The sequence below is a fragment of the Polypterus senegalus genome, chromosome 17 (assembly GCF_016835505.1).
Source record: "Polypterus senegalus isolate Bchr_013 chromosome 17, ASM1683550v1, whole genome shotgun sequence".
In the NCBI taxonomy this organism is placed as follows: Eukaryota; Metazoa; Chordata; class Cladistia; order Polypteriformes; family Polypteridae; genus Polypterus; species Polypterus senegalus.
The window spans coordinates 48,245,066-48,501,689 of NC_053170.1; the positions used below are offsets into that span (position 1 = coordinate 48,245,066).

The 256,624-nt window shown below is 39.3% G+C and overlaps 3 protein-coding genes across 3 annotated transcripts; 2 read left to right on the forward strand and 1 right to left on the reverse strand.

The window, feature by feature from the left end:
- The first annotated feature begins 24,271 nt into the window (after positions 1-24,271).
- On the forward strand, positions 24,272-164,679 carry fndc5a (fibronectin type III domain containing 5a). The gene is made up of 6 exons (XM_039740715.1): positions 24,272-25,001; positions 105,862-105,977; positions 110,930-111,128; positions 147,846-147,935; positions 148,932-149,091; positions 164,316-164,679. The coding sequence occupies exons 1-5, from the start codon at positions 24,932-24,934 to the stop codon at positions 149,069-149,071; spliced, it is 615 nt and encodes a 204-aa protein (XP_039596649.1). The 5' UTR covers positions 24,272-24,931; the 3' UTR covers positions 149,072-149,091; positions 164,316-164,679.
- Positions 164,680-169,706: 5,027 nt separating this feature from the next.
- On the reverse strand, positions 169,707-203,484 carry LOC120517195. Its single transcript, XM_039739366.1, has 7 exons — positions 202,613-203,484; positions 201,073-201,142; positions 198,057-199,309; positions 196,739-196,836; positions 185,238-185,335; positions 171,428-171,527; positions 169,707-170,952 (listed from the first exon to the last, which is right to left on the reverse strand). The coding sequence occupies exons 3-7, from the start codon at positions 199,290-199,292 to the stop codon at positions 170,811-170,813; spliced, it is 1,674 nt and encodes a 557-aa protein (XP_039595300.1). The 5' UTR covers positions 199,293-199,309; positions 201,073-201,142; positions 202,613-203,484; the 3' UTR covers positions 169,707-170,810.
- Positions 203,485-235,183: 31,699 nt separating this feature from the next.
- Positions 235,184-245,444, forward strand: stpg1 (sperm-tail PG-rich repeat containing 1). The gene is made up of 9 exons (XM_039740590.1): positions 235,184-235,260; positions 235,670-235,760; positions 235,852-235,973; positions 236,149-236,250; positions 237,663-237,836; positions 239,904-240,015; positions 242,780-242,948; positions 244,545-244,735; positions 245,244-245,444. The coding sequence occupies exons 2-9, from the start codon at positions 235,676-235,678 to the stop codon at positions 245,315-245,317; spliced, it is 1,029 nt and encodes a 342-aa protein (XP_039596524.1). The 5' UTR covers positions 235,184-235,260; positions 235,670-235,675; the 3' UTR covers positions 245,318-245,444.
- The last annotated feature ends 11,180 nt before the right edge of the window (positions 245,445-256,624 follow it).

Consider the following 256,624-nt stretch of genomic DNA (forward strand, 5'->3'; position numbering starts at 1 on the left):
GTGCTTTTCATTGCAAACCGCCTCTCCCTCTTGGCTTTCCTCACTTCCCGATGCACTTTGGTCCCAGGGGAAAATGATTATGGAAGGATAGCACACTGTGAGCCACTGGTGATTTACCCAAAATCCTCCTTCGCCCATCGCTCCCAGTATCCTCTGTCTCCAGCAGCAGAGGCTGGCATCTCCGCCGTACATTCCGATCTCGTGAAACGTGGAGCAATCATTCAAATTAAACACTCTCCAGTCAACTCCCCCGTTTTACCTGTTTAAAAGGCTGACGGTTCATGGCGTTTTGTTTAAGATCTTCACACGTAAATTCTGCAGTTTTTCCTAGGGCACCTATTGTTACTAATCCTTCCACTATTCTTTCTACGATACCCTCGTCCGCCTGTTATTTCTCTGTTATTGACTTTGCTAATGCTTATTTTGTATTCCTTTGCACCCGACTCTCAATTCTGGTTTGCCTTTACTTTCCAAAACCCGCCGTTGGACATGGACCGTTATGCCTCAGGGATATATTGTAGCCCTTGTGTATTGGATAAGCTCTTGCTCAAAATTTAAAGGCTAGATAAAGACAGTGTATTGATACAGTATGTGGAATGTTGTGTAGTACTACGAAGCAGATTGTGCACGGATACTCAGCAATTGTTATTATTTAGCAGAAAATGGCCACAAAGTTTCTAAAACAAAACTGCAGTTAATTCAAACAACTGTGAAATATTCAGGTCATGACATTTCTTGTGAAACGAGAGCTCTCTCTCTCTCTAGCGATCGTATAAACACCATTCAAAATCTTCCTAGACCAAGACATGTTACAAAGCAACAGGTTGTGTCTGTATTAGGCATTATAGGATACTGCCGGCAATGGATTTTAAACTTCAATGAAAGAGCACAGCTTTTGCAAACTTTAGCGGTCACCCCTGATCTCCCCCTTTCTGGTCAGGTGGCATGGAAAGATCAAGCTGGGAAGGCTCTATGTAACTTAAAAAAAAAAATGCCCTACTGTTTGCGCATGCGTTGGGACTGTTGACTATCTCGTCCATTCACTCTGTTTGTGGACGAAAAGGGGGGATATATGAATGCATTTTTTACACAACTCCATGGAGAAAAAACAAAGGCTTAGCCTATTTTTGAAAAATTGGATCCAGTGGCTGTGGGACATCCAACCTGTCTCAGAGCTGTAGCAGCCACAACAGAGGCCGTGCTAGCCAGTACAGATATAGTGCTCATGAGCCCCTAGTGGTAAAAGTGCCTCACGCTACACTCCATTTTAGTACAGGCTAAAACCTCACATCTCACTACTGCTAGGGAAATACACTACCAAAATATACTCTGTACATTGTCAAACGTTACCATAGAAAGGTGCTCCACCTTAAATCCAGCTACATTGCTTCCAACTGAAAATCAAGGGGACAACAACTGTCATGATAAAATAACTAAGGTTATAAAACCTAGACCAGACCTACAGGAAACACCCTTAGGAACAGGAGAGATAATTTTTGTGGATGGATGTTCTTTATGATTGGAAAATGGAACACCTTCAACCAGCTATGCAGTGGTCAAAGGTGACCACCTGCTGGAAGCAAACCGAATTTCTTCAAGTTTAAGCCGCAGGCAGCTGAGTTGATAGCTCTCACCGAGCTTGTCAGTTGTCAGAGGGAAAAATTGTAACTATCTATACTGATTCTAGATATGCTTTTGGAGTCTGCCATGATCATGGGGCATTATGGAAACTCAGGGGATTCAAGACCAGTACTGGCAAGCCCATTCAACATAAAAAACTAAAAGAATCCCTCTTAGAGGCCATAACGAAACCATCAAAGCTAGCGATCGTTAAATGTCAAGCTCACATAGGAAAACAGGATCCTGTCTGTAAAGGAAACGAATTATCTGATCATTTTGCTAAACAGGCTGCGTATAATAACACACCAATCTTTTTATTCCAACAGAGAAATGACCAGGACACTGATAATCAAATTATTTCTTTACAGAATGCAGCCACGGACACAGAGAAGAGAAAATGGTCCAAAGAAGGGTCCCTCTCTGATGGAGTCTGGACCCATAAGCAAACTAACAAACCTTTCCTCCCAAAATCTTCTTTCCCAGGTATGGAAAAATCGCCCATGGCCTAGACCATGCTGGAAAAGACGCCATGGTTCAAGATGTTGAAAAATATTGGGAAGCTGTAGGTTTCTCTACATATGCAGAGCAGTTCTGCAGGTGCTGTGCATTATGTCAAAAGTTTAATGTAGGAAAGGGCACCCAGGTAAGTCCCGCCATTACACCTAACCTAATGGGTCCATTGAACACCTTCAAATGGACTTCATTGAATTAACACCATCAAAGGGTACCGATACTGTTAAGTAATTGTTGATGTGTTCTCCGATGGGTGGAAGCTTTCCCTTCCAAACATGCAGATGCCAAACCTGTGGCAAAAGCTTTGATAAAGGAAATCATTCCTAGATGGGGAATACCACAGAAATTACAAACTGATAATGGCACCCACTAAATTCCATTATAAATGAATTAACCACCTGGCTCCAGATAAATGTGCATCATTATTGCAAATACCACCCCCAGAGTGGAGGTATTGTGGAACGATGCAATGGTACCTTGCAATCTAAATTGGCTAAAATCTGTGAGCAAACAAATTTAACTTGGCCTGATGCTCTGCCTCTGGCCTTGATGGGATTAAGGGGAAGAACACATTGGCAGTTAGGGCTGTCGCCATTCGAAATTCTGACCGGATGGACCATGCCAGTCGGCATGGTCATAGGTAATGTTACACTGCATACTGTGGACAATGATCTTCTTTCCAGTCTTACAGGTCTCCGAGCTTCTCTGAAGGAAGTCCACGAGCAGGTGAATCAGGCCTGGAGAACTAGTCCTCCATCAAAGGACTCCCGATTCCATTAGGAACCTGGATTCTGGCTAGAGATACTCGAAGGAAACATTGGCATCACCCTCGGTGGAGAGGACCGTTCCAAGTTCTGCTGTAGACACCACATGCTGTTAAAGTTGAGGGACTGCCTGCTTGGATTCACATCTCACATTGCAAAAGATGGCACCCTTGATTGTGGTCCTACTATGTCTTTCCATCCCCTTGTCGACTGCTCTGGTCACCTTGACTTTTCCTTTCGGAATCACCACATCAGTTCAGGTGGATTTCTGTTCTATTATTGACTGTGGGACTGATCGACAAATCCAGTGGAACTGGTCTGACAAATATGTGTGTGTAACTGTTACAAACTCTGGATTCGAAGTAACTGTGACATGTGGGACTGGGTTTTGGCTAATACTGGAACTGATGACTGGGGTTTATCAACCCTATAAGGCCCAGAAGTATGGTCTGAAATATCGTTTTTCTAAAAGGACATGCCCCTCATGAATGTGCCGAATACCATTGTAACCCTTTGATCATTACTCTGAAGAACCCTTCTTTACATGATTCAGGAACCTGTATTTTAGGGGCATGTGTATCTGGAATAGATCCTCTAGGGAGATTTCAAATTAAGGTTGAGAACCCTGTTACTAACACCTCCCATTTCCCCACACACACCCCTCTCTCCTACCCCTGGTCCAAACCCGCCCCCTGTCAAGGTCATGAATATTTCCACCTCTTCTTCCACTTTTTCTATTGAAATTGGGTATGGGGATCAGAACCGTTGGCTGCAATGGGTATTATATTCGGCTAGACAAGTGAATCAATCTGATTGCTATGCATGTGCTATAGCTAGGCCACATTTGGCCACTGTCCCTTTTCCTCTTTCTAACATATCTGATCCTACTGGCCTTCCTTGCCTACTTGCCCTTTTTATCTCTTCCTCTATTCCAATCGACTCTAATTACATTACACTTTCCCTTCTTTTCCCCTACTCTTCCCATGACTCCCCGATGTTCCAGCCTGATGAAGGTATTTATACCTGTTTTTAGAAACCTACTTCCTCTCGTGGCACAAATGTTGGTAATATCCCATCCTCTTTTGTTTCCAAACTTTTCCGATTAATTCTTCCTCTTTAGCTTCCAAATTATCAATTTTTCTGATTACTCAGAATACTGATATTTGGTGGATGTGCCATAGGTCTAAATTGCTTGACATCCTTCCACCTGACTGGACTGGCACTTCTGCTTTAATACAATTTGTTATGCCTTTCCGACTTTTCCCTTTAACTGCCTTCCATGTGTCGACCATGTTTGGCCGACATCGTCAACCCCATTCTGTGGACCCTTCCCAGTTTTCCCTACATGGCCCTGGGGTGTATTTTGATTCCATTCGAGTCCCTCGTGGAGTCCCTGATAAGTTCAAGGCAAGGGACCAAGTTGTTGCGAATTTGAGTCTATTTTTCCTCAGGTTACTATAAACAAAAATGTAGATTGGATTAATTACCTCTATTATAATCAACAAAGATTCTTAAATTTTACTAAAGAAGCTGTTGAAGGTATCCATGAGCAACTTGATAAAACATCCCTCATGACCTGGCAAAATCGATTGGCTTTAGATATGCTCTTGGCTGAGAAAGGAGGCGTTTGTGCTATGTTTGGTGATGCATGCTGTACCTATATCCCTAATAATACAGCTCCTGATGGATCAATCACCCGTGCTTTAGCTGATTTGACATGAACTAGCTACTAATTCTGGCATTTCTAATCCTTGGGACAAATGGTTTATGTCCACTTTTGGGTCCTGGGGCCAATGGCTTAAATCAGTTTTCATCTCTCTTACGGTTGCTTTAATTGTTCTCCTGCTTGTAGCTTGCTGTATTGTTCCCTTGATAAGATACATTGTATCCAAGTATTTTACTGCCTCGATGGCAAAGGCTTACTTTTACACAAAGAAAAATGCTTCAGATCAGCACATCCACCCCACACTCCTCCCCACTCCACTCCATCCTCCTCTCCTACCCTTTCCTACTCAACTCTCCCCTGATCAAATATTTTTGTTTGCTAAAAAAGGGGGGAATGTGGAAGACGAATGTTCTCTTCGTTCCCTTGTACTAATTCATGTCTGAGAAGTAAGCTTTACAAAACCATGTAATAGCATGCTTTGTTTTAGCAAACAGAAAAATGTTTGTGCAAAGGACTCAAGGTCTGAGCATTCCACACATGAGTCTGCCTTATCACGTTTTCCCTTAGCTTACATCTGAACGCCATAACAAAAGGAGCCAAGAAATCAAGTTGCATAGGGCGTTGAAGGGGCTAAAGGTTTGTGTATAATAAATGTTGTTGACTGTTACATTTTATAATGATATTAAATTACGCATTCTAGGGGTATAAAACTGGACCCCACCCAACAGACGGGGTTCAGAAGAGCCCTGACGCTGTCATGTATATTTGATTGTCTGCTTTTCTGAAACTCTTCTCACCGTGACTCTGAAAATAAAGCTGCTTTATAACCGCACCTGCTGTCGGGTCTGAGATTTCGCCCACAGTTTTGGCCCAACGGGGCAGGAGACGGCAGACGGCTCCTCGCAGGATCGTCCAGAGGACCGTGGTGGAGCCGATTCCGCCGGATCGGGTCCAGCTTCGTAAATGTAGATTGGCCTGCCTTGGCGCTTCCTGCGGGGAGTCCCTGTCCTCCTTTTAGCCGATACGAGGCACGACTTGACGGGCATTTCCATGCAGGTGGATGGAGTCACGGTGAGTAGATCGGGGGATTCCTGTTAGTTTGACTGGTGTGCTGGAAGTAATATGGATATAGAAGGAAAAGAAATAAAAAGCATATGCAAAATAAAGAATAAGAAAGCATACTGTATGGAAAATACATAGGAGTGTTCTAAGGGCTCACGGAAAGTGACTTGGGAACCTACGGAAAACGGCACAGTGTGAATGTTAGCTAGTCACCCCTGTGGAAAGGATTAGAAAAGGGGCGAGTGGCACGCTCCTATAATAATTTGAGGAACGGGGGTGAAAGGGCGTATTTAGAGAATGTGTGTCTAAATAAACGGGAGGTCGAGTTTTTCATCTGCTGTCTGGTCATACTCTTGTTTCAACGGGTTGCTAAGGTGACGGAGACAATACCCTGGCAGATTGACGCATACAAACCGTCTGATGAAGGGATCGGGGTAAAAATCTCCATATCCTGGACTCCACGGGGCGTATTGATGTAGGATTCTGCTGATGCAAATAACGGACACGAAGTCACCTGAAGCTGTAATCCGGGAATAGGAGCGGACGGCGGGTGAAACGGGGTTTATCGAGGGCTGAGTTACTTTCTGCTGAGATCCTGCCACTCACTATGGGAAAAACAATCAGTAGCCAGTCAAACAGTCCCCAAGAGTCCTAAAAACCTAACGTTAGAAGGATTATTTTCGGGGGATCGCCAGGCTCCTAGTGCGCTGTCGGGATCGAAAGGCGGGTTCACTAGAAAGCTCATTGAAAAGAAGACAGGAATTAAAAAAAAAACATGTAGGAGGTGGAATAAGGACAGTGGAGGTGGATGGCCAGTGGAAGGAACTGGAGATATGAATTAGAAAAATACTGTGCAGAAATACACAGGGTTGTTGTAATGGAGGTCCTTATCGGATGGATATTTATGACAGATGGGAATTGATTATTAAAGACCGTACGTTGGAAGCGGCACAAAAACAGAATGAGCTTTTAGTTGCTGAACTTAAGAACAGAAAGGAAAAAGAACAGCTGCTTATAGCTTTACAGAAAGTGTAGGCTGATACGGGACCCCAGTCTGAAGGAAGGAGGAGAAGGAGTGATAAAAAAAAAAAAAAACTTTTATATCCAGTGCTTTCTTCCGCAACACTTTACCCACAACCCCTTCCACTGCCACATTCAATCATTGCCCCAACGGCTCCTGTGGTTACCGATGCCCCAGTTACTGATGATTTCTTTGATGAACAATATCAGTGCGACCCCTCCTCACTTACACATCCTGATGATGAGACTGACGGCCACTTGTTAGGGGCTATGGGAGGCTCTTCTAACTTACACAAAAGCCCTCCATTTCACAACGTGCTAAAAGCAAAACCCTCAGAGATAAGTCCCCTGAAAACCTTACCCCATTTAAGTCCCCAAAACCTTTAGCACCCACATTTTCATGCCCTTTAATTGAGGTTCCTAACCCCCGACACGATCCCACACTGCCCCCAGGAAACGATAACCCCACTACTGTAATGATACACCGTAACTGGGATATTCAAGAGCTGACATACATAGTGTCCGAATTGCCTGATCGTAAGGTAATCGGTGGGCTGAAGTTTGTGGAACAGGTGCAGCAACTAGACAACATATATAAACCCAGTGCGGCTGAGTGGACCCAAGTGCTACGCAGAAAGTTGGGGACTACTTGGGCTACTGTCAATTATGGGCAGCATAATGGAGTACAGTGGCATTGGAATGAGGCATTGCCTCGTGGACAAAATAATGAGGGTCCTTTCCTTGCCAAATGGGAACCCGTGAAAACTGCAATAGCTGCAAAATATAAAAAGGGCACCGACTGATACCTTTTCAGCTGCCAAACAAAAGAAAGATGAGACAGTAGATGAATGGGCACACCGCATTCAGGATTTGATGACAAACCATTCTGGTTTAGAAAGCCCAGATGACCGTGTCAAGGCAGCAGTTCCTCCTTTTCTGTCAGGACTCAGAAGTGATATTCAAAATAAAGTACGCACGTCCTGTATTTGGATGAGAAAGTGCCACTTTTGATGAAGTTAAAAGACACGCGGAGCATGCTGAACGACAGACTGAAACTCTTCTCACCGTGACTCTGAAAATAAAGCTGCTTTATAACCGCACCTGCTGTCGGGTCTGAGATTTCGTCCACAAGAGAGATTAGAGGAGACCCGCATTGCACTCTGTTTTTGTGGTATAAAAGTGCTCTGTGCACTTTGCACCATTCGTGGCTTGTTTGTGTCCTCATTGCCCCGGCTCATCTCGGTTGTGACTATCAATGGTCACAGGTTCAAGAGTGACAAAGATGCTGCTGCCTACCTAGGCTGTCATATGGATGGATATTTTAATCAAAATCACATTGTTAAGGTAATTACTTATTGGTAACAGCACCACTCAAAGCTCCTGGCATAGCCTAGGCTTTGGCACTTTCCAAATCAAAATCCTTTGTTTCTTTTTTAGACAGAACTGCAATGTTACATTTTTGATGAAAACCTCACATGTAAGAATAGCTGTTGTTTAAGCTGCTTATAAAAAAAGGCACATTGTTATTTAGTATAATGACTTGGCTCCTTTTGAAACCTCAGCATGAGCGCAGCAAGAATTACTGAATTACTAAAAGCAATACAGACAACTGCTTCTGTACCTCAGGAGAGCGATAATGAAAACTATACAGGTTATACTTAAGACAAATAAGAAATTAGGCATGCTGCTCATTTGCAGGCAAACTAAAACATGGATTTCTTCTACTACTGCAGGGTCCAGTATTCTACATATTTAGCAGAAAGCTTTAAGTATCCATCACAAAAAGAAGACCCCCCACTCCCCCCAAGAAAATAAAATGAAGAAAACCAATAGAAAGTGAATCATTCTACCGGTATTTTCTCTGCTGACCTTGATTATGTACTGCTCAGTTCTGAACTTACCTTTTTCATTACAGTACAGTGAGAAACCATGACCTGTCCCAGCAACATCAGGCACCAGACCAAACCAGCAGTGCTCAGGGTGCCAGTTCATTTCAAGGCACACTTATGTTCTTTAGAAACACCAATGAGGCTAACATTCATGTTTTTTTGGATACTGGAAGATGACCCACAGTCGTCCCATGCACAGACATGCAAAGTGTTATGCCACACTCTCTCTCAAATTGCTTGCCTCCTTTTGAATTAATCACTCGTTAAAAAAAAATATCTTGCTATTCAACGTTCTACACATTTATGCAGAGTGCCAGAGGCACAAAAGACATTTCTCTCCTAAGCTGTCAGTCCTTGTGCTTGAGCCCTCATGTAAGGAGTGTATCAGCGTCACTGCCCACAACCCCACTGGGGCACATAGCAGTGTTGCTGCTCAAGCTTTTGTCAGAGGGTGCCCTAGAATGAGTGCCAGGGGGCATTCAGATTCTGTCACCAGCATCTTTGCCAGTGGGTACTCCAGGGTGGTTGCCTGAATTTTACTTGAGCAAGGTGCCTAAAAAAACTGTTTTGGAGTCCAGTACAGCACCTAAGTTGCCATCAGCTGGTACTCCAGTGTGGATGTCTGAGCCCTTGCCTGTAGAAGATGCTCTGATTATGCTGTCTGAGGCCCTTCCAGGAGAAAGTTACCTTCAGTTTTTATGACCGTGTGTTTTGAGGTATCACAAGGAAGGTGGCAAAAGAGTACAAGTTTCTGGGTTAATTATTGTATACCATTTCTTCCTTATACAGGGAGATTAACTCGAAAGAGATCTGAATCTGAATGAAACAACGTGCAATTAGCTTCTCAGTATATGGACCTTCAAACAAGCCAGGATGCCCCTGCGTTGTGGCGATGAGATAGACGCCGGACAGCCGACATGGCATTTAACCTCCATTTGTAACTTCTGGGTGCATTCCGCCCATACCACTACACTTGGTACACTTGACTTCTCATCTGGATGGTGGTGTACAGTATTGAGCAGCGCATCTTCATGGTGCAAACCTATTGGGTCACTAATTCATTTAAGCTATTTCAGAATCAAATGGATGATCGTGAGTGAACGGAAGGTTTCTTCCGGCAAGATAGAGCAATGTGTCACACATCGGAAAGGAGCATGGCAGAAATTGAGTTCATCTTCGGCAACAGGGTTATTTCAAAGAGGCTTTGGCCACCACGGTCGCCTGATCTGACACCACCAGACTTCCTTTGGGGTATGCTCTGTGATAAATAATCAGTCGCAAAAAACTGATTTGGGGACAAGAGTTGGGGAATGAGCCTGTATATTGTCTGACGGACAAAGATGAAAAAAATTGAGTCAAATTACTCAAAATAGATCAAAGAAAACATTGTACAATCAGTTTGAGGCATTTTTATATGCAAAATGGAGGAAGGAAATGACATGGAGGAAATGCCATTGTGGAACTGATGTCATCTGGAATGTCTGGAAGTGACGTCATTATGGCAGCACCAGAAGTGCCATCATCAGAGCTGGCCGGAAGTGACATCATTACAGTGTCATCGGAAGTGATGTCATAGACGATAGCCAGAAAGTGAGGTCACGGACGGTGTATGTGGTGTTGTTGCAACCATTTTGTGGACCCGGAAGTAAGGTAAGTGCGTTCTTATTTTTCTTCTTTATTACTGTCGACAAAGAGTAAGGGAAATCAGCGCACATAACCAACCCGTCTACCTTGCGAAGTAACACTCACCTTTTGACTTGATGGCTACTTCCTAATTGCGCACGAGTGACAGCTCAAAGGAAAAGTCTATCGAAACAAGCCTCACACTGTGGAAGATTTGAAGGAAAACATCCAACTATGAAATTGCTGCTATTCCCCCTGAGACGCTTGTCGATACGTTCAGGAATATGGACTGCCATGTAGAAATGTGTCTGGCAGAAAACAGAAACCATTTCCAGCATAGCATGTAATGCAATCGATTACACGTACGTCGAGGTATATTGTGTATTGTTTTGGTTCAGATTGCTTCATCCTAATGGGTGTTACAACAGAATATTTGGGGCCTCTTTCGAATGAATCTCCCTGTATATTTATATTGGGCACCAGTGGAAGCCCTGTTTACATTTCCTTATTTGGCTGATGCCTTTATCCAAGGTGGACTTACAACATTTAAAATACAATTTCCTACATTTATTTTTAGCACAGGCAGGCAAAGTGACTTGCTCATAGTCACACAATGTCAGCAGCCGGGTTTGAACCCACAACCTCAGGGCCTAAACCAGAACTCCACACTGCCTGTTTAGTGCTATTTGGTTGGCTTCTGAAAGCCCATCAAAATTTAAAAACATTCACTCCAGTAAAAATAACGCTGGTTGAATGACGTGGGTGGCAAGAGGTTGTCACTTTTTATGTCAGCAAGTCTGGAATGGGCAGGCTAGGTAGGCCAGTCCACCGTAGTATCACAATACCTCTGGCTGGTCAGAATTTTCTAGACTGGAGAAACTACAGGTTTGTGAATCTGCTGGTTTGTGAATCTACCTTTCCCAGTGTATACCACCGCATTTCAAGTTGTCTGTCTTTATTTTGTAAAGGTGTCTTTATAACTGTCTTGTTAATGAGTGAAGATATGAGAGTGAGATTAATAAATGGACCAAATTTACTAATAAAGTAATGGACTGTGGCAGCGGAGAGCATTGAACTGGCAAAGAAAAAGCAGGACCGACCCTTAGACAAAAGCTCTCATTTTATGTGTGATCAAAAGCAATGCACTGTGACCAAAACAATGAGCTGCTGAGTAAGCAGAAAAAGCTCGTTGCTATAGCATGTGACAGGTTGGTCTTCACACATCACTAGAACACAACAGTTAGGTCAACTAGTGGCTCTAAATTCATTCAATATGACAAGTGTGTCTGTCTGGGTGTCCTGGGATGGACTGGTGTCACACTGACAGTAACTTCCTGCCTTATGCTGCTTGAATACTGTGGAACTTCCTGCAACCCTAAACTGGAGAAGGTTCACTGAATAAATTGGTGGAAGAATGAATATTACTTATTTGAGTTTTCCATAACCCAAAAACGAAAAGTTTCAAAGCAGGAGAAGAACCCACATACACTTTAACATAAATCAATCCATCAAAGATGATGTGAAATTATAAATGTATTTATTATGCTGTGTAGCGAGAGCAAAAAAAGAGAGGCTGCAAAAACATGGAGTACCCATGTGCTTGTCCTGTTTCTTGCAATCAGACTAGAAGAAAATAAGTAATTGTTTAAAATAAATGTGTCAGGCAACAGACATGCCATCTTCACCAAGTCTTAAGTGTAGGTCGCTTCATTGTTTTTAAACCCCTTAACATGCACACGTACCAGTCCCGGTGCATAACGACGATTGGACGACGTCACAGCCATGTCACAGCCATGTGTGCATGCCCCTCTGTCATGCACCTCGACATACTACACATCAAATGAAAATTCAGAGTCTTGTCTTTCCGATGATATAAACCATTTTGACACACAACAACCACAGCACTGACACTAAATCCTTTTTTACAGAGAAGTAAATACTTTTAAGAGCTGACTTTTTCTACCTTTGAAGGCTCTCTGCAAGTCAAACATCAATATTTCCGAGCAATATTGATCTCATTCTGTCCGTAAGGCTCCAGGGAATATAATCCAGTAAAACGATTAGGTCCAAAACACACGATAGATCCTCAAAGGGACAAAAACTCCAGAAAACGTTTTTTAACTCGAGACTAGCTCCGACATTTTTTTTCATTTCTATTGATCATATCAGACGTAATTTGTTTCTGTCGGCAATAACCATGCTAAAGCATGTTACACGGAAGTGTTAGCTTCTGATTGACACCTAAGTTGGCCAATTACGATGGGTCTGGGGGGTGACTGGCACCTCGTATAGCCAACGAGTGTCACAGACAGCTGAACGATGGCGACAACTCCAAACCCTGGTAGAATCTACCAGTTTGATTGGACGCTGTGAGTGTCACTCCAAACTTACAACCAATGAGCAGCTCAGCACGTAGATATGTAACTTGCCATACCAACTTGTAAACAAAACCGATCGGAGCTGCGCAAGCTGGCATTTGTGCCAGTCTGCAGACTTGGTGCGTGGTTGTTTATTGTGATTTCACCAAGTTTTTTCGCATTTTAAATATGGAAATAGTACAGATAAACGTAAATACACTCTTGATTAAATAATAGATGCATGTACGCGGCGTGGAAGTGATCAATCGGACCAGGTGACGTCTAATGGCAGAGAGCGACATGTGACACGCCCTTGTGCTTTCTGCCTGCTAACGATTGCTACAATCAGTGGCACGTGGAAAAATGCTGAGCTGTATTGTAACAGTTTGTAAAAAATGTATATAGTTTGTGTGCATTTTATTAAAAAAAAGTAAAAAATAATATATATATATATTTTTAGCCCATAAGACTTGTTTTGACTATTTTTATATTGAAATGTGTATTTTTTATTGTTTTTATTATGGAATATGAATTTCCATAACTAATAGAGTGACACTGTGTGTAGATATAGATTCCTTTAGGTGTAAGCTTTCAGTAGAGCCCTCATTGATATCTGTGGGTTGAAGCATTCAAAAGTTATTACACTTTTTCCATACGTTCCAAAATGTGGATAATGGATAAACCATAGGTCCCTCTAAAAAGCACCTGGACATGCCTACATAAAAACTGGTGTAAAATGTCATTTTACAGGTATTCTTTTCAAATTTGAAATGTGAGTAGTCAACAAGTTATTCTGTTGGTACATAGTGTGTTTCTGTCCCCACCTACCTACTGCAGCTATAGAGGCCTTTATTTTCACAAAAAAACTTAGGCGAGAACAAAAAAATTCATTTTTTCTGTGAGTTCTAATGTGCATACCTTTTGATCAGTCACACCTACAGTGATTCTGACTACTAAGGGTGACACTAGAGAATGTTACCTTTACAAAGAGACCAAACATGTGTTTATACTCCAGATAGTTCAATAACAGCAATGATTCTAATTTGGAGAGGTCAAATTACAAGCAATTTAGCAAAAATGACCCCGCTTGATAAGGGGGCTGTTGACCTGAAAGGAGGCTTAGGCAGGATGGAGACATCATCAGAAGTGATATTAGTCTGGATCTTGTTTGCTGGAGGAAGAGGAGACAAACAGGTAAGCTGTGGTGTAACACCAACATGCTTTTCCTGAGCCCCCCATGCCAAAGTCAGGACTGTGTTATACTCACATATCTGGGAGCCAATACTAACACACCATGTTACCAAAAAGACGTACCATTTTTATAGGGGAGGATGGCCAGCAATCTGACTCAAATCTGGGTTATGAAAATGTTAACACATCTATTTGAAATCCATCTTTATCTGGTACAGGTAGTGGAGTGAATGGATATCTGATATCATTTTCTAGTTCACTTAATCCAAACCAGAGTCCCCATGGGGCTGGAGCCTATCCCACTTAGCATAGAGCTTGAGGCACCAACAAACCCTGGTCAGGACACCAGTCCCTCACAGGGCAAACACACACACCAAATACATACCAAACACACACTAGGGCTAATTTAGCATCACCAGCTCATCTAACCTGCATGTGGAGGACACGGTGAGAACATGCAAACTCCACACCGGGAGGACCCAGAACACAAGCCCTGGTCTCCTTATGGCGAGAGAGCAGTCATAGCAATGTGGTACTGTGCTACCCTGAATGATCATGTGTACCTCCAAAACTGAAAGGGAAAACTTTCTGTGTGTGTCTGAGAGTGTTTTTGAGAGCGCCTTTGTCTGTTCCCTTTATTTCCAGTACATTTACTATGAAGATGATAAAATAATATGACATTTAAACATTTTACATGGGGTGTTATACATTACAATTTCCTATTGAATGATAAGATGTTTCCCAAAGATTTTTAATCTATCAAACTATTTTGTGACCTTTACATCTGCAAAGATATACAGTGTGTTACGGATTATACTATTTATCTGTATGTTGATTGGTGCACCCTAATGTGTTATACAAATTTTCTGTTTTTTTTTAAACAAATGCTCTCCCAACCTTAGTCAGTCTTGTCATGTAGAACTGAGCTGTTCTCATGTAGGACTCCCTCAGGCTTGTTGTAATAATAGACAGCCATCTTAAAAACATTAGAATGGGGATTTCAACTGTTCCTTAAACAGAATTTCTCCAATAGTTTACAAAATACAAATAATGCAGTGTTTTCATGCTGTAACAATCTTTAAGAGATTTAATTTATACAAACACAGCACTGAATAAAGCCATGGAAAGACTAACAATGAAATTCAATTAGCTCTCCTCAGAAGTGGGATTAGAAAACAATTTTAACTGCAGGCATATACTACAAGGTTAAGAAAAGAAAATATATGAATGGAAGTATAGAAACACATTCATGAAGTGAATTGTGTTTCTGTCTCCGCTTGGGCCCTGCTTCCATATCCAGTTTGGAGCTTGCATGTTCTCCCCATGTTCTTGTGGGTTTCGTTTCACATTTCAATGAACGCATTTGAGAACTAGAGTATCATTACAGGCAATTTCTATTTTCCGTTTAGATTTCTATTTAGTGACTTTAAAAATTAGTTTGTCTAAGATATAAAGGTGAAAGCGTGTTTCTCCAATATATAAATAAGCGTTGTTGAACCTCCAACACAACTTTGAACCAATTCCCCATTTATACAGGGTAAGACCATCTATATATATAATTCACTAAGGCAAGACAACCATGAAAAGCACGCCGGAAGGGGCGTGGATTCACTAAGCCGCCGACAAGTGAGACACCTATGGTGCACGAAGGAAGGAGCCACGCCCACCAACTCCATTGGATACGGCGACAACTCGCAGGGCCACGCCCACCAAGTCGGACGCGAGGACACAGAAAAAGTGGCGTCATTTATATTCGTCTGTCGAGGAGGCCACATGCGGTGCAGGGCAGGTTAATGTCATGCACCTCCGAAGCTACGTTGACTGTTCATAGAGGCGAGTTTCTCGCGAGGTGAATCGCCATATGCAGCAGGTGAGGGGTATCTCATGGGATCTTTAAAACAATCCTTTACAACTGAGGTTAAAACACAATGAAGTAAGCAGTCTTTAAAAACCGATTTTTCGGTTACAACGCATGACCGCTTGCACCATAGCAAACTGTTTTACACACTACATACAGATTCGCATCCGCGACAAACATGCGTCTTCTTAGATGCTCCTGCAGGAACACGGAAGACGTTTTCCTACCCACCAACACTCCTTTTCACCGCCCGCGTCCCTCGCTCTCTAGGCATTCACACTGCCTGCCCATGTGCCGGACGCAAAACTCACCGACCACCCAGTTAGCCTCTTTCGTCTTTGCTAGGAGTCCACATGCACGTCTAAGCCACGTTGACTTTTCATTATTCTTTTTGGTTTCGACACCATGAAAAACCATGCGAAAGGAACGAAGCCCCGCCCAGAAACTCTACCCCTCCTCCCACGTGCTCAGGAACGCACCTCAGACCACTGCCCGCCAAATCAAACACATACTCACTCGCATTGGTCTGTGCTCCGGTCCAAACTCAGCTGTGAGCCACGTTAACTATTCTTTTGCCCTCCATGGCTGCCGCTTCAAATGTATTTCATGGAAACAACAATTCTTTCAATGTTATGGAAATTCCTGCTTCAGGTAATTGTTTGTTTCTGTCAGTCGGGTTTTTTTTGAAGAAATGTCATTGACGAAACTGTTGCTCTCAAACTTCGTGACATGGCTCTTAGCTTTGTTTGCCAACATTGGGATAACTTCGGTGACGTGGTGTCCGTTGTTCTTAGTCACAGAGGCATTATTATACAGTCTGCTCAACAATACGCTGATTACATGAATACGTCCAGACTCTATGGTGCAGCGTGTCAAACGGTTTGCGAGGGGTATCCCATGGGATCGTTAAAACAATCCTTTACAACTGAGGTTAAAACACAATGAAGTGAGCAGTCTTTAAAAACTAAGTTTTCGGTTACGACGCTCCACCACGTGCTCCATGGCAAACTGTTTTACACGCTACATACAGCAATTCGCATCCGCGACAAACATGCGTCTTCTTAGATGCTCCTGCACTTTGTTCACACCCCCCTCCCACCTCGCTACTACCGTGGTCAGGTGTCTTGGTGGATTATATATAGAAAGGCAGCCGAAACCGCACAGAGCAATGAAAAGTCTACAGTTCCATCTTTTCATTCACTTTCGGTTGTATCCTCAAACCCTCCCTTTTTAGACAACGGTGTCTTTCCAGAAGTGTTTAGCATTCAATAAATAATTATGCATGACATTGACCGTGTGTCTACCCGGCGTGGGTAAGCCGTTGAGCCCCATTCGGGCTGCAAACCGTGGAATTCCCACTAAGTGCAACTCATACGCTCCCCAGGGCCGATCCTGGCGACGGGCAAAAACGTGCCCCGCACGTGGGCGGCCAAACTCAAAGGCGGCCGTTGAGGAGACGTGCAGCAGCCGGCGACGCTGCGACCGGCGGCTGTCCGCCTTTGAATTTTAAAGTCTGAGCGCGGCCGACGACTATAGCAGCGGCGGCGTTTGCAGTGAGCAAAGTTTGACAAAGTGGCGTGTATTGTAGTCGATGCGTTGATGCCTATTAGGGACTCCACATACATAGCGATTTGCTCGCGCGAGCGGGCGCAAAAGCCTTTGATGGTCGCCGGCTCATCGCACGCTCTGTCTGAACGGTTCCATTGCTTACCATGTGTTTACGGCACGCTCTCTAAATGTGTGTAGTCCCTTAGTCAACGTTCAACTTGCATATTTCATAGTTGCGTCGCGAAGGCGATAGATTTCATGTGAGACGCGTACGTTCCTCAACGGGATTGCGAGTCAAGAGAAGCGGCAAAAGACAGCGGAGCTGCGGCGATCTCTGAATTGACTGTCACTGTGTGCAGAGCTGCCTGTCGCTTAGAACGATTAAATAAACCGGCTTTCTAATCTAGGCTGGTTTGATTTGAAATTAATCGTTTGAAATTAAATTTTATTTATACATCCCGACTCTAACCCTAACACCGTCATAATCCTATTTGAAGTAGTACATGTAATAGTAATATCCGTCATATCATAATAGAAAATAGGTACGTAGGGCGGCGAAACCACATTCGCACAAAGGCGGCCGTCTACCCGGATCGGTCCTGACGCTCCCACTGGTTGCGTCGCGACAAACGTGCGTCTTCTTAGATGCTCCTGCACTTTCTACGCACCCCCCTCCCACCTCGCTACTACCGTGGTCAGGTGTCTTGGTGGATTATATATAGAAAAGCGGCCAAAACCGCACAGAGCAATGAAAAGTCCACGTCAGTCACATGTGCATCTGGACTGTGTAAAGACGACGACACAAGTGACAAGTTGGAGGTGGGCACGTGACCGGGCAGTACATACTGAACGAGAAATCAGCAGACTAGCATGACGGACGGAGCTGAATGGACGTCCTTCTCTCCTCCCGTTCCACTCTCCGTGCCGTGAACCCCATCCCTCCGTCTGGCAGCAGAAGGCGCGAGGACGTTCCGCCGGTTTTCAGTCACGGACGATTGTGTGTTGGTTCGTTCCGTGCATGGTTACAATGTTGCTTTTCTTGCTGATTTATTACATTACCGGTGTTTCAAATGTTAATTTTCTCCCTGTGCTTAAAATTCAATAAAAAACCGGCCTGATTATGCGGCGTATGGTACGCCGCGGGTTCGGAACATTTTCTCCCTGAGGCAGCTTTATTTAGTGATCACAGTGAGAAATTTCTTGGTCTTGGCGTGATGGGTTTAGCCAGTCAAATTTTTAGATTGGAGCCACAATCTTTACTTAGTGACCACACCTGCACTTCATCACATCCTATACATCACCAGGTACTATGGAGGAGTATTTTGGACAAAATTAAATAAATATATGCATACATACATACATACTTAAATGTACATTCATACGTATTGTCACACATGTGCACATGGGAGACAGCTTCGGAGATTGAATAATTGAACTTACCCATCAGACCAGGGGTTGGCACTGTCCACTATGCCTTTCTCTCTTTTTCCTTCTGCGACCAGCAGACTAAGCTCAACTCCGGTAACGACACATCTGGTTTCTGTTCCTCTGGATCCACCCTTTCCTGCCAACTCACCATATAACCGCCATTTTGTCTGTTGTATTCAGTTATGTTTTGGTCCCAGTCCATAAAGACCTTTTTTGCATTATACTTTTCAAGTATACTGGATGGCTACCCCAAACCTTTATCTGTGTTTTGTGTTATTTTTACAATGTATACAAGTGTACATACACAAACAAGTAAACGTACTGTGAAATATGATGATAAAAAAAGAAAAAGCATTTCCAGCAGCTCCGTGTATATCAGTATACTGCTGTTGGATTATGTGAATTTCCCCTTGGGATTAATAAAGTATCTATCTATCTAAAATGTAAATGTGTCACAGAGTAAGCTTATTGCTGCTTATTTGTCTAATTATTTATTTAATTTTGTCCATAATATGCCTGAAAATGCAACATGAAAGTTGGCTTGAATTTAAAACTGTCACCTCCGCTCGTCAAAGCTGAGAGGGCGGGATCTACTGAGTGCTGTGTTTTAATTGGACACACATACTTTGCTTGACCTAGGAATCCTGTGGCCCATGCACGTGCTCAGAGCTGTGACTGTGCACATCGACTATAAGTACAAAGAAAGTCACCCAGAATGACTTTAATTCTACAAACTCCGAATTCATTACTAGGAGCCTGCCTTTAAGTCTGGTTCACCGATTCACCAATTAAAACACAGCACTTGCTAGAGCCCACCCACTCAGCTTTGATGGGTGAAAGTGACAGTTTTATATTCAAGCCAACTTTCATGTTGCATTTGCAGGCATATTATGGACAAAAGTAAATGAATATATAAGCCACAAAAAAACATATTTTGCAAAATATTTATTTATTTAAACTCGTATTTCATGCTTTTCATTATTTATTGTCACATTTCCAAAGTGCTTTCATTCATTTGCATATTTATTTATTTTATTTAATTAAAATTTAATTTAATTATTAATCCACAACATTCCTCCATAGGGTGCCCCTGCTAGTGGAAGAATATAAATACTGACATATCATAAGATCTTATTTATGAGATGACTAAAATATCACATCTTTATTATCTGATAATGTATATAATATAAATGCTGCAAAGCTTAAATAGGAAAAATAGGAATAGGAAAACAGGAATAACTCCCAAAATATAAACATCTGCAGTAATCAATAACCTTTAAAATCTGTATAGTATTACTTATTTATTAATGCCAGTGCAGTGTACACTTCACAAAGTTTCATAAGCTGTTGGGTGCCTTAACACTTCTGGTCATTGAAGTCTATTTGTTTACAAAAAAATGGGTAGGCTTGACAGAAATAACCAGTGCAAATGTAGTGATGAAGGTGAACTCAGAGCTTATTATATCTTGGTTCTGCTTAGCCATATTTCACAATGCCATCTTGGCCCTCATTTCCTATGTGAGCTCTGCTTAGCTGTCACCCAGCAGGCTTTAGGTAGAATCCATGGATACAGCCTTTTAGACCTTTCTCCCTTGCCTCTGAAGTGAGGAGCTTGCCACCTACAGAGCACAGTGCCTGGTGTTAATCTTTGCCTCCACTGCTTTATAAACAGCGGAAAGCAGCGGCTAAAATCCTTGACACGGTGCTGCTACAGCTTCTTGCTCCATATTTTAAACACAAGGCTAATTACTCTTAAACCTTTTACGTTTTTAATCTTGATATGCGAGATTCCATCAATAACTGTAATCTTGATAAACATCTTTAGACATGACTGATGCAAGAAAGTGTACAAAACAATATGACTTAATGAAATGCAGAATATGAAAGGAGCAGAGTGTAATTCCTAGAAGTAGAAACACTGCCCACGAGTCTGTCCTGCAAAATGAATATAATTAATTAACTGTCTCTGTTTCATTTATGAAAAGAAATGACAGCAGTAATAAAATTAAAGTGAAACAAACGACTGCTAGAATTTCAAAGGTCAATATTGACCAATATTGACCTATTAACTTCAACACATTCATACATACGGGATATACTGTAAGTGCTGATCAGTGCGACCTGCTTCATCTTTCAAAACCAATTAGGGTGAACTTTCTGGTAAAATACAAGATCGGGATACATTAGGATTAGGGTTAGGGTTAGGGACTTCTTTTTGCTCTCAAAACAGCCTTAATTGTTCGTGACACAAATTGCACAACGTCTTGAAAACATTGCTTTGAGATTCTGGTATGTGTTGACATGATTGCATCGCACAATTTCGGCAGATTTTATGCTTTGAATCTCCCTTTCTACCACATCCCCAAGGTGTTCTGTTGGATTCAGATCTAGTGACTGGGAAGATCCCTGAAGAACACTGAACTCATCTTCATGTTCATAAAACTAGTCTGAGATGGCTTTTACTTTGTGACATGGTGCGCTATCATGCTGGAAGTAACCATTACAGATAAGAACAACAACAACATTTATTTCTATAGCACATTTTCATACAAACAATGTAGCTCAAAGTGCTTTACATGATGAAGAAACAGAATAAAGACAAAATAAATAATTAAAATTAGGGAACACTAATTAACATAGAATAAAGTAAGGTCTGATGGCCAGGGAGGACAGACAAAACAAAAAAAACTCCAGATGGCTGGAGAAAAAAATAAAATCTGCAGGGGTTCCGGGCCACAAGACCGCCCAGCCCCCTCTAGGCATTCTACCTAACATTAATGACCTCAATCAGTCCTCATGGTATTCAGGGTTAACATGGAAGAACTTGATAATGACGGTCATGTGGATGTCTGGCCTTTAATCCATCAATATAGTGACATCATGGTGATTTGATTAGGTGGTGGTGGTGCAGATTGCCACCACAGAAAAATGGAAAAAGAACAGAAGAGATGGGTACATTTTGGGCATGAAGGGATGCATATGGTCAGTAACAACACACAAAAGGCTGTGGCATTCAAGTGATAATTGATTTTTATTAATGAGTCCAAAGTGTGCCAAGAAAACATTCCTCCACAACGTTACACCACCAACAACAGTTTGGACTGTTGTCACAAGGAGGGATGGGCGCATGGATTCTTGCTGTTGGCACACCAAATTCTCTGTGTGCCTCAGCAGAAATTAAGACTCATCAAACTTCTCTTCAACTGTCCAGTTTTGGTGAGTTTGTGCCCACTGCAGCCTCAACCTTCTGTTCTTCACTGACAGGCGTGGATTCTGATGTGGTCTTCTGTTGTTGTAACCCATTCACCTTAAGGTTCAACATGTTGGGTATGCTGAGATGCTTTTCTGCTCACCACAATTGTACAGAGTGGTAATCAGAGTTACTGTAGCCTTTGTGTCAGCTCAACCCAGTCTAACCATTCTCTCTTGGCCTCTCTCATCCACAGGGCATTTCTATCTGAAGAACCTCGGCCCACTGCATATGATGGGTATGTGGATATACAGACTGTTTTGTATGAAAATCCCAGGAGATCAGAAGTTGCAGAAATACTCAAACCAGCTCATCTAACACTAACAATCTTGCCACGGTGGAAATCACTGAGATCACATATTTTCCCCATTCTGGTGTTTGATGTGAACTACATATTAAGTGAAGCTCCTGACCTGTATCTGCGTGACTTTATGCATTGCACTGCTGCCACCTGATTGGCTAATTAGATAATTGCATGCATAAGCAGGTGTTCCTAATAATTTGCCAAGTGAGTGTGGACGTGATGGGCAATGCAGTGGACAAAAAGAACATTCATTTACTGCTGATACAAAGTAATTAGTGGCACAGAGGTAGCACTTCTGCCCTGCAGTAAGGAGACCAGGGTTCACATCCTAGGTTCTCCCTGTATGCAGTTTGCATGTTCTCGCTGTGTCTGTGTGGGTTTCTTCTGAATTGGCTTGTGTGTGTGTGTGTGTGTGTGTGTTTGTTTACCCTGTGATGGACTGTCTGGGGTTTCTTCCTGCCTTGCCCTATGCTAGCTGGAATTGGCTACAGCACCCACATAACCCTGGTCTGGATTGAGCTGGTTAGAAAATCGCTGAATGACAAAGTAATTACAAGTATGCCCCCTGGCCCACCATTATTTTCCAGAAGTAGCCCTCAACTTTGAGTATCGGTGCAGTAAAATATGAAGTTATTAGAAGAATTAAAACAAACTGTCCTTACAGAAGAAGGCTGATGCCGACTTAAATTATATGGGTGTTATTATCTGGAAGACAAATGAGTATTTTATTTTGCTGTCCCCTCTAATAATGCCCCATAATTAAAAGAATAAATTGAAAAAGCCCAACTGTAACATGATCATTTTTTTTATTATTATTATTTTTTTTTAAATAAGTTCCTTTGCTTCTAAAATCTTGTCAGTGGATAATAGGATTTGTTTGTTGGCTGGGTCATGACTTCATACATGCTGTGCTAGAGGATTATAAACTGTAAGCACTGAGAACTGTGTGAATTTCATTAAGGTAACTTTGTAAGTGTGAAATGGCATTTCCGTTAATACAAATCCATGTGGCAACCATGGAAAAACTGCCGTCCCCGCTATTTACAAAACTTTCAGCTTTTATAAATGAATTCAGGCCAGAAAACATTTTTTTTTGGCAAACATTTAATTTATCTTTTTAAACAGATTATTGTTTGCAGCTTTATTTTTGGGAAAATCAGAAGCACAATTCTGTGTTGTATTTAAATCTTTATTTGCAAATAGTGTGTTATGTTTGTTGTTTAGAGTGAAACATTTATACATTTTCAGTGGTCTCTCTTTTTCAGCAATACAGTAAATGGACTAATAGTCCTAAAACAGTGGAAAGCTTTGTTTTGTCGCAGTCATTGCAAGTAAGTGTCATGGTTCAAAGTGGATTTTCTTCATGGCACACGGGCGCCCGCGGAGTCCAAGGGCACCAGTCTCACGGTGAAAATCTGCGAGTTTGTGCGAGTTTTTGTCGACTCAGTCGCTCGGACTCACAAAGTTCTTTTAGCTCGACTGGCTGTGCTTATTGCCGACAGACGGGCATTGGCAGACTGCTGGGCTTTATCGTAACGACGGCTCTGCCGGACTTCTCAAGCGCAGCACTAATGAAAGGCGGTGGCTTGCGCTGCCGCCTCGCGGATCCAGCATCCTGAATTCAAATTCCGTCTCAGGTCGTTGTCTATGTGGAATTTACAAGACCTGCCGGTGTCTGAATGAGATGTTTTTGGTTTTCACTGTACGTTTACAAACAGGTACTCAAGTTGACTGTCGATTCCGCTATGTGAAGGTGAGGGCCCCTTGTTTCCTGCCTTGTGCCCAACACTGCTGAGATAGGCTTCGGCCGTCCGCGACGCTAAAATGGATTAAGTAGGTCTGAGAATGGTTTTGCTGTAAATCTGAACCTTATTTGGGCACTAGTCTAACATAAGCTCCATCTGCCCAAGTGGTACTTATTGAATCGCGTTACATCACTACATTCATAGCTATGCACTGCACGGACTTAAATATTAACATTAACATTTAATTCATTTTGATATCAATCAAAGGAACTATATTATTATTCAAAGTTAGGAAAACCTGGATTTCTCGATGATCAGTTCTATTATTGGAATAGCATTTAATTAATTATTCCGATTGCTGTTTCATCTGAAGATAATAACGTGTGCTTCATTGAAAAGGTTCAAATGTAACTTGCACTAAGCCATAGACGAGCCGATAAGGCTGTTAAGATGCTGACTAATTTATGAATGACAGCCGTTATATTAGCATACATTATTTGCAACGTAACTTACAGTAGAATGCGTGGCGAGCGCGTTCGCCTATTGAATCGAGCGCAGGACTGACTGACAGGCTGGGGGAGCCCTCAAGCTGGTCCGCTGCGGCGGCGGTGAACCCGATGGGCTGGATGTTCACTTCTGTCAAAGAGAAAACGTTTCATTCTGCACCAACTCGGCTCTCCTGAGCTGCTCTTTAAATAGACTTCTGCACAGCTGGACCGATCGAGCAGCAACTGGCAGGAGCGACTTGACTCGCAGCACAACATGGAACTGTTTTCAGCTAGACTGTTCTGTCGGCTGCTCTTGTTCTAGCCTGACGTCGAAAAAAAAAGATGACAACATACAAAGAGTAAAATAATAATAATAAACGATCACAATCTGACTGACTAGAGCCAGAGGCGGAGAACTGTCCCGCGTGCTGAAATGCAATGCTGGGTGATGTCGGCTTCGGCTCGGTCTCGCAGTCCTTTAACACGCTTGTAACACGCGAAGACAGCGGAGCAGACTGTCAAAGGGGAGCTAAGCATCTACGAACACACCTCCGAATAAATGGGATTGTACATTTTCGAAGAAGAATGTAAAGATTGTTCAAAGGATGGAGGCTTTTTTCATCTCTACTGTAGCGCTAATTCTGAGCTGTTTAGGTGTCTGGCAGATTGAAGCGGGTAAGTTTAAAATGGCTCTGGGTGAATTTGAAGCTGTCGAACTGCAAAGCTACAATGTGTGTGACTGCATGAATTCTGTTATGTGAGTGAGTGTATGTGCGTTTGTGTAAGTGAGCGCGATCTGTGCATTACATGCATGTGTCACTAAATGCACAGTACCATGAGAGGTGTGCATGACACCTGGCACATTAAAACAGGCATTACACAACCAGTACTCGTACGTGTGTCGCTTTCATTTTTTGATTATGCTAATCTACCCCAATCTGCATTACATTTATGAGGTAAATCCTTCTGTGAAATTTCTATAAATTGCATCATGTTGTGAGAATCGAAGTACGATACATTTACAAATCTTAAAATTGGTGGGGGGAGACTCGCAGTGACATCTTAAAAGCATTACCTGGTCGATAAGGTTTTGTGTTGATGATTCCAGCGCTCAGTGTTTTCCAATTATTTGAAATATTGTATGTATGCGCCTATGTGTATTAGATTGTCAAAGATGACGGAGGTTAAAGAGAAGAGGAAGTGAATTGAATGATCTTTAGCTGACCCATCTATGAGACCGGACCGGCACCGTCTGCTTACTGTAGCTTTAAAGCTACGGGTTGAAGTGGTCAGTTGCAGCAGGACGGTCTGTGATCCACTGTCACGTGAGATCGAAGCACCCCCGGTTAAAGTGCACAACTGGAAGCTTTCTGAGATCGAAGTGTCCGCGCAGTTCGGGGGAGATAGATTACTGGATATTTTCTCTGATGTGTTTGCATCCAAACTGCTTACAAGAAGGACATAAAAAATTAAAAGACCCAACTGTAACAGCCGTGCGTTAAGTTTTTTTGTTCTGTTACGGTTGTGGATGTACGTATTTTTCAAGGCATGCCGATTCCATGTTTTATCCGCTTATACGGTTCAAGTAAAGGTGCATCTTTAGGGTGTGCGCCTCTTTCCTCGTAAACCATGGGTTAGAGATCGCTACAACACTGTAGGGTGAAGTGGATGCTCTGCTTATGAAGGTATTTGCAATGATTGTTAAAATTAGAAGGCAAGAAAGCAAAACATAAAAATGACAAAAAAGGAAAAAAATGTAAGCTAATATATATATATATATATATATATATATATATATATATATATATATATATATATATATATATATATAGCCTTAACGTATATATATTCGGGACTCAACCTCGATTAAAATAGTACAAACTGCTGTAATGAGATCCAGTGACTGACATCAATCAGGTTGCGTTTAGTAATTAATAGATTAATATGATAATAACTGTTCTCTTTTGAAATTATTTATGATCTTCTTTAAATTAAAAATAGAAATCTTAAATAAGCAGCAGTGGGTCTCAAATGCAATAATCTTAGTTCTTTGGCATCAAGCGTCTAGCCTTTTATGAGCGCTACCAACTGCGGTCGTATCCATTCTCATGGTGAGAGTAGGAAGACAGAAGCGCTGAACACTGGAGAAGCTCCTTTGAAAGCGAGAATGTTGCAGCGGGTACTTCATACTGCAGATGCATTCCTCTTAGATGACAGGTTCTGTCAATATTGTCATTTTAATATTTACATTTTCAGTGAGAAATATCGGGCAGATTTCTTTCATTGCAAATATTCTGTCAGTAAACCTGCATCCACAGTGAAGCTCACTGCCCAGGAAGAAACAAATCTGCCTCGCAGAAGACAATATAATGAATAAATTGTTCTTTCTTGGGCAAACTGCCATTTTCTCCATATTTAGGACTTTTGAAAACTCAAAGTTAATAATCAGAGTTCAATAACAACCAGTAAAGTATCAGCAAATGTACCCAAACCCATAAATCTGTCGCTGGCTGAATAAACATGTCAAGCAATGACATTTATATTTATAGCAGCCTTAGTCGTAAAGCAGCAGAGCAAGTATGCTAAAATGAACTCTCCTCTTTTCTTAAGGGAAGAAATGAATTGGAATAATTATGTTTTGCATTGTTGTTTATATTACCGACTTGATTTGCAAGAGCTATAAATTAAAAATTCAAACAAAAAAGGAAATGCCAAGGTTTTTCACATCTGAAACATTTTGAAAATCTGAGTTTAGGCCAGCATGAATCTTTGTGTTCAGCTTTATTTAGGGCTAATAAAGGTACCACTCGACTAGTGAATAATTACAATTGTTAGATTGCAGATACTGTCCTTTTAAAAGGCTGCAAATTATCTTAAAGAGTCCATCTCAAAAAGCCTGCACGAGCGTTTTTATTACAGAATGCCAGCTCCGTGTGAAATACATTTATGGATTTCAATTATTTAATTCAACGGCCAAATCTTTATGTGATGTTTGATCTCTTTTTTAATCTATTAAGAAATTTTGTCATGTATAAACTGGAAAAAACACATAATTATTTAAGAAAGAGTGATGGTTTTAGTTTTGTATTTCTGTATATGCACCTATTCATATAAGCCAAATATAAATGCAACAAATTACATATAACATATTATTATATTTATATTTTGCTGTATATATGTATATACTGCATGCAGACACACGTTACACGTATACCTACCGTATGCCACTATATCTCATATACATATACTTATAAGATAATTGACATATCAAATAAAATACATATATTTTACTGTATATATGTATGTATTATATATATATATATATATATATATATATATATATATATATATATATATATATATAAATGAATTGTTCTAGTTCAGACTAAGATTCTTTAATCCCCATAGCATCTGCATGAACTATATTGAACTAACTTTTACAACATTTCCCAAAATCAATGACACAATCAATGCATTTTTCACCAATAGCCTACCCTGAGGCAGATATCGTTTAGCTCATAAATATCCAGAGCAAAGGTTTTCTGCAAGAGTTGTTTACAAATCATTTAAATTAGTCTTGCAATAGCACTTAATTGAAATCTACTTACTAGAGAAGACATCATTCTTTATTAGACATGCTTATATCTGCCGTATATTACTGAAAGGCAGATAAAATTCTCATGACGTCTCTGATTGAGTATTGTCTCGTTTGTTTTAGTTTTTATAGAACATGTCAGCATTTCTCAACCTTTAAGTATTTCCGACCCGGGTTTTCATTACAGCTTTAATCACACCCCCTTAACATTTTTTTGAAATGTAGATGCATATTTTATTATACCTACTTAACTTTTAACGACATTTATCCATCTCTATATTTATTGTTCTAGTATCAGAATATAGTTTAAGTTAATTTGTTTTGGTTTCAACAGATGTTTTTTTCATATTTTTGATTCTTGTTTTCTTTTTTTCACATCTTCGCGCCCACCTTTTTGTTACTTCGTGCCCCCCTAGGGGGGCCCACCCCACAGGTTGAGAACCATCTGGAATATGTAGTCAAGCACATAGGTTTGCTTTTATATACTAAACTGTAATCCTATAAGACAAATTCAAGATCTTGACTTTAATGTATTAATTATTCTTCTTAAGAGACCAAAAAATGTTTCTCCCCACATCTGCTTTTAGTGAAAATAAACATGATATATATTTATATTACCATATGAAGTATAATTTAATCTTCAAACTATATAGAATTTATTATTGTGAGCACCATGACATGGTACCTCAAACTGAAAGAACAGTATAGTAAACATAAAAAATATAAAATTTATCAAGAAAGATTACAAAAGTAAATACAGAGAGTGCCTTAAAATATGGTGGATTAGCACGTGAAGGGCGTAGGTGAAATCAATTTGAAATTCCTGCTGCACTATTCAAATAATTCTGGGCTTATTTAGGAGATCTGAAATACTCTGCCAGTAAAGGAGTATATACTCTTATATGTGAAATTTAAAGCTGTGTTCTGATCACATAGGCTTTTACTTTTGCAAAATGTATTTTATGAATTCCAGCCAAACTTTAGCTTAACCAGCACTGTTGGAGCTTTTGTTTCAATTCACTGTCCAATTATGTTGCATTTCATTCACAAAGTACCTTTATTTGTGCAAAACCATTGAATAAGTAGACCATCAGCTTGAACATACATTATGTATTAAAGAAGGCTTTTAATTACAGAACACTCCAAATCACAAATCAGTTCAACTCGATATGCTTTTAAAAGTCTTGATGTGAGCCTTCAATTTGTAGTCATGCCATGCAACTTATCTAGTCTGAAGAAAATATAAAAATTAAGACTTCCAAGGAAATTGTGGAGCATGTTAGTTTATTTCATGAAAGTAACTGCCAGCCTTATGTGAATATTAATAATCCATTCTTCTAAGGACACATTAGAGCATAAAGAAAAGGTGTGAAGACAAAGGGCCCTCAGCCATCCCATTCACCAAATTTTTTCAAAATAACACAGAGTTGAGATTTGAAGGTCCTTAAAGTTCTATTATCCACTATGTTTGTATTAAATATGCAAAACTGTAGTTCAGAGGCATCTAAATACAGCACAAGAGTTGTAGTCCTTACTGTTTAAAAATGTGTTCTCTCAACTTAATAAAGGACTGCTTGGATTTAGTCAAAAGCAGTGTACAATTATACCATATAGACATATATATATATATATATATATATATATATATATATATATATATATATATATATATATATATACACATATATATATGTGTATATATATATATATATATATATATATATATATATATATGTATATATATATATATATATATATATATATATATATATATATATATGTATATATATATTGTGGAGGCTGACCCGGACACAGACAGGCAGACACGTTCATGTCACCCACAACACGTTTATTTGCACTACTATTTACACAAAGTGCACACTAAACCCCTAAAGTCCCCAAAGTCCTGGCCACAACACAATGCCTTTTTCCTTCAGGCCGCCTCCTTGTCTCTCCTCCAGACCTTGTCCTCTTCCACCCAACTCTACCCATCGTCTGAAGGGAAGCGGCCCCTTTTATATGCACCCAGATTTGCTCCAGGTGTCCTCCCGCAACCTTCCACCGACACACCCCTGTGTGGTGGAAGCACCAGCTGTGTACCCGGAAGCACTCCGGGTGTCCCTGACCCTCTTCCCCTCAGTACTTCCAGGTGTGGTGGAAGTGCTGAGGTCCAGGGCTCTCTAGGCACAGGGGCGCACCCTGGCGGTGATCACGGGCTCCTACTGGGTAGAGCTTCAAAGCTCTGTACCCGTGGTCCCCAAATATATATATGTAGATCTGTATGTATTTATTTATTTTTCTAAGTACTTAACATGGCTGCCTCTTTTTACATCATAGTGTTCCTAGCGTTCTTCAGGTTTTGTCCTGGGTGATCCAAACAGCTGCACATATTTGCTCAAATATACTTAACTGGAGTTCTATCTTATTTAAACAAGCTGTGTAAATCAAAAAAAAAACTTTGGCTTGATCTGCTCATAAATTTGTAGGAATCTAATAATTGTGTGTTACACATGGCTGGATTCATTACCTTGCTATTTCAGATGTTGCTGTCATAAAGTGTGTTTAATGTTCTGGTTGTGGTGGTGGATGTGACACTGCGGTGGTCCCTTTGGCAGTCAATGTGGTTTGTGCCTTGGTCTGCTTGGCTTTATGATGATTGTCAGCATTTGGATACATTTATACAAGGAAAACTCCACTGAAAACAAATAAGTAAATTAGTCTAAAGAGACTTTTGTAAATATATGTTACATCTACCAGGCCCCTTTTAATAAAGAACAAGAGCAGAAAAGAGGATAAACAATGGAAAAATGGGATAAATTGAAAATTAGAATAATTGACTGATTGTGAAACTGGTTGGAGTGAAGATCTACAGTCACTGGGCCATTCCCAATAATAGGAACATCTTCTTAAAACTCCATTCAGGTTGCTATTGCCAGTCCTGCAGTCCCCCTCATTCCCAGGACTTGTCTGTCCTCCATCCTAAGCAGTAAAGCCCCACACATTCTCTAAGGGAACAGCTTGTTGCCATCTTTTGCTCAAAGACACATTTAAATACTGAACATTGTCCTGTGCCTACATAGTAATAACATTTGGGGCATGACACCTGTCCCTGCCTGCAGTACCATTTCCCTCTGAATCTCCCTTCACAATAATAAGTAGCAAATTACACAAACTAAACACCTAGGAGATTCGCTAACCACAGTTCCAACATTTGTACAAGATAATTATAACACTACATCTTTCCGCTTGCCTTCCTTATTTAATTATTCATTGTTGAATTTGTTTAATTCTTTTAGGCTCTCATTCACGTTGCCGTTCACTCAGGCATCTCTTCGTCTATCAATCCACCCACTGATCCTGTCAATCAGTGTCCTTTCTTCTCAGAATATTAATCACATTCATGTAAATGCAATATTGCAGGGGCCAAGCAGCCCTCTGGCATGCCTGGAAACAAGAGACTATTAGGGTGACACATTTTTTTCCTTTGTGTTAGACCAGCCATTGGATTCCTACCAGTTTTACCAGAAGAATGTATATCCGCGACCAGCCCACTTTCACAAACATGCTGGGGGTGTTTAAAAAAAGCCGCTGACGTTTCCAGGACAGCTGTCTCACTGCCAAGTCAGACGAAGGATCGCTGCCGAAAATCCATATGAGAAGTGGCTTTGTGCAGCTAACCGTGCATTGACACCAGAATGATGAAACAATTACTGGTTGCCATCACAAATTCCAGTTTAAATATCCTATTGTCACAATCAGTAGATTTGAACAGTATAATTTGCGCCCGAAGCCTTACATATTCTCACACAGAAAAACTCAGACAAACAAGATGTGGCTGCTGCTTCCTCGTATGTCCTTAGGTGTTCCAAGGCAGATTTAATTTCTCCTCTGTTGTTTGGACATTAAGAACTGATGATGGTAACAAAAAGCATGCTAGACACATGAAAGAGGTTCTCCTAAGAGATGGCTGTCAGGATGACCGATGTTCTTGACCTTTTGATTTAATATAACAATATATGATGCAATACTGTAATACATGGTAAATAGTATTTTAATGATTTGCCATTTTTTAAAACCATCTAATCAACTAATTAATCGGTTATATGATTAATGTAACTTTTAGGTACACAATTTCATTGCGTTGCCGCATTGCAACACTTAATAGGCTTACTTTGAGACACAATATTCGTTTAAAAAGACAGATGAAAGGCACACTTGATCTGTTGTTACTGTCACCAGCTTTACAGAACATCATTTTCTCAAGAAGATTCAAGAGCTTAAAGCTGGTAACAGTAGACCAGAATGTACTTTTAACTGCTTTATAAAATGTGCTCTCAACTAAAAAAATTATACTTTGACTTGTTTCCATCCATCTCTTAGGTTTTCCACCACAACTGAGGCATTTTTAGATGTTATTCCTTCTACCAGTTTTATAGGACTTCTGACTATTTCAAGCCAACTGACTCACACAGTTACATTCTCTACAACTACTTCAGTCCCTGGCATGCTAAAACTCTCTTTCCTCTGCCACAGTTCGTTAGACTCTACCACCTCTCCAGTGATGAAGATGACTTTGGTAATGAAGCTCTCAGAATGAGGAGTTTCTTCATTGATAGAGGAACCCCTTTTTATACTGTGGGCAGAGCCCTCAATGAAGCCAGAATTAGAACTCGTTCCTTCCAATTTAAGAGGAACCCCAATAATGAAACCCACATGCCACTGGTCCTCTCGTTCCATTCTAACACTGTATCTCTCAAAGGTCATCCAACAAAATTTCCTGATTTTGCAGACAGATCCTTCAACAGGAGCCTTTTTCCTAAACCCTTCCTTGATCTCCTTCTATTGACCACCTAACCAACACAAACTTCTCGTCCACAGCTGCTTCTCAGAGATAGTTCTTTTTCCTTTTCAGTTGCACACTTGATAATGGCTATGCAGCCGAAACATTTGTGTCTTCAACCTTCTTTCCTTTTGAGCAAGGAAGCAACATTTTTAGATAAACTACTGTATATCATAATAACATGCCACTAAAATAAAGACTAACAGATGCAACTGGTGGTACTACAGAAACCTTTTCCAGTCAAACACATGACCTTGTAGAGAAGCTTTTATTATAGTCCATCCTGGACTCCCAGGCAATATGATTCCACACATTCATGATAAAATATTAAAGATTCCGGCCACAAACTCACCCACCTACATAAATTAGGCCTTGGTACTGCAGCAAGTTTCGCTTGCACCCTACAACTCGTGGTCAATGACGGATTTCACATACATGTTTCTTAACTGTGACTACTTGAGCATATCCAGAACTTCGGTCCTAGGAGAGAAGTGGTCCTCTAACCTTTAACAGTCTGTGCATGTTACTGAATTTAAAGTACATCAGTATGCGCCTGGTCATTAATAAAACTGCAAACAATATTTTTCAGTAATGTATATTGATATTTTGTGATATGTTTAGATAGATAGATAGATAGATAGATAGATAGATAGATAGATAGATACTTTATTAATCCCAAGGGGAAATTCACATAATCCAGCAGCAGTATACTGATACAAAGAAACAATATTAAATTAAATAGTAATAAAAATGAAAAGAATTAAAATAAAATTAATGTTCGCATTTACTCCCCCGGGTGGAATTGAAGAGTCGCATAGTGTGGGGGAGGAACGATCTCCTCAGTCTGTCAGTGGAGCAGGACAATGACAAAAGTCTGTCACTGAAGCTACTCCTCTGTCTGGAGATGACACTGTTAAGTGGATGCAGTGGATTCTTCATGATTGACAGGAGTTTGCTTAGTGCCCGTCGCTCTGCCACAGATGTTAAACTGCCCAACTTTAATCTTACAATGGAGCCTGCCTTCTTAACAAGTTTGTCCAGGCGTGAGGCATCTTTCATCTTTATGCTGCCTCCCCAGCACACCACCGCGTAGAAGAGGGCACTCGCCACAACCATCTGGTAGAACATCTGCAGCATCTTACTGCAGATGTTGAAGGATGCCAACCTTCTCAGAAAGTATAGTCTGCTCTGAGCTTTCTTACATAGAGCATCAGTATTGGCAGTCCAGTCCAATTTGTCATCCAGCTGCACTCCCAGATATTTATAGGTCTGCACCCTCTGCACACAGTCACCTCTGATGATCACAGGGTCCATGAGGGGCCAGGGCCTCCTAAAATCCACCACCAGCTCCTTGGTCTTGCTGGTGTTAAGGTGTAAGTGGTTTGAGTCGCACCATTTAACAAAGTCTTTGATTAACTTTCTGTACTCCTCCTCCTGCCCACTCCTGATGCAGCCCACAATAGCAGTGTACACCTAAAAGCATTTGTTACATGAGTAATGAATAAATAAAATCTCTTCCTTGGAATCATTCTTGCATTATAGTCAGTTTTATTAAGCAGGATGTCTCTCTTTACAATTAAAATAATTAATGGTTATTAATGATAACGAAATGTAATCAAAATTTGCATTTCTACTTGTAAATAATAAAAAATAAATAAACATGTGTAATCAACAAAAGCATTAAAATGTTATAATGGATCTACAATCTATTAGCGATAAGCTCAATAATTTGTGTGGAATTTTGTTTTAAAAAAAAAAGAATAAAATAAATGATGTTTCATGACTAGATAAATTTGTGCCATAGGATTAAAATTTACTTCAGTGGAGATCGTGGTAAGGGGGCACAGCGGCTCTTCCCTGCTGCTAAAATCTATTTGCCTGGATGTGTGGCTGCCGGAGTGTCTCCATGCTATGGGTCCTTACTTAGATCAGTTATGGAGCTGAGGGAACTGGCAGCAGGTGGTGGTGTTACCTCTGACCCCAAATGAGTAGGGTGAGGTGGAATAAGTGAAGCATCAGGGTACACTTGCACATTTCAGTGGCTCTGACCCTGTTTTATGTTCTTCTCTTTCATTTCACTCCTTGTGTTTTGTTTAGTTTTGCAGTTTCTGACTATTTCAGTTAGGAATTTGGGATTTTAGAATTTGGTCTTTTGTATTAGGATGCAAAACTTTGGATTTTGGCTTTGTTTTGGTTAATTTCAGGAATCTTGGCTTTATTTATAGAATTTTAACATTTTCGGTTTTTTCTTTTGTTTTTAATTATTTTTGTTACTTTCTCATATACAAAGTTAATCTTAAATTCCATTTTAAGATTTTGATAAATCTCTGCGTTTTAGACCTCCCTGAGTCCGAAAATATCATTTTTGGAATCATGTCTGTGCATCTGTCTGTCTGTGTGTGTTTATGTATGTAAACACAATACCTTGAGTAGGCTTTCACTTAGGTCAACCAAATTTTACATTCAAGTATGAGGTACAAAACGTAGATTTTAATCAACTCTTGGGCTGTTTCTGCTAACACGCACTCATTTTTTTGTTTTATTCATGCAGCTGCAGAGTCTGATTTATTCAACTTTACTTTTTTAATAATTGTTCAATAAATTATTAATTTGATTTGATTTGTTGTTGATGGTTGTTTAATTTACACAATATAAAAATATAACTTGCAGTTTACTCCTAAAATATCCATCCCCATATTGAGCATACAAGAAAGTCTAGAGGAGATCACTCCCAATTTTATACTTAGGATTTTGTATTTTAACTTTTTTGTTCTTAACTAATTCTATTCTAATTCTAATTCAACATTAATTAATTTTGGTCTTATTTAGACCTTTGTGTACTACATTTGTTTTGAATATTATTTAATTACTAAAATTAAGCTATTAAATTATGAATTACTAGTTAATGTATGAATTAATTAATAATAGTTGAATGAAATAATGACAAGTTTTCATTGTGGCCAGGGGCCACATGGATCTGGGAGAGAGACACCCTGAGAAGCTGTGTTGTGGGTGTGTGTGTGTGCAAGCCACTGAGAGACCAAGGTCAAGCACTTAAAGAGCAGAACCTATGAGGCCAGCTCTTCTTCTTAAATCCATTGGTCTGGGAATGTGGCCACCAGTGATCTCAGAAAGAATTCTAGCTTGGATCAGCTCATGGAGGTAGGAAAAGTGAGTGCAGAGTGTGTTTCCCTCTGACACCAACTGAGTGGGAAAGTGCAGGCAGGGTACAGAGCACAGAAAAGATCATTGGAGCTACATGAAGGGAGCCATGGAGGATTGCCCCATCTGATGTCCCAATCTCCTGCTTGCAGGGCACACAGACTGCATACAGACTGGATGGCCCCAGAAGCCCCTTTGTTTCCACCCTGGCATTTAGAGGATTCCTCCTGCTGCCAGTTTGCCTCTATTCTTATTCAGGACTCAGAGCCAGTCAATCCAGTGCTTAGGTCACCGTCATCTGAGGGATGCCATTTATGAAAGTTAAGGGGTACATGCTCTGGACACTGAAAGAGGCCCCCATGGACATCAAACTCTGATGCTGCTGAGTGGGTGCTGTTATCAGCTGGATGCTGTTTCTGAAAGTCTGTGGTATATATACAAAGGCGTGGCATATGTGCAACTGAAGGGGCATACACTCCAGGCATCGCGGGGATCCCCCCTAACCACAGGTAGTTGAAATCTAATATCACCAGTTACCCACTATGATGAATGGTAATGTCCAGAGCTCCAAATGTGCTTCTACTGAAATGGCCAGAACTCTTTCTACAGAACTCATCCCTGCCCTGTGCCATCTTCATTGTGTCCTTGGCCTCTCACCATCTTGCAGCTGAACACAGAAAGAAAAACTCTGTTTGCTTTTCTGGTGGCAATATAATTTAGACTTTTGTGGATTGGACCTTGTTGTTTATTTGATTCTGAATCGGACTCTTGGTTGTAATTAGATTTTTTGGCCATGACTTCTTTTTTGAAATTTTGGTTTTGTATAATATTAATCTTATTTTGGGCGGCGTGGTGGCGCAGTCGTAGCGCTGCTACCTCACAGTAAGGAGACCTGGGTTTGCTTCCCAGGTCCTCCCTGCGTGGAGTTTGCATGTTCTCCCCATGTCTGCGTGAGTTTCCTCTGGGTACTCTGGTTTCCTCCCACAGCCCAAAGACATGCAGGTTAGGTGCATTGGCGATCCTAAATTGGCCCTAGTGTGTGCTTGGTGTGTATGTGTGTGTGTGTGTGTGTCCTGCGGTGTGTTGGCGCCCTGCCTGGGATTGGTTCCTGCCTTGTGCCCAGTGTTGGCTGGGATTGGCTCCAGCAGACCTCCGTGACCCTGTGTTTGGATTCAGCGGGTTAGAAAATGGATGGATGGATATTCTTATTTTTAAAAATAATAATAATAATTCTGTTAGTTTCCTTCTGTTAGTATCAGGGACCTCATTTCAATGTGCACATCATTATGGGACCAGACAGTAGCCTTCTTATATAAGCTTGGTTTCAAACGGAATTTGAAATTACCTCAAAGAGAAATACATTGCAGACAAATAAAAATAAAGAGAACTTTTTATTAAACAAAATGTAGTAATTCTGAATCTAGGTTTTCTCTTTAGATTTAATATCCTGGGTAGAAATGATTCCAGATATTGATTCTGTATAAGAATTACAACAAATCAACTTGCCTGCCATAGAATAATTTAATCCTTAAAACTTAATTTTGAGAACAAACTGCGGTCACAACACATTTTCGGAAGAAAAATAACTGTTACGTCTGTCCAAAGAAATAACCTTGAGTGTAAAAGGCCATAAGACACATTGTGCCAAAACTATATTAATCACTAGCAGCCAAATGCTAACAAAACAGTAAGATAAATTCATAATTAAGGAAAGGTGAATAGTTAGGTCATTTCCAGTTTAAAAAACATTGAAGCTTCCAGTTGTCAAAAAAAGATTAACTAGGCAGTGCTTCCATTTTAAGCTAAGGAAGATGTCTTCAGAGACTAGACATTAACTACAAAGAGATGGGAAGAAGCACAAAGGTGCCTGATAGACAGCTTGGATTCTTACAGTCTAAACCGGCTGTCACCTTATTATTTATTTATATATTTATCTACCTCTAAATATAAGACAGGAAAACGACCATGCAAAGCTATGGACCCTCCATCCACTCACCCCGCCATACTCCAGCCCACCACTAAGAGGTTAACATTCTTGACCTTCCAGTCATTGAATTGTCAATTTAAATAGCTGTTCTGTGTCTGGCTAATTTAATCATATTTCTTTGGTGAGCATTTAAACATAATGAGAATGGTCTTTGACAGCTACATGTCCTGTTCATATCCCTTAGTCGCCTGCTGGTAAAACATAGTGATTTCTGCTTGTCATAATTAAAAGCGTATAACGGTGAGGAAGAGATATTTTCAATCAGGGCTTACATCTCTTGTTCCCTGCTGTATTATGTCATACTGTTTAGACTGCAGTCATTTATTTATCCCAGACAGCAATATGGTGATTTCATACCTCACTTCAGCCCAAAAATGAATATTCTTTTGATCAAACACTGTATAAGGCAAATTTATTAAAAGCCGAATGAAGTGCAGTATAAAGGTGACCTGAACTGTGGAATTTATTGATGAAAAATGTTTTGAAATGATTTTTTAATATTTCTCTTAATATATAAGAGAGAAGACCAGAGCACTAAGCATCGGTGATCGGAAGACCTTGCACACTGCCATGCTTTATTTAGAAGGGCATACACCAATGTATGAGCGCTACTCATAGTCCATCAGCTCTGCAGAACAGCTTCATTATAGCTGTTGGACATGCTTTTGAAAAGGGTCCCTGCTGGAAGGTATTGAATTAGGATTGATTGATTGAATGATTTGAAGCAAAAAAAGCTTAAAACTCTTTATTTTTCCAAAATTTTCCAGCCTACTATACTTATCCCAATTGATGGGGATGCAGAGAAGTGTATTACTGTAACTTTCTACAGCAAAAAAGTAAGATTATGGACTGGATTGTACATTGTGTTACAGAAAAGGCCACTGTTGTTTGGTTGCAAACAACCTTGTGGCAAATGGGCGAGTATGTTCATTTCCATGAACAATTATTATGAAATGCCATGGCCCGCTTCTTTATATGTCTGTCACCACCTGCCATGTAGAGTTTCTTCCCACTTATGGCTTTTCCTTTTACTTGTAGTTGCTTGCCATAAATGCTTGAACTGTTTTTAGTACTCTCATCTTTGCTGGCTTTCTAATGCCTACTTTGAACTGATCGACTAATTACTTTATTCTGTGTTGATCATATCTCATAGTATCTGGCTATCTACCTCTTTTATATTAATCTGTTGATTAACAATGTCACCAGATCTCTCTCATGGCCTATGAACCCCTGCAGAATTCATTTTTTTTTTCTCCAGCTGTCTGGAGTTTTTTGTTTTTGTTGTTGTTGTTTTTTCTGTCCTCCCTGGCCATCGGACCTTACTTTTATTCTATGTTAATTAGTGTTCCCTAATTCTATTTTCTTATTTGTTTGGTCTTTTATTTCTTTCTTCATCATGTAAAGCACTTTGAGCTACATCATTTGTATGAAAAAGTGCTCTAGAAATAAATGTTGTTGTTGTTCATTGGCTTCCCATTGAATTTAGGGTTAACTGTAGTACTAGGGTGTTGTACCCTGTTAGCCATTATGAATGTAGTGAGAAGTTAAGCAAAATGACACCTTTTATTGGCTAACTAAAAAGATTACAATATGCAAGCTTTCGAAACAACTCAGACCCCTTCTTCAGGCAGATATAATTAAATGTAACTGTGACTGTAAATACAGAAGAGGGCAGCAACAAGGCAACGAACATGACCAGCGGTTACGTCAAACCCCATGAAAATCTGCACATCTGGCATTTAGAAACTCAGGACAAAGACAACCTTGCAGATACTACAATAAGAAAGTAAGAAAATGTAAGCATGGCGTAATGTTCTGGTACATTCAGAGACTTGGTTTGCGGGTTTGAAAGTCACTTCATCAAAGGGTTATCACAATTGGGCTTATTTTAGGTTTTTGTTACATTGAGTTGAGTTTAAAATAGGTAATAGAATGCAAGTACATGTTTTTTAGTGTACATAAATGTTTTTATATACTATTTTGTAATATTGTGCAGTTAAAATTGGTTTTGTAGACAGCAGATTCCAAATCAGGAGATGAAAAGATTCATGTGCTGCTGTTAGTTGTTTGCCAGATGTGGAGGCTCTGTGGCCGACTGTATTTCAAATTTCTAAAAATATTTTTTTAAAGAGGTACCTGAATGAAATTTAAACTCTTTCCTAAAGTCTCAAGCTAAAACTGTTTGCCACATCCAAACCTGATAGATAACAGATCATTGTGGCACTTTGCCGATAAGAGAAATATTGAATCATAATCTTTAAATAAAGCAGCCATGATGTAATTAGAAACACTGAGTACACATTTAGTCACTGCAGCATAAAGTGTCACTGAGCCATCTTCTTCATAAGTTCAGTTGCTTTTATTTTGTTACTTTGAATGACATGACCATTTTGTCTCATACGTGCTTCAGTTTCAAGCAGCCATTGTGACTGAGGTTCACGTCCCGCAGCGAGGGCTACTTGCAGAGACCAGTGTTGTATCGGTGGATGCACAAGCAGATTGTTAGCATGTAACAACACCCCTCCCTACATTCTGGTAGAGTAAGAAACGGCACTTTCCTTGTACGTTGATGATTAAATAAACAATATTGTTACTGTTGTATTGAATACATTGAGAACATCATTAGTAGCGAATCGAATAAATAGCTACACATCTAACATCCTGCTCTTTTTATATGCTAATGATGAGTCAGCCAACACTGCCCACCTCTGACCCCGCCCCTTCCTGTGTCCTGCCGCGAGGTGCACTTGCTTCTGCATGAATGACTGCCAGTGTTTCACTGTAGAGGATCAGCTGTTGAAAAAGTTAAAAAAAAAATTAAAAAAATGTATTCCAACTGAAGTAAACCTCTATCAAGGTCAAATTGACACCCTAAACACATTTATTCCTGAAGTTGTACAGAATGTTTCTCTACTTTAAAACAGACGAATTCACACATTTTCCAATGATTTTCATTAATATTTTTGAAATTTAAAAATACTTGGGGGCTTTGCTCACCAATCCCCCCACCTGCGCTAGGCGCCAGCAACTTCATGTCTCTGTCACTCACGTATGTGGATTTCACTTTTACCAAACAACAAAACTTTTAATTCTTGCAGATAGGCCTCTTCATTATGAAAAAACACTACTTTTCCCTGATGGCAACACGAATTAGACGCTCTGCAAGTCTCCGACTTAAAGTCTAAAGCCAAACAATATCTACATACTTCTGTCATATCACCCATATCCATATATTTGCTCTCTTTTCGCTTTTACCTTTTCATCAATATCGCATTGAATTTTGATTGTGTTTGGAAGTGCATCGTGATAACGCAATGTATAACTGCACATGAGTGAATATCGTTTCTTTCTCTCTACAAGAAATGTGTCTATCAATAGCACACAACTGATGAATTATTGAACTGTGTGTGTGGTTATGTGGGCAGGACTTTTCCAAATCTCTTTGCATAAAGTCTTGTCTCGCATGGCTTTAAAATTTTCTCTTACGGGATTTCACTTTCACCAAAAAACAAATCTTTTAATTCTCGTGGATACTTCATTGGGAAGAAACACTACTTTTTTATTTCCTGATGGCAACACGAATTAAATGAGATGATCTACAAGTCTCCAACTTAAAGTTTAAATCCTAACAATATATTCAATCTCTTTTCGTTGTTTCATTATTTCACCAAGTAATAATTTCCATTTGTTTGCGCTAATGCAATCTTTACTATTCTTATTTTGAGACTTTCAAATTTTCGTACTTCCATTATCCCTAATCTGCCCTACATGTGTACTACGCCAATGTTTTTGAATTCTTTATGATGTTCTACTTTGTCATCTACTTATTGTCTTTTATTTCCGGCCTCGGGCATGGTTAAATCTCTTGGCACAAAGTCTCGTCTCACGAGATGTGGAAGTGTCTCGCCTCCTTCCAAGATTTTTTTTTATAATAGAGAGATGTACAACATGATGAACTGAACATATCTCAACGAAAATTGAATAGTCTCAACAAATGTCCTTGAAATACTGTATAAGTGTGTCGGATTTCAACAAAACTGGTAGACTGGGAGCTGAGTTGCTTCATTTGGACAGACAGACATGGCTATTGCAGTAGGTGCTTTTCACATTATATGTAAACATATTTTAAAATGAACGATATGTGCAAAAATATTGATTTATTTTTAATAATATCACATATTCTACATTATTATGTACATTTGATAAAAGTGAATGTTATGAAATATGTGAGGAAAGGGACAATGTCATGAACTCCATGACAGATGCAAAAGTATTAAACAAGCGTGTTCCTGCCGCCCCGGACATGAGACGCCGGACCATCACAGTGCCCATTTACAAACAAAAGCCAACTAATTCATCTAAACAGAATATCTTTGAGGACATTGGAGGAAAACCCACGCCAACACGGAGGAAACATGCACCTTTTACAAGATGGGTAAGCCAGAATGATGGATTCTCGAGACAGCGGTGCTAAATGTCATGCTGCCATGTCACCCCAGTAGTGCTCCAGTGCCTTGAAAAATAATTTTTAATCTCTTTTCAAAGTGTTAGGCTTTTGTCAGAGATTTTCAAGAACATTTTTATTGTGGTGTGATGTAGCTTTAGAGCCTTTGTGCTTGTAAATCCACTCTAATGGTTAAAGCTAAGTCAGTCAGATTTGTACTGGGCAGGGCTGGCCTAAATTAATGCATTTAAATAGCACAGCCTAATTATCCCTTTGAACCGAATTCACTGGAGGGTGAAGGAATAACTCATTTACAATATGTTCGATTAGCTTACACACCGTTTGGTTATGTGAATAATTAGTATCCTTTTCACACATTATTATTTATTGTCAATATTTATCCAGATGTACATTTTCTTTTGTTTACTGTATGTTTGGATGGTTAGGTGTCACCAGCTGGACAGACGTGTATGCCTACCCCAGAGTTTGATGTCAACACGGTCAGAGCTCAAATTGGTGAGCACCACTTTTGGGGCTTGCTTTAGATTTGCTCAAAAGGGTGGGTTAAAAAAAATCTGGCAAATGGCTCGAAGTGTTAAATTAGTAAGACATTTCTAGAAATTTACTTTTGATCTGTTTTATTACTACAGGCTTTGCTTTGCTCATTCAAGTTATCAGTTGTTTGGCTTATATGTTATTGATCCAAGTCTGCTTTCTGATCATTTGCACTGATCCTTTCTCTTTTTGATGTACAGAATTATACAAGAGTAACACTCACCAAACAGTAATAACAAATGAATGAAGTATCAAATAGCCCTCCCCTATATGCCACAAAAAAACAAAGATTAATCCATTAATTCACTTATTTGCTACATTTGCTACAAATTCATTAATACTAGCTTATGATTGTGTGGTCAGATCTTATCCCAGCAACACTAAGTGCAAGACAGGAACCAACACAGGACAGGGAGTCAGTCCATCCACACTTATGTTAGGGAATTTGGAGAAAAAGAGGAGGACCTTAGAAAACCCAGGCTGAGATGAGACAGTGAGCAGAACTTTGGAGTGGACAGCCCTACCCTCATAATAAGGTTTAGTCCAGCTTGTACGGATTTCTCACACATTTGCAAATATAATGATGTTAAAAACAATGCATATAACATGTCACAAAACATATACAGTACTCTGGTGAACTTTATAATAGTAAACTTCATACCTAAGTAAAATAAATGTGTTCTTAAGTACAAGTAAATGTAGAGTTTCTCACTGTTTTCTGTCCATCCATCTATCCATCTTTGAATCCCACATATCCTGCCAAGGCAGGAAGAAGTCTTTAGAACACAATTACAGTAATATTACAGGTGCTACAGATGGCACAAGTTTTCATATTAAAAGTGCACTAATTAATATTACAGGTTTCCAGGCAGTATATTAATTATTCTATAGGAACAAATCTTAGAAAGGGTGCTAAGTTACAGGCACATTTAGTATCACCAGTCCACCAAACCCATATGACTTTGTATGGAAACTGGAGGGCCTTGAGGAAATCCATGTGGACATGGGGAGAACATGCAATCTCCATGCAGGAAGCACCACGGAAGCCTTTTTAGAAGGGAGTATCATCACTGTGCTGCCCCTGTTTATATTGTCAAAAATTTTTACAAATTTAAAATAATTCAGGCTACCTTCTTTTTGCAAAATTCATTCCAAGGTCTCGTTTAAACATGAGCTGAAAGTGATAGAGGTGCAAATGAACACGAAGATGAGGAAAAGATTGATATATATTAATAACTAATAACTATGAGCATAGCCAATATTAAAAAAAGAGCAACGTGACCTGGCAGAAGTTATTAAATTGAGTGAATGAATGAATATGAAGTGTTTCAGCAGCAGCAGCAGCAGCTCCTGCCAGAGTACTCCATGCTACCCTAATGAATCTCCAGCCTCGACTTAAAAGCAGGGAGCGATGGAGCCTGTCTAATGTTGACAGGTACTGCAGATCATTGGAGAATTGGAGGCCTTGTAGCTGAGCGCTTTGCCACTTGCAGTCGTTTCATTTATCCGGAGACTTTCAAAAACGACCTGTATCTTAATATTGTAACGTATGCTCGAGAGTATGCGTGTTTAGCAAGGTAAAGGAAGGCTAAAAAGATCTTACAAGATTCAAGGTGAAAACAACTTAATGGTGTAGAAAATTGAGCAGTGGGCTAGTACTGTTTCACTGTACTTTATACTGTCCAAGTCTCATTCAAACCAATCTGTGATGAGATGGCGTAGTGATAAGACACAAAGCACCAGTGCGATCAGATGGATTATAGATGCCTGCTTAGTAGCAACTGCTTCCTGCCGACTACATCGACTTTCTATAAACCCAATCTTTAGGAAGGTGGAAGGTGGAGTGTCGTAAGTAAGCTGCCATTGTAAGGTAGTGTCTATGATTTGTGACTTATAGGCCTACTAAATATGCAAATACAATTAGAATGTATTACCCTAATACTAACATCAAATAGGACAATCAAATTCAATAGTGCGCAGTACACTCATTTATTAAATCAGGCATCAGATCTGCATACAGACTCATTTTACTTTCAGATTTATGCTTACCTCTACAGTCACATAAAACTGAGGACCGTTAAAACTAAAAAACAAACAAATGCAGCTGGCATATTCAATTGAAAACCAGGCACTGCTTAGCACAGATTTCTTCAACTAAGAGTAAAATTAATGAACTGATAAATAATCACCTAAACACCGCTGCTTTCTTGTATTGCCCAGCTAGCACCTTTCACACCTCGGTGAAATTGTTGGCAATGCTATTGATTTCTATGCTCCTCTTTTTGACATTTAATTAAAAGTAAATCTAATTCCAAGGATACCATTGCACTCTTCATAGATTTAGGAAATTGATTTTTAAAAGCAAACCGCTTTATTCAGCAGCAGGCCTGCAGAAGGTACGGAGTCATCAATACAAAGAGACGTAAATACTTTCTGAATGATAGCTTTGTCTTTGGTTATTTGTTTTAAGATAAAAGCATCTTCAAAATTTCCAATCTCTAGAGCTAATGTAGCTATCGCCCAGCAGCTACTGTCTATCACAAATAAAGCTTCAGCAAACCACAAGTTTCAAGGCGTGCGTGTAGCAGAAGGATTCTGAAGACATAACACTTTGATTACATTATTACAGAATAACATGAACCTTCAGACTGCCGATTCCACTTCTGAATCCATCTTTGTCACAGTCCTGCATGAATCACACAGTCTGCTTGTATGCAAGACGCTGAATGAGCTGTGGTGGAAAAGAGCTTTCAACCATTCTCTACAAAGAGCATGCTGGTAGAGGTCAGCTTCCTGGCCCACTTCAGAATGGGAACAAGAAATCACCAGCGTGGCTTAAATTCACTTCAGACATGCAAACATTGAAAACAATTGGATTACATAGCTTCTCTGAGGGATAAGTGCAGCTACTGCTGAGATTGATGGCTTCCTTGTAAATCACAGAATTACCTTGTAGGGAAGAGAACACGATTAGGGCTTTTCAGAGAAGTTGTTCCACACCAGGCAAATACATTTATGTGATTTAATATCAAGACATCAGGAAGTAATGTCCTGTGAAGATCTCCCTAAGAATATCTGAATTCATATGTCAGTGTATCCTAAATCGAGATCTAACCTAAAACCTAACATCAACATTAACAGTGTTGTGTAGGAGCTGCAGGCTATGGTGGTAGCACTGGTCTCACGGAAGGAGCAGGCCTCAGTGGATATCATCCATGACAGGTCACATTCAGGCTCACAGAGTCTCAGATTAACCATCTCTTCAGCATGTGCGTGGAAAACTGGAGTAAAACAAGCTGGGAGAACATGCAAGCTTCACACAGACAGTCACCATAGCCAGGCCTCCTGGAGCTGTGAGGCAGCAGTGGCAAGCCTAAAAGATTACAATACTTGCTCTTCTTTTTAGACTGGAAAGAACCATGGCCTGTCACTTTAAACCGAATACAGAGGCAGCCAATCAATCTTTCAAAAAGTTATACATTATACAATTTGTCTTTTTTTAGGTGAAGAGCTTTGTGAAAAATGGAATTAAAGTGATCCAGAAAGTTAACTTTCAAACATTACTCAATTTGGGTAGACTTTTCATTTATTAAAGGCAGCACCACATGTCTCTCTGCACACCATTAATCAATTCTTGGGTGGCAAATGAGAGAGATTAATCGTGGATGCTGCATTCAATGTTTTATTCATAGCGGTAGACCCTACAGTAGAGCAGCGCTGACAAGATTTCTCAGTGGCACTGCTCATGCTTTAAGTGAAATCATCTCCGGAGACCCATCAGTACATCTGGATGGAATTTCACCAACTTTCATTTGCTTTAATTAAATTTAATTTACATTATACACTGAGCTGAAAACTCAATAAACTCTTCTTACAATTAGATGAACCTTTCAAATTGTTATGAGCTGGTGACACCTTTTCTGTACATATCTATGGACAGGAGACGTATCATTTTGTACATAGAAAGGGGGGTGAATGGTAATGGTGATGTCTGAGAGCAGTGGACAGATGTGCACAACAGCCTTGACCGATTCGAGAGACGGGCGGGCTGCAGTTGTGTTTTATTAGACTCCCGTCAGTTCAATCTTAAAATATTTTATTCAACTCTCACTTTTTGAAAACACTATTTAATTCTGCCTCAAAATTAGCAAAGACAAAACTAAGAAAAGTGTTTTAATATATCTGGCATGTACAAAGAACACAAGCAAAACTAGAAAAATAGTCCAGCAGGCCTTGTAATTCCTAAAAGACAGTAAATAGTTAAAATCTCAACGTGTTTATTTTGGCCACTGCTACTCGTTTTCTAGCATTTGTGTGAAATGTCCCAGTTCCTTGTTGTACTTATTATTTTAAATTAACAGCCGGCATAATTTTAATTCTCCCAGTCATTTATCACAGCTATCATGTCTCCTTTCAAACGCTTGGTAATGAGTCCAACATCAAAGGAAAGACAGAATGCCAACAAACTGCATTTACAGGTTGACCAGCTCTCAAGTGCCCCTTTCCTTCCTTCATTTTAGATTTTTTTAATTTCCCATTATGATGTGGGTATCAGAAGCACATCCACATTTTTCATCCATTTTTGTGTTCATTGCTATAAACACTTTAAAGTCACGTCAGTTTTTTATTTTTTTGGCCAGTGCCTCCTGACTCATCAGTACAACACATGTTGCTGCCGTCTAGTTATGAAAGACATTGAGCTTTTCAAGATTACTTCTTGCTGTTTTTAAAGCTTTAGACCCCAAAACCCTTTGTTTTAAGGTCATTTTTGTGCAGGAAATTATACATTCATTATAAAAAGTTATCCAATAGGTGTCTTCAGAAAAAATGATCAGAAGGACTGTGAACTTGTGGCTGCCACATAAACCAACCCCAGAACTTCTCTTCCAGTGGGGCATTGAAGTGTCAAAGTGACTCCATGTCACAAAACCATCTGTAATATAGGCGTGTGGAGTTTAAGGTTGCTGATCACAAATATGATAATGATTTTGATATTTGAGTATTTTAGCTGGTTGTCTTAACCCTCTAAGATGTGGGGTATTGTTTTAGACTTTCAAGGTCAGCGATTATGAATATAATGTTATTTTGAGTTTTGATCCTTTACAGGGGATTTAGCCCTCTATTAAACCCTCTTATAGGCTGAAAAATAACAAATGTTGATTATTCAGACTAAACATTTTAACTGAAGCACACACATTACATTTTTTATGAATACCCTAACTCAGCCTTTTTATATTTATTTACTAGTTCTAGTATGTCACCATTTGAATTATCAGTTTTAGTTTTGGATTACACTATTTTGTTTTGTTTTCTCATAGGCACCGCCATTTTGTTTATGGTTGTTGTGACTGATGCTAGTCACTGATGTGATGTCATCATTCTCCCCTGGTAATTGCATGTCTACACAAAGCTAGGCAGATAGTGAATAATAACTCTGGTAAATCCGTTTCTTGCTCAGTGTCTACATTTTTAGTGGCAAGTGCTTCATTCCTGGTGTAAAACTATAAAACACAGTCCAAATGGTAGTCTCAGTATAACACTTCGGCAAAGAATCATTCAGTACAAAAATACATTTATGTATAAATCAGTTATCTGTAGCAGTTCAATATCCTGGCAAGCATTTATGAAGCAATTATTTAAATGAGATCTTCTCTAAAGCTTAACATGAAAGAGAGATAGTATGCTTCTCTGGAACTTCACTAAACTGCCATATAAAAATGGTGGATTGAACAAATTTAACTAAGAAAGTAATATTTTAAATAATATTAGCCAACCCGCGGCGTACCATACGCCGCATAATCAGGCCGTTTTTAATGATTTTTAAGCAGAGGGAGAAAATTAATATTTGAAAAATCGGTAATGTAATAAATCAGCAAGAAAAGCAACATTGTAACAATGCACGGAACGAACCAACACACAATCGTCTGAAGTGACTGAAAACTGGCGCACCGTCCTCGCGCCTTCTCCTGCCAGACGGAGGGATGGGGGTGCACGGCGCGGAGTGTGGAACGGGAGGAAAGGAGAATGACGTCGATTCAGCTCCGTCCGTCATGCTAGTCTGCTGATTTCTCGTTCAGTATGCACTGCCCGCTCATGTGCCCACCTCCAACTCGTCACTTGAGTCGCCGTCTTTACACAGTACAGATGTACCTGTGACTGACGTAGACTTTTCAATGCTCTGTGCGGTTTTGGCTGCTATTCTATATATAATCCACCAAGACACCCAACCACGGTAGTACTGAGGTGGGAGGGGGGTGTGTACAAAGGGTTGGGACGCAACCAGTGTCGCACTTACTGGGACTTAGTTTGCAGCCCAAATGGGGTTCAACGGCTTACCCACGCCGGGTAGACACACGCTCAATGTCATGCATAATTATTTATTGAATGCTAAACACTTCTGGAAAGACGCGGATGTCTTAAACGGGTTGGTGTGAGAATACAACAGTAAGTGAATGAAAAGATGGAACTCTGGAGAGAGCAAAATACAACACAATAGTGAACCCGCGGCATAACAAACGCTGCATAATTATTTAATGATGGTTGAACACTTCTGGAAAGACACAGTTGTATAAAAAGGGAGGGGTTGAGGATACAACAGAAAGTGAATGAAAAGATGGAACTCTAGACTTTTCATTGCTCTGTGCAGTTTTGGCTGCCTTTCTATATATAATCCACCAAGACACCCGATCATGGTAGTAGCGAGGTGGGAGGGGGGTGTGAACAAAGTACAGGAGCATCTAAGAAGACGCATGTTTGTCGCTGAAGCAAATTGATGCATGTAGTGTGTAAAACAGTTTGCTATGCTGCACGCAGACGTGCGTCGTAACCGAAAACTCTTTTTTTTAAAGACTGCCTACTTCATTGTGTTTTAACCTCAGTTGTAAAGGAATGTTTTAAGGACCCCATGGGATACCCCTCAGTTTTGGCAGCTTTTCTATATATAATCCACCAAGATACCCGACCACGGGAGGAGGGGTGTGTGCACAAAGTGTAGGGACGTAATGAGTGGGAGCGTATAAGTCACATTTTGTGGGAATTCCACGGCTTGCAGCCCGAATGGGGTTCAACGGCTTACCCACACTTCTCTGCGCTGGGTAGACACACGCTCAATGTCATGCATATTTATTTATTGAATGCTAAACACTTCTGGAAAGACACGGATGTCTAAAACGGGTTGGTGTGAGAATACAACAGTAAGTGAATGAAAAGATGGAACTCTGGAGAGAGCAAAATACAACACAATAGTGATCCCGCGGCATAACAAATGCTGCGTGGCTCAGACGTGCATGTGGACTCTTACCACAGACGAAAGGGACTAACTGGGTGGTCGGTGAGTTTTTGCGTCCGGGCAAATGGGCAGGCAGTGTGAATGCCTAGAGAGCGAGGATAGACGCCGTCCGGTGAAAAAGGAGCGTTGGTGGGCAGGAAAACGTCTTTCGTGTTCCTGCAGGAGCATCTAAGAAGACGCATGTTTGTTGTGGAAGCGAATAGCTTATGTAGCATTTAAAACATTTTGCTATGGTGCACACGGTCGTGCGTCGAAACCGAAAAGTTGGTTTTTAAAGACTGCTTACTTCATTGTGCTTCAACCTCAGTTGTAAAGGATTTTTTTAAGGATCCCATTGGATACCCCTCGCAAACCATTTCACACACTGCATATGGCGATTCACCAACGCTAGAAACATGCCTCTATGAACAGTCAACGTAGCTCGGAGGTGCATGACATGCACATGACATTAACCTGCACTGCATGTGGCCTCTATGACAGACGAATATAAATTATGCCATTTTTTCTGTGTTGTCGCGTCCGAGTTGGTGGGCGTGGCCCTGCGAGTTGTCATCGTATTCAATGGTCTTGGAGTTGGTGGGCGTGGCTCTTTCCTGCATGTGCCATAGGTGTCTCACTTGTCGGCAGCTTAGTGAATACACGCCCCTTCCGGTGTGCTTTCCATGGTTGTCTTGCCTTAGTGAATCTATACTAATAAAAGGCAAAGCCCTCACTCACTCACTCACTCACTCACTCACTCACTCACTCACTCACTCACTCACTGACTCATCTGTGACGATGTGGGTTCTGGCTCCACACTCCCTTTGATGTTTGGGAACCCTTGAACCCAACACCGTCGATAATGAAACCGAGTGAGCCAGTCAATGGAGGCAAATTGAGCATCTGAGCAAGGGGATGGTTGAAAGTACAAAAGTGCTTTTATTAAAAATCAACAAAACAAAAGTTCATAAATAGTGCAGTTCTTCCATGTTCATTAAATAAATAATCCATAAAAAGAACGTGGAGTAAAACCAATAAATAAACACAACAATCCTTTAAAAACGAAGGTTAAAATCTTCTCCTGGAAGCAGTCTTAAAACCATCAACAAATACGGTGCTCTTCTGTTAGCGTCTCACCTGCTTATCCCGTATGGGCCAAGCAGCAGGCAAGACGCTCTCTACAGCTGCCCTCCTCAAACACACGCAAGACTGGAGACCTCCTGATCCCTGGCTTCGGTTTGGCTCTCATCCCAGCCTCGAGACTTGGACTCCTTGGTCTCCAGGACGCTCACACCAAGGACTGCCACTCCAAGCCTCCCGACTTCCGCTGCCTTTCTGCGGCCTTCTGCGGCTCGTCGCTTTCACCTTGGTCACTCCCGCTACCTGCTCGCTCAACGGGAGCGACATCAACACAAACACGCGGGTGACGGCCTAACACCCAGCTTCCTCGCAGCTGCCCACGAGCGCTCGATCGCGCGCTCACCACACGCTCCGCGTGTCCGTTTCTCTCCTGCACCGCTTGCTTCCACGCTCCCTGTAACCTCCGTCCTCTCCTTTCCTTTCTCTCCGATCGATTCTCTCGCCGAACGTTTCTTTCTTCTTCTTCCCGAACGTTTCTTACACTTTCCTCCCTAAAACCGACTTGCGCTTCTTTTTAAAACGTGAGGGGCCATCACAGCTGCAGCATTAGCCACGGGAGCAATCACGAATGTGGGCAGTTCCTCACCTGTGCACACGGTGAGAAACGCCCACATCGACGACTGCCCCGCTGCTAATAACGCCCCCTCACGAAGCCGCCTCGGGTGCGATGATTATTTATTTAAAATCAATGGCCTTTTCTCCACGAGCTGTGGACCCATAACACCACATCATCACTAATTCTCCAACTTCCCGTGTAGGTAGAAGGCTGAAATTTGGCAGGCTCATTCCTTACAGCTTACTTACAAAAGTTGGGCAGGTTTCATTTCGAAATTCTACGCCTAATGGTCATAACTGGAAGGTATTTTTCTCCATTAACTGTAATAGAGTTGAGCTGGAAAGACGTGGGGGGCGGAGTTTCGTGTGACATCATCACGCCTCCACGTAATCACGTGAACTGACTGTCAACGCAGTGCGTAGAAAACCAGGAAGACCTCCAAAAAGCGCTTAAGAAAACATGCATTATATAATTGAGAAGGCAGCAAAACAATAAGAAGCGAGCGAGTGACATATACCACCATATTCATGAGTGCTGCTACCTCGGAAAGAAAGCAAGGTGTAAACCTAAACTTTAAATTAAGTTCATAGACAGGCTACCGCTGGCGTTTCACATGCCCACAGGTAATGCGGGATACAAGTTTAATGAGAGGACGCAGGATATAAACGAGAGTTTTGATCACTTTGTAACTAAGTTAAAATTGTAGGTGAAGGGGTGTGCTTATGCAAATTCCGAGACTGTGTTTGTGGGGGATTGACAGTTAAGGCGGGTGGGGGAGTCACGTCATCATTTCCCCTCCCATTCATCTCATTTTGCTCTGAGCTGAGCTCATGCTAACGCCGTCTTCGAAGCAACCGTCAGACTGCCACCAAATACTCACAGAAAAATCCACAAGTTAATACACACGCTGTCTCTAGAGTTTCTCCACACTGAATCCTCCAGGCACTACTTACAAAAGGTCACATTGACAATCGTGTTACGTTATTTTTAAAATCTTTCCTTTTCTTAGCACAAGCACAGCTGAGAAGCTTGATGCATGTGCTCCATAACGCTTAAAAATAATGCATTTAATCACACTTTGCATTACAAGCAAAGGGAGCTTTTGTCAATGCATGATTTCCTGGTACACCGATTACATTGATCAGCGCATCCCGATTCATTTTACCCTCGCACCACCTTAGTTTGAGAAGAAGTATGAAAAATATGAGGTTAACACAGAAAAACAGATCACCAATTCAAGCTTTATGAATAATCGATTCGCCATCAATAATTGTTTTCCTTCCATTTTATAATTTTTCCACCACTAGCCATGATTAAATGAACGGTAAAAAAGTAAGAGGAAAGCGAGGGTGACTTATTTAGGCAGGCATATATATGACAGCAACACTCATGACAATGTCAATCATGTTACGTTATTATTAAAATGTTTCCTTTTCTTTTCATTACTTCTTTAACACACTACTTCTCCTGCAGTAGCGGGTATTTTGCTATATACAGTATATATATATGAATGACCTCCAAAGAGCGCTGAGACTTTTGATATCATGAATGTGTCTGCAAAAACTGGGGTCTCCTGCCCAGCAAAAGTCGAGCAGCCAGCGCGCATGCATAGCTGTGCCGGCCTTTGAGACGCTGACTTCGCTTCTGCCTTAAGTCAAAGTGAGCACTTTTAATTTTTTTCATCCTCCCCCTGCGCTATAGCCCAGACAAGTGCAAACACGGGACCCCTTTTCTACACCACGGCAAAATAATATTAAGGCGATTCACACTTTCTTTTGCACGATATACGATTATGAGGTCCTCAGCTTAGATTATGAAGACACGCACACGAGTGGAGGACTGACAGTGCCATCACAGCCGATTAATGGCAGGGACGTCTCACCAGTCTACACAAGACCCACCGCGACTGTCCCCAAAAGGCGATCATAACGTCCAGCGAACACATCTCTCTATACTATATAAAAAAAAGGCAACTTTCCTTTCTTTACACCTTTTTCCTTTTATCCCAAACCAAAGCCTTTCTCTCTTAACACTGCAGAGGACACAAAACTAATTTTCTTTAAATGCCGGTAAGGCACATTACCAGAGGCACAAATTTGAACGTTCACATAGAAAATGTAATTTCAATGTACCTGTACTTCTTAAAACGTTAATGTTTTACTGTTTAATAACTTATAGACTATAATTTATTATTTTTCTCTTGCACTCAGTGACCAAACCTATACACACACATATAGACACATACAAACATACACACAAGTATATGTATGTGTATATATATATACACACACACACACACACATATACATACACACATACATACATACATACATACATACATATATATAATTTGTGTGTGTGTATGTATGTATGTGTATATATGATGTAGATAGGTATGTATGTGTGTATATATATATATATATATATGTATATGTGTATATGTAGATATGTATATAGATATGTAGATATGAAGATATGTATGTGTATATATATGTGTATATATATCTATATATCTATATATATATATATATGTATGTATGTGTGTGTGTGTGTGTGTATATATGACAGCAGCAATCCAAGCTGTGAGAAAACAGTAAAAAGGAGGCGTGTCAGACGTCGTGGTACATTTTCTGATGCAGCTACGAAAACAACTTTGTGACGCTGCCAAATACACAAAACAATTACTTTGACAATCATGTTACATTATTTTTAAAATGTTTCCTTTTCTTTTTCATAACTTCTTTAACACATGACATCGCTGCGAAGCGCGAGTATTTTGCTATATATATATATCACAGTGACACTCATAACAGTGACAAAACAATTACATTGACAATCATGTTACGTTATTTTCAAAATGTTTCCTTTTCTTTCTCTTTCCTTCTTTAAGATGTCGGATTACATATCACGATGTATGGAGTACAAGTCAAGTGCTTGGATCTTGGCTATGCTTAAGTTAGACAGTATAAGACAACAGTGAGGCTTCGTCTACAGTATTGTGTGCAGTTTTGGTCTCTATACAGGTATTACAAAACATGTTTAGTAGTATTAGGAAAAGAGAGCAACCAGACTGACTCTGGGATTAAGACATATGAGTTGTGAGGAGAGACTGAAGGAATTGAACCTTCTGAGTTTAAGCAAATGGAGATTAAGAGGTGACATAATTGAAGTGTATACAGTTATGAAGGCAATTAATACAGCAGTGTTCTGCTATTACTTTAAATTAATTTTTCAACAAGAGCATAGGATGGAAAAATGTAGAAATACTGTTCTTTTTGCAAAACCATAGACACACAGAATAAATTAGAAGATCATTTGGTGGAGAGGAGAACTTTACAGGCCTTAAAATCTTGACTTTAGGTTATTTTGAATAATCTAGGTGAGTGGGATGGACAAGCTTGTTGGGCTTAATTGTCTGTTCATGTCAAAATTGTACTAACATTCAAACCTGACCTCAGCTTGGCTACTGGTTTCTCTTTTCTTTAGCCCTTAAAGAAAGCCTCTGTTCCCAGCGCATAACAATTAAAATACCTTGTTGCTTTCCTTTACTTTTCCATAATGGCTGGAGAGTTCCATAAAACCAGGTAATATTACACAACTATTCAGATCGCATTAATACTCTGTAGAAAATATGTTATGCACTACAGATAAACAATGGCAACCTCCCCGATGCCATAAATCTGCATTAAAGGTTCCCTGCAAACGTTGCTCTGTATTGTTGAAATTTGTATTATTAGATTTATTTTTGTTACCCACTTTTGCCCATGAATGAGACACACATTGATCAGATGACATACCCAGCTAGTTTAGCATCATTATCTTTCTGAAGAACATGTCTTTGAACATTGAGCTAACCCACACTTCATCAATATAAGAAACTCAGTGCAAACAAACAAAAGCAGGTGTCAGGCCATAGCACTAGTCCTTGGACTGCCATCATTTTGATGGTGAACAGCAGAGCAATGAAAGAAGTGGGACATCTGATACATGCTATTCAGACCTAGAAACAGTTACAAGACCTAAGGTTATATTCTTTTCGGTCTTAAATACATTAAAATCAAACTCTGAAGAAGCTGCTTGGTTTAGCAGGGCAAGAGAGAAACACAAAGTGTGCTGCAGTCAATTCACTGCCATAATTTAATAAAGGGGGTCGCAATCTATGTGAAACTATTGATCTGCAGGCAGTAAATTTTACAATAAACGGTAAGTGGAAGGAAGCGAGCCTCTGAGACATTGAAAGCCTATCTAAAAGACTCCAGTTGTGTAGAAAATCCAGCTCTCCATTACTGACTAAGCAGGAGTGAGCAAAGGAGAGGAGCCTCAATGGCAAGCAGTTATGATTTTACTGTTGGAAATCTACACAGTTAAGCCTCCACCTCATATTCGCTGTATAATAACAATCGATTGACAACACACAGACGTTGATAATGATTCTTAATATAGTTTTTAATAACTGTAAAATTGTGTCAATTTCTCATTAGGTTCTCTCAATAAAAAAGGACCAGAATACCTTCTTTTAAGAACTTTCTTTTTCCTTCTAAAATCCCACCCACTAACATTCTACAGGAAGTTACCAACAACAGGAATATCAATTAACATCAATATAAATTTAACTTGTTACTAAATATACAATACACAACACTCTGAATATTATTTAAATATGAAATTATTTCATTATAAATTATCAGAGGTGAACCCATCCGTCTATTTCTTGAACTCTCTTTTACCCATTTAGGGGTGCAGGGAGCACTGGATGCAAGGTAAGAACTGATCTAGAATAGGGAGCCAGTCCATCACAAATCAATTTTCATAGGTAAAAAAAATAATTTTGCACCACTTCCAATCTCCCCCCTTCGACTGCTTTTCTGCATGTAATGTGATGTGCCATAATGGCAAAGCTATTCACTTTTAGAAATTTACAGCTTACTTACTTAGACTTAAAGTAGTTCCTGTAAGTGCCCTAAGGGATGGACTGGCACCTCAATTGGGGTGAAGGGCAATTCCTATCCCGGACGGGAAGCTATAATAGATGGACACTATATATGAAGGCATGGAGCTTGAGCATTATCCCAGTCGGGATGGAAGATTAATGAATGGATGGGAGAGGTTGTCTGTCAAGAGCAGTTCATTCCCCGGTACAATAGATAGCAGTGCTCCTCTAGCATGACCCAGGTATGGACACCCGCAGGTATTCATGGGATTCATGGTCCTGGAGAACAACCTTGTTGGAACCCTTGGGTGCTGTAAAGAGGCACTGCAGGGAAAAGAACTCTATTTTGTGGGGCTTCCGTGTGACCCGGAAGTGCTTCCACCATTCAGCGCTATGGTACGGGAAGTGCTTCTGGATCCAACATAAAAGAAGCTGCTTGACCTCATCCAGATGAGTTGGAGTCAGGAGGTAAAAGACAAGGCTTGCCTGGAGGAAGAGAAGAGGAGATTTGTTATTGTAAACACTGGTTTTAGACAAAAAGCCTTTGAAAGGTACTTAGTATAATAAAAATACACTTCATTTTTACCCCAGACTGTGTTTACGTAGTTGTGTCTGGAGCCTGGAGTTCAGGGTTACCGTCTTTTGGTCACAGTCCTCTTGTGCTGTTGGGTGTATTGGGCAGGGTCATGTACCATATGCCTGAGTTTCCCCCGATTTTACAAAACTGTCATTTTACTTCTGGTTTTTCAACCAAGTTTACCTGTTTTCAATTCACATCCTTTTTAATGGGTTTCCTACCTTATGTTTCTTAACAAACATCATCAGATGGACTCACAATGTCACTATCGTAGGTCAGTGTTTCTCAAAGGGTGCACTGCGCACATTATGGCAGTAGTTACCCCAATACCCACCAAACCCGCTTTTATACTGAGATAAAATATAACAATCCTTGTATATTCTTTTTTGGCTCAACAAATTTGGCAACCCTCACATTACTCAACTAATGCATGCCATTGAATTCGATCGGACGCAAAGTCTTTTTTATCTTTCATTCAATATTGACAGATTGGAGATCATCTCTGGATGTTGCACGGCATGACTTTGTTGGGCTGCCCGCTTTCTGCTTGCCTTCCAGTGCAGTGAAGTTTTTGGCAGATGCTCAGCTTGGAGATGCACAACATTGTCCAGCCAGTTGTATTTGGTTGTTCTGTAACGAGATGTTGGAAATTCCTTGAGCCATTCCATTGCAGGATTTCTTCACTGGTGACTGGGTCGAAGTAAGAAATCAGCAGAAATTTTGAGCTGCTTGATTAATATTATATCTTTCAAAGACAAGGCCTGAGTTGTAATCTGTTTAGTTAGCATAAAAGGTGTCATTTTGCTTGACTTCTCACTACAGTCTTGCTTACAAAACACAATAACTTTCTTTCTCCTTAATTTGTATTTTATTGAATGATTGAAAACATGAGTAGGACCGATTGCATTGCAGTGATAAAAGAAGAATTGCTATGCCCAAGAAAGGTCATTGTCAAACCAGCCTAACCAAATTTATGGCAACAAGTACAGATCCTATCCCAGGAGTGTTTAGATCAAGGCAGGAAATCGCCTTCATGTCACTAATAGCCTCGCATGCACGTCTTTGAGATGTGTGTAAATAAACAGAGATATACCAACGTGGACAGCAGAAAGGCCAAGCTGGGGCCAGGATTTGAGCCCTCACTCCTTGAGCTGTGAGGCAGCAATCTTAATGCACGTCGCTACACTGGGTCTCAGCATAAGTGATCAAAAACCCATTTTATCCAGGGTCTTTGATGGCTATTTAAGTTTTCTTTTGGTTAATTTTAGTACTTCTTCTAGCAAGCAAAAAATAAAGAGTTCTATTTATTCATTTGTATAATTTTTAACTGAAATAAATCTTGAGTAAGACTATTTTACAATCGTTTCCAAGGGTGGTGTGAAAAGAAATAGGCAGTAGACATACAAAGGTTTGAGGATGCGGAGCAAAAGAAAACACATCTTTACAGAACAGAGTTCAAAACAGAACTGCCCTAACAGGGTGAGTCTGGTCTATATATATGAAAGGAGCGGGAAGAGGTGGGATCAGGGAGGTCGGAATAAGTAGTGATGTCTTCAGTAGGTGGGTTCTGGATACCGGAGGTGGCATCATCAGAGGGTGCTGGAAGTGACGTTATCAGTTGGTGGGCCCGAGGCACAGCCTTCAATGGTCTGAAGACGGACAAAAGGAGAGAGGATCAGATGACAGTGGCAACCTCTGATCCGACTGAGAAACAACACTATGTGAGCCATCTCCCATGAGCACGTGTGCGACAGGGGGTACAAGCTCAAGGCTGCCTTTGAATCAAACACACCAATCCTCACAACATGTCACTAGGTAAGGTCTTTGAAATCATGCAAACAAACAGAGAACATGTGAACTGCATACAGGGGAGACCACAGACAGGAACTGAACTCTTCATGTTGTGCTCCATTCTGTTTAGTTTAAAATATATTTGTAAAGAATTGTTAAAATCATAACATTAACCCTGTACATCATTTTTTAAAAACCCAATTTATCTCTGGGCACTCTCATGCTCACTCATGCTGGGCCAGCTGAGAGTGACCAGGATGTCTTTGAGATGAAGACTGGAGACTGATGTCTGATCCCTAATGTGGTGAGGCATCTCTGTATCACAGCAATCTCCTAAAATTAATTTGTGTTTATAAACGCTCAGGAGATTCTTACTTATTATCTTACTTTTTCCTGTGGCTTTTGGCACCAAATGATGCTTGCTGGGCTTGCTGTGACTCTGCCCTGGGTATGTAGGTTAAGAAAATGGATGGATGCATGGATGAGGAGCATTGGATTATTGCAGTGCAAATGACCTGTTCTTCCACAAAATGGCCTGATGCTTTTTCAAATGGCTCAGTCTACATAATAACCTGTAAAAAAAAATTAAAAACAAATCTGAGCTGTGAGCCTTCTTGGTAAATGATTTACTGCACTGTGTGCACAGGAGTCTGACTGAGAAGAAAAATGAAATGAGTGCAGTTATTATAAGTTTTCAAGGGCATTTAAACGCCAAGGTAACTAAAACTGCAAGTCACGCTCTAAAGTGAACAAAGAAAAGATAAAGACAGTTAAAAATTGAGTTCAAGGCAAGCAAAGCAGGGCTAGTGGAAACATTAAGAGCATTCTTATCCTTTCAGGGAGCAATTAATATGGACAATGTTTATCTTTGATTCATTTTGCATGAGCCAGATAGAGAAACACGTTACTTATATTTAGCCTACTATTGAAAAAAGGACAAATTCATCTTCCAAGTCAGATCCCCCAATTCCTGGAGGACATTTCATCTGGAACTATTTTACCCATCCACTCCACACTGAGACGTGGGAGGAAACCCACACAGACATATACAGGGTATATGGAGAAGGTCAGACTGCACACACAGTCCGGCATCTGAAAAATAATATTTTACAAAAGTAAATGTTTTAGGTTTTTTTTTTATATTGAAAGATCCAGCTATTCATTTTCAACCCCACTTAATCCATTTTAGAGTTTTAGGTGTCTGTCACATCATATGTATCAAACTAGTGGGCAGCTCTGGGGTGACAATGAATTCTGTATTTTTTCATTTCATTGTGTTCTTCATTCTGCACCATTTGATTTCATGGAGACCTATATATATATATATATATATATATATATATATATATATATATATATATATATATATATATATAGTGGGGTATGGCCGGCCATTCATCCTGGCCAATATCCCCAAGCCACAATGTGGAGCACTCCCTGCAGTATGGAGGTCCCCCGAAGACCAGCAGGGCATCATGGACATTGGAGTTTTTATACACAGCCCTGCTGGATACCATGGGGACCACTTGGAGATGCTGCAGGAAGGAATGATGGCTATTTGCCTTACACCCCGGAAGTACGTCTGAGTCACTTGGACAAGGGGAATGACGTGCTTCCGGGGTGAAGAAAGGGACTTTTTACCTGACTCGGAAATGATAGGAGATCACATAGACTGGGGATTGAAACACTTCCGGGTCAGGGAATATAAAAGGATTGTGGGAGCTCCCACACGGTGAGCTGACCTGGGTGTTAGGAGGGCAACACGTCTGGGAGTTGTGGAGAGTATTATTGTAGTGATTATTGGTTTGTGTATGAGTATTGTGGAGGAGAGGGTGCATTGTGCACTGTGCAGAATTAATAAAGTCAACATTTGGACTTTTATCTGGTGTCTGAGTCTTGGACAGGGTTCTGTCACAATATATATATATATATATATATATATATATATATATATATATATATATATTGTCACACACACGTGTTTAGGAGACAACTAAAGGGCTTGAATACATGTAATTCCACACCAGACCAGGGGGTGACGAAGTGCACTAATTCTTTCTCTCAATCTCTTGCAGACCATTCTAGGGAAATCCCACCTGGCTCTGGGGCAGCCAACAACGTCACTTCCGGTTCCGGTCCTGATGACATCACTTCCCTTACTGGCCTTTAAAGCCGCCATTTTGTCGATAATAGAGCAGTTCTGTTTTAGACTCTGTTGTATGAACATGTCTGTGCTTTGGCATCAGTTTTGCAGCTGTGAAAAATTATACAGGTGGCTGCCCCAAACCTTCGCAATGTCTAATGGTCATTCTTCTTATAATATACTGTATATAAGACTGAAAGCTATCAAATACAGTAGCTTATACAAATAATTATAGGCCATTAAACTTAACATGCATTACAAGTAAATTAATGGAAAGAATTATTAGGTAGGAGATCAAGCAGCACATGACTAGAACAGGAATTTTAGCAAATACTCAACATGGGTTTAGACAGGGAAGGTCACGTTTCACAAATATGCTGGAATTCTATGAGGAAGCAACAAAAGGATACGCTCAGAGAGCTGAATATGATGTTATGTATTTGGATTTTCAAGAGGCTTTTAATAATTTACCACATGAAATGTTAGTGATCAAACTAAAACAAGTGAGAAATCCACAATGAGGTCTGTAGGAGCAGAAATCAGAGGGTTATGGTGATGGGAACATTTTCAGAATTAGGCGATGTTAAAAATGATGTCTATCAGGGTACAGTGCTGGTGCTACTTACTCTTGCTGATATACAAAAATGATCCGAACAAGAATATAATTAATTAGCTGGACAAGTTTGCAAATGATACCAAACTAGGTGGAAGAGTAGATAATGTAAAATCAGTTGAGGGACTTAGACTACATGTAGACTTGGACAGATTTGTGGCAGATGAAGTTTAATGTAAGTAAATGTAAGGCATTACGCGTAGGAAGAAAATATTTTAGATTTCAGAGGTCTGAAACTTGAAAATAAACCTTATGAGAAGGATATAGGAGTCATAGTGGACTCATCAGTATCTTCATCCAGACAGTGTACAGAAGCCATGAAGAGTATTAATAAGGTGTTAGGTTATATATCAGAATGTGTGGAGTACAAGTCAAGGGAGGTTATCCTTAATGCACTATTGAGGTCTCACCTAGAGACAGTGACTAGGCTGATTTCTGACTTAGAAGTATGAACCATGAGGAGAGATTAAAGGAGCTGAACCATTTCGGTTTATACAAATAGAGATTTAGAGGCAACCAAATTGAAGTGTTTAAAATTATGAAAGGAATTTGTACACTGCGTCCCAGTTGTTACTTGATAGTAAATTCTTCAACAAGAACAGGGACATGGTTGGAAATTTGTTAAGGACACTGATAGATAGATAGATAGATAGATAGATAGATAGATAGATAGATAGATAGATAGATAGATAGATAGATAGATAGATAGATAGATAGATAGATAGATAGATAGATAGATAGATAGATAGATAGATAGATAGGAAGGGTGCAGATGATTGATGGCTATAACATCTCTAATGTCATCTTTGGTGTCCATCCACCTGGACCCGTTTCTTCCTGTTAGAAGGACTGAAAACCGGAAGTTCCTCCATCTTTGTTAGTTCAGTTTCAACTCGTGTCTGAAAAACCGTTTCCACAATTCATTGCTTGTTTTTTTAGTTTATGAATCAATTAACAATTATATAGAGTCTCTCATCATTGTCTTGTCCTTCTCTTAGATAGATAGATAGATAGATAGATAGATAGATAGATAGATAGATAGATAGATAGATAGATAGATAGATAGAACTTTATTTGTTCCCAGGGGGAAATTTTGGCTTTATATAGACACACACTATAGTCTGAACACACACCAGATTGGCTGAAAAGGACGAACATTAAAAGGACATAAACCTCTGACTTGGCTGTCCCAGTCCCAGTGAGCCATACTGCTGTTGGTATAAAGGAGCCCCAGTAGCATTTCCTGACACACTTCTGCTGAATATTTTGTTGGTTGAAAGTCCTCAGTGTCAGTGTGTCAGATAGAGGATGTGTAGCATTGCTCATAACGGCACTCAGATTTGTTTTCTTTCTCTCCTTTTCTCCAACCTCTAGGGGGCCCAAAGTATATCCCATAACTGAGGCTGCCCTTTGAAGTAGCTTGTTGATTCATTGGGACTTTCTTTTAGTTAGACTACCAGCCCAGCACACCATAATGGAGAAAATTGCACTGACCACCACAGAATTGTAGAAGATGTGAGGGATGTCTCACAAAGAAGCATAGACACACGGAATAAATTACCAAGTGTTAGGATGAGGAGTAAGACTTTAGGGACCTTCAGGTCTTGACTTGATGTTATTTTAGACAATCAGGCTGAATAGGATCGATGAGCTCATTGGGCTGAAAGGCTTGTCTTGTCACGTTTCTAATGTTCTTATAAAAATACACCAGGGTTAGGATTTGCTATCAAATAATGTTGTTTATTATTATCTGCCATTTGGACAGAGCAGCACATAAACAACCTGTGGATGCTTACGGTATAGTGAGTGTGTGAGTGTGCCCTTTACCAGACTGGCACTTTTTCAATGACTGTTTCTTAATTTGATCCCAATGCTGTCATGACAGAATCTAGTTTCCAATGACTCTTTATTGTATAAAGGGATAGTAAATAGAAAAATTGCCTTTCTGAAAAGAAAGAAATTACAACCCTTATTGTGAAAGGTCACAGATATTACTTTATTATAAAATGTCAATCAATCCATTTGCTGATCTCAGGGACTCCAGTTTTAGGGGTGCAGGCAGGCAGAAAACATCACAGGGCACACAAAGGCACATGCAGCTCACAGTCACCCTTACTAGAATATGCGGTGATTCAATTATTTAATATTAGTATTAGTATTATTTCAAAATACCTTATGAAATGACACTCAATATATATGTTACAATGGTAATCTGAAATGCAATTTTTTGCAGTATATGTCATACCATAAAAGAAAATAAAAATGTCTCATGTTTCTTTCATAATCTATATTGATTTTAGGAATTGTATTATAACAATGAATTACAGATTCATCAGGCTTGCAACACGTTTAGCTCATGCCTACCCTCCCTCACTCACCCAGCAATGCTTTTAAATGTTATTTATATTAATATTCTGCTCTATTGTACACTTTCCTGGGCACAAAGCCCTGGCTGAATTTTGACAAGAATTTTATGGTGTTTTTATTTTAAGTGTTTTTTTATTTATTTAGTTATTTTCAAATGAGTGTCGCGTATCTTTAAAGGAATCTCACCAGGCCGTAATTCTAAAGGTCTCCTGAAATACAAAGCTGTAACCGTCTCATGTCCGTTTGTGTTGTCTTGGATCAGACTGCATCTCAGACGGCTTTGTTAAGCTGCTGAAGAGTTAAGGCTGTTTTTACGTGCTTGCCTTTGGTGACGGTCCTCTGATTGAGTGTTCTGCTACGAAAGGCTCATGACATGATGAATTCCTGAATGTGAGCAAGGGAGTATTAAAAATAGATGGCTATTTCGTGACTCATTAACTAAATAAAAGGCTTGTCGATGACCCTGTCCACCCGGCATTGACAATCAACATTTTGCATAAATCAGTAGAGGTGTCAAATTCGGCAGCATTCTGCCCAGATTCTGCCTTGCTTATGCAAGAGATGAAAAGATTTTAACATTTTATTGCTTTGGGTACAATGTGATTAACATCTAACTTTTGGGCCCATTTTTATATTTCATGTCATATATATTCATATATTTCTTAAGTTGATTCTAAAGTTCATGATTTTCTTTTGTAAGAAATCTGTGCGAAATGTAAAATGTAATTCACTGAGCTTCAGTGTGTTTCCTTGAGTTGCTTATTAAGTTTTCTTCTCTTGTTTAGTACTTGAATAATGTAAATCAATGGAGGCAGGTGCACTTCATCATGTGTCCTGCAAGGGCACCACGCTTACTTTAATAATCACCTCTGTGATTCATCCATTTTATAAGACATAAAAAAATCAGTAACGGATAATAATAAGAAAACAGTATGCTGGTCAAGTGGGTACAACTGCTACACATCTAGCATCCTGGTTTCCATGTGTGCTGAGTTTGATCATGTCTGTGTAGCCTTTTCTCCAGGTACTTGGCATTTCATGCCTAAGACATGTCTGTTAGGTCTGTTAGGTGTATCTAAATGGGCCCTGAGTGAGTATGGGTGGGGGAGTAGGCCCTGTATGGACTCAGCCTCTTCAAGGTTTTACACCTGAAGTTGCTGGAATAAGATCTGGCTTGCTCTATTTCTCTGAAGGGCTTCATACTAAGAGAGTGAGAATGTTCTTGAACATAAAAGTTGCAATATTTACCACATTTCACATAACAGAGTCGTCCCTAGTCAGCATAGAATATCTTCAACTAGAAAGTCAAAGTACCTACTAGTAAAAAGGCCTGAGTTTAGTTAAAGATGGGACCTTACTTCTCATTAAGAGACTTAATAACTGAAAAGGCTTTAGCCACTAGTGACCTCCCGAACCAATCACATGGACAGAATACATTAGGAGGCCCAGAATACCAGCTGACCGGTTAATTAAGAGCCACTTGAGTCTCCACACTAACTGAGCAAATCTGATCGATGGGCACATAAGCGCTGGCTTGAAACATCAAATGTGGAGAGCTGCTCAGAATAAAAGAAAAATCGGTGTAACCCCATTGCTCTGATATCCTCATATATGAGAGGTAAAGGGGCTTTTCAAATATTTTATTTTAATCATTGCTTTTCACATCAGTTCTAAGATAGATAGATAGATAGATAGATAGATAGATAGATAGATAGAGAAGGCACAGTAAAAGAAACATAGTAATTTATTGATTTTCCAGGGGACATTAACTTCCTTCAGCATCAAATATAATATAAAGTGCAGATACAGAATGCGCAGAGCAAAACAAAATGCAAAACAACACACAAGTACATATTTTTCAAGGCTACATTGACTGAAATTAATTTTCCTGTAAGGTATAAAATGAACAGAACATATGACTCAGGGTGTTCTTTATTTGCAGCCTCAAGATCATTCTTGAGACCTCAGGGTCGGACACCAAAGCTTCTGTACCACATCAAAGAAGACAGAGGCTGGCTGGCTGGCTTGATAAACACCCGACCTTGTGCAGAGAGTGATATCATACAGCAGCCCTTCTTCTCCATATTGCTAACTTTGAACACACATTTCAAATGCATTATTCTAAAATGAGTTTTGTGTGTATTAAAAAGACATTCATTTCTCCATGATGTTACATTTTTTAAATTACTCTATCAGGAACTGAGATGTGGATGTAAGACATACGTAGAGTGTGGGATTACATATACAAAAAAGTGGTGGCGCTCACCCTGGCAGCATTGGTTATAAAGCAGACACCCTCCCTGGGCAAGTTTATTGAATGCCCTTATCACCTAAAACCTCTCACACGGGGCCAATTTGTAATCTATATAAAAATAAACGTCAAATACCACTGACTCACTCATTATGAAATCTCCCGAACCATGAGGACTTGTGACTTGAAATTTGGAATGTAGGTTACCCTTGGCCCATAGGTGCTCGCTAAGAAACGGTTTTAAAAATTTCATGGTCCAGGCGTGAAATTTCTTATAGTTTTTTAGACCCGTTTGTATGTCTGTCCGCTTTTCACGAGAGAACTATTTAACAGATTTAGATTGTGCTTTTTTCGTTGATTTTGCGACTTTCTCATCGCATCATAGTTTGCTTGCGGTACCCATTTATTAGCGTACATCCAAGAGAGACTCATTAGCCTGCGGGGAGGGGGGCGAGGTCCTCCTCACTCACGGGTCTGCCTCAGGGAATAACTTAATTCCACTTAGTTAGCGAACAAGAGAACTACTTAACGGATTTAGATATTTTTTTTTTCTATAATTTGCTCGAACATTCCAGTTGATTTTGCAACTTCTCTCATTGTGCTAAGAATCATAGTTTGTTTGCAGGAGCGTTATATTTGCACTAATCCCAGACAGAGGCAGTGGGTTGAGGAGATGGGGAAGAGTGACGTCAGGAGTAGAGAGCTGGGCCGGGGTCCTCCTCACTGTCCTGTTTAACTTATTCGCGGGCAAAGCCGTGGGGAATGGATAGTCACTAATAAACTTAACACTGCCATCTTTGGGATGTATAAAAAAGGCATATGGGACCTTCACATAGACAGCAACTGGTTGTGAGTCTGCCAAGAGAATTGAAAGAGAAAGTTTTTTGTTTCCAAGAATTTCTGGTAAGAGGGATGGTGAGGCTCAGAGTTAGACACTGTTTTTATATAGCAGTGATCCATTTTGCACTCAGACTGACATGAGAGATCAATAAAGCTACTGTAGCTATACATGATTAAGTCAGCATATCTGTTAGCTCATGACCTCTGCTAGAAGGCTGTACATCGGGCTTGCCATCAAAAGGGCTTGACTTCCCTGTAATGCTAGTGTCTTTGGAATGTTTGAACCGCAGCTTCATCATATCAAGAATGGCGCAAAAATATGTCAGCTAATCATCTGAACCATAGGGTCTGTGTTTCACCTGTCTGTTACAGCTTAGGCATTCTGGAAATACAGATATAACAGCGTTGCAAATGATGATTTCAGAAAATTCTTTTGTGTAAATTAGAAAAGTAGACTTAGAAAACAAAAAGCTCATCATTATCACTAACTTCAGATTAGCCATCAATATAAAGAAAGGAAGAAAATCACAAACAAATAAAAACAGCCATTTGTTAACCCTAATTATAGAGGGGCACTTTTGTTAACATTTTTTCACCAGTTACAGAAAAGGTGACATACTTCATGGATTAGTAGTAATGGCTATGACCATGGGATTGCACTTAAGGTGACCACTCCAAAATCTACATTTGGCTGCTCACCTTCTTCAGTTGTGCCAGGACTACTGTTGTAATGCTGCCATATAAATATAATAAGTTTTTCTGCTGTCGATCGGATGTTGTGGGGATCGTTCTTACATCCTGAGATTGACAGCGGTGCCCCAGAGGTGGAACTTCCGTTTTTTTTGGGGGGGAGTGATTTGCATAAAGCGTACCGTTTAAAGAGAGGAGAGGAAAGAAGACGGGGGGCAAGAAAATCGGAAAAAGCGGATCAGCTACTGCATGTGCCATGTGACAAAGTCCAGGAGCTCCTACAGTCCTATCAGAAGGTGGAAGTAATTAATTTTGACTGGGGAATGCAAACTTCCGCCGTTTCCTGCGGACTCGGGTGAGCTATATCGAAGGACTTACTGTATTGTATCATGGCACAAGACTGAATGTATAACTTTTATGGCGAAGATTTGATTGCTGCTAGGAGTCCGCAATTGACAGAACTTTTTGTTTTGCCTGCCGGCATCAGGGGTCAGAACTATGGACTTATTTATAATCTCAGGAAGGGGAACTGGGGAAGGAATATTGTTATTGTATATATATGTATATATTTGTTGTGCCACATATAAAGGTTATTTAGGGTTACATATGTAAGGGACTGTATTTTTTTATGTAATATATTCCTCATGTGATTATAGAGATTGACCATTAGTTTTTTTTGGGGACTATAAATGTGCCAGCATCAGGGGTGACTGAACCGCATAGAATAAGGGGTATACGGGGGATTTATTGGGGTGTGATATTGGCCTATCCTTTTGTCATCTGCCGCCACTTAGGACAGGTTAGCGGTAGCGATCGTCTAGTGTCAGCGCACAGGACGAATTGTTACACTGTGGTTTGCCATAATGTCATCTTTAGGGCTGAAAGATCTGGTTTCATTTCATCCAATTGGACACATCCATTCATTAACTTCATTGTTGAGGACCCGAGTGGCTGGATCAGGCCAAGGGATTGCCCATGTAACACCTGGCTGTGGCAGATAGAGGGTCATTTCCGGAGGGAGGGACTGGACTGACTGGGTGGGGGGTTGCCAACCAGGATCCTGAGTTGTTTCATCATGTGGTGGGTGTGGCAACACACTGTACCAGTGCATGCTCCCCAACCTGACCTGACCTGATGCCTTTATCCAAAGTAGCTTACACATTTCTTTTCTTTTTCCTAATGAAGCACAGGCACATAAATTGACGTGCTCATGGTCACAGACTTGGTAGCTGGATTTGAACCAACAATCTTGGGGTTTGAGGTCCAAAGTCTTAACCACATCAGAGGCTTACCTGCAGTCGTGCCACTCAACACTGCACACAGAATAAACCATTGTGTTGATTTGTTGTTTTCATGTTGCATGCTCATCATTTTCCCAGAATTCATCAATGCCTGGATGTTATAGAAATTCTTACTCTGATTGGTTTGGTGTAGAGAAGGTGAGGCTCCTTCATCCATCGTATTATGTTAGTGAACTGAAGGGTAATGCCAATTAGCATTTTTCAAATATTATAATTTTAAATTCTGCTGTTCTGTTCACTCAAAAGCAGTGGCCTTCTGTCCTGTACTGTATATTGTGAAGACATGAGTGGCAAATGGACCTGCCAGTTTGTAAACAATGAAAAGTAAGTGATAATGAAGAAAATGTTCTGAATTGCCAGAACGGGTGTTGTTTTGGAGGTGAGAAGGACTGTCACCTCGTAAAGCATTTCCCAAATCTGTCTCATCTTGTACTGCAGTAAGGCCTACAGGCAGATCCCCAAGCACAAATGTAGGACGAAGTGCATAAATTAAAGGCAGCTGTGCAAACAGATGGTAGTCATTAAGAGCACCTGCGACCCTGAAAGACACTACGCTAATATATAGAGAGGCGCCACCTGATCTGCTGACTGAGGAATGAAGACTTGCACAACTTCTGTTGTTTCTCTTCAAAAGTCCTGTGACATTCTTTCCACATGCTTCCATCTAAGCGGGGTTTTTGTCTTTTGATTAGTGTAGAGGAATCGTGAGCACATGCATGAAATCACAGGCCTAGACAAACTCTGCAGAATGGGAATGCAGCCAAATGCAGATATTGCCACACACCAACCCTCACTTGCTTACCCAATGCATTGCTAATGTTTGGCACTCATTCTTTAAACAAATCATCTTATAATCGTCTCATTGTATTGGGAATATGGATGGAGTGTACCAGCTAAAATGGCATGACATCCTCCCTGGTGGTGCATCTCATTTTTTACTTTTATATGCAAAAACAGTGCGATGCTGGTCTCGTAAAAGAGCACTAATGTCACCAGTCCAGTGCTTATTCTCTCTGAGGCATGACTGCTCTGGGCTGTCTCTTTGTTCCGGAGTGAAAGAGAACTGATATAACACTACTGACTGCGTACAACGGTTGTGGTCAGGCAATGGAAGGACAGACTGGAATCAGTCAAAAGTTTGGGACGCCAACCGGGCCGTCTCTTTTATTTATCGTGAGACGAAATGAACAAAATACAAGAAAAGAGAAAATGTGCCAATATGCTGCTCCTCGGTCAAGGGTTCCTCCTTCTTTGGAGTTTTAATCTCGTGCTCTGCCGTGCGGCTTAGACGGGTTTTCTCCTTGGGCTGCTCGTCTTTTATGGTGAAAGTCCCGGAAGGGCCGGGGCTAAGTGCCCTTACTAGGCGGTTTCTCGGAACTGTTAGGGAAGAAGAGAAACAGGACAAAGTCAGCTGTAGCCCTCCACCTCTCGTCTTGGTGGTGTGAACCCGGCCCGAACACAGACAGGCGGACATGTTGGTTTCCAATACCACACGTTTATTTTCCACAAATATTTACAAGTTAAATGTCACTAAGACACAGTCCGTGCACAAACACAAACCCTACACACAGTCCTGGCCACTCAATGCCTTCTTCTCTGGGTTGCCTCCAATCTCCTCTCGTGCCTCGTCCTTCTTCCACCTGACTCCAGCCTCGACTGACGGGAGACGGCCCCTTTTATTCATGTCCTGGATGAGCTCCAGGTGTTCCCGACACTCCCCCGTTGGCCACGCCCCAGTGTGGCGGAAGTGCCGGCTGTTCTCCCAGCAGCTCACCGGGTGTCGTTTTTAATCTTCCCCACAGCACTTCCGGGTGTGGCGGAAGTGCTGATGTAACAGGTCCCCAAGGCATTGGGGCGCCTCCTGGCGGGGACCACGGGCCCCTGCAGGGTTGCCCACAAAGCAACCAGGGCGGTGACCCCCACGTGATCCAGGGTGGGCGCAGACCCACATCTGGTCCCTCACGGCGTCCCGGCCGGGTCGTTGTCCCTGGCATCCCTGACAGTGGGTTATTACATGCCTTTCCCCAGCCCTCAGAGGAGTCCTCCAACGCCCATGCATGACACAGTATACAAGAAAATTAAAGCTGGTAAAGGTCATCCGTAAAAGACAATATCTACCCAGTGTTCATGAGTGTTTGGCAAAGTACAGCACAGCCATACTTGAGTAAAAGTACATGCACTGTTCTGGAAAATGACCAAAGTAAAAGGAAAATTTGTCCTTGAGAAAAATACTCAAGTCAAAGATTTAAATTATCTGATATTAAGTCATTCAAAAGTACAAGTACTGTTTTGCATATTGTCAACAAAAGTTTTCATAAACTCACAGAAACAGCTGTGGCAAATTTCTTTTGCATGGGAATCATATTACAATCACTAAATTCAGAGCCAAGTACTGTAGCTGCAACTTAAAGCCCTGACATTCAGAGTGAGCAGACATCTTAATAATTGTATCTGTTATTTCAGTTGACATTGTGCTAAAGGAAAGGGCGCACATTATTCATCCTCTCTTTAAGGGCTCATTCACACCTAAATATTTTAACGTTCCTAAAAGTGTTCCTGTCTACATTTTGTAAAGTTGTTATTATTTTCAATGACATCTGTCATATCTAAGCATTTTAGAAAGGACTGGTTTAGAAAACTCCCGTCAGCAGCAGTTTTTGAGACATTTTAGCCAAATTCTTTTTCCAATTAAATGAATAATAAAACTGCTAGTAAAAAATAAAAAGCACTTTTTGAGTTTTTGCAGCATTTTAGCATCAGCCTAGTATGATTTAACATTAAAAATCTAAACTTAAATAGTCAATCTACAGTACTGTACTATGTAATGAACCACTAAGGTCTGTGTGTGTATCCAAGCCCTCTGATCAATCTGACTGGTCAGTTTGGTTTTGGTGATGCGATCAAAAGGGGTTAGGCCCGGCAAGAGGAGATGAGACACACAAGGAAGAGTAAAAGCAGAGGAGGCACGCTGAAAGTCGTCATTCAAAGACAGGAAGTGTAAAAGCGGACAGCAGGCGAGCAACATACAGTAGCTCGAGATGACAGAGTCTGCAAAGCGGGCTTTACAGGTACACACTCTCAAGAAAGAGAGGTTCAGACACAGGAGGATACCGAGGAAAGGTGCTGAAGGTCCTGTACACTCCTACAAATTAAGGTGTCAGGCGTGGCTCTTCTGTGCCAGAGGGGAACCATTTTTCATTCTCAAAAGACTCATCGACATGAATGAAGGTTCCAGAAAGAACCATTTATATATTTGGATCTATAACAGACTCCACACAGTCAATAACAATGAACAGATGGTAACAGATTTGTGAAATACCAATACAGGTATGTCACAATTGTAAAAAGAGTCTTATTCTAATATTACAGACTAAGTCTATGTTTCTTAATCTGTTAGCATTCAAGCTAGGTAGCCTTCCATACGTTCAGCTTTTTTTTTCCACATTAGGAAGCCTTAAAGAACCAACTTCATATGCAACAAACCCTTCCCAAAATGAAATGTTTTGTCAACCAAAGACAAGGAACCACATAACCCAGTAAAGAACCATAAAATGCCATTTAAAAGCCAATATTTTTTAAAATGTGGAACAAGAAATATCATTCATCCATCATCCAACCCGCTATATCCTAACACAGGGTCACGGGGGTCTGCTGGAGCCAATCCCAGCCAACACAGGGTGCAAGGCAGGAAACAATCCCCAGGCAGGGTGCCATCCCACCACAGGGCACACACATGCACCAAGCACACATTAGGGACAATTTAGGATTGCCAATGGACCTAACTGGCATGTCTTTGGACTGTGGGAGGAAACCGGAGCACCCGGAGGAAACCCATGCAGAGACGGGGAGAACATGCAAACTCTACGCAGGGAGGACCTGGGAAGTGAACCCGGGTCTCCTTACTGCGCCGCAGCAGTGCTACCACTGCACCACCATGCCACCCAAGAAATATCATATATTTTTAAATTTATTCTATTACCTATCTTTGACAGGTCGATATGTAATGGTGTCTTTATGACATTACTAGCCTATCACTTATTGACATCTACGTATAATCCTGGAATTGTTTATGATGTTGTCCATTCTTCATAGAGGGTCCAAAATGATCCTCAAGTCTTCCTTTGCTGTACAATTGGGGGGATCCCAGGGCTTAAAGTTGGCACAGGATACTGGCACTTCTACATTTCTAGCAGTTGTTCACTGACAGTGGTTTTTAGGTGCACTGGCTTCAATTGACTGTTGTTGTAGTGCTTGAAACTCCAAGAGGAACTACACCCCCTCACTCACCCACTGTTAGGTCAGAATGTTAATGTACTGTAGTGCTCAAAGCTCCTGCTCCATGCTGTTCAACAGAATAAATCAGTCTTGCACAAAGCGTACCAGCATATCCACTCCAAGCAATGGGGGAACCCAACATCTATGGTCAAAATGCTGACTGCACCTCCATTTCAGTGTAGGTAAACTTCACCCAGACAGGGACCAGTCTGGAAACTGAACCCAGAACCCTGGTGGAACGCAGGGCACAGCATTAGACACTCTGCTACTCTAACATCCTCCTTGAATTTTATGTGGTGTTTCTACTAAATTACTGTGGATTATGCTTTATGATTACAAACTCTGCCAAAGAGCATGCATTAAACAAAGACTAGTTGATTGATCCATCAGCTCATCTCTTCACTGCACCAACTTTCCCCATAATTGGGAACCAATCCTGAAAAAGACACCAGTCAGTTACCTGGCATACTGGTCCAAGTAGGAGGTATACTTTATTAACTTTACTCTGGTTCTATTATAAAGTGCCAGTCTGTCTAACGTGGTGTTGTATTGTGAAATCACACCACAATCCATCTCATATTGGGCATCTGAACTGTGGTGACTTCTGGTAGCAGTCTGGATTACAAAGGCCATGAGAAGAACCTTCATTTTGTTACACCAACAGCAACTCCTACAGTTATGTGCCGCACCACCACTACACATCAGGACATTCAAATTTTAGAAAAGTTGTAATGAGAAAAGGCCATTCAGCCCAACAAGCTCATCCAAGAACAGGGGTTCTCAATTACGGTCCTGGAGGTCCACAGTTTTCATTCAAACTCATTTCATAATTAGAAGACAGGCCTAATAGATAATGAAACATGGTATTCAACAATATGACACATTAGTACTTTCATTCTTCTAAGATAATAATTTTATATTTTTCGTTTCCTGAGAACTTTACCCATATATTTAGTGGTCCATCCTTTCTCTCTCATTTATTTCATATTGAATTGTAGAGCTGGTGGTTTCTTTGTCATTTGCACCTCATTATTAAATGATGGCTGGCTAGGAAAACAGGCAACAATTAAAACTAAAATAGGTGATTAACCCTTTTTAAACCGCTGGAACCTGCTATAGTCGCTTCCCAGTGCAATTTGTCAGCACACCGGAGCTGATCAGTCAGTAATGTCCGTACATTCATTGAACAGTCAGCTCATGACCACTGGTGCCCCCCAGCGAATCAGCATCACTGTCCCTGGGAATCAGCTGCTGCACTAGACTAGCCTGCAAGTATCAGCGTTGGCCTCTGTGTGTTTGCGTTCAGCCAGCTGGCTCGGTGATTTACTAAATTTCATAAATGGCATCAGTCGCACCTTGTACATATAATAATAGATTGTTGCAGTAGTTTTTTATAAGGTTTTTACAGTTCATTAGCAGTGTGTAAAATGATCAGTGCTGCAGTAATTGTGATGCTCTTTACCTGAAAAAATAGGTGTTCCATTAAAATTTCACTTTTTTCTTGGTGAATTGTGTTGTTTTCTTAAAAGGTGCAGCAAAAAAGTATTTGGCATTCAGGGGTGCATTAACCCCCAAATATGTGGTAAGATTAAGGGTTAAGGGTTCTAAACTGCAACATGCAAGTTAGCTAAAACTGAGCCCAAAAGTATTGCTTTATTAGTTAATAATTGGGTTCTAATTAAGAAACTGGTCAAAGTAAATTCTGTAACCTCCAGCACCATAATTGAGCACCCCAATCTAGACTGTTGAAAATAATATCAAGTCAAGATTTGAAGCTCCCTAAAATCGTCCTCTCCACCTCATTACTTACTACTTGGTAATATATTTGATGTGTCTATGGTTCTTGGCATGAAAAAAAAAACTTTCTAGTATTTGTACAAAATCTGTCACTAACAAGTTTACAACTCGTGTTCTTACAGCAAGATTTATTTTAAAGTAACAATTTGGATCTACTGTACTAACTCCTTTCATAATTTTAAACAATTCAATCACACCTCCTCTTAAATTTTTTAGGGCAGACGTCAACTTTTGTCGAAATTCAGGGGTAGAGGATGGTAATCGTCCCTAAATGGCGACAAACCCTGCATTATGTTTTAGTTTGACTCTCTTTCCTAGAAGTAAAGTTAGCTTTGTTGTTTTGACTTTGATTTCCTGTGCATGCGTGAGTAGCGAAGAGCACACGACCTCTAAAATGGCATTGACATCTGGTGAGAGACCAAAGCAAATGTGCAAAGTAAAATACTCTGTGGGTGACGTTTTGCGTGTTATTGCTGAATTGGACTCTGATTTTGAAATGAGTGATCTGGAGATGGAGATGGAAAACATGAAAAGTGAGGTACCAGCATCAGCTGATTGTGGTGCTGAACACTTTCGTGTAGATGACGCTCCTATGGCAGGCTCACCTGGGGGGACCACTAATTAGGATGACAGAAGTTACAAACCAAATTGCATCACACCACCACCCACCTGCCACGTGAAGACAGCCAGACAGCTGGCCCGCCATGCATTCGTGCCCACCATCAAGCCACCAATGTGCAGCATCCACAGTTTTTTGAAAAAAATATTCAGCCCTCAAGGAGTTCATCTCCTTTTGCTTAAACTGAAAAGGTTCAACTCCTTCAATCTCCCCTCTTAGTCCTAATCCGCGCAGTCGCTCTCCTCTGGCCTGTCTCTAGCGCTGCTATGTCTAGTTTGTAATATGGACACCAAAACTGCACACAGTACTCCAGGTGAGGCCTCACTAGTGTGTTACAAATCATCACTCTCCTTCCATTCCAGTCTCTCTTCTTAGCAAGGGTCCCCCCTTTTTCTTCCCCCGAATGGATGCCAGATAATCCTGCCTGGCACTTACAATGTTAAATTACCACTTCCACCATCCCTTCAACTAAGATGTTAAGCATTTCTTTGTTTTAAAAAGAATAATGATGATGGCAATTACCTCAGGCTTCCAGTCCAATATTATAAACACAACTGTATGCTATGAAGCAAACGGCTGTGAAATTAAATTTATTTATTGAAAAAATTGAATCAAGTATGGATGAAATCTGACCTCCATCTGGCAAACATCTACGTGCTGCTTTTCATGCCGTATTCTTTTACTCATTTATGAATTAACAAAGGCAACTCTCTCTGAAAGCTTATAAATAATGCACTTCTATTGTTAGTGCACAGTGAACATGTTAAAGACATTACCGAATAATTGATCTGCCTCGGATCATTATTATGTTCGCCTCCAAGATAGGGGACTAGATTTATTTGCACTTTTACAAATGATAAAAGCTCATTAGGCAAGGTTTTTAAACCAGACTATTAATCAAGCTTTTGAATAAACGTTGGATTGAGTGTCCACTTTGTGTTCCAGTCAGCACAAAGGCTTATTTTACTAAAACACATTTCAAACACAGCCATTTTATAAACTTTTTTTTTTGCTTAAAAGGGTCACGATGGAGTTTCTGGCAGTGGGTGCAAAGTAGGAACCAACACTGAAGGATCCTATTGCACTAATTCTAATAAATTCATAATGGGTCATCAAAGAGGCACAGCAATTACCTGTGCTTAGATAGACCCTAATTGATGTAATCCCTGAGATTCCCAAGGTAAGGCACAAATCGCCCACCACCCTAGAGATATGCCACATCTATATTAATGTGGGTACATGTGTGTGCGTGTGCACATCAATCGACTCCATGCCATCAGTGATGGCACAACTGCTGCTGTGGTGGGCTCTCACTCCCCATCACTCTGTAAAAAGGAATTACAGTGTCAATCAACAGTGTTCACCCCTTGGAAGGTTTGACGTTTTATTGTCATACAATCACAGTGGATTTCATTTGGCTTTTTTGACACTGAGCAACAGAACAATGTCTCTTTAATATCAACTCCACTGAGAGGACATCCTATTCATGAATCATCCTTGGATTCCAATGTTGTGTAGCATCAACAAAATCGGTGCAAAGCATACTGTGGCATTCTGACCCCTCAGAGAGCTGACGTCCTGCTAGAGTGCTGACTGAGGTCTTTTCTGTGTAGCGCGTGCAGGTTCTTCCAGTGCTAGTATGTTTTTATCATCACATTGCCCTGTGAAAACAATGGCTATCTTAATATTAATATATGTTTTTAACTTATATCCATTCTAGCTTCGCTAATTGAATGTGCTTGTTCTGTTATGTTATATGGAAGCTTTGCCCAAATATATTCGGTACAAGTCATCTCTTGAGGAGACGCCAGTCTATCTCAGCACACACTCGCTCACACGCGTCCACTCATACTCATAGAATTCTTAAGTTCTGTCTTGGAGTTTGCTAAAAGACACCTGAAGGACTCTGAGATGGTGAGAAATAAGATTCTCTGGTCTGATGAGACCAAGATAGAACTTTTTGGCCTTAATTCTAAGCAGTATGTGTGGAGACAACCAGGCACTGCTCATCACTTGTCCAATACAGTCCCCACAGTGAAGCATGGCGGTGGCAGCATCATGCTGTGAGGGTGTTTTTCAGCTGCAGGGACAGGATGACTGGTTGCAATCGAGGGAAAGATGAATGCGGCCAAGTACAGGGATATCCTGGACAAAACCTTCTCCAGAGTGCTAAAGACCTCAGACTGGGCCGAAGGTTTACCTTCCAACAAGACAATGACCCTAAGCACACAGCTAAAATAATGAAGGAGTGGCTTCACAACAACTCTGTGACTGTTCTTGAGTGGCCCAGCCAGAGCCCGGACTTAAACCCAACTGAGCATCTCTGGAGAGACCTACAAATGGCTGTCCACCAACGTTTACCATCCAACCTGACAGAACTGGAGAGGATCTGCAAGGAGGAGTGGCAGAGGATCCCCAAATCCAGGTGTGAAAAACTTGTTACATCTTTCCCAAGAAGACTCATGGCTGTATTAGCTCAAAAGGGTGCTTCTAATAAATACTGAATACTTAGGACCATGTGATATTTCAGTTTTTCTTTTTTAATAAATCTGCAACAATTTCAAAAATTCTTTTTTTTGTCTGTCAATATGGGGTGCTGTGTGTGCATTAATGAGGAAAAAATTAATTTAAATGATTTTAGCAAATGGCTGCAATATAACAAAGAGTAAAAAATTGAAGGGGGTCTGCATACTTTCCGTACCCACTGGATATATATATATATATATATTGTGGAGGACTCCCGGCTTCATGCTCCAGCCCTCACCCCCAGGCAGCCAGGAGGAGCTCTTCCGACAGCAGGATCGTACCCTGAGTTCCAGCAGGGCCTCATGGACTATGTAGTGTTTTTACACAGCCCTGCTGGATATCTTGGGGACCACCGGGAGTCACTGTAGGGGGGCTCATGGGCTCTTGTGTGCCCTATAACCCAGGAGTACGTCACGGTCACGTGACGGGAAGGAATGACGTGCTCCCGGGGTGAAGAACAGGACTGTTTGCCCTGACCCGGAAAGAATAAGAAACTGTGGTCTGATTGGACAGGAACGCCTCAGGGTCAGGGGCTATTAAAGGACTATGGGCCAGTCCAGACACTGAGCTGTGCTGGGTGGGAGAGGAGCAAAGTGTCTGGGCGAGGAGGAGAGTGTTGTAGAAGAGTTTATTGATTTAGTGATTTATGAGTAGTGTGGAAGGTGCTTGGTGCACTGTGGAAAAAAATAAAAAGTCTTGGACTTTTACCTGGTGTCTGGAGTTATACCTGAGGGTTCAAGGGAGCACTAGTGCCCCCTACTGCCACAATATATATATATATATTGTCAGAAACTTGATACTGAGTCATGGAAAGGTTTGGGGCAGCCAACCATATAATTGGTTTCCTGGCTGCAAAGTCAAACAAATGAATACAGCACTGATGTGCACAAAACTGAATCCAGAACAGAGCTGAGGGAATAGGGAAAAGGTGCAGGCTTTTAAAGGGGAAGACAGGAAGTGAGATCATAGAGGTCGGGCTCATTGAAGTGTTCAGCCATTGGTTCGAGCCCGGACGTGACATCACAGGGGCCGGAGCCGGCAAGGTCTCCTTCAATAGGCTTGGTCCCGGAAGTGACGTCGAGAGAGCCAGGTGGAATCTCCCGTGAATGGTCTGCAGGCAAGGGAGAAAAAGAGTCAGTGCACTCTGCCACATCCCGGTATGTCTCGGAACTGCCCTTACTCAAGGCCTTTAGCTGCCACCCATGCGCACATGTGTGACAATATACACATATTTGTGTATTTGTTTTGCTGTTATTTGGCAGCAAAACAAAGTTTACTGGCTCTAATATGCTATTGAAGTGATTGTTCGAAGTGGCTTACGTTTTTAAATTATTGATATTTATCAATCAAATCAATATTTAACTGCTTATCTGATTTTGTTTTTGGAGTTAATCTGACATTGCTAACACACTCCAGTCTGATGAAGTGTCAGGCAAATGACAAGAGTTATTATGGCAGTCCAACGTCAGCTTAATTTTTGGCGATAACACATTCAACTCAGTTAGAGTAGGTTGATCAAAAATGCAGCTAACGCCAAGTGCCACTAAGAGACTCTAAGGAGAAAGATAATTTGATAGACTGTAAGAGTCAATTAAAAGGATTTTTACAAATTATTACAAAGTACCCTGAATGGACTCCACAATGCCTCTAAAATAAGAAGTCAGTTCTTGATTTAAATGCTGAGACAGATGAGGCCTCCCTACGTTTGGCAGGCAGATCACTCCAGGGTATTCAAGCCCTATTCTTCAAGGCTCTGCATATTATGACAGTTTTATTTACCCTGGGAATTTTAAAAAGACCTGCACTCTGTGATTACAGTGTGCTTACTGGAGTATAGATATTAATATGTTCTATAAGGTATGAAGAAACTAAGCTATTTATGACTACACTTATCACAAATGCTATGGGATTCTTTTAAAGCAACCTTGAGTCTAAAATAATGTCAGGGAGAGCAAGAGATAAAAAAAAAATAAAGGTATTTATTATATCAATATACATATTGAATAATAACACAGTGAGAAATCAATGGCTACATATCAGAAGTAAAATAATTAATTCCCGCAGCCACTCAGGGCCTTTCCATGTCAATGTATTGCATTATTCCTTTACCTCAAATTCCTCTGTTTTCTCAATTTCCAGACTTTTCTTCTTTCTATCAGGTGAGTGCTTTTTTTCAATCACCCTCTGACTCCACACTCAACCTCATAATAATACAGTGGCAGGCTTTAAACACTAATTTCAGGAGCACAAGGGAAGATGTCTACCTAACAGCCCCCAGGGTTGCTGCCTCCATGAGCTTTTTGATAACTTTTAAAGAGCCAGGACTCTAAGGAAACGCTGCAGCTGACATCACATTATTGCACCATTGCTAACTGAATGCTGAAATACATTATATCACTGGTACAATGGATCATACACTAAAATAGCTACGGAGAACACTATCAGAATATGTACGTGTTGTGATGTAAGATTTTGCATATAACTTGATAAATGTTTTGTATGTCTTAATTTGTAATTTAGGCAAAGCAATGTAATTTAGTGTTACTTTGGTGAGAGGCATTCGTGTTTACACAACACCAGCCCCCAAAATCAACTAATTTTATGACAGGATTTGAGGGATGTGTCTTAAACCAGTTTGATGAGTATTTCTCTGCTAAAGTCTTTCAACACCTGCAAGGAAGCCAGGTTAGCTTAACATATGGTCTTGAGGGGGTGGTAGGTGTTAAGATGTTATATTTCCCCAATTGGTCTGAGGTATGGCTGTTTGGAATTGGCTTGTCTCAGAGGCCTTTAAGTACCATAATGTCCTATTGGCTGTAGGGGTTGGACAGAAAACCCATACATTTTCTTGCTCAACCACATTTTCTCTTACTAACCAACATATGATGAAGAAGCATCTCTCTTGCTAACAACTGATGAAGACCATCACACCATGAACTGATGAAGACAACACAATGAAGAGCACAGCTCAGCAGACATATTTTACAGACATGTGGCTGAGAGCTGAGCACCAATGATTCCTTAACTAGAGACATTTTAAGTAACTACAAGTCTGTGTGCCACCTGAATTATACATCACCATTTAATCAGGTTGTATGGTTGCCAATATTCAAATGTACTTTGCATTTTGTTATTATTAATGAATATTATCAGTAATACGTTATTTTATGTGTAACTTTACTCCTGCTTGTCTTTTTACTACATCTAATTGCCTGAGGTTATAGATATAGAAGGAAAGGTGGGGATAAATTATATACAATGATACCTTATAAACAGTGGTAAGTCTGAGATTAGGCATTCTAAGGCTACGTATTAATAATACAATAGGGGAAAGTAGAGCAAAATATATTACTCTTCCAAGATAAAACGGTACGTATATCATAAACTGATGAATTGCATCATACATAGATATGCCCTAAGCAAACAAAAGCCACACCACCTTCTACTTCAAAATATCATTAAGAACTGCCACTTTCACAGCACATTGGCAGTATTAAAATAACAAATTCATCATGATGATTCAGGTAATTACATGTCTTGAACCAGTTCACTACTGTTGTGTTCTGGTAGTGTCCCAGGATGTCTCTATTTTCTAAAATATCCCAAATCCTATTTATAGTCTTGTTTATTTGTTCTTACCAGCCTAAATACAGTTAGAGTTGACTAATATTCTAAGTAAATACCACCCACCTTTTTTTTTACATCTGTAGGCAACTCAACAGTACCAGAACAGGCAGGAGGAAAAGTTACTCATTTATTTACGTATTATAGAAAATATACCTAAAATATAAGCAGTGTACAATTGTGAGTGTTGGCAAATTTCAATCAGTTACAACCTAAATAATAGGCAACCAGGTGGCTCTCTGTCTTAGTATGTTGATTGTTCTCTGGCCTGATGTGGTCTGGCATGGCCTTTGGATGAAGTGATAGAGACAGACAGCATGGTGGTGGAACATCTGACAGAGGGTTTGCCTCAATTTTATCTATTATTTCTAAAGGTTCTTGACACACCTCTTGCACTAGGGGGAGTGCAGTTCCCAATGACTCTGCTCAGGTAGTTCCCCCAACCCCCATTCCAATCCAGCTGCCGCACCATCCATGTTCTTCTATCTCAGCCACCTGTATTCCCTCAGGCCAGAAGGCCGGTCAGTTCCTGTTTTCAAATTTCAGCTAAGGGCTACCAGAAAAAAAGTCTTATTTTTTAACCCTTAAACCACCGGCACTGGCTGTTGTCAGTACCCAGTGCAATTTGCCAGTGAAATGATCAGTGTTGTAGCAATTGTGATGCTCTTTGCATGAAAAAAATAGGTGTTCCATTAAAATTTCACTTTTTCTTGGTGAATTGTGATGTTTCTTTAAAAAGTGAGGCAAAAAAGTATTTGGTGTCCTGGGGTGCATTAACCCCCCAAGTATGTGGCAGTTTAAGGGTTAAATGGGCCTGCTTAAACCTAATTATAAGTTAAAATAAAAGTATATATATAATTGTAAAAACACAGACAAAATATTCATAATGTTAGATATTACTTTTCTTTTCTCTACACTATACACTGTAACTAACCTGCCAGTCCAGTGCTGTAGATACTGACATCACAGTATCAGCAGTCTTCATCAGTTTCTGCTATCCACTGCCACACTCCTCAGCATCACTGAGACCGATGCAAATTCTAACTACCTCCATTTATAATTTTACCCTGAAACATTTCTTGGGCTTCTTAAAAAGCAAAATTTCTTAACTGCTGGACGGCTTCTGTTCCTGAAGTATCAAACAGCTGCCTTCTCACCATGCCTGTGAAAAGCCAGCTGCAACAATATCTTCTCTTAAATGTTGTCATGGCCACTGAGTAGTCATTAACACTATAGCATGTTTTTTAAAAAAACTATTTTTAGTGAACTCCCTACAATTTTGATTTTTGGGGTTAAATGGTGTCCAGGACACCGATACTGTATTTTGCATCTTAAGCACAGCCCCACATATTTTCTTTCTGTGTCTGTTATCCTCTCACTTCTGCCAAAATGCTGGGTGCCCACCATGTGATTTTCATAATAGCCCTAATTATATGCTTGTGGGTAAGTGGGCCTCAAAATAAACAAATAGCAAACAGGACTTTGCTAGGTCGGGGCCTCGGAAGCAGGCCTCACCACAGGCAGCCTGGCCCAAACTCAAAAGGCAGGCTTTCCACCCTTCAGAGGCCCAAAATGGAGCTCAGGATTTTAAAGTTTAAAGTGCTCAAAAATGTTCTTTATGAGAGAGGATGATCGCAAACCTCTGGCTTAAAGGTCAAAAGCACACAGAAATCCTTTATAAGTAAAGAATGTATTGAAATATTTAAAAATGAAGTACAACAAGGAGAGGCAAAAAAGAACAAAACTAAGACAAAAGGGTTTGTCTAAAAAAAGGAACCCAAAGCAAACAAGTCCAGTCTGTAGTCCAAAAACAAAGCAAAACATACCCAGAAACAAAAAAACCTTACAAAACTGATCTTACTGAACTTACTCTGCAAAGCTCAATGACTCTCTTAAGAACCACAGCCCTCGGTGAGAATAAATAGGGTGGTCCGCGAGGTAGGCCTGCCTCTTGAGGATCCCCCTGACGTAACACATAATAAAATATATAAACAATACATAAACTCAGAGTAGGTAAATTATTCTATATTAACAAATATTATTAAAGTACATACATACAATAATACATCACATACATTCAAGACAAAATCAATACAAAAACTAACATAAAATGAAAAATAATATTTGAAAAGTGACAAAAATATAAAAAGATCTAAGGCAGGGATCAGAACCTTATTGAAATATTATTAGTATTAATTATATAATTGACACCTTTATCCAAGGTGATTTACAACATCTGAGTTATCATTGGTTACACTTCTTGTGTTTTTCTCCAGAGGCAGATAAAATGACTAGCTCAGCGTCACAGAGTCAGTAGCAGGATTTGCACCCACAACTTCAAGGTTTGAGGTCTAAAGCACTAACCACTACGTCACAACACATTAGTGCCATGAAGTAGAGTTTCCTCCAAGACAAAATAAACATGAGGTCTCCAAAAGCTGCTACTCAAGCAGGCCAGGAGCTTTACTACTGTGTCCAGCAGAGGCCCATCTTAGTCCAGCTAGGCCCCTAAGGCTACCTGCAGGCTTCAACTGCAGCAGGCCCAAAAATGAGGAACTGGCAAACAACTATAAATATCACCGAAATGTAAGAAGAACCTCACAAAAGGAGGGATACCTGTTAACCTCTGGCTTGAAGTAACAGGGCAAATGAAGAATCTTAATAAATGAAAGATTTATTAACATTATATTAAAATAGCAAACATGCAAAGAAAGCTCCTGAGAGCTAAAAGAGCCACTAAGGGGATGTCTAAAAGGCCATCCACAGAAAACAAGTTCTAATGTAATGTCCAAAAATCAGAATCCTTAAAACAAAGTCAGATATAATCAACAATACCTAAAATCAAACACAAAAAACCTAACCAGTGGAATCTCGGGTCACGAACATCTCGGAACACGTACAAGTCAGGTTATGACCAAAAAATTCGCCATACTTTTGCATCTGTTCACGACTACACACTCGGGTGACGAACAAGCCAGTTTCCCTTCTGGTTCGTACGCACTGGTGATTTACACATGTGTTTAGTCTCTCCCTGTGCATTCGATGTGAACTCTTTGTGCTCTATTTCGTTTCCCTTCCGGTTCATACGCGCCGGTGATTTACACACATGTGCAGTCTCTCCCTGTACAGCACATTGTTCTCAGTCAGATGTGCATCGCGCAGAGGGACTTTACCTCAAAACTGTAATCTCCTCTTCACCCAGCTTCTTGCTCATTACCTTGATGCCAGAACTCGACTCCTGCAATGTTACTTTTCTTGGTTGTTTATGGTTAGTTTTTGTATAAATTGCGGATTTTTCATATGTTCATTTTTTTCCCCTGTGCTTAAAACTCATTAAAAAAAAGTGTTTACAGTGAGTGGGTTCGTAAGGCTGTAGTGTGAACTCTTGCAATGTTAGTTTTCTCTGTTCAAGGTTTTCTCAGTGTTATCCAATGTTTTTACATTTAGTTTACTATTACTCTGTGCATTCTATGGTATCATTAACTATTTTTGTGCTTAAAAATCTTTAAAAAAATATATTTACATACAGTTCTTACGGTCCAGAACAGATTAATTGTATTTACATACAATCCATTTGGGGAAATTACTTCAGGTCACGACCAAATCGGGTTGCGACCAGATGACCCGAGGTTCCACTGTACTCACTGAAACTCCAATAAATGGCGTACAGGTGTACCCTTGTGCCTATGGCCACTCTGCACATTTAGGTATTGCTGGGGTTTTGACATTAATGCTGCTGCTTCTATAACTATGACCAAATGTGTGCAGTCTTTAATATTTCCAATGTTTTTAACATTGAAAATTAAGCAAACAGTAAAGGGAAAGTATAATAGTGTGGTATTTGGAATGAAGGGTGGTACTATGCCACAGGTGAACCTTAGATTTATTTTTCTAAATAAAAAATTTATTTTATTTACACTGTACAAGATATAAAACTCAAGATTTTTTCTCCTTCAAATCCCCCGTCACTGCCATCAATACTATCAAACAAAAACTGCTGATGTCATATCTGTTCCCATTCCATTATATAGATTTTCAAATAATTTATATTCACAAATGTTCTTTTAATAACTCAAACATTCTCTTCACCGAATATTTAAAAAATCTTTATTACATTTATCTTTGTTTAAAAAAAATTCCTGGAATTATAATTCCATTTAGTGCTATGGCACTGGCAATATTACCGGTTTTAACAAAAAAACTGCTTAACCTCATGCAGGTGAGTCAAAGTCGGTAGGCAGTAGGCGTGAAGTTTTCACTAAAAACATTGTTTATTTGGAGGAATTTTCAAGACAAAGATTAATAGGACTCATATGGTAGCAAAACAGCTAAGATATGAAATCGCTAGTTTCTTCTTATGAAAGCCAGTGGGGCAGGAAGCACAGGTAGGTATACAGTAATCCCTCCTCGACTGCGGGGTTGCGTATCCAGTTCCGCGATAGGTGAAAATCCGCGAAGTAGAAACCATATGTTTGTATGGTTATTTTTATATATTTTAAGCTCTTAGAAACTCTCCCACACTGTTTATAAATATTCTCCGCACAGTTATACAGTAAACCCTCATTTATAGCGGTTGATCCGCTCCAGACAGATAAATGAATTTCCAAGAAGTAGGATTCTTTATTTATAAATCTAATATTTTCGCAGTTAGAGCATTGAAAACCTGTTTACGACCTTCTAAATACGTTTAACATTATTAGAGCCCTCTAGACATGAAATAACACCCTTTAGTCAAAAGTTTAAACTGTGCTCCATGACAAGACAGAGATGACAGTTCTTTCTCACAATTAAAAGAATGCGAACATATCTTCCTGTTCAAGGTGCGCGTCAGGAGTGGAGAATGTCAGAGAGAGAGAGAGAGAAAAGTAAACAATCAAAAATCAATATGTGCTGTTGGGCTTTTAAGTATGCAAGCACCGCGGCGCAATGAAGGGATCAATGTGAAGGTAGTCTTTCAGCATTTTTTACAGGCGCGTCAGTATCTTCTAAGCAAACAGCCACTGTGCAAACAGCCCCTCTGCTCACACCCCCTCCATCATGGGCAGATAATGGGGCCAATCATACGCCTCCCTGATGGTATTGCATGATGGAGAAGTATCTGCCTGTATTTCTCAGTGAGAGTGAGAGAGACAGAGAAAAACAAACAATGAAAAATCAATACGGGCTGTTACAGCTTTTAAGTGTGCGAAGCAGCGCGCGGGAAGCATATCGTATATCATTGAGGAGTTTTATTTAATATGTAACACGTGTTCTGATTGGGAAGCTTCTCAGCCATCCACCAATAGCATCCCTTGTATGAAATCAACTGGGCAAACAAACTGAGGAAGCATGTAACATAAATTAAAAGACCCATTGTCTGCAGAAATCCGCGAACCAGCGAAAAATCCGTGATATATATTTAGATATGCTTACATTTAAAATCCGCGATGGAGTGAAGCCGCGAAAGTCAAATCGCGATATAGCGAGGGATTACTGTATGTCCTCTTCCCTGGGTAATGTTTAAGAGTTAGCTGACACCTCTCCAAGTTCACAAATATAGTAAAACTGCTGGGGAGTCTTGTCCCGAAGATCACAACACAGCTAATGACTTCATAAAACAGTTCAGCTAGTTGTGATTTTAATACACCGGAAACATTTTCTGAGGATTTTTTTTTTCATGTTGTAATTCTGTCATGTGGACTTCTTCTCACACCCTCAATGCAGGTGACATTTGCCTGCAGTGTTTGTGCACACCCTGTGATGGACTGGAATCCACTGAATGGGAGGTTTCAGCCTTCATCTTATCTATGACCTGGGCAAAATGGTTTCAGAAAATGCAGAGCCAAATTAGTTGAGGTAGTCATTTGTAACAGTCAGTTGGAAATGCTGGGATCAGCAGGGTTAGAATAAATTATTTCCAAACTGAAGGGGAAATGAAAAGCTTAGCAAAAATGACAGTGTGCTTCTTTAATATAAAAATCAGGAGTGGTCTCCCCTAGACCTTCGTGTATATTCAGATATGGGGATGGATATTTGAGGAGTAAACCAGAAGACAATGATTATATTTTTATATTAGGAACATTAAAGAGCCCTGAGGTGGGCTGGCACCCTGCCCAGGATTTGTTTCCTGCCTTGCGCCCTGTGTTGGCTGGGATTGGCTCCAGCAGCCCCCCGTGACCCTGTAGTTAGGATATAGCGGGTTGGATAATGGATGGATGGATGTACATCTCAAATCCAAAGAATAATATATTGAACAATTATTATAAATTATTATAAAAGTAAAGTTGAATAAATCGGACTCTGCAGCTGTGTGAATAAAAGGTAAAGTACCACTGTTAATCATGTTTACACACACACACATACACAGAGACAGACACACAGACATAATTCCAAAAATGGTATTTTTGGACTCAGGGAGGTCTAAAACGTTGAGATTTTTCAAAACTTCAAAATGGAATTTTTGGAGGATTCCAGTACTTTCCGTATACTTTATATATGAGAAAGTCAGGGAGGTCTAAAGAACATTGAGATTTGTCAAAATCTCGACATCTTATTTTTGGACTATTACAATACTTTCCCTATACTTCATATACGAGAAAGTAAAAAGTATATAAATCAAAGTTTGCATTTTTAATAACACAAAGCAAGTTGCAGTATAAAGTGTAGGCACCAAGATGGATGGACAGGCATCCCAGTTGATTGTAAGTGCTTTTCCTGGTGGGGAGGCCATAGTGGATGGACAAGGGGAGATGTTTTATCCAGAAGTACTCCTCTCCCAGTACAATCGATGGTAGTGCTCCTCTGGCATGGACCTAGTATGGACACCCTCAGGGATCCATGGGATTTGCAGTCCTGAGCAATATCCCTGTTTAGGTCCTGGGGTGCTGCCAGAGGGCACTGCAGGGAGAAGCACTACCTGATTTGTGGGGCTTCTGTGTGACTCAGGAGTGCATCCGCCATCAAGTGCTATGGCACCCAAAGTAATCCTGGGTCCAACATAAAAGAAGCTGCTTAACTTCAACCAGGTGAGTCAGAGTTGGGTGGCAGAAGATGACACACATCTGAAGGAGCGGACAGAAGGAAAAGAGCAGCATATTATCTGTGGTTGTAAAAGAGGGTCTTGTTCATGTGTGAAGGTACTGTGTTCAGTAAACAACATCCTTTATTTGACTGTATTGGGTGTGGTGGTGGCTCAGTGGCACCCTCTACTGGTTACAAAAGTAAATAACACACTAACAGTATTTCACATAACACAGATTTAAGTTACGGTACACACTTACAATTTCAGGCTTTTTCTATGTGGAGTTTGCATGTTTTCCCCGTGTTCAAGTGGGTGTTTCTCTGGGCACAACAGTTTTCCTTCCTCATTCCAAAGATGGTAGAATCACATTCATTATTGAGTTCATATGGATTCCATACAGTTTGTGGTCAAGTATGCCCTCCATTGGAGGTGGTGCTCATGGACAGGCTTTGAAATTCAACTGCAATAAGCAGACATGAAAATGCACAGTTGGATGGACATACGAACTATTTTAATTTTATTTTGTTCACATTAACATTTCTTCTGTGCAAGCTACTCACCATAAAATAGCTTCACCTTGCAAAATAACATTTTACAGAGACAGGAACGTGTCTGAACTGTCTTAAGTGAAACATTCAGTCATGACGCATGTAAAATTTAATGAAACGCTATCAAAATGACAAACGACTCAGCTCCTGCGGTCTTCGTGCCATCGGCAGGAAAGAGCGCAAACTCTTCCAGCTGTCACTGTGCATGTCTTCTGTTATTGCAAGCCTGGGAGAGAAGACGACGGCCATCACTATCAATATGCAAACTGCCACAGATCCTCAGACAAAGTCTGTCACCATTTGTATGATTAAGCAATGAACCTTTCCAGGCTTACCTACACTTTCCATTGCTCAAGTTCAATTTATGTAATGCTTGTGACTAAAAGTGGTAAAAGTTAATTCCACATTGAGAAATAAAAAAAAGGTTTATAATTTTATGTGTATTTTTCAAAACTAACATTCGTTTTTATTTCTTGCACCTAATCATGCTAATGTAGCCCTTAAAATATAACCCTTCTCTAACTCTTTAACACACAAAAGGTCAGTATGGCTTATTAATCTGAGTGCTATTGCTTTTACCATTTGAAATGTAAAGCACAAGGGGCAAAGCACAAGATAAATGGTCATTAAAAAAATGAAATAAAATCTGTATGAAGCAGTCCATTTACAGTAACAGAAGTCATATAGTAGTTAGCGTCATATCTCTCTATTATAAAGTAAAATCTTGGCAGGAGACGAGATGTGACTTTCTCAGAGAGACACTTTAATGTCCAGTGATACTTTGTGCCAGGGATTTAACCACACACGGGGACGGAAATAAAAGACAAAGAGCAGATGACAAAGTGGAACGTCGTAAAGAATTAGTAATAATGAAAGAAAAAAAATTTGAAAGTCTCAAAAAAAGGATAGTAAAGATCACATTACCACAAATAAACGGAAATTATTACTCGGTGAACAGTGAAAAGAGATTGCATATATTGTTCAGATTTAAACTTTAAGTCAGAGACTTTTAGATCATCTCATTCGTGTTGCCATCAGGGAAAAGTATTGTTTCTTCCCAATGAAGAGGCGTATCCATGAGAATTAAAAGATTTGTTGTTTGGTGAAAGTGAAATCCCGCGAGAGAAAATTTCAAGCCCCGTGAGAGAAGAGCTTATGCAAAGAGATTTGGAAAAGTCCTGCCTACATAACCACGCACACGGTTCAATCATTTCTCATTTGTGTGAATGCTATTGTCAGACACATTCCTTGTAGGTGTTGTCACGATGTAATTCCAAACACGGAATCAAAATTCAATGCAATATTGATGAAAAGGTAAAAGCGAAAAGAGATTGAATATATGGACATAGGTCATGTGACAGAAGTATGTAGATATTGTTTGGCTTTAAACTTTAAGTCGGAGACTTGTAGATCATCTAATTCGTGTTGCCATCAAGGAAAAGTAGTGTTTCTTCCCAATGAAGAGGTGTACCCACAAGAATTAAAAGATTTGTTGTTTGGCGAAAGTGAAATCCACAAACACGAGCAACAGAAACGCAAAGTTGCTGGCGCACAGCTGCAGGCGGGGGGGTTGGCGAGCAAAGTGAGCAGGGGTGCGAAACCCCTTAGTATTGTTATATCAAATAGTGGATTCAAAAAGCAATCAGACTCTATCAGTTTAAATAAAATAAATTTAAATAAATACATTTGCCATTTGTGCCTATACTTAATAACCCATAATAACAAACAGAAAAATGTGTATTTAGAAAGGTTTGCAAATCAATTAAAATCTAAAGCTGAAATCTCTCATTCTTATAAGCATTCAGACCCTTTGCTGTGCCACTCCAAATTGTGGTCATGTGCACCCTGCTGGCGTTAATTCTCCTTGAGACGTGTCCAGTTGACTTGATTGGAGAGCACCAATGGCAAACCAAATTGACTGGACATCATTTAGAAAGGCACATGTGTATACCTGTATATTTACAGTAAGGCCCCACAATTCACACTGCATGTCATACAGAAACTAAGCCATAAAGTCCAAGGAACTCCGTGTAGGCCTCTGCAATCAAACTGTGGTGAGGCCGAGATCAGGGCAAGAGGACAAACCCATTCCTAAAGCATTAAGTGTTCCCAGGCGCTGAATGGTGTCAATAATAGTGAAACGGAGCAAGTTTGGGTCCACTAGGATTCTTCCTAGAGTTGACCATTTCGCCAAAGTGAGTGATCTTGAGAAGAAAGAATTTGAACCCAATGGTCAATTTAACATTGCTTTAAAAGTCATCTGCTGAGATGAGACAACCTGTCAGAAGGATGGCTACCTCAGCAGCACTCCATCAGTCTGATGTTTATGGCAGAGTGGCTGGATGGATGCCACTGTTGAGGAAATTGCAAATGACAGCCACCTTAAAAGTTTGCGAGCATGAAGAACTCTTTGGGCAGAACTCCAAAAACTGTGTCTGCTGAAGACCAGGGACTGTTTATCATCTACCTAATAACATCCCTATGGTGAAGCATGCATTATACTATGGGGGGACTTCTCAGTGACAGGGACAGGGAAAACTGCTCGGAACTGAGGGAAGGTTGTATGTAGACAAATACAGAGAGGCCATTGAAGAAAACTTGTTGCAGCGTGCCCACGACCTCAGACTAGAGTGGCGGCTTACTTGTCAGCACAACAATGACTCCAGGCATACAGCCAAGACAACGATGGAGTGGCTTTGGGACAAGTCTGAAGATGTTAGGTAAAATTATGACCATAAGCCAAGGTATTTGTGCGATTGTGTCTAGCAAAGGACTGGCACCTTGTCAAGGGCTTGACCATGCATTTTGCTCTCTAGTAATAATAATAGAGAGACAGACAATTAGAGGCAGGGGATGATTAGGAGACAAGACTAGGCCACGGTGGGCAATTTAAGCTGGACATTGGGATACACCCTACTCTTTATGAAAAATGCCCGGGGATCTTTAATGACCTCAGTTTTTTATCTCTTTTGAAGGACGGTGCTATTTTTACAGCACAATGTCCCCCCATTCCCCCCATTACTGCACTGGGGCATTGGGATCCACAAATAGGGTAAGCGCCCCCTGTTGACCTCTCCAACACCTCTACCAGCAGCAATCCAAGTTTTTTCTAGATCGTCTCATATCTAAGTACATACTGCTAAGCTTCAGGTGGATTTCTTGTTCTGGAATGTATGTGGTATGGATGCATGGAATAGAACATACAAACCTGAACTGGAGCAAGGCATTTCAGAAAAGAAGCTAGATTGATGAATACAAATCCTGACATTTTACTGTACTTAGAAAGAACACGGGTGCCAAAGCAGATTAGTGTTGCTGCCTTCCAGCTGCCGGGATGCGTGTTCACCTCCCAATCCTGATCCAGTCTCGGCCTGCGTATGCACTATCCCTGTCAGGTATCAGTGTACGTATAAGATATGCAGGTTAAGCGAGTGAGTGTGGGTGGTGTGGGTGCAATGGGTGCCACCTCCAGGGCTTATTCCTGTCTTGCAGCAGTGCTCTGGTTCTGGCTATCAGTTACCCTGTGATGGAATAATCAGGGTACGAAAATGAATGGATTGACAAAAAGCTATGAAATCCATTAAAGCAGAATGGAAAAAGTCCACAAGGCAATAACTAGAAGGATCACTCCTCCAGCAAGTACATGCTGTAACAAAATTAATAATGTAATCCAAAAATGCGAATGCATTTTTATTAGAAAACCATCCTTTTTCATGATTATAGCCTAGCGTAACCATTCCTCATTTCCATGAATTTTCAGCATTTAATGAAACCTTTTCCATCAATAAGAAAGGACAAAAAATACAGACAGGAAGCAGAGGAAAATTCATTGGGCCCACTAACACACAATAGTAAAATTGATTTTAAATCAGCACTTTCCTAAATGACAGCTAAATTGATTTTCAACAGGGGCCCTGGTCCTGGATTTGCTCAAAGTCTATGAATCTTTGCCATCACTGTCTGGATAGCATAAATTATTTTCTTACTGCCAGCAATTTAAATTGACTTTTGCAATTCAGCCAGCTCAATATTGTCAAATTTCTGCAATCCAGGAGACTTGATTAATGTTTTCTGTCTAAAAACACAGTTGCATTAAGTAGTTCTTGAAAACCTTAAAATATGAGCTACACTGGTAATTACATAGATCACAAAGCTTTGTGTGTCTCACACACTGTAAAGCACATTTTATTTGTTCTTCAGACAACGATTGGAAATTTGAAAGACTGACTGATACACCAACAAAAACATGGATGGTAAGACCACCGACGTGCATTCAGTTCAAATTTTTACCCTCCCCATTGCCTTCTCTTATAGTAAAAAAAAATGTGCCTAACAATTCAACTATAGTAACTAAAGTATAATTCTGCTCGTTTTTGGTATTAATATTATCCATCTCACTGCAGCCTGTCCCAGAAGTAGTAGGTATCAATCAGAAAAGCCCATGGGATGGGAAATGCGTGTCTTGTTCACCTGTTATTATGAAATGTCGAGTCTCCTGGTTAAGAGTACAGCAAATCTGATATACTGTACATGCAGATAACAGAAAGAACAGAACCCCACCTGACTCACCTGTGTTAATATTAGGCAGATGAAAAGTTGCTGCCAGGTGTTTAAAAAGGGTCGAAGAAGCACAGGGCAAAGAAAAGACCACCAGAGGCAATTAAAAAAGACAGAGAGAGGTACAGAGATGAAGAGAGAGACCCTCACTGTTGACCAGAGTGCTGGTATGGAGACAGCCAAGGAGTTACATTGGTGGCCATGCCAGAAGGTGGCAAAGGAAGAAGAGTTTGGGTTGGGCTGTTAAAAAACACAAAAGGTTTGACTCTACTCATTGAAAATATGGTGTGGTGGCAACCGAAATAAAGAGAAGGCTCTGGGTCAATATCTGCCATTTTACTCACTCATAGTACAATACAATACAATTTATTTTTGTATAGCCCAGAATCATACAAGAAGTGCCGCAATGGGTTTTAACAGGCCCTGCCTTTTGACAACCCCCAGCCCTGACTCTCTAAGAAAACAAGGAAAAACTCCCAAAAAAAAAACCTTGTAGGGAAAAAATGGAAGAAACCTTGGGAACGGCAGTTCAAAAAGAGACCCCTTTCCAGGTAGGTTGGGCGTGCAGTGGGTGTCAAAAAGAAGGGGGTCAATACAACACAATACACAGAACAGAACAAATCCTCAATACAGTATAAAAATAAAAAAATGTACAAGTCCGGAGCCGAATTTAACAGTAGATGATATCACATAATATGATTTGGATTTGTTCAGAGTCCTGGAGACCTCTGCCATCAAGCTGCTTCCCCCATTTGGCCATTCCACAGCTGAAACATCGCTGGGCCAGCCAATCCAATGAAAGGACCTCTCTTTCCCACGATTCCTGTGATCCTCCATCAGGGATGACTTTACCTTAGGCAGACAAAACAACTTGGCAGGTGGGCCGTGGCACCAAGTGCCAAATTTGAGTACCGAGAAGAGAAACAGAATAGTTGAGGTTTAGTATTCAATTATAATTATCATGTTACTTATGTTTTAGTGCTAATGACTAACAGCAGAGAAGCTGTATGTACAGTTAATCAGCAGCTCTAGTCAGGATATGCTAAACTGAACTAGTGAGACTTCAGCCGGGATTTAAAAGCTGAGACCGAAGGGGCATCTCTTATAGTAGCAGGCAGACCATTCCACAGTTTAGGGGCCCTGTGACTAAAAGCTCGACCTCCCACTGTTATTTTATTAATCCTTGGAATCGTAAGCAGACCAGCATCTTGAGATCTTAATGTGCGCTCTGGTTTGTAAGTCATGATAAGTTCAGACAAGTAAGCTGGACCTTGGCTATTTAATGCTTTATATGTTAAAAGGAGGATTTTGAAATCTGCCCTTTGAGAGTGTGGCCCTAAGCACATCATTTAACTATCTGGGCTTCCGATTTTTAAAAAATTATTACAAAGCATCCTTATCTTGTAACTCACTTTGGATACTGGTATGATAATTTCCATTTCAGAGCGTCAAGTAGCCCAAGCTTATTTTGGCAGTGGTGGTGCAGGTACTTACATTTACTCATATTGGGACAATTCCAAGTCAGCAAGTAACCTGTTCTACACATAGAAGTGGGACGAAACTGGAATACCTGAAGAAAACCATCAAGGAGAACATGCAGACTTTACACAGCCAGAGACCAGGCCAGGAAATCTACACAGTTTTCTTGGGGCTGTAAGACTACAACACCAAACAATTCATCATTTTCCTCTCTTTCTTTCTCTCACATATATATGAGGACTCAGATGGATGGAATTCCCAACCCAGGATGGTTTGTGTTCCCTTTCCAGACAGGACTGGGGGAGAAGGTGAGAAAAAGCTGCAATGCCAAAAGCTAAATATCGTGCAATTCTTCATAAATATTCACACTGATTCACTCTGATATTCATAAAGAAACCGGGCATTGTGGGTGAAATTATATGCTATGCTTGGCAGCATGCGTTGATTGCAGCATGTTGCCGCACCTACCAACCGATGAACCACCCAGATTGAGATCCAAGTGCAGCTGTGCAACAAGCGACACCTCAGCCCCACACTGAAGAGTGTGAAGCTTTTACAGTGGCTAGACAGCCAATCCTGCCACCAACCCCCAGGTTATCCCTGCAATTTGGAGGACCTGCTTGCAGTGCTGGATGCAGGTTATCGTCATACCCAGGACGGATTTAAGGGCCCAGTGGAGTCGAGTCACTTCTGGTGTTTTACAGGATTTGGACCGGCAATCCCTAGCCTCAGAGCCACCACTCCACCTACTTGCTTGCACATCAGGAGCTTCCATGCTGTTAGGTGTTAGCTTCCTTTGGCTGGATCACCCATGCACACAACCACAGGGTAATCCAGGAATTGTAGTCCCATTGGACAGACCTGCAGGGTGCCATGGGTGCTGTCAGGAGGAGCCGCTAAGAATGGGCTTCCCTATTCAGAGGGGTTTACACCTTATTCACAAGTGCTTCCTTGGCACCAAAAGCACTCCCAGGTCTAGCATAAAAGGTCTTTTGAACCCAGGACTTGTGTACTTTAGTTGTGTCAAGCTTTTGGGGCTTTAAGATGCCCCATAGTGGCCACAATATACCATATATATATACAATATATATATGTATACATATGTATACTATACCTGCCATGTGCAAAAGTTCGCTGACGACACTGCTATCGTGGGCTGCATCAGGAGTGGGCAGTAGGAGGAGTATAGGAACCTAATCAAGGACTTTGTTAAATGGGGCGACTCAAACCACCTACAACTGAACACCAGCAAAACCAAGGAGCTGGTGGTGGATTTTAGGAGACCCAGGCCCCTCCTGGACCCTGTGATCATCGGAGGTGACTGTGTGCAGAGAGTGCAGACCTATAAATACCTGGGAGTGCAGCTGGATGATAAATTGGACTGGACTGCCAATACTGATGCTCTGTGTAAGAAAGGACAGAGCCGACTATACTTCCTTAGAAGGCTGGTGTCCTTCAACATCTGCAATAAGATCAGACGGTTGTGGCGAGCGCCCTCTTCTATGCGGTGATGTGCTGGGGAGGCAGCATAAAGAAGAAGGACGCCTCATGTCTGGACAAACTGGCGAGGAAGGCAGGCTCTATTGTAGACACGGAGCTGGACAGTTTGACATCTATGGCAGAGAGACGGACGCTGAGCAGGCTCCTGTCAATCATGGAGAATCCATTGCATCCACTAAACAGGATCATCTCCAGACAGAAGAGCAGCTTCAGCGACAGACTGCTGTCACCGTCCTGCTCCACTGACAGACTGAGGAGATCGTTCCTTCCCCACACTAGGCAACTATTCAATTTCACCCAGGGGGGTAAATGTTAACTTTATACAAAGTTATTGTCTGTTTTACCTGCATTTTTATCATTCTTTAATTTAATATTTTTTTTTTCAGTATGCTGAGTATGTGAATTTCCCCTTGAGATTAATAATCTATCTAGTGAAACACACAGGCCCACAGTCCTATAATAAAATGACAATAAAAACCAAGTCAAATGATAAGGAGTTGTTGATATTTCTTGTGTACTCAAAACAATTACTTTTTTCAGTTCCTCTAGAAGTAAAAACACAGTGTATTGTTTCTGTTGTCTCATCTACAGCAAACTGAACCTTTCTGTTTTGGAAACACAGTTTTGTTTTCAACCTGAATAAGTACAGCCTAACATTAATGAGATCTCTGAAATAACTTTGCTAAGTAGTGGGCTTTAAAGAAATATTGATGTAAAGATGTAAAACAAAAGTTACATCTGGTGGGAACGTTTTGACTATCTGACACTCATCTTGATTGTATTTCTTATTCTTGCATTATGTATCTTGGACATTGTTTTGCATGCCTATCATGCTTATTTGCTGCTCAATTGCTGAATATGCAGGATTACTTCAGTGTCTTATCCTTTTATGGGAGAGGGTTATGTAACCCAACAAATGGCTAGATATAAACAAGAGTAAACTCTCCACGGGGTTATCAGCAGGCATTTCTCTGTCTGTTATTTTTGCTCTATACATCCCCATCTCAGGTTCTGCTGATGGTCCGCAGATGGCGCCACTCTTCTTCTTCCTAGTATGGCGTTTTTCAACTGGTAATCGTCCACTGCAATTTGGTGGATGTTCAGCTGATGTCACTGCTGTTGATTTTTAATTATGTCATGTCACTTGGTTTTGCACTCACTTTGCAATTATACACTCACAACTCAACAGCACTTTGCCAAGACTGCCACTACCAGAAATGTTTTGAATTTCTGGAACACATCAGCTCATAAGCTTTAAATTAAGGACCTTAGAATTTTATCATAGAACAGAAAGTAAAGCAACAGGCATTTAATAACAATCAAACATAAGAAAGTAGGCAATCACATTGGAGTCACCCTTTAGCAGTGTTAAAAAAAAAAAGTCAGGCTGTGGTGGACCTCCACTCCATTGGGCACTCAGGTCCAAAATGCAACACTGCCTTCCAGGGATGTCTGCTTTGATATCACCTGGGCCATAAGAAGAATGGCCTCCCAGGCTCTGTTGCTCTCAATGGCTTCTTGGGACTGTCAGAAAAGAGAGGAGATCATTAGCAACACTGCCTTCTCTCATTCTGGGGTGCTACTGCATACCTTGGATGAGTCTGGAAGGTGACCCTCAGGAGTGTCCATGGAAAAATGGCTGGAAGATTGAGGGCATAATGCAGCCACTAACCATTCCCCCATTTTTGTATCTAGAATGGAGGAGAAGATACCTGACATCACACACTCTAAGCTTCATCCCTTCTGGTCCAGAGGGTATACTGTATAACCAGACCCCACACCTGACGTCAGTGCTTATTCATAAACCAGCTTCCAGAAAGGATGGAACTCCTGACAGAAAGAAGCTGTAGCTGCGTTTGTCCCAAATTACCCAAGTTCTGCAGCTTTTAGTTTGCTTCACAGGATAATTCTGGCACTAGGTTGACGCATGTTTAAATAATTGCACAGATCTAATATCTTTGTTATAAAAGCTTTACTAAATTCAAAGCAAAATAGTCGAAAAAAAAAAAATAGAGAAAAACATATTTTTTTTTTTTTTATTAATTTTATTATAATCAATACATAGTAATCAAGTTTTTACAAAAAAAAAAGAATTATGCTAAGAACAGATCGATCCCCACCCTTGAGAGAGAGAGCAAGCCAAATGGTGTAAAATTTAAGGCTTGTAAAAAATACCTAAATCAACAAATTCTCTGTGCTTTATAAACTCATTTCAAAATATTACTGATTAGATCCTGCCATGTTTTGAAAAAAGTCTGCACAGATCCTCTAACTGAGTATTTGATTTTTTCCAATTTTAAATAATATAACACATCAGTTTCCCACTGACTTAAAGAGGAGAGTTTGGGTTCTTCCAGTTTATCAGAATAAGTCTGCGTGCCAACAGTGTAGTGAATGCAATCACAATTTGTTTGTCTTTCTCCACCTTAAGACCCTCTGGAAGAACCCCAAACACAGCTGTTAATGGGTTAGGAGGGATTGTGAGTCCAAGACTGTCTGAGAGGTAATTAAAATTTTTGTCCAGAATAATGTTAATTTGGTGCAGGCCCAGAACATGTGACCCAGTGAGGCTGGGGCTTGGTTGCAACGTTCGCAGGTTGGATCATGCCCTGGAAACATTTTGAGAGTTTTAGTCGAGACAGATGTGCTCGATATATAATTTTGAGTTGTATAATTGTATGCTTTGCGCATATGGAGCTTGAGTGAATTCTCTGCATTGCTACTTTCCACTCCTTTTCTGATATATTAATTGAGAGGTCATTTTCCCAGTGTCCTCTTGGATCTTTGAAAGGAAGGGATTGTAAAAGGATTTTATATATTGTAGAGATGGAGTCTAACTCCTTGAAATTGAGCAATACTTTTCCAGCGTGGATGAGGGTGCAAGATGAGGAAAATCTGGAAGGTTCTGTTTAACAAAGTTCCTGATTTGAAGATAGTGAAAGAAATTTGTAGCTGGAATGTTAAATTTGGACTGTAATTGTTCATAGGATGCAAAGACGTTGTCTATATAAAGATCTCTAACAAGTTTAAGTCCAAATTTTTCCAGATATTTAAAACTGCATATGTTTGTGGGGGTTGAAAGAGGTGGTTCTTTTGCAGGGTGCCACAGAAAGAAGCTTCTCCGTCTTAAAATGCTTTCTACATTGGTTCCAGATTCTAAGTGAGTGGAGCACAATTGGGTTATTAGTGTATTGCCGATAACGTGTGTTTATTGGAGCGCAGAGCAGGAATACAAAGAAGTACTGCAGGATTTTACTTCTATTGCGGTCCATGCCTGTGTATGTTCTTCTATTTGTGTCCAGGTTCTTATCGACTGTATATTTGCCGCCCAGTAATAAAACTGGAAGTTAGGTAGAGCCATGCCACCTTCTGCCTTTTGTCTTTGTAGGGTCGCTCTTTTGATGCGTGGATGTTTAGAATTCCAAATAAATGAGGTTATTGTTGAATCTAATTGCTTAAAGAACGATTTATTAATGTATATTGGTATGTTTTGAAATAAAAAAAGGAGCTTAGGAAGAATATTCATCTTAACAGTGTTAATTCTTCCAGCTAGTGTGAGATGAAGGGTTGACCATCTATGCAAGTCTTGTTTAATTTTTTCCATGCAGACGACGAAATTTTGTTGATATAGAGCTTTATGTTTACTTGTGATGTTTACCCGAGGTATTTAAACTGTTCTGCAATGATAAAAGGAAGGGTGTCTAATCTAATATTATATGCTTGCGAATTCACGGAAAGAGTACACTTTTATTCAGATTAATTCTGAGACCAGAGAGCTTTTGAAATTCTGTGAGTGCTGCTAAGACTGCAGGCAGAGAATTTTCTGGGTCCGATATATACAGTACCATGTCATCTGCATATAATGAGATTTTCTGTTCCAGTCCTTCTCTGCTAATCCCCTTTATCTGATCAGTATTTCGACAATGTATTGCCAGTGGTTCAATGGCAATTGCAAACAGCAGTGGTGACAAAGGGCATCCTTGTCTTGTGCCACGTTCTAGTTTAAAGTAGTCTGAGCAAATGTTATTGATGCAAACTGAAGCTTCTGGGTTAGTATACAGTAATTTAATCCATGCACAAATGTTCGGGCCAAACCCAAACTTCTCCAAAATAGTAAAAGGTATTTCCATTCAGTCATGTCGAAGCTTTTTCTGCATCCAATGATAATAATATTTCTGGGGTGTTTGATTTAGTTGGTGAGTATATTACATTAAACAGGCGTCGAAGATTTGAAGATAAGTGTCGGCCCCTAATAAATCCGGCCTCCTGTATCCGGCAAAACTAAAAATTGGAATGGCAGGGTCATTTCTATGTTTTCGCTAGCAAGGAGGAGGCAGAAAATGAATTAAGAAAGCTGATCCCGGGACTATTCTGATACATAATTGTGAGTCATGGCGGTAAATGATAAAGCTAGGATTAATAATCTACTGTCTGATCTATTTGTTTTAAAATACGGGTTTTTTTATCAGCATATATTCTCATATTCTTATTATTACTTACTTATTATTATTATTACTTACTTACTTATTATTACTTAGTATTACTAGGGCGCTAAATGTTTATGTTTTATTGTGCTTATTTACGTTTTCCTCCTCTTTTTTCTTTTCTAATTATTTCATGTGTACCCTAAATGCTATTACTGCATTAAGACTTGTTATGCTTGTTTTGGACACATCTTTAACACCATCACCTGGGTTTATTATCTGGGGATATCATCTTAATGCACTAAAATTGCTGAAGATTATATTAAGTGCAAAATTCTTTTTTCTTTTTTTTCTTTTTCCTCTTTTAAAGACTATATTGGTAACAGATATCTCTATCTTTTAACCTTAAAGCGCCACTGCATGGGGGCTTGATGTGCTTTGGACGTGCTCTGTCTCTGGGTATGTCAGAGGACTGGGACTGCATGAAGTGGGTTTTAGCCTCACCTGGGGAGGCAAAAAGGGAGGGTGGGGGGTTAAGGGGGGAAGAGAAAGAGAGCAGGCTTGATCTATATCTAATCTATCATCTCAATTTTTATAATTATAACTATCAACGTAATAATAAGCTGCATGGCAACAACTCTTGGGGAATAGGAAATTAAGACCTAAACTATTTCACTTCCAGTTAAGACTATAAAATGACATCAAAAACTCAGAATCAGTGTCTCCATGATGGGACAGTTAACTTCGTAAGCTGGAATGTTAAAGGCCTGAATCACGAATTAAAGAGAAAGAAAGTACTTTCTCACCTAACAGGTCTAAATGCTAAAATAGTATTTTTACAGGAAACCCACTTACTAAGTAAGGATCAGTTCCGCTGCAAAAGACTGGACTGGCCAAATGTTCCATTCTAGTTTTACAAAGAAAACTAGAGGGGTGGGAATTCTCATACATAGAACAGTACCATTTGTAGCATCAGATGTAGTATTGGATCCTGAAGGGAGATATGTGATGGTCATGGGAGACTTATCTAACTGTAAAATGATTTTGATAAATGTTTATGCACCTAATGTTGATGATAAGGAATTTATACAAAATTTATTTGCATCCATTCCCAATCTGAACACTCATAAACTTATAATGGCTGGGGACTTTAATTGTGTTCTAAATCCACTTTTAGATAAGACTTCCTCCACAGGGGAACGCAACTAACACCGCAAAGATAATTACAAAGTTTATAACTGATCACAACTTATCAGATCCCTGGAGGTTTTAAACCCAAATTCAAGAACATATTCTTTCTACTCACCAGTACATCATTGCTACTCAAGGATTGATTACTTCTTTATAGATAATAACTTCTTGCCTAAGATTAAATCTTGTAAATACGATGCTATTGTTATTTCAGACCATGCTCCGATGATCTTGGAGCTGAAATTACTAAGCCCCATACACTCACCCCGCAGATGGCGCCTCAATCCGCTTCTATTAGCTGACGAGAATTGTACTGAATTTATATCCAAACAAATCGAATTCTTTCTAGAGACAAATACATCCCCTGAGATCTCTGCAGGAATACTCTGGGAAACTCTTAAGGCCTTCTTAAGAGGACAGATTATCTCATATCTTTCCCACAGAAATAAATCCGAGCGAAGAAAGTAGCAGAGATAAAAAGTGAAATTACTAAAATAGATGAAGAACATGCCAGACTACCAAGCGAGACTCTACATAAGAGGAGGCAGGCTCTACATTCAGAATTAAACCTCTTGACAACTAAAGAAACCGAACAACTAATTTACAAATCCAGACATCATTATTATGAACATGGAGAGAAAGCTAATAAGCTTTTAGCGCAACAAATTCACAAGCAAGATGCATAACGCAATCTCGGTAATTACTAACACGAACGGAGATAAAATCATCGAACACAAAAATATAATGTACACTTTTAGAGACTACTATAAATCCCTATATACTACTGAGTTTAAAGAAGACAATATACAATCTAATGCATTTCTGGATAAATTACAGATACCACAAATTGACGCTTTTAGTGTGGAGGAACTCGATAAACCTCTGTCATTATCAGAATTACTGGATGCTATAAAGTCACTCCAAGGTGGAAAAGCAGCAGGCCCTGACGGCTACCCTGCAGAGTTTTACAAGAAATTCTCCGCTCAGCTAGCTCCCCTCCTATTAGCAACATTTACAGAAGCCAGAGATAACCAATCTCTTCCACAAACCTTTCGCCAAGCACTAATCACTGTCTTTCCAAAACAAAATAAGGACTTATTACAATGTGCATCATACAGACCAATTTCACTTCTGAATAACGACGTTAAAATACTCTCTAAAATCATAGCTAGAAGGATGGAGAAAGTGCTCCCCTCGGTAATATCACAAGAAAAACATGATATTAAAGAAAGAAAAAGTTCTTGTTTAAGAAATGTTCTGTTTAAGGCTTACTTATCTTGTTTGGTCATAAAGTTGTACTTTCCATTGTTAATATCAAAACAGTCAGAAGTCTGTATGCCAGTCTGCTATTTGCAAACGTATCTAACAGTCCATGCTAGCAATAAGATGATTTCCTAACTGGTTTAATTAATACTCAGTTTTTACAGATTAAGCAAAGAAAGTTCTACGTATTTCATGTCAACTTACAGGGCATAGAAGACTATACCGTATTCTAGGTAGCTGTAAGAAACTGATATTCTGTTGCAGAAATTAAGCCATTCTAACATTAACATTAAACATAAAGATTACAGAAACTTTAGCCTATTGAACCAGGCACATCACACCAATTTTGTGTTTTCTCTTATTATTGTCTGAAGGACGTTTCCCAAGGGCCCTTGTTTATTTTGATTTATTTTAAAATATAAATATATTGTAAAATAACATTCTCAATCCCACATCATCCATTTCAGAGTGCTGGCACAACCAAAGCTTATTCTGGCAGCATTTGGCGCAAGCATAGAAAACATACTACATATATTAACTTATAAATATTTGCTATTAAATTATTCCTTTAAATGATGGAAATATTCACACTCTGCTTCTGCTTAAACAGAATGATTGAATTGTGACTCTAAAATGATCCAATATGAGCAAGCATGAATTGTGATGTACTGACATAACATCCTGGAATTACACTCACCAAGGAAACAGACATGAATAAAATGCTAAAAACGTAGAACTGGTTTTAAGTATATAATGGGCAGTTAGAAAGACAGGATACAAAAATAATTAAAAAGGCTAATAGGGCACTGGGTTATGATGCCGAGAGGTTCAAACCAAGAAGTACAGCATAAACGTACATTGTATAACATACTGGAGAATCCTTATTAAGTCATACAGCGTGTGGTTTTGATCGCCTTACTACAAAATGTCAGAATTCAAAGTAAAGTACTACACTGACTCAAGCACTGCAGGAAGAAATATGGAAGGAGTTCAATCTTTACAGTATAAAAGCTTGACATGATAGAAGAGTTTCAAATGATTAAAGCATTTTGCAGGGTGAAGTTAACTGTTCCTTTAATATGAGTTATTTCAACTAAACTGGGCCATGGATGGAAGCTGGAATTTAATTTCACATAAATATTAGAAAGTTTTTCCATTTCTTTCAGAGAGAACCATAGATACATGGAGTAAGTCAGTACATAATACTGCTTTGGGGTCCTAATATTTTGCAGATATTATGTGAAAAAGAATTGAAAGGGTTATGTTATGCTGAATGATCTGATCCCATGAAAACGTTTTAAGCTCCTAACTTATTTCAGATCAAGAAACAAGAATATCTGAGGCTCCGATATATTGTAAGCCATTTTAATTCTGCATAGTCTGAAGTCATGGAGATTTGCACTTCTCTTTGGGGCTGCTGCCTTTCAGCTCCAGCAGCATTATTTTGATTCTCAGACCGTTCTCTGTCTATGTGGGGTTTGCATGTTTTCCGACTATTCAAGATGCCTCCTATATCTCAAGAAGAGGCTCACTAGTGACTCTAATACACCCCAGAAAGAGAGCATGCATAATAAAACAGACTAGTAACCTGTAATGGAAACTTCTTTTGCTGGTTAGCCATTGCAGATCCTGTCAATATTCTCGTGTGAGAGTTTCTTTATTTTCTTTCTTTTTCTTTTTCAGACAGACCACCTGCACCTGTCAATGTAACAATCAAGTCTCTAAAGTCTAACTCAGCTGTGGTGACATGGGATATACCGGATGGAGATGTTGTCATCGGATTTGCAATCACACAGCAGGTGAGCAGGACATGGTACACAGTGACATGGACCTGCAGGCTTAGCTTGGGGTACACTTGCAGAATGGCTGCCGGCTTGAACAAGAGGGCACATCATTTCTGCTGTTGAGCTCTTAAGCTGATTATTATTCATTTAAAAAAAATGAAGAAAACCAGAGTATAGACAATAACCCATGGCTTTGTGCATTGGGTGCTATGGAAATACTGCACTGATACCATGAGCAAGGAATGTGTATTATAACATAAATAGTAGCTGCGAAAGCCATTAGACACCTGGGTTCTGAAAAGCAAAGGTTATTTATGCTTACAGATCGTGAATAAAAGGTGTATTCATTAAAAACCTGAATCAATCAGTATTTTCTGTAGCATTTCAGTGCATGCCCACCACCTTCACCACCACACTTCACAGAGCATGTCATCAGAAGTAAAAAGAATACAATCAGCATCCTACCACATAAATACATTAGATGAGCAAACATGAAGCAATTTAAAGAAAACTGAGCGGTAGCATCTCTCTGGTTTGTTCAACTGTGTTATATGTAACCAGTTATTGTTTTCAGCCATCAGGATCTTATAAACCTTCTTATTACCTCTTCTGTAGTTTTATCCTCTACTAATCTCCCAAACACATTCCCTTGCCATTGCCATGTTGTTTTCCTCAAGATACTTCAGTTGTACTTGTTGGGTTAACTGGCAACTCTGAAATGATCATCATGCATGTGTGAGTAAGCATGACGGACTGGCACCCCACACTGGGTTAGTTCCTGTCTCCCTGGGTCTTCATCTATAAAGCTTGCGTACGCACAAAAAGAGGTGCAAAATGTGCATATGCAAATTCCCTCAAACATGGAACTTGGTGGAACATTTTGGAGAAACTGAGAAATGATGACACTCTTGATCATTCATATTCAATTTTTTTATTTTTAATAAATTTGCAAAAACCTCAAGTAAACTTTTTCACATTGTCATTATGGGGTGTTGTGTGTAGAATTCTGAGGAAAAAAATGAATTGAATCCATTTTGGAATAAGGCTGTAACATAACAAAATGTGGAAAAAGTGATGTGCTGTGAATACTTTCTGGATGTACTGTACAGTATATTAGGCTATTACAGTGTTCTTGAATAAAATGCAATAATTATGAAAACTTTTTTTATTTAAATACACTTTATTGAGTTATACCCAGCAACAAACACATATAACCATATATATATATATTGTGACGGACAGCCGGGTCCCATGCCCGGCCGGGACGCCTCTGCCGCATACGTCCCGGGGGAGCCATCATGGACATTGCAATACCTTCCCCGGGGCGCTTGGGGGCAGTCTCCCTGGCAGTGGATTCCTCCTCAATCTCCCCCGTGGCTCCATGGGACATGGAGTCCACCACAGCAGCCCAGTTGGGAGATGGGGTGGCCGCTAGGGTGCTGCAGAGAACCAGCCACCACACTGGACGGTTTATCAGCCCCACCCGGAGGTGCAATTAAGACCAGCTGGTCAGGCACCTGGATCACTTCCGGGTGGGGTATAAAAGGGCCTGCCTCCCAGCAATCGAGGCCAGAATCGGGAGGAAGGGGACGAGGTTGCCTGGGGGTAGTGGTGGAGCAGGAAAGTGTTTGGTTGTGTTTGGGTTTTGTGCTTGGGACTGTGTTTGGGCTGTGTGGCACGGGGAAGATGTGTCACACGGCTGAAGAAACAAAATAAAAGATCCTTGAGTGTGAACACGTGCCTCTGCGTATTCTGTGCCGGGTCGGGCACTATATAGCGCCTTGTTTACTATATATATATATATATATATATATATATAAAACCATATATTCTAATATCCTCCTGATCAAAAAAGAAATTAAATAGATGCAAGTATACATATAAATTAATGCTCTATTTCTAACCATGTGACACATATGCTGACTGTGGATCCAGCGTGTAGGTGAACTAACCTATTACGCTGCAGGTCAAAATTCACGTCACATATTGCATGTCCAATGGCAAAAAAAATAAAGTGGCCTCGTGAAGTACAACATTTTCCTAAAAGCAAAAGTGGAGCTTTACCGCATGCTTGTGTCAGCAGGGGTGCAGCTTAAGCACCAGCAGGCACACACAGACAGTGCCTATTTGATTTTAACTTTATTTTTTCCAAATACAAATAAATGGCAAAAAATTCATACAAAATAAATATTCGTAAAAATCCACTATTTGTGCTTATCCGAATACCGTATTCAGATTCGGCTGCACCCTACATTACAGGGTAAGGCAAAACGTTTCATCTGGACCTAAACCAGATCCAGAATCTCACATAAAACTGAACTAGCTCACATTCAAATTCTTCACTTGCAAATATATTAAGTTCACCGTTCTTAGAAAAATGAGCTTGTTCAATTAAGCACTCTTTTGAACTAATTCATGCACAACACCGACCCTGCAAGGGGCACCACTGCATTGCTCAGTCACACCGGGGTCAAACTTAGAGTCGCCAGTTAACCTAACCTGCACCTCTTTGGGAATGCAGAAGGAAAATGAGAACTTCCGTAAAGACAACAGCAACCAGGCACAGGGCCCGTAAAGCAGCAGAACTAACCACTGTGCCATCATTCCACTCCAAAGAAATTATATTCTTTTTTAGGCGCATTCACAAGAAATGCAAAAGGCACCTAATTATTGCTCTTGTCATCTTCATGTCTATATATCTGAACCGTTTGGCTCCCATTGGACCAATATCTTTGCAATTTGATATATTTGTTCTTCAAGGAAATTTTTCAGGACTATTTCATTTTCATTGAGAGATCATGAATAGATTATCCTGTACAGATTTTTTAAAAGCATTGGTGAATTTTTAAAATAGTCTGCCTTGAAACAGAGAGACATTCTGAGCAACTGTAATTACTGATTACTGATGTTTTCAAATTTCACTATCTCAGCTTGTATATTTATTTCAACAGACACTCCTGACGGCAAAACAGATTCTCAATTAAAGTTAGTGAAATGCCAGCAGAGTGGCGTGTGCAAATGGCAACACAGTCACATTAAATGTTTGCAATACCAACTCTGTTTTCAGGTTTGTCAGGTAAGTTTAGTGATCTTCATGACAGAAAAATGAAAATATAATCAAGAGAATCAAAAACTCACTTTACTTACCTAGAAGAGAAAGGAAGAGGAAAGACAAGTGAATACAGTGAATAAACAAATAACCGTGTGCTTATGTTACTCTAAAAGCAGCCTCATGGCTGTATTACCAGCAGATTATAACAATTCAATACTTCTTTGACAATATCATTTACCAGAAAGCACTGCAATTTTAGTTCAAGACGTTAACATAGTTTCTAATTCTGTCAGGCACCACTGTTAGAAATTAAATGTTTAAGAAATATGAACTAAAAATAGACATAAGAACCTCCAAAACCAACAACTAAAGCTGATGTCGCATTAAACGACTTCTAGTCAGAGGGGATGTCAAACTTGATAACTTCAGTTGCTAATCTAATCAACAGGCCATGTCAGATTTTGTGACTAAAAATCACAGGGTATGCCAAAGTATATGATTCCATGATGACTTTCCAGTTCAGTCTCACTTCAGACACAATGTTAGCCCGGTTGTTTTCTAAATTTGTCGTGGTACATAAAACACAGATAAATGAGTCTCCCTTCTGTTTGTGAGGTCCAATACACCTGCCTCCTTATTCCTCATTGCTTTTTTGCATTGTGTCAACTCTCAGGCACACAGAGCCTACTCCTATGACTTAAGACAAATCTGTTTAAATTTTGTCAGCCACATGGAGCCACATGAAATGGACTGAAATAGTTTAATGTTAGCTAAATAAACCCTAATAAAGCACTACCCTTCATTAAGTAATGTTTAAAAATGCATTTTACTTACACTTTATAACTTCTGGTTTCAATTTCAAAGACATGACATTTTGTTTTTTCATGGGCTTTTCCAACTAGTTCATAATCTGTTTTGGAAGCATGATATCTGGGATAATGTGAAACGACAGGCGTACTAATGCGTTCACGTGACAAGGTGAGTGAACAGCACCATGTGAACGCACAAGTACACCTTACTGGAGTCTGCAGATCAGCTCTCCTCCGTTTGGCAGGCTGAAGGCACAACTGAGACTAGGATTACGTGTCACCAATGTTCAGTACCGCCCCAAACATCGAGCCCCATCCAGTTCTGCACGCTGCAGCGGCTAGGTCAATGAAATGACAAGAACTATGAAATGACTGTGACGATAGTTAACAGAACAAGGGATGAACCCTGAAAATCAAAAACGGCAGCATCAAGGCCAAAATGAGAGACAAGAATCATGGACTCAATTTTAAGACAAAAGTCAGAATGAGGAAATGTCAGTACTGAGAAACTTTTAGAAGTAGTTTGACATTGAGTATGGCACATGGCAAGACTTGGGGTCACCAGAGCATGACTCACTGAAATCTACTACTGAAAATTGCTGGAAATATCATATAACATAACATGGCCTTAACAAAAGTACATTGACTGACACCATTTTTACATCATTTGAGTTGGAATCTGCTGTCTGTGAAAGCTTTTTCAGCCACCACAAGCCTATTTTATCTCAGTTTTCAAGTACATGACACTGTAAAATGCAATTAAAATGTGTTTCACATACAATTACATTCTACTCTCATTGCTATTTATCAATCAACTTATTGCTACAGAATATCCTCCTGGGATTAATAAAGTTTATCTAATCTAACCTAGCCTAACCTAATGTTTAGTAACCAAAATGTGATATCTCTGTCTCTGATGAATTAATTAAGAAAAATTAAAATGTTCCAGCTTTAAAAACAGTTCACTAAGTCACAGAAGTCACCTAAATGTTATATCATGGCCACCTTTCTGTTTTTTTTTTCCAGATGAGTCAATTTTACTAATGAGGTAAATTGTCATTGTCTATACCAATACTCACCCTACAAACTGTTTTCTCTCTCAACAGAAGAAAGACGTCCGCATGCTCAGGTTCATCCAGGAAGTCAATACCACCACCCGCTCCTGTGCACTGTGGGATTTGGAAGATGACACCGAATATATTGTCCAGGTGCAGTCCATCAGCCTGAGTGGACCTAGTCCTGCCAGTGAGCCTGTCCTCTTCAAGACCCCAAAAGAAGCTGAAAAGTTGGCTTCCAAAAGCAAAGGTATGATGGTGGGAGGGAACTCAGTTTGCTTCTTATTTTTCAGCACTGTTGTAGAAAGTAACCAACAGCCATGCTTGTGTAAAGGTTCAGTCATCTTACTGGGAAAACCTGCCTTTGATAAAACCACTCAAGAAGTGTGGATTTTAATGGGACTTACACATCAAAACTACAAATAAATGTAGAATCTCTCCTGTTTTATATACAGTTCTAATATGTTATTGTCAACTTAATATAAGTTAGGCTACCTTCCTTTTGCATGTGAGTGATATTACAACCCCTGCAATGTAAGCCAAGAAACTGCAACTTGAAGCAGTGACAGTCAACGATAGCGGACATCTTAATAAATCAGTTGGGCAGGTCCTAATAGGGGAGGTGTGCAGGAGTCACAGCTTTAAAAAGGATTTAATCCTGGGAACCTTCAGGAAATGAATTTTCATAACATGAACATCTAATTACAATTCATTTAAGTAGAAAATATTGGAAACATTCCTTGGCACTAAAAATAACCTGATTTTTGCCCGACTATTGCTGAACCACATGGAATGGACAGAATTAGTTTAATCGTAGCATAACAAACCCTTATAAGTCATTACTCAAACTTTCACATCCCAGCCCACCGCTCTTACTTCAGGTGTGCCCCAGGGCTCTGTCCTGGGGCCCCACCTTTTCATTATTTACCTCCTTCCCCTTGGCATTATCTTTCGTAAATATAACATTAGCTTCCACTGTTATGCTGATGACACCCGGCTCTATCTCACTAGCAAACCTACTGCTTGCTTTCCAAGCTCCTCACTTATTGATTGCATAGCAGAAATCAAATCCTGGTTTTCTTCAAATTTCTTAAATTAAATAGTGACAAAACTCAGGTTCTCCTCATTGGTACAAAATCAACATTATCCAAAACTGATCATTTTTCATTTGTTATTGATAATTCCTTTATAAGCTCCAACTGGTCCAGAATTCAGCTGCCCACGTCATTACTAGAACCCCCTCTATTCACCATATCACTCCCGTTTTGCAGCAGCTTCATTCGCTTCCATTTCAGTTCCGAATTCAATTCAAAATTCTTCTGTTAACTTTTAAGGCTATCCACAGCCTTGCCCCTCCATATCTGTCTGACCTCCTCCATGTTTCCATTCCCTCCCGCACCCTCAGATCCTCTTCCTCCATCCACTTGACTGTCCCCTTCGTCCGTCTTACCAGTATGGGGAGGAGAGCATTCAGTTGCTCTGCTCCCCAGCTCTGGAACTCACTACCACCTGAGCTTAGAAATATTGAATCATTTTCACTTTTCAAATCTAAACTTAAAACTCATTTGTTTAAGACTACCTTTTCTCATTGAGTACAATTGCTCTGTCTGATTTTAACTTTTGTATTTTACTTGTGTTTATAATCTGTGTTTTGTCTGTTGTTCGGTGTCCCTGAGTGTTTAGAAAGATGCCTACAAATAAATAAATCGAATTATTATTATTATTACTCTTCATTAAATAATGTTTAAAAAAGCACTGTACTTACACTTTATAACTTCCAGTTTCACATTCAAAAGAATGTCCTTTTGTTTTTTCATGGGCTTTTCCAATTAGTCGATAATCTGTTTTGGAATTGTGATGCCTGGGACAATGTGAGACGGCATGCATACTAGTGCATTCACGTGAGAACACACAAGTACACCTCACTGCAGTCTAAACATCAGCCCTGCTCCATTTTGAAAGCTGAAGACAGGACTGAGAGTGGGATTGCGTGTCACCAATGTCCAGCCCCGCCCCCAAACATCCAGCCCCGCCCTGCACAGGTGGTGCAGTGGGAGTGCTGCTGCTTTGCAGTAAGGAGATTGTGGGTTCACTTCCCGGGTCCTCCTTGTGTGGACAGCGCTTTGAGTAGTGAGAAAAGCGCTATATAAATGTAAAGAATAATAATAATTATTATTACTATGGAAGTGAACTAGCAAGATTTGAGAAATGACTGGGAGAATATTCGAGTTAATAGAAAAAAGATTAACACCAAGGCCAAAAAAAGAAACAAGACATTGTGGACAAAGCATAAAAGAAAAAGACAGAAAACTTTTAGAAAAGAGCAATTTGAAGAAGGGTGTCCACAACTGGGATAAGGAAGTGAATTCCTGGAAGACATTTTATCCGTTGGCATCATGCCTAAAGGTCACAACTTTTGCAGTACGTGGTGCTCATGAAAAACACAAAGCGGCAGATGAAAACGTTCAAGTAATTTGATGGCTCTTTAAGTGATTGGAATTTTCAGAAATAAATTCCTTTAAGGAGCTTAGAAAACCCCAAAAATTAGTGTTTGATCTCAGAAATCAATGGGAATAAAAGTATAAAAAATACAAACAGAAACCAAAACCCTAACAGCAGCTACCTGGCCACTTGGGTTTACTGTACTCTGTAGATGTTAGCCCCAGCAGCACGCATTTGAAAATCATTCCAGATTCTTCAGAAATCTGAATTTTCCTAAGCAGCGGAAGCTTGTATTGTAGATAATGGACGGAGTAAAGTATTTTGCATAACTGCATAGCCCATTTGTTTTCTGGTTTGATAATTCAGTAACAGACATGAATAGCAGAATATATCCAAGGAAAAGTACCCATTTACTTTTGGAAATTGCATAAAAGTAAAAGAAGATATAAGTTATACTCAATTAAAGTAGAAATCTTCTCAAAGCACATTCAAATGCAGCAACAAAGGATTTCTCCTTCATTACTATAAAACACAGTGTTTCAGTCAAGAAGCACTTAGCCTTGTATCTCTTCCCATAAAAACAAAATTTCAGACTGTTTAGGATCTGTGACATCTCATGAATCAGCAGTCTTTTGTAAAACCTAGTGAGGGAAACCAACCTCTACAGATCCTCTCACGGATATCTGCAATGACAGTTATGGAAAATGTTAAGAGAACTGATGCACTGGGCTTATGCTTTGATAGGTGCCTACATAAAGGGGCTGAATGAGAGACTATGAGGCTCAATGCCGCTCACTCCATGCTGCTGAGGTGGAGCTCATATCTGTACAATCAAGCAACCAGAGTGCTTACCACATGTAAGGATTTCAGGTTGGGTTGACTTCCTTATTGAATCACCAAATATTCTTAATTAGGGTATTTTTGTCAAGCTTTACAATATTAGCACTGCAAAGCACTTTTTGATGGTTTTATCTCATGCTCCATCGGCTGGCATTAAAGGCACTTTCAGACTTTTTCTAGTCTTAAGTATCACATTATATTATTTGAATGGATGTCCTTTAGCTCATAAAGACACATTTTTGATTCATACAATGTGGGTTTAGTTGCATGGCGGTGTCTTCCCCAGCTCTAGGACCCAGGATTCAAATGGCAGTCACTGTAATAAGTTTGATACAGAGCTTCTAAAGGGCCATGAGCAAAACAAAATATTTTGTGAGCTCATGATAACTTTTTTGTGTGCACTCAAGATGTTTTTGGATATGCACGTGATAGCGTTTGTGGGATACACGTATCCCTTTGGGGGCTCCATATACTTCCATTAGATATTATGTAACTTTAACCGTTTCATGGTACAGCCTATTAGAAAGTTGACATGGAATTTATAGACCTATATAGTAATCCCTCGTTTATCGTGGGAGATAGGTTCCAAGGCCGGCCGCAATAACTGAATTTCCGCGAAGTAGGGACACCATATTTATTTAATTATTTAACGTGTATTTGAATGTTTTTAAATCCTCCCTGTACTGTTTACAACCCACCCTTTACTCTATTAATAACAGGGACCTACCTAACATTTCCTGAGGCACCTCTTCCATGGTTTCCGAAGGTGTATCCGTAGTAGTAGTAGGAGGAACTGGCTCTTTTTTGAGAGGCTGCAAAAACATTGTGATCGGCAGTTGCTGCCGCTGCTTCTTTTTCCGGTCGAAGAGCAGCTTGTAGGCGGTCATGACGTCGTCGACCTTGTTGCAAAATTGGACCGATCGAACGGCGCTTAGGCTCAGCACCAGCTTTGGAAGAAGGAGCACGTTTGGGAGCCATTGCAGGGAGTGAAAATTGAAGCGAAGTTCAACACAAAGAAACCACAAAAAAATCACACACAGTACAGTGTAAAGTAAACTGCTCAGCGAGAAAGCTTGAAGCGAAATGGCCGCGACAGAGAGACAAGGGGAGATGCTGTGGGATCTGGGCATCAGTCAAAGCACCAATCACGGGCCCGATTAGAAAGCAGGAAGCTGTGATTTGTCGTCTCCCTCCCATGTACCAATCACAGCCCATGTTACAACGCACTTAATCACCGAACTTGTTTTGTTGTTCTTAGACTAGGAAATACTATCTACTATATTTAAAAACCCGCAAAGCCGTGAATCCGCGAAAGGTGAACCGCAAAGTAGCGAGGGATTACTGTATTTTAAACAGGGTCTTTCCCATAAAGGCATCACTTGTATACTTGAAAAATAACATTGGTACTTCATTTCCAAACAACATCTGACATGAATTCTGAGCTGTAGAGGCTTGTTTCGTCAAAGAGGTTATGGCGACATTGAAGACATGCACACAAAATACATCTTGTGAGAACACGAAAAGAATACCTGCCAATGTGAAAAGATCTGGGAGCACGCAAAACTTTCTCATGCACATAAGAACTAAGATTATTTCTTGCTCTTGTCCCTTTAGAGGCTCTGCAGTTTGCCCATTCATGTTTTGTTTTTTTTGTTTTGTTTTTCTCATGTCTAAAGTTAAGTGTTAAGTTATTTGAAAATGACTTGATGCAACTGAAGGAACACTACAATGGATTGGCTTTCCAGTTTTGGCTCCTGTCTTGTGCCCATGATTCTAAAATAGACTCCAGCTCCCTATGAGCCGGAATTGGAATTAGCAGATTCAGATAGTGGCTGGATGGACAGTAAGGTGCGGCAATGGCTAATGCTGCTTCTCCAGGGGCCAGGTAGTGAACACATGTCCATTCATTGCCAATTTCTGTTTTTTCCAGATTTTCTCTCATGTCCCAACAATGTGCATGTTTGGTCAAATGGTAACTCTAAACTGGCCTGCTGTGGGTGTGAGGAGCAGTGTGTTTTGAAATGGATCAGCATCAGATCAACTCCTTGGCTTTTCAGATACACATAGTACAGTATATGCTACAGGTAGAAGCTGACTTTTGACCTACGTGTCTAACAGGGAAATGATGGTCTTCGCCACACCAGCTCCGTGTGCCATGACTCATTCACCCTGAGTTTATTACCTGTAACCTTTTTGACTACATTCAGTTAAAATTGTCTTTCACTTACAGCAAAAAAAGGCAACTGATCTCGACACAAAAAAGGTGATCAAGCACTATGAGAGACGAAAGAAAGCAAAGGCAATCGCATGTGACTTTAAGTTATCCCATTGTAACCGGTGCTGTACTGCTGCACTCTGGCTTTGAATTTGGTTAACCTCTGAAGCTTCTGCATTGTGACTCACAATTTGCCGCTTTGTGCAAACCACCATTAAGGAATAATGAAACCACAGTGAACTACTTTATTTGCTAATGTTTATTATTAACAAGCTGAAATGTTAAAATGGAAGACATACGAGTGCTCAAACTCTTGTCAGTACCATTCCTCCTCTCACAGTTAACACAATGAACACTGGAGAGGCTCACACTGATGACGTAACATAAAACAAAGAAAAGATTTGTGAAGCTATTAAAGGTTCGGCAGCCATGCGATGGAGACCATCAGTGGACATCTATCGCCATGAATATCCAAAGATGCTAAATTGGCAATGCAACTCAAGGACATTCCCATAGTTGTCCTTAAGCTACTCCTATGTAGTCTTTGCTTTGTGCTTAGGCTCATTGCCCCATAGAAGTTGAACCTTATTTGTAGTTTGAGGTTGAGCACATTCTGGAACATGATTTCATTAAGGGTATCTCTTTACTTCTTTCCTTCAACTCGGTCTAGTCTCCCAGTTCATCCCACTAAAAAACCAGCCCATAACATGATGCTGCCACCACCATGCTTCATCTTTGGAATGAGGTGATGAGAGGTGCCTGGTTTTCTCCAGCCCTGATGCTAATCTTGGTTTCATAAGACAAGATAATTCTATTTCTCACAGTCTGGAAGTGCTTTAGCTGGCTTTTTGCAAACTCCAACCAGGTGGTGTCCTTGTGTCTTTTTACTGAGGAAAGGCTTCTATCTGGCCACTCTGCCCTAAAGAGTGTTGCAGTGATGGTTGTTCTTCTGGAAGTTTCTCCCATCTTCACAAAGGTTCTCTGCAGCTCAGCCAGAATGATCTTTGGGTTCTTGGTCACTTCTCTTAAATAATAACCATTCTCTTACGGTTGCTCATTTTGACCAGATGGCCAGCTTTAGGAAGGACTGTGGTTGTTCCAGTCTTCTTCTATGTAAGAATTATAAAGGCAACTGTGCTCTTGGGAACCTTCAAAGCTGCAGGATTTTTTTGTAGCCATCCCCAGAGCTTTGTCTCGACCCAATCCTGTCTCTATGCTCTTTAGGCAATTTGCACTTTGATGGTCATGTCAATGAAATACAGTAATTCCTCCTCGAACGCAGGGGTTGCGTTCCAGAACCCCCCGTGATAGGTGAAAATCCGCAAAGTAGAAACCATATGTTTGTATGGTTATTTTTATATATTTGAAGCCCTTAGAAACTCTCCCACACTGTTTATAAATATTCTCCGCACAGTTATACAGTAAACCCTCGTTTATCGCAGTTAATCCGTTCCAGACTCTACTGTGATAAATGAATTTCTATGAAGTAGGAATTTAATACGTAATACGTGCTCTGATTGGGTAGCTTCTCAGCCATCCGCCAATAGCATCCCTTGTATGAAATCAACTGGGCAAACAAACTGAGGAAGCATGTACCATAAATTAAAAGACGCATTGTCCGCAGAAATCCGTGAACCAGCGAAAAATCCGTGATATATATTTAGATATGCTTAAATTTAAAATCCGCGATGGAGTGAAGCCACGAAAGTCAAGGCGCGATATAGCAAGGGATCACTGTATTTCTTAATTTCTAAAATCCTGCTTTCACTTTTTTCAATTTTAGGGAATTGAGCACCAACCGATTAAAAAAAAATTAAACGATTTTATCACAAGGAAGAAAAATAAAAAAATGTGCAATAAAGTGAAGGGGTCTGGAAACTTCCTGGAACCACAGTATGTTTCAGGTACAAATGAAATTCTTGCATTAAAAGTGTAAACCTTATGTAAATGCTAGCACAGTTAAATGCCCATTTAATAATAATAATTAACTATGTTTATATTGCACTTTCCTCACTACTCAAAGAGCTTAGATAGAGGGGGAACCGCTTCAACTACCACCAATGTGTAGAACCAACTTGGATGATGCGACAGCAGCCATTATTGCACCAGTATGCTCACCACACATACAGTACATTATTAGGCAGTGAAGTGGTGAGAGATATAGGCAATTAGAGGTAGGAGATGATTAGGCAGCTAGAATGGATGGAGCCATTATGGGCAATTTAGCCAGGACTTCTAGATAAACCCACTTTTTTCGAAAGGTGCCCAGGGATTTGTATAACCACAGACAGTCAAGACCTGGGATTTTTGTCTCGTCCGAAGGACGGCGCCATTTTAGTAGCACAGTGTTCCCATCAATGTATTGTAGCAGAGGAATCCACACATAGACCACAGAGTAAGTGCCACATGATCGTCTCACCAACACCTCTTCTATCAGCAACCCAAGATTTTCCTAGATAGTCTTCCCATCCTTTTTACAGAAGCTCCATATTTTTCACTATTAGTTAAAGAGCTTCTGTAAAAAGTCAAATTTCTCTGGGGTCAAGTAAAGATAGATCTGTCTGTCTGTCTATTTATACATCTACGTACTGGCCGTATTTGAACATGCTTAGCGTCAGGTGGATGACCTGGTCTGTTCTGAAGTACAATTGGTATAGTAAAATGGACACAATGGTAGGTCCGACTGTTTTGATCACGTCATATACTTAGTAACTTCTATTCATCAGACATTCTAGCCCTTACATTCATCTTTGTCATTCATTTTGCCATTGTTCAGACATTCCAGCCCTTTAATGGATGCCAGATGACATTACACTCCCGCAGAGATGCCAGACACCGGACATTTTGTTATTTTGTATATACAGATAAACTTAACTGATGTCACAGCAAAGCTCATCAAACAGCCATCATTATTCCATCAGCCCAACTAGCCTTTTAGCTAAAGTAGCAAAACCTCAGCAAGCGTCATCTGATTCCTACTGTAAATGATCCGAGTTTTATATAACATACAGCTCCCTTAGTACTGAATGGGCAAATAAATCATTTCTGAACAAACTGCAAATAATATCTGTTAGCATAATAAAAAATATTGAGGAAGCTTGCATCACCATAAAAATAATGCCTTTGTTTGAACCACCTTTTTATTCATGTGTTTTTTTTTTGTGAGGCTGGATTATGTCTTTGTGTTATTCACTAACAATATAAACTATTAATAATTCACAGAGAAGCAGCACACATTGACGAGTCAGCATTATCAAAAATATGTCGAGTACAAAAGCAGATCAGGTGCAGCCCCACACAAAGCGCAGCAAAGAGCCAGATCATTTTAGTTTGCTGATTCTGCCACAATTACTTGACGGAAGTACCCTTGAGTCCTAAAGGAAGATTCGTTACCCAGCAGGTCTGCCATCCCCTGGAACTGTGCAGTTTATTAGTGCTTTGCAGAACCTGACTGCTTTTCAAAGGCTTCTTGACACGAGTTGTGTCAAGGTAGTCTCAGAAGTACGGCTGTTATTATGATTTTGGCTGCCAACAACATGACTTGAATGCAGAGGAGTCAGGAAGCACAGAAATGCTGCAGGCTCATAAACTGTTTACCACAGAGCTGATGTGGGGTCCCTCGGTTTTAGAGTTGAAATGGAGTTATCTGAAAACTGGCAAGATGAACCTACAGTACAGCAAAACTGACAGTGAGGATCTAACTTCATAAATAAAAAATAAATCCCTTTATGAATAATAAAAATAGCCTGCAGAGTCCTTAGCATTAAATGTTTTCCTCCCACAGTCCAAACACCTGCACTTGGGTAGCTGCCGAGTGAAACGTTTCCCATGTGCTGTTTGGATTTAGAATGTGGAGGCAGGCTTCGCTACTAAGGTGAGTACAAATTAAGAGAGAACATCTCTAAGAACATTGTTAACCACTGACATCCTGACTAAAAGAAGATAATCCAATTCATTTTATTTAATGTATTTTTTTTCCTAATTACATGATATCATTAGTAGTGAGAAGACTAACTCCAGTACTCCGTGAAATTAATCAGCTCTTAGTTTGAAGTTAATTCAACAAGAACACAGTGGGAATAGACTGAAGCTAGTTAAGGGTAAATTACACACAATTATTACAAGGTATTTCTTCATTGAGCCACAGAATCACAGGGCCAGTTCTCCCATTTAGGTGAACCAGGTGGCCAATCAGAGTTGCTAAATTTGAGGGTGGGGCATTTATTTTAAATAATACAGACTCTCACTTTAGAACAACTGGACTCAACACAACTGTCCAATTTAAATTAACTAAATATATTGTTTTATATTATGATGTTTAGTCTTAATGTCTAACAACCTACAAGAGTGGTCTTCTAAATCCTCAGGTGTTATGGGTCCACAGCTCGATCAATAAAGGCCGTTCATTTAAATAAATAATCACCACACTCGCGGCGGCTTCATGAGAGGGCGTAGTAGTCGTACCAAGCCGCGGGGCGATCTACGGTGTGGGCGTTTCTCACCCAGTGCACAGGTGAGGGACTGCCCACATCCATGATTGTTCCCGTGCCTAAGGTGCTGCCAGCTGCTATGGCCCCTCACAATATAAAAAGAAGCGCGAGTCGGTTGGGAGAAGAGAAAAAGATCAGAAAGAACGAGAGAAAAGAAAAGAGAAGGAGACGGAGGTTATAGGAAAGCATGTCGGTGCAAGAGAGAGAGCCACAAAGAGCGTGTGGGTGAACGAGCGCTTGCGGGCAGCTGCGAGGAAGCATGGGTGTTAGGCCTACACCCAGGGGTTATAGTTGATGTCACTTCCGCTGAGCGAACAGGTAGCGGGAGTGACCAGGGAAAGACGACTGGCCGCGGAAGGCCGGAAAGGCAGCGGGAGTCGTGAGGCCTGTTGGTGGATTCCCCAACGTGTGCGTCCTGGCCGTTGGTGTGAACCAAGTCTCGGGGCTGGGATGAGTGCCAGACCGAAGCCAGGGATCGGGAGGACTCCAGTCTCGTGTGAATGCGATACGGGAAAGTGCAGCTGCAGAGAGCGTCTCGCCTGCTGCAAAGCCTAGTCGGGAGAAGCAGGTGAGACGCCAGCATAGTAGAAGCACCGAGCTTGTTGTTTTTTTTAAAAGACTGCTTCCTATATGAACGTTTTAACCTCGATTTTAAAGGATTGTTTTTTCTGTTTGTTTTTATTGATTATTTATTGAAAAACTTTGGATCACTGCACTATTTATTGAACACTTTGTTTTTGATTTGTTGACTGTTTTAAATAAAAGCACTCCTACACTTTTTGAACCATCCCCTTGCTCGATTGTTATTGCCTCCACTGTCTAGCTCATCTCGGTGACATTATCGACGGTGTAGGGTTCAAGGGCTCCCGAACAGTGATTGGAGCATGGAGTCGAACCCGCATACTGTACTCACTTCTCAGAAGCTCCCTTTACGCTGAATGTTCTCATTTCTCTATTTTCTTCAGGAGCAGGTTTGTAGTTTGAGTTTTGTTTTCATGGGTATTGGCTTGTCATAAACGTGACAAAAGGGGTGGTTGTGTCAGGGGGGCAAAAAAATCATAGGCTACAGCACAGATGATAATAAAAATAATAATCCTCAGACTGGTGTAGCATAAGATATTGTGGTCCCGGCCGGGATGCCCAGGAGGACCAGAGGAGGACTTGTGCCTCCTCCAGACTGTGAGGGGGCGTCCGTCCTGGTTATGTAGGGGGCCTCGGGTAAAGGGCTTGGAAGCCCAGCCCTGTAGGGACCCGTGGCCACCGCCAGGCGGCGCCCCAATGCCTGAATATCCCTGGAGCCCAGCACTTCCGCCACACCAGGAAGTGCTGGGGGGAAGATGACAGGGGACACCCGGACAGCTTCCGGGTGCGTAGCCGGCACTTCCGCCACACTGGGGTGTGGCTATGACTAATTGCCGGGAAGCAGCTGGAGCCCATCCGGGTTCCCATATAAGAGGACGGGAGGCGGCCAAAAGAAAGGCATAAGGACTGTGAGGCCTGGACATTGGGGGAACGGTGCTGGAGGCACTGGGGGTGCACGTGAGCACAATTATTGTAAATAATATTGTAAAATAAATGGTGTGTGGTGAAACTATGTTGTCCGTCTGCCTGTGTCCGGGTTCAAGTTCACAATATATAGCCGCAACAAAATAAAATTAAACAAAATGAGAACAGAACTGCAGCTCTTCAATGCATTGTAAAGGTTGATTTAATTCAAACTATAATTATCTCCCAGTGAGCTTACTTTGAAAATAGAATTAAAGCTTGGCAGATATCACCCATTGTTGTTCACCATCATCTACGACATCCATTCTGGGCATGTTAGAAAAACTCCTCCATAGTTTGTCTCTCTTAGGTTGTGCCTTGATTGAAGAGTTATATGGGATAATTTGTATATGTTTACAAGAGATGGGAGAGAAACAACTGACACAGTCTTTGCATTGAGGCTGCTCATAGGGAAGCACTGAGTAGCAGAGAAGGGTTTCAATATGGTGTTTATTGATTTGGAGAAGGCTTATGATAGAGTGCCATGTTAAGAGTTCTGGAGGTGCATGAGAGAGAAAGAAGTACCAGAGAAGTATGTGGGATTGTCCAAGATATGTATAAGGGAGAAAAGCAGTGTTGGGGTAAAAGAAAAAATCCCAGTTACAGTAGGTCTGCATCGGGGATCTTCTTTAAGTCCTTACCTCTTTGATCTGGTTATGGATGTGTTGAATCATAGAATAGACCAATCCCCCAACTGCATGTTTTTTGCTTATAACATTGTGTTGTGTAACATGGAAAAGGAGGATGTGGAGAGGAAGCTGGACAAACGGAGAAAGACTTTGGAAGACAGAGGACTGAAGAGAAATAGGAAGAAGACAGAACATATTAGGTCTAATGATGATCAGGATTTAGATTTTAGCTTGCAGTGAGAGCTATTGAAAAGAGTGGATACATTTAAATGTCTAGGATCGGTGGTAGCCCAAGATGGATAATTAAAATTACAGATAACCAATAGAGTGCAGTGTGGGTGGAACAGTTGGAAAAAGGTATCAGGAGTATTGTGTGAGCAAAGAATCAAGGCCAAGAATAAAGGTAAGGCTTTTAAGACAGTGACAAGACCAGCCATGAGGTATGGAGATGAGACATGGGCAGCAAAGAAAGCACAGGAGAAGTTAGATGTGGCAGAAATGAGAATGTTTAACTGGATGTGTGGGGATACTGAAAAGAACAGAATAAGAAACAAAATAATCAGAGGTACAACAAAAGTGGGAGAGATATCTAAGAAAATACAAGAAAGTAGACTGAAGTTGTATGGATATGTAATGAGGAGAAACAATGAATATGTGGGAAAAACTGTAATGGAAATGGAAGTACAAGGGAAAGAGGAGGCGAGGAAAGGCCAAAGCGGAGGTGGATGGATAAAGTAAAAGATGATCTGAAGGAGAAGGTTTTGACTGGGGAGATGATGCAGGACTGAGATGTATAGAGAAGGCTGATCAAGCACATCAACATACATATAAGTGGGAAAAGGTGAAGAGGAAGAAGAAGAAGCGAGAATACCTTAAATACGAATCATGATTAAATGTTAAAGAAAATTATTATACTTCAGTTTCATTGAATTTTGTGATTATATTGAATTTATTTCAGTAGCCTAAATGAAATGTAGCTAGCTTGGTAACATCTTTACTAAATTGTCACCATCACTGTAAGCTACCTACTAGACTGGCAGTTTAATACAGAGCTACAGAAAATAATCATGTTTTAATTAAGTAACCATTTGATTATGCGATGCAGAATTGTAAACTCACCTTTTTAAATTCAAACCCTCCATATCTCACTCTCACTATACCTGGCTCCTCTTTCATGTCTCCAGGTTTCTAAGTAAAGGTCTGGCAGTGATGATTCCACTTGAAGCAAAGTGGGTTGCAGGGTGCTATTCGTAATTTCACCTAGAGCAGCAACTATATTGGCCCTGGAGTCACATGGAATAACTTAGCAAGCTGGATCATTGATAGTAGCACTTTAGAGCCCTTCAAACCTCAACTCTCGATTTTGGAAATAATAACTCAATAGGAACTGGTGCTTGGCTTTTTCTTGAGGAAATGTTCCTTATTACCCATGCCACTACAACTGAATATTTTAATGTGAGATTCAGACTTCCGTCCATTGTTTAAACTTCCTTTCTCCAGGATGAGAAGGAAGAGAGCCTAACCCAGCAGCTTTTTGATTAACAAACCATGGAAAGAAGCCCACTACTCATGTTTACAAGAAACGATTAAGAGTTGACCGTTAATCCATATTTAGCCTATACAAGGAAAACAGTAGTGCCAGTGGGTAACCCAACTAAATTTAATAGTTCTCAGAATTTTACTATCCCTGCAATTAAAATCAAAAGAAAATTCTTGGCTTAAGAATAAATAGATAAAAAGCTAAAGTTCAAGTGGGCTTTACTTGCATTTATACTCATACTTTGGTACATTATACAGTGGTATGAAATGATGTTTTCCATGGTCACAGTACAAAGTCTAGACAATAAATGTGACAATATAGCAACAGAAGGGGTGGGTGATTTTACATGAGGGAATGAAGAACAAAGAACTGTATCTGTGCAATTCAACATATTGACAAACAACAAGCTATGGTAGAAGATGTACAATGGAGAAAGAATACAGAACATAAAAACAATTAGATATGATCCTGTATTGAGGGGGCACAGTCTGGCAGTATTGATATGCAGAATCAAATACCATCTTCGGGAAGGAAGCAGGGAACTGAGATAATGGGTGGGTCCCCCACAATGTTGGAAGCCTTACAGATGCAGGAATTTGTGAACATATCCATGATGGTAGGGAGGGATGTCCTGATGACAGTTTCCACAGTATGCAATATTCGTTGTATGAACTTGCGATTAGATGCATTACAAGTCCCATACCAGAAAGTAACTCAACTGGTCAGAACGCTTTCAATGGTGCTCTTACAGAAGATGGAGAGGACATGGTGTAGAAGGCTTGCCCTCTTCAGCCTGTAGAGAAAGTGAAGTTCTGCTGTGCTTTCCTTATAAAGGTCCAAGATAGTCAAGACAGCAATGGCTTCTCCCAGCAGGACCAGTTAAACAAGTGTGAGCTTCTTTTACACATGCAGGCTATTCCAGAACATTTCCCAGTAAACCGAATTAAAGAAAAGACATCATTGAAATTCCCTGGGTCAAAACCAAATATAACTTCTATAAAATCTCCAAGTGTGCAAACAAGGATTCAAGTACAATACAATACATTCATCCATCCATTTTCCTAACATACTTAAGCCACTGCAGGCCAGAGGAAGCTGAAAACTATAGCAGCAGTAATTGGTGTAAGGCACAAAACAATCCTGCATGGAATGATAGCCCATCACAGACATCACTTTTGATTGCATCCAACTTTTAATTGTCTGCCCTTCCATTTCCATTAACTACTTTAGTCCACAACAGGGTTGCACAGAGCCAGAGCTTATCAGAGCTTGTGACAGATAGGGGGGCGCTGTCATCCCCTTGAACCCTCAGACCAGACGGCAGACACCAGATAAAACTCCAAATAATAATTTTATTTGTACTATAAAGTGCACAAAGCACCTCCACCTCCACTATACTTCCAAATATACAAAATAATCCAATCAATAATACAATCCTCCAACTCCCAGACGCATTGTCACCCTTCCTCCCAACTCAGCTCAACTTGCTGGGGTTTCCCAGAGTCCTTTTAAAGTCCTTGACCCGGAAGTGCTTCCGCCCCTCAGCCCATGTGCCTTCCTAGCACTTCCGGGTCAGATCAAAACTCTTCTTTCTCTTCAGCCCGGAAGTACGTCATTCCTTCCGTCCCCATGGCTAGGAAGTACTTCCATGCTGGCTATATGGAAAATATACATCCCTGAGCCTCCCTGCAGCGGCCCCTGGCAGCCCCCAGGGTATCCAGCAGGGCTGTGTAGTAAAACTCCATTGTCCATGACGCCCTGCTGGACTTCGGGGCACCTCCATGTTGCAGGGAGGACTCCATCTGGCGGCTTGGGGGTATTGGCTGGGATGAATTGCTGGCCATATACCACAAGCTACATCAGGTACACCAGCTTTGAATAGGACACCAGTCTGTCCTGGGACAAACACAAGCACACTCTACTGTATGCATTTATCAGGAGATGCTCTACTAAGAGAGCCCAGAAGCTAATAGGCCAGAATGGTCAGGACAATTTTAGCAATGACAGTCACACAATCACCACATGCTACGACTAGCCAGCATGGTACTAAGGGCTGCCAGAATCACATTAGCATATAAATTTGTTAATTATCAGCTCTTGTAAATAAAGCTGTACTGCAAAGCTGACAAACAATGAGGACAGAACATTTTGTTTCTTTCTGCGCTTCTTTGGTTTTGCTGAAAAGTGAAAATATGGCAGGAAACCCTGCATTACCATTTAGACAAATTTTGCTTTTCTCACTGTAGAGCCTTTCTTATTACAAGAATTTTGAAGAATGAACAGACTTGTTTAATGCAACCTAAGGATGGCTACCAGACCAATTACAGAATTGTTTTACCATACTGCCAGGCATAGCCACCAATTAGTTTAGCAAATTAATGCTGCCATTTGCAGTGACTCATTACCAGGCAGGCCATTTTTATGAAATGTCCCCATTGCCATTCTTAGTAGGCAATTACAATATGACTCATTTCAGCAGAAAATGTCTAGAAATCTATCACATTTGAAATCATGTGGTGCATCTTCTAAGTTAAAATATTTACTTGACTCAGTTATTGACATAAAATATATTTCTGTCAACGGAATGGACAATGCTGTATACTTGGTTCATGTCAAGATTAAGTCATTGAAGTTATATACTGTATATTTTTGTCATCATTATAGAGAATGCTGTGCACATGGAAATGGAACAATAAATGTGTAACGGTGCTGAAGAAAAAAAGCCAGAGTTGTCCATCTTTGCTTCAAGAGAAGGGAGCTTTCCCTCTTAATCACTGACTGACAAGCTGCAATAAAATGACTAATCTCCTATTGGCATTCAGACTTTACCTGTGCATGTGGGTCATTAGCCCAAGCAGAGAAGTTTTGTAATTTGAGTGTACATTGGAGTAAGCATTGAGAACGCATATATCATCACAAAGTGTCTTACTAAGGCAGAGTACAAGATACCCAGCTATTCATTTAACAAGACAGATTATACCACTTAAACACAACTAGTTATACAAATGTAGCATTGAAACATTTGAGAGTAGGTTCAAGGACCATTGTGATCTTTGGAGTAGAGGGGGGGCTTATATATTATAAGGAGAGTAGACTTCAACTGAGATGGCTTCATTCCAGGGCTGTAAGCATATGCTAGTGTCCTAAAGATAACTCTGAAACAAACAGGAACCTGGGGTAACCTTGTCAGTTGAAGGATAATTAAAGAATCATGAAATTGTCTGTTCTGCCAAGGAGGAATAGAATCATTGGCAGGCCACAAAGGCAAGAAACTAGGACCAGGAAATAAAATCATTATCAAAATCCCAGAGTAGGTCAAAAACCAGGAAAGTGTGACAAACTGTGGAACAGCAGGCCCATGGCTGGGAAGTTAGTGGACCATTTTTAAATAAAGCAATAATTGAATGGCTGGTTTGATCCCCATAGGTGTGCGTGCTTGCGCAGCAGCGGGAGGTCAGTGAGGTAATTGGGGCGAGAGACACCTCAACATGAGGGTGCGGTCTGTCTCAATTGCTTCATTGGCTTTCTACGGTGTTCAGCTGGGATGCTGTGCCTACGGGGGCATATAAGAGGGATCCGGCACAAGGAAAACGGGTATCAAAAAATGAGAACAGAAAAGAGAAAAAGAAATGATGGAGGTTAATGGGCAGATAGAAGGAGGACAGGAGTGAGCCAGTAAGTGATAGAAAGAAAGGAAGCAGGTGGACAGGAATGGAGCCCTGGGAGAGAAGCATGTGGCCGACACTTGAGGGGTTGTGAGTTGCTCCTGCTGAGCAGCGCAGCCTGGAAGCAGGAGTAACCAACTTACTCCAGAAGGTTTGCCACAGAAGTCCGGGAAGGCAGCTGAGTCAGAGATTGGAGGCTCAAGGGCACCCCGTGGAATGCTATGAGATGGGTGGAGAGGGCCCAAGCAGGACAGAAAGGTGTCTGTGCCTGTTGGTCGATGTCTCTACGTGCTGTGAGGCTCAATCAAAGTAAGACGGGGTGATGTCAGTTTTTAAAGGGTTGTACCAAGGCTCATGGTTTTTATGGATAGATTCCTGCAAAGTACCTTTAACCTTGCTTTTATTGGATTATATAATGGATTATTTTAACCTCCACTTTACACCATTTTTATGGATTATTTATTGACTAATGGAGCACTGCACTGTTTGCACTTTTGTTTGGATATTAAATAATAGCACTGGGACTATTTCACTTACCCCTTGCTATGTTTGTGTGTTGTGTCCTCATCTGCTAAGCTCATTCCTCGTGTACAGGCGGTAGCGTGTTCAAGAGGCTCCCTAGAGCAACTGCGAGTGTGGAGTTGCCCCCATCACTGCCACACAAATCCTAAAATGACAACCGGAAATAAAATCATAATAACCCTATCCAGAAATCTTTGAACCAAAGAACTTTAGAGGAATAATTCTAAGTTAATTATTATTTTTTTTTAAGAATGTTTAATAAATTTGGATTTGATTGTTCACAAAGCTCTGGTTTATACATCATCATGTTGTTGACATTATACATACTGACTTTTGGGAAGTGCAAAATTAGCAATGGATTCAAGCATCCTATCAACTGCTCCACAAAATGGTGGTGCCCAGAACAAACACAATATAACAATGTAACAGAAGAAAAATAATGATGGTGAAATAAGTTTACAAGTCCAGAAACAAAATGGTAAATAGAATTTATCCATCCATTTTCTATAGTACTTCTTATCCAGGTCAGGGTCATGGTGGCAGCAGTCTAAGCAAAGATGCCCAGATGTCCCTTTTCCCCGCCACCCCCATCCAACTACTCTGAGAGAATATTCATTCTGTTCTCAGGTCAGTTGTATGATATTATCTCTCCAGTGTATGCTGAGTCTGGCCCAAGATCTCCTCCCAGTTGGACATGACCGAAACACCTCAACAGAGAGAACCCCAGGAGGCATCCTAATCAGATACCCAAACTACCTCAACTGGCTCCTTTCAATGAAGAAGTGCAGTGGCTCTACTCGGAGCTTCTCCTAAATGTCTGTACTTCTCATGGTATCTATAAGGCTGAGCTTAGACACCCAAAAAGGAAGATAATTTCCACTGCTCGTATCTGTGTTCTCCTGTTACTACTTTGAAGCTCGTGGGCATAATAAGTAAGGTTAGGAACATAGTAAATCGAGAGCTTTGCCTTTCAGCTGAGCTCTTTCTTCCCTAGCACTGACTGGTGCACCATCAGCAATGATCCAACTAAATGTAAATTGTAATGATAAATTTCCAATTTCACACACGATAATTCAATTACACTGCTTTTCTTCTAGCCTTTTGAAAAAATATTATCTTTTTTTAATCTAGGAAGTTCTGTCTTTTGTTTAATATTACTTAATGTTTGTAACTTCATTAATAAACAATATAAAACTGTCACAATGGCATCGCAACAGCATTCAAACCCAAACTAACAGGTTAACAGCGCTAAAATGTAGCGTGATGATTCACGCTGGAGGTGATGAAATGCCTTGCATCTTGTATGTTGTGTGCTTTCAGTCAGTGCAATAATTAGTCTAATTACAAACAGGCTAGTTGGAGTCGGAGTCGAAGGTTTTGTGTACCGACTCCACAGTCCTGACAATGAGAGTACATTTCAATATTTACATTAGAACACTCTAGACGAGAACAGGCCATTCAAGCTCGCCAGTCCTATGCACTTACTTCCTCCAAGAAAACATCAAGTCGAGTTTTGAAAGTCCCTAACATCTTACTGTCTACCACACTACTTGGTAGCTTATTCCAAGTGTCTATCGTTCTTTGTGTAAAGAAAAACTTCCTAATGTTTGTGTGAAATTTACCCTTAACAAGTTTCCAACTGTGTCCCCGTGTTCTTGATGAACTCATTTTAAAGTAAAAGTCTCAGTCCACTGTACTAATTCCCTTCATTATTTCAAACACTTCAATCATATCACCTCTTAATCTTCTTTTGCTTAAACTGCAAAGGCTCAGCTCTTTTAATCTTTCCTCATAATTCAACACCTGTAGCCCTGGAATCAGCCTAGTCGCTCTTCTCTGGACCTTTTCTAGCACTGCTATGTCCTTTTTGTAGCCTGGAGACCAAAACTGCACACAGTACTCAAGATGAGGCCTCACCAGTGCATTATAAAGGTTGAGCATAACCTCCTTGGACTTGTACTCCACAGATCGTGCTATATAACCTAACATTCTGTTAGCCTTCTTAATGGCTTCTGAACACTGTCTGGAAGTCAATAGCTTAGAGACCACTATGACTCCTAAATCCTACTCATAAGGTGGACTCTCGATTTTCCGACCGCCCATTGTGTATTCAAACCTAATATTTTTACTTCCTATGTGTAATACTTTATATTTACTGACATTAAATTTCATCTGCCACAAATCTGCCCAAGCCTGTATGCTATCCAAGTCCTTCTGTAATGATATAACAGATTCCAAATTATCTGCTAATCCACCTATCTTGGTATCATCTGCAAACTTAACAAGCTTGTTACTTATATTCCTATCTAAATCATTTATATATATTAAAAATAGAAGCGGCCCTAGCACTGACCCCTGTGGAACACCACTCTTAACATCGGCCAGTTCTGATGAGGTTGCTCGCACCATCACCCTCTGCTTCCTGTGTCTGAGCCAATTCTGCACCCATCTATAAACATTACCCTGAACTCCCACTTCTTTTAACCTGATGCCCAACCTCTGATGTGGCACCTTATCAAATGCTTTCTGAAAGTCCAGATAAATAATATCATAAGCTCCACTTTGATCGTATCCTTTTGTTGCCTCCTCATAGAATTCCAGCATGTTAGTAAAACACGACCTCCTTCTTCTGAACTCATGCTGACTGTTCAGAATAACTCCTGTCCTTGCCATGTGTTGCTCAATCTTATCCTTAATAATTCCTTCCATTAATTTTCTTGTGATGCATGTTAAGCTTACTGGCCTATAGTTGCTTGGATCTGCCCTGTCACCCTTTTTATATAATGGGATGATATTTGCCATTTTCCAGTCTTTCGGAATCTCTCCAGTGCGCAGTGACTTCCTAAAAATGTGCCAAGGGTTTATATATGTACTCACTAGCCTCCTTAAGGAACACGAGGATAATTATCTTCTGGTCCTGGTGATTTGTTTGATTTCATCTTATTTAATCTGAGCAGCACTTCTCCCTCTACAGTTTCCAAATCCCTCAGTACCTCCTTAGTAGTCCCTGTTACCACTCTGAGGTTATCCACTTGTTATCCACTTTGCAGTCATTAGTCTTATATGCCTTATACAGCAGTTTTTTTCTTTGCAACTTCTTTTTTAAATCTTTATTAATCCACCGTGGAGTTTTTTTTAGTTTCCTATTAATTCCAAATTTAGGTATGCATCTGTCCTGCATTACATGTAACACATTTTTAAACCTGTTCCACTGCTCCTCGACTGTCTCCACACTTAAAAGCTTATTCCAGTATATCCTACTTAGACTTTGTCGCATCTGCTCAAAATTAGCCCTACCAAAGTTCAACTTAATTTTAGTCTTTCCATCTGTACTCTTACAAAATACTGAGAATTGTATTACATTATGGTCACTTGACCCTAGTGGTTCAATCACCTCTACATCCTCAATTCTATCTTGATTATTACAAAATACTAAATCCAGACAGGCTTCACCCCATGTTGGTGCTCTAACATGCTTTGTTAAAAAACAGTCACTGATTACTTCTAAAAACTCCTGCTCTTGTACTCCTCCATCTGCAAGGTTATCCCAGTTAATATTTGGATAATTAAAGTCTCCCATGACTATAATATCCCCCTGTAAACTTGCCTTTTTGATATTACTAAAAAGATGTGTGTTGAAATTACTGTCTGAATTGGGTTGTCATTAACACACTCCTAAAACAAGACCTCTTTCTCTAATATTTTCCAGGCGAAGCCACATGTCCTCACTAAGATGGGGCTCATCATCCAACTGAAGATGACATACATTTAAACCCTGTTTGGCATAAACAGCAACCCCACCTCCTTTTCTGTTCTGTCCATGCTTCCTAAAAAATGTGTATCCCTCTATGTTACACTCATCCCCATCTTTGTTATTTAGCCAGGTTTCCGTTATTGCTATAATATCATAATTATGCTCTGCTACATACAACTCCAACTCACTTACCTTATTTTTGATACTTCTAGCATTAAGACAAGCTATTATTAATGTGTTACTCCTTCTACATTTACGTGTTTGCTTAGAATTTACATTACTATGCATTTTTATTTCTACACCATTGTTTGTTCTTCCATGTATAGATCTAAACCTGGCCTGTCCTAAACTCCCTGCCCCCCATTCCTTAGTTTAAACAATCCTCGACTAGCCTACACATATGCCTCCCCAATACATTGGTGCATCCTCTAGTTCAGATGTAACCAGTCACGGCGGAACAGGTCCCATCTGTTCTAAAAGGAGTCCCAATGCCCCATAAACGTATACCCTTCTAAACTGCACCAAGATTTGAGCCACGCGTTAAGCCTTCTAATCTCCTCAATCTTACCTGGACTGGCGCGTGGCACAGGCAGAACTTCGGAGAAGACTACCTTGTCAGTTCTGCTCCTCAGCTTGGTACCTAACTCTTTGAATTTGAATCGCAGAACTGACAGACTACCCTTATGTATGTCATTTGTTCCAACATGGACAATGACAACTGGATCCACCCCCGCTCTGGCCAAGAGCCTATCCACTCTTCCAGGGAGGTCTCCCACCTGTGCTCCCGGAAGGCAACACACCGTGCGAGACTCTCTTTCTCTGGAGCACACTTGGGCTTCAATCCCCCTAATGATTGAGTCCCCAACTATCACTACCTCTCTCTTTTTGGGAACTGGTTTTAAGGTAGCTTGTTGGGGCTCCTCAACCCTGCGTACCACCTCAGAATTATCAGAGTCACCATCCAGCTCCGCAAGGACATGATAACGGTTAGACACTTCTAATTCTGGGGTTGATGCCCCCGGACAGTGTGCACCCTTTACCTTACGCCTTGTGACCGTGACCCACCTATTCCTACCTGCCTGGTCTGGAATCTCCTCCCACACCACCTTGGGGGTGCACAGATAGACAGATCATATTTGATTATTTTGGAAGAAACTGCAATAGAACAGTAACTGCCTGTACAATTCTAACAGTAATCATCCACTTTTAATTGGTAGGAAATGCACTAAAAGAAGAGTACAGATTTATCACAATTTTCATCTAGTCATTTGTAGAAGTCTACAAATGCCTGCTTTTGACAAGCAGTACCTGTTGCTTATAAATTTCCTTGTTATAATAATGTTATCATTAGTGATGAATGAAACATCAGGGTTTCACCTCAGATATAGTTTCAAAAATTGCTTCAATTGTTAATTTTGCTGGCTTCTATTATTAACTTCTGTTATTGTCTGTTAAGTTAAATGTATATATTGTAATGTAGGGTGTGTGTACTGTATATAAGCATGTATGTTGGTGATTTTCTGTTTCATATTCTTGTTGACTACTCTTACACATAATTAGGCCAGGTAAAACAATTTCATCCTGCTGTACACTACTGCATGTGAATTAGAGTAAAAAACATAAAATTTAACCTTGAACCTTTTGAAGTTTTTTGGGGATGGAAAGTAAGGAATATTGCTTCCTATGGGTCATTCCATAGCCAAAACCACTGTTGCCTTCTTCCAATGATGCCCTGATTGTCCACAGCTACTTCCATGCAGCTCCATTCTCTCATATATGTCTTGTGTACTGCTAGCCTGTCTGCACTTTAACTCAACTAGTTCTGCTTTGCACCGCTCATTTAGGGTGAAAGGTAATACCATTGGCACTCACATTCCCTAGCGCCATACACAGATCCAAGCCAGGATCCTTCAAAGGGCTTGCTAGTGATCACATGCCCAGACCAATAGATATTAGCAGTGCTTCTGAAGTTTTTTAAGAACATTAGGACAATCTGGATCAGAACAGGCCATTCAGCCTAACAAAGCTCACCGGTCTTATCCACTTCGTTTTTCCTTAATAACATCAAGCCTAGTTTTAGAGGGCCCGTAAAGTTCTACTGTCTATCACACTACTTAACTTATTCCATATGTCTATGGTTCTCTGCATAAAGAAAACTTCCAAATGTTTGTGCAAAATATACACCTAACAAGTTTCCAACTGTGTCCCTAAGTTCTTGATAAATTCATTTTAAATTAACAGTCTCAATCCAATGTACTTCATAATACTGTATTAAACATTTCAATCAGGTTTTCTCTTTCCTTTTGCTTAAACTTAAAAAGTGGAGCTCTTTCAACCTTACTTCAAAATTCATCCCCTGTAGCCCTGGAATCAGCCTAGTCGCTCTTCTGCACACGTTTTCAAGCACTGCTATGTCCTTTATATAACTTGGAGAATATCATTTGAGGCCTAACCAGTGTGTTATAAATCTTGAGCATAACCTCCTTGGACATCCACTCTACACACTGTGCCATATAATGGAATATTCTGTAGAAATGATAAATTACATGTATATAGTGTTCTTCTTGCTACTCACTGCGTTTTACATGGACAGAGAGGAACCACTTCAACCATCACCATAGCATACACCTTGATGATCTGACAGCAGCTATTATTGCATCAGCATGCTCACCACTGATGATATATTAGGTGCTGAAGGGGTGTGAGAGAGATAGCCATTTAGAGACACGGGATGATTAGAGGGCCAGAATGGATGAGAAAATTTAGCCAGGACATCAGGCCACAACCTACTCATTTTCAAAAGATTCCCAGGGATCTTTAAGGACCACAGATAGTCAGGACCTTGGTTTTACATCTTATCCAAAGAATGGCTCCATATTTACAGCACAGTAGCATTAGGATCCCCACACGGTGCCCCCTGCTGGCTTCACTAATATCTCTTCCAGCCCAAGTACAGGTCGGGCCCAAACATAATTAGCTTCAGGTGGATGACCTGAAACGAAGGTGTTATACCTTCTGAAATTTGAGCAGGCAGCAACATTATGAACTCCTTGTAGTCAGTGTAGGAAGACAAACACCCAACTACTGAAGAAACACTTCAAGAGAGAGTGGCACTAATTCATCGAAGAAGTAATGAAGGTTTAGTGTAGAATCATGTGCGAGTTCATGAATGAGATTTTAACTGCAATTGAAATTAACTCAATTCAGAGAAGCAAAATAAAATGGATTTTTGCGTGTGGTATGGCCAATCAAGAATGTGAAATGAATGACTCAAAATAACATACTGTTTATTTATAAGAGGCCAACATTTTCCCCAGCTGTGACGATCTTCGGGAGAACAACATTCCACTTTACATGTCCTAGGTAAGATTTCCTTTGGTGTTAAATATTTTAATATGTTTTAAGGGGCTTACAAGGATACCCAGTGCTTAACACTGCTGACTCACAAATTCCTATTCCTGGGTTTGACTGACAGCCTGGATGTTTGTTGGCGTGGACTTGTCCCGGAGCACTTTGATGCTATCCCACATTCCAAAGACATGAGGGTAAAGTTAACTGGCAACTCTAAATTGATTGAGTGTATGAGAGAGTATGTGTAAGCGATAGTGTCCTATGATGGTCTATCTGGCTGACACACTAAAAACGTCAAGATATGACCTAACTGTGAGGGTAGATACTGAGCAATTATTATGGGTCAATAGCATCATTAAGAAGATTTTGTATGAAATGTTGCCAACACAATGGAACAGAGTGGTACCCCATCCTTCCCACCAGGATAGGCTTTGGCCCAGAATAACCCGAAACAAGAAGGCACTGTTGTGTAGTGGTTAAGGCTTTGGACTTCAAACCTTGAGGTTGTGGGTTCAAATTCCACTACTGAGACTGTGTAACCATGAGCAAATCACCTGACCTGCCGGTGCTCCAATTGGAAAACCAAAAGTAATGCAAGCAATTGAATTATAAATGTTGCAGGACGCCTTGGATAAAGGAGTCAGGCAAATAAGTAAATGTAAACTGAAACAAGTATGTTCACAAGATAGACTTAAGGATAGATGTCACCAGTAATGGCAGCTTATCGTTCATTGTGGAATGAGATAAATACAAGAAAGCCTATGAGTGAGTAGCATACATGATTCTGCTTATTTTTATCTTCGTAACGTTAGCCTGTAAATTCAAGACCATGAAGGTTTAGACTACTAATTTGTTTTCCTTGTGGCTACAATATAATATTTCATATTCAAAGCTTGAAGTTAAATATTCAGTGCATTTCATGTCAAGATCATCTTATGAATCAAAGATAATAGAGATGAATTTTCTGTCATGTTGGGTTATTAAGTGCCACTTTAATTTAGGACTAGAAACTGAATATTAAAACCATGCATTTCAGTATGCTGCTGGGGAATTCAATGTCACATGCATTCAATGGCGAAGCTAAGTAAAATAAGGTCAGACTGACAAAAAAAAGCACATTGTCTCATGAGTGAGTCATTTAATTAGAGGCCTAATTGTATCAGTGTAAATGAGGTGCTGGAATTAAAATGACATCAAGCAGTAGCTGAAAGGCCCTCTACTGAAAATCTAGCTGCTGACAGTTAGAAAATGTGAAACGAAATACGGAAAACATGACTGATAATGAACAAACGGTGTGGCAAGTTAGAGATTTCAAAAGTGGAGTGGTTGGCATTGCTACTTCACATATCTTGCGTCGTAAGTGCAGCCTGTGGAGTTTGAATGTTCTCTGCATTGTCTGTGAAATTGCATTTATTTTATGGATACAGTAGCTGACCATTTTAAATTAGCCCATATGGGTGTGTATGAATGGGCCTGTGGTGGACTGGCACCTTTCCTAGAGTTGGTTGTTGCTTTGTGTCCGATGCTTCTGTGATCCTACCCCCAACAACTCTAAACTGGGACAAGGAAATTAGAGAATGTTATGTTACATATTTCCCAAACACACGTGTGTATATGCTTTCCATAAATTGGAATCTACCACTCCTTCATTTTTCTATTTTTAAATCTCTTGAAACACACAGACCTGCAGTGGGCATTCATTTTTAGATTTTGTATCTTGCACTAGATGCTCACCAGATGATCTGCTCTTCATCTTCCTCTTCATCACATTATTGACCTCTGTGATTTGCTCACCACTCAGCAGATGCTGCTGGTCTTCATTTTCTTTCCATCATGGCCTTTCAGTGGGGGAACCTGAAAACAAAGTGAATCTCAGCAATTGTTAAGGTGTCTCAGAGGTTTAGTGTTAAGGATTCTAGAGGTTCAGTATCCTGGGGTGTACACGTAAAACAAGTTTAATCATTTAGGCAATTCCAGGATTAACTGTCCACCAACAAAAAAAAAAAAGCATACAGTACATAGCTGCATGTGTCCCACCAAAGAGAAAGCCCTGCCTTCTTGTCTGGTAACTATGAGTGGAGTTTATGATATGAAGTACATCACTCCAGGTGTATCACAACAGGCTTATACAAACTGTTAGACATCTCTGATGAAATATGAATATATTCTACTAAAGCAATATTAGTAAGCAGAGAGGCAAAAGTATGCAATAAAAAAGAAAATGACTTTAGATGTTACATTTTAGAAGGTATAATATTTCAAGTGTAACAGCAGGGTAATCTTTTTTTTATTGCAGTCGCACATACTTTATTGAAACATTATACAATAATAACACAATCACTTGGGACCACTCCTGGCTCTCTCAAGTCTACTTAATTTGACTGGTTCAGATTTAAGTAGTATATTATTTTTACATTTTATGGGATAGCATACCTATGTTAATATTAGCAAAAACAATTAAAAGGTGTATGTATTTCAGCTGGTTAGGTAATTCTACAGCAAAATGTGACTCAATGACATAACAAGTTTCAACAATTTAGGATGACAAGGAACTGTAGGCAGGTACCAACCATCACAAGACCCATTGAGATGCACACCCAAACTCACAATGTAAAAAAGATGTAAGAAAGAAGGTGGGTTCAAAAAATGAATAGATAGACTTTCAAATAAAAGTCATAAAAAGTATTTAAAATCGTCAAGGATGTGGGTAGAATCAGATTGTCTTCTTAATTATTTAGCATCCCCCAAATGTACAGTACAGTCATATGAAAAAGTTTGGGAACCCCTATTAATTCTTTGGATTTTTGTTTATCATTGGCTGAGCTTTCAAAGGGCTCTTTTTAACTGCTACACCGCTAAACGGGCATGCAACAGAGTACATGTGGTAGTGGAGATATTGCGAGGTGAAAATGGACAGAGAACATTCTGAAACTGAAGCTGTAGCAGACGATAAAGCTGAACATGATGACACAGAAGAACTTTTGCTGGAAAAAGGAGTCATGTCCGTTGCCTGGAGGTACTTTGGATTTAAAAGGTTGGATGTGGACCGTTATGTTCAAAAGTGTAAATACTGTTTCTATACTACTGGATAATACTGCAAGCCAAGTTGTACTTGTTTTATTTTTTTCAATACAGTGTAATGTACCTGTGTACTGTGTAATAGTGTGACGACATGTTGACTTTATTCTCGTAACTTGTCATTAAAGCAGAACATCGTAAACTAAATTTCATCTTAAAATGAATATTTAATTAACTAGATTTTCTCAAACCCCACCGTAAGTTATGTAGCACATTAAATGCTTTGTGTTAAATGTTCCCTGAGCCATGTTAATCACTACGTGCCTCTTAAACTGACTTCCTCTTGCACTAAGAGGAGGCGCAGGCAGCACACAGAATACATTCATTTCATGATATTCCTGCTTCCTGAACATTTAGAATGCTAAGATAAGTACTTGATATAATTTTTATGATGAAATGCATTAAAAGCATGTATTAATCATGTGGAGGTTGCACTACTGCCTCGCAGCAAAGGGGTCCCGGGTGTTCCCTGCTTTGAATTTGCATGTTTTTCTGGTGGGTTTACTGGGCGTGCTTCAGTTTCCTTTTAAAGTCATGTAGGATGTGGGGTTTTGTTATACTATATGCTATATATGTTGCTCATATCCACCCTGCGATATGTTGGCACCTTGTTCAGGATTTGCTCCTGCCTGCCACACAATGCTTGTGGGATAGGCGCAATCCTGAATGGATGGCATAATTAAACATGTATAATGAAGATTTTTTTTAAAGTTCTGAACACTCAGTGGTCTAAGTTTATAACTAATTTTAATTTCACAAAGACGTTTATCGTGTGGTGATTGATTATGTGGAGAAAGAAAAAGGAAGGATAGGAACTGGGGTTTGGTACGTCAGACAGACAGCATGCATGCAATAAAGAAAGCCCACTGAGAAGAACATCCATTGAATTCCGTGTTCGTGTCTCCAACCACCAGATCACAAACTCAACATTTATACAATATTTAAGTTAAACTCATTCATACACCCAGTTTTTTGAAGCCTTGTCACACCTGCCATAAAGTTCTCTACACTGAACATACACCTGGGGACCCCTTACTGTGGGGGAGCAGCACTACTGCCTCACTACCGTGCATGTTTAATACATGCTTTAATGCATTTCATCATGAAAATGATATCAAGTATCTATCTAATAAGGCATTCTAAATTTTCAGAGAGCAGGAATATCATGAAGTGAATGTACAGTATTCTGTGTGGCAATCCCTGCCTGCGCCTCCTTTTCGTGCAGAGGAAGTCAGTTTAAGAAGCGCGTAGCGATTAACAACTGGGTCGGGGAACACAACACAAAGCATTAAAGTGCTACATTAACTTATGACAGGGTTTGAGAAAATCTAGTAAATTTGACAGCAGGTAGCAGGTGTTTTTCTTGGAATGCAGTGTTCTTCTTCTGCCATGCAAAGCACTTTTTCTTATGACCAAATAACTCAATTTTTGTCTCTTCAGTCCAAAGCACTTTGTTCCAAAATGAATCTGGCTTGTCTAAATGAGCATTTGCATACAACAAGCGACTCTGTTTGCAGCATGAGTGCAGAAAGGGCTTCTTTCTCATCATTAATATTGTTGATGCCTTCAGTCGTGAAAATAAAGAAAACACATTGAATGAGGAGGTGTGTCCAAATATATATATATATACACTGAGTATACTTTATACATAAAATATATGTTGTCGTACCTTGCATAACTGAATAACTTTTATGGCACAATAACAATTCAATACATTTATGGTCACTACAGTATTTGGATTTAATAATCTTCATGTGGGAAAAGACTGACTCGCATAAATAAGTAGAGCCGAATAATGCAGTGAAGGAGGTAGCACATTTCCTCATTTTTCAGTACTTTTCCTCTGTGAGTAAGTTCCAAAACTGTCCAAGAGCCCCAGACTTCAGCTGAATGTCATCCTGTAGTGTCAAAATCTCATCCTCCACTGTAGAGGAGTTTTAGGTGAAACAGCGTTGCAATTTCTGATGCGAGTGAATCACCCTCAACATCTTCCCTAAATGGATAGCACTTAAATGCAGCGATTGGCTCAAGTAACGCCGAGTCTTGAAACCGTCTGTCAAAGTCTGACAGGCAATTTTCAATCTGCTCTGTAGCGCATGCCGTCAAGTTGCACACACGCATACGCTACAGAGCAGATTGAAAATTGTGTCTCCAGCTCTGACGCGAGGTTTTGGATGTTCCCCAAATATCACCCGGAACGATGCTTCGGTGTGTCTGCCTTTGCTTTTGAATTCAGCCGTGTGAAAAATGACGGCTGTCTGATTCACTGCGATTTTCGTTCCCTCTCCTTTCTCTTTCTCAGATCGCTTTTTGGAAGGAAGTCAGTTTCGTAGTTTTTATGAACAGTTCAAAAGTGCCTTTCCACATTTTCCTTCTTTGGAATAGCAATGATAGATTGACAGATCAGACAAACACACTTCAATTGTGACACTGTGAGAAAAAAAAATCCTCTTCCAATTCCACATCCAGCCCATACCCTCCCCAAACAATTTTTTTTTAAATCCCTTCTTTAGTCGATATAAATTGGAAGGCTAACTAGATCACAGCCGGAGTTTTGCAGTAGCTCGCGCGTTTGATCATGCATGCAGGATGACCAGTGTGTTAGAAGAAAAGAGATCTCAGACTGGCTGCCATGTATGTCAATCAAGTGGGAGGATATGTGATAGACTAATGTTTAAAAAAAATTTTTTTTGAATGCAACGCAATCTACCTGCACTACATTTGCGATCTACCAGTCGATTGCGATCGACGCATTGGGCGTTTCTGCCCTAAACCATTATACTGAACAATCTTTGTTTTCAGATCATTTGAAAGTTGCTTTGAGGATCCCAAGCTGTCACTGTTCATAGGAGAGTCAAAGGGAAGCACAACTTGCAATTGACCACCTTAACTACCTTTTCTCATGATTGGACACACCTGTCTATGAAAGTCAAGGCTTAATGAGCTAATCCAACCAATTTGGTGTTGCAAGTAATCCGTACTGAGCAGTTACAGGCATTCAAATCAGCAAAATTACAAGGGGACCCAAATGTTTGCACAACCAGTTTTTCACATTTGATTTAATTTCATAAAACTAAATACTGCTTCACTTAAAATCTTTGTTCGGAAAAAACCCCAGTACTCAGATATTCCTAGGAAATGAAAGGCATACCACTGTTATCTTTTTTGTTGAAAGAAGAGTAAATTATTATGCAGGCTGAGAGGGGTTCCCAAACTTTTTCATGACTGTAATTCTTATTAGAATATTATCAGTGGAGAAATTTACAGTGGTAGTGCACCCTACTACTCAGTATCTTAATGTAGGTAAAAGACATGGGGCGGAACAAGAAAATTCAGTAGTGATTTAAAAATAGAAAAAAGGTTTTGTATAATAAATCTTAATACTTTGAAACTGTGAAATACACAAATTGCTGTATCTTACCAAGTTAAATTTGCAGCTCAGCTCTAGCAGCAACCTAGCCTGCCCCTTTTCATAAATGTGGGACAGCTTATTTATTGCAATATGCGATTACTCGTATGGGCATATTTAAATAAATGTGTAGACGTTTCACTGCATATTGTACTCTACATTTAATTTATATGTGACAAATAAAATTTGATTTTCTTTGATGCCCCTTGTGTAAAGTGTCTTGAGATGGTGTTCAAATTTCAAGTTGCTACATGTATGCATGTCCTGTGGTTACTAATTACAGAACCCTAAAAAATTACTCAGACCCCATCACTATTTTACATTTTGTTGTGTTGCAGCCTGGTGTTGGTCATTAAAATTCTCCCCCATATCAAGCTACACTAAATACCCCAGAATAACAAAGTGAAAACAAGATTTTAAAGATTTTTGCAAATGTATTCAAAATAAAAAAACAGAAATATATCCAATTGAGAAGTATTCCGACTTTTGTTGAAGTACCATCGACAGCAATTCTAGCCTGGTATCTTCTTGGGTATGACATTGCAAGCTTCACACACTTGGATTTAGAGATGTTCGGCCATTCTTCTCTGCAGGACCTCTCAGGCTCTGGGACATTGGATGGAAACTGTCAGTGAACAGCAGTTTTCAGGTCTCTCCAGAGATATTCGATTGGGTTCAAGTCTGGGCTCTCAAGGACATTCCCAGAGATGTCTCTAAACCACTCGTGTGTTACGTTTGATTTGTGCTCAGGGTCAGCGTCTTGTTCTAAGGTGAACCTTCTGTCCAGTCTGTGGCCCACAGCGAACTGCATAAGGTTTTCTTAGGACACCTCTGTCATTTGTTCCATTCTGCTTTCCCTTCACCTTCTCTAATCTCCCAGTCTCTGCTCTCCTCATGGTTTGGTTTTTGCTCTAATACACATTGTCATCTTTTAGACCTTCTACAGACAGGTGTGCTCTGCTCCGAATCATGTCCAATCGTCTGAGCGGATCACAGGTAGATTCCAAACAAGGTGTAGAAACTTCTCAAATGCATCGGAGCCAGATTTCATGGTAAAGGGTCTGAATACTTGTGTCAATGTCACATTTCAGCCTTTAATTCTTAATAAATTAGCAAAAATCCTAAAATTCAGTTTCTGCTTTGTCATTATGGGGTGTTGAGTGTTGTTTGATGAGGGCAAAAAAACAATTTAAAATGATTTTAGCACAAGGCAGCAACATAACAAAATGTGAGCAAAGTGAGGGGGTCTGAATACTTACTTAAGGCACTATATGTGCTGTTACTTACAGGTAAAACAAAATGACCCTAATAATCCCAAGAAACCAAATAAAGTGAAGCTTCTGTTGCAAACTATACTAACTGAATAACTCCTTATTGGTTTTATTTAAGAATACATGGAAAATAAAGTCCGTACATGCAATGTAATTATTATTATTGATTTAGAAAAGATGGAAGTAGTGAGCTTTGCTGCAATCAGAACAACCCACTTTCTTGTGCCGGTGAAGACTGTGTATTTCTATTTGAGAAACTGTAAAAGTGTAACAGAAAAGGCAAAATGTATGTGTTGGAAAGAGCACACGTTAATAAGGATAAAAGCACTAATGCTTTGTAGAGCAGTGACCTGACCACACTGTCATATGAAAGTGACATTAAACATCATTTCAGTAATTGCGAAAACGGCTTCTGGTCAATTGTGTCTTATATATTTTAGATTCACATTACACTTGAATGTTTTGTCCATTTTACATTTCAGTTTAGCACAGAAGGTCTTAGTGGGTTTGATCATTGGGTTACTACCGAGGCCATGTGTACTTAATATACACTGGGTGAGGTATTGTGTTTATAAAGAGCTGTAAAGGATGGTTTTACTTTACTTAAATTAGTTAATAGTTAAAAACGAAGGCATCTGAAATGGAGTGTTAGGCTCTTAAAGACCTAAAAAAGACATTTTGTATTAGGTCAGTCAGACCATTCCTTGGTACACCATGAAGAAACACTTATTCGTATCCTCTGCTACCACAACCTGAAGTTGTAAAAACATTCATCACACCCTAGAAAAAAACAAAAAAAAAAAATCAAGAGTTGTGTTTTTCAGGGGGCTGCACATGAACATAATGTTCAGTGCGTTGGTATCACGCTTATGTTACATTATTGGATGAATCCAAACTAACAAGATGTTGGCGTGTGCGCGAGTGCACCTGCTGATGGACTAGCAGCTCTTTCAAGCATGGCTCCTGTAGTGTTCCTGGAATTGGTATCTCCTTCCTATGACTCTGAACTGGATAATTGTTTTAGAAATTGGATGGATGGGTGTTTTGCACGTCAATAAATACACAATGTAAGTGTACAAACTTGAAAAAGAGAGGGGCCCAACAATACACAGTCAGCACACTAATAAGTGGGGTAACCTATCCCAGGGCCAAGGTATCTAAGTCATTAACAGACAGAGTAAGGCCATGGAGGTACTGTATTTGAGACCTAACCTTATCAAAGGTTCTTCAAGCCCTATGGTGTGTAATATTCCAGGGACCTTCAGACTGCAGAGTTTAGTGGGAAGTCTTTGTATAGTCAGGTCTAAGGGTACAGTTTTAAGTCTGGTATCCCCCTAGCAAAACACGTAGTCTAGATTCAAGATGAGAGCTGAATGACTGTTCACTTGCACCAAGACCAAAGATTCAGAGGAAGCGAGAGAAAGAGAGAAGGGACACCAGAGAAAAGGCTTTTATGATATGGCGAAGGTGGGAAAGCAGAAGAGATATTCATTCCAAGGACAGCAATTTCACCTTGTATATGCAGACTCAGTGGGCAGCAGGGTTATGATTCCTACTTAAATTTTTATTTATTACTTTATGCTCGTTCTTTCCATTGAGCAATCTGTATGTGAATGAGTATGTTTATCATTTATCATAATCAATATTTCCAGATGATAACATGCCTAGATGACAATCTCTTGTTAAATGGTTTTAAATAAATCTCAAATTGTTATAACACCGAATGGCGGTGCAGCAGGCAACGTCTGGCCCCAGGTCATGGCTTGAGGATCATCTGTGCTAAGTTTACATGTTCTTCTGAGGTTTGTGTGAGCTTCCTAGAGCACATCTGAGATGAGTGAATATGCCGAGAGCATGTCCTGCAAAAGACTGGCTTCTCAACTAGGCTCCTGTTGGGTTAGGCCTAGTGCTCTACAGCAATGTTTTGAAAATGGTAGGTTCAGAAAATGAATGCTGATTGCTAAGTGGCACCCTGTGGTAGAACAAAGTAGCAAGACAAGGGCCCTAGTAGCATATGAATACAGAATACATAGATGGAATTTATTTCCACACTAAAAAAAATATAAAAAGTTAAAAATTCTGTCAGCTGAGGCTCTTTTCAAGTTACTATATGCTCAAAACATAAAATTTCATGTTTCTAACTTTTCTATGTTTTAATGGAAATTATCCACTTGAACATTATAAACAAGACTTAACAAGTAAAAATTAAAAGTGTATAAGAAGCACTGCAGTTACATAACAGTGGATTCAGAAAGTATTCAGACCATTCCATTTTTAATACATGTTGCAGGCTTGTTCTAAAATCATTTAAATTCAAATTAAACTTAAATTTCTTCCCCACATCAAGCAACAAGCAATACCCCCGGATGAGAAAACAAAAATGGGATTTGAAAATGTTTGCAAATTTATTAGCATCCTTAGTGTTACTTTTTTCTTCAAAAAACATGTAAAAAGCGCTGCATTTTTGGCTTGAAAAACGACTTTTTATTAAATCTCATCTTTCTACTGCAAAAATGTGCAAAACACTTATAATAATAATAATAGTAGTATGAACATCACAATGCACGTGTGTGAGCGACGTGTCACTTTCAGATTCACCGATTGTTTCAATCTCACGGCCTGAAGACAGGTTCACTTCGTTATCACTGCTGATGAGTGCCACTTCTTACAAGATGCCATTATGAGGCTAGGACAAGACAAGTCTACACTGTTGCCCAGGTAACACTCGGGTCTGATGCTTACACAAGGCATGCCTATTCTGTTGCCAGAGTAATGCTCGGCACCAACGCTGTTAGCTCTTTTACAGCCTGAGTAGTCTTTGGGCGTTACGTGAAATGTGTCTATACCGTTGCTGGAGTGACAATTGGGAATAATGCTTATAGCGCTCTTTTTATAGTCCGGGTGATGCTTGGGTCTAATGCAAAGAAAGTTTAATAAAAAAATGTAAATATCATATTGGACACAAATTTTCAGATCCTTTATATAGTACTTCGTTGAAGCACCCTTGACAGCGTTCACAGCCTGAAATTTGTTTGATTATGGAGTGACAAGTTTTGTACACCTTGATTTGGGGATTTTCTGCCATTCTTCTCTGCAGACCCTCTCAAGCTCCATTAGGTTGGATAATGGCTCTCATTGGACTTTTTCAGGTCTCTCCAGAGATGTTCGATTGGGATCAAGTCCAGGCTCTGGTTGGGCAACTTAAGGACATTCCCTAAGCCACCAGTCTGTTGTCATTGGTTTATGTTTAAGGCCATAGTCCTATTGGAGGGTGTACTTTTGATTCCAGCAGACTTTCATGACCCTGTGTTAGGATATAGTGGGTTGGATAATGACTGACTGACTGACTTTTGACCCAGTCTGAGGTCCAGAGCACTCTAGGTGAGGTTTTTGTTAATGACATCTCTGTAGTTTTCTCCTTTCATTGTTCCATCAGCCTCATCTAGACTTGCTTCAGTCTTTTCAGACCATATTAATGAACCATGCAATGTATGTTCCACATTGAAGCAATCAAGTTGAAGAACTGATAGACAAAATCATAGCATATGACAACCATTTTCCTGAAAGGACAGAGGGACAAAAGAAATATCACAGGCTTACCAAATGACAAATATGAGCTCCGTAAATAGGCTGAAGCATGTATGAACGAATCCACCCACGGGCATATGGACAGCAAAAAGACAATGGCCTTTGCCCAACAGACCACCAATAAAAAACTTCAATGTCAGTGGTGCTGTAACTATCAAGTGGAATCCTTTAGGGTTTGGGTGGAAAATGGGAAATTTTAACAGCTTTGCTAATTGCTATGGGCAAAGAGTAGAAATGGCAAGCAAGCTCATGTCAAAGTAGCACTGGTGTAGATGTACTATCCCTACATTTCCTCCAGAAGCTAGAGGTTTTATCCACAGCCTAAAGATATGAATTCAGTTCAGTATGCACCTCTAAATTACACTGATGTGGAGATGAGAAAATGTGAGATCTAAAGGAATGTCTATATGAAGTTGTACAAATTAAAATGAAATGCATTTAAAGTTATCCAGACTTAATTTGGATTAACCTGCTTAGCTCTGTGAAGTTGTATCATAGCTTAATGTGCAGTGTCTGCCAATTAATTACCAAGAAATTACCATGAAAATCGAAGTTCTGTGAAAATCACTCTCATTATTCTCTAACTTAAGGCCACTTAACAGCACCACTCTCTGTTTTATTATATTAGATGAGGTGACAATGAAGGAGGTCGGAAAGAGCACTCAGCTGAGAGCAGGCGAAATGATCATCATCGTTGTTGTCTTAATAATGTGGGCAGGTGAGTCCAGGTTAACTGATCAATCTTCTCTGGCTTTGGAAAATGCTGTTATGCACAGTTGTGTCCGATATTTGCCTAATGTATTTTGATTTTGTCATTTACCTTTGGGTACATTTGAATTGAACCTCACACTCTGGATCATTTCAAGAAATAAGGCTCATTATGTTGAGAACCATGACACATTCACATAAAGTACCAACTGAGACAATGGCTATGCACAAAACCCAAGTAACAGAGGACTAACTGCACACGTGAGGTATTGCTATTAAGACATTTTAAGGAAAATGCTTCCAGAGAGACTAGAGCTCTGAAGAGAAGCTTTGTAGGACTGATTTTTCTTGGGCAGGCAAGATTGTTTGTTCTTTCTCCCTAATGTAAAACCTTTGAAGCTTGTGGGAAACTCTGTCAAGAAAACCAACTTGGACCTTGCGGGGTTTATTAAACAGTAAATGTAAATGGACATACGTTGCAAAATATTTTAAACATTTATTTTTATGGAGAGATTTACAATTGGATTATATTTCCTATAGCTGAATGACTGCTCTGTGGTGGGCTGGTGCCCTGCCCGAGGTTTGTTTCCTACCTTGAGCCCTGTGTTGGCTGGGATTGGCTCCAGCAGACCCCCCGTGACCCTGTAGTTGGGGTATAGTGGGTTGGATAATGGATGGATGGATGAACGACTGCTTCTGTTTATTTTATTAAAGTCTTCATACAGTCTTTTTTAGTATGTGTTTGATAAAAAAAAATCTGTCACAAGATTTAAGTATTAGATGAACTGAATGAAGTAATTTGAGGTCACTTTTAAGTATGTAAGACCACAGCTATACGGTCAAATGCACTGCAGAATAAAATGAAAGGCATCTTTTGTTGAAAGGCACTAGAAGTTTAGTTTAGTTTACTTTTCTAGTGTGAAAGGTTCCCTTCAAAGAATTACATTTAAATTAACAGGTCTCATAATTAAATGAAAAGCTAAAGCAATTAATATCTTTTGTGCAGGTGTGATTGCCCTTTTCTGTAGGCAATATGACATCATCAAAGACAATGAACCAAATAACAACAAGGATAAAGCCAAGAATTCATCTGAATGCAGCACACCTGAGCACCCAACTGGTGGGCTCCTAAGGAGCAAAGTGTAAAAGACATCATGCAAGTGCAGGTAGGAACTTCTTATTCTCTGTATAGCACATTTGCTCTAAGACTTGCTTACTCTCAGAATGAAACAAAAAAATGATTACAATTAGTCTTAGTAAATTTTATATGAAATTCACATCTTACAATAGAACTGTTGTGTCTAATAATAATACAACAGGTGATGTATAAGCAAATGATTAAAAAAAAAAAAATTAATTTACACAAGGGCATTATTGGTGCTGGGTAAAATCACCACGATTGGCAGCTAAGCATCCCAGTACAACACCATACAAATGCAAACTGGGGTCCTGATCCAAATCCAAGTAAGCATTAAGAAACTCCTTCAGAAAGGCAGTAGTCTGAGGAAGGGGAGGATCAAAGTGTAGTTATCTTCACAGAATCTCACACATATGGAAATTTGGGGCTATTTGGCTACTGAAGGGTGCTTATATTGTGTAGTCGTGTGGCCTCGAGCTGAAGAACAGCACTAGGCTAGTCTTAAATGAAAAGACACACAATTGTGATAGGATCTCCACAGCATACCACTTTGTAGTCAAACTGACCAAAGAAGAGGTCACCAGATACTATAATCCAGATGTCTTAAATATCTTTAAAACAGTCATCCTGCACACTCAGGAAAACATTTTTAAATGAAGCTGGGGTTGTCAGTAAAAGTATTAAAATTGTTAAAAAGTTGGTGTACCTACAGACGTTGATTCACCACCAAGGCCAGCAGAGAGGCTGAAGAACATCCAGCAGTGGTTCATTTCAATAGGTCAATTATAATTAACTAGACAAGAGAAGGGAGTCGAGGGCAATTGTGACAAAGACATCACGGAGGTCAAGATGCCACTGCATGGGGGTGGGGGGGTAGAGTCAAGAACTCTTAATAATTCAAACAAAATGATTGCCTGTTTGGTGTCAAGTAAAATGATCAAAAGCAAAGGACTGTTTAGTTTTAGAAAGTGAAGGGATGTGTGGACAATCCAAAGACAGACCGCAGTGAGGACATTCTGCATAAGCAGTAAGGCAAGACTCATTCCTATCACATGAACATTAAGTTAATCTCTGTACTTTTGGGAGACTGTAATCCAGAAAGGAAAGATACAATTAAACATTTGGCAGCAAGTCACTAAATAAAATGAGCTCTACAAATTTAGATTTAAAATTCGAGGAATGTCAAGATTTAGCTTCTTTATCTTTTGTAAGATTGATGACAGCAATTACTGGTTTGTGAGCATAATGAAGCAACATACCAACAAAAGCGCGATAGACATATGAGCCCCGACAAAACCGGGACGGACAAAATTGCGAGAGAGGCCAAGAGAGTGGGACGTGTACGTGCGCATTATGTACACATTATGTGCTAGGTTATAACTGTTATAACTGCTGATGACATGCGCTAACAAATAATTCAGTCGAAGGTTGGCATAACGTGTCATATACAAAGCGGAATTACCAGCAGTCAGGCAGCCAGCAAGTCTAAATACGCTCAACTACCAAGACGTCTTGCTGCAATTCTTCCTACATATGCAGGGCATGATCTTAAGGACTGTCTGCGTGCCGTGCTCATGGCATGCCGCATCTCATAATATTGACTTCTAAAATAAACATTATTATATATGCTTTAAACTAGTAATTCATATTTAGTGAAACTTTAGCAATTTTGTCGGCACAATTTTGACGCCACGTTTTAATCGGCACTATTTTGTCGGCGCTCATATGTCTATCGCGCAAATGTCGGGTCACAGAGAAGATGGGTGGGTAGAAGGTCTTGCATGAAGGTCATCAAGCTGGAACATGAGAGCAAAAGTGTTTGTAATTATTAAGGTACTAGCAAAAAATGACATAAGCAGCATTCTTCTGCTTTTGATCTTAACATTTAATTAGCAATGCAGCCAGAGGAAGATTGTAAAATGTTGTCATTTCTAGCTATGCTGGAAAAGAAAAAAAAAAAAAGGTGGCAGCCACATTCAACATTTGTAAAAACTTGGTTCCATATTTGTGAATTTTTCCTTAGGTACTCCTATATCCATTCACATCCTGAACGTGTGCAACATTATATGAACTGACAACTATGTGAGTGCAAGTGCCCTGAGATGGACTGGTGCACCATGAGGGGCTGGTTCTTCACTTACGCCTCACGTTGCCTGAGTGGGTTCTGGTCATTGGAACCCGACTTGGAAAAACAATGAACAGATATCAGACAGATACATCAATAAGTGGCAGTTTTAAATTGACACAGTGGGCACCTAGAAACAGCGTGGCAGCTCATCCACAATTAGTTGCCATTTTTGTACCAAATATTGCTAGGATCAACAAAGTAATGGGCACATAATTCTGAACTATGGCATTGTATGAAACATTTATAGCAACTGTCAACATCAAAGTCTTGAGGAAAAAGAAAAATACAATGTGTGATATCCTAAAAAAAAAAAAGTGTCAGCCTCGCAGTGGCCACTACTTCAAAACCTTGTTTTATGACCTTTTCTATGAAGTGATTTATTATTTTATTGTCACTGCATAAACAAAGATATGGTCTGGAGCATCCATAAAGCAACATATCCTTTCACATACAGTGGAAATAAAAAGTCTACACACCCCTGCCAGAATCGCAAATTTTGTATAATAAAAAAACGAAACCCACATAAATTCGGTCTGAAGTTACTCCACATGCAGTGCAAAATTGAAATCTGCACAAAGAAGGTGAAAACAAATCAAATCGTTTAGTGAAAAAAGAAAAATCTGCATTTTTCAGGCCATCACAACTTTTTCTGATTGGGGGTTGCTAAAGGAGAATATTAAGACAGTTACAGATACAATCACATAATGTTTTATTTGAGCATAGGTTGTTAACACCATAATGAAATATCAATTAATTACTGTAAATAAGGATTATGATTTAATAATACCACACTTTAGTAAAGAGTATTCATTGTTACAGCAGTGCTTATTGGCACAGAATGTGAAAGTATTGTCGCGGTTTCAACTGAAATATTCAGACACTTTACCTAAATTTGGAATTTCAGATGCTCCCTTGAGAAGATTTTCCACTGGTGCTGCACTACCCTACATCCTCCACATATTTTTTTCAGTTATATTGAAATTATGTAGAATTCATGTCAGCAGAAAACTCAGCATAAATGGGGCACATCATAATGAAATTAAATTCAATCCACTTTTACCAGTTCAGTTTCAGAGTCTGCATCTTGCAATACATAACAAGATAATTAACTGCTGCTTCAACAACAACAACAACATTTATTTATATAGCACATTTTCATACAAACAGTAGCTCAAAGTGCTTTACATATTAAAGAATAGAAAAATGAAAGACATAATTATAAAAAAATAAATCAACATTAACATCGAGTAAGAGTAAGGTTCAATGGCCAGGGGCAGAAAAAACAAAAAAACTCCAGACGGCTGGAGAAAAAATAAAATCTGTAGGGATTCCAGACCATGAGACCGCCCAGTCCCCTCTGGGCATTCTACCTAACATAAATGAAACAGTCCTCTTTGGATTTAGGGTTCTCACGGAAGGGCTTGATGATGATGATGGTCACGTAGACTTCTTCCTTTTAATCCGTCCATCATTGTTGGAGCATCATGAAGCTTTGAGTAGGTGGAGGTGGCGCAGGCCACCACCACAAAGAAACCGGAAAAAGAAACAGAAAAGAGAGTAGGGGTCAGTACCGATTTTAGAGCCACCATGAATAGTTGTTATGATGAATTGAACATACAGAGTATCAGGATTAAGTTAAATTACGATTAAAATGAAGTTATAAAAAGGCCATGTTAAAGTAATGTGTTTTCAGCAGTGTTTTAAATTGCTCTACTGTATCAGCCTGGCGAATTCCTATTGGCAGGCTATTCCAGATTTTAGGTGCATAACAGCAGAAGGCCGCCTCACCACTTCTTTTAAGTTTTGTTCTTGGAATTCTAAGGAGACACTCATTTGAGGATCTGAGGTTACGATTTGGAATATAAGGTGTCAGACATTCCGATATATAAGATGGGGCGAGATTATTTAAGGCTTTATAAACCATAAGCAGAATTTTAAAGTCAATTCTGAATGAATTCAATTATACAGTCAGCAGCAGGAGGAGAGGGATGTGAGTGTGAAGAGTCTCTTTTAGAACCAAGGAGCACAAGCAACTAGAAAGCGACACTTAATGCAAAATAAGAGGTGCCGATGCACCCTCAGCTTCCAGTGTGTTACTGCTGAACAGTTGAAGCTAACAGACATCCATTTTACAACTCTCTATTATAATAAAAAAAATCTTGTGATAAGACGAGACTAATCCTGCAATGAGGCATGACTTTTTGAAGAGACTTTTTGGAAGGAAGTCCGGTGAGACATGAGATTCTTTCAAGTCACGCCCTACTTACAACTATTTTTAAACAAGGACCACGGTCATCAGGTGCATTCCGGCACTTAACTTGGACAGACACAAATCCATTAAAGGGCTTACTTATGAACACACACACTTACGAAGATCCAGTTTAGAATCACCCATTCATCTAAATATGGCAGCGAGAAACAACAAAGTCATACGAATTAAAACGAAAATTGTCGATCAAGTACACGGCAAATTGGTTAAATGCATATCAATAGACTATGCTGAAGCAGTTGGTGGTGATCATGCAGAAGATGAAAACATCAATATCCCATAGAATATCTACAAGCACTGTTGAAAGAAGGATGTATCATAATGTTATTGCGCAATTTATGTACGAGTGATGGACTATGCAATAGAACAAGATTAGCTGTATTCAAAATTGGTCTAAGAATTCCAACATGTAATATTTTAACAGGCAACAAGGTAATGTAGAACATATTCTGCGAATAAAATTGGGCACAAAAGGAGATCTTGATATGCCATTCATATTAAAATGTTTACAGTTTCCCGTGAGAATAGCTTTTGCTATGACAATTAAATCACAGGGACAAATATTCAAAAAAGTCCATTTATGTATTAAGACAGAAAGAAACAGTATTCACTCATAGGCAGTTATACATTGGGTTGTCACGGAATCAAAATTCAATGCGATCTTGAAGAAAAGTTTGTTCCAAATATTGTTTTAACTGAAATTTAAAGTAAAAGTGAAAATAATGCATATGTAACAATTCCTATGACAATAATCTCTTTAAATTGTATATCTGGTTAACCAAATCCGGGGGATGGCGAGCGAAGCCCCCTAGTATTCAATAAGTTAATTTATCACTAACAAGTTTCAATAAAATGCTTATAAATGTGCTTCTGCATTAGTGAAAGCTTTATTATGCTAAGCCAGTATCCATATACCTTGGGGAGAAGCACTTGCTGCTTGTTTTTGAGGAACTAGCAAATGGGTCTGTCCCTGCTGTCATCATCAGTTGCTTTCAAAGCCTCGACTTTCATGTGCCTGGCTAATGGATATGATTCAGTGAAAGTGCCACGCTCCTGTAGATACTGATGCTTTATGATAGCGTCTGTCTCACTGCAGGTCAGTCAGTTCAGCTGAGCATTTTGGAATGATGACGATGATGATGGCATTATTAAGAGGTATGTCTTGATCCATTCATCAATGAAATGGTGACACTAATCAATTTTCAGACATTTGGACAACCACTTTAGTTAACTTTCAATGTGACTTTAATAATATATTTTAGTACATTATGTTTGCAAGCATATGACTGGATGACTCAACATGGGGAATATTTACTAGTATACTAGTAACGCAATGTTTTTTTTCCAGGGATAGTTTTGATAGAATATGCTTTTGTCCAGCATTGGTCACCCTAGACACCTATTTTATCAGAAACTTTGACGCCTCTGTTCTGCCTAAAAACATGAGACTAAAAGTTTCCCATCTGTCACATAAAACTACATGCAGTAAGTAATTAACATGGGTGGAGTATTTCTGAAGTTTGGAGTGGGTCAGAGGTGTTATAGCGTCTGTCCTTTCTCAGCACCAATAGGATTTCCTCAGCAAGGACTTGTCACCAGGTCAAGATGGCTGCAATAGATTACCAGTAAAAAAGTAAAATGTGTACACATGAAATGTAAAGGTTTTTGTGTACAACTGTAAGGAAGGAATTTCTATTGCTTTCTGACTTGTGGCCCCGTTTTACTGCAAGCTTGTACTGTTAAAGGCACCCTGAAGACTGAACTACTCCAGTGAAAGAGACTGAAACGAATATAAAAACAGTGCAACTACACAGTGGTCTGAAAACAAGGATTCAACAAATGAAATAATCAATTCATTCTTTATATGAATACAATGTGCCGTCAGATATAATCCGTTAATTTCCTGTGCACAAAATAGCTGGTCGTCTCGGTGAAATTTCAGAATCATTCAAGGCACAATGCCCAATGTGCTTTTCATAACAAGTGCCCTAGGATGGCATGTACTCTAGCAAACAAGCGAGTTATTAAAATAATAACACCAAAGTCAGGGTTTAGTTTATGTAAACGCATTATTTCAATCTTCCGTGTTATTGCCATTCTTTGAGGATAAAGAACAGCAAGGTTAATGTCTACTGAAATCTTCTTTAATGATTTTATTGTGATGTTAATTGTAGTCTGTCGTCCTCCCATTTTCTTAATTCAAATACAACACACATATTACTTTTGCAACTCAATATCTGGTTTTTCCCTTACCACACATTTCATCATTGTTAGGTTACTTAAATTCTTATGTGTTATATCATCTCAAAAATATTTTTTTTTACTTAAGTTTTGTTTGTACTTGCATGTTATTTAATTTTGTAAAGTGACCCTGGATATGCGCTATATACACTCACTTAGCAAATTTTTAGGAGCACCTGAGCACCTGCTTTTCTATTCTATTATCTAATCAGCCAATCCTGCCAAGAGCTTCAGTTAATGTTCACATCAAACATCAGAAGGAGGAAAAAAATGTGATCTCAGTGATTTCAACTGTGTCACAATTGTTTCTTAAACCAGCCAACCTGGCACTATTTCTGTAAATGCTGATCTCATGAGATTTTCACACACAACAAATTCTAGAGTTTATTTTACGAAAAACAAAACATATTCAGTCAGTGGCAGTTCTGAGGATGAGAATGCCTTGTTGATGAGAGACTTCAGAGTAGAATGGCCAGACTGGTTCAAGCTGACAGAATGGCTACAGTAACTCAGATAACCACTCTGTACTGTGGTGTCCAGAAAAGTATCTAGTAATGCCCAACACACTGAACCTTGAGGTGGATGGGCTATGACAGAAAAAAAACATGTCGGGTTCCACTCTTGTTAGCCAAAACAGAAAGCTGCTGGCACAGGCTCATCTAAACTGGATAGCTGAAGACATGTCTGATGAATGTCGACTTCTGCTGAGGCACACAGATGGCAAGGTCAGAATTTAGTGCCATAGACACGGTGAAGGCTGGGTGTACAGTCCATGCTCGTGGTGGTGTAAGAGATGTTTCTTGGCACATTTTGGGCTGCTTAATACCAATCAATTATTGCCTGAATGTCACAGCCTATTTGGAATATTGTTGCTAACAATGTGCATCCCCTAATGGCTGCAATTTACCCATCTTCTAATGGTTACTTGCACCATGTCACAAAGTAAAAGTCATCTCAAACTAATTTCAAGGACATGACAATCAGTTCCGTGTACTTCAGTGGTCTTCCGTCGCCAGATCAGAATACAACAAAGTCGCAGCATGTACAGTGGCATGCAAAAGTTGGGGCACCCTTGCTTAAAATGTCTGTTACTGTAAACAGTTAAGTGAGCAGGGTGCACAACCATTTGTAAGCCACTGTACATGAAGATGACAAATCTGTATTGTGTGATGCAATCATGTTAACATGGACCAGAATGTCAGAGGAATGTTTCCACCATCAGGCAGGATCATGCCATGAAAAATGGAAGCTGCTTTGAGAGCAAAAGGAGGACCTACTCAGTACAAGTATATAGTCTGCCTAATAACTTGCTCACTGAGAGTAAAGGAAACTTAAAATCTTATAATTATAATTGGTCTCGTCCGATGCGAGAGATGGACGTCTGAAGTGGAGCTCCGCTAGCAGCGGTGTTATTTTTCATATTATTTGCTTATTATCCTGAGATATCCTGCATTTATTCAACCCAAGGACATTGCTACATTATATATGTAAGCATATATAAATATGGCCAGCAAGAAAGGGGGTCCGAAAGAAAAGAAAACTAAAGCTGTACCCAAGCCAAGATCAGGAAGCCCTAGTTCAAGATACGGCATTTCAGAGAGAGAGCTGGAACAGCTAGGCGAAAGTACAGACTCTTCGGGACCAAGGTCCGCTACATCGTCGCCGGCTGAGAGTGAAAAGGGGAGCGAATGTAAGATCGGGAGTGCAGATCTCGATAGCTCGCTGATCGGAGAACCCTTGAAACTGGAAGGGGCCTTACAGTCCGCGATCTCAATTACTCCACGCGAGCCGGGAATAGCGGGAGCACTGGCTGCAGTAGAGTCTGACGCTTCACCCGCGGTACAAGAAGGCACAATTAAAATGTCTAAACTGGAGGTGATGCTCGCTGAGATCGTACAAGATATAAAGAAAACCGAGAAGGCAAATGAGAAAGCAAGGGCAAAGGCACATGAGAGGCTGAAACAAGAGTTGCTGGAATTGAAACAGGAATGGCAGCAAGCAAACGAAACGCAACGGCTGATGCTGCAACAGGCAAATGAAAGGCTGCGACAAGAAATGCAAGTGGAAATCCGACAGGTGCTGGGTAAAATTGAAACGCTTACTGATCAATTGGAGGATCTCAAGGAGACATTCACGACTAGGATTGAATTAGCCAAAAATTTAGCCACCAGTGCTGAAGAAAAAGCAGAAAATGTCAGCTCCGAATGTAAAAAACTCGGAGAAAGACTGGCTGCTTTGGAAGATGGAAGTAGAAGGTACAACGTCAGAATTGAAGGTCTGCCTGAGAATCGAGAAAGTTCAAACCCGGTGAAATTCGCTGCTGAACTTTTTTCAAAAATAATCGGGGACGACTTTAAAGCAGAATCTGAGATAGCAGCAGCTTACCGCGTACGCAGTAATGGCACTCCTCAGAAGCAAGGAAGATATTACATTTGAAAATAACCACATTCGTATCTTTCCTGACTTCTCTCCAGCAACAGCTAATAAACGCGCTGCCTTCTACAACATCAAACAGCGGTTACGGCAAGCCAGCGTCAAATACAGCCTCTTGTATCCGGCAAAACTGAAAGTGGAATGGCAGGTCATTTCTATGTCTTCGCTAGCAAGGAAGAAGCAGAAAAGGATTAAGAAAGCTGATCCCGGACTATTCTGATACATAATAGTGAGTCATGGCGGATTAATAATCTACTGTCTGATCTATTCGTTTTAAAATAAGGGTTTTTATCAGCACATATTCTCATTTGTTCTCATTATTACTTAGTATTACTAGGGCGCTATCTGTTTATGTTTTATTGTGCTTTTTTTCTTTTTTTTTTTTTCTTTTTTTTTCTTTTTCTAATTACTTCATCTTTACCCTAAACAAGACTGTTCAATATCATACCCTTGGTTTATTGTTATTGCTATTACTGCATTAAGACTTGTTATGCTTATTTTGGACACATCTTTAACACCATCACCCGGGTTTATTATCTGGGTGTATCATCTTAATGCACTAAAATTGCTGAAGACTATATATATATTTTAAGTGCAAAATTCTTTTTTTTTCTTTTTTAAAGACTATATTGGTAACAGATATCTCTATCTTTTAACCCTAAAGCGCCGCTGCATTGGGGCTTGTTTTGCTTTGGACGTGCTCTGTCTCTGGGTATGTCAGAGGACTGGGACTATGTGAAGTGGGTTTTAGCCTCACTTGGGGAGGCAAAAGGGAGGGTGGGGGTTAAGGGGAGAGAAAGAGAGCAGGCTTGATCTATACCTAATCTATCCTATTAATCTTTATAATTATAACTACCAACGTAATAATAAGCTGCATGGCAACAACTCTAGGGAAATAGGAAATTAAGACCTAAACTGTCTCACTTCCAGTTAAGACTATAAAATGACATCAAAAACTCAGAATCAGTGTCTCCATGATGGGACAGTTAACTTTGTAAGCTGGAATGTTAAAGGCCTGAATCACGAATTAAAGAGAAAGAAAGTACTTCTCACCTAACAGGTCTAAATGCTAAAATAGTATTTTTACAGGAAACCCACTTACTAAGCAAGGATCAGTTCCGCTGCAAAAGACTGGACTGGCCAAATGTTCCATTCTAGTTTTACAAAGAAAACTAGAGGTGTGGGAATTCTCATACATAGAACAGTACCATTTGTAGCATCAGATGTAGTATTGGATCCTGAAGGGAGATATGTAATGGTCATGGGAGACTTATCTAACTGTAAAATGATTTTGATAAATGTTTATGCACCTAATGTTGATGATAAGGAATTTATACAAAATTTATTTGCATCCATTCCCAATCTGAACACTCATAAAGTTATAATGGCTGGGGACTTTAATTGTGTTCTAAATCCACTTTTAGATAGGACTTCCTCCACAGGGGAACGCATCTAACACCGCAAAGATAATTACAAAGTTTATAACTGATCACAACTTATCAGATCCCTGGAGGTTTTTAAACCCAAATTCAAGAACATATTCTTTCTACTCACCAGTACATCATTGCTACTCAAGGATTGATTACTTCTTTATAGACAATAACTTCTTGCCTAAGATTAAATCTTGTAAATACGATGCTATTGTTATTTCTGACCATGCACCTATGATCTTGGAGCTAAAATTACTAAGCCCCATACACTCACCACGCAGATGGTGCCTCAACCCGCTTCTATTAGCTGACGAGAATTGTACTGAATTTATATCCAAACAAATCAAATTCTTTCTAGAGACAAATACATCCCTGAGATCTCTGCAGGAATACTCTGGGAAACTCTTAAGGCCTTCTTAAGAGGACAGATTATCTCATATCTTTCCCACAGAAATAAATCCGAAGCCAAGAAAGTAGCAGAGATAAAAAGCGAAATTACTAAAATAGATGAAGAACATGCCAGACTACCAAGCGAGACTCTACATAGGAGGAGGCAGGCTCTACATTCAGAATTAAACCTCTTGACAACTAAAGAAACTGAACAACTAATTTACAAATCCAGACATCATTACTATGAACATGGAGAGAAAGCTAATAAGCTTTTAGCTCAACAAATTCACAAGCAAGAAGTGCGCAATGCAATCTCGGTAATCACTAACACGAACGGAGATAAAATCATCGAACACAAAAATATAATGCACACTTTCAGAGACTACTATAAATCCCTATATACTACTGAGTTTAAAGAAGACAATACACAATCTAATGCATTTCTGGATACATTACAGATACCACAAATAGACGCTTTTAGTGTGGAGGAACTTGATAAACCTCTGCATTATCAGAATTACTAGATGCTATAAAGTCACTCCAAGGTGGAAAGCAGCAGGCCCTGATGGCTACCCTGCAGAATTTTACAAGAAATTCTCCGCTCAGCTAGCTCCCCTCCTATTAGCAACATTTACAGAAGCCAGAGATAACCAATCTCTTCCACAAACCTTTCGCCAAGCACTAATCACTGTTTTTCCAAAACAAAATAAGGACTTATTACAATGTGCATCATACAGACCAATTTCACTTCTGAATAACGACGTTAAAATACTCTCTAAAATCATAGCTAGAAGGATGGAGAAAGTGCTCCCTCGTAATATCACAAGACCAAACTGGATTTATTAGGGGCCGCACTTATCTTCAAATCTTCGACGCCTGTTTAATGTAATATACTCACCAACTAAATCAAACACCCCAGAAATATTATTATCATTGGATGCAGAAAAGCATTCGACATGATTGAATGGAAATACCTTTTACTACATTGGAGAAGTTTGGGTTTGGCCCAACATTTGTGCATGGATTAAATTACTGTATACTAACCCAGAAGCTTCAGTTTGCATCAATAACATTTGCTCAGACTACTTTAAACTAGAACGTGGCACTAGACAAGGATGCCCTTGTCACCGCTGCTGTTTGCATTGCCATTGAACCACTGGCAATACATTGTCGAAATACTGATCAGATAAAGGGGATTAGCAGAGAAGGACTGGAACAGAAAATCTCATTATATGCAGATGACATGGTACTGTATATATCGGACCCAGAAAATTCTGTGCCTGCAGTCTTAGCAGCACTCACAGAATTTCAAAAGATCTCTGGTCTCAGAATTAATCTGAATAAAAGTGTACTCTTTCCAGTGAATTCTCAAGCATATAATATTAGATTAGACACCTTTTATCATTGCAGAACAGTTTAAATACCTCGGGTAAACATCACAAGTAAACATAAAGCTCTTTATCAACAAAATTTCGCGTCTGCATGGAAAAAATTAAACAAGACTTGCATAGATGGTCAACCCTTCATCTCACACTAGCTGGAAGAATTAACACTGTTAAGATGAATATTCTTCCTAAGCTCCTTTTTATTTCAAAACATCCCAATATACATTAATAAATCATTCTTTAAGCAATTAGATTCAACAATAACCTCATTTATTTGGAATTCAAAACATCCACGCATCAAAAGAGCGACCCTACAAAGACAAAAGGCAGAAGGTGGCATGGCTCTACCTAACTTCCAGTTTTATTACTGGGCAGCAAATATACAGGCGATAAGAACCTGGACACAAATAGAAGAACATACACAGGCTTGGACCACAATAGAAGTAAAATCCTGCAGTACTTCTTTGTATTCCTTGCTTGTGCTCCAATAAACACACGCTATCGGCAATATACTAATAATCCAATTGTGCTCCACTCACTTAGAATCTGGAACCAATGTAGAAAGCATTTTAAGACGGAGAAGCTTCTATCTGTGGCACCTCTGCAAGAGAACCACCTCTTTCAACCTTCACAAACATATGCAGTTTTAATATCTGGAAAAATTTGGAATTAACTTGCTTAGAGATCTTTATATAGACAACGTCTTTGCATCCTATGAACAATTACATTCCAAATTTAACATTCCAGCTACACATTTCTTTCACTATCTTCAAATCAGGAACTTTGTTAAACAGAACCTTCCAGATTTTCCTCATCTTGCACCCTCATCCATGCTGGAAAAATATTGCTCAATCTCAAGGACTTAGACTCCATCTCTGCAATATATAAAATCATTTTACAATCCCTCCCTTTCAAAGATCCAAGAGGACACTGGGAAAAAGATCTCTCAATTAATATATCAGAAAAGGAGTGGAAAGTAGCAATGCAGAGAATTCACTCGAGCTCCATATGCGCAAAGCATACAATTATACAACTTAAAATTATTTATCGAGCACATCTGTCTCGACTAAAACTCTCAAAATGTTTCCAGGGCATGATCCAACCTGTGAACGCTGCAAAAGCCCAGCCTCACTAGGTCACATGTTCTGGGCCTGCACCAAATTAACATTATTCTGGACAAAAATTTTTAATTACCTTTCAGACAGCCTTGGACTCACAATCCCTCCTAACCCATTAACAGCTGTGATTGGGGTTCTTCCAGATGGGCTTAAAGTGGAGAAAGACAAACTAATTGTGATTGCATTTACTACACTGTTGGCACGCAGACTTATTCTGATAAACTGGAAGAATCCAAACTCTCCTCTTTTAAGTCAGTGGGAAACTGATGTGTTATATTATTTGAAATTGGAAAAATCAAATACTCAGTTAGAGGATCCGTACAGACGTTTTTCAAAACATGGCAGGATCTAATCAGTAATATATTAAAATAAGTTCATGAAGCATAGAGAATTGGGGATCGATCTGTTCTTAACTCTATTTTTCTTTTTGTAAAAACTTGATTGCTTTGTATGAAGTGTAATAAAAAAAAAAAAAAAATCTTATAATTAATCCAGGGTGGAACAGTGATGAGTCTGTCACACTGATCCAACATCCTGTTGTCTCTAAAGACTTACTTTTTATTTAACTGGAGCTTCTAAGGCAGCCAGGGGCAGGTGAAGGGATGCAACGAACCAAACCAGTTTAGTGTGTTGTAAAACTGTATGTTAATTTCCATCCATTTATGGATTGCCTGAGACAAATGCCAGTAGTAGCCGTATCAGGAACAAGTCCACTGCAAGGCACACTTAACTCGTATTGGTAAAATGTACATTTTCTAATTAAGCTAATAATGAATAAGCAAACATTAAAACTTGGCCAGACTGACTTTAGTTATGCATTAGTGTGCAGAATTGTGACCAAATGGGTCAAACAAGCACACTTTTTTTTTTTGCTTTTAACATTGAATCTAATCCCAGCCTACCATTACCAGTACAAGCTTTCTCAGGGAACACCAGCTTTTCCCTAAACATTCCAGATACATGCAGATTATGAAGAACTGTAACTGTAAATTGCCTTTCTGAGTACTTACCTGTATGCCCAGGGATGGACTGGAATTCTGCTCATGGTTGTTTTTTGCCCGTGCCCAATGTTTTTAGAGCCCCTCTTGAGCCTGTTTTGGAATAACTAAGATTGGAGAATGGATCAATGAGGAAATAACCAAGTGTTTTCCCAAACTTAACCAATAATCTTTGAATCACTTGATTCTTTACGGGTCACCAAATAGTCAAGCATAATAATAGTTAAGAGACTAAAATCAAAAAGGGTATCAAAGTCAATAATCAGACAACACAAGAATCTCTTTTAAATGATCTCAGAAACATAAAATCTTACTACATACACAATGTGATGTCTTCACTCCATGCCAGGTCTCTATTGAACGCTATTCCAGGCAAACCACCCACTTCAATAAAAATGTATCCATGCCAGTTTTAAAATGTAGCCCATGGTGCCATTTGTCTCAATGAATGTTTAATAACCGATTTACAGAGTAAATCCAGGGACTTCAGTCTCCAGGGCAAAGCCATACATAATAAGCCACTTACATGGGCTGGAAATACAGACACACACACACACGGTTACATAAGAAACCACACTGCAGTCTTAAAAGCTGTCAAACACAAAATTCTCGCCAAGCACGGACAACATGCTGGGGTCAAGACACAATTTCTGAAGCCTGCCTGGAATTCTAAAACCATTAAGTGCTTTTGACACTTTAAAGGCTGACGAGTCGGTGTTTGCTGGACATTTGTGATGACCCAGCTAGTGTAATCTATTTACCAACATGCCTTACGAACGTTGAGAGAAATCTTACTTTTAAATGCAGCTTATGATTTTCCTGATTTTTTTAACCACTCAACACCTTTTCTTCCTTTTCAGTTTTCTACACTGTGAGGGAACTGCAGATGCAGCAACTCCACTTTCATCAGTTAACAGGGAAGGCAAGGACTGCATTGCAGCGACGGCCTACACACCAGTGAGGTGTTCACTTTCACAGAAGACTGTTGCTTAACTTTGATCAGGGCAAACAGCTCTGCAAAAGAACAGTTCACTTCTGAATGATTAAAGGACGCAGCCAACGTCTGAATCCCTGCTGGATTTTTGAACTATTTTATCTGGAAGACCTGCTACAACCAAGGGAATTCAAAGCCAGACAGTAAAATGCAATGTTATTAAGGTATTTTGAAGAACTTTTTAAAATAGCCAAGTCATTGGGTAAATAAAACTTAAGTCTTGGACATTAGTGGGAGTCAAATAGTGCTGTTAGTATTTCTGTCAAACATTTTTTTTTTAATTAAAAATAAAATAAAATAATGAATACCAACTTTGACACACACACACACAACGGTGCTGGAGAAAAAACAACAAAAGGCCTCAGGGCCTCCTGAATTTGGAATGGCGTGTATAATTACAGTGCAGTGTCAATTGACAGACCTTATTTTAATGCTCTTTGGTTAGTAACAGCTTTAATAATAATGTTTAAAACTTTTTTTTCCTGTTCTGCTTTTTAAGAATTACAGCTATTCTGAGAGCAAAAATTAATACTTTTTTTCTTTTAAAGAAACATAGTTAACCTATCCATTTCAAAAGCAGTTTTCAGTGCCAATTCTCTTATTGCATATTTTCTGGATAATCAGCCAACTTAGTATTTATTAAAGCTTTGCTATGTTCTTCCAAGTGACAACAGAAAGCTTCACTTGAAAAACATCATCAGTGGTGATAAGCCAATTTGAAGGCAAAAAATTAGAAAGGAAAAATTTGTAAACGAACAGGTTGAGCACTCTTGTGGGTTTATACTTTTGTACAGGTTTCCTTTCTTTAGAAATGCAGCAATAAATCCAGAGTGAAATCTATAAACCATAAACCTCAGGCAAGCCTAGAGGCCAAGAGGCCATATAAACCATATAATTGAAATGCAAAAAAATAAAAACCGCCATTCCAGTAAATACAAATGAGTATTGTAGGCATTACATTGTTACTAAGAAATCCATTAAACTATGACTAACCATGGACTATCCTAAAAGAAAATATTAACACCAACAGATATTACATTTTGCTTTAGGGAATTAGCTCACAAGCAAAAGTGAGTAAAACATTTCACTTCAGTAAATGGTGACAAATGCTTCATCATTTAATAATCTCAACAAACAAACACTTTTATAGCTATAAATGGATTCTCTCCTAATGACTTTTCCTTATATAACTTAATTCAGAGTTCTTGAATGAACAGCTCACTTCAGGTCCTATCATTTCTGCTGGGAAGAGATCCGGATATTAGCTTGGCCACTGCCCCAAACAAAATGCCCTCCTCAAAATCCTCTCTTTGCTGTAGTGATGAGGATGGTGTTCACAACACTTACAACCCAAGAACAGAAGTCTTTGTTGGTCTCTTCCGGAATATTTAAGAATTAACACTGGTCTGGAAAAAAATAAATAAATAAATAAAAAAACAATTTCCATCAAATGTTTTCTCTTTATAGAACTGAGGGTGTTGATTCCAAATCTAGCAGCAGAATTGTTCTATCATAACCATTTCTTCAGACATGGTTTAAAATGAGGAAAACTAAGAAAATACAAATATATACATATGTACAATATACACACACACACTCACACATTTAAAATTAGTTCATTTAGACTTTAAAATGTTATAAATTACACATGCAGCTATGCAGTACATAACGTCCCAACTGCATACATGTCTGTGGTCCCATACAGTTATAACAGAGTTCAGAAATCTCAATGGGAGAACGGACATAGCGGACGTAACAAATGCAATAGCTTCCCACATACAATGTGTGTCTCGTGTCTATTTTATACAAAGCAATTTTGTGGGCAGTATTGCATCATACTTCCCATTGCGATTTTAATGTGAATTTCCCTACATACATTCTACAAAGTTATCATTTGTAGGACAGTGTACGGGATTCAACTTGTGGGCAACACCACCCAATCTCACGTCTCTGAAGAACATGTACACAACAGTATCCCATCATGCTTTGCCAATTACTGTACATAATGTGGTTATTCACACAATGTTCAAATTACCTACTATCCTATTTCACAGACTATTGCAGACATTAATTGCTGCATACCTGTTTTTTGTTTAATTACTACTTACAAAAAGTTGTCTCTTGGTATTTTTTTTTTTCCTTCTTAAAAACCTCTCAAGGTACTTTGTGCAGGACTGACCAACAGATGTCTGCTAACATAGACTCAACTCTTATTTTGAACATCTCTCCATATGAGTAATACACAGTACTGGTGGAACCTCTCCCGGTATTTCTCACAGACTCTTCCCGTGTTAATGGGGGTTTGGGAGAACACAATTGACAATGAGGGAAATTGATTTTAAAAGACATGTTACACCCAAGTGCTAGGAAAGAGAGAAGCTGTTCAATTAATTCCTCAGTTTTCCACCTTTGCATTCCCAAGAAAACTGACACAATTTTTTCTTCAATAAACAGGTGCGTATTCTTTTAGTATTTGCTTATCCGGTCAGGAGAATGAATGGATCAACCCAACCTTAAAAATTTCTGTAAAAAACATTTAAAGTTAAACATACCTCTGTATCTTCCTAAATATACAATTCCTAGTTATTTTTTAAAAAAGGGAAAATTCTGATTAAGATTAAAAAGAATAGGTAAACATTTTTTTTTGGGTTGTTTCCACCATAACAGCCGTTAAGAACGAGGAAGACTGCCATTTTCCACCTCAGATATTTTAAGCATGAAAAAATATTTATACCATAACACAAATGTAATTTAAAAATGTCTTTCAACAAATCCTTCATCTCACAAAAATAGTTTGTGGTATAGAAATTGCACTAAATCTATAAAGGACACAGTTTCTTTGCATGAGAGCATTTTGGAGCAGACCAGTGTAATTCTATCGGGGACAGTATGGCACAGAAATCCATAGGCAGAAAAGCAGTCCCAAATCAAAACACTCCCTCCGACATGCTGAGTAGAGGTGTTAATGATGCGGGCTGTATTAATTTTTTGCCAAAAGGGAACTTTTTTTAAATGGTGTCCCCAAAAAAAAAAAAAAAGCCCAACACCATTACAATGAATCTAGGCTGTAAAACTTACTGAGCGTTGATGGGTCTCTTTCCAAGAACAAAAATGTTCTTTTAGTTGTACCCGCCCCCCGAGAGTGGGGTGAATAATCAACTTGAAGACAGACGACATTAACAAAATACCCATGTAAGAAATTTACAAAGTGCTCAAGATGTACTCTAAAACTACACATCTGCTGCATGCCACCTAGCAGATGACATCAAAACCATTGAAGGACGTGCGTTTTATTCAAGATTTAGAAAGTGAGTTGTGACATACATAATCTTTTTTTTGTTTTTAAATGTTCATTCCAAATAAAGACTTATCTTCAGTTTGAAGAAAAACAGGCAATATCAGCAACGACTGTATTAAGCTGTAGTAAATACTGCATCTTAGCAATATACTTGAACCAGTATAGCATAATTTTGTTTAAAAAACACCTTGACCCATAATCTGCTCAACTAAAAAGTAAACACTTTAGATATCTATTTCTTACAGGTCTAATATTGGATTTACAGGTGTTATGCCACACCACTGGGCATACTGCAAGTGCTCTTAATATTACCATGGAATTTATTTATCTATGATATAATCATTACTTTATCATAAGCTACCAACATTCCAAATCAAGAGTTCAAATTATAGTATATAAATCACACTTAATATTTAAAAGGGAACTTCACTGAAAAACGTAACAAGCAGCAGATTTTGTTAATAACTCTAGATTTATAATGTGCCACTGCTGACAACTTCTCCACAGTGGATGCTAGAAATTCATCACTTTCTGCTGTGCAATAAAGTATACTTTTGCAGAAATTTTAGATTAGCCTTGTCCACAAGTAAAATAAAGATATGAGATAAAACAATAGCCTTTTTTAGGTTAACAGCAAACAGTAATAGAAACTGAGGAAAAAAGAAAAAAAGAAAAAAAAAACACACAAAACCACAGCATTATTGCTCTACCTAGTGCTGCTAGGACCACAGAGATTACAGGAAAATATAAAAGAAAACTGGACCAGGTAGAAGCTATTAACATAAAAATGAAAATCATGCAGGTTTCAATATGCTTTTGTCACAAACACTTGTGTTTTAGAGTTTAGTAACTCTCAGGATAATCATCCAAAAAAGTCATACATCAGTCATAATTCTGCCTCTGTGCGGCTATTTAACAATTGTGCAATATGAGACAAGCAATCACAAGACAACACAAATGCCAGTTGTGCAGTTTTAAAGGTTTACTAAATCTATGCCTAGAATTAATGATAGAACCCATCCAAGAAAGCAGTTTGCCTGTCTCAAAAATGACAGACACCTCACATTGTCTCTCTTTCAGATTTGCAGGTACTTCTTGAATTAGGAACATAAGCATCACATTTTATCAACAGTGGCACTTTAAATCAACAGGGGTGGGGTGGACATGGGAGACAACATTCAAGCACCGCTTAGAAAACCAAGACAATGATTTTAACAATTTGACACTTAATGCAAAGTACCATAGTAAAATGAAATTCTGATATCCCTGAACATAAATGCACTTTGAAATCCAATATCTTTTTTTTTTTTTTTTTTGAATATCTTGATAAAACCATCGGGTACAGTGCTCAGTAATCATTTAAAAAAAAAAAAAAAAAAAAAGGGGGCTTCATTGTACAGCACATTAAACCACTGCATAGTATAAAGGAACTTTGCAAGGAGATTTCAGCAAATACAAGGAGTTTCTGCAATGAAGATTTTAAGTGGATGCCTAATATAGTACATTCATGCTGTCATCGCCAGTTTTTGAGCCAATATCTTACAGGTTTGGTCTGATCTACAATAGAACACCTGTATACAGCCAAAGGGTTTAAGATTCACATTTACATTAAGGAGTAGGTAGAGGAGATAGCAAAAAATTAGTAAATAGATTAATAAAACTTAAATCTACAGTGCCTGCTGTTCTTGTGAATAATTTGTAGAAAGTTGATAATTTAATCTAATGAAATAACTGTGCTATAGTATTCTACTACCATAGCGACCCCGCCCCCCCATTTAAAACAGGTATGTATTTGGTACCCAGCCAACAGGCTTTTTTCAGTAAATGCATACATTAAATACTGTGATTTTTTTTTTTTTAATAAAACCTTACTGTACACAAACCCAATCTATGGAAATAGATTCATTTTTGTATATGAAAGCTAATAAGTTCATTAAGTTCAGTATGTTACATTTACAGATTCAAAGCTAAATGTCCCATAAATGCCTGCATATGCACAAATGAGACTAAAGGCTGGACTGTATATAAAAATGTTAATGTATTTAAATAAACATAATAAAATGCCATTTTCAAATGCTTATTTATTCTAAAAGTATGTTTATCTTCTGTTTACACAATATTAAAGTACACAGGTACTATAAAGAGCATAATATTTAACATTTCAAACTCTATTACAAAACATTTAATGCATGATTCTACACTGATATACCAAATGAAAAATCAAGAGATGAAATACTTGCTAGATTTATCAGTAAAGGTCTTTTATGATGAAGCTGTTATATGCCACTCATTGTTGAACATTTAATTTTAACAGTTCAATACACACACTTCTATCCACACCTACCTACTTAAGGTAATAAGAGTACAATCCCCACAAATGTATTTTAAATTGCTTTTAAAGTACATTAATGCTAAAAAATTAATTTATTAAATATGGTTCATAACATTGAAAATGCAAAATAGCTTAAATGAATACCTTTTAATACTGGGGTACTTTAAATGTACATAATTTGAACAAACACAGGGCCATAATGAAATCCTTAGATTTATTATTTGTAACAAAACAAAACAGCGCAAAAACAGAACAAAATTCACTACTATTAAATATAAAACACAGCAAACCCAACATTCTGTACTTGCAAAGTAAACAAAAAAAAAACAAAAAAAAAAACAGAACAAACCTCATTATTTAAATACAAACTCAACATTAAGTGCTTGCTTAAAATATAAATTATTTCCTACAGAACCTAACAACATTCAAAAGGTGTGCAGCCCAACAACATCCAGATCTACTGGGAAATGAGCAGATTATGCCATAACATATTTTTTGGATTCTTATCCACACTGTTATATAGCATGGTTAAACATGGTATTCTGCATTAATATAAATTCAACTTGAACATTAAAACACAGCTTTCTTAAACTCAGGCAATAAACCATCATTATTTTTTAAAACCGTGCAACAACGCACAAAACAGTCAGTGATTAAGAGATTCTCATAAATCTAAGATACACATCTGAAAATAGATACTCTGTAGTTCATTCACGATAAGTGCTGCCGTTTCAAAGTGGAGTCTTTTTAGGAATTGTACTGCGCAGAAATTTCTTTGGAATGGATGTAAACCGTTTGAAATCCTTTTTATTTCTGTTTTGCCACTCCTGAAGACTTATCTTAGGTATAGAACCATTTTTTCTGAAGCAATTTCTGCAAATTAAAAGGAGATTATTAAATAAGCCCTCTTAAAATAGCTCAAATGTCTTTTGCAAAATACAGAATGGAACACGTCAGTAACTGCTTTCAGTATACTCAAAATCCAGGAACTAATATTTGTTTATAAAACTATATACCATAAATATATAGGTTTTTGTGTTTTTTTAATATGGTGAATATTCACCCCAAAAAACACCACTTCATAAACATTAAACCTTGCTACTCATGGCTAATATTGGATTATGCATCAATGACAAAGCATATGGCCAACCGCAACAACACCTTTAATGTTCATTACACAAGAAAGTTTTACCTTTAAGATAATTTGCACTGCTAAATAGGAACATTATTATTGAAAATATCCAAATAAAAAGTTGTACATGTCTAATTACAGATGAGAAAACACTTCATAAACGAGTCATTTTTTCAGATAAAAAAAAAAAAAATCTAAAAGAACTGCACAACATACCTTGACGTTAGATCAGATGGGTGTTGCCAATGGCCTTCACCAATTTCATTTTCCTTTTGTGCTACGGAGTCCATCAAGGTAAGCAGCTCATCTATAACACCTAAAGTATAAGAATACAAACTGTAATTATCAAAATTCAGTCAAGTCATCTTCCCAATTCCGCTTGTGCAGCCAAAGACACCACCCTCCCAAATAAAATGTAGAGGCTTATTTCTGATTGCAACATTGACTACAACAATGTGGCCTAGCAGCAGTTTAAATTGTGCTTGCTATATATATAAAAATTAAAAACATTATTTGTACAAAATCTTAATTTATCCATTCCTAAATAATTAAATGGGCAGGCTATTTCGTATCAGTGCAATACGCTGTTTGTTAAAATGGATGACTCCCGCTCTTACGTGCAAGTTTGCGTGGATATTATGAACCATCGTATCTGTTTAAGTTCTATTTAAATTTTAAATAGAAGGAATTTTTAATTTAGTCGACAGAAATAGGAATGTAAGTTAAATGTAGGCATCATTGCATACATTTTTCTTCATCATACAAATGTAAAGAGTAAATTCGCCTTACATTCCAACCAAAGATATTTGTGTCAACTATTTAGAACTTGAAAAGATATATTTTTTCGAATGTGATCGCGCAATTCAGATCGAGTTGACGCGCACTACATGGAGCCCGCGTGCTATTGTGGTTTCGCCTGCATGCCTCAATAAGTCACCCTCCCCTCGCTCTTACTTTTTTACCGTTCATCTAATGAATACACCGAGTATGGCTTTACCAAAACAATCATTGATGGTGAATAAAGTATCCATTATTCATAAAACTTCAATTGGTGATCTGTCTTTCTGCGTTTACAGCGTATTTTTTATTAATATTTCTCAAACCAAGGGGATGCGAGGGTAAAATGAATCGGGAAGCACGCGTACATACTCAGTGCACCCCCTCTCAGGAGTAGAACCTCGGAGCTAGATGGTTTTAGCCTCTACCATTGCACCATGGTGTGTGGTTAGTCTATTTGAGAGTATGTAAATCGGGATGGATAGATTAAATATATATATATATATATTTATTTTGTCATCCGGTCCCCCCAGCGGGCTTGTGCCACCTCCAAACCGCCTGAGGGATTTCCAAGACATCCGTCCTGGTTCTGTTGGGGGAAAATACCTTGTGGACTGGGTTGAGAAGGCTTGGAAGCCCAGCCCTGTAGGGACCCGTGGCCACCGCCAGGCGGCACCCGATGCCGGTTTATCCTGTGTGTGGCCTAGTCGCCTGGCGGGGCGCCTTGAAAACCTCAAATAAAGAGCACCAGAGGAGGGCATGTGCCTCCTCCAGACCGAGAGGTTATATTTGACGTCCGTCCTGCAAAAGAATAAGAAATCAGGAAGGGGGCAAATAGTTTTTCACACCACTGTATATATATATATATATTTATTTTGTGGTCCCCGGCCGGGCTTGTGCCTCCTCCAAACCACGAGGGGGCATCCGTCCTGGTAAAGGGCTTGGAAGCCCAGCCCTGTAGGGACCTGGGGTAGGGACCGGTTTATCCCGTGTGGTCGCCGGCCGGGACGCCTTGGAGGACCAGAGGAGGGCATGTGCCTCCTCCAGACCGAGAGGGGCGTCCGTCCTGGTTATGCGCGGAGGCTCGGGTAAAGCCACCGCCAGGCGGCACCCCAGTGCCTCATTATTCCAGGGGCCCGGCACTTCCGCCACACCAGGAAGTGCCAGGGGGAGACGACAGGGACACCGGACTGCTTCCAGGTGCGCAGCCGGCACTTCCGCCACACGGGGTGTGTCCGCGGGAGATTGCGGGAAGCAGCTGGAGCCATCCGGTTCCTATAAAGGGACCGCCTCCCTCAGTCATTGACAAGAGTCGGGTGGAAGAGTGGCAGCGTCTGGAGGAGGAAAGAGGCGGTGGGAAGAAAAGAAAGAGAAAGTGAAAGAAAAGAGAAGAAAAAGAGAAGGCATTGGAGTGGCCTGGACTAAGGAGTATTGGGGTTGGTGAGCAGAGTTGTATAAAAGAATAATGGAAAATAAACCAGTGTTTGTGGGTGACATGAACGTGTCTGCCTGTCTGTGTCCGGGGAGAGGTTCACAATATTATATATATATACACAATATATATATATAGATATAGATAGATATAGATATATATACACACACATATATATATACACATACATCCACGCTTCGCAGCGGAGTAGTGTGTTAAAGAAGTTATGAAAAAGGGAACATTTTAAAAATAACGAAACATGATTGTCAATATACAGTAATTGTTTTGTGAGTGTTATGAGTGTTGCTGTCATCAAGGATTTGATTATCATTTCTTTCAATCAGGTTCGTATTTGTACAATGTGTTGTGTTCAAGTTACATTCCGTGTTTGTCAATCGTTGTAAAGATAACAGGTCTCATTCATCGATTCGTTTCTTACTGCATCAATAAACAGCTCGTCTTCACTCACACTTTTTTTGTGTTTTTTTTTTTTTTACCACTGTCTTCCTTTAGCGGGACATTGACTTTTTCCACCGTGTGCTTTGTTTCCGCAGTAGCTGCACTTATGAATATGCTTGTATGTATCACACGCTTCATATTTTTTTGCTTCCTTCTCAATTGTGTAATTCGTTTTTTGTTCAGCACGCTTTGGAACTGTTGCTTTTTGTCTCTGCACTGCGTCATTTCATGTGATTCGCTCGGTGTACATGCATCGAAGGTTCCCAGCTGTGCTGGTGCCATCTCGTGCGATGTCCACGGCTGTATGTTAGCTAAGACCCGGCACTTAAATGTTTCTCTTGCAGTTTCGCCGAGTTTGTGCCAAACACCACCCTGACCATCTCAACTTCCTCTGCATAAGCAAAGTCCTTCACCAGTGAATATTTAGCGGCAGTGTTTCTATTGGATTGCCGCTGACGGACGGCCTTATATGGGCAGGCACTAAATTACGTGGGAGGCGTAACTCCGCCTCCCACGGGCATCGAGCAGAAGTCTATTATAGTATATGGATGAAAAAATAGGTTCCAGTTATGACCATTACACATAGAATTTCGAAATGAAACCTGCCCAACTTTTGTAAGTAAGCTGTAAGGAATGAGCCTGCCAAATTTCAGCCTTCTACCTACACAGGAAGTTGGAGAATTAGTGAGGAATCAGTGAGGGCTTTGCCTTTTATTAGTATATACACACACTATATACATATACATATCTATACTAATAAAAGGCAAAGCCCTCACTCACTCACTCACTGACTCATCACTAATTCTCCAACTTCCCATGTGGGTGGAAGGCTGAAATTTGGCAGGTTCATTCCTTACAGCTTCCTTACAAAAGTTGGGCAGGTTTTATATCGAAATTCTACGCGTAATGGTCATAACTGGAAGCAGTTTTCTCCATTTACTGTAATGGAGATGAGCTTCAACGCCGTGGGGGCGGAGTTTCGTGTGACATCATCACGCCTCCCACGTAATCACGCAGTACATAGAAAACCAGGAAGACCTCAAAACAGAAGAAAACATGCATTATATAATTGAGAAGGCAGCGAAACAATAAGAAGCGAGCGAGTGACATATACAACCATATTCATGAGTTCTGCTACTCGAAACAAAGCACGATGTAAACCTACACTTTAAATTAAGTTCATAGACAGGCTGCCGCTGGCGTTTGTAATTTAGTGCCTGCCCATATAAGGCCGTCCGTCAGCGGCAATCCAATAGCAAACTGCCACGGGTGAAGGACTGTGCTTATGGAGAGGAAGATGAGATGGTCAGGGTGGTGTTTGACACAAACTCAGCGAAACTGCGAGAGAAAGTTTTAAGTGCCAGGACTAAAGGTAACATTAAATACAGCCATGGACATAGTACGAGATGGCACCAGCACAGCTGGGAACCTTCGATGCATGTACACCGAGTGGCTCACGTGAACTGACGCAGTGCACAGATAAAAGGCAACAGTTCCAAAGAGCTGAACAAAACCGAATTACACAATTGAAAAGGCAGCAAAAATATGAAGCGTCTCATACATACAAGCATATTCATAAATCCAACTACTGCGGAAACAAAGCACACGTTGGAAAAGTCAATGTCCCGCTAAAGGAAGACAGTGTAAAAAAAAAACCGTGCATGCAGTGTGTCATGTCTCAGATAAAGAAGACGACGAGCTGTTTATTGATACAGTAAGAAACGAATCGATGAATGAAACCTGTCATCTTTACAACGATTGACAAACACGGAATGTAACTTGAACACAACACATCCTATAAATACGAACCTGATTGAAAGAAATAATGATAATCAAATCCTTGATGACAGCAACACTCAGTAACACTCACAAAACAAATACTGTATATTGACAGTCATGTTACGTTATTTTTAAAATGTTCCCTTTTCTTTTCTAGCTTTTTAACACACTACTTCTCCGCTGATCGCTGGATATATATATATATATATATATATATATATATATATAGATATATAGATATATAGATATAGATATAGATATCCCGATCTACATACTCGAATAATGGATACTTTATTCGCCATCAATGATTGTTTTGGTAAAGCCATACTCAGTGTATTCATTAGATGAACGGTAAAAAAGTAAGGGCTAGGGGAGGATGACTTATTGAGGCATGCAGGCTGTAGTGCGCGTCAACTCTATCTGAATTGCGATCACATTTAAAAAATATATCTTTTCAAGTTCTATTTAGTCCATATGTGTCAAACTCAAGGGCGCGGGCCACATCCGCCCGTGTAATTATATCCGGCCCGTGAGATCATTTTATATACTGTATTATTGTTATTAAAGCCCGGGTATATGAAGCGCTGGTAACACAATAAACTACAGATCCCATAATGCAGCGCTTCAGCTGCCTTGCCGAACACTTACCGCGTTAATCAAGTCTACCTTATGATGCTGCAAGTTATTGCGAAGCTAGCTCACACGATGCTGAAGAGAAAAGTTGATTCTGAAAATAGAGCCTTTAAAACCGATGGGAGGCTGAGTATATGTTTACTGAACCCGTGTGTCTCATTTGTGGAGCTAATGTGGCTGTAATTACAGAATTTAATCTAAGACGGCACTATAAAACAAAACATCAGGGTAACCTGAAAGACCTGAATGCAATGCAGAAGATACAGAAAGCAGAAGAATTAAATAAGAATCTGACACTTCAGCGGACGTTTTACCCGTGCACAATCACAAAGTGATTTCAATTGAGGCTGCTTTTATGGGAGACACAACCACTTGCCCCACTTTCCCTGTTACCAAGTAATGTTAAACCAAGTCGTCACTACGGTGTTCCCAAATCGCACTTTGCTGATAAACTGAGCGCTCTGACTGAGTTTGCACGGCGCTTTGGTGACTTTGAAGAACAAAAAAAGTCCGTCTACATGCGGCTCGAACCTTGTGCATGTTTGGTAGCACATATCTGTGTGAGAAGCTCTTCTCAGTGATAAAGAATAACAAAACAGCACACAGGAGTCGCCTCACTGATGAGCACCTGCAATCCATCCTGAGAATCTCCACAACACAGAACCTCACACCAAACAGAAACGAACCTGTTGCCAAAAAGATGCCAGGCGTCCAGCTCTAAAATGACATCTGAGCAAAGACAACTGAATGATTTGATTTGTTATTGCTGAAAGGAACACATTTTATTTATATTTCCAGGTTTTGTTATGCAGCATGTTCATATTTGAATTTGTATAATTTTGACAGGATATATTTTTATGGAGAGCAAAATCTTTTGGGATATTTAAAATCTAAGTTTATTTTTATAAAATATAAAATTACATAAGAGTAAAGAAATTTGAATGTTTGTTCTTTTAACGTTTACTTTATTTCTAACTTGTATAATTTAGACAGGATATATTTTTATGGAGAGCAAAATATTATAAGTTGTTTAAGGTTTGAGTTGATTTATTCAGGAATAATATTCCTGTCTGTTTTTACCATTCCTACCAAAGATATTTCTGTCGACTAAATAAAAATTCCTTCTATTTAAAATTTAAATAGAACTTGAACAAATATGATAGTTCATAATATCCACGCAGACTTGCACGTAAGAGCGGGTGTCATCCGTTTTAACAAACAGCGTATTGCACCGATACTGAAATAGCTCTGTGTGTATATATGTAGATATGTATGATATGTATATGTTTATATATATGTGTGTGTGTGTGTATATATATATATATATATATATATGACAGCAACACTCATCACTCACAACAGTGACAAAACAATTACATTGACAATCATGTTATTAGTTTCAAAATGTTTCCTTTTCTTTTTCATTTGCTTCTTTAAGACACTACTATATATACACATATATATATATATATATACACATATATATACATATACATATATACACATATTTATACTAGTATGTATGTATATATATATACACATATACATATATATATATATATATATATCTATATATATACACACACACATATACACACACACACACATACACATATACACATATATACACATACACACACACACACACACAGTAATCCCTCCTCGATCACGGGGGTTGCGTTCCAGAACCTCCCACGATAGATGAAAATCCACGAAGTAGAAACCATATGTTTGTGTAGTTATTTTTTTATATTTTAAGCCCTTATAAACTCTCCCACACTGTTACCATTATTAGAGCCCTCTAGACATGAAATAACACCCTTTAGTCAAAAGTTTAAACTGTGCTCCATGACAAGACAGATATGACAGTTCTTTCTCACAATTAAAAGAATGCAAATAGATCTTCTCGTCAGGAGCAGAGAGAGAGAGAGAGAGATCGCAAAGAAAAGCAAACAATCAAAAAATCAACAAGTGTGCTTTTAAGTTTGCCGGCGGCATTTTTTAGAGGAGGGTCAGTATCTTCTAAGCAAACAGCCTCTGTGCAAACAGCCCCTCTGTCAGGCGCAGAGAACGTCAGAGAGAGAGCGAGATTAAAGCAAACCATCAAAAAATCAATAAGTGTGCTTCTGGAAGCACCGCGATAAAGCGCCATTTCTTAGAGGTGCGTCCGTATCCACTAGGCAAACAGCTTCTGTGCAAACAGCACCTCTGCTCACATCCCCTCCGTCAGGCGCAGAGAATGTCAGAGAGGGTGAGATAGAGGCAGAGACAAGCAAACAATCAAGCTCTGCGCGGGATGCATATCTTATAGCATTGAGGAGTTTTAGTTAATATGTAATACATGCTCTGATTGGGTAGCTCCTAAGCCATCCGCCAATAGCGTCCCTTGTATGAAATCAACACGGCAAACAAACGGGGGAAGCGTGTAGCATAAATTAAAATACCCATTGTCCGCAGAAATCAGCGAAAAATCCGTGATATATATTTAGATGTGCTTACATTTAAAATCCGCGAAAGTCAAAGCGCGATATAGCGAGGGATTACTGTATACACATTTTTTTTATATATAACACACTGCTCAAAAGAATTAAAGGAACACTTTTTAAATCAGAGTATAGCATAAAGTCAATGAAACTTGGATATTAATCTGGTCAGATAAGTAGCAGAGGGGGTTGTTAATCAGTTTCAGCTGCTGTGGTGTTAATGAAATTAACAACAGATGCACTAGAGGGGCAACAATGAGATGACCCCCAAAACAGGAATGGTTTAACAGGTGGAGGCCACTGACATTTTTCCCTCCTCATCTTTTCTGACTGTTTCTTCACTAGTTTTGCATTTGGCTACAGTCAGTGTCACTACTGGTAGCATGAGGCGATACCTGGACCCTACAGAGGTTGCACAGGTAGTCCAACTTCTCCAGGATGGCACATCAATACGTGTCATTGCCAGAAGGTTTGCTGTGTCTCCCTGCACAGTCTCAAGGGCATGGAGGAAATTCCAGGAGACAAGCAGTTACTCTAGGAGAGCTGGAGAGGGCCATAGAAGTCCATAACCCATCAGCAGGACCAGTATCTGCTCCTTTGGGCAAGGAGGAACAGGATGAGCACTGCCAGAGCCCTACAAAATGACCTCCAGCAGGCCACTGGTGTAGATGTCTCTGACCAAACAACCAGAAAGACTTCATGAGGGTGACCCAAGGGCCCCATGTCCTCTAATGGGCCCTGAGCTCACTGCCCAGCAGCATGCAGCTCGATTGGCATTCGCCATAGAATACCAGAATTGGCAGATGCACCACTGGTGCCCTGTGCTTTTACAGATGAGAGCAGGTTCACCCTGAGCACGTGACAGAAGTGAAAGGGTCTGGAGAAGCCATGGAGAACATTATGCTGCCTGTAAAATCATTCAGCATGAGCAGTTTGGTGGTGGGTTAATGATTGTCTGGGGAGGCATATCCATGGAGGGTCACACAGACCGCTACAGGCTTGACAAAGGCACCTTGGCTGCCATTAGGTATCAGGATGAAATCCCTGGACCCATTGTCAGACCCTATGCTGGTACAGTGGCTCCTGGTGCACGACAATTCCTGGCCTCATGTGGTGAGAGTATGCAGGCAGTTCCTGGAGGATGAAGGAATTGATACCATTGACTGGCCACCACACTTTCCTGACCTAAATCCAATAGAACACCTCTGGGACATTATGTTTTGGCCCATCCAATGCCACCAGGTTGCACCTCAGACTGTCCAGGAGCTCAGTGATGCCCTGGTCCAGATCTGGGAGGAGATCCCCCACAACACCATCTGTCATCTCATTAGAAGCATGCACGATGTTGTCAGGCATGTATACAAGAACACAGGGGCCATACAAAGTGCTGCGTACAATTTTGAGTTGCTGCAATTAAATTTTGGCAAAATGGACTAGCCTGCCACATAATTTTTTCACTCTGATTTTTGGGGCGTCTTTGAATTCAGGGCTCTGTAGGTTGATCATTTTCATTTCCATCAAACAATGTGGCATCCTTTCGTTCCTAACCCAGTCTATATCAGTATAGATATCCAGGAGTATTTCTTTTCCCATTGAGATAAACCACACTGCCTCTTCTTCAGACTGCCTCCTTCTCGGTCTTCACCGACCTCGTCCGCCTTCCACCCGACTCCACCCTGAATGAAGGGAGGCGGCCCCTTTTATCTGTACCCGGATGTGCTCCACGTGTGTTCCGGCAGTCTCCCATGAACACGCCCCAGTGTGGCAGAAGTGCCGGCTGCGTACCTGGAAGCACTCCGGGTGTCTCCACTTGTCATCCCCCCAGCTCTTCCTGGTGTAGCATAAGTGCTGGGGTTCAGGGTTCTCCCGGCATGGGGGCGCCCCCGGCGGTGACCACGGGCCCCTACAGGGCTGAGCTTCCCAACTCTGTATCTGTGGCCCCCAAAGGAACCAGGGCGGTCGCCCCCTCAGGGTCTGTCTTCCCGAGCGTCCTGGCTGGGTGCCACCCCCAGACGTGTGCCACAATATACCTCAGTTTTTCCAATTTGTCTTCAAAGTTAAATCAGTTGAAATGCTATGAATGATCTAATATTGTGAAAAGGGAAGCTGTAAACTGTCAGAGGTTTCAATTCAAAGTTTAGGATAGCAAAAACTAAAAACAAAAGGAAATATCAGAATTACAAATGGGCCTTCTTCAGGAAACAACTAATAGATTACAACCTACAGATGTTCTGCGGCAATTAATTATGCCTTGGAAGTTGAAGTTGGAACAGACAGGAAAAATTAATGTGTTCCAAAACTTTTGGCCAGTACTGAATGTATAAAATACACAGGTTTATATACCTTGAGCATAAAAAGGGAATCATGGTCTGAAATAAAGGGAGTCAAAAAAATGAACGAATGGAGGAAGAAGCAGAAATACATATTTCCCAAAAAAAAAAAACACCACACTAAAAAATACTTTAAAGGGACGGACATTCTCCGTAGCCACTACAACCTACTCTATATTAAGCCAGTGTCACATAGTTCAGATTTGCAGACCTCACCGTCAGACTACTTCAATTTAAATGACCAAATAAAAACATAATGCAAATTGCTTCTCATGTCACATTTACCACTGGACTGCCGACATTCCAGAGCAGTTGTGCTCACACCTTTTTGTGACAGGCAATAAAATGCTGCTTGACAGTGCCAGTGCTGTATGAAGGGTTAACAGCTGCAGCAAGTTAATCTCAGAAAGATAAAAGGGGCTGACATGGTAGTGAAATATGCAAGAGAGATGAGTTTCTCTTCTGTTTGTGATCTCCAAAACACTTAAAACTCTTTATTTTTTCACTGCTGCATTAAATACACTGTACTTCTAGAAATAGCATCCACCGATTGTCAGCTCTCATTCACTCCCACCCTCACCTACAACTAAAGACAAAATCAAACCTCTGATTTTACTGTAGCGAGTTACAGTTGGAGCGAGTTACTGGGTATGTCACATTAGGCGATCAGCTTCACAGATTCATGCAAGCAACTGCCTTGAATTCGCCAAAATTATGCAAATAAAAGCTACGACTGAAAATTGGAGGAAGGTCACATGATGCAACAGTCTTTATAGTCTCCACCACAGTAGTAGCTTGATAAACATATCACAATTCTCAGACAATTTGTACAAATGATTTCAGAATACACATTATTACATTAGTAAATTAAGCAGGCCATATTTTAACGCCTTAGAGAGCTTCTGCAGATGACCTTTTCAAGGCGACATATAGTTACATTGAAGAATACAATTATAATTACAAACATCCTTTGACAGGACTCTTCAACATATGTAGTTGCAATCCTTTTTTTTTACCTTAATGCATGTTTTTAAAGCAATGCCCAAGTATGCCAAATTTCACTATCACAAAAGTTACAAAGGAAAAACTTTCTGCATCATGTTTCACATGTTGGTGTTTTTATATACTGTACCTGTGGCTTTATGAAAACAATCTGTAGAACAGTGAATAACAAACTAACAAAATTAGAAACAGGACTCATGCTTTTGAAAAGAAAATGAAAAAGTATCACTAGTCAAGAACTGCCCACACTCAAAATACAGTATTTTACTAAATACACTAAATGTGCAATTCCTCAAGAAAACTTTTAAAATACTGGATAATTTGCAACAAAAATGTCTCTTTTTGGACAAATTATAAAAATTAACAAAAAAAAATACTGGCTGGATCTGCCAGAAACCTACAAGTGAGATTTCTCATGAACCAACTTACTGCCTTTTCTCACATACTGTATATGTTTTATAACACTGAATCTTAAAATATTTAGATTTTCTGGAGGTCATTAAAAATACTACTAAACTGCTCAAAAAAAATTAAAGGAACAATTTGAAAAACACACCAGATCTCAATGGGGGAAAAAAAAAGTCCTGCTAGATAGCGGATACAGACTGGGTGATATGTTAGGAACGAAAGGATGCCACATCGTTTGATGGAAATTAAAATTATCAACCTACACAGGGCACCCTGAAAATCAAAGTGAAAAAAATGTGGCAGGCTAGTCTATTTTGCGGAAATTTCATTGCAGCAACTCAAAAAAATTGTACTCAGCAGTTTGTATGGCCCTCACATGCTTGTATACATGCCTGACAACGTCAGGGCATGCTCTTCGTGAGACAACGGATGCCGTCCTGGGTGATCTCCTCTCAGATCTGGACCAGGGCATCATCGAGCTCCTGGACAGACTGAGGTGCAACCTGGTGGTATCGGATGGACCGAAGCATAATGTCCCAGAGGTGTTCCATTGGATGTAGGTGTGGTGAGCGGGGGACCAGTCAATGGCATCAATTCCTTCATCCTCCAGGAATCGCCTGTATACTCTCGCCACATGATACAGGGCATTGTCATGCACCAGGAGGAACCCAGGACCCACTGCACCAGCATAGGGTCTAACAATGGGTCCAAGGATTTCATCCCAATAGCTAATGGCAGTCAAGGTGCCGTTGTCTAGCCTGTAAAGGTCTTTGCATCCCTCCATGGATATGCCTCCCCAGACCATCACTGACCCACCACCAAACCGGTCATGCTGAACAATGTCACAGGCAGCATAACGTTCTCCACGGCTCCTCCAGACCCTTTCACTTCTGTCGTGATCAGGGTGAACCTGCTCTCATCAGTGAAAAGCACAGGGCACCAGTGGTAGACATGCCAATTCAGATATTCTATGGCAAATGCCAATCAACCTCCAAGGTGCTGGGCAGCGATCACAGGCCCCATTAGAGGATGTCGGGCCCTCAGGCCACCCTCATGAAGTCCGTTTCTGATTGTTTGGTCAAAGACATTTACACCAGTGGTCTGCTGGAGGTCATTTTGCAGGGCTCTGGCAGTGCTCATCCTGTTCCTCCTTGCCCAAAGGAGCAGATACCAGTCGTGCTGCTGATGGGTTAAGGACCTTCTACAACCCTGACCAGCTCTCCTAGAGTAACTGCCTGTCTCCTGGAATCTCTTCCATTCCCTTGTGCTGGGAGACATAGCAAACCTTCTAGCAATGGCACATATTGATGTGCCATCCTGGAGAAGATGGACTACCTGTGCAACCGCTGTAGGTTGCAGGTGTCGCCTCTGCTACCAATAGTTACATTGAATGTAGCCAAATGCAAAACTAGTGAAAAAATACCATTCCTGTTTTGGGGGTCATCTCATTGTTGCCCATTTAGTGAACCTGTTAATTTCATTAACACCAAAGCAGCTGAAACTGATTAACAAAACCCTCTGCTACTTAACTGACCAAATCGATATCCCAGACGTTTCACTGACTTGATGCTATACTATGAATAAAAAAAAAAAAAGTGTTCCTTTAATTTTTTTGAACAGTATATAATGGAAAAGACTAGACACCATGAATATGAAACCTTTTTGTTATGCCATTTTCTTAAGCAAATTCTGGGGGCAAATAATCGCATAATTTGGGACTGTTGTCTACATTAGTGCAAATAAATTATGCAAGTCTGCTTCCAATACAGCTGACCTAAAAAAATGGCAGTTTATAAATTAAGATCTTAATTATAATTGCATACAAATTAATTTTATGTACAACTGAAACAAAAATGTAATAAGGGTACTAAAGATGCAAGACCATAACAATTCACATTTAACACTAACACTGAAAGAAAAAAAGAAAAAAAAAAGCACAGCCAATAATTAGGGTGTCACTCATAATGAGAGGCCAATGGCAAATTGAAAATTATTCCACAGCTTAAAAAAAAAAACAACCACACACAACTAAAACCATTGTATTTTTCAAAAACATGGCACATAGCAATATCACAGTATAAGGAACAATTACCCAACAAATTTATAGATAGAAACACTGTGCAGATAATTTTGATACAGTTGCATGTCGATTAAAAAAACTATTAGGTTAATATATGCACATACTACTAAAGGTAAGTAAATACTTTATGCAGCCAGTTTAGTTACTTTCACAAAGTCTTAAATTTTTTTATGTTATTTTCTTTTGTAGACACTATGAGCATTTTAAATACTATAAACTACATCCCTTTTCAGACTATAACTACCACCTGGTTTGTAACTTTTCCGATCCTCATGACACTGGTAGTTGGTTCACCAGTTTACATGATGCAGTGTTATGAAGTTTAAAATAAAAACCAAATGATGAAAGTGGGGTTACAAAAGGTTTTTGAATGGTGTGATTGAAAAAGGAAATCATGTGATAAATAGTAAGCAAAAGATCAGCTTCACACACATATTGCTTTTTGCAAGGTCCTCAAGGATCAACCCATGTAGCAATGACTCCAATCTAGCTTAACCCTTCTACCCAGGTAGGTACCTCACACTACACAGAGAGACAGAATTGGACATTGGGGGTGAGGGGGTTTATTGGGGGAGGGGGGAAAAAAAAGTAATAATCCAAGTTGTAGTACTAATGCAATTTACTTAAAACTTCCTTTTCTTACCTGTACTTGGTTTACTTTTATCTGAAATATGGCTTGATACACACTGCAAGTAGATCCGCTTTCGTCGTTCTAAATCGGTTTCTTTAGATACAATTTTGCTGCAACAAAGAATGTTGATGTGACAAGCAAATAAAACTAAGGTCATACAAAACGAGGAGAACAGAAAAAAAACAAACCTTGTGAACTTGTGCTTCTAGGCATAAAAGGAGTTTAAAAACCATTAATGCAATCACCACTCATTTATATTTAAAAAAGATGTTTGCTACAGTTTGCTGAAACAAAAGGATAAAAAGTCATTACATTATATACCATGCTCTATGAAGTATAAACCTGTAGAAATTATGCTACACTATGTACAAACATGATGCCATATCTCCAAAATTGTGTGCCTGGTTGGTCTTAAAGATACTGCAACACAAAAAAGTTCAGAGAACAGTTTAAAGTCCAGTGTTCAACAACAAAGGTGAAACTTTCTAGTTTAAACAAAGGTTAAAAGGATGACAAGACAGTTAGGCAACAAATCTGAATATTTAAAACACATTGTACATTTTTGAAAATATGTGGTTTGAAGTATAAAGTTAAGGCTCATGAAAACTGACATTTCTTTTAAAATGTAAAATTTTATGTAAAAAAAACTTACATTGCTGAACAGCTATTGAGTTGTTATGAGTGATATTCACCAGTTATGCGTCTTTTTTTTTTTTTTTTAAATCAAGTAACAGCACAGAGTTAAAAATGGTAAAGGTTAAAACATTCACACTTGCATTGTTTCCAAAATGTTACCTTTATTAAACTATTAATAAAACTCATAGTAGCCGTAACATTAAAAAGTGCAAACTTGGGAATGAATACAACTTATTAAAAAAATGTTTCAAAGTGAAACAAGTCAAAAAATAGTACTACAGACATTTTGACAACATTAAGAAATTAACAACAATTAAAACGGTTACTGGAAGCACTTCATGCCTGTTTGTAAATTAAAAAAAAGCCACAATGGCATCACTACAGCTTTTAAACCCAAACTTAAAAACAGGTTTGGGTGCTAAAGTAGCCATAGTAAATATAGTATTGCTCAGAAGTTTGTGATCACCCAAAAATGCATGTTTTTTTCACAGAAATTCATACCTTAACATTAAATTGATTTAATTTTTTAAATTTTGGCAATTTTTGAACCCAGAACTGAAGTTTAGGGATGCCAGTACCCTGCAACACAAGAGAACAGAATAACAGGCTTCAATGATGCTAACACAGTTATAAAGATCTAATAACCAATCAGCATTAACACCGCTACTTAAGGATAAGCCAGCAGTGTTTACCATTGGGACACTAAAGAGAACGGCTGCCAAAAATGGGGCTTTGCAGCCATATGTTAAAAATAAATTAAATCAGTCATTTCAAGCAGCAACAGCCAACCAATTGAGTAAAGCTGCACTTGTTTTGTTATACCTTTTGTGAAAGCGTTTGATATTTGGACTTCAGTCTTCACAAATTATATATTTCACGTCAATATTTTATTAATTTTCAGTGTGACATGTAAAACCCTAACCCATGGCTCTTCTCATCAAGCTACAGCTCAACCTGGCCGTAACTTTGTATTGGAGTTGAAGGAGGTGGACATTAGTCTAGCGTAGCTGAGGAATAGCAAATGCACGAGTAAGAGAGAAACCATAAGCAAAAAAACACACATTCACCTTGCCAATGATGGCAGAGGACTGATCACCAGCCAACAGCATATATAACTTTGCTAGCAACTTAGAACATAGCCATCTAATGAAGTATTGGTGTCACTGTAACTGAATGGCAATAACCTTGTGAAGGATAAATTATGACTTTCAACCTAAAAGAAAGAAATAGCAGCATTTCATACTTGCACACAGTCACACAGCAAAATATTAAGTATTGTTACACTTTTTATCTGTTCAGTACCTATTTTTCATGGAATTGATTCTACAACCTATATTACAAATGCACTTCTAGTTCACCATGACTACAGTTGAAGCCCCATTTTCACCTCTCACTCTCTGGTGCTAATAAGATGGGAACTTCATTGGCATTGGCGCCTTCGCAAGCCACTTAATTGCGAAACCAGATTAACACCCTGACAGGTTCCTGGGTAACTTTATTCATTAAAATTCTTTAACAGAACTGATCTTATTTTTAACAATTAAGCACGTAGACATCGGGGGCCTCATATATAAACGATGCATACGCACAGAAATGTTGAGTAAGAACGTTTCCACGTTCAAATCGCGATGTATAAAACCTAAACTTGGAAATGTGTGTGGCTTTATTCCATGGTACCTCATACCCTGTCGTACGCAAATTCCCCGCCTGGTTTTGCAGACTGGCAACACCCAGCGTCAAAGCAGTGGCTACTGTGGTTATCCTTTCCTTTTCCCCGACGCGGCTTTATAAATACACTGAAATTAACTGCATACTGTTTATTAGTTTATTGCATCGGATTGTAATTATCCAGTAACAATATAATGGTCCACGGAATGATCAAACTATTCTAAATACCATAGCTGCTTTAATGTTGTTACTCTCACTGCACCTTCATCTTTCAGCTGCTCCCGTTAGGGTTAGCCACATCGGATCATCTTTTTCCATATTACTCTCACTGCACCACTCAGAGCAGCTGATCGGAAAGAGAATTGTCGATATACAGCATCAAGCACACGCTGCATCAGCCATGCTTCCTATTTGAACTGCTTCTCATACGACAAACGCTTCAAACCTTTCCTGTACGGACCTCGCAGTTCAGAAACAGTTTCATCTCAAGAACTCTAAAAGCACTCAATCAGTCCATCAGCTGCTCCTTGTAGAACTGTTAGTACTTATTAGTACAGTTACCTCACTGTAAACTTGCAGTACAGTTATAATATTGCACAACCTGAGCCACTTTATAAAGAGTTTATTTACATATGATGACAATATCATTTTTAAGATGAAATGCAGCAAAATATGTTTATTATACAGATAAAACTAACTTCATTTAAATAATCTATATTGTTAATAATTAAAAGGACGGGTGTTGTTACGCTAGTAAGGATCTGGTGCTCCGCTCGCACTGTATGCTTCACTGGGACTGGCGTGAAGGATAGAATAATTAAACATGTACTACAAAGATATTTCAATATTCCTTAAAAGTTTTGAAGAATCGCGCTATAAGCTTACAGACGGCTTAACGTCCATTACAGAGCTGATTGTGTGGCGATCGGTTACTTGGAGAAAGAAAAAGGAAGGACATGAATTGGGAGGTTAGTACGTTTGAAAGAGACAGTACTGCAGGGGCGGCCTTAGGCATGTGCAAACTATGCACCTGCACAAGGCCGCCAAATCCCAGGAGCCACCACACAAATATACAGGGTGGGCCATTTATATGGATACACCTTAATAAAATGGGAATGGTTGGTGATATTAACTTCCTGTTTGTGGCACATTAGTATATGTGAGGGGGGAAACTTTTCAAGATGGGTGGTGACCATGGTGGTCATTTGGAAGTCGGCCATTTTGGATCCAATTTTTGTTTTTTCAATAGGAAGAGGGTCATGTGACACATTAAACTTATTGGGAATTTCACAAGAAAAACAATGGTGTGCTTGGTTTTAACGTAACTTTATACTTTCATGAGTTAGTTACAAGTTTCTGACCACTTATAAAATGTGTTCAATGTGCTGCCCATTGTGTTGGATTGTCAATGCAACCCTCTTCTCCCACTCTTCACACACTGATAGCAACACCGCAGGAGAAATGCTAGCACAGGCTTCCAGTATCCGTAGTTTCAGGTGCTGCACATCTCTTATCTTCACAGCATAGACAATTGCCTTCAGATGACCCGAAAGATAAAAATCTAAGGGGGTCAGATCGGGAGACCTTGGCCCACAATGACCAATCCACTTTCCAGGAAACTGTTCATCTAGGAATGCTCGAACCTGACACCCATAATGTGGTGGTGCACCATCTTGCTGGAAAAACTCAGGGAACGTGCCAGCTTCAGTGCATAAAGAGGGAAACACATAATCATGTAGCAATTTCGCATATCCAGTGGCCTTGAGGTTTCCATTGATGAAGAATGGCCCCACTATCTTTGTACCCCATATACCACACCATACCATCATTTTTTTTGTTCCAACAGTCTTCGAGGGACCTATCCAATGTGGGTTAGTGTCAGACCAATAGCGGTGGTTTTGTTTGTTAACTTCACCATTCACATATAAGTTTGCCTCATCACTGAACAAAATCTGGAAGCCTGTGCTAGCATTTCTCCTGCGGTGTTGCTATCAGTGTGTGAAGAGTGGGAGAAGAGGGTTGCATTGACAATCCAAAACAATGGGCAGCACATTGAACACATTTTATAAGTGGTCAGAAACTTGTAACTAACTCATGAAAGTATAAAGTTACGTTAAAACCAAGCATACCATTGTTTTTCTTGTGAAATTCCCAATAAGTTTAATGTGTCACATGACCCTCTTCCTATTGAAAAAACAAAAGTTGGATCCAAAATGGCCGACTTCCAAATGGCTACCATGGTCACCACCCATCTTGAAAAGTTTCCCCCCTCACATATACTAATGTGCCACAAATAGGAAGTTAATATCACCAACCATTCCCATTTTATTAAGGTGTATCCATATAAATGGCCCACCCTGTATATTGAAAATAAAACAGAAAGAGAAAATAATGACACAGCTAAAAACGCAGCGGCCAATTTTTGGCCAAAGTTATACGCTTGTGTCATGAGCACGAGGCGGCAATGTAGTGTCTGCAGCAGACGTGGCCATCCGCCATGCATAAGATACCATATTGACATTGGTGGGCGAAGGAGCCACCGATTCTTCCTCTGCCCAGGGCCGCCTAGAGCCAAACTCCACCCCCGAGTACTGCTGCAATAAATTATTTCATCGAAGGTTGCACACAATCACTGCACCACGGGGAAAGCCATGTTTAATAACGTGCTTTAACTCCTATCATCATGGAAATGATATCACGTATACATCGCAGTGTTTTAGTTATTCAGAGACTATAATATCACAAATGTACTGGATTCTGTGTCCTGTCAGAGGTAGAGAAAGTACGGAAGCACGTAGTGATTCACACACATAGAACTCAAACAAAACAAAGCATTTAATGTGCTACTTTATTTACAATGTGATTTGAGAAACTAGTTAAACGATTTTAAGATGAAGTTTATGATGTTCTACTTTAATGACAAAATAAACTACGTGATTCAAGTGGACATTGAGATTGAAGTTGACATTTCGTGCTAAACTGTGTGCCTTTTTTTTTTTCCTCTGTGCCCTAATAAGCTTTCGTAGGACACTCAGACAGTGGCTTACAACTCTCCTTTTCATGGCGACTGATATCTGACAACTTTATTTAGGGCATGTGCGACTTTGTGAACTTGAGCTTTCGAGTTTCTCAAACACGCCATGTCAGTCGATCAACTTCCTTTTGTTGTTTATACCACTATTTAAACCAACAAATAGTACATTTTTCCTTGCCTCCACTTGGTATTTACTGAAATTCTTCCATTTTCCCTCTTGCTTTTTACAGAACGCTAAGCTTAATGGCTATTTGTATTAATTTGCATATTCAAAGAGGCATAATTTTGGGAGGAGTTGGGGCGGGACAGCACGCACGTGCACGAGAGTTACTTTTCACGCTGACTGGAATTTATGTAGCGGAAGAACGTGGAAGCTGGCAAATGCACAGATTCCTGCATCTGGATTTTTCTGTGCGTAAGCACATTTCGGCTTTTGTGCTTACGTCATGTTATAGTGCAAGTTCTATGCACGGCGTTATGAACGAGGCCCCTGGTTGTTTCATGCGGCATGGTAGATCCCACAATTGATTTTGGTGCATGCGGACACTTAAACATTTCATCAAGTCATGGGTTTTGGTTGGCTAGATTAATGCCCCGATGGTATTATCTGCCACAGCTTAAAATTATCAAAAAAAATGTATTTATTTATTTTTTTTTTTTAACTACAGGTTAAAACATTTTTCGTAGTCACTTAAATGATAAATGCCTTAAGACTGGTCTATAATTATTTTTTACCTCCAGCCAGTTTAACTCTGTTAATTCATTCAGTCAAGACTATTACAGCTCTGGTGCTCCCTGAATTTTTAAACCCTTGTCAAAGTGTGCTGCCACTATGCATTACTTTTATATAATTTAAATTTTTAACTGCACATTATAAAATACTTAGTCACATTTACTATACAGCATAAGGGGATATACATTTTCAGTGCTCTAGAGTACATATTTAGTACATTATAGTTAAATTGCAGCCAAAAAGAGCACACCTCACAGAAGAGCATGCTGACATGCTAGTCTTCTTTGCAAAATATTTAGAAGTTATAAAAACTTAGTGTATTTATGGAAAAAAAATACAATGGGCACGATTTACCTTTATTCATAGACTAAGTATTTTAGTGGTCTGTTTTTACATTACGTTTATAAGCAACAACACTACCTTCTTTTGCTGATGTAAGGTTTATTTACGATTCATAAAAGATCACATTGTTTTTTGTTGAATGTTTACTTTTATGAATACTGTAGTGATTACACAACATTGCACTAGTTGTTCAATTCAGATTTAATGACATTTATAACATCTCACTGAATTACCTCAGTAAAAAGTATTTGTTAATACTTGTTAATATATTAATACAAACATATTTTTGGAATGGATTCAAAGGCCTATAGACGATTAGCCACCAACAAAATGGTTCATCCTGGCTGATAACCACTTAGAATATTCCATTTTACATTTTTGCCTTGATTCTATTACACAAAACATTAAGACAATTTTTCCTTCTAGTGGACACTTACATATATTCCGCAACAAAAAGAAAAAACACCAAACACATAGAACACAATCGAAACGAATCATGCATCATTTCCTGCACATGCACATCCAAAGCAGGATTGTGGGGTTAGGTACCCCAGCAAGCAACTGGTGCAAGGCAAGAACAATTCCTGGATAGGGAGCCAGTCCATTTCAGGGTGAACACACATATACACACACACTCAAGGAGCGAACTGAGCATCACCAGTCCACCTAACCTGTATGTATGTCTTTAAAACGTGGGAGAAAACTGGAGCAGCTGGAGAGAGCCCAAAAGGACACAGGGTGAACATGCATACTTCATGAAGAGCGCAGCATGAGCATGAACCCTGGTCTTCCTGTTGGGAAGTACCGCCAACACCACTGGACTGCTCTATACTCAATATTTAAACAAATATACTGCGAAGAGGAGTTCACAAGAGAATCCTTACAAGAAAACTGATGTTAGTGTCTAATCACAAGGCAATCGTACACCAATGTTTTCATAATAGCTTAGCTTTACAATTCAGACCCAGCACTTTAAACCATATACATTTTGTACAGAATCTTCAAAAAAACTTGTCTAAGTGTGAATGGAAGGGAAAACACAAAAGAAAATATATTTTTATATTTAATGGCTATTAATGTGGACTGTGGTGAAAGAAGAAAAAAAAAACCTGCAAACAAAATCTTACCTTCAAAAAAAGTAAAATACTACAAAACTGATGGGTCAATGACTGCATTTACAGGCACACACAAAAACCAGGATAAGGTAAGATAACCTGTTTATTTACGCAAGTCCACTTATGAAGATCTCTTTTGGAAAAACATTGATGTCATAAAAATGCTCTAAAAGGAGAACGGAACATCAGCTACTGTGAATCTGGGGAAAAAGAGAGCCAGGGTGGGAAATGTTACTTTTAAAGAAACTTTGTTACACATTACTTTTAATGGGATATCTCAAACCTTCTCCTAAGTTTATCAATATTAAATTTATCAGTTTCTGAAATACTGAGGCAGATTATTTCAGTCAGGAGAAGTAATAACATCACCACCCTAGCATTTGTCTCAGGAAACTTATCTTGTGGACATTTCCACCATTTTCGACCCATGGCTGCGGAAAGCATTTGAGAAGATAACATGCGTACAAACAGATATGCACAGACTACAAAATTCTTAACTGTAGACTAGTTAAGGATGTACATGGCCAAATAACTGGATTACTACCAGAGAAATCTGCATGTGTTAATCTGGTTTCTCCAAAACCAAAAAAAAAAACACACACCACACCAGGTTTCTCTAACCAGAATAAAGGTTTACATGGCATTTTAGAAAAAGGATTTTTTTAAACCGGATTATTAAAGCACATGTAAATGCACTCACTGACTTGAAGATATTCAGCGACAGATCCTAAGAATGCTTTATAAAGATTTACACTACAACTAAATTTATTCCTCTACTTGTGCAAACCTATAACTGGAGAAATTAATACAATAAGAAGTTTGCATTATTACAAAGCATATACTGTATACTTTATTGTAAATAACCAGAAAATAAATGGGAACCTTCTTTACTTGCATCTCCAGTTACCTTTATATCAAACACCAATTCTTTAAATAAAATGCAACTTTAAACTTCAACCTCCCTATACATATAAAGAGCACTGCCCATTTCATAATTCCAAACGTACTTCTATACAGAGTTTTATTTTATTCAAAATCCTACCTCAAAGCTGATTTCCTAGTAAAGGAATAGTCCATCCAAAAATTATTTTTTCCCCCCAGTATGCTACTACACCATGTAATTTTGCTTTGATGACCAAGAAAAATTTTCAATGTTAAGTTTTCATGGAGAACAGACATAAAATGTTTTATGATGTAAAGAACAGGATCTCAAATTATGAGGTGACCAAAATTGGGTTACGCAGAGCGATTCATAATAGTACTCAATGGGAGAATGTCACATCTGGTTTGTGGAGTGCAACAGGTCACTGTGGGAATTTCAAACAAATGCCTTTGCTCTGATACGACCTGTGCCAGTGATTCTCCAAGGGGGCCCAGCCACTGCCCCTGCAACATGACCCACTACTCCCCTGGGTGACGGTCAGTGGCAATTCTCCAAGGAGGATGGGATGATGGTCATCAACTGCTCTGGGTCTCAAAAGGCACAAAAAGGCAAAACAGGGTTGTGAAGAGAAAAAAAGTTCAAGAACCACTGATTTTAAGGAAATGCTTTTAAATGGGAAGCGACTTAATTGGAATGATGTCTAAACAGTCAAATGTGAATAAAGTTTTAATCGAGGTTTGCGGCCTTGTAATCACTGCAAAATATACAGATACAGGTACCTTTATTTTCATGTTTCCTCTCATTTTAGCATGTACAAAATAGTGGATGCTGTAATCCTGATACATTTTAAACTATTTAAAATCAGTACAACACACAAACACAAATCCTGCATGACAACACCCTAAAGCTTAAAAACTCATTAGGTATGTTTCCCTACTCAGACTTTCTAATCATTGTAATATAAAAGTTCATTTAAATTCTACCCCAAATAAGGCACAACTTTTTCAACATTTGGTTAAGTGGTCCCAATGATCACTTCATAAAAGGTTTATTTAACTCTCAAGAAGAAAATCTACGGTTTTACATTTTCAGAGGCTCATTTACAAAAAAAATAAATAAATATTACAAATAAGTGGAGTAAAGGGTAGCTATTAACTATATCAAATTATGTTCCTAACAAGGTAACAGCAAGAAAGAGAAAAACCGGCAAGTGCAGAAATTAATAACTGCTTTTCTCTGAAAGCAACTAAGGTTACACTTTTTCCACAAAAGGAAAAAAAGAGAATCCATTCCACTTGATCAGTCAGAAATGGTAAAATAGCAAGTTGAACCCTTATCTGCTTCAAAGAACATGGTCATGGAGCCAAAATTAAACAGCCAAAATGACAGACCTAAAATGATGAAACCAGGTTCTACAAAGAGATTTCTGGAAGGATTTCTCTTTATCATTTTGTAAAAAAATCCAACGGTATAAAACACCTTGATGTGATGTGGATTGAGCCATACAAGCTTGCATGGTATAGGCCAAGAGAAGGTTCAAAGTAGGTGTGTTAATTAACCACTGGTCAATTACCTAGAGTTAAGAGTTTAAATAGCATACTATTAGAAAGACATACCAGTGTGAATTTAGATTAATTGTATAATTAACTGAATTGCAATGCCTTAAGTAGACTTGCTTTGAGACTCATTCATTTAAACAAACAATGAGGGCACGATTTAAAATTGTCATATCATTTCACATCAGAAGGCAGAATAGACAGATGCCTTTAGTGAAAGCCTTGCGAATAAGCTAACTGCTGCTAGGTAAGCATATAGATTCATGCCCCAAACATCGGCAGTTAAAAGACAGTTCTTACACACTGCAATAAAATCATTTCATACTTTTAGTGTACCTGAACCCACTCTCATGGATGCATATAAAACATCAATGCAACTCTACAAAGGCATATAAAGACTTCCTTTTGTGCTCACTGCACATGTACACTTTTAACCAAAAAACAAAAAAAATTGTATAGACTGTGCCATCATCTCATATTTAAATAAGAACTACCATCTGCTTTATGCACCCATGTAGCCATGTGTACTTGGTGTAGACACACCTTGACTCCTGAGCACATAACATGCTCTTATACCTTTCTATTCAGGAGTAAAATTCTTTGTAGTAAACTGTCTATCTACATTACAGATCAAACAAAAAAATTCTTGTTGATTATAATAAAACATTTTTCTGGGAAATTTACCTTCACATTAATCTCTGTGTTAAATTGGGAGTCTCCACTTAATAATTAATTGGTATTAATCAAACAGTCTAGTATCAGTTATGAAATCCAAAATTTGTATTATAGTGATGAGCAAAACCAGATGGCATCAAAATTCAGAGCCAACTTTCTAAACCTCAAGGAAATAAGTTTCTTGCTAGCCATTACACCGTTGGTTGAAGTGCTATCAGTCCTAAGATGACACATTATTATTGTACCTGTGTTTCAGCAAATTATTTTAAGTATTACGGTGCTTGGCAACACAAGCCAAAAAAATACAACTTCACAACTTTGCAGAAAATTTCTCCTGCAATAAAACTGGAGCAAAACTGCAATTACCTACTTTATATTAACAGGAAAGTAAAAGATTAATCTCAGACAACTTCCTTTATGAAGAATTACTGCAGTCCCTCTGATCAGGAAAACAAAAATCTCATCATTTTGCAAAAAACAACTATTCACCAAAATATTTTCCTGTAATATTTGCTTAACTGTGAAATAATATCTAAATACAAAATTTGAAAAATGTATATCAAGTTAAAAATGTCACTGAACAAGAGCATATAGGATTTTGGGTTAACTAAAATCATCACCTAAAAAGCAAAAAAACAAAGTTATCATGCTGACTCATGTACTATATATACAGATTTTACATCACAGAATTCCAATACCCATTTTGCCAATACACAAAAAAAGATCAGATTCTACATGCTGCTAGAAAATTCAAATTTAAAACAGTCTAACATTGGAGATTCACTAATACAGTGTGTTCAGTGTTTATTTTTTGGTTGGTGAACTGGTGAAAAATTCTTAAATTTCAGAAAGCATTATATATTTGATCTACCTTTCTTTTGCAAGAACGCTGCACAATTTCATTTTTTCTTTGTTCTCAATATTTCCAGCAGGCAAGCTCTTCGTCTTAGTTTCCGTGACAGATTTCACCTAACAGACACACAGGTAACCAATTAAATATATAAACAGTTCTACTTAAACAGCTTTACTCAGTAATAACTTTGGCATTTTATAAATACAGTTTTCTGAAAGGATACTGTACACTTCTGTCCTATTAAACACCATTGTGTACGGTGTACACAACAATCATGAGGACAACTTCAATTTGTTTGTTTTCACACAAATTACAAATCAGCTGTGTCAGGGAAAATTAGATACAGGGTTAATTTCACAAACACTAACCATATATCAAGTAATCAACTAAAAGAGCAAAAAACACAAACCAGAAGCAATTGGGGTTGAATAGATGTTTTACTTACAACAGGCATAATTTAGCCCAAGCACCAACTTAATGCCAATATCAATGTGCTCTTCAATTTTGAACTACATCAAATGTAATTTCTCAAACTGAAAACTAAAGTAACTATTTGGACAATACTCCTCCTGTGCCCTTTGACTTTTTTTATGTACAATGACAGGAAAACACAGGGTGAGTCAAAATTATATTAACACTAATGTTACTGCTATGTATATATACACTTGTATACAATGTATGTGCCACATATGGTACATGTGTTGAACATGATGGCGAACAGTTTGAGACATTCCTGTTAATCACTTTGCACATATAAAGTATGTTTTGTGAAAAAAAAAGTTTCTGCCATTCAAATGTTAACATAATTTTGACTCACCCTTTACATTTATTGTCACTGTGACATTAACATATACATATATTTTTATCAAATACTGAAGACATGTAAGGAACACTCGTCCAGAACCTCTATATATTTCAATTTTTACATATGTGGGGAGAATCACATTTGAACCTTTTAACAAGGAAGAGCTGCTCTAAGAAAATAAATCACTTGTAAACTGAAAGGTGCCTCACAAACTCATAAGACTGTATAAAGGTATATCAAATCAGAAGACCAAAAACAGTGCAAGGATCAGGGTTACCTTAATTATAGAAAGATGCTTGCTAAGTGTTAGGAAGACTTTTGTGTACATTCTAATACTCTTTTTAAACACGAGAGGGAAGGAGTATAGGAAGCATTTGATACAGGTGTATACATGATATCATGAGGTAAAGTGTCTGTCAGCTCTCTTTCCAGGAACAATAAATGTGCATTATATATAACAGCATAATTTTGCTAAAACAGAATGTCTGACCTTCTCAGCAAAAAATACAAACTGTGAAACTGCTCTTTTACCTTAGATTGGCTGTCTTTAACTTCATTGCATACGAGGTTGTTCTTCAAGTGAAAAAAATCAGAAGGATGTTGATTCTCCAGGTGAAGATGATCTCCAGGTTCTCGTACACCATTACACTTATTTATTAAGTGTTTTTCTTCAGGGATTTCCAATATTTCATTATCATCCCGCAAACAAGTCTTACATACCGATTCTGGCAACTGCGATTCAGGAATTGCACCATTAGATGCTTCCGCAGAATCCAATTTTAGTACACTAGAAGGTATATCAACAGACTTATATGCAGTTTTAGCAATGTTGCTTTTTTCAAGAACTTTCTCAACATCTCTATTTTCTTGATTGACAGGAGGTAATGACTGACTCACTGTATTATTTTCATTATGTGCTTTATTAGGTTCTATACAGCCCTGTCCCTGTTCACCTAACAGATCCTCGTATTTACTTTCTATCTGACAAACAACTTCATTAGAGGAGTCTCTCTCATTATCGTTAACTGCATTATTTAAGCTTTCTTCAAAAAAACTGCAACAACTTTCTATAAACTCTTCTATGCTTTCATTAGCATCATCGATAGTAGGATTTACAGACACAAACTGATCAATCTCATTTTCAAAATGCAGTTCTGGTTCTGGACTAACAGCTGACACTGTGTGAAATAAATTTTTGGCCAGGTTTTCACTGGATTTATTTAATTCACTATTTCCTAATGTTGGACAACAAACATTTACTCTGCACTCTCTACTTATTAGTAAGTTTACATTATCTTTCGGAGCTATTTGAGTTAACGTTTTAATATTTAAAAATCCATTTTTAAGATTTTTGTCTGATAAATCTGTGCCATGTTTGTTCTCTTCTGAAAAAGATTCAAAAGAATCCAAAACACAGGCCAAATCAGGAGAGAAAGGAATAACTTTATCTGGATTTTTTGGAGAACTACAACAGGGCGGAGATAAAATATCTTTGGTTAAAGGAGAATTAATTGATTCATCTAAAACAGAATCATCAAGTCGCCTTTTTCTACTGGCAGATCTACTGGCAGAAGTGCTATACTTTAAATTGTCAATTGTGCTGGATGGGGACTTCTGAAAAGCAGAATCATAGCTGCCATTTCTTTTTTCAAATAAAAAAGTTCCATAAGCTTTCCCTGTCATACTTAGAGGGCCAAACTTCAAGTTGCCCGTTTCATCCAGCCTTCTGTACTTAGGAAGAGAGCCAAGAATCTGTTCTTCATCCATTGTTTTGAGTACTTGTCCTAAAGAAACAAAAAAACAATTTATTGTCTAAAGCATTTTAATGAACTAACAGCTGAAACTTTCAAGAAAATTTGATTATGAAAATGTGTATACAGTACATGATACTAAGGATATTTTCTAAAAAAGTGATACTTTTTACACCACTGAAAACTCTGCAAACACATTTCCAATATACTAATCAACAGTTACATTATGACTGTAATACAAAAACACTATGCCAACATCCAAAAACCATCAGAAAAAATGCTGCATATTAATACAGAGGTAGAAAGTGAACAGGAGCTGAAACTAGCTAGGAGTACTAATAAGCAGTATGGTTATTGTAGGCATGTCAACAGAGGCACAGATCAGAATCAGAATTCACTTTATTGGCTAAGTACACTAATGTGTACTAGGAATTTGCATTTATAGTATTGGTGCAATGCACAAGCATAACACAGAAAACAAAAAGATAAATAAGTATAAATATGATTGAAGCAGTATACAAGGACAGAAAAAAAAAAAAAAAAAGGAAAGAGACACAAGATTAAAAAGGTCCAGGCAGTATAGTGTACAGGTAAACACAGATACAGAGTAGAAGCTGAAACCTGATTAGTTAGAACTGCACATGGAATAAAAAAAATAAATTGTTTAGGCGACACATTGGTTTACCATTCACTGCACAAAGACGCTTGCCCGAGGGCACTCTTTGAAACAGGTGATGCATTGGGCAAGTCAGATTAGCAATGATCTTTGTGGCCTACTGCCTCACCCTGGACTCATCTAGGACTTGAACATGAGGTTAAGTTACAGCCTATGATCTTTTCACATACTCTGATGATGCGTTGCAGATTGGCCTTAGCCTGAACATAGGGAACAAACCAGACAGTTATAGATGTTAGAATGGACTTGATAATGGTTCTGTAGAACTGAACTGATATTACTTTGGGGAAGAGTGAGTTTCCTTAGCTGATGCAGAACGAACAATCTTGGATGGGTTTTCTTAATAATAAATGTGAGGTTATTGTTCCATTTAAGGTTTTGTGACAGAACAGTACCCAGAAACTTAAATGACTGTCAAGTTGCCTTTGGCAACTAGGTTGGGGGAACTGGCAACCAAATCTTGGCTTTTAGTTGCAATGAATATCAAACACTTTAGTGGTACACCAATTTTTCTTAAGTGTAAAAGAACTGGTTGCTTTCTGCTCATTATATGCAGATTGGCATACAAGTTGCCAATGATCAGCCATCTTATCAAAATAAAATGCAAGCTGTGCATATTGCATTTCTTGGCTTTCCTTCATGCAAGTAAAATTATTAAAAAAAAAAAAAGGTGGAATGACCATCATCAGGAGGTCTGTGTGAGCAGGTTGCATCAGAAATGTTGGTCTCCTTTAGCTTAACGGTAGCATCTCATAATCAGACACCCCAGAGCACAAGTCCAAGTGGGAGACAAATGTGAGGGAGTGAAAAATCCCATAAAATCCACAGCCTCCAAAATATGTCTGAAGTGTAGAAGTACATTAAAGTGTTTTGGGATTTAAAAAAAAAAATATATATATATAAAAATATTCCAAGTCACTTATTCAGATTCTTTGGGGATCTCACACGGATCATAAATATACTGGACAAGGAGGGATCCAAACCTGAATGGGATGCCAGTCTATCAAGCATACAATGTCAACTAAATATCTGAGGTGCCGACCACCAATAGGAAAAAAACACCATCAAACAGAAGTCTACCAAGCTGGTAACTGCAAAGCAGTTTACAGATGTCACTTACCTTTCAAATCCAAATTTGAAAAATGTTTCAGAAGGAGCCTTGTATAAACAACAGTTAGGACAGCTTATATCTGTACTTTGGAAAGAGAGATAGGAACTATCAAAATCATTTACTGTCATAAAAATCACTCTTTCACAATGTAATATCATTACGATTTAACTAAATCAAAGTAGCTGCTTAAAATGTGTGTGCATACCTGAAGATGAAGGTTATCAACTAGATGTACTTCAAGACCGAACACTTCTAAAAGACGCATTTTCCAAAGTGAGACCAAGTTTTTCACCCTCCATTATAGCGTACTGGGTAGTCAGATGGCTAAGGTCGTTGCATCACAATACTCGTATTATTCCCCCAGAGCATTCGTGGATCGTGTCGATCATACACAACTCACTATTGACTTGATGGCGACTCTAAAATACGCGGTGGCCTAGGCGACTTGTCCTTTTTATGACGCAGGAATATACTCCAGCCTCCTAAATTATTCCTCACAAAAAGGCGAGCGTGCAAAATAATTAAATCGTTCCAAACTCCAACATACTGTAATTGTCCATCATAAAAACAATCTACAATCAGTCTGCTAGACTACTATACGTTTCACTTTTCGCGGCACCATAAGCTACCATGTTACGAACGGTATTTGAATTCGAATTGATGCCGACGGGGGTTGGATGGACGAAACAACATCTACAACCAGGCAAGTAAAACGCCTAGAATGCGACATTCAAATCGAATGACTTGAACGACCGTAACGTCGAGTGAAACAAAACAGCGGCACTCGTTATTTACTTGCACGCCCGGAAAATGTACGGGTTTACTAAACACTTGCACTGCATCGAACAACCCTACTAAGCCTGAAGTTTTTCACGAAGTGGATAGTAAAACTACCCGAATTACTACGTTTACAGCTTGTTAGGGTTAGTAGATAGTTTATGATTAATTAACGGCCACGCGAATATCCTTTTGGGATACGGAGGCCTGCCATCCGCACTGCACACCTGCAAGAAATTAGATATAATATTACTCAAATCCGTTAAACATCTAAAATATTTTTTGTCTATCATCTAACCGAACAAGTCACACAAGTAATAAAAAAGGCGTATTAAAGAAAAAAAAACTACTGTATATACTTTTTTTAACATTCGAATTTCTTGGGCGGACTACGTTATCAACATCCGCAACGGCCGACAAGAGTTTAATGCTGGAGAAGGAGAGTGAGGGAAGGAAAAAACACACACGTCACCTTCGGTGTGTTATCTCAGTTTTGCTTCATTTGCTCCGAGATGATGTAAACTCGAAGAAGTACAGACACCCTACGAAACACAACAACATCAATATAACTGACGCTGCACTTGCTCGCCACAAGCCAAGCAGCAAGACCCCAATTGTGTTCATTAAATGGTTTTATTTGTAATGCACTCCATTTTCTTCAGTATTTTTCACCCTCGTATTCATTAGCACCAGTTGAAGTCAATATCACCCGGACTGCAGAAATAAGTTCGTTTGAACAACATGGTGTGCGACAAACGTCCATGCCCCTTACCGTGGTTCGCTGAAACGAAACACTGCCAGCGACTCAGTTTGGAAGTTGAAAGGCAAGGTAGTCAGTTACTGTTACGGCAATAATTTAAGAAGTGGGGGGGCTTCTCGTTGGGGTGTGGCCAGTGTTCGTCAACACTATTGACCACCCTGTGGTAGCTTCGGTCACCTGGTGTTTTCTCTTTTCATACTCGCTTTTAAAAACGAACGTTGTGCACTACAGCTTAAAGTCTGTGTGTCTGTATCTGAAGAATGGCAGAACTACCAGATTTTTTTTTCTGTCTTTCTTTATTTTCAAACTAGCGCCAAGGCCAAGGTCACTTGTTGCTAATTTCTGAAGACGGGAGTTTAAAGGGAGCTCCGTATCAGCAATTAAAAGGTTGCCCGGAAGGCACAGGGAGACCTTTAAATGTAAAGCGCAACATTCCGAAGTTATCTCGGCTCCGTAAAAAAAAAAAAAACTTATCTCCCTTCTGGAGAACAATTCCCATTTTTCAACGAATAGAAATAAAACGTTTTGTCTATTGTCTTTTTTTTTTAACACAATGTGTAACCCAGTATATTTTATCCTACCATCCATCCATTATCCAAACCCTCCTATCCAGAGCAAGGTCAGGAGGAAGCTGGAGCCCATCCCAGTGAGCACTAGGTGCAAGGCAGGAACTGTCCCTGGCCAGGCCAAAACATACACACACACACAAGCTAGTTTATTCAGTAATGTTGAAATTTGTACAAAGAATTAATTTCTAAGCATTTGAGTAAGTTTGAGTTTTAAAGACCCCATTAACATATTACGCATTCCTTACATGTGAATATATCATACTTTGAGACAGATAAAAACTACTTGACACTGCATAGCTTTTTCTTAATTATATGTTCACGGCCAGAAAAATGAGGTACTACATCATGTACATAAAAATGCTAGAGAATCTGATAAATGTTTTCTTTGAATGTTATATGAAAGTGGAGGCTCAGCAGGGGTGTCCAACTCTGGTCCTGGTGGGCCACAGTGGCTGCAGGTTTTAATTCTAACCATCTTCTTAATTAATGAGCCATTTTTGCTACTGATTAATTTGTCTTGCCTTAATTTTAATTGATGTGACTCAGACCCTTTAGTTGTTTTTTTTTTCCTTAATGAGCAGCCAAACAATAATGAGACACAAAACAAACCGCCAAGTGACCAGCTAACCTGAAAATAAAGAAAGGTGAAGGTCTCAGTCATGTTGGTCTGCTCAGGTCACCAAAATATCTTGATGGTGGTCTTAGAAGAAACAGAAAATCGACAGTCTGCTGTGGCAAAATAAGAGCATGATATTCATGATATTCAATAACGGCTTTAATTAACAGCAAGAATTGGCTTCTCATTAAGAAACTGGTTGGAGTGAAATTGGCTGGAGTTTGACATTCCAGTTTAGTTGGTCATCTGTTGGCTCATTTCACATCTCATTTCTGCTTGGTTGCCATTTAATGAAAAAATGAATCAATTCAGAGGACTGAATCCTTAAAAACAGGGCAATTAACATGAAGGGAAAAGGAGTTAATTAGCAGTGAAAACTGTTCGCTGATAAAGGAAAAGGGTTAGAATGAAAACCTGCAGCCACTGCAGCCCCCCAGAACCAGAGTTGGACACCTCTGCTCTACAGTTTTAATCTACAGTAAATGTTAAGGTTGCATATAGAGTTACCATACGTCCGGGTTTCCCCAGAAATGTCCTCTTGTTAGGCACCTATCTGGGTAGATTTTACAAAAATTACAGTTTGTCAAGGGTTTTTTTCACTTTGACAACAATGCCCCAACCCCTCTAGTCTTATACAGAGAAAATTGCAAGGGGGAAACACTTACTGAGAGAAACTCAGAGAAAGACAACTAACTCTGACATGGAGAAAAACTCCCAAGGAGTAACTCTACTTTAGTAGCCATATATAGAAAACCTTATAAGTAAATATCCCCGTTTTAGAGTAATAGGATTGATGAGCATTGTTTTGCTGAATTTCCTGTTCAAGTCCAAATTGTTCTAATCAATATATATATATATATATATATATATATATATATATATATATATATATATATATATATATATTAGGTTAAGAGGACAGAATTATTGTCCTAAGGAAAGCAGAAGTTTCAAGGTAAGGTAGTAATACTCACTTGTCGTGGCATTGGAGAGTGGCAACATGATGCACGTTGATTAACACATGCAAGTGAGACTTTCAATATACTCTGTACATGTAACAATATTGACTGTATGAACCTTGGAAATTATACAGTGCCTTTCAGTTTGAATGTAACAGGAAAGTTAATTGACTTGCCTGAGTCTCATAAGCAAATGACAGAAAATATTGAAAAGTAGTCTTATAGTTTAAAGTTCAATGTCTTAGCCACTAAGCTGTTTTATCAGCTCCCGATATCCTAAATTTGTTTAGTGTCCTTTTTAATATTTACCATACACCTATTGTCTTGTTAAGTACATATACCAAAGCAACAGAAAGATCTGATCACAACAGCATTGTAAATATGGGAAAGTTTTAGATAGTAGTTTGAATGTGAACACTGAGACTTTGTCAGACTTAAGTTAATTTACTGCTTTTGCCTTTACTGAGCCATGATACTAAAAGGCTGAGTAGAGCAAAACAAACATCATCTTCCTCCTCAGCGGTCTGTAGCTCTTCCTGGGCCATTCCCAGATGCTCTGTAAGTTATAGCAAAGGATATTATCCTTCCAGAATGCTCCTACACCTCCTCCCAGTGGGTTGTGCCGGTAGCTCTTCTGTGGAAGGCCCCCTGTTGTTATCATCAGCAGATGCACAGTGCAGATACATCAGCTTTACTTCTTATCCAGTTCTGTAGACCGAAATGCTACTCCCACCACTTGTATCCACAGTCATATTTACTTAGTCATACTTTAGTCTTTAGTCAGTACCCAAATCTTGTTAGCATAGCTGGGGATACAAAGATAGATTGACTGGAAATATAAAAACTTTGTTTGAGGACTTAGCTGCCACTTCACCATCACTGTCTTGTACAATGTTCTTAATAAGGCAATGGCGGTACAAATCAATTGGTTAACCTTAAAATTCACTTTACTGCCAAAAGGTATCTTATCCATTAAAATTATAAACAGGAGGGGATGTAAGATGTTCACTTCGTACATAACTGTCCTCATTAAATGGGCTTAGTAACAACGGTTGCAGACACTCTCTCTCTCCTTAACAACAAGTGACAAGTAGTTAGTGGCTTTGGAAATCCACACTTCTGGTGAACCTTCCACTAGATACCCATGTATACATTAGCAATAGACACATATATACATCATTGAAAAGTTCTAATAATCCCTCTGTTACCACCAGTACACATTTTACATTTCGGCTTATGGATCTAAGGTTCAGCTGTTGATTGTAGTTTCCTTTCCAGAAAACCAGAATAGGCCCTTCCAGTAAACATGAAGAACATAATTGTTTCATAAATGGGATACACCATCTGGTCCTGCTTTTAGAAAAAGTGCATCCTTGAAAATGCACAGTCTCAAAGTTGCTGCCATGAAAGGCTCCAGACTCCTTCTGGCCCTAGCTCCTTAGAGTTGCCTCCACTGAAAAATGTTTTCAGTCAACTATTTATTCTTTCCCCAGCATGCTGGAGAAACTCTTTCAGATGTGATATTTGGAATCACCCAGAAGAACAAACTCTATCTTTTAGAGATTTTTGAGTCTGTTTAACCAGTACCTGGACTTTATGAGCCAACTCACCAACAAGTGGTGACCAGTTGACAGCAGACCAACTCTTTTAATCCAAGTTATTTGGAGCAGATAGCTTCAGAATGGAATACAAAGTTACCCATCCAGGCATCCCTATCATTTCATATGTGAGTAATGAAGTCTGTAAGGTTCTGGTTAAGCATATTTGTAAGTCTGCAGATTTTTCATTTTTTTCTTTTTCACTTGTTGGCTTTAACATCTCACTCTGTCAGATTTACTGAATCTGATGCCTTTTCTTTTAAGTTACATGACTGGAAGTTCCTGAAATGTAAGAAACACTGTTCTCAATTGTACATTTCAGCATTTATGATCTAGTGATCCATGTCCTACTTACAGAGGAATCGAAGCATTACACACATCTGAATTTGTTCCTTGGAGAGATGCAGTCAGGGCAGCTGATGGAACAGTCCTGACTGATGACACAGCAGTTGTGACCCACTGGGCTGGCTAGTTTGAGCAGCTGTTTAAAGCTGGTCCTCCGGCTAGGACATTGGATATCTTTGGTTCCATGGTTCTTGACGATGATTCTCCAATTAGCTGTGAACCACCCAAACTCACCGAGATTGCACAGGTGGTGAACTAGCTAAAGGTAGGAAAGACTGCAGGGATCTGTGGTATCCGGGGTGAACTTCTCTAGATTGGTGGTAAGGCTGTCATCCTGGCATTGGCAAGTAATCTTTGCTGCCATTTGGGAGATGGGTGTCATCCCAACTGACTGGAAAACGACACTTATCGTCCCTATTGGGAAATGTAAGGGTGATCGCCTGGATTGTGGCAGCTACAGGGGGATAACTCTGCTCTTGGTGCTGGGTAAGGTCCTTGCTAGGGTCATCCTCAATAGGATTCCGTGATCACTTGCTCACCTACCAGTGACCGGAGCAGTCTGGTTTTTTACGCCCAAGAAGTCTACCATCGACTGCATCCTGGCACTGAGAGTTCTCATGGAGCGCAAACACAAATATCATCAGAGTTTCTTTGCAGCCTTTGTTGATTTTCGTAAAATGCTGAACTCAGTTGATTGAGATGCCCTGTGGGACGTCTCGAGACTTTGAAGGATCCCCTCAAAGTTGCTGGATATCATGGCTGGCCTGTACATTGATACTGTGAGTGCAGAGTGGAAGCAGATCCTTCAGTTACAGCACAACAGCCATGTGGCACAATTCTCAGAGAGTGATCTGGCTCACAGGATTGTTGAGGACCCAAGCGGCTGAACCAGGCCAAGAGGACGCCTATGTAACACCTGGCTGTGACAGATAGATGGTCATTTCCGGAGGGTGGGACTGGACCGCATGCCTGCCTAGGTGTTTGCCAACCAGGATCCTGATCTGTTTTATCATGTGGTGGGTGCAGCAATGCGCTGTACCAGTGCATTCTCCCTAACTTGACCTGTCCTGACCTTTTTTGCTTCTTAAGTCATTTGGAGTTATCATGTAGTATGCATCTCTGTTACTGCAAATACGTGCTTCTGTGTAAACCTCTGCATGGCTGAATTTGTGCAAGTACAAACAATGAATGGTGGAATTGCTTCGTTTTCCTTTTGTTGTTAGGTGCACTGTGTAATGTAAAGGAACCATATACTGTACAACAAACTGTCTTCAGTACAAACGAAACAATTAAGTGTTCTAAAAGCTGTTAAATATTATTTGTAGGTGTGCTAAGGAAAGGCAGCTGCACCATTAAGAAGCAATGACTGTTGATTACTGACACTGCTTACCTGACCACCCTCTACTTGAGTGTTTATCCTAAACACATCCAATGGTAGATTGGTTTAAGAGTCTGGCTGGGGTGGGGTACATGAGGGATGTGAGGAACCGGATTATTTTTATTTAAAGCAGGATACTTTTGGTTTATCTAGAAAAGTAAAGCCAACAGTATCCTGTAAAGTAACTTCAAATTTGTTTCTGAGTTCAGCTGCTTGCAAAGTAATGTTTTGACTGATTCCATGTTAAGGCTTACTTGTAGTACTGAATCAAGATAAGCAACAAGCAACACACTTTGCACAGTCATTCTGACCATATTAATACATTCATTCATATTGTCTGTTTTAAGAAGGGGTTCTTAACCTGGGGTGTGAGATGGCATTTCAAGAGGTGTGACAAAGAAGAAGGCTGTGTCGTGATTCGCCAAAATTGAGAGAGGTGTGTGTCATTTATCAGTTAGTGCTCCTGTTCTATAATATAAAAAGAATCAAACATTGCACATACAATTGTGGGTTCCTTGCTGCAGGTGTAAAGGTGAATACATTTTTTTAAGAAAATGGAATTTGGACCTTGTGATGATCCGCAGAGAAGCAGAGTTTTTTATCGATGTAACACTATAATTTTGTACGTTTTTTTAACCTTTTTTAAAATTCCTCCTTTAACATTTTTAAAAGTTAAGGGAATTTAATCAGAGATCTTGTTACTGTTGTTCCTGTTTTTTTGGAATTCATCCCTTGCCACTTTTAAACATCCAGATTAGTTTATATGTGTAGGTTTTTGGACTGCTTATAAGGTTTATTTCATTAGGGTCCATGGAGCTAATTTCCAAGTACTGGCCTAATCAGCTAAATTCAAAATGCTTATGCATTCTTGAAAGTGAACTCAGTTGGACTGAGTTAGTTGCACTGGCACTATTGCAACTTTGTATGACAGTTTTATTAAACTAATCATGCAAATACACAATCCACAGTTGCTCAGAGCACATTATTGAAATTACAGGGAAAATAAAACTTTTATGTTTAACTGTATTCTCTAAAAGCTTGTATTATTATAACTGTGGAATATTTAAGGAGAACCTTCACCAAATAGCACCACAGAGCCTTCTGTCTGCATCTAGATGAGAAGAATATGGCTAAAGATAGTGCCTAAGGGGATCCATGTGAAGTATGGGATCTTATAAGCTGTACTGAAATGAAAAATATGCTTTAATTTTGTAGGTTATACAACTTCTGATCAAATCTGCTTCTATCCATGTCATATTTTTCAAGTTGCATCTATTTGTTGTTTACATTTAAACTGCATTTTTATTTCTTCTTGTACAGTTGAGAATTTTTTTGAATAGTGGAGCATCTCGATTTAGTGCTGTATTGCAACCTTATTTGTTTTATAAAATAATAAAATAACTTGTGTATGCTGGTAGTGGCACTGCATAAAATAAAGATTATTTTATTAATTGATTTTAAAGGTTTAGTACTTGAAAGAAAAATGAAAATAAATGGAATCAATAAGTTTAGTCATTTAGTTGAAAATAAAATGCAAAGATTCATTTGACTATTTCTTAAATAACATAAAATTCAGTTGAGTTTATTTTTATTAAATGTGCTTCCTCTTATGAGACCAGTGTGTTGAAGTAAAAGAAAAAAAATAGTCATTCAATTAATTCTTACCCTAAGCAGAACTAAAGGATGTGAGAAAAAATACATTAAATCAGAGACATATTATGTCTTATTTTTTTATTCATGTTTCAGTCATGTGAAAAAGTAAGTACACTTTATGAAATGTGACATATCAAGATTTGATCTTCATTTAAATAGTACTAGCCAACCCGCGGCATACCATACGCCGCATAATCAGGCCGATTTTTTAATGATTTTTAAGCACAGGGAGAAAATTAACTTTTGAAAAATCGGTAATATAATAAATCAGCAAGAAAAGCAACATTGTAACAATGCACGTAACGAGCCAACACACAATCGTTCGTGACTGAAAACTGGCGGACCGTTCTCGCGCCTTCTCCTGCCAGACGGAGGGATGGGGGTGCACAGCGCGGAGTCTGGAACGGGAGGAGAGGAGAAGGACGTCAATTCAGCTCCGTCCGTCATGCTAGTCTGCTGATTTCTCATTCAGTATGCACTGCCCGCTCATGTGCCCACCTCCAACTCATCACTTGAGTCGTCGTCTTTACACAGTCCAGATGTACCTGTGACTGACGTAGACTTTTCATTGCTCTGTCTGGTTTTGGCTGCTTTTCTATATATAATCCACCAAGAGGTGGGAGGGGTGTGTGTACAAAGGGTAGGGACGTAATGAGTGGGAGCATATGAGTCGCACTTAGTGGGAATTCCACGGCTTGCCGCCCGAATGGCGTTCAACGGCTTACCCACACCTCTCTGCGCTGGGTAGACACACGGTCAATCTCATGCATAATTATTTATTGAATGCTAAACACTTCTGGAAAGACACGGATGTCTAAAACGGGTTGGTGTGAGAATACAACAGTAAGTGAATGAAAAGATGGAACTCTGGAGAGAGCAAAATACAACACAATAGTGAACCCGTGGCATAACAAACACCGCATAATTATTTATTGATGGTTGAACACTTCTGGAAAGACACAGTTGTCTAAAAAGGGAGGGTTTGAGGATACAACAGAAAGTGAATGAAAAGATGGAACTCTAGAGAGAGCAACATATAATTGTCCGTGAGTGAAGACAACGCATGTTTGTCGCAGATGCGAATTGCTGTATGTAGCGTGTAAAACAGTTTGCTATGGTGCACACGGTCATGCGTCGTAACCGAAAACTTGGTTTTTAAAGACTGCTTACTTCATTGTGTTTTAACCTCAGTTGTAAAGGATTGTTTTAAGGATCCCATGAGATACCCTTCTCAAACTGTTTTACACGCATATGGTGACTCACCTCCGTGAGAAACATGCTTCTATGAACAGTCAAGGTGGCTCGGAGGTACATGACAGACGAATATAAATGACGCTGTTCTTTCTGTGTCGTCGCGCCTGAGTTGGTGGCCGTGGCTCTGCGAGTTGTCGTCGTATCCAATGGTCTTGGAGTTGGTGGGCGTGGCTCCTCCCTGCGTGTGCCATAGGTGTCTTACTTGTCGGCGGCTTAGTGAATCCACGCCCCTTCCGGCGTGCTTTCCATGGGTGTCTTGCCTTAGTGAATTATATATACAGTATAGATGTTTAGATAAAGGTTGTGTAATTAAAAAATGCAGATTTTACTTTTCAATAATTTGTTCAATGAAAAATGAACAGATATGTAATTTCCATTTGTGGAAAAAGTAAGTATACCCTTGGCTCTAACAGCTGGTACTGCCCCCTTTGGCAGAAACAACCTCAAGAAGGTGTTTCCTATAACTGTCTAGAAGTTGCTGTTATCTACTGGGTGTGTGTTTTTCCCACTCCTCCATGCAGAAATATTTCAGCTGTGTGATCTTTGAGGGGTGTCTTTCATGCACAGCCTACTTCAAAACCACACGCAGCATGTCCCTTCCAGATTCATACGCATCTATAATCTTCTTTCTGAAGGTCTTAGAAATCCCATTCAATGCTAGCTTAATGGTAACACACACTTCATTTATATATGCAAACCAAACTAAAAGTCTGAGGTTAAAAATAAGACAGTTTCAGACAAGCTCCTTTCTAATGATGTTCTAATCATACCCAACTGATTCTAATTTTTGGTATTTAAGGTAGTGGTAAATGTAGGAGTGTACTTTATTTTTCACATGACTGTATGAAAAATAGTAATGCAATCAATAGGTTTTTAGGAAATATAGATCAGGACCAAATCTTATATTAATTCCAGTTTATAGCCTGACATTGTACTGCCAAAGTGGAAGGAACCAGTTGATCATAAAGTTACAAGGAATATGGACCAAGAGATGAAAGAAAAAATACGAATAAAGGAGTAAGCTCAGGTCAAAACCAGAAAGTCAAAAGATAGCTACACCAAAGCCCAATACAAAAACCAAAACTTAAATACAATACAACATGCACAATTGTCTGCCTAATTAGAATGATTTTCACTAACCATCACACACAAAGGTTTGTTCTGAATGTCCCCAGACTTGGTTGCTGACAATAGCATGCCATCATCTTACTGTGTACATTTGACATCACATGTTGCAACTTCTGACTGTTAGAAGGCGGAAGTGGTTAGCTATTGCAAGGAACTAAACGCTGCCGGGGTCATAAATGAAACTAACAACAAAAATTGTGGTTCAAAAATATTAACAAAATTATAATAGAAATTAATAAAAACATCAAAATGAAAAGTAAAAATTTGGACTTAAGCGTCAGTAGGCTTTGCACCCTAGGAACCAAGTTACCCAAGTTACCCAAACTATTCTATAACATTTCAGTAATTATTTACCGCTCTGATGTTGATATTTCTGATCATAAAATTGGTCATTACGATAGCAATTGACAAGAAGAATTCAAAATTAATTGCAGAATTACGGTACTTGATTGTTCTTGTAGAGTGCCTCTCTCTGTTGCACGATTTGGCTCATAAATTAATTAGCACATCCTCATCTCAAAACATACTTAAGTTTCAAGTGTGGTATTTTGAAACACACAGACAGACATACACCCATTTAGGTATTTGGGGACCCTAAAACGCTGAGATCCATCGAAAAGTGGAGATCAAAATTTTTGACTAATCTAAAGCTTTCACCCCTCCAACACTGATGATAGTTTACGGTGCACAAAATGAAACACAAAAATGAATTTGGCATGTCCCAAAACTCCATGATTCATAATAGTCAGGTGATAAGTGGCAAGCATGTGAAAATGTCCCTCTGGGACTATCTATCTATCTATCTATCTATCTATCTATCTATCTATCTATCTATCTATCTATCTATCTATCTATCTATCTGAATAGTTTTATATTCTTAGCACTAGGAGTGCCATAGGGGATGGACTGACACCCCAACTTCAATGAAGGGTGATTACTGGCCCAGATGGGAAGCCAGTATAGTATAGGCAGAAATATGGGGAGAGGATGGGGAGAGACAACCTGGCTGGACTATATGCTCCTCCGACAAACACTAAGTGGCAGCTTCCCTGGGCAACACCACCTATGCGGACACCCGCAAGGTACCCTGGGTGTTGTAGTTCCGCCAGGTTCTGTGGGTGCTTCCAGGGGGTGCTGCAGGGATCCATCATCCCTACTTTTGAATGACCCAGAAGTGCTTCCATCAGGTTATGCCCTAGCACTGGAGGTACTCCTGGGTCCTGTAATCAGAATATAAGTTTAATGTCACTGTGCTCTGTGCAAATATTTTATAAAACTGCTTCTTTTCACATGTACAGCTAAAGGCCAGATTTAGCACACAGGAGATCATCATTTAGAATGGCTAGACAAGCATTATAGACAAGAAAGGGACAACTACGAAAATGGGCATTGTACTATTTCTGTATGTTAGAGTCAGCATGATATTGAATCCTCTTTGCCTTGTTTGGAATGGCATGATTTACCTAAGTAAGGGCCTGCACATGGAGAAAGAGTATAAAGCCTTGGAACATTGCCCAGCACACCTTTGAAGCCGACGGATGGATGGAAGATTACATCATCCGATCCTGAAAATCCTTCCAGCACAGTGACAAAAATGGCAGACTGTATACATTGAGCTCCCACCTCGGTAAAAGTCTTGGTATGGCTTCCTCGTTCATAATGCCACACAAATCATCATTAAAGAAAGCTAAGTTATTTTCTCTTATGTGATTGCTTACCGCCGTATCACTATAGGAGGGGTATCGCCTTTTAATATTATATCTATATAGTTTTGGGTTACTTAAGACGCCGCAATTGCAAGAGAAATTATTCCAACCAGGGAGCTAGCGTTCCCTAGAGGAAAACAGGTCCAACTTGAAAGAAGCTGCTTAGCCTCTTCCAGACGAGTTGGGAGTCGGATGGAAGAAGGACAAAGCTCACCTGGAGGAGTGAAAGGAGAGAGGAAAATAGAAGGAGAAGAATTGCAATGTGATTATGTTTATTAAAGAAACCTTTTTGTAAGGTATTAGTATACGTAAATAAGCCTTTTTATTGTGTCGTGGTGGTTCTGACTGAGGTTTGGTCTGCTGCATTGCACCCTAGTGGCTACACACTGGGACAGATTCTTAGAGGTGTTTGCTTACGGTTTTAATGATGTGTTTTGTTAATATAAAAAGTTTAGCCTGAGATCCATTTCGACGTATACAGTACCTATAACATTTTAGTATTGTTTTTATATATGGATTTATACTAGGGTAGTTGATTCACTCTGAGCACATCCTTCTCATTAGAAATGGTAGTATTTCAAAGCACCACAGGTACTTTTTATGTTGGAACCACTTCATATGAATAAATAGTAAACTGCGTATCTCAGCAGCTATTAATATGCTAGAAATTCATAGAGCTGAAACCCACTGGACAATTACTGTAACTCTGTGATCACAACGGCAGAGGAGCTCTCTGGAAATGCAATGGAAGGATGGTTAAAAAATAAACTTTGGAAAGCTGTTATTAAAACAGATATATTAATTACTGTCTTTATGTGTGCAGAAATTGTATACAACACATAATGTAGAGGATAAGTATGGATAAAATTGTGAATTTTTATGTGGCTAAAGCAGTAATTTGGAGTATATGCAGAAATAATAATTTAAAAATAGAGAGAGAGGATAAACATAATTTGATAGCAAATTTATACAGATTACCATTGCTTTATTAGACTGATTGCCAAACATCTGAGTTAGGAGCTAAATATTTATTGAAGAAATAGTCATTAATTCAAGCATTAAGATTTATAATTGGGGCTTTTAGAACCATTTTAGTGGCTGCTTTATAAGTTGAGACAAGAAAATTGACATTAAAATAACAATATTTGACAGTAGTTTTACATTGTTAGGCAAGATTGTCAAACAGAGACTACACTAATCAAACCAAACAAAGCGTCTGCTTAAATTACTGGGAAGTTTGTCCAGTATCAAAAGTTTAAAGGGTTTAAAAAGAGAATCAGACTATTAGAGGACAAACATATTTTTTTCATATAAAACACGCAAGACATAAGGCTGAAATGTTAACAGATAGAAATAATGAAAAACATGCAATGAAATACATATGTAGTGTTTTTTTTAATATATGTTCCATCTGTCCTAGGTCAGCAACATTCTGAAATGGATGCCTTTGCAGGCAAATGATGATAAATTCAATTGAATACAAAAGGTCTTGTGACAAGTGAGTTACTGTCTTGCACCCCAAAACACGAGGCTGAGTCTCAGTACTTTAGCAAAACCAGCTTTATTTAACTTAAAATAGGAACAGCAAGATTATTTATTGTAGTGGGATCTACCACTCCTCTATACACAGACATAGCAAACAGGCAGGGTCAGGTCCAGGTCAGTGGCCAAGTTATAATGTTCCCTGCACTATGCACATGGCAGCGGTCAGCTTGTAGTTGTTTCTGTGGTGCTGAGAATCTGTGGTTGCCTTGGCAACAGACAAGCAACCCTCAACGGACGCGGCGGTTGCACTTCTATGAACTCAAAAGAGTTCAGAAGTCTCACAGTCTGAAAAGCAGATCCATCATTAGTCAGGACATTTCCACTCCAAAGCAGAGCGTGTGCTATTATAGATGCAGAGAAGAAAAGTGAAAGGACAAATTACTGTAACGGCTAATCAAACATTTAATACAATTAAAATAAAAAATGCATCATAACAATGTAATGTGAACAGTTTCAACAGTTCTTTTTTGTTAATGTGTAAATTAGGTTTATATCTATTTATCCAATCGATTTCAGTATAATATACTGTATAATAATGTGCTAACATTACTTTGTCATTATACTTGGAAGTTAAATGTAATGTTCTGGAGGGCTCACTACTTGGACCTTTACTGTTCTCACTTGTTTCTGTTTTGAAATTATCATTAGAAAAAATACTATTTTGGGTGGGGGTCGAATTTTGCTTTGATTTGTTAAATTTGACTTGATTGTTTGCAATGTTATCTATTTCTAATTAAAATCAATCTTCTGCTTCTTTTTTCGGCTGCTCCCGTTAGGGGTTGCCACATCTGCATCTTGTTCTGTTACACCCATCACCTGCATGTCCTCTCTCACCACATCCATAAACCTTCTCCTAGGCCTTCCTCTTTTCCTCTTACCTGGCAGCTCTATTCTTAGCATCATTCTCCCAATATACTCAGCATCTCTCCTCTGCACATGTCCAAACCAACGCAATCTCGCCTCTCTGACTTTGTCTCCCAACCGTCCAACTTGAGCTGACCCTCTTTTATAATCCTATCCATCCTTGTCACACCCAATGCAAATCTTAGCATCTTTAACTCTGATACCTCCAGCTCTGTCTCCTGCTTTCCGGTCAGTGCCACCGTCTCTAACCCATATAACATAACTGGTCTCACTACCATCCTGTAGACCTTCCCTTTCACTCTTGCTAATACTCATCTGTCACAAATTACTCCTGACACTCTTCTCCACCCATTCCACCCTGCCTGCATTCTCTTTTTCACCTCTCTTCCACAATCCCCATTACTCTGTACTGTTGATCCCAAGTATTTAAACTCATCCACCTTCGCCAACTCTACTCCCTGCATCCTCACCATTATACTGACCTCCCTCTGATTTACACACATGAATTCTGTCTTATTCCTACTGACCTTCATTCCTCTCCTCTCTAGAGCATACTGTATCTCCACCTCTCCAGGTGGACTTGAGGGTCTCCTCAACCTACTCCCTACTATTGCTACAGATCACAATGTCATCAGCAAACATCACAGTCCATAGGGACTCCTGTTTAATCTCATCTGTCAACCTGTCCAAAACCATTGCAACTAAGAAAGAGCTTAGAGCCGATCCCTGATGTAATCCCACCTCCACCCTGAATGCATCCGTCACTCCTACCATAGACCTCACCACGGTCACCCTTCCCTCGTATATATCCTGTACAACTCTTACATACTTCTCTTCCACTCCTCATACAATACCACAACTCCTCTCGAGGCGCCCTGTCATATTCGTTCTCCAGGTCCACAAAGACACACTGCAACTCCTTCTGGCCTTCTCTATATTTCTCCATCAACACCCTCAGAGCAAATATTGCATTTGTGGTGCTCTCTCTTGGCATGAAACCATACTGCTGCTCAGTAATCATCACCTCACTTCTTAACCTAGCTTTCACTACTCTTTTCAATTTTATCCCCCTGTAGTTACTACAGTCCTGCACATCCCCTTTATTCTTAAATATTGGCACTAGTACACTCCTTCTCCACTCCTCAGGCATTCTCTTACTTTCTAAGATTCCATTAAACAATCTGGTTAAAAACTCCACTGCCATCTCTCCTAAACACCTCCGTGCTTGCAAAGGTATGTCATCGGTACCAACGGCTTTTCCATTCTTCATCCTCTTCATAGGTGTCCTTACTTCCTCCTTGCTAATCTGTTGCACTTCCTGGTTCACTGTCTCCACATCATCCAACCTCTTCTCTCTCTCGTTCTCTTCATTCATAAGCCTCTCAAAGTACGCTTTCCTTCTGCTCAACACTCTCTTCTCGCTTGTAAGAACGTTTCCATCTTTATCCTTTATTACCCTAACCTGCTGTACATCTTTCCTATCTCGGTCCCTCTGTCTAGCCAATCGGTGCAGGTCCTTTTCTCCCTCCTTAGTGGCCAACCTCTCATACAACTCATCATATGCCTTTTCTTTAGCCTTCACAACCTCTCTCTTCACCTTGCGCCTTATCTCCTTGTACTCTTGTCTTGTTCTCTCTCTGACTACCCCACTTCTTCTTTGCCATCCTCTTCCTCTGTATACTCTCCTGTACTTCCCCATTCCACCACCAGGTTTCCTTTTCCTCTTTCCTCTGTCCAGATGTCACGCCAAGCACCATTCTTGCTGTCACCCTTACTACATTTTCTGTAGTTTCCCAGCTGTCTGGTAATTCTTCACTACCACCCAGTGCCTGTCTCACCTTCTCCCTAAACTCAACCTTGCAGTCTTCCTTTTTCAACTTCCACCATTTGATCCTTGGCTCTGCCCACACTCTCTTTCTCTTCTTGATCTCCAACATCATCCTACAGATCAACATCTTATGCTGCTTAACTACACTTTCCCCTGCCACCACTTTGCAGCCTACAATCTCTTTCAGATTGACTCTTCTGCATAGTATGTAATCTACCTGTGTGCATCTTTCTCCACTCTTGTACGTAACCATATGTTCCTCCCTCTTCTTAAAATACATATTCACCACAGCCATGTCCATCCTTTTGGCAAAATCCACTATCCTCTGACCTTCTTCACTCCTCCCCTTGACACCATACCTACCCATCACCTCCTTGTCTCCACTGTTCCTTTCACCAAAATGTCCATTGAAATCCGCTCCAATCACCACTTTCTGTCCCTTGGGTACACTGTTCATTACTTCATCCAACTCACTCCAAAAATCTTCTTTCGCATCCATTGCACAGCCAACTTGCGGGGCTTATGCACTAACAACATTCGTCATCACACCTCCAATTTCCAGCTTCATAACCATTACTCTGCCTGAAAATCTTTTCACCTCCAAAACACTCTTGACATATTGCTCCTTTAGAATAATCCATACTCCGTTTCTCCTCCCATGCACACCATGATCGAACAATTTGAATCCACCTCTGATCCAGCTGGCCTTACTCCCCTTCCATTTAGTCTCTTGCACGCAAAATATGTCAACCTTCCTTCTCTCTATCATATCTGCTAACTCTCTCCCCTTACCAGTCATACTGCCAACATTCAAAGTTCCTACCCTCAGTTCCACTCTCTTTACCTTCCTCCTCTCCTCCTGCGTCCAGACACGTCTCCCCCCTCTTCGTCTCCATCTTCATTCCGCCAACAGTAGCCCAATTTCACCCAGCACCCTGTTGACTAACAGTATTGGTGGCGGTCGTTGTTAACCCAGGGCTCGATCGATCTAATATGGAAATTTGTATTGTTGTCCTCATATTGATTTGGCAAAATCTTTACATCGGGTGCCCTTCCTGATGTAACCTTCCCCATTTATCCGGGCTTGGGACCAGAATATAGAAACACACGGGTTTGTGTATCCCCTGTGGCTGGGTTTTTCTAATTAAAATTAATAAAAATATAAAAAAGAAAAAATAATATTAACTTTCATTCATATGCAGATGGCAGCCAAGCATACCTTTCATTCAGGCTAAATGACGTTTTTCCAATGCTGTGCTCAAGTAATTGCTGCTGAAATGACACACCTTTGTAATTTAGTTTTAATCACATTTCATTTTTCTGAATCAGCATGAAATTTAGGCACTATCTTTGACACAAGCTTATCACTTTCAAAATCCACATTACAAAACTGACTAAAATCATGTTTTTTCATCTTTAAAATGTTGGAAAATTAAGATGTTTTCTAGATTCACAGAAATGACAGGTCTCAAAATAAACCCTGGGGTGCCAACTAAGTCTTCCATCTAAATTGACAAAAAGTTCAACCAAAAATAAACGAATTCTGGCACTTAGGCATCTTGCCCTCGGGCTTTGAAATAAACAAAAATGCTTCACTTTAGCCGTAGGTTCAGGGTTTGCTTGCTTGGGAGCTCCATCCAGCATTCGGTCACTTTTGCCAAAAGACATTTCCTTCCAGGTAGCCAGAGTTCTTATAGCTACAGAATAGGAAGGGGTGGAGCTAAGCACAATGTTAGCAACAGTGCACCATCTTATCCTGGTGGGTCAAGGTTATTACATAACTCAATCAAGCCCTTGAGGAGATCCTCCGACGCACACACATAACAGATTGACTACTGCAATGCATTACTTACTGGTTGTTTAAACCATTCTATATGCAATTTTCAAGTGTAAATGCTGTTCTAAACATAATTCTAGTTCTTAAGTCCTTACATAGGCTTCCAGTTAAGCTTAGGAGTAATTTCAAAATTCTCCTTTAAACATATCATATCATTTTTCTAACCTTGCTTTATCCTGAGCAGAATTTTTGTGGGGACTGGAACCCATACCAGCAAGCATAGGGTACAAGGCAGAAAGAATTCCCAGGACATGATGTCAGTCTGTTGCAGAGGAGCACACTTACACACACACTACACACCCACTAGGGTCAATTTAGGATCACCAATGCAACTAGCCTGCATGTCATTGGACTGTGGGAGGAAACGTAAACAGACACAGGGAGAAAATGCAAACTCCATGCCAGGGAGGACCCAGGGTGCAAGCTTTGGTCTCCTTACTTTGAGGCAGCAGCACTGCTACTGCACCACTGTGCTGCCCTCCTTTTAACATATAAAGTGTTAAATGATCAAAACCCTGCTTAGCAATCTGAATTGATCATAACGTTTAAACCACAGCACATATTAAGATGTCAAGATGCTGGCATACTAAATATTCCAAGAATTAGTAAAATAACAGTGAGAGGTCAAGATTTTAGTTACAGAGCCCTGAAGCTGTGAATTGATCTGCTTGTTTATTTAAAAATGGACGTTTAGTCTTAGCCTTTAAATCTAGGCTAAAAGCTCACTATTTTAGTAAAGCATATTCTGATTAGAGCTGCCGATTAGCTGTGCATATTGTATCTTTGTTTGTTAGTCATTTGCCCGAACTATCAGTAATTTACATTACTTATAAACTGCTACTGATGTTCCTCTATTCTGATTCTCTTCTTAGTATCCTGTTGTGGCACTTGGTACCATTGCTTTTACTATCCAACTGTTCTCCTGCACATGGAAAAGTCAACAGAGATACTGGGAGCCTTAGCATCATTGGATGGAAAGACTCTGCCATCAGATTGATCGGCCCAGCACATACGAAGGCCCAGGAGGAGGTGTGTGGCCAGTTGGCTTAGGTCTCCAGGATTGTGACTGCATCTGGCTTTGTCTTTCACTTTCTCAGTTATAATTGACCACGGACCCCAAGAGCTTTATTTTGCTGCTGACTGGAGTTTTTGTTGTTCTCTCCTCTGTTTTTCAAGTGGCTGTGGTTCAACAATTAATTAATGGACAGATATTGTGGGTTCCATTTATGTTAATTAATATTAAACTATTTGTTTTTCCATCTGTTTAAACAAATATATGTCTTTATGTGTACTCTAGCATTTTGTAAAATATATACAGTACCTGAATGTTACCTTGTCACAGTATTCTGCGCCTGCAGTCAGTGGAGTGCTATGCAGAAACAAACTGAACGGGATAATTCAAATACTGAGTCAGAATCTCTAATAACATGGAACAGGCCATTGCATGATGTTGGTGCCCTGTACCTAAAGACTGTACCTCCTACACTAGTCACAATTACCCATTTAATTCTATGCAGGACCACATCTTATGATCACAGTGTACATCTTGGTGTAGAAGCATTAATAAATTCTGTAATGTAAGGGAGGAAAGCTACACTATTCACAATGATATATATGTAAAAAGAAGGAGCTTTAATACTGCCTTAAATTTAACTTTAATCCAGTGAACTGATTTTAGAGCTGGAGTTTTTGTATATAGTCAGACTTCTAATTTCACTCCTAACTTCCATGTTTTGAATTTAATGTACAGTAGCAAGTTAACATATCAAGCAGCCTGACCATAAAGTATTAGAATACTTAATGCTGTATGTAACAAAAGAGTGAACTGTTTGTTCAAATTCCTGCAGCTTAGGAAATGTCATTTTTTGCGGTATTTGTAAGATTTCCTAAAGTGGTAGAAATATCACAATGGAAGGTAAAATCTATGACAAGTATTAAGCTTAAATTTTTAAAAGATTAATTTTCAGTTAAAAGTTTTTAGAGTTGCCTAACCAATGATTCGTTGTGTGGTGGGTGCAGCAATGCACTATCAGCACAAGCTCCCAAATTCTCTCTCTCTTACCAATGATGGAGATACCATCATTAAAATAACTTTATTTTTTCAGTTTAAAATATACTAATTATAATGCATCCAATGTTTTAGATCAATAAAGCATGTAATTAATGAAGTAATGAATGACCAGCTGGTTTGAATTATTAATAAATTTAGCTGTCAGTAAACTGTATAAATGAAAGTAATTGTAATTGTCTAAGCTGCTTCGTCCTGAACAGGGTCATGGAGATGGGGTGCTGGAACCTATCCCACCCAGCATAGGGCGCAAGGCAGGAATAAACCCTGGACAAGATGCCAGCCCATCACACACACCCAACACACCCCAACCACACACCAAGGTCAAAGTAGTCCAGACAGTCCACTTAACCTCCATTTCTTTGGACTGTGGGAGGAAATCCATGCAGGCACGGGGAGAACATGTGAACTCCATGTAGGAGAACCCTGGTCGGGTTACTGTAAGGCAGCAGCGCTACCACTGTGCCACCATGCTGACCATGAAGGTCATTGATTTTTCTTTATTACATTTCTTAATTACAACATATACATAAAAAAGAGGATTGGTCCCAGAACTGGACCCAAAATGACACCATGTTTAAATGAACTGTTATCACTCTTCAGAACATCTCTATATATAAAATCCAATGTCTGTCTGTCTGTCCGCATTTCACAAGAGAACTACTTAACGGATGTAGATCGTTTTTTTTTCTAGAACTTGCTTGAATATTCCAGTTGATTTGGCGTCTTCTCTCACCGTGCTAAGTATCATAGTTCGCTTGCGGCAGCAATTTATTTGTACAAATACGAGAGTGATGCTGCGGGCCGAGCGGAGGGGGGTGGGGCCCTCCTCACTCACATGCCAGCCTCCGTTTGAATCGGTCTAGCTCTCGCCACATGTTGGAGCATACCTTGGCTCCGCTTAGCTAGCAATACTTGTAATGGCAACAGACATTATCATCTACAAATTCTTAAGGAGTAACTTTTGACGTATTTGAGAGAGAGATCAGAGCTATGTGTGTTTTAGAGGGTAGCTGCTGATTGCCAGAGATACCACAATCTCCCAATGCAGGGGAGATGCTTTGCCATCAGAGCTGAACTCGATCAGATACAGTGCCAGCGTTTGACGCTTGGCCAGAATTACATTTTTTTAAATTTTGTCCTGTTTCACTACTACATGGGCGGAGCCGCGGGAGACAGCTAGTATAAAATAACTTGACATGGATACAAGTAAACTGACTAAAAACACTGACCAATAAGCTATATCCTCAACCTGTGCCTAAGTGTAAAACCTAATACTTGATTGCATTTTGTTAATCTGAGGACCTACATTTAGGGATGACTGAATTGGTTTATACTGGACAGCATTTATGTAATAATTATCCACCTCAATAAAAGGGTAAGTGTCTGTGTATGTGTCTGTCCTTTTGCTATGTCTTTGTCATTCCAAAAGACGGTGCATCACAAACATTTTTAGAAACAAAATGCATTGCATGTGTCATTCCAATAGATGGCACATTGCAAACATTAACGCTGCTTTTACAAATTCCATACCAAATAGTATACACCAGAGGCATATGCATTGCTTGGTGCACTTCGAACATTAATGCTGAGGTCTATGTGTATTACTTAGATTCAAACCATCTTAGATGGGTAGCACAGCTACTGTAGTATTATTCTGGTAATTTTTTTTTTTCTGTGGATACTTCAGTTTTCTTCCTACAGCTCAAAAATGTTCATGTTAGGTTAACTGGGGATTTTACACTGACAATGTCCATTTCACTGCTGTAGGAAGCTACAGCCTTCTCTGGAAGAACTGACCACAAGGTGGACAACAGTCCTGGATGATACACCAGCCCAGCATACAGAGCACCTACACACACCCTCAACTTTACTCAAAACAGTAGTTGCCATTAAATTGACATTGCATGTACTTGGGATGCGGCAGAAAACTACCCAAAAAAAAAATCCATGCAGATGCTGGGAAAATGTGCAAACTGGCAGTGCCCGGGATTGCTGCAGCAGCAGTACCACTGTGTCAAGAAATAAATTGACTCTGCATCATTTCACAGCTTTTAGCAACCCTTTACATTATGTATTTTAATATAGTGTTCTCACACCACAATTAATTAGTAGTTACCTGTACAGTGTAATAGATTCTCAGTTATTACCATGTAATCAACTTTTGTCATGGTCTCATTGGAGTTGCTTTTATTCCTTTATGTTACTGTTGTGACTTTAGTCATTTTATTTATTTTCTATGATTCTTCTACTGTTCTGTTGTGTTTGCACTGCACATCATCACAATCCTGTTCTAAAATATGGTGGTGCCTGGAAGCATGGGTCTGATTTTGTAAGACTGAAGAACACTGTAAAGATGAGGGAAGGTTGGGAGACAAAGTCAGAGAGGCGTGATTGACATGTGCAGAGGAGAGATGCTGAGTATATTGGGAGGAGGATGTTAAAGATAGAGCTGCCATGCAAGAGGAAAAGAGGAAGGCCTAAGAGAAGGTTTATGGATGTGGTGAGAGAGGACATGCAGGTGATGGGTGTAACAGAGCAAGATGCAGAGGACAGGATGATATGGAAGAAGATGATCTGTGGTGGCAACCCCTAACGGGAGTAGCCGAAAGAAGAAGAATTGAAAACCATAATCAAAGCCTCAACTTGACAACTTGACTTCTTCTAACAAAAAAATCTCTAAGCAAAATCTTTTTTTTTTCCATTTTGTCTGTTCTTCAACTCTGTACTTATAAGCATGCCAGTTCCATCCCTTCTCCATTCCACCAATCATTTTTAATTGTTTTCAGTTTAGTTTGGGATGGGGCCTTCAGTTGGCCTCAAGTCCTTTAGATGTGGAAGTTAGTAGAGATGAGGGAAATAAAAGAACCACTTGGTGCCTCAGCACTTTGCTGTGGCATTTCCTTCAGACTCCATCTCTCTAAGAGGGTTCTTTGGGGCTTCTAGAAATACTGTAGTGCCACTCTGTCACCCATACTTTAATTTAAATTACAGACTCTGGTAATATACTGTACCACAATTGTGCTATAATTCTATGTTTTAATAATAAATAACATGGGCAGAAACGAGCAGCATAAAGCCGACACTGTGGCATGTAAGGCACTAGCAAAGGAAAGCGAGTGCATGCTGGCATTAAAGATACAGGAAAGATGTCATGCAGGAATTGTGGGATGCCCAGAGAAACACCCTCCCAAAAGAATAGGTAGCAGAAAGGGGCTCACCAAGAGTACCTGGCTTTTTAAGTAATAGTTAGGACTAAAGTATGAAGGGATATGTGGAGCCCCCACATGTAGCTGCGGGGAGAAGGCTCTAGAACGGCCTTAGAAAATCTATAGAGTAAACTGAGAAGGTGAGTTTAGATGAACACACAACTCAGCATCATAACAAAGGGCAACATATTATTAGCGCAATGCTGAAGGCAGAAGGAATTAAAAGGAACATTGAAAATGGTGAACATTGTTCACATTACCATAGATTCTATCCTGTTAGTTGTGACGCTCTGCTACATCCAAGGATGCCTAATCATCAAATCAAAATCACGCTCACTAGGATGCCTAATCATCAAATCAAAATCACGTTCACTACACTAAAGGAGTTGGTAACACAAGACTGAGAGTGTCATACCTGGGAGAAACCTACATTGGCTTCCTGTAGCAGCACATACTAAGTTTAAGTCCTTGATGCTTACCTACGGAGTGGTTAAAGGGTCAGCACCTATATATATCTGGACACTCGTGAGATCTTATGCTCCTTCTTGACCACACAAGTTTACTGATGAGTGTATCTAGTGATACCACCTCTGTGAGTTATCAAATCTCAGTCCACACTCTTTTCATGTGTAACTCCTGGCTGGTGGAAAGAACTGCCAACCTCCATTCAAAATTCTGATACCCTCATTTTGTTTAAGAAGCATTTAAAGATGCCTTTGTTTGGTGAATTTCTGTCTAACTGATAGGTTTTGTAATCTAGGAATTGTATTTTGTTCTGAGCTCTTTACAGTTGATGGTCAATATCTTAACTTTGTCCTGTAACACTTGTTCCTGATCAGTCCCCCAGAATGGTGCTTACTTGATTAAGTTGACCTCTTTTGTAAGCCGCTTTGGATAAAAGAGTCTGCTAAGCAAATAAATGTAAATAATAAACAGGAGCAAATTAACAGAAGCACGAAAATGGTTACTGTAGGAGCTAAGCAATGACCAAATGCTTTCATAATTTTTTTCTAACAATTCATGAATTACAATTAAAATGTAAGTGGATCCGCTGACCTGTGCTGCCTTTTTAAATTACTGTATAACTAAGGGGCTTTGTCCCCTGTTCGCTTCACTCGGCAACCCCCCCAATTTGTGCTACACACCAGCCACTTCACGTCTCTGCCGCTCGCATTTGTGGATTTCACTTTCACCAAACAACAAATCTTTTAATTCTTGCGGATAGGCCCCTTTATTGGGAAGAAACACTAGTATTGTTCATGGCAACACGAATTAGATGATCTCCGACTTAAAGTTAAAATCTGAACAATATATATGGTCTCTTTTCGCTGTTCCGTTATTTCACTGAGTAATAATTTCTGTTTGTTTGTGGTAATGTGATCTTTACTATCATTTTTTTGAGACTTTTGAATTTTAGTACTTTCATTATCCCTAACTTGCTTTGCATGTGTATCATGCCAACATTTTTGAATTCTTTTTGACATTCTACTTTGTCATCTACTTTTTGTCTTTTATTTCTGGACCTGGGCGTAGTTAAATCTCTTGGCACAAAGACTGAATGAAAGTATCTCTCTGAAAAAGTCACGCCTTGTCCCAGACTAAAAAGTCTTGTCTTGTCACAGGATTTTTTTTATTATAATAGAGAGATAAGCTACAGTAAAGCCAGGTGGCAATCAACATGTTGTGATGGATGCTATTTATTAATTTTTATGTGTATTCAGCATCTTAAATCTTTTTAATGTTTTTTTTTTTACCTTTAGGAAATTCACATTCTCATATTCCTCTGTCAGCACTGGGGTCGCTGTCTTTATAGCGCCAGGGACTTGGTTTGACTCCTGGCCTCTCCTTAGTTTGTATGAAATTTATACATTTTGTCACACACATGCACATGGGAGGCAGCTAGAAGGACCAAAATAAGGTAATTCCATGCCAAGCCAGGGGGTGGCAAGGTGCACTAAACCTTCCTATTTTATCTTTGCAGACCAGACACGGGAAATTCTGCCTGATTCCGACAAAGTCACTTCCAGTTCCAGCCCCGAAGATATCACTTCCAGTTCCGGGTCCAGATGATGTCACTTTCCCGACCCACCTTAAAAACCCACCATCTTCCCTCTGTTAATCAGTTGTGTCATGGACTCAATTCTGCTTTATATTTGCCTTTTTTGCAGCCAGGAATTAAGTATATGGTTGTCTGCCCCAAACTTTTTTTCATGTGTCAAAGGCTGTTCATTTTCACAATTTCATCAGTGTCAACCTATAATTTCTCAACATAGTCAGATTTTATACAATATCTCAAAGTGGAGAATTTCATGTCACTTGTTAATTCTAATGTAACTTTATATCAACATGTGGGTTTGTGTTAGCATACCCCACACTAGACGGCTTTTCCACTTGGTTCCTGTCCTCATGCTGCATGTTAACATCCTGAAATCCATTCTGGTGTAAGGCAAGACTTGGAATACAGACTGTAGACTATTTCTTTTTGCGTATGCCATGGCAGAATCCCCATTCATCACCAGTATGTTTCCAACAACAGAATGAAAGTTTTGTGTAGCGGGTCCCATTGTTGATACACCCTGATGCAGTAGCACATACACATCCCCGAATGGTGACTTTTCCTGCTACACTCATGCCGGCACATTTAATGCCCACTGAACTGCCATGTTCAAACCTACTGAATCTTTTATTTTATTGACTCTTCATTTAAATTGAGTGAACATCACCGATTAGTACCTGCCTAACTGCTTCAGCGTGTAATAAATATAAATGTTGGTGTACATTGTCGATTGGTATTGTAGTATAATGATATTCATCAAGGTGTTGTAAAGCACGATTTGGAGAAAGGCAGGTAACAATCATTAAAGGAAACACATTTAAGTACACAGAAACTTTTTTGTAACTGATGTTTATTTTTCCTATTTCTCTGCCATACAGTTTTTAAGATACCTCACCTAGATACCTATAATTAATTTAAAATAATGCCAAGTTTAAAGAATCATGAATTTCAAATTAATCTATCAATTACCTACCCGGCTGTGCCTGCTGTTAATTCCCATCCTTTTATGTCACTTATGTATTCAAACTGCATAGTGAATTTTGTTCTTCTACTGTACTAGCTTTAATTTTTATGATAAGTTTTATTTATGGATAGAGTAATAACTGTGGCAAAACTAATAAGGATCTGGACTAAAACGACAATGATCCTCGTTCAATTTCTGATTGCAAACCATTGTGTCGCCCTGGCCAAATCACTAAACGTGCCTGTGCTCCATTTGTTAAAAATACATGTAAACGACGAATTACATAAATATACTTGTAAACTGCCTTAGTATGATTTTTGCTATAGAAAGTCTCATTATAAAATAAATGTTTGTTTGACAGATAGGTGTCCCATTTAAGGTAGTTTCCTCTTTTGTGTTTGATGCTGCCAAGACAGCCTCAAGTAACCTACAACCCTTCATTGGACTAAATGGAGATGGAAAATGAGTGAATGAGTGGGTATCATTAGAGTAGTGGATTTAAACCATATATCTGTGCTGTTCTGTTTAAAATGAGTTTAAATCCTTATATTTGACAAATCTTCAATAAACAATTGATCACAAAAAACAAGTAAGTACACAATTGGCTCAATCTGCTCACTTTTGTGTGCCACATTAATTGACGGTAACATTTACCATTCAGTTAGCATATCTGCACATCAAGGTGTCGTAAAGAGTGTTTACAGTCTGGGATAAACATTGTAAGCATTATGAATACAACTATATTCTATTTCTAAAGAATCGGATAGAAACAAATCAAAGCCTGCAAATACTGTATGCAGTTTTGTCATGCTGTGAACTTTACACAGTAGTTTCAGTTTGCTAGCAGCGCCAATTGGTATTTACCTTTGAAAGCAATGCACAGAGTTGCTGTCACTTTGCTTATTATGTATAAATCCTACATATTACACTTTGCATGACCTTGATTAAACCCTCCAGCTACCTTTCATGCTGATACACAATTACAAGTGATGGAAGTCATTACTGGCCTCTTTAAACACTTCTTGGTCACAGATGATAGTGCAATTACTCGATCAGACGTGTATTGTAACTTTTCTTAGGCAATAGCTCTATAGTAGTTTTCATTAAGTATGCAAGTACAACAGACAACAACATAGAAATGTTTGAAAATATGAATGAATACAGCTGTTAGACAATTTGCAATGGTTTTTACGATGCAGGATTTTTATCTTTATGAATGTTCTGTGCATAGCACATTCATTGAACTGTAGAAGCAAAACTGTTTGACCAGTAGCACTTACATCTCACATCATGAAGATCTTTGAGAGGCTGGTTCTGGACTATATGAGCCTTCTTGTGGTAGACCACCTGTACCCACTTCAGTTTGCCTTTCAGACAAACACTAGATTGGAGGATGCAATTATCTGTCTGTTCCACAAGGCTTAGTCTCACCAGGACAAAGCTGGCAGCACTGTGAAGATTATGTTTCTCCAGTGTCTTCAATACTATCCAACCATACATGTTAAAGGGTAAACTCATGCATGTGGATGAGCATATGGTGTCCTGGGTAATGGACTGTTGAGCAGACTGCAGTTTGTGAGACGCGAGGACTGTGTTTCTGATATGAATGTCAGCACAGTCCTGTCTCTTTTTCTATTCACCCTGTACACCTCAGACTATAAATATATCACCAGGTTATGTCACTTATACAAATTCTTAGATTATTCTGCACTTATGGGGAATGAAACACAGCAGAGGAGTCAGATGGAGAACTTTGTTTCTTGGTGCAAAGAGAATTGTCTGCAGCTTTAACATCGGCAACACCAAGGAACTGGTTATTGACTTTCACCACACCAAAGAGCCTGTATGTCCAGTCACTATTCAAGGAGTCGATGTAGAGGTGACCCACTCCTGTAAGTACACATTAATGACAAGTTGGACTTGTCTCATAACACAGAAGAATTATATAACAAAGGGTAGAGCAGACTTTCGTTTTAGGAGATTGAGCTCCTTTAATGTGGGAAGTGACATCCTTTACATCTTCTACAGCTCTGTAATGGCCAGTACCGCTTCCTGTGCTGTGGTGTGCTGGGCTGGTAACATCACTTTAATAGAGCCCCACCAAATCAACAAGTTAATTAAGAATTCAGGCTCAATTATGCAGCCCACTCTCTATCAGCACTTTGAGCTACATTTTTTGTATGAAAATGTGCTATATAAATAAATGTTGTTGTTGTTCTTATCAGCTAGAAGAAATAGCAGAGAAATGAATGAAGACAAAACTGAGTGCCATTATGAACAATGCTGCACATCCTCTCCATGATACACTAGCACAGAGCACTTTCAGCCAAAAAATTATTCAGCAGAAGTGTGTCAAGCAACACGACTGAGGCTCCTTCTTGACAGCAATATGCATGTGTAATGCCTTACTGGGACTGTGACAGCCAAGACAGAAATTTTCTTTCCTTTTCCTTTTGCCCATCATAGCAGCCCTGTCTGTTCTGGCCATTAATCATCCACTATCCCTAATCAGCTAATTATTTCTCTAACCCTTTCACCAAATAATAGCTAATTTGGAGAATGCGAGAACGTTTGTTGTTGCTTCATCAGGGCAGATGTTGTATAATGATGGTGGTGTTCTAAGCAGGTTCTAAAAGTGCTATATACATGTAATTAATTATTTGATTAATTAAGAAGGTTTTTATTACACAGCTCCCCACAGTTATACAAAAATCCATAACTGTACTGCCAAGAGGTGGAACATGGTAGGCACCACAGCTGAGATAACTGCTTTGGAAGATGAAAACATAAGTCAGAGATGTGGTTAAGTCAGAACTAATAAATCAATCTTATATTTTGCCAAAATCAAAATGTATACCCAATGTCATAGTCATAAACTAGATCACTAGTTGTTTAAAATAAATCTATTAGTCTAGTCATTAAATATATGAATACACACTGTAATGGGCAGCTGGGACACCTCCGTAAGGGAAAGACTGGGGGAAGGAGCTTGCAAGAGGCAATACTTCCCCCGGGGCGACAGAGGGCAGCCCTTCTGGCTTGCTACACTGCCACGGAGTAGGGCTGCCCTACCTTGCTGTGGCCCATGGACACCGCTAGGAAGCATGTAGAAAATGGCTGAGCCCTCCTGTGCAGGGCTGCTGTCACACCCGGAAGTGCAGCCGTAAGGTGATCATGGAACAGCTGGAGCACTTCCGGGTCCTCTATAAAAGGAGACAGCTGCCACAACTCAGGCGGCAGGAGTCAGGAAGACTGAGCTTGCTGGAAGAGGAGTGGAGGCAGCTAGGAAAGAGGAAGAAGGGACTGAGTACTGTGGTGATTTGTGCACTCTGTATACTGAAAAGAAGCAGGAAAATAAAGGTGTGTTGTGTGGCAAAGTTGTGGTGTCTGTCTGTGGTCCAGGCATCTGTTACAACACATATTAAGCACTAGAGATCATATCCACAAACATGGACTATTACCTATTATTATCTGTTATTATTTAATACTACTACTTTTACAGCTCAACAAACCCGGAGAGTATAATCAAAATCAAGAAAGGGGGTTTCTGGCCTGCAGAGTTTGGAGGCAACTCGTAATTCAGGAAAATTTGTAGTACAAGGTATCTAAATTGAGGCTGTGAGTCTGCAGCCCCATTAAGTGTAGTAAAGGCCTTTACTCTGTGTATGTTGTGAGTCCTGACTCGGTAAAGAGCCTTAAAAGATCATAAGGACAACATTTTCAGGGTCTAATATGGAGCAGAGCTACTAAGTAGAAAACGATCTCATTATTAGGCATAAGTGAGGGATTCCCATTGGAAATATTGTCAAAGGAACCCCATGAAATAGTTGGGGAGCCAATTGGACCACCCTGTTTAATTTTTTGGCAAACAAAAAAGATTGAGCAATGGCATCACATAAACAAAAAGTTAGGCTTGTTGGTCACATTAATTGCCTCAACCGGCTTCTTCACTAAAGTGTGTGTTTTCATTCATTCATTCATTTTTCAGCTTAGAAGTGAGTCCCATATGATCCTTTACCCATCCACACTTGCCATCTCATACTGTGGGACCCCAAGGCATTCCCTGGTCATCTGGTAGATATAATCCTCCCAGCAAGCCCTGGTTCTTGTGATAGATAGATAGATAGATAGATAGATAGATAGATAGATAGAAAGAAAGAAAGAAAGAAAGAAAGAAAGAAAGAAAGAAAGAAAGAAAGAAAGAAAGAAAGAAAGAAAGAAAGAAAGAAAAGGTAAAACAGACTTTAATTATTTTGATCTTTACCATCAAAGTCAAGTTGCCAGCACATAATCCCACAACTAATACTTGAAGACATCAGATGATATCAATCAGTCTGGACAGGGCTACAAAGTCATTTCCAAGGCTCTGAGAGCCATAATCCTTTAAAGGAGCAACTTTACAGCAGTTGTAATCTTCCCCCAGAGTGGTCAACTTGCCAAAATTATCCCAAGATTACAGCACAAAATTATCCTCCAGAAAGTCACAAAAGATCTTAAAATAGTACTAAATAACAACAGAACTCTCTTACCATACTAAAGGTCTGTGATTAGGACTACACAATCAGAAATGTGTTAGGAAGCACCTCATTAATCCCTGAGAATTTTGGGAAAATTTTATAACATTTTATAACAGATGAGACAGAAGAGGAACATTCTGGATGACATAGGTCCCATTATTTGATGTAAAGTAAATGTTTCTAGTGAGAACATAATAATAACGCTGAAATATTTTTACATTAGTGAAGTGGTATGGAGATATGTTGCCGGCAAAATAAAGGAACCGTGAATTCTACTCTGCAGCAGAAAATCCTTTAACAAGTCTGGTCATCCATCACCAAAGCTAAAAAGCGGGGTCATGTAGCAAGACTTTGATCGAAAACACAAAAGCTAGTCCACATGAAAATAGCGAAAAAGTAGCAAAATAAAAGTTTTGGACTGGCCTGGACCTGAAGCCATTACAGAAGCTTTGGCAAGACAAAGGTAAGTTACACTGGCAGAGGCCGAGTTGCACCATTATCTCTCATGATGTGATTCTTCCTAGTTTACTAATTTGAATTATTTCCACGTGTAGGCTATAGAGGTTCATCCAAAGTCTCCTCCATTCCATCAAAGTACTGAACAGTGATTATACCAGACACTGAACACAAAGAGTTTTCTTTTTTAACAGATTTCTTTACAAAAGTGGCCAGATAACCAAATGGCTTGTAGTATTCTATAACTCACAGTATATACATGTCATACTAGTTAAAGTAAAACGTAAAAAAGCTGCAGTGAAACTTCCATTTATGTGTATGTACACTTCTAGAGCATATATGTAGCATTAAATCGGTTTTAAGATTATTTTGGTTTTCCATTTACCGTCTAAGGTAGAATGAAAACCCAGGACCTGCATCTTATGATGTTGTTGATGGTCCTGCAGAAACTATCAGTCCCTTTTTGTCAAAGAAAGGTATAAATCCAAGTTTGTTTTGAAGAGTTATATTGAATGGCTAGATATTTATTTATCTATGTACCTACTCAATCCAAATGAATACAGGAGATGTAATAGAAGGTAAAGTGTATTCTTGGTTGCTTTTAGATTGTAGTAAAAGAAGATCACATACTGGAGTTCCTTTAAAATGGTCTTTGTTTTTTTAGTTCATTTTCTTTTCTTTATTTTTCTTTAGACCACTCAAGCAGCTCCAGTATCTTTCTAAGTTTACTCTGCTGCCAATGCTCTCAAACTTCAAAGCCATCAAAGAAGGACTTCAGTGTCGGAAACTTAAGTGTGTTTTAGGAGCTAACTTCAGTTAAATCTGATGCAGTTAAAGACAGCACTTAACTCCAAAACTTTAATATTGCACTGATGCAGACCTAAACTTAGTGCAGATAATGTGGCAGGACCCGAAATAACTACAGGTAGTTCATTCTCTAAAACTTACCAATGCTTCTAAATGAAAGATGTTCTGCGAGGAAGAGTGGATCCAAACTCCTATACAGTGACATGGAAGACGGATGGGTTTGGTGCAGTCCTTGTAAGTAAAGGTGGTGTACACCTAGTTGTTAAGTGTATGGGCAATTATTTTTTCACAAACTGCAAGGTGTTTAGGTCAATGTTGTTCATTCAACAGCAAATGGCATAATTAAAACAAAAAATATTTACTTACTCTGATGTTCTTTACCTAATGTATGATTTTGGTTAAAGACCTGAAAACGTTCAGTGTCAAAAACGTGTATAAAGGAAACAGAAACTGATCAGATTGTACCATCTCATTTTGATGCAATTTAACAGGTCTGAAAAAGTATACACGCTTTCACCTAAAACTGAGTTTCACTTGGTTGTCTACATTGGTCACTTGAAATTATTATTAACCCATAAACAATTAACCTTGGTAAGAAAAATGTGACAGGAAAATATATAAAACATCTAATTTTGCCACTTTGCCTTTTATAACGTGGTGGCCAAAAGTTGTTCCTTTTAAATTTGTCCATCATGTAAGGTAATTACTATTTTATTTCCAAGCAGGTAAACTCTGAAAACTGAAATAATGCATAATGAAATACTGAAGGGGGTTCGTATTTAATTTATGAAGCGCGCATATCCTTCAAACGTTGTATTAAATAGTTTTGTGTCCTATTATTATTATTCCTCCTGGTCCTCATGTCGTTGTTTGCATATTATGGTCTACCTTCATGCTTTTCATCTTTTTCTCATTACTGTCGTTTAAAGTTAGTCCACCCTAATAGAAAGAACATATTACCGCTATATTTCCAAAGTTTTAGAAAGCCAAAAAAATAAGAATCGCCCGGCCGTTGTACCGACCTAAAGATTATTGCAAATATCAGTAAAATTGTACACTTTCGAAAAGAAAAATAATTATATCAACATCTCCTTCGTGCTTGTTCCTCCTTTCGTCACAGAAATGCATCTGGTGGGAGTGAAATATGCTTTTTGGTTCAAATGGCGCCCCTTACCTTCAAGCTCTGACTTCCTGTATCGGATGTGACGGTTGCTATGGGAATGTTTGCCAACATCCTCTAACACGCACATGCGGCGAATCCTATCAAAACATCAGGCGAATGAAGCGAAAGCTGGTGTACTAGGTAGTTTGCTCTGCATTTACAGCAGGAAATCCTACATGATTGTTGTAAATTTTATTTTATGCAATGAAGAATATGTAGCAATGTTTTTAAAGCTTTAATTAGCCATTTTTAATTAATACACAATTCTCCCGTTTTCGACTGAATGTGTTAGTGTTCTTATCTGTGGCATTTGATTCCACAGGTTATCTTCATATATTTATATGCCAACACTACTAAAGAAATAAATGTTAGAACACAAAACTGGCGAAGTACAAGAATCTCTCGTATTTATTTAATTCCCATGATAGGTTACTGGTTTATTAAACCAATGAATATAAGTTTCAAATATACCTGTATGCATGCTTGTATAAACTGGTGTGTTTTTTCAGCGTAAACGTATCATTGATTTGACGTGTTCCCTATGTATTAGCAAAGCATGGCAGTAAATGTGGCAGGTGATAAGAATGACAATTACAACTATAAGAGAATCCACTCACTTGTGACTGGCAAAATTTGCAAAGGTGAGTTACACCAGTAGAGACTGACTTGCACCATATCTCTTCTGATGTAAATTTTTATCAGTTGACTAATCTGTGCTGTTTCCACATGTAGGCAACAAAGTCTCATCCAATGTCTGTTCCATTCCAACAAAGTACCGAACAGTGATTGTTCCAGATACTGAGCGCAAAGGGTTTTGTTCTCAGACAAAGAGATTTCTTTATGAAAGCAGCCAGGTAAGCAAATGGCATGGAGAATTCTATAACTGATATATGACTTATACTTGTTAAAGTAAAACATAATATACAACTGCAGTAAAACGTCCATTTATACAGACATATACGTCTAGTGCAGATGTGTAGTTTTAAATTAATTTTCAGATGATTCTGTTCCTTTTTCCTCTCAATGTAGAATGAAAACCCAGGGCCTGGATCTTATAATGTTGTTGATAGCCCTGTAGAAACTGGCAGTCCCTCTTTGTCAAAAAAAGGTACCAGTAGCTTTGTGTCCAAGGTTAGTATCATTTCCTTCTAAGCTAATACAAATGGGTAGTAGATAGCATTTGCTTCCATAGCACATTTACATATTCAGCCCAAAGTGTTTTACAAGATTTCAAAGAAATTGTTACAAGAAAAGAAAAATAAGTTAAATTAGTAAAGAATAACAATAAAAAAATGTCAATACAGGTTGTCATAACATGGATATATATTAGTAGAATAGTAGAATCTAAAATGAAAGACATATTTTAAGTCCCTAAAGATGAGTACAATGATAAGGTCAGATGGCAGGGAGGACAGAAAAACAATAAAGAAAACTCCAGTCAGGCTGGAGGAAAAAACAAAATCTGCAAGTGTTCCAAGGCCAAAAGACCACCAGTCCCCAATGAGCATTCGACGTAACACACTGTGAATGCCCTTAAGATGTTTCTCATTCTTTCCAGGCTTGGTCTCAGAGGATTCGCCTCATTAGGTTTTGTGGATAGATGGGGCACATGCCTTCATTCGGACATCACAAAGGTGTACACAGTGCCTCAGTCAGGTCGTGGGGGCACAAAACGGCACCACAGAAGAGAAAGCAGAGATTTGTAATGATTGCAAATTCCTGTAGAATGTGATAATTGTATGCACATATATTCCATTAGGAGTACAACTAAAATATAGCTATGCACAAGCATCATTAAAAAATGGCTTTTTAGGAGTTTTTTTTTTAAGTAATCAACGGTAATAGCCTGGTGTATCTCTACTGGTAACATATGCTAAATATAGAGAGATGTGCTCAGATTTTCTTTTTCTGGTTAATATTCCTGCTACAGCACTCTGAACAAATTGTAACTGAATGATGATACCTCGTGGACAAATAAAGATCTATCTATCTATCTATCTATCTATCTATCTATCTATCTATCTATCTATCTATCTATCTATCTATATTTGTTCTTTCTTTCTTTCACACAGATAGAATGTTTTTAAGTAATCAACAGAAGTTGGGGCACCTGTGCAAAATGTTTGCTTCAACTTGCAAGGCTTAATTTATTTTAATTGCTGAAGAACATCTGTAGGTTGTAACCAATTAATTTTTTCCTGAAGAAGACCTGAAAAATTCCTTTTTTCAGTTTTTGCTAACCTAAAGTTTAAATTTAAAACTTTGGCAGTTTACTGTTTACTTTCCACCATTTTGCATCATTCATTGCATTTCAGTTGATTAAATTTGAAGAAAAACTCTGTTCTAAGCCTTTTGACCACCAGTATGCTTAAAACAGATAAACAAAACCAGCACTTTGTCTGAAAGAATTTTATTGAACAGCCACATATCCATTAATTTCTGTACCTACTCAATCCAAATTGCTTATATAATAAAAGAAGATCATATATTGCAGTTGCTTTAAAATGATCTTTGTTTTTTCAAGTTGCTTTTCTTTTCTTTAGTCCATTCGAGCTGCTTCAAGACGTTTCCGAGTCACTCCTGCTGCCAATGCTTATTCACCAACTTTACTCACAAAGAAGAACTTTAGTGTTGGAAACTCAAGTGTGTTTCAGCAGCCAATTGCAGTTAAACCTGATACAGTGAAAGACAGCACTCCTGCACCCAATCAATATAACGTAAGGGAACTTTTTATTACTGTAATATTTTTTTTAGCAAATATTTCCTGTAATGTCTGGATTCTAGAATATTAGAGCAATTTTTGCCGTGAACAGGCCATTCTGCTCAACAAAACTTGCCAAGCCTATTAATTGTTGCAAGATCACTCAAAGTAAAGTTTTGGAAGTCTCTAGAGTACCACTCTCCTCCACTTTATTTGGTAATTAACTTAATATGTCTATGGTCGTCTCCTGGAAAGAAAATCTTCTAACATTTGTACAAAATCTACCCTTAACAAATTTCTTTTTGTATCCAAGCACTCATCTTGAAAAACTTAATTGAAAGTAATAACTGGAATCCACCATAGTAATTCCTTTCATAATTTTACTAAGCACTACTATGTCATTTTTTGTAAATTGGACACCAAAACAGCACATATTGCTCCAGATGAGGCTCACTTGTGAATTATATACTCTGTATATCTTGTTAAATAACATATCATCTTATTAGCCTACTTAATAGGTTCAGTATACTGTCTGGATTTCAATAGTGACGAATCCATTAAGATTTGTGAATCATTTTCATAAGTTGTATTCACAAGTTTGAAACCTCCCACTGTGCATTCAAATCTAGTAAATATTATCTTTAGATTTGTACCTTAATTTCCTTCTTTTTGTGAAAACTCTGCAGGGCTGTCCCCATCAGCTTATGCCAATATATTTCTTAAAATTACACTTTGCCCTGCACAGTCACTTTTCATTTCTAAATCAGACATCTTGCCAGTTTTTACAAGCGGGACTACAGAAAATATTTCTTTTCAAAAATCAAATTCCCTAAATATGGCAAACAGAATCATTCTTAACATTAACTGCCCAATAGTATATACTATAATATATATATATATATATATATATATATATATATATATATATATATATATATATATATATTTGTTACTATTTTTGTTAGATTAACAGTATCCAAATCTGAACTTGTCATTGGAGTAATAAAATGTTCAGTTTGTCCAGTTCTGCAGTCAACTTGATCATATCTTGGGTTCCATATTATGAGGCAGTTTTAGTGACTAGACTGGTGGCACATTTCTTTTTCTCTTCAAGCCTTTTATGAGTATGCCTAATTTCCTTTTGCATCTCTTCAGCAGTTTTCATAAAGGAGAAAAATGCCTACAGGTAATTTTTTTGTTTGCTTGTTTTGTATCACTGTCTTTCATTCAGTTCTTTACATATTCTTACTACTGCTGTCTGTGCCAGTTCTGAGTAGACAGGAAGCAGGGGATTATTCGCCATCCTAAAGTTATTTCCAGGGTCAGTTGTTGCTGTAAATTTTCTTTCGATGCTGGACAACACTACCACCTAGTGGTTTCCTTGTATTTTGCACTACAGATTTTGTATTAGCATATTGTCTTTACAGCCTAGTGTCACCGTGCACCACACCTCAAACAAGACACAGTGTGTTGCATTCACGTGCTATGGTTCAGAGTGGATATATGAGCTTTCTAGTGGTAAATTTCACTTGAAGCCCCTTTAAAGTGATACACTAATATGAAACACCTTTGGAAAAATCCAAGTTGCAGTGTAACACTGACATCTCATCTCATTTAATAATAATAAAAACAGCTAAAATGGCATTTTTGTGGTTGCATTTTATTTTGAGTATTGTAATACACACATAATGTGTTTACTTTTCTGTTTATGTTCATAAGACAAATTAAATCTGATCCTTAATTGCTTATCGTGCATACCAAGTACAAATTCAACAGCAACTTTGTGCCACTCTCAAAATGCTGACTAGAAATTCATGTGAACATAACAGACTGGACAGGTGAGACACCATAAGTTCTATCTTAGAATATTCTTATTCTTACATCCAAGGTTAGAATTGGCCCAATGTGTCTCTCCATTTTTGGAGGCTTTTCTCAGTTTCATAATCAGAAACCAACTAAGTTCTGGTCAAACCCTCTGGGCAAAGTACTACATGACATACAAAAATTATGAGTATGAAAGCCTTTACTTTTAAATATGTATGTTCTATTCTTGAATATTTCATTTGGAAAATATTTGTTTTAGGTTTCTAGTTCTGCCTTGGGGAGTAGCAGCAATGCATCAGCGCAGTCAGCTTTCATGTCAAAAACTCAAAGGAACTTACAGTTGTCTGGAAATCTGAAGGTGCCTTCTCCATGTAAGACATTTCAAACATACTTACAAAGACATTGTTTGAAATACTGTTAATTTAAAAGCTTCTGTTAATTTTGTTTTATTTATCTTGTTAAATCATTTGTATTTGTCCATAGAAACATAGAAACCGTGTAAGCAGGAGGTGGAGATGTAAGCAAAATAAGTATACTTTGTGTATATTGTCTTTCAAAATGTAAATCTTATATTTGGATCCATGTGGTGCGATTACAAGAGGGTGATCTGGCTGTCAGGATCCTCATTGTTGAGGACCTGAGTGGCTGTACCAGGCCAATGGGACACCACATAACACCTGGCTGCGGCAGGTAGATGATCATTTCCGGAGGGTAACACTAGACCGCGTGTCTGCCTAAGGGGTTGCCAACCAGGATCCTGAGCTATTTTGTCATGTGGTGGATGTGGCAATGCACTGTACCAGTGCATGCTCCCCAACCTGACTTGTCCTACATTATATATATATAATGTATGATGTATGAACAAGGCAATATAGAACAAATTAGGAGTGGTGGATATGTGAGGAAATTGATGATGTGGAGTTCGGAAGGTGTTGGCTATAATGTCTTATTTATTATGTTCATGTTCTTCTTTTCAAGCCTGCATATGTTGGCTTCATGTCCAAATGTCTGATTTACGCACATACAGGTTCAACCGGACACACATTTAAATGGGGAGACTTTGTCCAGTCTGTAGTAGTCCACAGCTGGTATTTCATGGCCTAGTTGGTCTTTTCCGGAATTGCTTTCTTACTGCCATTTGCCCTCTCAAACCAGCAACACAAAGTCCCCCCTTCACAGTAGAAACTGAGACTTACTTTTGTTGACCACTGTTAAGCTGTACTTGAAACTGTTGTGCTGTGAGGTGCCTTTCACTTAAGCTGGTGACCCTCAGAAATGTGTCTCTTCTAATTGGGTTGTGACTTCCTATCAGAATTTCTTCCAGTTTCCAATTGCCTTTGGAAATGTAAGCAAAATAAGTATTGTGCAGGACACCATACAAACTGACAGTTCAATTTTTTTTTTTGCAACTTCTCTAAATTAAAAGGCCTACACTTCTAAGGATAATAATGCTCTGTCTCATTTCATTTGTTAATTGCAGTTTTCTTGCCTTTATCTCTTGAATTTACAACTTTCTACAGTGTCATATTGCCCAAGTAGTACTGCAGAGGGTGTAGCAACGCAGTCTGTTACAACTCAGCATTAAGACAGATGGAGAGTTTTTAAGTAATCAACAGAAGCTGGGACACCCGTGCAAATTGTTTGCATTAACTTGCAAGGCTTAATTTACTTTAATTGCTAATAGGTTTTAACCTCTTAGTTGTTCCCTGAAGAAAGTATATTTGTAATATTCTGATATTTCCTTTTCGTTTTCATTTTTTGCTCACCTAAATTTTAAATTTAAACCTCTGGCATTTCACTGCTTATCTTTTAACCATTTTAGGTCATTCATTGCATTTCACCTGATTAAATATGAAGGAAAACTGAGGTGTTCTAAAACCTTTAACTGGGGGTGTTTAATTATCTACTTTAGTAGTTTGTTATTATTATGAAACCTTACCTGAGAAAATCCGTTTTGACTTCATTTATAAATTCATTCCTTTATTGGTTCACTTATTCTCATGCAGCATAATGGGAGTTTCTCAGTGGAGTAAAACATACACCAGGACATTTCAGAGTAGCCAGTCAACAGCATTTGCATATAATTGCGAGATGGTAAGAATCTGGAGAAAACCTGCAAAGACAAAGGGAGAGCACCATAAGAGCGATGACCAGGCTCGTGTTTGAACTGAGGATTCTCAAGAAGTGAATTAGTTATAATGCCACTGAGTCTGTTATAATTTAGCAACAAATTCTTATATACATATATAGTGCTTTGTGATATTCTTCTTCATGAAAGGTGCTAATAGTAGGAAGGAGTGGTTAATTGAGTGGTTAAAAAATAATTGAGCTTTGTTCTTTACATCACTTGATTAGAAAGAATTGCCGGATACTCATAACTTTCTGTACATTCGCTGTTAAGTACATGAGTTACAAAGCAAATGGAAAACATCTCATCACTTTTCCTCAGGCCCTAGACTATTATTCACCAGAACTTTACTTGACTCACAAGAACCCTAGAACTGTATAGACTCCCAACATATTGCTTAAAAAATTAAAATAAGCACAAAAACATGCTGGTGAGGTTATTAGCAATTTCAAATTGAAGCAGTGTGAATGTGTACCTGCCCAGTGCTCCTTGCTGGTTTGCTTCAGTGTTGCTGGAGTAGACTGGGCCCCATTGACCTTGAATTGGTTTAAGTGGATTTGAGAATGTTATGTTATATTAAAGCTTATACATAGGGTAACATGGTAAGCACAGTGGTTAGAACTGCTGCCTTACAGTGGCCTGGGTTGGTTGTTTCCCATGTCTGGTCACTGTCAGTTTGCTTTCCTTCTGCATCTCAAAGAAGTCTTTGTTAGGTTTATTAGCAAAGTTGAATTGGCCAGATGTAAGTGCATGAGAACATCTGGTGATGGACCAGCACCCTGTCTAAGATTGGCTCTCATCTTGTTCCCAGTACTGCTGGGATTGGCACCATCTCCCAGGACCCTGAATTCAAAAATCAGGTTTGAAAATGGCTGAACGGGCAATCTAAACATGGAATAGGGTAAAAACTCCCAAGTGAAGTGCAAAAAAAGACCATTGCTAAGTGTTCTACTGAACAAATCACAAATTTTAATTTTGTGTGTTTTTCTGTTTCTTGTCTTTAACAGGCCATTACAGAGTGAATGATTCCCTCACCAAGGAATCGCCGAAGACTGTCGTTTCTTCCTTTAGGTCAACTACTACACGTAAATTCCTTGAAGACACTTCACACGTACCAGGACCTGCTGCTTATAATCCTTTTGATTCTCCCAAGCCTGTTCAAAAAAGTACTTTGCAGTAAGTAAGCAACTGAGCCAATTTGAAAAAATGATCAGTCCATGATTAGGTTATTGACTATGTGCTTTAGTAGCCATACGCTGTCATGTTGAAAATGATCACAGCTCAGGAGTTGACAAAGTTTATTTTAAATTATGTCTACTGAATTTAAATGTAGATAGATTGAGAGATGGATGGATGGATGATACTTTATTAATCCCAAGGGGAAATTCACATAATCCAGCAGCAGCATACTGATACAAAAAACAATATTAAAGAGTAATAAAAATGCAGGTAAAAACAGACAATAACTTTGAATAATGTTAGCGTTTAGCCCCCCCGGGTGGAATTGAGGAGTCGCATAGTGTGGGGGAGGAACGATCTCCTCAGTCTGTCAGTGGAGCAGGACAATGACAGCAGTATAATTCAAATCAAGTATAATAATATGTTTTTTTGGTTGATGTAGAAGTAAGTTATATTAGATGATCTGAGCAAGATTGCCGTGAAGTAGTTGAAACTTGTTCTAAACTTTTTTTTAGTTTAAAAACTACCCACACATAAACTCACCAATCATGAGGTCTTCAATGTAACAGAAGAATACCAGAAATAGAAATTAGTTAAAAGACTTATAAACTGGCTGACAAAGTGTTTTTTAGGCTTGTTTAAACTCGTTTGACTGACTCTCTGCGTGAACAGAATTGCCCAATCGTTTTATGTTAAATAAGGTAAGGGAGGATGAGACAGTAAGATAAAGGTAGATAATATGGAAGAATACAAGGATGGAAATGACGCACTTTAACAAGAACATCCAAGGTGTAGCAAATAGCATTTATGAATACCTCTCCCAGTGATGAGATTTTATTAGAAATTTGAGTAAAACATTCAGTTTGTTGCCTCCTCTGCTTTGGTTGCTGAAATCAAACTCAAACTTAATATTTCATATCACAAAATCATTAATGAAGGTGTAGACTAATTTTGACTTTTTGTTATATGTGTACTGTTCTGATTGAATTGATGTGCTTTGAAAATGATTCATTAATTCGGTTACACTAGAGGAGCAGCACTGTGATGCGGTAATTAGTACTGCCACTTCACAGATTCAGCATCCCAAGTTCAAATGTCATTACATGGTCAGTGTCCAGAAATCTACCCATTCTCCCTGTGTCTGTGGGTTTTTTTTTCTTGAGGCACCCCAGTCCTTTCTCATCCCTTGTTTAGTGGCTCTAAATTGGACCTCTCTGAGTGTGAGGGTACAGATTTGAGTGACCCTGTAGTGGACTGGTTCCCTGACCTGGGCCATATCTTTCCTTGCATCCAATGCTATTAGGAAAGGCCCTGGCACCCAGAAACCATATAGTAGCTTTAAGTAAGTATACAGCTAATTTGTGGTGTATTTTAGATTTGCCTTGGTGTCGAGTTTGAGTTTACTATAACGGGCATACTTTTTTTGTGTAATGTGTGGTTAAAACCAAATTACCATTTTGCTATTAACTGAATGAAATGCTTTGAATTTACTACACTTGATTATATAATGCTTTTATTTTTTATTGTAATATTCTTTTCAATATCAAAATCAATTATTGAAAAAAAAATATGCTGTCCAAATCTTCCTTACAGAAAGAGACACTATCTATGCATTTCCGCTCCTGCTATGAAAATGCCAAAAACACCACCACTGCCAGGTCCTGGCCAGTATGAAATGGTAGACTATAATGGTCCACCAAAACATTATATGTCAAGTGCTGTCTTTGTGTCCAACACAAGCCGATGGGCTGGAGATAACAAGTGCAAGGAATTCCCTGGGCCAGGTAGAGTATCCATCGATGTATTTTCTAAACCTGCTTATCCTGGTTAAGATCTTTTGAGTCAGGTAAACTAATGAAATTAAACAATCAATATAAGCCTCAAGCACTTCAGACGCACCTTCCCACCCACACACACAAAACCGAACAAACCAATCTTCTTTCTGTGTTGTTCTCAGCTGTGCCAAACCACATTTAGACATTCTTTAAATGTGACAAGTTTCCTCCTTTTTAATGTTTACACCAAATTCCTGCTCTATTAAATTATGCCCATCGAGTGTTAAAATCTGCACTTCACAATTTTACATTGACCAAAATTTTCTGCACAGATGTAAAGTGAACATTTCCCAGGTTCTTGCCTACACAAGAGAACTAGTTCAGGTAGTATTTTTTTGTAGCTAATTATGCTTTTTCTCTTTTAGATATATATTTAGTTTAAGATCTTATCTAGCTTCAGTAAGTGTGAAAAAGTCATGTAATGTGAATTTATTTATGTTTTTCTGTCTGTTCACAGGTTTCTATGAGCCTGAAAAACCAAAAAAACATTCATTTCTATATAATAACAATAAGAAGTGGGTACCCAATTAACAGAACTGACAACGCTTAAAATGTTACCCTGTTCTACCTTAAGATGCCATGTTGAAACGTACTGTATTATCTTTTTATAAACATTTTGCAGTGTGCAATCAAGCATTATGTACAGAATAAATAATTATGTTATCAAACTCTGTTTAAAATGAAGTAATGTGTGATACTGTAGGTTATTTGCAGTGTGTTTTTTTAGCATACTACAGTATGTTTCTGTATGTACGAGTAATATATATGTTGTAAATGAAGACACACCTTATGAGCCTTCGTAACATGAAACAAGATGTGTCAAAAAGTCCTGGAGGTATTAAAAGTATGGTTTTGCTGTCGTGACAGATAGGGGGCGCTATCGTTCCCTTGAACCCCTGTCCAAGACTCCAGACACCAGATAAAAGACTTTATTACTACACAACAGTGCACAAAGCACCCTCTCCTCCACAATACTCATTAAACAAATCACAATACTCTACAATTACAATCCTCAGCTCCCAGACGCATTGCCCTCCTACCCCCCAGCTCAGCTCGCCGTCTGGGAGCTGCCACAGTCCTTTTATATTCCCTGACCCGGAAGTGTTCTCAATCCCCAGTCCATGTGATTCTTTATCACTTCCGGGTCAGACAAAACATCCTTTTCTTCACCCCGGAAGCACGTCATTCCCCTTGTCCATGTGACTCGGACGTACTTCCGGAGCGTAAGGCAAATAATCATCGTTCCTCCCTGCAGCGTCTCCTTGTGGTCCTAATGGTATCCAGCAGGGCTGTGTATAAAAACTCCAATGTCCATGATGCCCTGCTGGTCTTCAGGGGACCTCCATACTGCAGGGAGGGCTCCACCTGGCAGCTTGGGGGTATTGGCCGGGATGAACAGCCGGCCATACTCCACACTGTATTTCACTAAAACAAAAGTGGGTTGGGTGGGGGTCAACAGAGAGAACTCAAATTCTCAAGTAAAGGACAATGATACAAAGACTCCTTATAGAACAACATGCCTGCCCGACTACTACCGGTTCTTTATCTGTAGCTATTGTTACTGATGGCTCACATAAACTGACCCGACCCTGCCTGACATGCTAAGCACACTTCAGTTTCTGGCAACATAACCTCCCTGCCATGCAACCATTTGCCCAAATTTGTCTCCTAACTCCAAGCTCAATAAACAACCGGCAGAGAATGGTCTTAAAACTACACCCAGTTGTTTAATAATAATAACAATACATTTTATTTATATAACATGAAGTGAATTCTGGTGGTCAGGGACAGGTATTCATGCTCTGATGAGTCCCTATTTATAGTTAAAGGACCAAGTTCTATCAGAAGCTCCCAGGCTTCCTACCCTCCGCTGTGAACAACAAATTTCCATCTGCTCCACCTGGAAACCCAGTGCTGCCACCTACTGGCTGGAGGATTTCAGTTGTGAATTCTTCCTTTTTCACCATAACCTCTATACTTGGAGTGAATACCAATATGGCACCATTTAAACAAATGGGCCTTTCCACCTGTTGACATCCTCCCTCTGATCACCACTGTATATTCCTTTTGTCAAGTAAACACTTTACTGGTGCCATTCTTAAAGCACTCCTATTTGCCATTTACCATAACTTTTCATTACACTGTACATGTGATACATTAATTAGCCAATAAAAGGTGTCATTTCACTCTACTTTCTCCTGCATCGATCTAGATAGAGATAGATAGATAGATATTTTATTAATCCCAAGGGTAAATGATCGATCTATGGCTAGCACGGTACAACACTCTACTACTGTACATGTGTGCATACTGTATATACATACACTTCCAAATATACATATTCGCTCAACATGTAGACATAGTATATTGGCGATAAAGACACACAGAGTGATGAGTTTTCCCCTGAATGAAGGAGCTTCTTTTTAGTTCACATCTCCTTCTTTGGTCAGTCAAGCTTTTGTCATTGACTGACCTCTCAATTTCATTAGAGCCCTGACTATGACTTCCAGTTGAGCCTCAGAATTCTGTGGTCAGAAGCAGGCACTGCAAATTTTCAGTACTACAAAGGAGCAGCGTCCTCTGGTGGCCTCTGATTGCAGTTTACCCATAAGCTTCCCTTATACATTATAAGTCCAATCCCCTTAGGCAAGTAGACAATACCGTCCCCTACATTTCCTCTGGTGGCTGTTTGTGTTCTAGTGGCCAGGAGATATTTTCTCTAATTGTATCACAATTGTGGGAGAAGTACTGATCTACAAGAAAGTTGCAACAATTTTGATGAGACCAGGCCAATCCTCCCAGCCAAGCTGCTCAATTCTATTCATCTAATTTCTCCAATATAACACTAAGTTGACTTTTAGGGGTCTGAGATGTACTACCGTGCTGCACACTACTTGGCAACTTATTAAATATATCTACTGCATGGTTCTGTCAAGAAAAATGTTCTAATGGTTGTGGGAATTTTTTCCTCTGTATTCTTGTTGAAGAATTCACTTAAAAGAACAGCTAGAATCCACTATCCCATCATACTTTTCAACACATCAGTCATTTCCCTTCTTAATTTCAATTTGCTTAAACTGAAAAAGGTCAACTGCTCCAATCACACCTCATATCTCTCAATCTTGGAATCAACCTAGTTGCTCTGTACTTTCTTTAGCACTTGTATGTCTTTTTGAGATATGGAGACTCACTATGTAACACAGTACTCCAGCTGAGGCCTCATTACTGAGTTTTATATCTTCTAAACATAACCCTCCTTGACTAGTACTTGGCACATCATGATATATAACCTGACATCCTACTAGCCTTCTTGATAATTTCTGTACACTGTCTTGATGTAGATAGTGACACATCACTATTGCTCCTGTGTCCTTCTCATAAGGGGTATTTTTTTAAGATTTGAACCTCCCATCGTGTATTCAGATCTTTTTATTTCTTATGTATAAAACTTTATATTTCCTTATGTTAGATTTCATCTACCACATACAATATCTATCCCTGTCTGTTAAGGTCCATCTATAATGATTGGTCTGATGCTGGATTATCTGCCATGAACCTAATTTCATACCATCTGACAGCTTAATCAGCTTGTAAATTGTTATTTATATTTTTATCAAGATCGTTTATATTATGTATAAAAGCATTGCAGCGGAGCACTGATCATTTAGAAAAAGTTAATCACACCACAAAGTTTTCACTCCAGCCATCTCCTGTCATGTGTATATGTTTTGTTGAGATATGAGACGAGTGTTGTGGTTGTTCTGGTAGTACATTACCTACTTTGTCATTTGTGATGACTGTTGTGATTTACTTCAATCAAAATGGCAAAAAGGCTCCTCAAAATATCCTAAACCAGACCAGCACTTTGTAGCAGACTAACAACCAAGCTAAGATTCACACCATCAATATGACGGTGATTTATTAATTTTTTCGGTGGAGATCCCAGGACCACACCCAGCCTTGGCCTGACTCACACACACTCCCTTCACAGAGACAAAAAAGCAACCTGTACTAAAAACAGAAATTAAAGAATGTATTAAACAATAATAAGTGAAATATATGCAAACTACAACAATCACACCCCAGTTCTATTCCGGCGATTATACAATAAACATGAATTCAACAATAACCAACCACTAACAAAAATCACACACGATGAAGTCCATGAAAAATGACAAATAATGAAATGAAATGATGAAGGTAGATAGTCCAGAGATCAGCATGCTGTACATGAATGTAAAGGTCATTCCTACTGGTGTTTCCTGATGAGATGATGACGTGTGAATTGGATAAGGAGCGCTCCTTTCTTTGCAGGATACCAACAAATCCTCAGAAAGTCCTCATGCAGCAGAAAGACACCAGACAGTCCGTACACCCATAACAGAAGACACTCCAGAAAACTAGAATCCACAGGTATCAAAGAGGAAGGCAAACAGACATGCAACTCCAGACATGAAACACAAAAGATTCTCTCTGTAGAACTGGCCACTTTTTAAATCTTGCACCACCTGCTTGTTCCCAGAAGACCCTGCACCCTCAGCAGATGACCAATCAGAGCCACTGCAGGGACTGCTGGGAGTTGAAGTTTCATTCCCCAGTACCACCACTACAACTTAGCTTGTCTGAAAACCAAAAACAGGCTTCACCCCAAGCAGCCTGACCACAAACTCAACAGCAGGCTTCAAGGCCTGCACAGGGCCAGATCTATAAAATTGTGGTTCAAGGGAAAACATTAAACCTTTGGCTAAAAAGAACAAGATTAATGATGATTCTTTATGAAGTAAGGATTTACTCAAAAAAGCAAAATAAATACAGTTGTGCTTGAAAGTTTGTGAACCCTTTAGAATTTTCTATATTTCTTCATAAATATGACCTAAAACATCATCAGATTTTCATTCAAGTCCTAAAAGTAGATAAAGAGAAACCAGTTAAACTAATGAGACAAAAATATTATACTTGGTCATGTATTTATTGAGGAAAATGATCGAATATTACATATTTGTTAGTGGCAAAAGTATGTAAACCTCTAGGATTAGCAGTTAGTTTGAAGGTAAAATTCGAGTCAGGTGTTTTCAATCAATGGGATGACAATGAGGTGTGAGTGGACACCTTGTGTTGTTTAAAGAACAGGATCTATCAAAGTCTGCTTTTCACAACACATGTTTTTGGAAGTGTATCATGGCACGAACAAAGGAGATTTCTGAGGACCTCAGAAAAAGAGTTGTTGATGCTCATCAGGCTGGAAAAGGTTACAAAACCATCTCTAAAGAGTTTGGACTCCACCAATCCACAGTCAAACAGATTGTGTACAAATGAAGGAAATTCAAGACCATTGTTACCCTCCCCAGGAGTGGTCGACCAACAAAGATCACTCTAAGAGCAAGATGTGTAATAGTCGGCGAGGTCTCAAAGGACCCCTTAGTAACTTCTAAGCAACTGAAGGCCTCTCTCACATTGGCTAATGTTCATGTTCATGAGTCCACCATCAGGAGAACACTGAACAACAATGGTGTGCATGGCAGGGTTGCAAGGAGAAAACCACTGCTCTCCAAAAATACATTGCTGCTCGTCTGCAGTTTGCTAAAGATCACATGGACAAACCAGAAGACTATTGGAAGAATGTTTTGTGGACGGATGACACCAGAATAGAACTTTTTGGTTTAAATGAAAATTGTTATGTTTGCAGAAAGGAAAACACTGCATTCCAGCATAAGAACCTTATCCCATCTGTGAAACATGGTGGTGGTAGTATCATGGTTTGGGCCTGTTTTGCTGCATCTGGGCCAGGACTGCTTGCCTTCATTGATGGAACAATGAATTCTAAATTATATCAGAGAATTCTAAAGGAAAATGTCAGGACATCTGTCCATGAACTGAATCTCAAGAGAAGGTGGGTCATGCAGCAAGATAACGACCCTAAACACACAAGTCGTTCTACCAAAGAATGGTTAAAGAAGAATAAAGTTAATGTTTTGGAATGACCAAGTCAAAGTCCTGACCTTAATCCAATCGAAATGTTGTGGAAGGACCTGAAGTGAGCAGTAAATGTGAGGAAACTCACCAACATCCCAGAGTTGAAGCTGTTCTGTATGGAAGTAAAAGCCAGTGTGGAGGAATGATCAAAATTTACCAGAAACGTTTAGTTGCAGTTATTGCTGCAAAGGGGGGTCACACCAGATACTGAAAGCAAAGGTTCACATACTTTTGTCACTCACAAATATGTAATACTAGCAGAATACCCGCGCTTCGCAGCGGAGAAGTAGTGTGTTAAAGAAGGTACGAAAAAGAAAAGGAAAAATTTGAAAAATAACGTAACATGATTGTTAATGTAATTGTTTTGTCATTGATATGAGTGTTGTTCTCATATCTATCTATCTATCTATCTATCTATCTATCTATATCTATCTATATCTATATCTATCTATATATCTATCTATCTATCTATCTATCTATATATATATCTCTCTATCTATCTATATATATATATACCCGCACTTGGCAGCGGAGAAGTAGTGTGTTAAAGAAGGAAAGAGAAAGAAAAGGAAACATTTTGAAAATAGCGTAACATGATTGTCAATGTAATTGTTTTGTCACTGTTATGAGTGTCGCTGTGATATATATATATATATATAGCAAAATACCAGCTTGTGATGTCATGTGTTAAAGAAGTTATGAAAAGAAAAGGAAACATTTTAAAAATAATGTAACATGATTGTCAAAGTAATTGTTTTGTGTATTTGGCGGCAGCGTCACGAAGTTTTTTTCGTGTAGCTGCATCAGAAAATGTACCACAACGTCTGACACGCCTCCTTTTTAGTGTTTTCTCACAGCTTGGATTGCTGCTGTCATATATACACACACACACACACACATACACACATACATACATATATATATATATACATATATATACACATACATATCTTCATATCTACATATCTATATACATATCTACATATACACATATATATATATATATATATATACAGGTATATACATACATACCTATCTACATCATATATACACACACATACATACATACACACACACAAATTATATATATGTGTGTATGTATGTATGTATGTGTGTGTGTATATATATATATATCTATACTAATAAAAGGCAAAGCCCTCACTCACTCACTCACTCACTCACTCACTCACTGACTCATCACTAATTCTCCAACTTCCCGTGTGGGTGGAAGGCTGAAATTTGGCAGGTTCATTCCTTACAGCTTCCTTACAAAAGTTAGGCAGGTTTTATATCGAAATTCTACGCGTAATGGTCATAACTGGAAGCAGTTTTTCTCCATTTACTGTAATGGAGATGAGCTTCAACGCCGTGGGGCGGAGTTTCATGTGACATCATCACGCCTCCCACGTAGATCACGCGTACATAGAAAACCAGGAAGACCTCAAAAAGCGCTTAAGAAAACATGCATTATATAATTGAGAAGGCAGCGAAACAATAAGAAGCGGCGAGTGACATATACAACCATATTCATGAGTTCTGCTACTTGGAAACAAAGCACGATGTAAACCTACACTTTAAATTAAGTTCATAGACAGGCTGCCGCTGGCGTTTGTAATTTAGTGCCTGCCCATATAAGGCCGTCCGTCAGCGGCAATCCAATAGCAAACTGCCACGGGTAAATATTCACGGGTGAAGGACTGTGCTTATGGAGAGGAAGATGAGATGGTCAGGGTAGTGTTTGACACAAACTCAGCGAAACTGTGAGAGAAAGTTTTAAGTGCCAGGACTAAGGTAACATTAAATACAGCCATGGACATAGCAGGAGATGGCACCAGCACAGCTGGGAACCTTCGATGCATGTACACCGAGCGGCTCCGTGAACTGGCGCAGTGCACAGATAAAGGCAACAGTTCCAAAGAGCGCTGAACAAAAACCGAATTACACAATTGAAAAGGCAGCAAAAAATATGAAGCGTCTCATACATGCAAGCATATTCATAAATCCAACTACTGCGGAAACAAAGCACACGTTGGAAAAAGTCAATGTCCCGCTAAAGGAAGACAGTGTAAAAAAAACCTGTGCATGCAGTGTGTCAGGTCTCAGATAAAGAAGAAGACGAGCTGTTTATTGATGCAGTAAGAAACGAATCGATGAATGAAACCTGTCATCTTTACAACGACTGGCAAACACGGAATGTAACTTGAACACAACACATCCTACAAATACGAACCTGATTGAAAGAAATAATGATAATCAAATCCTTGATGACAGCAACACTCAGCAACACTCACAAAACAAATACTGTATATTGACAGTCATGTTACGTTATTTTTAAAATGTTCCCTTTTCTTTTTCATAACTTCTTTAACACATGACATAACTGCGAAGCGCGGGTATTTTGCTATATATATATATATATATCACAGCGACACTCATAACAGTGACAAAACAATTACATTGACAGTCATGTTACGTTATTTTTAAAATGTTCCTTTTCTTTTTCTAGCTTTTTAACACACTACTTCTCCTGCGATCGCGGGTATATATATATGTATATATATATATAACCCGATCTACATACTCGAATAATGGATACTTTATTCGCCATCAATGATTGTTTTGGTAAAGCCATACTCAGTGTATTCATTAGATGAACGGTAAAAAAGTAAGGGCGAGGGGAGGATGACTTATTGAGGCATGCAGGCTGTAGTCTTGCGTCAACTCTATCTGAATTGCGATCACATTTGAAAAAATATATCTTTTCAAGTTCTATTTAGTCCATATGTGTCAAACTCAAGGGCGCGGGCCACATCCGGCCAGTGTAATTATATCCGCCCCGAGATCATTTTATATACTGTATTATTGTTATTAAAGCCCGGGTATATGAAGCGCTGGTAACACAATAAACTACAGATCCCATAATGCAGCGCTTCAGCTGCCTTGCCGAACAGTTACCGCGCTAATCAAGTCTACCTTATGATGCTGCAAGTTATTGCGAAGCTAGCTCACACGATGCTGAAGAGAAAAGTTGATTCTGAAAATAGAGCCTTTAAAAACCGATGGGAGGCTGAGTATATGTTTACTGAACCCGTGTGTCTCATTTGTGGAGCTAATGTGGCTGTAATTACAGAATTTAATCTAAGACGGCACTATAAAACAAAACATCAGGGTAACCTGAAAGACCTGAATGCAATGCAGAATATACAGAAAGCAGAAGAATTAAATAAGAATCTGCCACTTCAGCGGAAGTTTTTACCCGTGCACAATTACAAAGTGATTTCAATTGAGGCTGCTTTTATGGGAGACACAAATGCACCAGTTCACCTTGCCCCACTTTCCCTGTTGCCAAGTAATGTTGAACCAAGTCTATGGCGTTATTTCAGTGCCACTATTCTGAGCACACGTAAAAAAAGATTGCAAGTGCAAGTGTTGCATTTTGAAGAGAAATTTATTTTGAGCGTACAAAAGCTGAATTTGAGTGAACAAAATTCATTGCTGCGTGCAAAAAATGTATTTCAGTGTTTGCGCTTATCCATATACACACACACAATAGCACCCCCTCTCGCTCAGTTTTTTCATTTGCGCTTGCTCGCAATGTGTTGCTAGCTCACAACATTCTCTGCTGCGAGCGCTCAACTCTCTGTACACCGTTATAAGTGTGCCACAAAACCAACCAATCACAGACTTGGTTTCAAAAATTCTGATTGGCTCTTACGGTCTCCAATCAGCTCGCTAGCTGCTGCATTCCGGACACCGGAAACACTGTCCACTCAGCCTCGCTTCTTGCAGATAGAGGGAGTTTTGATTTACTCTGCAGCCAAAGAAGAGATGGCAGAATCAAATAATGGCTCCAATAATACTACACCACAGTATGCAACTACATTATACTACACCAACGATAGTCTTAACAAATAATATATTTTAAAATAAAATAATTAAAGATATTATCCAAATTGGGGTTTAATTGAGTTTAGCTGGATATAGCTACATTTTGGACTGTTTCCGGAATGCAGCAGCTAGCGAGCTGATTGGAGACCGTAAGAGCCAATCAGAATTTTTGAAACCAAGTCTGTGATTGGTTGGTTTTGTGGCACACTTATAACGGTGTACAGAGAGTTGAGCGCTTGCAGCAGAGAATGTTGTGGCGCAAGCAACACATAAGCGAGCAAGCGCAAATGAAAAAACTGAGCGAGAGGGGTGCTATTGTGTGTGTGTATATGGATAAGTGCAAACACTGAAATATATTTTTGCACGCAGCAATGAATTTTGTTCACTCAAATTCAGCTTTTGTACGCTCAAAATAAATTTCTCCTCAAAATGCAACACTTGCACTTGCAATATTTTTTTTACGTGCGCTCAGAATAGTGGCACTGAAATAACGCCATACAAGTCGTCACTACGGTGTCCCCAAATACGCACTTTGCTGATAAACTGAGCGCACTGAGTTTGCACGGCGCTTTGGTGACTTTGAAGAACAAAAAGTCCGTCTACATGCGGCTCGAACCTTGTGCATGTTTGGTAGCACATATCTGTGTGAGAAGCTCTTCTCAGTGATAAAGACTAACAAAACAGCACACAGGAGTCGCCTCACTGATGAGCACCTACAATCCATCCTGAGAATCTCCACAACACAGAACCTCACACCAAACAGAAACGAACCTGTTGCCAAAAAAAGATGCCAGGCGTCCAGCTCTAAAATGACATATGAGCAAAGACAACTGAATGATTTGATTTGTTATTGCTGAAAGGAACACATTTTATTTATATTTCCAGGTTTTGTTATGCAGCATGTTCATATTTGAATTTGTATAATTTTGACAGGATATATTTTTATGGAGAGCAAAATCTTTTGGGATATTTAAAATCTAAGTTTATTTTTTATAAAATATAAAATTACATAAGAGTAAAGAAATTTGAATGTTTGTTCTTTTAATGTTTACTTTATTTCTAACTTGTATAATTTAGACAGGATATATTTTTATGGAGAGCAAAATATTATAAGTTGTTTAAGGTTTGAGTTGATTTATTCAGGAATAATATTCCTGTCTGTTTTTACCATTCCTACCAAAGATATTTCTGTCGACTAAATAAAAATTCCTTCTATTTAAAATTTAAATAGAACTTGAACAAATACTAATAGTTCATAATATCCACGCAGACTTGCACGTAAGAGCGGGTGTCATCGGTTTTAACAAACAGCGTATTGCACTGATACGAAATAGCTGTGTGTGTATATATGTAGATATGTATGTATATGTATATATATATGTTTATATATGTGTGTGTGTATGTATGTATATATGTATTTGTGTGTATATATGTGTGTGTGTATATATATGTGTATATGTATAGATATGTATATATATACAGTATATGTTTGTGTGTGTGTGTGTAAATATATATATATATGACAGCAACACTCATCACTCACAACAGTGACAAAACAATTACATTGACAATCATGTTACGTTATTTTCAAAATGTTTCCTTTTGTTTTTCATTGCTTCTTTAACACACTACTTCTCCGCTGCGAAGCGCGGGTATTTTGCTAGTATACAGTATATATAAAATGGTATATGGCTGGCAAGTCATCCCGGCCAATACCCTCAGGCCGCCAGATGGAGCCCTCCCTGCAGCATGGAGGTGCCCTGAATGCCAGCATGAAATCATGGTCAATGAAGTTTTCATCCACAGCCCTGCTGGATACCTCGGGGGCCGCTAGAAGGCACTGCAGGGAGGAACAAAGATTATTTTCCCTACATCCTAGTCACATGAACAGAGGAAATGACGTGCTTCCGGGTTGAAAAAAAGGAGTTTTTATCTGACCCGGAAGTGTTACCAGTCACATGCACAGAAAGAGAGAAA

Excerpts from the sequence above, each read along its gene's own strand:
- fndc5a (XM_039740715.1), top strand. The coding sequence starts at position 24,932 with ATGGAGGCTTTTTTCATCTCTACTGTAGCGCTAATTCTGAGCTGTTTA. Across the intron at positions 25,002-105,861 it reads TGTCTGGCAGATTGAAGCGG|ACAGACCACCTGCACCTGTC; the intron begins GTAAGTTTAAAA and ends TTTCTTTTTCAG. Across the intron at positions 147,936-148,931 it reads TGTCTTAATAATGTGGGCAG|GTGTGATTGCCCTTTTCTGT; the intron begins GTGAGTCCAGGT and ends TCTTTTGTGCAG.
- LOC120517195 (XM_039739366.1), bottom strand. The coding sequence starts at position 199,292 with ATGGATGAAGAACAGATTCTTGGCTCTCTTCCTAAGTACAGAAGGCTG. Across the intron at positions 196,837-198,056 it reads TTAAAGACAGCCAATCTAAG|GTGAAATCTGTCACGGAAAC; the intron begins GTAAAAGAGCAG and ends TGTGTCTGTTAG. Across the intron at positions 185,336-196,738 it reads AGCGTTCTTGCAAAAGAAAG|CAAAATTGTATCTAAAGAAA; the intron begins GTAGATCAAATA and ends TCTTTGTTGCAG.
- stpg1 (XM_039740590.1), top strand. The coding sequence starts at position 235,676 with ATGGCAGTAAATGTGGCAGGTGATAAGAATGACAATTACAACTATAAG. Across the intron at positions 235,974-236,148 it reads TTCTTTATGAAAGCAGCCAG|AATGAAAACCCAGGGCCTGG; the intron begins GTAAGCAAATGG and ends CTCTCAATGTAG. Across the intron at positions 244,736-245,243 it reads CAAGGAATTCCCTGGGCCAG|GTTTCTATGAGCCTGAAAAA; the intron begins GTAGAGTATCCA and ends GTCTGTTCACAG.